The 249,029-nt window shown below is 47.1% G+C and overlaps 5 protein-coding genes across 11 annotated transcripts; 1 reads left to right on the forward strand and 4 right to left on the reverse strand.

Moving 5' to 3' along the window:
• Positions 1–7,943: 7,943 nt before the first annotated feature.
• Positions 7,944–12,486, reverse strand: LOC140203265 (lysoplasmalogenase TMEM86A-like). Its single transcript, XM_072269280.1, has 2 exons — positions 12,297–12,486; positions 7,944–8,368 (listed from the first exon to the last, which is right to left on the reverse strand). Exons 1-2 carry the CDS (start codon positions 12,484–12,486, stop codon positions 7,944–7,946), a joined length of 615 nt encoding a protein of 204 aa, XP_072125381.1.
• A 5,002-nt stretch (positions 12,487–17,488) lies between these two features.
• On the reverse strand, positions 17,489–48,083 carry pwp1 (PWP1 homolog, endonuclein). Of its 2 annotated transcripts, none has more exons than XM_072267338.1 (15): positions 47,728–48,083; positions 47,205–47,263; positions 46,916–47,067; positions 40,671–40,756; positions 40,334–40,430; positions 39,112–39,222; positions 37,136–37,257; positions 34,710–34,777; positions 31,696–31,792; positions 27,665–27,726; positions 26,463–26,574; positions 26,136–26,226; positions 24,685–24,806; positions 19,578–19,683; positions 17,489–17,775 (listed from the first exon to the last, which is right to left on the reverse strand). In XM_072267338.1, exons 1-15 carry the CDS (start codon positions 47,791–47,793, stop codon positions 17,657–17,659), a joined length of 1,470 nt encoding a protein of 489 aa, XP_072123439.1. In that variant the 5' UTR covers positions 47,794–48,083; the 3' UTR covers positions 17,489–17,656. The 2 variants fall into 2 exon arrangements, with proteins under 2 accessions (XP_072123439.1, XP_072123441.1); XM_072267340.1 differs by having other exon boundaries at positions 47,768–48,071.
• Positions 48,084–51,707: 3,624 nt separating this feature from the next.
• btbd11b (BTB (POZ) domain containing 11b) lies at positions 51,708–182,319 on the reverse strand. 6 transcript variants are annotated; one of them, XM_072267341.1, is made up of 18 exons: positions 181,429–182,318; positions 132,463–132,603; positions 115,263–115,467; positions 114,850–115,002; positions 107,651–107,816; positions 105,361–105,450; positions 103,120–103,221; positions 101,722–101,815; positions 96,831–96,966; positions 94,725–94,945; positions 89,987–90,165; positions 80,914–81,048; positions 68,020–68,125; positions 58,139–58,241; positions 55,878–55,968; positions 55,104–55,172; positions 52,892–53,005; positions 51,708–52,646 (listed from the first exon to the last, which is right to left on the reverse strand). In XM_072267341.1, the coding sequence occupies exons 1-18, from the start codon at positions 182,243–182,245 to the stop codon at positions 52,437–52,439; spliced, it is 3,132 nt and encodes a 1,043-aa protein (XP_072123442.1). In that variant the 5' UTR covers positions 182,246–182,318; the 3' UTR covers positions 51,708–52,436. The 6 variants fall into 6 exon arrangements, with proteins under 6 accessions (XP_072123442.1, XP_072123445.1, XP_072123443.1 ...); XM_072267344.1 differs by lacking the exon at positions 132,463–132,603; XM_072267342.1 differs by lacking the exon at positions 52,892–53,005.
• Positions 182,320–208,356: 26,037 nt separating this feature from the next.
• LOC140202473 (dihydrofolate reductase) lies at positions 208,357–217,329 on the forward strand. Its single transcript, XM_072267352.1, has 6 exons — positions 208,357–208,442; positions 208,765–208,814; positions 210,308–210,404; positions 212,862–212,988; positions 215,198–215,313; positions 216,485–217,329. Exons 1-6 carry the CDS (start codon positions 208,357–208,359, stop codon positions 216,573–216,575), a joined length of 567 nt encoding a protein of 188 aa, XP_072123453.1. The 3' UTR covers positions 216,576–217,329.
• A 722-nt stretch (positions 217,330–218,051) lies between these two features.
• On the reverse strand, positions 218,052–224,695 carry mterf2 (mitochondrial transcription termination factor 2). Its single transcript, XM_072267351.1, has 2 exons — positions 224,328–224,695; positions 218,052–219,778 (listed from the first exon to the last, which is right to left on the reverse strand). Exon 2 carries the CDS (start codon positions 219,756–219,758, stop codon positions 218,604–218,606), a length of 1,155 nt encoding a protein of 384 aa, XP_072123452.1. The 5' UTR covers positions 219,759–219,778; positions 224,328–224,695; the 3' UTR covers positions 218,052–218,603.
• Between the last annotated feature and the right edge of the window lie 24,334 nt (positions 224,696–249,029).

Below are 249,029 nucleotides of genomic sequence, written 5' to 3' on the forward strand. Positions count from 1 at the left end.
GTCACTACCCAATATTCGATACACTGAGGGAACTCACCCTCGGTCAGTGTCACCACCCGATACTCGATACACTGAGGGATCTCACCCTCGGTCAGTATCACTACCCGATACTCGATACACTGAGGAACCTCACCCTCGGTCAGTGTCCACTGAGGGAAATCACCCTCGGTCAGTGTCACTACTGATACTCGATCACTGAGGGAACTCACCCTCGGTCAGCGTCATTACCCGATACTCGATACACTGAGGGATCTCACGCTCGGTCAGTGTCCAGAGGGAACTCACCCTCAGTCAGTGTCACTACCCGATACATCGAGGGAACTCACCCTCAGTGTCCACTACCTCATACCCAACACACTGAGGGAACTCACCCTCAGTCAGTGTCACTACCCGATACACGATACACTGAGGGAACTCACCCTCGGTCAGTGTCACTACCCGATACACGATACACTGAGGGAACTCACCCTCAGTCAGTGTCACTACCCGATACACGATACACTGAGGGAACTCACCCTCGGTCAGTGTCCATAGGGAACTCACCTTCGGTCAGTGTCACTACCCGATACTCGATACACTGAGGGATCTCACCCTCGGTCAGTATCACTACCCGACACACTGAGGGAACTCACCCTCAGTGTCCACTACCTCATACCCGACACACTGAGGGAACTCACCCTCGGTCAGTATCACTACTCGATACACTGAGTGAACTCACCCTCAGGCTGTGTCACTACCCGATACTCGATACACTGAGGGAACTCACCCTCGGTCAGTGTCACTACCCGATGCTTGATACACTGAGGGAACTCACCCTCGGTCAGTGTCCAGAGGGAACTCACCCTCAGTCAGTGTCACTATCCGATACTCGATACACTGAGGAAACTCACGTTCCCTCAGTCTCCACTGAGGGATCTCACCCTCGGTCAGTGTCCGCTGAGGGATCTCACCCTCGGTTAGTGTCCAGATGGAACTCACCCTCAGTCAGTGTCACTACCCGATACATCGAGGGAACTCACCCTCAGTGTCCACTACCTCATACTCAATACACTGATGGAACTCACCCTCGGTCAGTGTCACTACCTGATACTCGATACACTGAGGGATCTCACCCTTGGTCAGTATCACTACCCAATACTCAATACAATGAGGGAGCTCACCCTCAGTCAGTGTCAGTACCCGATTCATCGAGGGAACTCACCGTCAGTGTCCACTACCCCATACCCAACACACTGAGGGAACTCACCCTCAGTCAGTGTCACTACCCGATACACAATACACTGAGGGAACTCACACTCGGTCAGTGTCACTACCCGATAGTCGATACACTGAGGGATCTCACCCTCGGTCAGTAACACTACCCGATACACTGAGGGAACTCTCCCTCAGTGTCCACTACCTCATACCCGACACACTGAGGGAACTCACCCTCAGTCAGTGTCACTCCCCGATACTTGATACACTGAGGGATCTCACCCTCGGTCAGTATCACTATCCGATACTCGATACACTGAGGGAACTTACCCTCGGTCAGTGTCACTACCCAATACTCAATACACTGAGGGAACTCACACTCCGTTAGTCTCCACTGAGGGATCTCACCCTCGGTCAGTGTCCGCTGAGGGATCTCACCCTCGGTCAGTGTCACTACACAGTACCCTGCTGGAACTCACCCGGTCTACTCCAACTAACAGTCTCGAGGACGATGAGGGTAACAGAGGGTCTTTCCTCCAATTCATTCAGCACCAGGTGGAAATCTTACACCAGTCACTGGTCACTGGGTTTAATTCCTGGACATAGAAACATAGAAAATAGGTGCAGGAGTAGGCCATTCGGCCCTTCGAGCCTGCACCACCATTCTGTACGATCATGGCTGATCATCCAACTCAGAACCCTGTACAGAGAAACTTCAGCTGAAGAACTGCAGGGCTTTGAGGCTTAGGGTCACACTGCCTTCTCATGGCCTACGTGTACTTAGAAACATAGAGTGAAATGTGTCATTTATATTAACGACCAACATCTCTGTGGATGTACTGGGGGCTGTCACTCATTCCCGTGCCAACCTCGCATATCCATAATGTTCGGCAGAACACAAAAGCAAGAGTTGGTGTTCATTGTTCACGATCGAATCCGGGCATTTTCTGTGTTTCTCTTGTGATAATAGTTCATAATCTGTTTTTCAGGTCTGTTAACGTGGAGGTTGCTAGGTTCTTTATTGCTCATGACGCCAAGTGTTACAGAGAGAAGGCAGGAGAAAGGGGTTGTAGGGATAATATATCAGCCGTGATGAAATGGTGGGGTAAACTCTATAGCTCTCCTATACCTAACGATATTATTATTAACGCAGTTTCTCAGAACCTGAGTGATTACTGTTCTGATCAGGAGGAGTCATTGTTCGCCCAGTTAAAAGGAATCACAAGGCTATAAGACCATAAGATATAGGAGCAGAATTAGGCCATTTGGCCCATCGAGTCTACTCTGCCATTTCATCATGGCTGATCCATTTTCTCTCAGCCACAATCTCCTGCCTTCTCCCCGTAACCCTTCATGCCCCGACCAGTCAAGAATACATCAATCTCTGCCTTAAAGATACATAAAGACTTGGCCACCACAGCTGCCTGTGGCAACCAATTCCATGGATTTCACAGATTCCTCCTCACCTCCATTCTAAAAGGATGCCCCTCTATTATGAAGCTGTGTCCTCTGGCCTTAGACTCTCCCACCATAGGAAACATCCTCTCCACACCCACTCTATCAAGGCCTTTCACCATTTACTAGGTTTCAAGAGGTCACCCCTCATTCTTCTGAATTCTAGTGAATATAGGCCCAGAGCCATCAAACCCTCTTCACGTAACAAACCATTAAAACCTACAGAGGTACAGAGGAGATGTCAGGGGTAAGTTTTTTTTACGCAGAGAGTGGTGAGTGCGTGGAATGGGCTGCCGGTGATGGTGGTGGGGGCGAAAATGATAGGATCTTTTAAGAGACTCCTGGATAGGTACATGGAGCTTAGAAAAATAGAGGGCTATGAGTAAGCCTAGGTAGTTCTAGGGTAAGGACATGTTCAGCACAGCTTTGTGGGCCGAAGGGCCTGTATTGTGCTGTAGGTTTTCTATGTTTCTAACCTGGAATCATTCTCGTATACCTCCTTTAACCCCTCTCCAGTTTCAGCACATCCTTTCTAATGTAAAGGGCCCAAAACTGCTCACAATACTCCCAAGTGAGGCCCCACCAGTGCTTTATGAAGTTCAACATTACATCCTTGTTTCTATATTTTAGTACCCTTGAAATGATTATTAACATTGCATTTGCCTTCCTCACCACAGACTCAACCTGCAAACTAACCTTTAGGGAATCCTGCACAAGGACTCCCATGTCCCTTTGATCCTCAGGTTTTTGAATTTCCTCTCCATTTAGAAAATTGTCAACCCTTCCATTTCTTCTATTGAAGTGCATGACCATACACTTCCTCACACCGTTCCATCGGTCACTTCTTTGTCCATCCTCCTAATCTGACTGTCCTTCTGTAGTTTCTCTACTCCCTCAAAACTACCTGCCCCTCCCCTATTTTCATATTGCCTTCAAACTTTGCAACAAATCCATCAACTCCACCATCCAAATCACTGACATATAACGTGAGAAGAATTGATCCCAACACAGACCCCTGTGGAACACTGATGTCACCAGCAGCCAGTCAGAAAAGGCTCCCTTTATTCCCAATCTTTGCCCCCTGCCAATCAGCCACTGCTCTATCCACGCTAGAATTTTTCCTGTAATACCATGGGCTTGTAGCTTGTTAAGCAGCCTCATGTGTGGCACGTTGTCAAAGATATTCTAAAATCCAAGTACACAACATCAACTGATTCTCCTTTGTCTATCCTGCTTGTTATTTCCTCAAAGATTTGTCAGGCAAGATTTTCCCTACAGGAAACCATGCTGACTGCGGCCTATTATTTCACGTGCTTCCAAGTACCCTGACACCTCATCCTTAATCATCGGCTCCAACTTCTTCCCAACCACTGAGGTCAGAAACTGGCCTATAGTTTCCTTTCTTCTGCCTATCTCCCTTCCTTAAAATTGAAGTATATTTGCAATTTTCCAGTCTTCCAGAATCTAGTGATTCTTGAAAGATCATTATTAATGCCTCTGCGATCTCTTTAGCCACCTCTTTCAGAACTCTGGGGTGTAGTCCATCTGGTCCTGGTGATGTATCTACCTTCAGACCTTTCAGTTTCCCAAGAACCTTATCTCTAGTTATGGTAACTGCACTCATTTCATGACCCCATCACCCAGAAGTTCAGCCATACTGCTAGTGTCCTCGACAGTGAAGACTGGTGCAAAATATTTATCCTGTTCGCTCACCATTTCGTTGTCCCCCATTATTACCTCTCCAGCATCGATTTTCACTTTTGCCTGCCTTGTGCACTTAATGTATCTGAAGAAACTTTTTGTATCCTGTTTAATACTATTGGCTAGCTTACTTTCCCATTCCATTTTTACCTTCTTAATGACTTCTCGTTAGCCATGGTTGTATCACTGTAGATGTTGGACTTCTTGTTACTGCGTGAGGTTGGGGAAGGTGGTTTCACAGACACTGAACGACTCGCTGCTGTTCGCGCTCTTTGAACCTGCTGCACCCCCGACCCCAGTGGGTCAGCACAGCACCTTCTTCAGCTGGCTCGCCAAGGGTCCTTAAATTCAGCTCTCCTCTACCTGGTGGTTTCTAGCAGGGGGTTTATTTTTCATATGTTTTAAATTCATTCATAATCTACAACATATAAAAAACTTACTGGAATGCGGAACTGGTTATGTCTGCTTTCTTTTGCCGTTTTACAGTCTGGATTTGGGCAAAGGTTTTTGAAGTTTACAGGATTTTAACTGTTGGTAATAAAGAATTTTAAGATCATTTGTGATCAAGTCATAATACTTAAAAAAAAATTGTTCACTGTTACCGACCAAAAGTGGCATCACGTGTCTCAGTCGAAGCAGCGGAGAGCATCTGGTGCAAACTGATCACAGCGCCGGACGTTCGAGCTTGTGGTCACCGCTGCCCTCTAGTGGCGAGTCGTCCGCAACGCAGCGTGGAACCGCGGGTTTCATCCACGGGGAGCGCAGGAGCACGTACCCAGTCACTCACTCACTCACTCACACACTCCGGGAGGGTAGTGATATCTAAGACCCTCAGTGACATTTGTAAGTACTGGCTGCAGTTTGAAGTTATACTGGTGACAGAGCCACCCTGAACAGATGGAAGACTTCATTCACCAATCGGCATTTCAGCCTCAATCACTGCCCCGACATCTCTGGGACACCCCACACTAAATCCCACAAGTTGCTGCCTTCCCATGCGCAGACAGAACATTGGTAGGTATGACAAGAAGAGGAGGCCATTGGACTACTGGGACCTCCCCAGATCCCAGCAGAACAGGCCCATCATCTCATTCACCTTCCCACATTCCCACAATTGCCCCAGATTTTGCCCCTCAGCCACGCACCGAGATGTGCGAGTCTGGAATATGGAGGGTTCTGGAGTGGTCATGAGGTTAGGGTTAGGGTAAACTTCACACAGCCAGCAGTAGACGCAGGGTTCTGGGTACTTGTGTCACAAAGTGTAACTAAACTCCAGATAAAAACCCATAAACCACCTCAGTTGACATCCATTCTCTCCAGTTTTATCACCAGTGCCGTGGGGAAGAATTTCAGTCTGAGTTCCCCAGTCCCTCCGTTCCCCAAGGGCTCCCTTCCCCAGTCCCTCCACTCCCCAGGATCTCCGTTCCCCAGTTCCTCCATTCCCCAGGATCTCCGTTCCCCAGTCCCTCCCTTCCCCAGTCCCTCCGTTCCCCAGTTCTTCCGTTCCCCACTCCCTCTGTTCCCCAGACCCTCCATTCCCCACTCCCTCCGTTCCCCAAGGGCTCCCTTCCCCAGTCCCTCCGTTCCCCAGTTCCTCCGTTCCCCAGTCCCACCGTTCCCCGGGGTCTCCATTCCCCAGGGTCTCCGTTCCCCAGTCCCACCGTTCCCCCGGGTCTCCATTCCCCAGGGTCTCTGTTCCCCAGGGTCTCTGTTCCCCAGTCCCTCCATTCCCCAAGAGCTCCCTTCCCCAGTCCCTCCGTTCCCCAGTCCCTCCATTCTCCGAGGTCTCCGTTCCCCAGGGTCTCCGTTCTCCAGGGTCTCCATTCTCCAGGGTCTCCGTTCCCCAGGGTCTCCATTCCCCAGTCCCTCCGTTCCCCAAGGTCTCCATTCCCCAGGGTCTCCATTCTCCAGGGTCTCCGTTCCCCAAGAGCTCCCTTCCCCAGTCCCTCCCCTCCCTTCCCCAGTCCCTGTATTCCCCAGGGGCTTCGTTCCACAAGGTCTCTGTTCCCCAAGGTCTCCGTTCCCCAGGGTCTCCGTTCCCCAGGGTCTCCGTTCTCCAGGGTCTCCGTTCCCCAGTCCCTCCATTCCCCAGTGTCTCTGTTCTCCAGGGTCTCCTCTCCGTTCCCCAGTCCCTCCATTCCCCAGGGTCTCCGTTCTCCAGGGTCTCCGTTCCCCAGTCCCTCCATTCCCCAGGGTCTCCGTTCCCCAGTCCCTCCGTTCCCCAGTCCCTCCATTCCCCAAGAGCTCCCTTCCCCAGTCCCTCCATTCCCCAGTCCCTCCATTCCCCAAGAGCTCCCTTCCCCAGTCCCTCCGTTCCCCAGGGTCTCTGTTCCCCAGTCCCTCCGTTCTCCGAGGTCTCCGTTCCCCAGGGTCTCCATTCTTCTCCATTCTCCAGGGTCTCTGTTCCCCAGTCCCTCCGTTCCCTGAGGTCTCCATTCCCTGGGGTCTCCATTCTCCAGGGTCTCTGTTCCCCAAGAGCTCCGTTCCCCAAGAGCTCCCTTCCCCAGTCCCTCCCCTCCCATCCCCAGTCCCTCTATTCCCCAGGGGCTTCGTTCCCCAAGGTCTCCGTTCCCCAAGGTCTCCGTTCTCCAGGGTCTCCGTTCCCCAGGGTCTCCATTCCCCAGGGTCTCTGTTCTCCAAGGTCTCCATTCTCCAGGGTCTCCGTTCCCCGGTACCTCGATTCCTCGGACCTCCCTGGGACAACCATCCACTATGACCTGGTCTCATTAATTCTCACATTAATAAGGTTAAGTTCTGCCTGTCCTATTTGCCAGCTGTCAGAGGGAAGAATTCGATTGAACTAAAGGCCAACACAACATGGTGGGCCGAATGGCCTGTACTTTGTCTACCTTCTATATTGTACATGCTAATGCTATGCTGACTGTGCCCGATCAGCCCGTCTTTCCAAATGTGCTTAAGTTAGGTACAGGGGACAGGGTTAACCAGGGACTGGGGGCAGGTGGACAGGGGTGAGGGATGGGTCAGGTCTCAGGGGTTGGGGGAGAAAGACCATGGGACTGTTGTGGATGGGGTCATGGAAGTGGTGCAGTTGAACAACACGAAACAGGAATAAACAAATTGCCCCTACGTTCAGTGCTTCGTTCCCACTTCTCAACGGTGACCTTTATTTCACTTTATGGAGGGATTCTGACCTGTTCAGACGCAGAGAGGGTCAGGGTGGGATCTCTGGCTCACGCACACCCAGCCTCAGACCAGAGACTCCGGGCTGGAGGCACCAGGCTCCTTCAATGCTGGTGCTGGGCGGAGATACAGGAGGAGTTTCAGAGGGATTCGGGTCAGGTGATGATTCAGAAGGATCAGGGGTTCTGGGTGGATGTGGAGTTTCGGGTTGTTCTGAGAGCGTGTTTAGGTGTTTGGGGTGAAGAGATTGAAACCCCAGGCTCTGTGTCTGAAGGCTGACTCCGGGGTAGGTTGGAGTTGGGAACGATGGAGTGAGAGAAGATCTCATTATCTGTGACCACGACCCTGAGAATGGGGTAATGGTGGGTGCTGTGGGGTGGACCAGCTCAGGGAGTCTGCAAGAGGAATGCCGGGGAGTTGTGTGTGAAGAATACAATGATTTCAAGCCAGGCCTAGAGTGCAGACAGAGCAAGGAGCAGCTGGCCCGTGTAATAGCTGGAAGTGATCAGACATGGACTGTGGGGGACTGGGAACTCAAAGATGTGGTTGGACAGGATGATGTTGGAGGTGGCGAGAATGATGGCTCCAGCCACCGCACACCAGCTGTGGCACTGGTGAGTATTCTTCCACCAAGCCAAGGCCCTCCAGATCATCAGCAAGATGGACAGTATGTAGGCAAGCACCACTGGCTCGGAAACAGCCTGGACCGCGGGAGAGGCCAGGTAATACACGGCCCCAGCCACCACACAGGTTAGTGCCCCCAGGCACTTGTGGTCTACCTTCAACCCGAACGCCACAGCAAAGAGGCAGTAGGCAATCCCAGAGGCGAGGACACCATGGGTGAAGCAGTGTTCCTTGTAGAGCTGGCAGACATCACCTGCCGAGAGAAACCCTGACATTATCCTGTGTCAGTTGACAATCAGATATACACAAACCCTTTCCAAAGGTGAGCGGCAGATAGAGGGAAAGACAGATAAAGATAGAGATATAGAGTTAGAGAGATAGAGACAGAAAGAGATAGAGAAAGAGAGGCAGAGAGGTGGAGGGAGAGATGGGGAGAGAGAGAGAGGGATGGCGAAAGGGAGAGAGGGATGGGAGAGGTGGATTCTAAGAATACGAAGACTCTTATGTCACTTTGTACCTCTGATTTTTGAATTTTCTCTGCATTTAGAAAATAATCCATGCTTTTATTCCTTCTATCAAAGTGCATGACTGTACACTTCCATAACTGTATACCATTTGCTACTTCTTTGCCCATTCCCCCAATCTGCCAAAGTCCATCTGCAGGTTTCCTGTTCTCTCAACACTATCTGCCCCTCCACCTATCCTCATATTGTCTGCAAAAAGCCATCAATTCCATCATCCAAATCACTGACATTAAACGTGAAAAGAAGCGGTCCCAACACCGACCCCTGTGGAACACCACTAGTCACCAGCAACCAAATAGATAGCCTCCTTTATTCACATTCTTTGCCTCCTGCCACCAGCCAATCTTCTATCCAAGCTAAGACCATAAGACCATAAGACATAGGAGCAGAATTAGGCCATCTGGCCCATTGAGTCTGCTTCACCTTTCAATCATGGCTGATCTTTTTTTTTATCTCCTCCTCAACCCCAGTTCCTAGCCTTCTCCCCGTAGCCTTTGATGCCATGTCGAATCAAGCACATATCAATCTCTGCCTTAAATACACCCAACAACCTGGCCTCCACAGCTGCATGTGGCAACAAATTCCACAAATTCACCACCCTTTGGCTAAAGAAGTTTCTTTGCATCTCTGTTTTGAAAGGGCGCCTTTCTATTCTGAAGCTGTGCCCCCTTGTCCTAGACTCTCCCACCATGGGAAACATCCTTTCCACATCTACTCTGTCTAGGCCTTTCAACATTCGAAAGGTTTCAATGAGATCCCCCCTCATCCTTCTGAATTCCGAGTACAGGCCCACAGCCATCAAATGTTCCTTGTATAATAACCCTTTCATTCCCCAAATCATCCTTGTGAACCTCCTCTCCAATGCCAGCACATCTTTTCTAAGATGAGGGGCCCAAAACAGTTCACAATACTCAAGGTGAGGCCTCACCAGTGCCTTATAAAGCCTCAGCATCACATCCCTGCTCTTGTACTCTAGACCTCTTGAAATGAATGCTAACATGGCATTGGCTTTCATCACCACCAACCCAACCGGCAAGTTAACCTTCAGGGTGTTCTGCACAAGGACTCCCAAGTCCCTCTGCATCTCAGATTCCTGGATTTTCTCCCCATTTAGAAAAGAGTCCGCACATTTGTTTCTACTACCAAAGAGCATGACCATGCATTTTCCAACACTATATTTCATTTGTCACTTTCTTGCCCGTTCTCCTAATCTGTCTAAGACCTTCTGCATCCTACCTGTTTCCTCAACACTACCTGCCCTCTCCACCAATCTTCATATCATCTGCAAACTTGGCAACTAATCCATCTATTCCATCATCTGAATCATTTATATACAACATAAAAAGAAGTGGTCCCAACACCATCCCCTGCAGAACACCACTAGTCGCTGGCAGCCAACCAGAAAAGGATCCTTTTATTCCCACTCACAGCCTCCTACCAATCAGCCAATGCCCTAAACATGTTAGTAACTTTCCTGTAATACTTTCCTCTTAACAGTAACTTTCGTCTTAACTTTGTAAGCCGCCTCATGTGTGGCACCTTGTCAAAGGCTTTCCGAAAATCCAGGTAAACAACATGCACTGACTCTCCTTTGTCTATCCTGCTTGTTCCCAGTGTAGGAATGGCTAATATGAAAGGGCATAATTTCAAGCTATAGAGTGGATGTCAGAGTAACTTCTTTACACAGAGAGGGGTGGGTGTGTGGAACACTCTGCCGTGGGTGTTTCTGTGCTATGGTTTCTATGGTTTCTATGGTTTCTATGGGTGGTGGAAGAGGCAGTTACATTGGGGACACTTAAGAAACTCTCAGATAGGCACATGGATGACAGAAAAATGGAAGGTTTTGTAGGAGAGAGGGTAAGATTGACCATAGAATAGTTTAAAAAGTTGGGACAATATCGTAGGCAAAGGCCTGTTCTGTGTTCGATATTCCAAATCTTCAAAAGTGTCCAGCCATAGCTAGTAAAAGAACTTTTCCAAGGAAGCAGCTTTTAAAATTCCCTGCAACAACAATGAATCAAGGGGATTGGGAAATTTCAGAATTCAGCAAAAGAGGCCAAAGGGATTAATAAATAAAGAGAATGTAAAATAAAGAACTTATTTAACAATAAACATTAATATTGGGAACAAAACACGTCTATATATTTTTAAAATTAGATGCTTCATCAAGCGTTAATACGGGTACCATACAGAGAGACTGTATAGACAAGAACAAGACTGAAAATTCCCGGGACTGATGACCTGCATCCAAAGATTTTGAAGGTGGTGGCAATGGAAATATTGGGAATTCTTCTAGAACTGCACAGATTCCAGAATTGCCCCCACATGTTGGAAGGAAGCAAATGTAAACCCAATATTTTGATCTACTTTCTTAATTAAAAAAAATATTTCTTACTGTAATTTGACAGTTTTTTATTATTATGTATTGCAATGTACTGCTGCTGCAAAACAACACATTTCATGGCATATATCAGTGATTCAGATGAGTGATGGTAGGAGAGTCGTCAGTGGGAAATTGCAGAATTTATTATAAAGGAGCAAAGGAAAACAAATGTCATTGAGCAGAGGCAAAGGGGATCAATGGTGGCTGACAAATCAGCAGATGAGGATAACAGTAATACACAGGGGCTTTCAGATGGCCTTCCATCCCTGTAATTCCGGCCCAAGGTCCCTCAAGTGATTGTTTAAAGTTGGAGCACCTCCTACAGTTGGAGAGTGGCCAACGTAACTACAGCTCTTAAAAGAGGAAGAGGGGGATGCAGTATTTTAGAGAGCAGCGTACCTGACAACAGGCAGTGAGCCTGATGACAGACAGTGTACCTGACAACAGGCAGTGAGCCTGATGACAGACAGTGTACCTGACAACAGGCAGTGAGCCTGATGACAAACAGTGTACCTGACAACAGGCAGTGAGCCTGATGACAGACAATGTATCTGACAACAGGCAGTGAGTCTGTTGCCAGACCGTGTACCTGACAACAGGCAGTAAGTCTGATGACAGACAGTGTACCTGACAACCAGCAGTGAGAGGGAAAATGGATCAGCCATGATGAAATGGTGTAGCAGACTCAATGGGCCAAATGGCCTAATTCTGCTCCTATATCTTGTAGTCTTACGGTCTAAGTATTGAAATGTCACATGATTACTTCAACAGATCCTGTTTTCTATCTGGCAGAAGAAGTGAACAGGAACTAATTTATGTGTCAAAAAGGCAAAAATCAAGATCGAAGATTGACACCTAATACATATATACATAATACATGTACCTTTAGAACAATGTCAATATCAGAGCAGTAAAATGCTTTTTATTCTAAATTTTTTAAAACAGATAGCAGTGGAAACAGCGGGTGGTTTGTGAATCTGTGCAATTTCTCGATTAGTCAGGATGTCAAAAGTTACTGGAAAAAGGCAGGAGAAGTGGTTAAGAAGGAAAATAAATCAGCCATGATGGAATGGTGAAGTAGACGATGGGCTGAATGGCCTAATTCTGCTCCTATATCTTATGGTCTTAATATGGGCTGCAAAGGTCGGAGTGTTGGGTGGGAACCAACAATTAGGAGCAGAGGCTGCGGAATATAGCTCTGGCCAGGTAACGGCTTACCTCCAGCATTACCAAAAGGCCTTCAAAGTCACGTTACCTGCCAACTGGTAACTCACCTGCAGCAGCAAAGCCCATAGCTACTGCCAGCCTGAAGGAGAAGTCATTTCCATGCTGTTGCTCCAGGATCAGAATGATGAGGACCAGGACGGGCAGACACTTGAGGAAGACCTTCAGCTGGTCTGGCGGTTGCTCTGGTAACCCGTACTCATACCTGACCACCAGAGCCAATGCATATGGCACCAGCATCTACAGTCAGAAAGAAGCGTCAATAACCAACATGGAACAGCGCAGCACAGGAACCTCCAATAGGAGGCCAACTTAAACAACATCCATATTCCTCAATCCCCTCCTCTCCTTGAATCCAAATGTCTCATAAACAGCCATTGTAACTCAGTGTACACAACTCCTCTCTCTCACCAACCAAACTTCACCTTAACTCAGAGATAATCTGCTGTCACCTCCTTTATGTGGACAGATTGGAGAGGAGTAGGGATATTGCAGGATGTTCAGAGTGGGGACAGATCAGGGAGGGAGGGGCTGACTGCAGGGTGGGGACAGATCAGGGAGGGAGGGGCTGACTTCAGGATTATTAGGGTAGTCCAGTCCTGATGGAGGGTCTCGGCCCAAATCATCAACTGTTTACTCTTTTCCACAGATTCTCCCCAGCCTGCTCAGTTCCTCCAGCATTTCGTTTGTGTTGCTTTTGATTTCCAGCTTCTGCAGATTTTTCTGTGTTTCTCACCCTTATTCTCCTACATTCCAAGGAATAGAGACCAAGCCGTGCCAACTTCTCCCTATAACTGAGACCCCTGAGTCCTAACAACATGCCTGTAAGTCTTACCTGCACCCCTTCCAGTTTGTCATCTTTCCTGTAAGAGAGTGACCTAAACTCTACATAGTACTCCACGTGCAGCCTCACCACTGACTTGTCCAACGTAAACACGATGTTCCGATCCCTCTCCTCAATGTAAACACGACGTTCCGATCCCTGTCCTCAATGTAAGCACGACGCTCCGATCCCTATCCTCAATGTAAACATGACGCTCCCATCCCTCTCCTCAATGTAAACACGACGTTCTGATCCCTGTCCTCAATGTAAACACGACGTTCCGATCCCTCTCCTCAATGTAAACACGACGTTCTGATCCGTCCTCAATGTAAACACGACGTTCCGATCCCTCTCCTCAATGTAAACATGACGTTCCCATCCCTCTCCTCAATGTAAACACGACGTTCCGATCCTTATCCTCAATGTAAACACGACGTTCCGATCCCTGTCCTCAATGTAAACACGACATTCCGATCCCTGTCCTCAATGTAAACACGACGTTCCGATCCCTATCCTCAATGTAAACAGGACGTTCCAATTCCTATACTCAATGCCATGATTGATGAAGATTACTGTGCTAAAAGCCTTTTGTATTATCCAGTCTACCTATAATGCCACTTTCAACAAAATATGCACTGTAACTCCAAGGTCCCGCTCTTCTGTTAGTCCTTAGTGCCCCACCTTTCACAGTACAAGTGATATACCGGTCCTATGGAATCCAAGAGAGCTGGTGAGGTGGCTTCAAAACTGGCTCAGAGGTAGGAAGCAAAGGAGGGGCTTTCACTCAGGGCCACTACCCACTACCCGAATAGAAAAGGGAGCAGCTGGTTGCTACAGCAAAAAAGGGCATTGACCAGCAACCAATTGGTGTTGGGGATTGATCAGTCAGAGCAAGTTAAAGGAAAGCACGGGCAAGTGCTGCGGCCATTGTCTTAGCGGCTGTCGTCTGAGTGGGCAGAATCAGGGTGGTGATCTTAAGGCTTTAGCTCTTCGAGGCTTCAGAGAAGGTTGAAGAGTAGAGGTTAGTGACTAGTAGCATGTCACAAGGTGTATGGTTGGGACCCTTGTCAACATTATCTGTATAAATAACTCTAGGAAGCTTCCTCTCCGCATCCTTTCAATAGGCCTTGCAATATATTTCATAGGTTTCAGTGCGATCCCCCCTTATTCTTCTCAACTCCAGCCAGTAGCATTTAGAGTATCAGTACAGGACTTGGAGAATATAGGGATGTGGGAAGAGGGGAAATGGAACTGATTTTCTTAACATCCAGAAATCTACCCATCTCTACATCGGAAGTTTTCAGAAGAAGGTATTTCACGTCTCGGCCTACTGCCCGAGAACAAAAGGGAGCAGTGGGTCACTCTGGTGAGGAAGTGCATCGCGTAGTAACCAATCTGTGTTGGGGATTGATCAGTCAGAGCAAATTAAAGGAAGGCGGAGCAAGTGCAGCGGCCGTCGTCTGAGTGGACAGAGAGTGGTGAATTTGAGGCTTTAGCTCTTCGAGGATTCAGAGAGGCTTCAATCAGAGAAAGCAAAGAAATTCTAGGTTAAGTTTTTTTTTCCCTTCCCTTCTTTATATCTGTAGAGATGCCAGGCAGGATAGTGGAAAGCCCCTCTTGCAGGATGTGGGAAGGCAGGGAGACCTCCAGTGTCCCTGACAACTACAACTGCGAGAAGTGCATCCAGCTGCAGCTTCTAACAATCCACAGTTCAGGAGTTGGAGCTGGAACTGCACTGAACACCCAGATCCCACCGAACACCCAGGTCCCACCCAACAGCCAGATCCCACCCAACACCCAGGTCCCACCAAACAGCCAGATCCCACCCAACACCCAGGTCCCACCGAACACCCAGATCCCACCAAACACCCAGATCCCACTCAACACCCAGGTCCCACCCAACACCCAGATCCAACCGGACACCCGGGTTCCACCGAACACCGAGGTTCCACCGAACACCGAGATCCCACCGAAGACCCAGATCCCACCCAACACCCAGATCCCACCGAACACCCAGATCCCAATGAACACCCAGATCCCAATGAACACCCAGGTCCCACCGAACACCCAGATCCCACCGAACACCCAGATCCCAATGAACACCCAGGTCCCACCGAACACTCAGGTCCCACCGAACACCCAGATCCCACCGAACACCCAGATTCCAATGAACACCCAGATCCCACCGGACACCCAGTTCCAACCGGACACCCAGGTCCCACTGGACACCCAGGTCCCTTTGAAAATCCAGGTCCTTTTGGGTACTTACAGTTCCCAACTCCTACATTTTGAAAGTATACAATAATTCAGTTTATTTCCTGCCAAACTGGATGAGTTCACATTTGGTATGGACAGATGGAGTTACACTGCACTGAAACAGGCCCTTCAGATTTATGTCAACCCAGCAGCCCATCAGAGTCAGTCCCACTTGCCTGTATTTGACCCATAACCTGAAACCTTTCCTGTCTGTGTTCCTGTCCAAGTGTCCTGAGGTGTTGTCGAGGTGCCTGACTCAACTACTTCCTCTGGCACCTTGACGGTATTGTAACCACTCTCTGGGTGGGAAAAGATCCCCAGGACCTATTAAGTCCCCCCCCCACCCCCATGTCTGACCCTGGGAGAGGACTGGCCACCCACGTTACCAATCCCCAGTCTGACTGCACACTCCCTCAGCTTTCCACAATCCTGTCACCACAAGCCGCTCCAATCCCCACCCCACTCCCTCCCTCCTTCCCTCTCTTCCCCATTCCGCTCCTCCATCTCTTCACCAATCTGCTCCCCCTGTCCCTCCCTCCACCACCCCACTCCCTCCTCCAACTCGCTCCTCCCTCTCTTCCCCACCCTACTCTTTCCCTCCCTTCCTTCATCATCCCGCTCCTCCATCTCTTCATCAATCTGCTCCCTCCGCCCCTCCTTTCCACCTTCACCTTGCTCCCTCCCTCCGTTCTCCTCCCCACCCCTCTCCCTCCTTCCTCCACCCTAACCCTGTTCTGCACCCACCCCGACGTCTCTCTCCACCCCCGTGCCGTTCCCTCCAGCGCACGGCTCCCGCTCCCTGCCGTCGTTTGAGCTGAACCGGGCCGGTACGGAACGCGTACAGTGAGGGTCGGGAGCCGCAGTGCGGGGGATCGTCTCCCTGGTGATTGTTGAAGTCTGGGGCTGGGAGCTGGACGCCTCAGCCCGACGGGTGCAGGCGGGCCCCGGATTACACCGCCCGGTCCGGCCCGACCCACCTGGTGCAACTTCATGGCCGCCGCGCGGTCCCGGAGGGGTTTGGGGGGACACCGTTCCCAGGGCGACGGTGCGGCAGCCTCAACAGAGACACCAGCCCGCTGAGACTGCGTCACTGAACCGATTGAGCGGCGGCGTGGCAGCTATGGGCTTAGGCGTTTGGACGTGGAGAGGATGTTTCCTCTGGTGATGGAGTCGAGGGCCAGAAGGCACAGCCTTGGAATAGAGGGACGTCCATTTAGAACAGAGATGAGGAGTTATTCCTTTACCAGCGGGCTGTGAAACTGAGGAGTTCGTTGCCGCAAGACGACGTGGCCAAGTCTTTGGGCATATTTAAAGCGGAGGCTGATGGTTCTTGATCGGTGAGGGCATCAAAGGTTACGGGGAGAAGGCAGGAGAAAAGGGTTGAGAGGAAAAATAAATCAGCTATGTTGGAATGCTGGAGCAGACTCGACGGGCCGAATGGTCTACTTCTGCTCCAGTCTTATGGGTCAGTGAGTTGGGGAGGACCATGACACCATTTATCAGCTTCCTGCTCTTTGTGCTGTCCACCTCTCATTTGAGAACAGGCACTGACCGCAGACTGTCAATCCCACAACAGAAGGCAGCGTGTACAGTACAGGCACCCACAGTGAACACTGCAGTTCAGAAAGAGATCCCGAGATGGTAGTGTGTCCAACACCAATGGCCATTCTTCCTGCTCTGTAACCACTTCCTGTCCGCAGAACCAACTCTCCAACACCACCTGCCTTCATCAAGGAAATTCACAAGCTGATCACCCAAATTGTCCATTCCTCTCAATTAATGTCAAGGTTTTATCTAGAAAACAATTTAAATGTTTAAAATATGTCTTAAGTAGTAAAATAGTGACCATGTCTGTACACAAATCATTACTGCGTAGATCTAGACCCTTCCAGTATTCATCTATGGTATGGAGATAGTACTGCCAGTTCACAACTATCCTCGAGAAGGCAGCTGGGCGGTGAACCACCACGACTGCAGTCCTCTTGGTAAAGGTGCTCCTAACAGTGATGGCAGGGAGCATGTTCCAGGATTCGGATCCACTGACAATGAAGGAACAGCGAAGTATTTGCAAGAAGCGGTTAGTCGTGTCTTTATAGGTAGAATCACTGCCATGGCTGTACTGAATTCACCTTTATCCTAAGGCAATGTGAAACTACACAGGAATAGTCATGATCTAAGTTTATTGTACATGCACCAGAGCATTACACAAAGCATTTATTTGTAAAATAGAATAAAACTAAATAATTCATATGAATAATTTTCTTTGACCAAAACTGTCTAAGCTGTATCCAGCACCAAGGGTCTGAATGGCTCATGTTGAGGTGACCATTGCTATTGAGGCCAGGACTCCATGGCAACATCTGTCAGACTGCCAGCTGTAGAACCAGCAGCTGGGGGACACCACGGTGCAGCAACTTGTAATCGCTCACGGGATCCAAAGGCAGTGTTCACTAAGAAACAGAACAAAAAGGAGAACACTGTCAGATTCTGGTGACTGAACCTCGAGAACACACACATTCCTCATGCATTATTGGAATCAGATTTACAAACAGGATGGAGGAGAGGGAGAGGCTGAGAATTTCACATTCCACGCTCCAGAAGGAAGCAGCTGACCGGGGCAATAACTTTGTGATGATTTAATACACACATTAACCATCACTAGTTAATAACCAATCTTTCCCAGTTAGCACAAAGAATCTGGAGACAGGGTTACATGAAGAGTTAACGGAATACAATCTAACACAGAAATCCGCAGTAGAGTGGATTCTCAAAAACTTTTGAATGGAAGCTTCACAGAAAGTGTGAACTTGTATTCCGATCATCCCATAACCAAACACACACTTCCTTCAAATCACAGAATTGAAAAATGGTGCAACATTGCTGCTCGTCCCATCCGCCTTCGACAGGTATCTCTGAATTGTTCCCCTTTTAATCTCATTTCACTTTTCTTACACTACAATTCATCTAATTCCTTTTTAAAGGTTTGCATTGAATTGGTTGCCAGATTACAACCATGTGCTGTGGGGAGCAATATAGTATCTTCTCCATTCTCGCTGTTTAGCAATCATTCTAATATCTTGGTTATCAAATCTTCTCGAGTGCATACCTAAAGTAATATAAAGACTCACTGTCCTGTCTGTTAAAATTAAATTTGCCACCCGTCGATACTCTCTCCCATGGTAGACCCTTTGCTCCAAACCGCTTCCTTGGTGTCCTTTCCCAGCTAAAGAAACCACCTGCCCTCCCATCAAATGCCACAGTAGCTCAGTGATTAGTGTGATCAGGGTTCAGAGTTCAGAGTTTAATCCTGACATCCTCTGTAAGAAGTCTCTGCACATCCTCCCCGTGGCATGTGAGTTTTCTCCAGGAGCTCCAGTTTCCTCCCACAGTCCAAAGATGTACCGGTAGGTTAACTGGTCTTTGTAAATTGTCCTGTGATTGGGTTATGGTTAATTGAATTGAATGGACGTTATTTCTTACATTCTTCACATACATGAGTAAATATCTTAAGCTCTTCGCCTAAATGTGCAATGTGCAATCATATTAATTTATAATAATTTATTATAACTAGAACAGTCTCAAATCAGTAAAATCAGCATGAGTTAATCAGTCTGATGGCCTGGTGGAAGAAGCTGTCCCGGAGCCTGTTGGTCCTGGCTTTTATGCTGTGGTACCGTTTCCCGGATGGTAACAGCTAGAATAGATTGTGGTTGGGGTGACTCGGGTCCCCAATGACCCTTCGGGCCCTTTTTTCACACCTGTCTTTGTAAATGTCCTGAATCATGGGAAGTTCACATCTACAGATGCACTGGGCTGTCCTCACCACTCTCTGCAGAGTCCTGCAATTAAGGGAGGTACAGTTCCCATACCAGGCAGTGATGCAGCCAGTCAGGATGCTCCCAATTGTGCCCCTGTAGAAAGTTCTTAGGATTTGGGGGCCCAAACCAAACTTTCTCAACTGTCTGAGGTGAATGAGGCGTTGTTGTGCCTTTTTCACCACACAATTGGTGTGTACAGACCACGTGAGGTCCTCGTGATGTGGATGCAGATGCCGAGGAACTTAAAGCTGTTTATCCTCTCGACCCCAGATCGACTGATGTCAATAGGGGTTAGCCTGTCTCCATTCCTCCTGTAATCGATGTGGCTGGCACGGCTCGAGGGGCCTATTCTACGCTGTATCTCTAAATGACACACATTCCAACCAGGAGGTCAGCTCCATCCATCTGGGAGCAGGACCTCAGTGAACCATTACCTGCTGACACAGTGCTGATATCCCAGGTACGGAGACCTCCCTTCTGTCCCCCAAACGAGTAGATGAACGGTGAGTCTGGACAGCAGGCAACACAGAACACCACACCCTGAAATCACACACAGACAAGGTCATCAGATAGACATTAGTGACGCAAAATACAAAAACCAATCCCTAACTCACCAAATACCCTCTCTGCCACCTTCACAACCACATCACAATCAACAGCTCTGTATCCCAGCAGTATCAGGTACACATCCTGAACTCCACTGTCTGTATCCAAGGTGCATCATAGATAGACTTCCTAACTCCACTATCTGCGTCCATGGTCTATCACAGATAGACATCCTGAACTCCATTGTCAATGTCCAAGGTGCATCATAGACATCCTGAACTCTACTGTGTCTATAGTCTATCATAGACAGACATCCTGAACTAGACGGTCCATGTCCAAGGTCCATCATAGATTGACATTCTGAAATCAACAGGAGATAGAAAATGCATACCAAAAGGGCAACGTTACAATAGTCATGCAGGATTTCAATATGCAGGTAGATTGGGAAAATCAGGTTAGTGCTGGATCCCAAGAGGGGGAATTTCTAGAATGCCTACAAGATGGCTTTTTAGAGCAACTTGTGATTGAGCCCACTAGGGGATCAGCTATTCTAGATTGAGTTTTGTGCAATGAACCAGAATTGATTAGAGCTTGAAGTAAAAGGAGGCAAATGATCAAAATGTGTTTGAGTTCACCCTGAAATTTGAGAAGGAGAATCTAAAGTCAGATGCATCAGTATTACGGTGGCATAAAGGGAATTATGGAGGCATGAAAGAGGAGTTGGTCAAAACTGTTTGGAAAAGAACACTGGCAAGGATGACGGCAGAGCAGCGGCTGGAATTTCTAGAAGCCATTTGTAAGGGACAGGATATATACATTCCAAAGAAGTATTCTAAAGGGAAGAAGCCACAGCTGTGGCTAGGCTAACAAGAGAGGTCACAGCCAACGTAAAAGCCAGAGAGCAAAATTTAGTGGGAAGTTAAAAGATTGGGAAACTTTTAAAAACCAACAGAAGGCCACTACAAAAGTCATGGAAGTAAAGATGAAATACAAGAGTGAGCTACCCAATAATATTAAGAGGATACCAAAAGTTTCTTCAGATACACAAAGTGTAAAAGAGAGGCGTGACTGGATATCGGACTGCTGGAAAACGAAGCTGGAGAGGTAGTAATGGGGGAGAAGGAAATGGCAGATGAACTGATGAAGTATTTTGCATCAGTCTTCACTGTGGAAGACACTAGCAATATGGTGGAAGTTCCAGAGTGTCAAGGGTCAGAAGTGTGTGAAGTTACCATTAGTAGTCAGAAGGTTCTTGGGAAACTGAAAGGTCTGAAAGTAGAAAAGTCACCTGGACATGATGGTGTACACCCCAGGGCTCTAAAAGAGGTGGCTGAAGAGATTGTGGAGGCATTAGTAATAATCTTTGTTAAGGATGTGGTTTTGCAGTACTTGGAGGCACATGATAATAGGATGTGGTCAGCATGGTTTCCGCAAGGGCAAATTTTACTTGACAAATCTGTTGAAAATCTTTGAAGAAATAACAAGCAGGATAGACAAAGAAGAATCGCTTGATGTTGTGTACTTGGATTTTCAGAAGGCCTTTGACAAAGTGCCACACATAAGGCTGCTTAACAAGTTAAGAGCCCATGGTATTACAGGAAATATTCTAGCGCGGATAGAGCAGTGACTGATTGACAGGAGGCACAGAGTGGGAATATAGAGAACCTTTTCTGGTTGGCTGCCAGTGACTAGTGGTGTTCCACGGGGGTCTGTGTTGGGACCGATTCTTTTTATGCTATGTGTCAATGACTTGGATGAAAGATCAGGACTCCTGATGAAGGGTTCTGGCCCGAAACGTTCACTGATCGTTTCCACGGATGCTGCCCGACCTACTGACTTCCTCCAGCGTGTTGTGAGTGAACTTATGGCTTTGTTGCAAAGTTCACCGGTGATATAAAGATAGATGGAGGTGCAGGTTTGAGGTAGTAGAGGCTACAGAAGGACTTAAGAGGAGAATGGGCAAAGAACTGGCAGATGGAATACAATGTCGGGTAGTGTATGGCCATGCACTTTGGTAGCAGAAATAAAAGGGTAGTTAATTTTCTAAGTGGAGAAAAAATTCAAAAATCTCAGACACAAAGGAACTGGAGTCCTTGTACAGGATTCACTAAAGGTTAATTTGCAGGTTGAGTCCATGATGAGGAAGGCAAATGTGATATTACCATTCATTTCGAAAGGACTAAAATATAAAAGCAAAGATGTAATGTTGAGGCTTTATAAAGCACTGATGAGGCCTCACTTGGATTACTGAGAGCAATTTTTGGGCCCCTTATCCTAGAGGGGTGTCCTTTTAGAATGGAAGTGAGGAGGAATTTCTTTAGCCAGAGAGTGGTGAATCTGTGGAATTCTTTGCCACAGGCTGCTGGGGAGGCTGTCTTTATGTATACTTAAGGCAGAGGTTGATAGATTCTTAATTGGTTTGGACATGAAGGGAAACAGAGAAGGCAGGAGATTGGGCTGAGGAAGAATGGATCAGGTATGATGAAATGGCAGAGCAAACTCGATGTACCAAATGACCTAATCCTGCTCCTATATCTCATGGTCTAAATCCATTGTCTGTGTCCAAGATCCATCATAAAGACAGTACTGACCTCCATTGTCCATGTCAGTGAGGATAGGTATCTATCCTCACTGACTGACACCACCTCCCAGTGAAGCAAATCCTTGGTTTTAAAGTTCTCAACACACGGTTAAATCTCTCCCTGTGGCATTGACTGTCTTCAACCCAGTTATCCCACACCTCTATTTGCCTCTGGTTTTGACCTTCCTAGATCTACCTTGCTATTCCCCTGTCACACTACTTATTTATTTTTGTAACTTACTGAAGTTTTCTGGGTTCCTTAAGGTTGTCATAGCTGGCTTTGGGGGGGGGGGGGGTGGGCTGGGGGTGGTAGTGGTTAGTGGGAATAAGCTCCCACTACCTATTAAATGCTCACAATGGTATGCATCTCAAATAGCCTCTGACAACCAAGTCTAGCTCCTGGCCTTCACGTGTAGCTTAGCTTCTAAGTCTGGCAGAACCACTTCTACTGACAGAAGTGGAGCAAAGATAGGTTACTACTACAAGGATAACTCATCTCAAATCTCCACTGGCTTGCGCGTAGACCCACTGAAGGAGAAGGCTTCGGAAGTAAACCCCAAGGAAAACTCTGGAGCTGGAATTCCTAAGATCATCCTACATTGAGTTCAATGCTGACTGGCAACTCCTGCAACACTGCTAGTGCCAAACTGTATCCGTCTTGATCATTCCTTTGGATTCGTCAGCTATACGGAGAAGAGGAGCCTGCTGCATGGGCAACAGCTTGCTCTCCATATCGTACTGTCCCGACTCACGAACATGTTGACAGCTGGGACACAATATCCATGGTTGATCCCAACCAACGGGGGCCTCAGTAGTTTTCTTGCATTACACTGCTACCACAAAAGAACAAATTTCACAACATATGTCAGTGAGAATAAATTTAATTCTAATTCTCCATAACTCCACCTGTGGTGCCGGTACCTGCAAATTCCCTCCTAAACCTGTTTCCTTGTAATCTCTCTCTTTACTGGATCATAGAACAGTACAATACAGGAAGCTACCAAGTCTGTGTTCACAATTAAGCCAATTTAAACTAATGTCACCTGCCTGCACGTTCCCTGCCTATTTTATGCACCTGGCTAAATGCCTCTTAAGATTATTGTTGCGCCTGCTTCCACCACCTCCCCTGGCAATCAGACGCAGGGACCTAGCATGTGGCCTTGCAAATTTTCTTTTAAATTCCCCCCCTCTCCTTATCAAACGCTTTCTAGTATTTGACATTTCCACCCCAGGATAACGACTCCCATAGTTTTATAAACTTCTACAGCCAGCATCTTTTTTCCGGGGTAGAAGTGTCTAATACCAGACGGCATATATTTAAGGTGAGAGGGGGTAATTTCAAAGGGTAACTATTTAACACAGAGAGTGGTTGGTGCTTGGAATACGTGGTGGTAGAGACATATATATTGGAGACTTTTAAGGGATGTTTAGATAGGTACATGAATGCAAGGGAAATTAAAGGATACAGTCATTGTGTAGGCAGAAGAGATTAGTTTAGTTAGTCATTTGATTACTTTACAATGTCTGCTTTGCTACTGTGTGGTAACCGGAATCTCTGGAGCCGAAGGCCTCGAAATCCTTGGCTTTGCGTGTTGGGAGGCTGTATCGGAGAGGCTGCTCGGAAGCTCGGAGTTTTCGGAAGGATGGACTCAGGGTTGGCTGTGGTCGGCTGCTTCCAAGGTATCGGCAAGTTGACGGTGCCTGGAGGTTTATGGCAGGGAGTTTCTCCCTTTTGCCGCCACTACCGGGGACTCGGGAGACGATCGACTTGGGAACTTTGAGACTATATTTTTTTATTGTGCCTATGGACTGTTCTTCATCAAATTATGGTATTGCTTTGCACTGTTGCAACTATATTATAATTACGTGGTTTTGTCAGTGTTAGTCTTTGGTCTGTCTTGTTTTCTGTGATATCATGCCAGAGAAACATTGTATCATTTCTTAATGCATGTATGTGTTTCTAAATGACAATAAAAGAGGACTGAGTGTTCTCATAATCTAATGAAGGTAACTTCGCTGTGTAGACCATAAAACCATAAGATATCGGAGCAGAATTAGGGCATTGGTCCATCAAGTCTGCTCCACCTTTTCATCACGGCTGATCCACTTTCCCTCTCTGCACGCTGTCTTTAGCACCCCCTATCTGCTTGTGGTTAGCTGGCCTAATATTGCCGTATGTTTTCATGACAAACAATTTTGAGTGAAGGTGCAGGGACAACTTTCCACCATAAAGCTGCTATATAAATGAAGCTTTTGTTGAAGTTGGAAAATACTCACTGTAAAATGCAGATAACTCACTGTCAGGCCAACAACTCAACCTGGAGTGAGTGTGGAAAAGTGTCACACCTGCGTATGGCAGCGATACAGTCAACACGGAATCTCAGCTTACCACTGCTCTGTTTTCAGCTTCTTACCATTTTCATGTCTCTGGAGTGTATCAGGCTTGGCTTATTCCCCAAAATATCCCAGATCTTCACATGTTTATCAGATGATGATGTCACCAAGCAACCTTTCACCTGGCTGCTGAGTTCCAGACCTAAGGAGAGATTTGTTAGATAGATTTATTACCTGCTGCTCACAGAGGTGGAATTTATAACATGGCTTAGTATTTCAACTGCTCTGCCCATGACAGTAAGCAACTGCAGAGAGCTGAGGACATAGCTCAGTCTCCCCTCTATGGACACTGTCTATACTTCTCAGTGCCTTGGTAAAGCAACACAATCAAAGACCCTCACACCCCGGACATTCTATCTTCTCCCCACAGGCAGAAGAGACTAAAGTCTGAAAGCATGCATCACCAGGCTCAAGGATGGCTTCTATCCCAGTGTTATCAGACTATATTAAACAATAGACATTTGATCCCACAATTTACCTCATTATACCTTGCACCTTATTCTCTGCCTGCACTGAACTTTCTCTGTAACTGCAACACTATTCTACACTGTTATTCCTTTACCCGTTTAACAATACAATAAGTATGAACGATATGCAAAATAACCATACCAAGTCAAGTGACAGTAACAATGGGGTTAGAGCCCTGTCTATGTGGATAAGTGGGAGGGAGGAACGGGCTTCTTGTGTTCTGTAATGTTCTGCCGAGCATTGTGGGAATGCTGTGGGGGGAATGGAATGAGTGGTGACTTGCGGGCTGCCCCCAGCACACAGTTGGCTACGTTGGCCGTTAACGCAAATGGCGTATTTCACTGTATGTTTCGATGTACATGTGAAAAATGAACTTGAATCATGCACCAATTTACCAACTGTGGTCAAACAGGTATTTCCTAAATTTTCCTTAGACATTGACTTTCGGGGTGAGATATTTATTAAGATCTCCTTGGCTCCACTGTTACATCCAGCCCTGGCAGACTGCAGGAGGAAGCCATTCCAGGAATACCTGAAAATACTGCGTCAACTCTTTGAAGCTGCAGCAGAGAAGCATATTCTATTTTGGAACTGATAGTCAGGACTCAAAATCAAACAGTGGCTTCAGAAATGGGACTGATTTTCCGAATCTCTCACACACCCTCTCGCGCAAACTCTCTCTCTCACACACACATTTTGTCAAGTGCGCACTCACACTCATTCTTTCTCACGTGAACACTCACTCTTCCACACACAATGTTCATACACACCCTTCCTCAAGCATGTACACACCTTCTCACATGGACACTCACTCTTCCACACACACTCACTCTTCAAGCATGTACACACTTTCTCATGTGCACACTCACTCTCACACACTTTCTCGTATATTCACTTGCTCACAAGCGCACTCACTCTTCCTTGCACGAACACACACACTTTCTGACTCATACACAAGCAAACATACTTTCACACACTCTCCGGAGTGGCAGGTGACTCTGACCTGTAACTTCGCCATCATGAGCTTTGAGAGTGTAGAGTGGTTTCTCTGACCGAGCGTCCAAGCAGTACACAAAACCATCCTCTGTGCTAACCTGCAAGTGAAGGGAAAGTAGTCATTGCTACTCACACCATGACAATTACAGAATACAGCTCCACGACAACAATCGTTACACCTCCCACCTGAGATTCCCTCACCAGCTCAGTGATCACAGGGGAAGAACCTCTCAGCCCCATGGTCCCAGCAACTAGTTACTTTCCACACAGCATGCTCAGAGTCTGGACTCCTGCTAGCAATTGTATTCTGCCTGACACACAGAGTAAGACTCACCAGGAAGTTGCAGGGTGAAAAATGATCCCACACCACTCGCTCGACTTCACCACTGAACCTCCAGCTGCGATGACTGTCCTTTGGATTCCGACAGTCGTACAGAACGACAGACCTGAGGGAGACCAGGAGGACACAAACCACTGCAATCAACAGTACAACAAGAGAGGAATGGCTTTGATCAATCACATCAGCATGTCACGGTAAATTCCAATGGCCAAGGTCATTCAGGACAGCGGCGTTAAAGCAGCGGTCCCCAACCACCAGGCCGCAAAGCATGTGCTTCCAGGCCATGAGGAAACGATATGAGTCAGCTGCACCTTTCCTCACTCCCTGCCATGCACTGTTGAACTTGAACATAAGGTTGCCAACTGTCCCGTATGTGCCGGGACATCCCTTATATTGGGCTAAATTGATTTGTCCCATATTCTGTATTTCCCCCGCTAAGGTAGAGCGTTCCTATGAAACTTTTCGTGCCGAAATGGTGTAAAACGAAGAAACAATTACCATTAATTTACATGGGAAAATTTTTTGAGCCTTCCCAGACCCAAAAAACACCTAACAAATCATACCAAATAACACATAAAACCGAAAATAACTAACAGTAACATACAGGAAAAGCAGGAATGATATGATAAATACACAGCCTATATAAAGTAGAAATAATGTATGTATAGTCGGGAAGATAAAGGCAAAACCAATTTGTGGGAAAAAAATATCGGCACATACGCGTATGCGCACGCAAGTGCCCGCACAAGGCTTCATGGTCATGGTAGTCTTTCCTGGGGTAAAGTGTCCCGGAATTTGACTGCTACTTTTGTCCCTGATTTGGAAGTGAAAAAGTTGGCAACCCTAACTGTAAAAGACATGTTGAGGTGAGCTTAACCCTACTTGAACACCACCCCCCCCCACCCCGCCGGGTCGGCCGGTCCGCAAGAATATTGTCAATATTAAACCAGTCCACGGTGCAAAAAAGGTTGGGAACCCTTGTGTTAAAGGGCACTTGTGATTCAGGCTTGCTGCATTGCACATTGCACATCTGAGCATCTGAGTGAATGGAGTGGGGGGCAGCAGTTAGGGAAGGCTGCTGTCAGCAAGCTCTGAGGCTTGAACAAGGAAGAACTGTAAATAAGAATCACTAATAGACCAGAAGAGAAATATATAGTTTAGAAAATGGACAGAAAGTGCCTAGCGTCAAGTCTCACTTGTCAAACGAGCCAGAGAGAAGTGTCTGTGCTTCAAATGGATGCCAGTGAAGAGTCTGCACCTGCAACAGAAACAGTAGATGAACAATGAGTGGAATACTCTACCAGAGACAAGACAACCATTCAACCATTCCCCTGGACCATGGATGGAATACTCTACCAGAGAGAAGGCACCCATTCTCCTGAACAATGGATGGAATACTCTACCAGAGAGAAGGCAGGCAGCCATTCTCCTGAATAATGGGTGGAACTCTTCAGTAGAGAGAAGGTAGCCATTCAGCCATTTCCCTGCCTACCAAAAATAAGAGCCAATCATGTTAAGCATGTGCTCAGGGTTTGACTCTTCAGGCCCTTTTTAAATGTGGTGAGGATAGCAGTGGGGTCTGCAGGTTAGACCCTGTTGGTGAAGTCCTTCTCCGCAGCCCCCTTCCAAAATCTCTACCAATCCGTCTAAACCATGTTATCTAGTTACTGCCAGAGGAAATAGGTCCTTCTCATGCACCCAGTACAAGCTTCTGTACAGCTCTGTTAAATCCCCACTCAACATCCTTTACAACAGAGAAACTCTCTGGCCACCTCCTCACATGACTCCTTTGCTCCCATTCTGGGTTCTGAATGTTGATGTCGAGAAACAATGAAATTCCGGGGAGAATACTGATCTGTGAACAGGGAACAAAGACTAAGGAGTGATGAGAAAGTCTGGGTTACTGATTACAATTGTTGAGACACACAATAAATTAGCCATGATGGAATGGCTGAACAGACTCGATGGGCTGAATGGGCTAATTCTGTAACTATGTCTTATGGTCTTATTAGATTCGGACTTGGGCAGGTCCTCTCTCTACACAGGGGGTTCCCAAGTGGACCCCTAGCTTAATGGTGTTGGTCCATGGCATAAAAAAGGTTAGGAACCCTTGCCCTACACTGACGTGCACATTTCTGGGGATTTAGGCATATTCATTAACCCCAGTCATCGTGGGCAGCTCTTGCTCTCAAGCCAAGAGGATTGAACTGCTACAGCGTCGACAGGCCAAAGGGCCTGTTTTCGCGCTCTCTCTCTCTCCTGCTGTAGAGTTGCTCTGCAGAGGCTGGTCTAGAGCTGTGATACAACAAGTAATGTTGCAGCAGGAACATCAGGCACAGGAAACAAGTGGCTAATTGAAGGCTCTCACATGTTAATCAGGGCAATTAGAGGCACAGTTAATGAGTTAGGGTTATGCTGTCCAATATACTTAATTGTCAGGTAATGAGGACCGCACAAGGGATAATCATAAGGAAAACTATAACTCTTCCGGAAAAGAGATAATCAGTGTAATGACGAATCATTTGACATGATTTGACTCCCTGTCCTCTTGCTGGTTCACTGCCTTATCTGCTTCTGATTCTAGTGGGGAGAAATAGCTCACATAATGGTCTGAGCCAACCCCTCCTGAAAACCTTCCAACAAAAGCCTCATTAACTTCTGTGATGACAACCAAAGCATTAGATTCAAAAGTCGCCCAGTTATGGGAACGTGCTGGTGTATGGAGCACAACAAAACCTTTCTAAGGCAGAGTCTGGAGGGGTTTTTAAAATTAAAATATTCTTTATTGATAACATATTTACAAATACATGCTGCATGCCTGGTTGCAATGTGAAGCCACACCCATGCCAACTACCCTTGGGGTTCTTTGGAGTAAGTAAGTAAGTAAATAACATTTCCCCTCCCCGGTTACTTTGCAATGAAAGTCAGGAAGACGCTGCTCCTTCAACACCAACGTCGGACTAGAGGGCACGTCTTATAAGGACAGGTTAAGTGAGCTAGGGCTTTTCTCTTTGGAGTGAAGGAGGATGAGAGATGACTTGACAGAGGTGTACAAAATGATAAGAAGCACAGATAGAGTAGACAGCCAAAGACTTTTTCCCAGGATAATTTTTATTTATTTAGGTTTATTTAGAGACACAGCACAGAACAGGCCATTGCAAACCACCCATCAAACCCTGATTTAACCCTAGCCTAATCAGAGGACAACTTACAATGAACAATTAACCTACCAACCAGTATGTCTTTGGCTGTGGGAGGAAATCGGAGCACCCGGAGGAAACCCACGCGTACACAGGAAGACAATACAAACCTCCTCACAGAAGACGCTAGAATTGAACTGCGAACTCTGACACCCTGATCTATAATAACCTTCACTGGGGGATAAACTGTGGTCAGAGGTACTCCCCCTGGCCTGGACTGTTATGAACTCATGGCCACCTATCTCAGGGACTGAAAACTAAGTATTAGGCAAACCCTTCCAGGAGCTGAGATTTTGTCAATGCTTTGTGTGTCATTTCTCCACATGACAGAATATGCAGACTTTAAACCTGATGTAACAAGAGAATGCAACAAGACAATTAAGGAAGAGCAAGTGGTGACGATTAGCATGAAGCCTGTTGTTGATGATCAGTGCAGTGGGGATGAGATGTGGAACGTGGCTTTTCCCAGGGCTGAAATGGCTGGTACCAGGGAGCATCGTTTTAAAGTGCTTGGGAGTTGGTACAAGGGGGATGTCAGAGGTAAGTTTTTCACAAAGAGAGTGGTGCTTGCTTGGAATGCACTGCCAGCGAAGGTGGTAGAGGTGGATACTAAAGGGTTTTTTTTCACATGGAGCTCAGAAAAATAGAGGGCTATGCGGTAGGGAAATTCTAGGCTGCTTCTAAATAAGTTACATGGTTGGCACACATTATGGGCTGAAGAGCCTGTAATGTGCTGTAGATTTTCTATGTTCTATATATGTATATTAAGTAATTAAATTAAGAGAAATAGTGCAAAAAACAAAAAACTTTCCCACAGATGATGTCAACCTTACTGGCCTGTAATTTCCTGGCTTATTTTCAAGAGCCTTTCTTAAAAAGCAGAGCAACATTGGCTATCCTCCAACCCTCTGGTACCTCACTTGTTGCTAAGGATGTTTTAAGTATCTCTGCTAGGGCCCCTGCAATTTCTACACCAGCCTCCCACAGTCTGCAATGGAACACTTTGTCAGGCCCTGAGGAATTATCCACTCTAATTTGTCTCAAGACAGCAAAAACCTCCTCCTCTGACATCTGTAGAAGGTCCATGACCTCGCTGCTGCATTTCCTCACATCTGTAGACCCTGTGTCCATCTTCCGGGAAAACGCAGATGCAAAAAATCCATTTAAGATCTCCCCCACGTCTTTTGGCACTATGCATAGATGACCACTCTGATCTTTCTGAGAAACTATTTTGTGCCTTTGTGCAAAACTATTTTTTGCTCTTTGCTCTTAATATATATCTGTATCTGTAGAAGCCCTTGGGGCCAGAAGTAGAGAAGAGAATCATTTGATACCCGGATAAATGTGAGGTGTTGTACCTTGGTAGGGCAAATGCAAAGAGACAGTACACTAAAGGGAAGATTCTTAGCAGTGTTACTGAGCAGAGATCATAGCTCCTTGAAAATGGCTACACAGGTCGATAAGGTGGTTAAGATGGCTCATGGAATACTCGTTTTTATTAGTTGAAGCACTGAGTTCAAAAGTCAGGTTGTAACTTTATTAAACTCTGGTTAGGCTACATCTGGAGTACCGCACACAGTTCTGGTCGCCCTACTACAGGAAGGATGCTGGATAAACTTGGGCTGTTTTCTCTGGAGCATCGAAGGCTGAGAGGAGATCTGACAGAGGTACACAGGTTGTGAGAGGCACAGAGAGAGTAGACTGAGAGTATTTGTTTTCCAGGGTTAAAATGTCTAAAACCAACGGGCATGAACTGAAGATGAGAGGGGATAGGTCCAAGGGAGATAGCAGGGGTCAGTTTTTTCACTCAAAGTGGTGGATGTGCTGCCTGGCATGGTAGCAGAGTCTTTTAAGAGACGTTTGGATAGGTGCACATGTAAGGAAGATGAAGGGATATGGGCATGGTGTAGTAGGAGGGATTAGTGTTTGGTGTTTTTGATTTGGTATTTAGCTGGTTTGGCACAACATTGTGAGCTGAATGTCCTGTTCCTGTGCTGTACTCTTCAATGTTCTATGATTTCACTTACTTTGTTTGTGTGGGAGCTAAGACGGGTCACAGGTTTCTTCTGGCACATATCCCAGAGAATCACAGTCTCATCCGCAGAAGCACTGGCTAGAACATTCCTGACAGACAATAAATAATACTTAATTACCGGCACTGAAACAGATTCAGACAATTCCAGACCCTGTTTTGTTCAGAAAGAAGTGAGCAATAATAATTCCATATTGAGTTTCTCAATTTTAGTTCTCACCTTTAGTTTTTGTTGAAATCTTGACAAGATTGTACAAAGTTACATGAGACCGCGCTGTGTGCAGAAATGGAGACCGTGCCTGCAGGAGGTCACAGTCAGCACAGAGTTAGTTCAGCAGAGATTCCTGGGAAGCGCAGCTACCTCATGAGGACAGATCAAGGAAGATTAATTGGATGCTAGAGGATAGAACAATGAGGGCCAATGTAATTGAGAAATAAGGTTCCAACACAGATTCACTACATGGAAACTGATGCCACATTTCCTCCGGCTTGGGAGCCACGAATGAGGGGTATGGAGTGCAGCCAGCACTGGACTGAAACAAACTTGTAAATGTTTGGATTCCTCCAGCACCTTGTCAAAGGCCTTCTGAAAATCCAAGTACACTACATCTACTGCATCTCCTTTGTCTACCCTGCTTGTAATTACCTCAAAAAATTGCAGTAGGTTAGTCAGGCAGGATTTCCCTTTCAGGAAACCATGCTGGCTTTGACCTATCTTGTCATGTGCCTCCAGACACTCTGTAATCTCATCCCTAACAACTTCCCAACCACTGAAGTCAGGCCGACAGGTCTACAGTTTCCTTTCTGCTGCCTCCCACCCTTCTTAAATAGTGGTGTAACATTTGCAATTTTCCAGTCATCTGGTGCAATGCCAGAATGTATCGATTCTTGAAGGATCATTGTTAATGTCTCCGCAATCTCTCCAGCTACTTCCTTCAGAACCCAAGGGTGCATTCCATCGGGTCCAGGAGATTTATCCACCCTCAGACCATTAAGCTTCCTGAGCACCTTCTCAGTCGTAATTTTCACTGCACATACTTCACTTCCCTGACACTCTTGAATGTCTGGTATACTGCAGGTGTCTTCCACGGTGAAGACTGATGCAAAATACACATTCAGTTCCTCTACCATCTCTGCGCCTCTCATTACAATATTTTGTATGGGTCCTATATTTACCCTCGACTCTCCTTTACTCTTTATATACTTAAAAAAGCTTTTAGTATCTTCTTTGATATTAGTAGCCAGCTTCCTTTTGTAATTCATCTGTTCCTTCCTAATGTCCTTCTTAGTTTCCTTCTGAAAGTTTTTAAAAGCTTTATAATCCTTTATCTTGCCAATAGCTTTGGCTTCCTTGTATGCCCTCTCTTTTGCTTTTATTTTGGCTCTGACTTCACTTGTCAGCCACAATACTGTCCTTCTTCCATTTGAAAGTTTCCTATTTGGAATATGTCTGTCTTGCACTTCCCTCATTTTTCGTAGAAACTCCAGCCATTGCTGCTCTGCTGTCCTTCCTGTTAGTGTCCCTTTCCAGTCAACTTTAGCCAGTTCCCCTCTCATGCCACTGTAATTTCCTTTATTCCACTGAAGTACCATCACACTGGATTTTAGTTTCTCCTTCTCAAATTTCAAAGTGAACTCGATCATATTGTGATCACTGTTCCCTAAAGGTTCCTTAACCTTAAGCTCTCTTATCACCTCTGGATCATGGGATGTTATGTTGAATCTGTATGAGGCATTGGTGAGGCCTAATTTGGAGTACTATGTGCAGTTTTGGTCACCAACCTACAGGAAAGATGTGAATAAGATTGAAAGAGCACTGAGAAAATTTACGAGCATGTTGCCAGGTCTGAAGGACCTGTGTAATAAGGAAAGATGGAATAGGTTAGGATTTTATTCCTTGGAATGTAGAAGATTGAAAGGAGATTTGAGAGAGATATACAAAATCATGAGGGGTATAGACAGGGTAAATGCCAGCAGGCTTTTCCCATTGCTTGGGAAGGACTACAACCAGAGGTCATGGGTTAAGGGTGAAAGGTGAGAAACTTAAGCGGAACACGAGGGGAAACTTCTTCACTCAGAGGTTTGTGAGAGTGTGAAATGAGCTGCCAGCACAACGGTTGCACACGAGCTTGATTTCAACGTTTAAGAGAAGTTTGAATAGGTACATAGATGGTAAGGGTATGGAGGGCTATGGTCCTGGAGCAGATCAATGGGAGTAGGCAGTTTAAATGTTTCAACACGGACTTGATGGGTCAAAGGTCCCGTTTCTGTGCTGCACTTTTCAATGACTCTGTGACCTGGCCGTTCAGCCCATCAAACCTGCCTAGCCATTTCATGTGTGGAATAATAAAAACCAGATCAGCAGGGAGACAGAACTGTGGATGAACTGGACATCTCTCTTGCAAAGACTACCATCAACCTGTATACAATCAGTTACTGCCGTGGATACTCACAATTCCCCTCTAATCACCAGCTATCCACAACAATCTGAACACCACCTCCCTCCCGCCGGGCTGTTAACACACACCAGTGGCTGTTTCTCCACAGCAGGAAAGCACAAAGATTAAATGCCAGCACCATCTCTCCTGGCAGCCGGTCACTGCACTGGTAAATCTACACAGTTAATGAACTAACATTCCACATAAATGCTGAAGCAGAATAAATTTCAAAGTGACATAATTTTATCAGAGAGAAACCATTCTAATACTATTTCCTCTCTGCATCAGGTGCTGCCATCCTGTGGCAAAACAGAGATATTGCCCCATTTTCTGTGAAATAGACAGGAACAGAAGTGAATTGCGTGAGCAACTCCAGCTGACCCAACCACACCCCCTGACCCTGACACCGCCTCACTTTCGCAATGACACTATCCCATCCCTGACAACACCCCCCACTCCTCCAAAGACCTCAACCCATCACTGACACCTCTCACTTCCCCAATGACACCATCCCAGCTATGAGGACAACCCCTTCTCCATAATACCCTGAAAGCAGGAATGTGACAGTTACCTGATGTGTCTGTTCCAGGAAAGATCAAGAACTGCACCAGTGTGTCCCTCCGTTCTCGACTCTGCTCCCTGAAATAATACACAAGCATCGATGAGAGCTGCACCATGGACGGTCGCAGGCCCGTCTGTGAAAGGAGGACTGAGCAACCGCATCCCATAAAAACCCAGAATTACAGAAACACCAAAAAGAAGCTCCAAAGGCCTCATCCCTGGGAAAGGAAGGATGAGATGATGTCATTGAGAAACCGTATGAAGTTGTGTGGTGAAAACTGAAGCCTCAGGGCCAATCAACCTTTACTGGCCAAGGACAGAGGACTCTGGTGAGTTATCAGTGGCCTATGCCCCAGTAGAAATGATAGGATCAGGAAGTGTGACCTCTCTCTTGACCATCGGACTCCTCACAGAGGCAGGACAAGGCAGAAACCTGTGCGGATAAACAAACAGTTAGTTCACCTGCTGGTGGAGCAGTAAATGAGATACTGAGATAGCCGGGGTAAGGATTCACCGACAGACCACAAACTGTGTGCAAGAGACATCAGGGTCAGTCCCTAGGCCGCTGTTCTCAGCACCACATACATTCCTTCCCAGACCAATGGACATCCTACCTTGAAGAGATTTGGTATGTCAACAAATACACTCAAAAACTTCTATAGGTGTACTGTGGAGAGCATTCTGACAGGCTGCATCACTGACTGGTATTGGGGGGGGGGGGGCTTCTGCACTGGACCCAAAGAGGCTGCAGAGGATTGTAAATTGAGCTGGCTCCATCTTGCGCACTAGCCTACAAAGTACCCAGGACATCTTCAGGGAGCGGTGTCTCAGAAAGGCAGCGTCCATTATTAAAACCTCCAGCACCCAGGGCATGCCCTTTTCTCACTGTTACCATCAGGTAGGAGATACAGAAGCCTGAAGGCACACACTCAGTGATTCAGGAACAGCTTCTTCCCCTCTGCCATCCGATTCCTAAATGGACATTAAACCCATGAACACTACCTCACTTTTTTAATATATAGTATTTCTGTTTTTTTGCTCAATTTTTAATCTATTCAATATACGTTCACTATAAGTGATTTAGTTACTTATTTATTATTATTTTATTTTGCTTTTTTTCTTCTATATTATGTATAGCATTGAACTGCTGCTGCTGTTAACAAATTTCACGTCACATGCCAGTGATAATAAACCTGATTCTGATATCTACTGACCATAGTATTAGCTCACTGGACATATGACTGTACATATACTGACCATGGTATTAACACACTGGACATACGACCATATATATACTGACCATGGTATTAGCTCACTGGACATATGACTGTATATATACTGACCATGGTATTAGCTCACTGGACATACAACCGTATATATACTGACCATGGCATTAGCTCACTAGACATATGACCATGATATTAGCTCACGGGACATATGACCATATATACACTGACCATGGTATTAGCACACTGGACATACGAATATAAATATACTGACCATGGTATTAGCACACTGGACATACGACCGTATATATACTGACCATGGTATTAGCTCACCAGACATCCTACTGTATATCTACTGTCTATGGGCAAATGAGTCTGCAGCAGGTGTACATCACAGTGTGTAGTGTTAGCTGTAGGGTGCTACTCACATACTCAAGACTTCACTTCACTGGTTCTGTGTGGGGACTGGCCTGGAGAGGGGGAGTGTGCAAGGCGGGATGGGTGAGGGACCAGGGGTGGGGAAGGAGGGTAGGGCAAGCTACTGGTGGGATATGGAACAGGCTGTTGTTGAGGGTGGTGAGGATGGTGAGGAGGGTTGGGACAGGCTTTGCTGGTGTAGGTTGGAACCAGGGTGCAAAAGGCTGTGCGCAGGATGGAGCTGGGGGGTGGAACAAGCTGTTGCTGGGGATGGAGGAGGGTCTGATGACTCTGGGTCTGTTCTCACTGGAAACCTATCAAATGCTGAAAGGCCTCAATATGTGGAGAGGATGTTTCCTGTAGTGGGGAAGTTGAAGACTAGAGGACACAGCCTCAGAATTGAGTGACGAACTTTTAAAACGAGAGATGAGGAAGAACTTCTTTAGCCATAGGGTGATGAATCTGTGGAATTCATTGCACAGGTGGCTGTGGAGGCCAGTCATTGTGTATATTTAAAGCAAAGATTGACAGATTCTTGATTAGTCAGAGTGTCAAAGGTTACAGGGAGAAAGCAGGAAATTGGGATTGAGAGGGATAATCAAATTACACAGCAGATGATGGGCTGAATAGCCTAATTCTGCTTCTATGTCTTATTGTCTAAAAAACGGTGGACACCGGGTCAGATGGTTACTGGGGGTGGGGTCGGGCAGTGGGGTGATCTCATCAGTTGGCCCCCCCCCCCCCCCCCCCAGGTTCCATTCAGGGAACCCCTACACCACTGGCTTCACAGTACCTTCTGCCGTTTCCTCTTTGATGCTTCATTTCCAAGGCTGAAGATGGGCTCCAGGCAGTCAACCACATCTAGGTCCCACACATCAATCACCGGCTTCATGCTTCCCACTGCAGCGTAGTTCCCTACAAGGAGAGCACACTGTTAGAGAGCACCACCCCATCATGGCATACTGTCAGGCGGAAAGTGCATCACCAGAGAGCACCCCCCCCCCCCACTGTGGCATACCGTCAGGTGGACAGCACCCCAACCCCCTCCCTGTGGCATTCTGTCAGGTTAGGGTTAAGGTTGGACTGAGAGAGCACTGGCAGAGAGCCCCCCCATAAGCATACCATTAGCCTAAGGACTGAGAGTATACCGTCAGGGTGCTCGCTGTCAGGGAGCTCACCACTAAGGACAGACACCACCTAGCCCGCCGTTAAGGACAGACACCACCTAGGAGCTCGCCGTTAAGGAGAGACACCACCTAGGAGCTCGCCGTTAAGGAGAGCATGTCACCAGGGAGCGTCCTGTCAGCGAGTCTGGTGCCACCGTCACAGTCACGAAACACAGGTCCAACAAACCATCAGAGGGGGAGAACAAAGGATCTGCTTGAGTGATCACTGTGTCTAATGTGGAAGCATCAGGAAACCACATCAACACTTAATGATGGCTGGCATGTGGAATTGAGATCCCATTCCCAGAATCGATTGGGTACAAAAAGGTCACGGAATAGAGGTAGCAAGTGACGTCAGGTATGGAAGCAGAACATTCTGGATCATTGCACCGTGGGCACAGAAACAGGTAGTGCTTGGAGATGGTGAGTTTCAATAGGAAGGAGATTTATGGAGTTGGACAACAGACACTGAGTCCTCTCCCCCATTCCATCATGGCTGATGTATTCTCCCTCTCAACCATATTCTCCTGCCTTCTCCCCATAATCTTTAACATTCTTACTAATCAATAACCTATCAACCCGCTCTTTAAATATCCCTGTGACTTGGACTCCACAGCAGCCTGTGCAATTAATTCCACAGATTCATCACCTGCTGGTTAAATAAATTCCTCCTCATCTCTGTTTGAAAGGAATGTCCTTCTATTCTGAGGCTGTGCCCTCTGGTCCTAAACTCCCCCACTACAGGAAACATCCTCTCCATGTCCACTCTATGTAGGCCTTTCAATATTCGATAGGTTTCAATGAGGTCCCCCCCCCTCTAAATTCCAGCAATTAAGATAAGGAAAGTTATTGGAAACATAGACAGGGTAGAGAGTGAGAGTATATTCCTCTGAGGGAATAGATTTATGGTTAGGATATTTAGAGTGAAATGTGGGTGCTGCAGTAGTATAGCGGCTACTGTGATACTACTACAGCTTGGGGCGTTCTGGAGTTCAGTTCTAGCACTGTTCTACAAGAAGTCTCTATGTTCTCCCTGTGGAATACGTGCTCCTGTTTCCTCCCACAGTCCAAAGACACGCTGGTTAGGTTAAATTGTCATTATAAATTAACCTATGATTAGGTGAGGGTTCACTGGGGTTGTGGGGTTACTGGGGTGGCCTACTCCGTGCTGTATCACAAAATTACAAAAATCATTTTCTTCACCCAAAGGAACAGACTAATGGTGCAGAGATTCAAGGAGCTTTTAGACAGACACATGAATCTGCAAGAAACGGAGGGATATGCATCGTATACAGTCAGAAGAGGTTAGTTTAATTTGACACGAGTGCTCAGCACAGATATTATGGGCTGAATGGTCCATTAGTGGACACTTCAGAAGTATCCAGGTGTGCACTCAAATTGCCAAGCTGTAGCAGACGACATGTTAAGTGTGGGAAAGCTGAGATAAGGTGGGTGGGAACGATGGCCAGCACACCCAAAGTGGGCTGAAGGGCCTGTTCTCAGTCTGTACAATTCTGTGAAAGATCAACTGCTTCAGATTCACAGTTCAGTGGTTGATAACGAACAACGAAACTAACTCAAGACTGGAGGAAAACCAACTCACCCACTGTCTTTTCCGGGTTTGGGTCAAAGTTGAGCCACTCAACACAAAGCGGGTAGGCAGGAAGCAGGACGTCATGATGTACATAGAGGCTTTGCTCGTCCTGATTGTACACTGCGAGAAATCATTCAACATCCATAAGACAGCAGAATTCAGCCCATCAAGTCCTTACTGATGAAGAACTTATCAACCTCCGCTTTACATATACCCAATGCCTTGGCCTCCACAGCCGTCTGGGGCAACGAATTCTACAGATTCACCACCCTCTGGAGAAAGAAATCCTCTTCTGTTTTAAATGGATGTCCCCCTATTCTGAGGCTGTGTTCTCTGATTCTAGACTCCCCCACTATAGGAAATGTTCTCTCCACATCCAATCTACTGTGGTTTATCAATATTTGATAGGTTTCAATGAGATTGCCCCTCATTCTTCTAAACTACAGCAGTCTTGGCATTACATTCCTTGCTCTTAAATGTCCTAATGTATCTGCATCTATCTCTACCCCTGGCAGTGTGTTCCATGCATCCACCACACTGTGAAAAAACCTACCTCTGACATCTCCCCTATACTTTCCTCCAAAATTATGCCCTCTATTAGCCATTTCCACCCTGGGAACTCAATCAATACTTCTTGTCATCCAGCACACCTCTATCCAGTCACCTCAAAAGAGAAAAGCCCTAAATCACTTAACCTAGCCTCAAAAGACATGCTCTCTAATCTCTGCAGCACCTGGTAAATCTCTCTGAAGCTTCCACATCCTTCTTATAATGAGGTACCAGAACCGCAGACTTCAGTTCTCAGCCACCAACCCTTCAATCTGCTCTTCTGTCTGTCTTTTCAGCCGTTCTATATCCCTCTTATATTCAGTGTGCTCTCCCCATTCCAAATTCCCCTCCAACACTAATCGTTACCATTCTAAGAGCAGCCAGGACGGGAGCTAGGGATTTGTGATCCCTAATGATGCTCCATCTGATCCTGTGGCAGCCTGTTGCACTATTTGCGTTATCACCCACACGCTCAAGCTGGTGCACTCTTCACTTAAAGCTACAAAGTTCCTCATGGTGCTACCTCGCTGGAGATCCTACCGTGTATCCCCTGACCATGGTATTACCTCACTGAACACATGACCATGGTGCTACCTCGCTGGAGATCCTACCGTGTATCCCCTGACCATGGTATTACCTCACTGAACACATGACCATGGTACTAGCTCACTGGAGATCCTACCGTATATCTCAAGCATGCTGCAGTCCTTCTCCACTTTCCCTGCCAAGATCAGATTATCACTTGGCTTGATCTTAAAATCTTCATCTTCATATTGGTCCTGTGGTACACAGTTAGATTAAAATGGATTATTGGTCCTGTGGTATACAGTTAGACTGAAACAGACCACTGGTCCTATGGTATACAGTTAGATTGAAACAGACCATTGATCCTGTGGTATACAGTTAAACTGAAACAGACTCATTAATGATACACACTCTTGGAAACGGTGATCATTCAATAGTTACAACGGACCAAGCAAAGCAGAATAATCCTGTAAAATAACTAGCTTTAACTTAACTGTGTCCTTCAGAGTGACGTACGGGTCATCTTCATTACTTGCATAGACTGTGAGACCCGCCAGATTATCACCAAGGTTCACTCCACCTAAAGAGACGACAAGAGATTACCAAAAGGAGTAGAAACCACACAGCTGATTCACATAATGAGCTTCACTCAACCACACTTGGCTTGTACAAAGTGTTTTCAGTGGTTGGCACAGACGATCTGGGACGATGGGCCCGCTTTAATGCTGCATGACTCTGACAATTTATCTGAAGTCCAGCAGCTGGAACACTGAAGGCTCTTTCTCGCGTGGACTTGGCAGCACAGAACCAGTTTGAGGTAGCGTGCCATTTCCCACTGGTTTTATATCACCCCTATGGTCAAACCGTGCTCTCCATATGGTCAATGAGGTCTCCGCATCAGGATGACATGGGACAACATCATTCACTGCCCAACCACCTGATGCAGGGTCTGGACAATTCCTTCCCTCACAGGTGTTGTTCGACCCACTGAGTTCCTCCAAAAGTTTGTTGCTGCCAAAACCTCTCCCCTGAAAACAGTTTACCCATACCAGGAGTCTGTTAAGAGTGACAGTGACTGACCTCCCACCATCCACTATTACACCCATTCCAACTGAACCTCTCCCCTGAAACAGGTTTCCCGTGTTTGTACATGGGGTCTGTACAGTGACAGTCAGAATTATAGAACACTATAGCACACAAACAGACAGTCCAGCCTATCTAGTCCATGCCAAACTATTATTCTGCCTAGTTACATTGATCTGTACCTGGACCATAGCCCTCCATACCCCTACCATCCATGTACCTATCCAAGTTTCCCTGAAATGTTGAAATGAAACCCACATCCACCACTTCCGTTGGCAGCTCATTCCACACTCTCACCCCCCTCGGACTGAAGGTACAGATACTAATCCTCAGCGGGATCAGAAGTGGAGAGAGTGAGCAGTTTCAAGTTCCTGGGTGTCAATATCACTGCGAACCTAACCTGGTCCCAACATATTGACGCAAACACGAGGAAATCTGCAGATGCTGGAAATTCAAGCAACACACACAAAAAATGCTGGTGAACGCAGCAGGCCAGGCAGCATCTATTGGAAGAGGTACAGTCGACGTTTCAGGTCAAAACCCTTTGTCAGAACTAACAAAGGGAGCGGTGTCTCAGAAAGGCAGTGTCTATTATTAAGGATTCCAGCACCCAGGGCATGCTCTTTTCTCACTGTTACCATCAGATAAGTGTGAAGTGGTTCATTTGAAGACAGAACATAATAGTAAGACTTCAGCCGTGTGGAGGATCAGAGAGATCTTGTGGTCCGTATTCACAGGAAAGAAGATCATTGTTAGGAACTTAACATCCGAGGATACACCTTGTATCAAAAGTACAAGCAGGTAGGCAGAAGGGGTGGGGTGGCTCTGTTGGTAAAAAAACTGAAATCAAATCCTTAGAAAGAGGTGACACAGGATCAGAAGACATAGAATCTTTGTGGATAGTTAAGAAACTGAAAGGGTAAAAATATTCTGATGACAGCTATATACAGGTTTCTAAACAGTAGCCAGGATGTGGGATATAAATTACAACAGGAAATAGAAAATGCATGTAATAAAGGCAATATTATGATAATCATGGGGGTTGATATGCAGGTTGATTTGGAAAATCAGGTCGGAACTGTATCCCAAGAGAAAGAATTTGTAGAATGCCTACGAGATAGCTGTTTAGAGCCAACTAGGGAAAAGGCAATTCTGGATTGGATGATATGTAGTGAACCAGATTTGATAAGGCGGCTTAAGATAAAGAAACCCTTGGGAATTAGTGATCATAAAATGATAGAATTCGCCCTACAATTTGAGAGGGAGAAGAAAAAGGCTAGATGTATCATTATTACAATAGAATAAAAGGAATTCTGAAACATAATAGAGAAGTTGGCCAAAGTTGATGGGAGCAGACACTAGCAGGAACAATGGCTGAAGCTTCTGGGGGTCACTTCGAGGGCGCAGGACAGATACATCCCAAAAAAGTATTCTAGAGTAGGATGATGCGACCATGGTTGACAAAGGAAGTCAAAGACAGCATAAAAGGCAAAAGAGAGGGTATACAATATAGCAAAAATTAGTGGGAAGGTAGAGAATTGGGAACTTTTAAAAACCAACAGAAGACAAACAAAAGAGCCATAAGGGAGGAAAAAATGCAATTTGAAAATAAGTTAGCCAATAACATCAACAAGATTTTTTAGACATATAAAGAGTAAAAGAGAGGTGAGAGTGAATATTGGACCACTGAAGAGGATGTAAAGAGGGGGACAAGGAAATGGCCGATGAATTGCTAAGTATTTTGCATCAGTCTTCACTGTGGAAGACACTAACAGTAAGGTGGAAGTTCCAGGTGAGAGAGGCCATGAAGTGTGTGAAGTCACCATTACTAGAAGGTTCTTGGGGAACTGGAAGGTCTGAAGGTAGGTAAGTCACCTGGACCCGATGGGGTACAACCCAGGGTTCTGAAAGGTGGGGAGAAGAGACTGTGGATGCATTAATAATGGATTTTTTAAAGATCACAAGATTCTGGAACGGTTCCAGAAGACTCCACTCTTCAAGAAGGAAGCAGAAAAAAACTATTCATCAGTAAGTCTGACCTCAGTGGTTGGGAAAATTGTTGGGAGTCTATTATTAAGAATGAGCCTTCAGGGTACTTGAAGAGACATGGTAAAACAGGGCAAAGTCAGCATAGTTTCCTCAAGGGAAAATCTTGCCTGATGCATCAGTTGGAATTCTTTGAGGATATAACAGGCAGGAGAGACAAGTAAGTGTCAATAGATGTTGTTTACTTGGATTTTCAGGCCTTTGACAAGGCACATGAGGCTACTTAACAAGAGTCCATGGTATTACAGGAAGGATACTAGCATGGATAGAGAATTGGTTGATTGGCAGGAGGCAAAGAGTGGGAATAAAAGGAGCCTTTTCTACTTGGCTGCTGGTGACTAGCAGTGTTCCGCAGGTGTCGGTATTGGGACCGCTTCTCTTCATGGTGCGTGTTGATGATTTGGATGAAAGACTTGATGACTTTGTGCCCAAGTATGCAGATGATAAAAAGATACAGTGGTTCTAGAAAGTTTGTGAACCCTGTAGAACTTTCTCTATTTCTGCATAAACATGACCTAAAATGTGATCAGATCTTCATTCAAGTCCTAAAACTACATAAAGAGAACCTAATTAAATAACACAAAAAACATACTTGTTCATTTATTGACAATATCCAATATTACATATACTTGTTGGAAAAAATGGGGAAATGCCCACAGCTGCTGGGAGTGGTTTAAACTGATATGACAGGGGGATGCGAACCAATATGATGGAGCTGAGGATCAGCCAGCAAGTTTACAAGTAGATGAAATAGGTAATATTAATGTAAGGAAGGAGAAGCCAATTATTGAGTACAAATACAGACAGATCATACAGTTAAATTGTACCACAGAGGTAAAATTCATAAGAGCGAAGAATGCAGGTCTGAAGGTATTGTATTTAAATACACGTGGCATTTGGAATAAGGTGGACGAACTTGTGGTGCAATTCGAGATTGATCATTATGATGCTGTGGGCATCACTGAGTCTCAGCTGAAAGAAGCCCATAGTTGGGAGCTTAACATCAAAGGGTATACTTTGCATTGAAAGGCCAGGCAGGAAGGCATAGGCAGTGGTGTGGCTCTGTTGGTAAGAGGTGGAATTACATCTTTAGAAAGAGGTGACATAGGATCAGAGAACATTGGATCTTTGTGGTTGGAGTTAAAAAAATGCAAGAGTAAAAAAATCATTATGGGAATCATATATAGGCATCCAAACAGCAGCCAAAATGTGGGGTTGAGATTGCAAAGGGAGCCGGAAAAGGTATATAATAAGGGTAATAGAACATAGAAATCTACAGCACATTACAGGCTCTTCGGCCCACAATGTTGTACCGACCACGTAACCTACACTAGAAACTGACCGGAATTTCCCTAGTGCATAGACCTCTATTTTTCTAAGCTCGAGGTACCAATCCAGGAGTCTCTTAAAAGACCCTATTGTATCTACCTCTACCACCTTCCACGCACCCACCACTCTCTATGTGAAAAACTTACCTCTGACATCCCATCTGTACCTACTTCCAAGCACCTTAAAACAATGCCCCCTTGTGTTAACCACTTCAGTCCTGGGAAAAAGCCTCTGACTATCCACATGATCAATGCCTCTCATCATCTTATACACCTCTATCAGGTCACCTCTCATCCTCCATCGCTACAAGGAAAAATGGCTAAGTACACTCAACCTATTCTCATAAGGAACGCCCTCCAATCCAGGCAGCATCCTTGCACCCTTTCTATGGTTTCCACATCCTTCCTGTAGTGAGGTGACCAGAACTGAGCACAGTTCTCCAAATGGGGTCTGACTAAGGTCTTGTATAGCTGCATCATTACTTGGGAGTCCTTGTGCAGAACAAGGTGGTGAGGAAGGCAAATGCAATGTTAGCATTCATTTCAAGAGGTCTAGAATACAAGAGCTGAGGCTTTATAAGACACTGGTGAGGCCTCATCTTGAGTACTGTGAACAGTTTTGGGCTTCTCATGTAAGAAAAGATGTGCAGCCATTGGAGAAGGTTCAGAGAAGGTTCACAAGGATGATTCCAGGAATGAAAGGGTTATCATACAAGGAATGTTTGATGGCTCTGGGTCTGTACTTGCTGGAATTTAGAAGGGTGAGGGGGGATCTCATTGAAACCTTTCAAAAGTTGAAAGGCCTCAACAGAGTAGATGTGGAAAGGATGTTTCTCATGATGGGAGAGTCTAGTTCATGAGGGCACAACCTCAGGATAGAGGGGCGTCCATTTAAAACAGAGATGTGGAGAAATTTCTTTAGCCAGAGGGTGATGAACTGGTAGAACTTGTTACCACAGGCAGCTGTGAAAGCCAGGTCATTGGGTGTATTTCAGGCAGAACTTGATTGGACAGCGTCAAAGGTTACAGGGAGAAGGCCAGGGAGTGAGGCTGAGGAGAGGATAAAAGGATAGGCACTCGATGGGCCAAATGGCCTAATTCTGCTCCTACGTCTTATGGTCTTATTCTATCAACACCTCTCATGATTTTATAAACTTCAATCAGCCTTCACCATTCCAGACAAAACAACCCAAGTTTGTCCAACTTCTTGTTGTAGCACATGCCCTCTAATCCAGGCATCACCCTGGGAAACCTCTTCTGCACCCTCTCCAAAGACTCCACACCCTTTAACGTCCAGACTTTTAAAATCAATACCTTGACCAATAAAGGCAAGCATGCCATATGCTTTCTTAACCAACCTAGCAACCTGTGCAGCCACGGTTAGGGAATAATGGCCTTGGACCTATACAGTGAACAGTGGGCCACTGAGGAGTGTGGTAGAACAAAGGGATCTGGGAATACAGGTCCATAATTCATTGAAAATGATGTCACAGGTAGATAGGGTCATTAAGAAAACTTCTGGCACATTGGCTTTCATAAATCAAAGCAGAGATGGGATGTTAAGTTGAAGTTATATAAAATGTTGGTAAAGTCTAATTTGGAGTATTGTGTGCAGTTTTGTTCACCTACCTACAGGAAAGATGTGAATAAGGTTGAAAGAGTACAGAGAAAATTTACAAGGATGTTGCTGGGTCTGGAGGACCTAAATTATAGAAAAAGATTGTATAAATTGGAACTTTATTCCTCGGAACATGGAAGATTGAGAGATTTGATAGAGGTATAAAAAATTATGAGGGGTATAGACATGGTAAATGCAAGCAGGCTTTTTTCACTGAGTTTGGGTGGGACTAGAATCATAGGTCATAGGTTAAGGGTGAAAGGTGAAAAGTTTAAGGGGAACATGAGGGGAAACTTCTTCACTCAGAAGGTCATGAGAGTGTGGAATGAGCTGCCAGTGCAAGTGGTGCATGCAAGCTCAATTTCAATGCTCAAGGGAAGTTTGAACAGGTACATGGATGGTAGGGGTATAGGGGGCTATAGTCTTGGTGCAGCTCAATGAGAATAGGCAGGTTAAATGGATCAGCATAAACTAGATGGGCTGAAGGGCCTGTTTCTGTGCTGTACTTTTCTATGACTCTATGACCTCACAGACCCATCAACCACTACCTTGTCTTCTATACGTGAGCCAGCTCTAAATCCAAGTGGCCAAGTCGCTGAGTATCCCATGCACCATAATCTCCTGGTTCATGGTTGAATGCCACACAGACGGTTATGTGCCTCACCTTCCTCGTCATCATACCCATCCAGATCGTACTCTGCCAGACTGTCGTTGTCCTGCTCCTCCTCATCTTCGCCCTTCGGAGTCTCAGTATCATCAGAGGCAGTGTGGACCTCTGTCCCCTCTGCTGTCTGTTCATCTTCCTGCTCCTGGTCCCTGGAAACAAACACCAGTCAGGAAACACTCTGCACATACACCACTTATCAACAGCTCCATGCCAAAATTCTTCCAGCAAGCCCAGAGAATCTTCCCATTCGACCCGTGCAGTGGCACAAGAGGGAGGTGACACTCACTGAAATTCTTCTTTTGCATTGTCGATTAACTGTTCCAGCTCCTGTCTAGTCAAGGTCACCTAGGAAAGAAAATGCACAGAGTCACCATCAGGGTGAAAGCCCCCGGCAGTACCCAGGGGTGCAGCCTCCGGCCCCTGGCGGTGACCAGGGACATGGTTTACAGACGCTGCAGGTGCACACGACTCAGCCACAAGTGTTGCAAGCTTGAATTACAGTTCCAACATCTGCACAACAGCTCAAGTTCAGGTTTACTGTCGTTCAAACTGTATACATGTACGCTGCCAAACGACAGGCACTGTCCCTAGACCCTCACTAGACGCCCCAGCTCCAAACATGCGCAGGTGCTGTACACCCTGCACCAGGAGACCTCAAGCAACGGAGGCTCCTGAGCTGTGAGTCTAAGGACGAGGGAGGGATCTGCTAGTTATATCGGATCCACCTGAACCAGCCCCCACCCTGGTCACGGTGAATGGGAGCGGGACGCTCCCTCACCCCTCCCCTCCCTCCCGACGCCCCCTCCCACCTTCTCCGGAGTCTCCCGGGCCGCCCCTTGCGGGACCCACCCGACACACGTGTGCGAACTGCTCATCGCAGCACCGCAGCAAACCGGAAGTGATGAGACGTCGCTGAACACCACTTCCCGTCTGGCGCCGCCCAGCGCCCGCGGCCGGTATCGCCGGGATTCGCCCCGCGGCGCCACCTGCTGGTGGGGAGGAGGCGCGGACTGGAGCGCAGCGGAGCGGGAGGAGAGTCCGGGAGCGGAGTCGCATGTCCCGGGTCCCGGGTCCCGGAGACTGCGGTCCCCGCGGTACGGTCGGGAAATGAGAGACCGGGTGGGCGGTGAGCGTCTCCTCCCCGGGGCCGGAGCCCAGCTCACGGTGACAGGCATCCGAGTTACTATCACAATCTATAACTTCGGAATTTGGCCAATTTGTTATATTCTTTTGTAACTGTTTCCTGCTGTCACAGTGGTACGTGCTGTGTTTTGTATCTTGGCCTCAGGGGAACGCTCTGTATTCATGTGTATGATGAATGACAATCACATTTGAACTTATGCAGCGTGAAATGTGTTTTCAACAGAACAGTGCAATGACATAATGACTGTGTAGCGATATACAGCTTTAACATCATATGCTGATGACATCACTGTTGTCAGCTGTATCAAAGGTGGTGATAACTCAGCAATAGTTGGGTGTGTAAAGGGAGGACGGGAGGATGAGTACAGGGCCCTGGTGGAGGACTTTGTCAAACGGTGCAAGCTGAATCATCTGCCGCTCAACATCAGCAAGACAAAGGAGATGGTGATGGACTTTAGGAAGACTGAGCCTGCACTGCTCCCTGTTACTATTGATGGTGAGGACGTGGATGTGGTGAAGACCTACAAGTACCCGGGAGTGCACCTGGACGGCAGACTTGAGTGGAGCACCAACACAGAGACTGTGTACAAGAAGGGCCAGAGTCACCGCTACTTCCTGAAGAGACTGAGGTCCTTTGGAGTACGCAGGCCTCTCCTTCACATGTTTACCAGTCTGTTGTCGCCAGTACAATCTTCTGTGTGGTGGTGTGCTGGGGCAATGGAATCAACATGGGTGATGCCAACAGGCTCAATAAACTGATTAGAAAGACTGGCTCTGTTATGGGAGTCAATCTGGACACACTGGAGGCTGCGGTAGAACAAAGGAAAATCCTGGCAATTCTGGACAATATTTCTCACCCTCTGCATGCCACCTTGGCTGAACAGAGGAGCACTTTCAGTAACAGACCAGACAACTGTGCTGCTCCAAAGAACACTGTATGAGGTCATTCTTACCCTCGGCCATCAGGCTCTATAATGAGTCAGCCTATATAGCCGGGGATTATCTGCATTTGTAATGGTGCTGTGACACTGAAATTTCCTTTGGGATCAATAAAGTATCCAACAGTATACAAGAGGGTTTGATCTGTGATCAAATGAGTTGTCAGAAAGAAAAAGGCCCTTTGCCCACCAGCTCAACGCTGACCATCAGGTGGTTCCACCGTAACCCTCACCTTTCACGTACTTCCGAAGTGTGAGGATGTCTGTTTCCGACAGTTTGTTCCAGATTTAAACCATCCCCTAGGTGAACAGCACGAAGAGCGAAGCTATGCTCTTCGGCAACTGGCCAGACCGATCCAGCATCCCCTTCACCATCAGGTCTGACCACATGAAGGTGTTGGGGATCTGGTTCGGAGGGGCCGAGGCGTGCAACAAGAACTGGCGGGAGCGGACTGCCAAGGTGAAACAGAAACTGGGACTGTGGGGAGCGCGCTCCCTGTCGATAACGGGCAAGAACCTGGTCATCAGGTGTGAGGTGCTCTCAGGGCTGCTGTACTTGGCGCAGGTCTGGCCCGTCCCCCGCTCCTACAGCTCGGAAATCACCCGGGCTGTATTCAGATTCGTCTGGGGATCCAAGATGGAGCGGGTGAGACGGACCACCATGCACAAGTCCCTGGACAATGGGGGCAAGAACGTCCCCAATGTCACCCTCACCCTGATGGCCAGCTTCGTGTGTGGCTGCATCAGGTTGTGCGTGGATCCCAGATACGTGGGCACAAAGTACTACTATGTGCCCAGGTTCTACCTGTCGCCCTGGCTACGAAGGATGGATCTGGCCCCACTCCCGCGCAACGCCCCCGTCAGCTGGTCGTTGCCCCCTTACCTGTCCTTCGTAGAAAAATTCTTCAAGACCAACGCATTTGACCACAGGGCCATCAGGCAGTGGTCGGCACGTAGTGTCCTGCAGGCACTGCAGGAGAAGGACGTGATGGACACAGTGGCGTGGTTCCCTGAGCAGACTGTCCAGTTCATCTGGCAAAATGCCTCATCGCCAGACCTCACCAACAGGCACAAAGACCTCGCCTGGCTGGCGGTGAGAGGGGCCCTCCCAGTCAGATCCCTCCTGTACGCCCGGAACAGTTCCTCCACACCCCACTGCCCACGGGAGGACTGTAATGGGGTGGAGCCGGTGGCTCACCTCTTTGCACACTGTGGGTTCGCAAAGAAGGTGTGGAAGAGAATGGAAGGGACAGTACTAAGATTCATGCCCAGCAGCTGCGTTACCGAGGACTCCGTGATCTACGGGCTGTTCCCGGGGACGCACACGGAGACCAACATCCGGTGCTGCTGGCAGATCATCAATTCGGTGAAAGACGCTCTTTGGTCGGCCCGAAACTTGATGGTCTGCCAGCTGACGGAGATGTCCGTGACTGAATGCTGCCGACTGGCACACTCTCGTCTGCAGGAGTACGTGCTGAGGGATGCACTCAAACTTGGTGCGGCCACCGCGAAGGCCCGATGGTGAAGGACCACAGTTTAACGTTCATCACCCGTAGGAGGGGGAGAGGTTGGGTGGGGAGGAGACCTACCCTCATCAGCGGTGTGGACAGATAATCAACATGGTGCCCAAGGAGTGGGTGGAATTGTTAATTTGGGAAAGTATTAGAGCCATTGCCTGCCTTTATTGTTGAAAATTTTGATTGTTAATAAGTCTTAACACTTGACCAAGAGTTGAGAGTAAACGCATGATTTACTGTAAACATCTTTCATTTGTAAATGAACAGAGTCAACGCAAAATTTTATTGTTAATAACTGTATTGAATAAGGACTCACAGTCAACGAATGGTTTTCTTTTTCTGTATGTAATTATTTTTATTTTGTAATATTTCTGAATAAAGTATTTTTGGGAAAAAAAAATCCCCTAGGTGAACAAGTTTCTAGTGAATCACCTGCCCTTTACCCTCAACGTGGCACCTCAGCAGAGGAAGCCATCCACCCTCAGGTTTCCCTTCAGTGGAGGAGACCAGGAGGTGGTTCAGTGGTAGAACCAGTGAGACTGGGTTCAGTCCCAATCTGGTGCACTCCACCACCCCTCTACCCTCTCCATCTCACAGCAGCTTCTCACGCACAACGCCAGTCCACTCACCACCCAGGACAGGGACAGCTACTTTATTACTATAGAGATATAGTGTAGAACAGGCCCTTCTGGCCCAACCAGACGCATTGCCCAGCAACCCACTGATTTAACCCTAGCCTATTCATAGGACAACGTACAATAAGCAATTAACCTAGTAAGCTTTGCAATATGTCCTTGTTTGCGATTCCAGGGCCTGCAGATTTACGGTTCCCGGGCCAGCATTGGGCTGTGATGAGATACAAAGTCAGGCACAAGTTAGTGATGGGAAAAGTTTGTTGCTGCCACCTCCCCCACGGCTTCTTCAAACAAAGAGGCATATCACATCAGTAGTTATGAATTGTGTTCCCTTACTGAGCAATGGACACTGAGGAGTGGGAATGGTTTCTCAACCGGGTGACAGTGACCACGTGGGAGCTCTTAGCCGGGGACTGACCGACTGACTATCAGACCCACAGCTGGAGAGTTCTTGATCCCTACAGCACTTTTAAATCAGGCTCTTCCCTCCACTCCCCCCCCACCATAACATCCAGTTGCTCATCCATGAGGAACACACAGGCGTCATTAAATCAGCTTTGTAGAAATTTTTTTTAATTTCTCCATTTTAAAAGCAATAACTTCAATCTATCAAAATATAGTCACTTCTCAGATATGGCTACATTCTGCAGCGTGAATAGATTTTAAATAAATAATCTTTGAGCTCCTCTTCAGGTTTAACAGAAATGGTGTATCGTCTGCAAGAAGCAGTGTCCACAAGACCATGGCTGTTTGGTTCCAGTAACAATACAGTACGTACCTTAGTTAAACACAGCTCAAACCTTTTCAGAGTATTACAAATTATATTTAATATAAACAAATATATTGATATATTTTATTATATTCTATATTAGAATAGTTCTTTAATTATGCATAATTTGAGATTCACTAACTGACCCCAGTTCTGGAAGGGACAATCTGCACACTGATAAACTACCCTAATACACTGGGTATCCCTGGACTACAAACACCCAAATTACAGACACCCTTTGGTATGAACTGGCCTGACCCCCTCCTACACAGAGACTCCACACTGCCCCGAGACACGGGCAGCTTCTCAGCATACAAACTGCCCCACTCTGAAGCAGGCCTGACCCCGGTCACTGGGCCAGTGGCTGGCAAAATGAGGATCGAACTGTCCGCTGGGACGACAAGGAACGTGACAGCTGTTCAGAGTCTGTGCATGGAGATAGCAGCTCTCATCCCACTATGTCCCAGTAAGGCAGCTCTCCCCTCCCAGGGTTAGCAGGCTCCGGACACCCATGACTCACACAACGGAGCCCTTGGAGAGGGAGAGGTGAATCGACTGGATTCTTGCTGTCAGGACCCTCTCCAAATCATGCAACAGCTGCTTCCCCGAGGATCCCTCCGGGCAGGAATAAAGTAACTGTTTGAATGCCTCGTTTTCCATCAGAGAGACCATGTACTTCAGAAAGTAGCCTTCGCAGAACGCAGCGAGGTGGGAGGCTCCCAGAAACTGCAGGAGACAGATGGAACACAGTCAGTGGGCCAACATCATAGCAGCCAGTCCGTAGACCACCGCAACACCCATCCATCATACTGCTCACACCAGCAACCCTTCCCTACGCCAGCCCAGATCGCAAGGCAACCTGTCCCCACGTGCCACACTCAAACATCTACAGGCATTGAATTAGGGCTGAACAGGCTGAGGATGGCGGGAGTGATCAGTTGGTGGGTAGGATAGGGTGAGGAGGCTCTGACCTTGGCGTGGTTGTATATCTGCACACAGCTGTCAACGCTGATGGTCCTGGTACAGATAAGCTCACAGTGACGCTGCAGGACGTCCAGCTGGAAGAACTGCGCAGCTGACATTAGCTGTAGGGGTAGAGGGGGGAGTGAAATCAGTGATTGGCGGGAGGGGAGGGTCTCCAAAGTAAAGTCAGTGAGAATGTCAGGACCCCCAATGACACCGACCACTTCACTCAGACCCCACAGCCCAACGTTCCCCACCATCTGTCCTGACCGTCTGCTCTATTACAAATATTCAGACCCACTCCCCTCGGACCCCACAACCCAATATTCCCCACTGTCTCCCCAACTGCCTGCCCTATTACAAATATTCAGACCCACTCCCCTCGGACCCCACAGCCCAATGTTCCCCAATCTCTCCCCTGACCAGCTGCTACATTACAAATACACAGATCCACTCCCCTCGGACCCCACAGTCTGACATTCCTCATTGTCTGCCCTATTACAAATACACTGACCCACTCCCCTCGGACCCCACAGCCCTGACGTTCCCCACTGGCTCCCCTGACCGGCTGCTCTATTACAGAGAGAGGCCGGTTGGCCCATCCCATCTACTTTGGCTCTCATTGGTCTCATCACCTCCTCTTTTCTCTGCAACATAGCACAGGGTAAGTTCTCTCAGTCCATACCGGTCCCATTGCCCACGCATGGCCAAGATCTCTAAGCCTGTCTGATCCATTTACCTATCCAAACCTGTCTCAAACACTTGGTCTGTCAGCTCGTTGTGTGGAAAAGTTGTCCCTCAAATCCCTTTTAAGTCTTTCCCTCACACCTGAAATCTCCATCCTTCCCTAGGGAAATACTGTGGCCATTCACCCTATCCACACCCCTCGCGATTTAGAAACCTCGACGTTCTTTCCTCAGCCTCCTTCACCCCAAGAAACAGTTGCAGCTTGTGCAGCCTCTCAGCCTGTCGTCCTGGTACCACCCTGGTGACGTTTTTCTGCACCTTCTGAGCTTAGCCACATACTTGCTCTCAAGTGGCAGCAAGAATTGCACACGGCTGTTGTACACAGAGGCGTACAAGATGATACGAGGTATGAATCCAGTTGACAGCCAGAGGCTTCCCCCCCCCAGGGTGGAAGTGACTAATACGTGGGGGCATTATTTTAAGATGATTGGAGGAAAGTATGGGGGGGGGGAATGTCAGGGGTAATTTTTTTTAATATATACACAGAGAGTGGTGGATGTGTGGAACACCCTGCCTCAGGTGGTGGTAGAGGCAGATACAACAGGAATATTTAAGCAACTCTGGTGATGTAGGTGATCATGGTCCTGACCGCGATTGTTCTTGATAAACTTTTCACAGAAGTGGCCTTGCCATTGGCTTCTTCCGGGCAGTGTTTCACAAGACGGGTGACCCCAGCCATTATTAATATTCCTTAGAGATTTGTCTGCCTGACATCAGTGGTCGCATAACCAGGACTTGTGTTATACATCAGCTGTTCATACAACCATCCACCACCTGCTCCCATGGCTTCCCCTGACACTGATCGGGGGCTAAGCAGGTGCCACACCTTGCCCAAGGGTGATCTGCAGGCTAGCAGAGAGAAGTAGAGCCTTACACCTCCTTTGATACATCTCCACCCCACCACCCACTTAGACAGGTAATTGGATGATTAAATAAAAACTAGAGGGCTCTGTAGGAAAGGTTAGCTTGACCTTAGAGTAGATTTGGGCTGGCACAACATTGTGAGTCAAAGGCTTGGTCTGTGCTGTCCTGTATGATGGTCCAAGGTCCTTGTCCTAGTTTGTGCTGTCCTGTTCAATAACCTATGGTCTAAGTCCTATGTCCTGTTCGATGGTCTAAGGTCCAAGGTCTATGTCCTGGTTTGTGCTGTCCTGTTCAATAATCTATGGTCTATGTCCTATATCCTGTTCGATGGTCTAAGGTCCAAGGTCTATGCTCTGGTTTGTGCTGTCCTGTTCGATGGTCTAGTGCTCCAGGTGCAGTTTCAACAATGTCTTGTACAGTTGTAACGTCATGTTCCAAATCCTGTATTCAGTGTCCGGTCCTATGAAGGCAAGCGTGTCATACACCTTGTCTACTTGAGTTGCTCTGGTTTAACTTCCCAAAATGTATCTATTTGTGCTTTCAGAGTTAAGTTCAATCAGCCATTCCCCAATTGATGTTGAACATTATCCGAGCCCAAGTGGGACCCACCTCTAGAAGATCAGAGCTGCGGATCTGCAGGGTGTCCGTACCCCCGTGGTACAGGTACTGCATGACCATCTGCCGAGAGAGAGAGAGAGACATTGGCTTCACACCAGCTGGACATGGCGAGGACAAGGCACTCAGCTATAGCCCACCCACTAATGAACAAGACCCAGCTCCCACCCTATGTCCAATGCAAAAACACTACACAGCCTGACCCCAGACACGTGAAACTCAGGGCACCTGACCAGCACTGAGAGAGTTAACCTCAGTGGTAGTCATTTACAAGGGGTTGGAAACAAAGAAAACAGTTTGAAACAGTGATTGAGCTCCTGGTTGTCATAGAGACATGGAACTCCAAAACTCAGAAACTGACCCTTTGGCCCATCTAGTCTGTTCTGCCTAGACCCATCCACCCACAAGTTGTGAGGTCGCTGAACACCAGGCTTCCAAACTGGGCAACCACATGCAAAATTCCAGGCTGTGGGTAACGGGACAGGACAGGGGTTTGGGGGGAGATGTCTCTGGATACAAACTGCACTGAGTGGGGGTGTGAAGGCAAGACAGGCAGTGGGACACTGCTCCAGAACTCTGGCACTTCTGCAGAACCCACGCAGTGCTGCGTGGTGTGTGGGAGGCGAGTGCAGACCCCAGACTCCTGCATGAGGAGAGAGGTGGAGACAAGTTGGGAGACGTCCATCTGGAAGCAGACAATCCACAGATGGTGGTGTCTGATGGGGAGACAGATCGGGGTGCACCTGTCTGCTGGAGGCACTGACTTACCTTGAATATATTGTACTTGATGTGGCTGATTTCAATGAAGATATTGTGGCTGTTGTCTGAGGGCATTCGGCTCGACAGCAGCATCTTAAACCTGTGGAGACCACGGAAATCGCTCAGTCACGGCAACGTCTCACTGAAGGCTCAGTGAACAGACAGCTTTCAGTGTCAGACCTGACACGACACAGAGGAGATCATCAGGATTGGGGGCAGTGTACGGACAGGCGGACACTGTCCAGACAGGCCGCACACAGACCCATGTGCTACATGCGTATAGATACACACACTTTTGCATAGACACACACCAGCCCACACGGGATGCTCTCATACACACAGACGCAGACAACACAACCCACACCTCAGGGCTGAGAATGGGATTCTGCCTGTGAGCTGGATCTGACCCCAGATAAACTCAGTGTAACTTCCAACACCAACTCCACAACCTGTTCAACTCCAGATATCTCTGCTGATGTGGAACCATCACTGTCCCCTGCTCAGCCCTCCACAGCGGCTTGTAACTCCACAACTCCAACTCACCGAGCTCGAATCACCTGCCCCCTCACAGTCTCCTGCCCAGCTCTCTGCAGCGGCTTGTAACTCCCTCTACAACACAAACAATAAACCCCCAAATCACCCTGAGCCAGAGGTCATAGCCCATCAGCCCCATATCACTCCGATCACCTTTCCTGCCCATCCCAGTACCATCTCAAACCCAGCCACTACAAACATCAGGTGCAGATGAGATTCCCCAGAACAACACCTGGGATAGATCCAGTTCTGAGGAGAAACTGGATCAGGTCCCCTCAAGCGGATGGGGTTAACAGGGGTGATGATACAAATACACTCAAAGGCTTCTACAGTTGTACTGTGGAGAGCATTCTGGCAGGCTGCATCACTGTCTGGTATGGAGGGACTACTGCACAGGACCGAAGGAAGCTGCAGAAGGTTGTAAATCTAGTCAGCTCCATCTTGGGTACTAGCCTACAAAGTACCCAGGACATCCTGGGGGAGCGGTGTGTCAGAAAGGCAGCGTCCATTATTAAGGTCCTCCAGCACCCAGGGCATGCCCTTTTTCTCGCTGTTACTAACAGGTAGGAAGTACAGAAGCCTGAAGGCACACACTCAGCGATTCAGAAACAGCTTCTTCCCCTCTGCCATCCGATTCTTAAATGGACATTAAATGTTTGGACACTACCCTACTTTTAAAAAAAAATACAGTATTTCAGTATTTGCATGTTTTTAAAAATGTATTCAATATATGTATACCGTAATTAATTTATTATTTTACACTTTATTTATTATCTTTCTTTTCCCTGCTAGATTATGTATTGCATTGAATTGCTGCTGCTAAGTTAACAAATTTCACATCACATGCCAGTGAGAATAAACATGATTCTCAATCGTGGGGCATATAATTAGTGTAGATTACATGAATCGTTCCAATCACCGATGTCAAAGCTCAATAAAATGAGGGCACACACAGGGGTAGGAGGTTTCGAGGAAATCTGAGAGGGAAGATTTTCACACACAGGCAAGTAACTGGAACACACAAACGAGAAGAGAGAAAGAACCAGAGACACTGAGAGTGACACACCGCCAGAGAGAGTGGGGAATCACACACTGAGAGTGACACACTGCCAGAGAGAGTGGGGAACAGACACTGAGAGTGACACACCGCCAGAGAGAGTGGGGAATCACACACTGAGAGTGACACACCGCCAGAGAGAGTGGGGAATCACACACTGAGAGTGACACACTGCCAGAGAGAGTGGGGAACAGACACTGAGAGTGACACACCGCCAGAGAGAGTGGGGAATCACACACTGAGAGTGACACACTGCCAGAGAGAGTGGGGAACAGACACTGAGAGTGACACACCGCCAGAGAGAGTGGGGAATCACACACTGAGAGTGACACACTGCCAGAGAGAGTGGGGAACAGACACTGAGAGTGACACACCGCCAGAGAGAGTGGGGAATCACACACTGAGAGTGACACACTGCCAGAGAGAGTGGGGAATCACACACTGAGAGTGACACACTGCCAGAGAGAGTGGGGAACAGACACTGAGAGTGACACACTGCCAGAGAGAGTGGGGAATCACACACTGAGAGTGACACACTGCCAGAGAGAGTGGGGAACAGACACTCAGAGTGACACATTGCCAGTAGCGCTGCAGGGGCATGTTCTCATCGTCTCTCGTCCTGCAGCAGTATTGTTGCCGCTCACAAGTCGTCCTCCATAACACTCATGGAATGTGTTACCTTGGCGAGGCAGTGAACAGGAGCACACGGTGTGCATAAAATGGCTTCCCCTCCACCAGGAAGGTGATGTCCGACATCTCCTTGTTATTCAGGAAGTGTGGATCTGCAAACACAGAGCAGAGTGAAATGACCATGGGGTTGAGGAAGCATAACACTCCAGGAATAGAGGCCACCCTGTCCCTCAGGCGACCGCACCCAGCACTGTCCTCAGTGTTCAAACCGCATCCTTCACCCATCTCTCCCATCCTGGAAACTACCCAGAGCCGCCGGGAAACCGTTCATTTCCCACAGGCTGCTGGGGTCTGGATTCACATCGTAATGAAAGAAATTCCTTCCATTTCAGTCTTAAATAGCAGAACCTTGTTCATCACAAGTCAGGTGAATAGTGACCTAGTCTGCGTTCTGACCACATAGCCATGGAACATCCCCTCCATTCCTGCCAACATCCTACGGATTTCCGAGAGAAACATCCCGGGACAATCACCGGGGACAATCTCTGTCCTGCCTAAACATTCCAGGACCATCCTCCAGCAGTTCAGGACATCTTCCCAACACCCTGATACCCCAGACCACCCCCACTGGTCTAGGACATCTTCCTAACACCCTGGTACCCCAGACCAGCCCCCAGCCGTCTAGGACATCTTCCCAGCGCCCTGAAACCCCAGACACCCAGGAGTATCTCTACACTGTACGGTCACCCTTCCTTAAACAAGGTGAGTAAAGCAGTACATTGTTCACCAGCCACATGGACAGCAGCACCTGAGCAGCTGCACAGAGTCTCCCTGGTCGTGGACACATCCTCCTGCAACAACATTTACCTCACATCTGCCATTGCCTCCCTTATTATGAACTCTGCCTGCAGCAGCCGTGGTTTCCCCTGGAGGCACCAAGTCCCTCCGAACAATATTGAACAGTCCCTCACACAGAGGAGTGAGGTGGGGGGGGGGGGGGTGCACACTTTCTCACCAGTCAGCCAGAAACAGGTCAGCTCTCCACTGAGACTTTACCTTGCACAGGAAAGTGTTTAATTTATTAAACAGTAAACACTTTTATTAAAGTTGGCCTCAACTTTGCTCCCACTACCATCGAGGCAGCGGTATAGGAGCAATTACCTTTTGTTTTGGAGTCATAAAACGAATGTGGCGATGAGGCATTTTTAAAACAAACTCCAGACAAATACCTCCCTGTTGAAGCACAGTGATTGTTTGAATTAAAAAATAAAGCAGCGCAGCACATGTTCTTCAGAAGAGAAGTCATGACTGAGTTTTAAAACAAGGCAGAAAATGGACAAATTCACGAGTTCATGAACATGAGTACGGGTGATTATAATCATAATTTAAAAACAGCAGAAATGGCTGGCTACATCGGAATAATAGACACATTCATTACACAGCAGATAACTGGATTTTCTATATTGAATGAATTGAGCAGTATTTTAAAGCAAATCGAATAGCCAATGAGAAGTGAGTGACAACCTTGCTGAGTGCATTGGATTTTTTTTATTAAGTGCAATCATGTACAATAGCCAGATCAGAAATGCTGATCAAGTCAACTAGTTCCCAAAGAGAACTCTGATCGGCCATCAGATGGTTTACTGCTGCTCAGCAATAGAACACAAAAAAATCATGTGTACAATTAAGAAACATTAAAAAATAGTAGAAATACTGGAGTCATGATGATCATGATGAAGTCTGGTGGAGAAACACATTTATACACATGTTGTCCTCCATAATTCAAAGAGATTGAAGGATAAGGTTGCAGGGTGACAAAACGTGGCAGGCGCACTTGGAACTAAAAACTAATCCCTACCAGGAGAAAACAACACCTGTTCTTTCTGCACTGTTCTCCAGCAGTTTAAGCACTAAGTCCAGCCAGAACATAACTCACAAGTGCTCCTGAAAGTCGGGTATTAACCCTACCTACCAACAACCAAGCATTGCCATCCTGGTCCCCTTCATGATAGCTTGTGAAGAAGCATGTGACTTCCCTCCCAGAGATGACAGGTGTTTGTGCACTCGACTCTTGAAGGCTTGGACCCCATCGTTGCAGATGTTTCCAATCACAGCATGTGGAAGGCTGTTCTAAATTCTGACAGCACAGTGAAGGTTGCTTCTATCCAGTGTGTAGGTTCTCGCATCAGGCATAGAAACAGCATGAGCAGGCATAGATAAACTTGATCATGTGGCGCACTGTCTCTCATAAGGCATACAGTTTGCTTAGTTTGGCTGTTACAACTAAATCAGCTGAAATGATCTTTATCGATATCATGAAAGTAATGCAGGACATTTAGAACCAAAACCATTGTTGATTGCAGAACATTAAGTTTCATAAGCGGAATCAAAAGGAAGGGGAATCCATTTCAGCGTATACGGCTGAATTAAAGTCCTCTGAACATTGCCAGTTCAGTAATGGGCTTAATGATGTACTGAGAGATCATTTAGTTTGTGGAATCTTACAAGAAAGTATTCAAAAACTGCTCTTAACTGAATCAGCAAATTATATTTAAAAGATAAGTTGAAATTGTTGTTTCAATGGAAACCGCAGACAAAGACGCAATTGAGTTGCAATCAAAAATGAGAGTGACCGTGAACAGAACTACAATGTGTAAACAGACACCGGCCTGGCTGAACAAATTGTCTTACCCTTGTGGCAGGGGCTCACATACATCAGACCAATGCAGGTTTAATGGCAAAAGTTGCAGAAAATGCAACGGAAGACCAATACAAAGAGCATGTCGGAAAGACAAAAATAAATAGACTGCACAGAGAAGAGAAAAAGATAAAAAGTCAAGTTAATGTTTCAAAAAGTGCATTAATCTGCACGCTGATAATGTCTGATAATGATGAAAGTGACAAGATATTGCAAATCTCGAGGATAGCCTATGAAAACAAGCAATAGTCAAGCAATATGGCTTATGCCAATAGTAAGTGGGAAATTAATTAAAATGGAATTGGGTTCTGCCTTGGCTGTTTCAGTCATTCCACAAAATGAGTTTGAATGGCATTTCACAGATACTGAACTGAAGCTTACAGATATCTAAGAACTTATACTGGAGAAAAGTTAACTCCTGTGGGAATGACTTTCATAACTGAAATACAACAACCAACAAGCCACATTGTGCTTGTATGTGGTAAAAACAGGCTGACCAGCATTGTGGGGATGCGAGTGGCCGAGACAACTACAACCTGATTGGAGATTTATGCAGCATTTGCCAGCCACATCCCCTGTAAGAGAGTCAACTGAAAGGGAATTAAGTAAGGCACTGGATGATGCCACAACTGTCTCCATGCTATACACCATGAACTTTTGCCCAACAGGGGTCAAATAGGTGTTGGTGCCCACCTCTGCCAATCTCCTTGGACCAAGGAAGGACCATGCTGCTCAAAGGAATCATGAAATTAATGAAAGCTGTGGTCCAGCTACAGCTTTTGTAGGAAGCATTTTTGCGAAAGCTTCCGATATGTTATCAAGCAGTTGCTTGTGAAAAGTGGCTTGGTTTTAAGCTGAGAGTTCAAGGAGCCTAAGGAAAGTTGCAAACATTCATCTTTTGTTAGTATAAAGAACCAGATTCTACTCTGCATGCTGTAAGATTATTGCATGAACTCCAAGTGGGAGACAAAACGCTGCTTGTAAAAGTAGATGCAAAGACCAAAGCCCAACTGGATGATGGAGTCAATGGAGATACAAAAACAGAGGATTTGTCAGATGATGTTGTGGATGAGGAAACCAAGAGGGGAGGTTAGATTGTAAAGGGAGCATCCTCACCACATCCACTCTATCAAGGCCTTTCACTGCAAACAACAGGAATTCTGCAGATGCTGGAAATTCAAGCAACACACATCAAAGTTGCTGGTGAACGCAGCAGGCCAGGCAGCATCTCTAGGAAGAGGTACAGTCGACGGTTCAGGCCGAGACCCTTCGTCAGGCCTCTCACCGATCGGTAAGTTTCAATGAGGTTCCCCTCATTCTTCTGAATTCTAGTGAATACAGGCCAGAGCCATCAAAAGCTTTTCTTATGACAAGCCATTCAGTCCTGCCATTTCCAACCATTGGTAGGACTTCCTGATGTCAGCCACCTCTGATACCTGGTGATGGTACATTTCGCACAGTGGCTTGTCCTGCCATGGCCTCTGGCTCTGCATCATTTACTTCCACTTGGATGTCCCCTGCCTGCTGCCTGGAGTATTCTCCGAGCAGGACATCCTTACAGGTCATCTTCCTGACGAACTCATTTCTTCCAGGACTGTGGCCTTGACACTTCCAAGTCCCTGCCCTCCTTTATTCCAGCGGGTGTATAGTCACTCAACATTGGACTTTGGATGTAATCCTCCATATATTGTTGGTAGTTTCTAGGTCTTGATGTCAGTGGCTTCCAGGTCGTTCCTTGGCCAGCACACTATTGCGGCTGGTATCTGATAACTGGTAAGGCAAATGCATTGATGGCTTTGATCTTATTCTTCCCATTCAGCTGGCTTTTTTAGGACCCGTCTCACTCTTTGGAGGTACGTGGATGTTACAGCCTTCCGGGTATTTGTAGCTGTTCTGTACATCTATAGATAGTTGAGATGCACTCTATATTGAGTTGGAGTTTATAGCTAAGCAGGAAGGGGTGTTGTATATTTAATATTTCTGTAATATTTGAGTAATTTTGTAACTATATTGCTTAATTAAGCATTATTTCTTATCTAATTATGGCTATATGTACAAATCCATGAACTGCATACGTCACGACACTACTACCTGTTATGTAAAACTAAGTTAGATTCACATTCCCAGCTCTACCCAATTTTTCTTGCAATTACTTTTTATGTTCTGGAGTTTCGGTACCTCCTCTCTTGATTGTAGCAATGAGAAGATAGAATGTCCCAGGCAGTGAATGCCCTTGCTTTTATTTCTGTTTTCTGTCAGTGGGACTTTCCTGGTGGTCACTACACTGCTCCTGTTGTAGCCACTGATAACATTGGCCCCCCAATCAGTGACTTCTGCCCCCAACGTCCCAATTACAGCTGGTTCTAATCCTGCTATCGGATTCCAATCCTGTCCAACACTGCAGTTTCCCCACCTCTTCCCTGCAACCTCACAAAGCAAACACAAACATGGGTTACACCACATTGGGAGCCCAACACAGAGTTAGATCATAGGATCATCGGATGACTAAGACATAGGAGCAGAGTTAGGCCATTCTGCCCATTGAGTCTGTTCCACTTTACATCCTTACTTTTATATTCTAGTCATCTCGAAATAAATGCTAACATTACTTTTGCCTTCCTCACCGCCGACTCAAACTAAAAGTTAATCTTTAGGAAATCCTGCACAAGGACTCTCAAGTCCCTTTGTATGTTGGAGTTTTAATCTTTCTGCCTGCTTAGAAAATAGTCTTCTGCTTTTGTTCCTTCTACTAAAGTGCAAGACCATACACTTCTCGACACTGTATTTCATCTGCCACTTTGTCCATGCTCCTTGTTAGAGTGATTTTTGGGTTTAGGTCATTTACATTTAGCAATGGCTTTGGCCACCAGTCTTCTGTTCCTTGACAATGTACTGTGGATTTAGTTTGTAACAATGCATTTCCTAAAAGCTGTGAATACCAGTCCAGAGACGATGCTGCCGTCTGTGGGATGGATGTGAACCAGAAGGCGTGAAGTTTGCATGTAGTTTCAAAGGCAGCATTATCTGTACTTTGGAAATATGGATTATCCTTCATCTTGTGCTTCTTGAGGTAGTCCATTGTGGATTTTGTGGTGTGTTTAGGTTCATTATCCTGTTGTAGAAGCCATCCTCTTTTCATCTTCAGCTTTTTTACAGACGATGTGATGTTTACTTCCAGAATTTGCTGATATTTACTCGTATTCATTCTTCCCTCCACCAGTGAAATGTTCCCCGTGCCACTGGCTGCAACACAAGCCCAAAGCATGATCGATCCACCCCGTGTTTAACAGTTGGAGAGGGGTTCTTTTCATGAAATTCTGCACCCTTTTTTCTCCAAACATACCTTTGCTCATTGCGGCCAAAAATTTCTATTCAAAAGGTTCAAAGGAACATCTGAACAAGCCTGATGCATTTTGGAAACAAGTCTTGTGGACTGATGAAGTTAAAATAGAACTTTTTGGCCACAAAGAGCAAAGGTATGTTTGGAGAAAAAAGGGTGCAGAATTTCATGAAAAGAACCCCTCTCCAACTGTTAAGCACGGGGGTGGATCGATCATGATTTGGGCTCGTGTTGCAGCCAGTGGCATGGGGAACATTTACTGATAGAGGGAAGAATGAATTCAATTGAATACCCGCAAATTCTAGAAGCAAACATCACACTGTCTATAAAAAAGCCGAAGATGAAAAGAGGATGGTTTCTACAACAGGATAATGAACCTAAACACACCTCAAACTCCACAATGGACTACCTCAAGAGGCGCAAGCTGAAGGTTTTGCCATGGCCCTCACAGTCCCCCGACCTAAACATCAAGAATCTATGGATAGATCTCAAAAGAGCAGCGCATGCAAGACGGCCCAAGAATTTCACAGAACTAGAAGCCTTTTGCAAGGAAGAATGGGTGAAAATCCCCCAAACAAGAATTGAAAGACTCTTAGCTGGCTATAAAAAGTGTTTACAAGCTGTGATACTTGCCAAGGGGGGTGTTACTAAGTACTGCCATGCAAGGTGCCCAAACCTTTGCTTCAGGCCCTTTTCCTTTTTTATTTTGAAATGATAAAAGATGGAAATAAAAAAGTTTTCTTGCTTAAAATATTAAAGAAATGTGTCATCTTTAACTTTATGCCTTTTGGAAATCAGTTCATCTGTTACTCGCTTAGCTATTCACAGTAACAGAAATTTTGACCAGGGATGCCCAAACTTTTGCATACCACTGTACCTCTCGACTACTAAATTCAATTCCATGATTGATGACAGCCAATACACTGTACACCTTCTTAACCACAGAGCCAATCTACGCAGCTGCTTTGAGTGTCCTATGGACTCGGACCACAAGATCCCTCTGATCCTCCACACTGCCAAGAGTCTTACCTTTAATACTATATTCTAACATCATATTTGACCTACCAAAATGAACCACTTCACACTTATCTGGGTTGAACTCTATCTGCCGCTTCTCAGCTCAATTTTGCATCCTATCAATGTCCCGCTGTAACCTCTGACAGCCCTCCACACTATCCAAACACCTCCAACCTTTGTGTCATCAGCAAACTTACTAATCCATCCCTCCACTTCCTCATCCATGTCATTTATAAAAATCACGAAGAGTAAGGGTCACAGAACGGATCCCTGAGGCACACCACTGGTGACCGACCTCCATGCAGAATATGACCCGTCTACAACCACTCTTTGCCTTCTGTGGGCAAGGCAGTTCTGGATCCACAAAGCAATGTCCCCTTGGATCCCATGCCTCTTTACTTTCTCAACAAGCCTTGCATGGGGTACCTTATCAAGTGCCTTGCTGAAATCCATATACACTACATCTACTGCTCTACCTTCATCAGTGAGTTTAGTTGCATCCTCAAAAAATTCAATCAGGCTCATAAGGCATGACCTGCCCTTGACAAAGCCATGCTGACTACTCCTAATCATATACCTCTCCAAATGTTCATAAATCCTGCCTCTCAGGATCTTCTCCATCAACTTACCAACCACTGAGGTAAGACTCACTGGTCTATAATTTCCTGGGCTATCTCTACTCCCTTTCTTGAATCATGGAACAATATCCGCAACCCTTCAATCCTCCGGAACCTCTCCTGTCCTCATTGATGATGCAAAGATCATCACCAGAGGCTCAGCAATCTTCTTCCTCACTTCCCACAGTAGCCCGGGGTACATCTCATCCGGTCCCGGTGACTTATCCAACTTGATGCTTTCCAAAAGCTCCAGCACATCCTCTTTCTTAATATCTACATGCTCAAGCTTTTCAGTCTGCTGCAAGTCATCACCACAATCTCCAAGATCCTTTTCCATAGTGAATACTGAAGTAAAGTATTCATCAAGTACCTCTTCTATTTCCTCTGGTTCCATACGTACTTTCCCACTGTCACACTTGATAGGCCCTATTCTTTCATGTCTTATCCTCTTGCTCTTCACATAGAATGCCTTGGGGTTTTCCTTAATCCTGCCTGCCAAGGCCTTCTCATGGCCCCTTCTGGCTCTCCTAATTTCCTTCTTAAGCTCATTCCTATTAGGCTTATAATCTTCTAGATCTCTAACATTTTCTTTTCTTCTTGACTAGATTTATTACAGTCTTTGTACACCATGGTTCCTGTACCCTACCATAACTCCCATCTCATTGGAACGTACCTGTGCAGAACTCCACACAAATATCACCTGAAAATTTGCCACATTTCTTCTGTACTTTTCCCTGAGAACGTTTCCAATTTAAGCCTCCAATTTCCTGCCTGATAGCCTCATAATTCCCCTTACTCCATTTAAACGCTTTTCTAACTTGTCTGTTCCTATCTCTCTCCAATGCTGTTGGAAAGGAGATAGAATTATGATCACTATTTCCAAAATGCTCTCCCACTGAGAGATCTGACACTTGACCAGGTTCATCTCCCAATATCAAATTGATGAACTAAATATTAAGCATAAAGCTGAGCTTGATTTGCTACAGAGTCAAATTCAGACCTATGGTGATAGTGATCAGATAAAAACTTAAAACAAATTGATCACTGAACTTACTGAGAAACTACAAGGATCTTGTCTGGAGAAAGAAGAGCTCCAACAAAAATTAGAAAATATGATGTCTTCCCCACAGGAGAAGACTGAAGTTTGTGAGATAGACAAACATTTGATGAAGAACAGATTAATACGTACAAATCTGAAAAAGAACATTTGAATGCTTGCTAGGCTCAAAAACATTTGAATGCTTGCTAGGCTCAAGAAAGTGAACAGAGAGCTGCGAATCCAACATGAACATGAAATCGCAAACTACAGTACCAAATTGGAAATGATTGAGGAGAAGGACAAAGTGTTGAGTAGACTGGCTGAATCTCAGGAAGTCGAGCTTGAGCAGCTTAATACCAAAATGCCGTTTAGTCATGAAGCAGAATTAACCAAACTTCGGGAAGATCTGGAAGCACAGTATGCTGTAAAGACAGAAGCACCTAGAAAGGGAATAGAAGACCTAAAAGTGAGTTTACACAGCACAGAATTGCAGGGAAATCATATATCTGAAAAAGTGGACCAAGAGAAGTTCATTTTGATAGAGAAATGTACGGAATTAACAAAAGAGCTGCAACAAAGGAAGCTGAAATTGGAGATGATGCATATGGAACCTAAAGTGTCAGCCACCCAGACAAGGGAAGCTGAGCAGAAATGGAAAGCAGTGTTGGAGGAACTCTCAGGTCTTCGGTTAGAATTAGAAAAGGAAAGTGCAGAATGATTGTTTTGTTGAATAAAGAAGCTGCTTTGTATCTACCAGTAACACTCTCTCTGGTGATTTCATTCACACAGCAACACCCCTAATCTGTCCAAGTCCTTCCGCAGACTCTCTGCTTCCTCAACACTACCCACGCCTCCACCTTCATATAGTCTGCAAACTTGGCCACAAAGCCATCAACTCCGTCATCCAAATGGAGAAAAGCAGTCCCAATACCAGTCCTTGTGCACTGGCAGCCAATCAGAAAAGGGTCCCTTTATTCCCACTTAATGCCTCCTGCCAGTCAGCCAATCTTCTATCTTTACTGTTTTCCGTAGATGCTGCTGATGTGCTGAGTTCCTCCAGCATTGTGTGTGTGTTGCTTTGGATTTCCAGCATCTGCAGATTTTTCCATGGTTATGAATGCTTTATCCATAATGTCACCTGCCAACTCAACCTCATTACAATTTACACAATAATCAACAAGGATACAGCAGGGTAAATGTCAGCGAACCGAGTACGTACCCAGGCGAGCAATCTGTTTCGGTTTGATATCTGTGAACTTGGGGATTGGGTATGGGCCGTAGCACTGAGTGAAAATTGCTGCCAACTGCTGACTGATGGCTTCGTTCTAGCGTCAGAGAGAAATCAGAGTGAGACTGAGTGAACTCAGCAATGTTCCTGCAACACATCTTAATGAAAGCACTGCCAACTCCTCCTTGAGAAGAATCCACAGCTGCTTCCTGAGACTGGCACCAGGAACCCGGGCATGTGGCTAACCCCCTGTAGACTGGGCAGTGCAGCAGTAGAGCAGTTGGTGTCACATTATACCCCCACTGATCACCGATCAGAGTGCAATTCCTGCCTTTATCTGTAAGGAGCTTGCACGGTTTCCCCATGACCAAATTGGTCTCCTCCAGGTGCTCTGGTTTCCTCCCACAGCCCAAAATCGTATCAGTTTAATGAGTTGTGGGCGTGCTATGTTGTTGTATAAATGAATATTGTATCATTTCTAAATGCATTACTAAATGACAATAAAAGAGGACTGTGTGTCCTCATAATCTAATAATCCATGTAAGCGCTGAAGGTGTGGCTACATTTGCAGGCTGCCTAACACAATCTTCACTGATTTAATTGACACAAAATGATGCGTTTCACTGTATGCTTTGGTGTACATGTGACAAAGTTAATCAGCTAATCTCTCATTACCACACAGGCAGTCATGTGAAGCCATGCGGTTTGTGAAATTGGACATGTCACTCCAGTGCATCTTCTGCTCTGGAGTGGATCACTGCTGCTATAACTCCCACTCAGTCCTGCTCCAAAACCCAACGTGCTCCAAAAACCACCAAACTGTCTCAAACTCTGTTCACCCAGTTCCATGTTTTCTGGTTAACCACCATTCGATTGTGAAATTCTAATCGTCCATGTTGAAAGCCTCTCTGCCTCATCTCTCCCTCCCTCTGCAATCTCCTCAGGCTAGCACCCCTGACCTTGGTACTCCTGCTATCTGCCTCGTCCTTCACTGAAACCTTTCCCACCGCTCGATAGTCCAGAAATCCCTGACCAAATCTCTCCACCTTGTGCCTCCAAAAAGCTCCTTAAAGTGGACCTCTCAAAGCCTTTGATCACCTGTCCCGAATATTTCCTTTTTGTGGACTAATACCATCGAACACTACAGACCCTGCAGACCATGACGTTTTGTCAAACTTTTAACCTATTCCAAGATCAATCTAACCCTTTCCTTTTGTATAGCCCTCCATTTTTCTATCATCCATGTACCTATCAAGAGTTTCTTAAATGTCCCTATTGTATCTGCCTCTACCACCAACTCTGGCAAGCCATTCCATGTCCTACCACTCTGTAAATCAAAACTTACCTCTGAAATCCACCCCCCCTCGTACTTTCCTCTGAAACCCTAAAAATTATGTCTTCTTGCATTAGTCATTTCAACCCTGGGAAAAAGTCCCAGATCTGTCCACTTTATCTATGCCTCATATTATACACCACTATCAAGTCACCTCTCATCTTCTTTCACTCCAAGGAAAACACCCCTAGCTCACTTAACCTATCCTCATAAGAGATGCTTCCTAATCCAGGCAGCATCCCCTGGTAAATCTCCTCTGCACCATCTCTAAAGCTTCCACACCCTTCCTATAATGAGGTGTCCAGAACTGAGCACAATATTTCAAGTGTGGTCTAACCAGGATTTTATAAAGATGCAGTATTACCTTCTGGCTCTTGAACTTAATCCCCCGGCTAATGAAGGCCAACACAGCACATACCTTCACCCACCCTATCAACTTATCGTTCTCATGCTGATGTTCCAAGCACTCAGTACACTCTACAGGAGGGGCACTGAGAAAGGACCAGCATTCTAAATATGGTCTTTCTTCTATCTCCACATATTTTTTTAAAAATCCCTAGAGCAAGGGGTTTAGATGGGGTGGAGATTGTTAGGTGTGTTCAGGAAGGTTTCTTGACACGATATGTAGATAAGCCTACAAGAGGAGAGGCTGTACTTGATTTGGTATTGGGAAATGAACCTGGTCAGGTGTCAGATCTCTCAGTGGGCGAGCATTTTAGAGAGAGTGATCATAATTCTATCTCCTTTACAATAGCATTGGAGAGAGATAGGAACAGACAAGTTAGAAAAGCATTTAACTGGAGTAAGGGGAATTATGAGGCTATCAGGCAGGAAATTGAAGGCTTAAATTGGTAGGTCAAATATGATAGCAGAATATAGTATTAAAGGCAAGACTCTTGGCGGTGTGGAGGATCAGAGGGATCTTGGGGTCCGAGTCCATAGGATGCTCAAAGCAGCTGTGCAGGTTGACTCTGTGGTTAAGAAGGCATATGGTGTACTGGCCTTCATCAATCACGGAATTGAATTTAGGAGCCGAGAGGTAATGTTGCAGCTATATAGGACCCTGGTCAGACACCACTTGGAGTACTGTGCTCAGTTCTGGTCGCCTCACTACAGGAAGGATGTGGAAGCCATGGAAAGGGTGCAGAGGAGATTTACAAGGATGTTGCCTGGATTGGGGAGCATGCCTTATGAGAATAGGTTGAGTGAACTTGGCCTTTTCTTCTTGGAGCGACAGAGGATGAGACGTGACCTGATAGAGGTGTATAAGATGATGAGAGGCATTGATCGTGTGGATCGTCAGAGGCTTTTTCCCAGGGCTGAAATGGCTGCCGCAAGAGGACACAGGTTTAAGGTTCTGGGGAGTAGGTACAGAGGAGATGTCAGGGGTAAGTTTTTTTTAACGCAGAGAGTGGTGAGTGCGTGGAATGGGCTGCCGGCAACGGTGGTGGAGGCAGATACGATAGGGTCTTTTAAGAGACATTTAGATAGGTAAATGGAACTTTGTAAAATAGAGGGCTATGGGTAAGCCTAGTAATTTCTAAGGTAGGGACATGTTCGGCTCAACTTTGTGGGCCGAAGGGCTTGTGTTGTGCTGTAGGTTTTCTCTGTTCTATGTTTCTTTGTTTTGACTACTGAATTATAATGACTTTGCTTTACACTCAACATGTCCCTTGAATATGTTGCAGTCTTGTAAAATAAAAACAGAAAATGCTGGAAACGTTCAGCGGGTGCGGTAGTGTCCGCAGTGACAGAACTATAATTCACATTGCAGATCAATGGTCTTTCACCAAAGCTGGAGACAGTGTTAGCAATAAAACCCTTATCTTGAAGTTGCATATGACATCGGTGATTCCTAATTTGGTGTACTATGTCCAGTTTTAGTCACCTAACAGAAAAGATGTAAATAAGATTGAAGGGGTGAAGAGAAAATTTAGAAGGATGTTGCCAGAATTTAAATACCTGAGAAGGTTAGGACCATTCCCTGGATCGCAGGAGAATGAGAGGAAATTTGATAGAGGTATACTAAGTTATGACGGATACAGACAGGATAAATGCAAACAGGGTTTTTCCACTGAGGTTGGGTGAGATTAGAACTAGAGATCATGATTAAGGGTGAAAGGTGAGAAGTTTAAAGGGAACATGAGGGGGGATTTCTTCAGAGGATGGTGAGAGTGTGCAATGAACTGCCTGTGGAAGTGGTGTTGATTTCAATATTTAGGAGAAATTTGGATAAGTCCATGGATGGGAGAGGTACGGAGGGCTATGTGTAGGCACAGGGTCAATGGGACTATGCAGATTAATAGTCTGGCATGGACTAGAAGGGTTTTTTCCCCGTATGGCAGTGTTCTATAAAACATGTGGATGATTGGGAAGAGGCTCCAGGACACGGACCAGGAGAAAGTGATTGTGCTGGAGGGAGAGAGTGGGGAAGGGTAACAAAAGGCAAGGCTGGGCTGGTGTCAGCCGGAGCGGAAAATCAAAACCTGACCCTGCCAGGGAGGGTGAGAAGACAGAACACAGGGAGCTTGAGCAACAGTTTAGAAAGACTGGTCACCAGAAGTTTAGTCCCAGTAGCTCCATTACGTCTGACGTTTTTTTGAGCTGAGGCTGGGGTTCATTGGAACAGCTGGAGGTACAGACGAGAGTGGGTGAACGACCGGAAATTGCAGAGCAACATGTACAAAATGCTGGAGGAACTCAGCAGGGCAGGCAGTATGACTGGTCCTGATGAAGGGTTTCCGTTCTGAACCTTGACTGTTCAGTCCTGCCTGCCAGCATTTTGTGAGCATTCTTGTGGATTTCCAGCACCTGCAGAATCTCGTATGTTTAGGGAATTCTGGAGATGGGCAATATGAACCCGGGGTCACTGATTCACAAAGTGATCACCTGATGTGCCTTTGGGTTCCCTGGTGTGGGAGCGTTCACTGCTTCTCCCGGAAAGGGCCCAGGTGTTGCTACGGGGAGTGGGGGGTGGGGGGTGGGGGGAGTGGAGATCCCAGGAGAGGGGTGGGGTGTGATTGAACCATGGAGGGAATGTGTGAAAGCTGCTGTTTGAAAGAACAAGAGAGGACCTGATAGAACAGCACAGGCCCTTCAGCCCACCAGACTGTGGCAAGTGAAATAACCCTCCCCACAATCACTCTAACCCTTCTCTCCTCACAGAGCCCTCCCTCCACTTTCCTGTCATCCATGTGCCTAACTGAGAATTTCTGAAATGTCCCTAACATATCTACATCCACCCCCACCCCAGCAGTGCATTCTATTCACCCACCACTCTATGTAAAAATAAACTGCCACTGAAATCCCCCCTGTACTTTCCGCCAATCACCTGAAATGGATGTCCTCTGGTACTGACCATGTCTGCCCTGGGAAAAGTCTCTGGCTGTCCACTCCGTCTGTGCCTTTTGTCTTGTACACTTCTATCAAGTCACCTCTCATCCTCCTCCACTCCAAACAGAAAAGTCCAAGCTCACTCAACCTATCCTCATAACACATGCTCTCTAATCCAGGCAGTATCCTGGTGAACCTCCTTTGCATCTTCCCTAAAGCATTCACTCAACAAAACTCAAAGGAACGGCGAGGAATCTTTAACTACCACACTAAATGCTACAGTCAATGAGTCAGACAAGGGTATTAGTGGGTCAGAAAAGGGCGCTGGCCCCAGCCTGTAAACCGTAACCCAATCTCCTCCCAGTGAAATAGCCGGAGAACGTCTTGTGGGAGAATCCGGATCCACACTGAGGATGGGAACTCTTCCTCAGTGGGGGACGGTGAGGGTTTGAGTGTTGGTGAGTAGACACTCCATAAAGCAGGGTGGTGGAAGACAAGACACATGGTGAGGTTACAGTCAGATCCCCATCCCCTCCCGGAGTGTCCACACCACGTCCCCCGCCGCAATATCCCCATCCCCTCCCGGAGTGTCCACACCACGTCCCCCGCCGCAATATCCCCATCCCCTCCCGGAGTGTCCACACCACGTCCCTCGTCACAATATCCCCATCCCCTCCTGGAGTGTCCACACCACGTCCCTCACCGCAATATCCCCATCCCCTCCTGGAGTGTCCACACCACGTCCCTCGGCGCAATATCCCCGTCCCCTCCTGGAGTGTCCACACTACGTCCCCCGCCACAATATCCCCATCCCCTCCCGGAGTGTCCACAGCAAGTTCCTCACCGCAATATCCCCATCCCCTCCTGGAGTGTCCACACCACGTCCCTCGGCGCAATATCCCCATCCCCTCCTGGAGTGTCCACACCACGTCCCCCGCCACAATATCCCCATCCCCTCCCGGAGTGTCCACAGCAAGTTCCTCACCGCAATATCCCCATCCCCTCCCGGAGTGCCCACACCATCCCAACTGCCCCTACACCGCTCCCCCCTCTTCCCGGACTGTGCACACCTTTTTGACCAGCGACCAATCGGGAGAGTAGAAGCTTGAGTGGAGGGAATTTCACTCGGGTATGCTGATTGAGGGAATTTCACTCTGGTTTGCTGATTGAGGGAATTTCACTCGGGTTTGCTGATTGAGGGAATTTCACTCGGGTATGCTGATTGAAGGAATTTCACTCGGGTTTGCTGATTGAGGGAATTTCACTCGGGTTTGCTGATTGAGGGAATTTCACTCGGGTATGCTGATTGAGGGAATTTCACTCGGGTTTGCTGATTGAGGGAATTTCACTCGGGTTTGCTGATTGAGGGAATTTCACTCGGGTATGCTGATTGAGGGAATTTCACTCTGGTATGCTGATTGAGGGAATTTCACTCGGGTTTGCTGATTGAGGGAATTTCACTCGGGTATGCTGATTGAGGGAATTTCACTCGGGTTTGCTGATTGAGGGAATTTCACTCGGGTTTGCTGATTGAAGGAATTTCACTCGGGTATGCTGATTGAGTCTGAAAGGTCAGCAACACATGGCGGTGTTTTTACCCCACAGCTTCCGCCAGTGACCAAATGGCATTTGGGATCGACTAGCAAGGCAGGGGCAAGCGCAGTGGCCATTGTTGGAGTGGGCAGAGTCAGAGTGGAGATTTAGAGCCGAGCTTTGAGGCTTCAGTCAGAGAAATCAAAAGAAAAAAAGTTGCAGGTAGAGCTTTTCTCCCCCCTCCCTCTTTACACTTCCTCAGCTGAGCAGTAGAGATGCCAGTCAGAATAGTGGAATGTTCCTCTTGCAGGATGTGGGAATACAGGGAGACTCCCAGTATCCCTGACAACCACAACTGCGAGAAGTGCATCCAGCTGTAGCTTCTAACAACCCGCGTTAAGCAGCTGGAGCTGGAACTGAATGAACTCTGGGTCATTCGGGAGGTTGAGGGATGATAGATAGGACATAGAGAGAAGTAGTTACACCCAAGGGGCAGGACACAGGAAACTGGGAAGGGGAAAGGGGTGAAGGAGCCGGTGCTGAGTACCCAGTGGCCATCCCCCTCAACAACAGGTATATCACTTTGGATACTGTCAGGTGGTTTTGGGGGGGTGGGGGGGGTGGCTACCCTGAGGAAAGTCACAGTGGTCGGGTCTCTGGCACAGAGTCTGACTCTGTGACTCAGAGGTGGGGAGAAGAGGCAGACTGTAGTGATAGGGGATTCGTTAGTTAGGCAAGAACGAGATTCCCTTGGCATATTACCTCCCAGGTGCCAGAGTCTGGGATAACGAAGATTGAGTCCTCAGCATTCTTAAGTGGGAGGGTGAAGAGCCAGAGGCCGTGGTCCATGTAGGTACCAATGACATGGGTAGGATGAGGTTCTGCAAAGTGAGTTCAGGGAGTTAGGTGCTAAGTTACAGGGAAGGATCTCCAGGGTTATGATCTCGGGATTGCTACCCGTGCATGTGCCAGTGAGGCCAGAACTAAGAAGATTATACAGTTTAAAATGTGGCTAAGGAGTTGGTGTAGGAGGGTGGGCATAAGATTTTTGGATCATTGGGCTCTCTTTGAGGGAAGGTGGGACCTGCAGAAGGGACGGTTTACACCTGAACTGGAAGGAGACTAATATTCTAGCAGGAAGATTTGTTAATGCTGTACAGTGTAGATTAAACTAGAATTTCAGGAGGATGGCAACCAGAGTGCCAAAACAGTTAGTGGAGGCAGGCATTATTAAGATCTCAGATAAAGGTTGGGAATGGTGTGACTGGTGTCCTGAGCTGCATATAATTCAATGCAAGAAGTATCACAGGAAAGGCAGATAAGCTCGGGGCATGGATCAATACCTGGAGTTATGACACTGTAGCCATTAGTGAGACTTGGTGGGAGGAAGATCAGGACTGGCAGCTCAATATTCTGGGATTCTATCGTTTTAAGACATGACAGAGCAGGAGGGATTAGAGGAGGAGGGATGGCATTACTAGTCAGGGAAAACGTCACGGTAGTGCTGTCAGGACAGACTGGAGAACTTGACTAGAGAGGCATTATGGGTGAACTGAGAAATAAGGAAGGTATGACCATGTTAATGGGGCTATATTACAGAAGCAAGTGACCCAAAGATAACAAGTGTAGAAAACCTTGGTTTTTAAGAGATATTAAGGCACCAGGTAAGAGAAAAAAGAGGTGCATAGCAGGTGTAGGCAAGTAGGAACAAATGAGGTGCTTATGGAGTAGAACAAATGCAAAATAGCTCTTAAGAAAGAAATCAGGAAGGCTAAAAGAGGGCATAAAGTTGTTCTAGCAGACAAGGTGAAGGGGAATCCCCAGATTCTCGTACCGGTATGTTAAGAGCAAAGAGCAGACCAAAAGTTTCTTCAGATACATAACATGTAAAAGGATGGCGAGAGTGGATATCAGACTACTGAAAAACGATGGTGGAGAGATAGTAATGGAGGAACAAGGAAATGACGGAAGGACTGAATTATACAAACATTTTACAACAGTTTTGACTATGGAAGACAGTATGGTGGAAGTTCCAGGTGTCAGGGGTCATGAAGTGTGTGAAATTAGCATTGCTAGTGAGAAGGTTCTTGGGAAACTGAAAGGTCTGAAGGTAGCCGAGTCACCTGGACCCTGTTGTAGACCCCAGGGTTCTGAAAGAGGTGGATGAAGACATTGTGGAGGCATGTCAGGGCTGCATAAAAAGGGCAATGATTGAGGGTGACTGAGATTTCAAAGGCAGAGTTTTGCTGCAGTTTATCTGATTTGAGGAGCCACCAATCAGCAAGAAGGATTCTCCCGGTAAGATGGCAGTGTGTTGAAAACACAGCGGCTCTCAGGAGCACTCTTCTTTATAAAATGTATTTTTTGTGATCTTAAGACTATACTGGATTCCAAGAACAACAGGTACAGCACGTCTACTGCAGTCTGTTCACTGTACAGAGCTGTCAGCTGGGGAAGGAGGAGTCAATGGTTGACCAGGAGAAGGCTTGGAAGAGCTGGCCTGGGTGCAGACCATGCTGTTGCTGGCTACTCACAGACAGCGGAGTTGCCACACGAAAGCAGCGTGCAGTGCGACGGTGAGTGACCGCCTCAGCCGCAGTGCAATGGTGAGTGACCGCCTCGGCCTGCAGTGCGACGGTGAGCGACCGCCTCGGCCTGCAGTGCGATGGTGAGTGACCGCCTCGGCCGCCGGGCAACGATGAGCGACCGTCTGGGCTGCAGTGCGATGGTGAGTGACTGTCTCGTCTGCAGTGCAACTCAGACAACACTGGAGTCTGTGGTCAGCTGGGAGCAGCCTCTCCGAACAGAGCTGCCCTCCAGTGTTCGACTGGCACGAAGGACGGGCTGGCTGCCAGGAGCTGTCCCATCAATTTGCATGTCGCTCAGGGACTTGGACTATGTGTGTAACAACGTTTGTGTGTGTTTCTTCTTCTCTCCCTCGCTATTTTGAGTATATGTTATGCACCCAGGCCCCAGGGCAATGCTGCCTTGTTCAACTGTATCCATGTATAGTCTGAATGATAATTAAACTTCATTCATTTGATTAAAAAGGGCCAATAAGAATAATTAGTGCAAGCAGAGAGGCCATTCTTGGGGCAGCCATTAATTTGGAGCGTATCAGTGTTCAGAGTGACCTTAGGCCAGGTCAGGTTTGGGTGAAGTAGATTGCCTTGAAAGTCACTCTTTCTCTGTTCATTCCACATAGAGCATCGTAGGTTAGTGAGAATGGATCCAGGAGCAATGTTTTGTACTCTGTATGGGATGTCAGATCTCCAGTCTCCCAGTTAAACACATTTGCACCAGGTGCACTGAGAGAATGTATTGGGAACTGGAGTTGCAGCTCTCATACGGGAGAATGAGGAGGAGCTACAGGGAGGTAGTCACCCCTAGGTTGCAGGAGACAGGTAACTGGGTGACTGTCAGGAGAAGGAAGGGAAATGCACAGCCAGCGCAGAGTACAGATGTGGCTGCTCCCCTTGACAGTGAGTATATAACTTTAGATACTATTGAGGGGGATGACCAACTGGGGGGAGCCACGGTGACTGCGTCTCTGGCACTGAGTGTGGTGTTGTGGCTCAGAAGAACAGAGAGTGAAGAGGACTGCAGTGTTGATAGGAGATTCCCTCGTCAGAGGAACAGAGATGAGGTTCTGGGACACAATAGAGGCACCCGGATGGTAAGTTGCCTCCCTGGTGTCAGGATCAGGGATGTCTTGGATCGGGTCCATGGCATTCTCAAGGGCAAGGGCGAGCAGCCAGAAGTCTTGGTGCATATTGGCATCAATGACACAGGTAGGCAAGGTGAGGAGGTCCTGAAGAGAGATTTTTTTGGAGCAAGGTAGAAAGCTGAGAAACAGGACCTCCAGGGTAGTAATCTCTGGATTGCTGCCTGTGCCACATGCCAGTGAGGGCAAGAGTAAAATAATTAGGCAGGTGACTGCGTGGCTGAGAAACTGGTGCAGGGGGCTGGGGTTCAGATTTATGGATCATTGGGATCTCTTCAAGGGAAAGTATGACCTGTACAAAAGGGACTTGAACCCGAGGGGGTTCCAATATCATTGCAGGCAGGTTGGCTAGAGTTGTTCGGGTGGGTTTAAACTAATTCAACAAGGGCATGGGAACTGGAGTGATAGTACTAAAGATGAGGTAGTTGGTTTACATATAGAGCCAATATGTAGTGAGACTCCTAGCAAGGAGAGGCTGATGACAGGGCAAAATTGCAGTCAACAGGATGATTTGCAATGTAAAAGGTAGACAAAAATTGAAAAGGGTGAATACAGGACTGAAGGTGTAATATTAAGGTAGATGAACTTGTAGCACAGTTTCAGATTTGCATGTGTGATGTTGTAGCATCACTGAATCATGGCTGTAAGATTATAGCTAGGAGCTTAATGTCCAAGGATACACAAAGTATTGAAGGCAGGAAGGTGGCAACGGTGTTGCTCTGTTGGTAAAAAAAATGAAATCAGATCATTGGAAATAGGTAACATAAGGTCGGAAGGTATTGAATTGCTGTGGATAGAACTAAGGAACTGCAGTTGGTAAAAAAGACCCCGAGGGGAGTTGTATACAGACCCCCAAACAGCAGTAAGGATGTGGTCTACAAATTACAATGGGAGATAGAAAGTGCATGTCAAAAGGGCAATGTGACAATAGTCATGAGGGACTTCAGTATGCAGGTAGATGGGGAAAATTAGGTTAGTGCTGGATCCCAGGAGGGGGAATTTCTAGAGTGCCTACGAAATGACTTTTTAGAGCAGCTCATGGTTAAGCCCACCAGGGAATCAGCTATCCTGGATTGGGTGTTGTGCAATAAACTAGAATTGATTAGAGACCTTCCAGTAAAAGAACCCTTAGGGGAAAATGATCATAATATAATGGAATTCACCCTGAAATTTGGAAAAAGCTGAAATCAGATGTATCAGCACTACAGTGGATTACAGGGAATTGCAGAGGCATGAGAGAGGAGTTGGCTGGAATTGATTGGAAAAGAACACTGTCAGGGATGACCGCAGAGCAGCAATGGCTGGAATTTCTAGAAGCAATTCAGAAGGCACAGAATATATATCCCAAAGAGGAAGAAGTAGCCTAAAGGCAAGATGACACACCAGTGGATAAACAAGAGAAGTCAAACCCAACATAAAAGCCAAAGGGAAGGCATATAATAGAGCAAAATGTACTGGAAAGTTAGAGGATTGGGAAGCCTTCAAATACCAACAAAAGGCAACTAAAGTAGTCATTAAGGTAAAGATGGAACATGAGAGTAAGCTAGCCAATAATATTGAAGACGATACCAAAAGTTTCCTCAGATACATAAGTGTAAGAGGGGCAAGAGTGGACATTGGGCCATTGGAAAATGATGCTGGAGAGGTAGTAACAGGGAACAATGAAATGGCAAACAAACTTAAGTAGTATTTGACATCATTCTTTTCTGTGGAAGACACTAGCAGCACAGTGCAAGCTCCTGATGTCTGGGAGCAAGAAGGGTGAAGTTACCAGTCCCAGAGAGAAAGTTCTTGGGAAACAAAGGTCTGAAGGTAGATAAGTCACCTGGACCAGAAGCTGTACACCCCACAGTTCTGAAAGAGGTAGCTGAAGAGATTGTGGAGGCATTAACGATCTTTCAAGAATCACTAGTTTCTGGAATGGTTCTGGAAGACTGGAAAATTGCAAATGTCACTCCATTTTTCAGGCAGAGAGAGGGGCAGAAGAAAGGAAATTATAGGCCAGTTAGTCTGAAATCAGTGGTTGGGAAGATGTGGGAGACAATTGTTAAGGATGTGGTTTCAGAGTACTTGGATGCACATGGCAAAATTGGCTGCAGTCAGCATGGTTTCCTCAGGGAAAATCTTGCCTGGCAAATCTGTTGGAATTCTTTGAAGAAATAACAAGCAGGATGGACAAAGGAGAATCTTTGATGTTGTGTGCTTGGATTTTCAGAAGGCCTTTGACAAGGTGCCCCATGAGGCTGCTTAACAAACTAAGAGCCCATGGTATTACAGGGAGAATTCTACTATGGATAAAGCAGTGGCTGACTGCCAGGAGGTAAAAAGCGGGAATAAAGGGAGCCTTTTCTGGTTGGCTGCTGGTGACCAGTGGTGTTCCTCAGGGGTCTGTGATGGGTCTGATTATTTTTATGTAATATATTAATGATGGAATTTATGGTTTTGTTGCAAAGTTTGCAGGTGGAGGGGCAGGAAGCTTTGAAGAAGTAGAGTGACTACAGAAAGACTTAGATTGGGAGAATGGCAAATAAATGGCAGGTGGATTACAGTGGCAAGAAGTGTACGGTCATGCACTTTGGTAGAAGAAACGAAAGGGTTGACTATTTTCTAGATGAAGAGAAAACACAAAAAAAAATTGAGGTGCAAAGGGACTTAGGAGTATTTGTGCGGGATTCCCTAAAGATTAATTTGTAGTTTGGGTCCGTGGTGAGGAAGGCAAATGCAACGCTAGCATTCATTTCAAGAGGACTAGAATATAAAAGCAAGGATGTAATGTTATGACTTTATAATGCACCGGTGAGGCCTCACTTGGAATATTGTAAGCACCTTTGGGCTCCTTATCTGAGAAAGGATGTGCTGAAATTGGAGAGGTTCACGAAAATGATTTAATCCCATGTAATATGAAAAGCATCTATGGCTCTGGGCTTTTATTCAACTAGAATTCAGAAGAATGAGGGGTGACCTCATTGAAACCTGGCAAATGGTGAAAGACCTCGACAGAGTGGATATGGAAAGGATGTTTCCTATCACAAAGAGATGCAGGAAATCCAAGCAACACGCACAAAATGCTGGATGAACTCAGCAGGCCAGGCAGCATCTATGGAAAAAAAAAGAATACAGTCAGTGTTTCAGGCCAAGACTGTTCATCAGGACTCATGAAAGGTGTTGGCCCTAAATGTCAACTGTACTATTTTCCATAGATGCTGCCTGGCCTGCTGAGGATGTTTCCTATGGTGGAATAGTCTATGACCAGAGCACACAGCCTCAGAACAGAGGGGCATCCTTTTAGAACAGAAATTATGAAGAATTTCGTTAGCCCGAGTGGTGAATCTGTGGAATTCTTTGCCATAGGCAGCTGTAGAGACCAAGTCTTTATGTATATTTAAGGCAGAGGTTGATAGGTTCTTGATTGGTCAGGGCATGAAGGGATACAGGGAGAAGGCAGAAGACTGGGGTTGAGAGGAAAATTGGATCAGCCAAGATGAACTGGCGGAGCAGACCCGATGAGTCAAATGGCCTTATTCTGTTCCAATATCTTATTGTCTTAAAAGGATTGCAAGGCACAGAATTGGTCCTCTGGAAGACCAGAACAGTGGTAGAGCCAAAACAGATGGAAGATATCTTCAGTGCATTCTCTGTGTCTGTATTTACTGAGGAGACTGATACAGAGTCTGTAGAAGTGAAGCAAAGTGGCATCAACTTCATGGACCCTGTACAGATTACAGAGGAGTTGTTGGCTACCCAGAGGCAAATCAGGGTGGATAATTCCCCAGGGCCTGACAAGGTGTTCTCTTGGACTCTATGGAAGACAAGTGAAGAAACTACAGAGATATTTAAAAAGCCCTTAGCAACAGGAGAAGTACCGGAGGATAGGAAGATTTGTTTCATTGTTTAAAAAAGGTTCTAAACAGAAACTAGTAAACTACTGACCAGTGACTCTGACATTAGTTGTGGAAAAGTTATTGGAAGGTATTCTAAGGAACAGGATAAATAAGTATTTGTATAGACATGGACCTATTAAGGATAGTCAGCATGGCTTCATGCATGGTAGGTTACGTCTGTCCACCTGGAAAGTGGATGAAGGCAAGGCAGCGGATGTTGTCGAAATTTCTTTCGCAAGGCTTTTGACAAGGTCCCGCACGGGAGACTGGTCAAGATTTAGTCGCTTGGCCTTCAGGACGAGGTAGTAATTTGGATTAGACATTTGGAGAAGGCAGAGAGTGGTGGTAGAGGGTTGCCTCTCCGACTGGAGGCCTGTGATAAGTGGTGTGCCGTAGAGATTGGTACTGGGTCCTGTTGTATATCGTCTATATCAATAATAAGACCATGAGACAGAGGAGCAGATCAGGCAATCTGACACCTCGCATCTGCTCTGCCATTCCATCATGGCTGATCCTCTCAGTCCCAATCTCTTGTCTTCTCTCCGTATCCCTTCATGTCCTAACCAATCAAGCAATCAAGAATCTATGAACCTCTGCCTTAAATATAAATAACGATTTGGCCTGCACAGCTGCCTGTGCCAACGCCAAAGAATTCCACAGATTCACCACTCTCTGGCTAAAGAAATTCCTTCTCATCTCTGTTGTAAAAGGACACTCCTCTACTCTGAGGCTGTGTCCTCTGGTTTTAGACTCTCCCACCACAGGAAACATCCTCTCCACATCCACTCTATCAAGACCTTTCACCATTCGATAGGTTTCAATGTCATCCTCACTCATCTGAATTCTAGTGACAAGCCACTCAATCCTGGAATAATTTTCATAAACCTCCTTTGAACTCTCTGCAGCTTCAGTACATCCATTCTAAGATAAGGGGCCCAAACCTGTTCACAATACTCCAAGTGAGGCCTCACTGGCGCTTTATAAAGTTTCAACATTACATCCTTGCTTTTACATTCTGGTCCTCTTCAAATGAATATTAGAACATAGAACATAGAAGAGTACAGCACAGTACAGGCCCTTCGGCCCACAATGTTGTGCCAACCCTCAAACCCTGCCTCCCATATAAGCCCCCACCTTAGATTCCTCCATATACCTGTCTAGTAGTCTCTTAAACTTCACTAGTGTATCTGCCTCCACCACTGACTCAGGCAGTGCATTCCACGCACCAACCACTCTGAGTAAAAAACCTTCCTCTAATATCCCCCTTGAACTTCCCACCCCTTACCTTAAATCCATGTCCTCTTGTATTGAGCAGTGGTGCCCTGGGGAAGAGGCGCTGGCTATCCACTCTATCTATTCCTCTTATTATCTTGTACACCTCTATCATGTCTCCTCTCATCCTCCTTCTCTCCAAAGAGTAAAGCCCTAGCTCCCTTAATCTCTGATCATAATGCATACTTTCTAAACCAGGCAGCATCCTGGTAAATCTCCTCTGTACCCTTTCCAATGCTTCCACATCCTTCCTATAGTGAGGTGACCAGAGCTGGACACAGTCCTCCAAGTGTGGCCTAACCAGAGTTTTATAGAGCTGCATCATTACATCGCGACTCTTAAACTCTATCCCTCGACTTATGAAAGCTAACACCCCATAAGCTTTCTTAATTACCCTATCCATCTGTGAGGCAACTTTCAGGGATCTGTGGACATGTACCCTGAGATCCCTCTGCTCCTCCACACTACCAAGTATCCTGCCATTTACTTTGTACTCTGCCTTGGAGTTTGTCCTTCCAAAGTGTACCACCTCACACTTCTCCGGGTTGAACTCCATCTGCCACTTCTCAGCACACTTCTGCATCCTATCAATGTCTCTCTGCAATCTTTGACAATCCTCTACACTATCTACAACACCACCAACCTTTGTGTCGTCTGCAAACTTGCCAATCCACCCTTCTACCCCCACATCCAGGTCGTTAATAAAAATCACGAAAAGTAGAGGATTGGCAACCCTCTGCCGTCTGCAGGCAAGCCAATTCTGAATCCACCTGACCAAACTTCCCTGAATCCCATGCCTTCTGACTTTCTGAATAAGCCTACCGTGTGGAACCTTGTCAAATGCCTTACTAAAATCCATGTAGATCACATCCACTGCACTACCCTCATCTATATGCCTGGTCACCTCCTCAAAGAACTCTATCAGGCTTGTTAGACACGATCTGCCCTTCACAAAGCCATGCTGACTGTCCCTGATCAGACCATGATTCTCTAAATGCCTATAGATTCTATCTCTAAGAATCTTTTCCAACAGCTTTCCCACCACAGATGTAAGGCTCACTGGTCTATAATTACCTGGACTATCCCCACTACTTTTTTTGAACAAGGGAACAACATTCACGTCCCTCCAATCCTCCGGTACCATTCCTGTGGACAACGAGGACATAAAGATCCTAGCCAGAGGCTCAGCAATCTCTTCCCTCGCCTCGTGGAGCAGCCTGGGGAATATTCCATTAGGCCCCGGGGACTTATCTGTCCTAATGTATTTTAACAACTCCAACACCTCCTCTCCCTTAATATCAACATGCTCCAGAACATCAACCTCACTCATATTGTCCTCACCATCATCAAGTTCCCTCTCACTGGTGAATACCGAAGAGAAGTATTCATTGAGGACCTCGCTACTTCCACAGCCTCCAGGCACATCATCCCACCTTTATCTCTAATCGTCCTACCTTCACTCCTGTCATCCTTTTTTTCTTCACATAATTGAAGAATGCCTTGGGGTTTTCCTTTACCCTACTCGCCAAGGCCTTCTCATGCCCCCTTCTTGCTTTTCTCTGCCCCTTCTTAAGCTCCTTTCTTGCTTCCCTATATTCCTCAATAGACCCATCTGATCCTTGCTTCCTAAACCTTATGTATGCTGCCTTCTTCCACCTGACTAGATTTTCCACCTCACTTGTCACCCATGGTTCCTTCACCCTACCATTCTTTATCTTCCTCACCGGGACAAATTTATCCCTTACATCCCGCAAGAGATCTCTAAACATCGACCACATGTCCATAGTACATTTCCCTGCAAAAACATCATCCCAATTCACACCCGCAAGTTCTAGCCTTATAGCCTCACAATTTGCCTTTCCCCAATTAAAAATTTTCCTGTCCTCTTTGATTCTATCCTTTTTCATGATAATTATAAAGGCCAGGGAGCGGTGGTCACTATCCCCCAGATGCTCACCCACCGAGAGATCTGTGACCTGACCCGGTTCATTACCTAGTACTAGATCTAGTATGGCATTTCCCCTGGTCAGCCTGTCCACATACTGTGACAGGAATCCATCCTGGACACACTTAACAAACTCTGCCCCATCTAAACCCTTGGAACTAATCGGGTGCCAATCAATATTAGGGAAGTTAAAGTCACCCATGATAACAACCCTGTTATTTTTGCACCTTTCCAAAATCTGCCTCCCAATCTGCTCCTCTGTATCTCTGCTGCTACCAGGGGGCCTATAGAATACCCCCAATAGAGTAACTGCTCCCTTCCTGTTCCTGACTTCCACCCATACTGACTCAAAAGAGGATCCTGCTACATTACCCACCCTTTCTGTAGCTGTAATAGTATCCCTGACCAGTAATGCCACAATATGAACATTGTATTTGCCTTCCTCATCACAGATTCAACCTGCAAATTAACCTTTAGGGAATCCTGCACAAGGACTCCCACGTCCCTTTGCATCTCAGATTTTTGTATTTTCCTTCTCAATATTTCTACCAAAGTGCATGACCATACACTTCCCAACACTGTATTCCATCTGCCACTTCTTTGCCCATTCTCTTAATCTGTCTAAGTCCTTCTGTAGCCTCTCTACTTCTTCAAAACTACCTGCCCTCCACCTATTTTCATACTGTCTGCAAACATGGCAACAAAGCCATCAATTCCATCATCCAAATCATTGATATATAACGTATAAAGAACTGGTCCCAACACAGACCCCTGTAGAACACTGCTAGTAACCGGCAGCCAACCAGAAAAGGCTCCCTTTATTCCCACTCTTTGCCTCCTGCCAATCAGCCACTACTTTATCCATGCTGGAATCTTTTCTGTGATACCCTGGGCTCATAGCTTGTTAAGCAGTCTCATGTGTGGCACCTTGTTTCAAGAGGTTTCAAAAGTACATTTAATGTCAGAGAAATGTATATAATATACATCCTGAAATGCTTTTACTTCGCAAAGGCATTCTGAAAATCTAAGTTCTGTTGGGGGTCTGTATACAACTCCTATCAGGGTCCTTTTTTTTTTACCTTTGTAGTTCCTTAGCTCTATCCACAATGATTCAACACCTTCAGACGCTATGTCACCCCTTTCTAATAATTTGTTTTCATCTTTTTGAACCAACAGAGCAACGCCACCCCCTCTGCCTTCCTACCTATCCTTTTTGATACAATGTGTATCCTTGGATATTAAGTTCCCAGCTATAGTCTTTCCATATGATTCAGTGATGCCTACAACATCATACCTGCCGATCTGCAACTGTGCTGCAAGTTCATCTACCTTATTCCGTATACTGCACGCAGTCAGATACACACTTCCAGTCCTGTATTCACCCTTTTTTGATTTTGTCACACCTGGCTCAACCTATTGATTCTTAACTTTGTCTGAGGTCTCACCAACATCTGCCTCCACAACCTCTCCATTAACTGCTCTGGCATTCTAGTTCCCATCCCCCTACAACTCTAATTTAAACCCCACCGTGCAGCATTAACAAACCTTCCCACTAGGATATTAGTCTCCTACAGTTCAGGTGCAAACTGTCCCTTCTATACAGGTCCCACCTTTTCTGGAAGAGAGCCCAATGATCCAAAAATCTTATACCGTCCCTCCTACACCAACTCCTTAGCCACATTTTAAACTGTATGATGTTCCTAGTTTGGGCCTCACTAGCATGTGGCACAGGTAGCAATCCTGAGATCACGATTCTGGAGGTCCTGCCCTTTAGCTTAGCACCTAACTCCCTCAACTGCCTTTGCAGAACCTCGTCATTCGTCCTACCGATGTCATTGGTACCTACATGGACCACAACTTCTGGCTGTTCACCCTCCCACTTGAGAATGCTGAGGACCCGATCTGAGATATCCCAGACCCTGGCACCCAGGAAGCAACATACCATCCAGGGACTTCCTGTCTTGTTTCCCTAACTAACAAATCCCCTATCACCACAGTGTGCCTCTTCTCCCCATCTTCCCTTCTGAGTCACAGAGGCAGACTAAGTGCCAGAGACCCGACCACTGTGACTTTCCTCTTTTAGGTCACCCCCCCACCCCCTGACAGTATCCTGTCATTGAGGGGGATGGCCACGGGGCACTCTGCATTGACACCTTACCCCTTTCCCTTTCCTAACTGGCCCCCCAGTTTCCTGTGTCCTGCACCTTGAATGTAACTACCTCTCTTTATGTCCTATCACCCCTCAACCTCCCGAATGATCCAGAGTTCATCCAGTTCCAGCTCCAACTCCTTTTTGTGTATTGAGTCCCATACTCTACTCCCTCTTCACACACGACTGTGTACCTGCATTTAACACCAATACCATCGTCAAATTCGCAGACGACACAACAGTGATCGGGTTGATCTCCAACAGAGACGAATCAGTGTACAGAGAGGAGGTACCGAACTCAGTGAGTGGGTGCTCAGAGAACAACCTGTCTCTTAATACAGCAAAGACTAAGGAGCTAGTTATCAACTTTAGATGACGAGTATGCTCCAGTCCACGTTAATGGAGGCATAGTGGAGAGAGTGTCCAGTTTCAGGTTTCTGGGAATACACATCTCAGAAGACCTTACATAGTCCATTAACATCACTACATAGTTAAGAAAGCACAGCAATGCTTGTTTTTCCTCAGGACGCTGAAGAGAGCTGGTCTACCTGAACAGATGCTGCTGACCTTTCACCGCTGCACCATAGAGAGCATCTTAACATACTGCATCTCTGTGTGGTATCTCAGTTGTACAGCAGCTGATAGGAAAGCACTTCAGTGGGTCGTCTCTAGTGCACAGAAGATCATCGGGACACAGCTTCCAGCCCTGGAGGCACCTACAGCTCTCGCTGCCTAAGGAAAGCTACAAGCATCTGTAAGGACAATACACACCCATGCAATCACCTGTTTGAACTTCTTCCATCTGGCAGATGTTATAAGATTTTCTATGCCCGCACTTCCAGACTGAAAAATATCTTTTTCCACAGAGCTATAATTGCTCTGAACCAATCGATCAAGCATCATCTATAAATTTGTTATATTGCTACTTTAATACTGGTTTTATGGCTGTCACACATCTGAGTTGTGTTTTTGTACTGCTGGACTTTGCTTGTACTGGCTGGTTACTTGATTTTAATTATTGTGTATTTATTTTATTTGTTGTTTTATAGCATTGAGTACGAGAGTTGCAAACTCATTTTCGCTGTATTGGTGTTTCGCTGTACAAGTTGTACTATGCAATGACAATAAAGATATTTCATCCTTTAACTGCGGATTGTTAGAGGTTGCAGCTGGATGCAAATCTCACAGTTGTAGCCATCAGGGTCACTAGAGGTGTCCCTGCCTTCCCACATCCCGCAGGAGGAGCATTCCATGATCCTGCCTGGCATCTCTACTGTCCCAGCCAAGCAGGCATAAAGGAGGAAAAAAACTTGCTTTTCTTTACTTTCTCTGAGTGAAGCCTCGAAGAGCTAAAGTCTTAAGATCACCACTCCGACTACGTCAACTCAGACAGCGGCTGCTGCAACAATGATAATCTGGTTAACTGGATCGGTAAATTTGTGGACGACACCAAGTGTGGGGGTGTGGTGGACAGTGAGGAAGGCTGTCATGGCTTGCAGAGGGGTCTGCATCAGCTGGAAAACTGGGCTGAAAAATGGTAGATGGAATTGAATGCAGACAAGCGCGAGGTTTTGCACTTCGATAGGAGTGACTAGAATAGGTCTTGCACAGTGACTGGGAGAGCACCGAGCAGTGTTGTAAAACCAAAGCATCTCAGAATATTGGCACATAATTAGTTCAAAGTGGTGTCACAGGTAGGTAGGGTTGTAAAGAAAGCTTTTGTCACATTGGCCTTCATAAATCAATGTACTGAGTACAGGAGATGGGATGTTATGTTGAAGTTGTACAAGACGTTGGTGAGGCCTAATTTGGAGTGTTGTGTGCAGTTTTGGTCACCAACCTACAGGAAAGACGTAAATAAGATTGAAAGAGTACAGAAAAAATTTACAAGGATGTTGCTGGGTCTGGAGGATCTGATTTATAAGAAAAGACTGAATAAATTAGGACTGCATTCTTTAGAACGCAGAAGATCGAGGGGAGATTTGACAGAGGTATACAAAATTATGAGGGGTATCGATAGGGTAAATGCAAGAAGGCTTTCCCACTGAGGTTTGATGGGACTACAACCAGAGGTCATAGTTAATGCGTGAAAGGTGAGAAGTTTAAGGGGAATACGAGGAGAACTTTCTTCACTCAGACTCATGTGAGTGTGGAATGAGCTTCCAGTGCAAGTGAGCTCAATTTCAATGTTGAAGACAAGTTTGGATAGGTATTTGGATATTGGGGATACTGAGGGCTATGGTCCTAGTGCAGGTCGATGGGAGTAGGCAGTTTAAATTGTTTTGGCATGGACTAGATGGGCTGAAGGGCCTGTTTCTGTGTTCTCTGAGTCTATGACCACACAACCCTGCTGCACTAACCCCTCTGCTCCCATTCCCAGACTACCTGCACAGTTGACCCCCTCCCCACCATACCAGAGTGTCCACATTAATTGTTTCCGTGTTATCCCACCCTCCCCACCCCATCCCAATTAGTGCTAATCATCTAATGGGGCTGGACATTGAAGGGGCAGGCTTGGGCACAATGGGCTGAGTGGCCTCTATCTGATGTAGCGGTCCACCTCCCACCAATGACCCAATCTGCCCTCAGGCGCTCGACAGTGCCAAATCCTTCCTCGCCCTTCAGCCGCCTCCCACTACTCCACTCCCGCCTACTACACCCTCCTCCCCCCCCACCCGCTACACCCCCTCCCCCCTTCCTGCCCCCTCACCTAAACACTTCCTCTCCTCCTGCACGCCTCCCCACTCCCTCCTACCCCTTCCCACTGCTCGGCCAGACTCAGCCTCACCTTGCTGGCTTTAAGGATGTTGAAGAGGAGGGGCAGTCCCTGCAGGAGGAGCTCTTCACCTCCCTCCTCCTCCTTGATGCTGCCGAACTCCCTCAACAGACACTGGATCACCGGCCTCCGACGCTGCAGGAAGGCTGTCTCCAGTGACAGGAACCAGGAGTGCAGCCTCCACGGGACCCCTGTGGAACAAAGGCAGCAGCACTCGGGTATGACTGACCACACCCACCCCACCCTTGCCTCTCCGGCTGGGGCCCTCGCACTGATAACCTGTGACCAGTGGAAGGTTAGAGGTCAGTTTGTCATCTGACTCACCAGAAGGTAAAGAGTCTGCTCGTTCACAGTAGAACTACTAGGACTTGATGTTTCAATCCCTACGGTAAGTTGGCAGTGGGCTTGGAGGGGTGACAAGGAGGGAGGGTAGGTACGTCATCGGCGTCACAAAATCCACAGATCACATTGTACTAAATGGAATATTTGCTCAAATTGTTTCCTTCCTTGTAAAAATCGTGTATGCTCAATGGTTTTTGCAACTCCACCAAGGCCGGCTGCAAAAGGACGAGGGTTGAGCATTGAGTGTGGGGCTAGCAACCACATCCTGTAGAAAGCCAGAGCTACAGAAACATGAACTATTGCTCCAAAGGACCCCTGGGGGAGGCAGGATACACCATGATGGGCTAAATCTGGGAAAACTTGAGACAGGCCCAGGACAGAGGATTCTGGTGGTTGTCTATGCTCCAGTAGAGGTGCCGGGCTTGAGCAAAGGTTTTCTTGTGAATGGTGCTCATCTGATGCCGTGTGCCTGTGATGCTGCTGGGAAGCTTTTCATTACGCCTCTGCACAGGCATACTTGTGCAGATGACAATAAACTCAAATTCCTAACGCTCCAATCACATTTCACCATCTTCAAGGAAACCTATCAAATACTGAAAGACCGAGATAAAGTGGACGTGGAGAGGATGTGGGCGAGTCTAGGACTAGAGGGCACAGCCTCGGAACAGATGAGGAGGAATTTCTTCAGCAAGGTGGTGGTGAATCTGTGGAATTCATTGCCACAGATGGCTGTGGAGGCCAAGTCATTGAGTGTATTTAAAGCAGAGGTTGGTAGGTTCTTGATTAGTCACAGTGTCAGAGGTTATGGGGAGAAAGCAGAGAATGAGATTGAGAGGGATAATAAAGCAGCCGTGATGGAATGGCAGAGCAGAATGGCCCAATTCTATTCCTATGGTCTAACTCTGAGCAAGGGGGATAATCACCACTTGCCTGCATATGTGCAGGGCTAACAAAAGTTTCAAAGGCTCGACACAGCGTGAGGAGGTCCTGGAGAGAGAGTATAGAGAGCTTGGTAGGAAGTTGAAAAGCAAGACCTCGAGACTGGTAATCTCAGGATTGCTACCTGTGCTAGGTGCCAGTGAAGGTAAGAATAGGATGCTCTGGAGGAGGAACAAGTGGCTGAGGAACTGGTGTAGGGGGCAGGGTTTCAGATTTCAGGATCATTGGGACCTCTTCTGGGGCAGGTGGGACCTGTACAAGAGAGACGGGTTACACTTGAACCACAGGGGGACCAATATCCTTTCAGGGAGGTTTGTTAGTGCTATTGGGGGGGCTTTAAACTAGATTTGCAGGGGGATGGGAACCAGAGTGCCAGAGCTGACCGTGGGGATGGGATGAAAATAAATGATGTTAAAAGTTCAAGCAAATCCGCTAATAGAAAGGTTGTGAGTGGTGGTAAAAATCTATTGAGGTGTATATATTTCAATGCTAGGAGTATTGCAGGTAAGGCGGATGAGTTGAGGGCATGGATTGACACGTGGAATTATGACGTTATAGCAATTAGTGAAACTTGGCTACAGGAGGGGCAGGACTGGCAGCTTTAATATTCCAGGGTTCCGATGTTTCAGATGTGATCGAGGCAGAGGAATGAAAGGTGGGGGAGTAGCATTGCTTGTTAGGGAAAATATTACAGCAGTGCTCAGGCAGGACAGATTAGAGGGCTTGTCTCCTGAGTCCTTATGGGTGGAGCTGAGAAACAGGAAAGGTATGGCCACATTAGTGGGATAGTGGGACCACCCAATAGTCAACGAGACTTGGAAGAGCAAATCTGCAGAGAGATAGCAGGCAACTGCAGGAAACATAAAGTTGTGGTGGTAGGGGATTTTAATTTTCCATACATTGATTGGGACTCCCATACTGTTAGGGGTCCAGATGGATTAGAGTTTGTAAAATGTGTTCAGGAAAGTTTTCTAAATCAGTATATAGAGGGACCAACTAGAGGGGATGCAATATTGGATCTCCTGTTAGGAAACGACTTAGGACAAGTGACGGAAGTCTGTGTAGGGGAGCACTTTGGTTCCAGTGATCATAAAACCATTAGTTTCAATTTGATCATGGACAAGGATAGATCTGGTCCTAGGGTTGAGGTTCTGAACTGGAAGAAGGCCAAATTTGAAGAAATGAGAAAGGACCTAAAAAGCGTGGATTGGGACAGGTTGTTCTCTGGCAAAGATGTGATTGGTAGGTGGGAAGCCTTCAAAGGGGAAATTTTGAGAGAGCAGAGTTTGTATGTTCCTGTCAGGATTAAAGGCAAATTGAATAGGAATAAGGAACCTTGGTTCTGAAGGGATATTGTAACTCTGATAAAGAAGAGGGAGTTGTATGAAATGTATAGGAAACAGGGAGTAAACCAGGTGCTTGAGGAGTATAAGAAGTGCAAGAAAATACTTAAGAAAGTAATCAGGAGGGCTAAAAGAAGACATGAGGTTGCCTTGGCAGTCAAAGTGAAGGATAATCCAAAGAGCTTTTACAGGTACATTAAGAGCAAAAGGATTGTAAGGGATAAAATTGGTCCTCTTGAAGATCAGAGTGGTCGGCTATGCGTGGAACCAAAGGAAATGGGGGAGATCTTAAATAGGTTTTTTGCATCTGTATTTACTAAGGAAACTGGCATGAAGTCTATGGAATTGAGGGAATCAAGTAGTGAGATCATGGAAACTGTACAGATTGAAAAGGAGGAGGTGCTTGCTGTCTTGAGGAAAATTAAAGTGGATAAATCCCCGGGACCTGACAGAGTGTTCCCTTGGACCTTGAAGGAGACTAGTGTTGAAATTGCGGGGGCCCTGGCAGAAATATTTAAAATGTCGCTGTCTATGGGTGAAGTGCCGGAGGATTGGAAAGTGGCTCATGTTGTTCCGTTTAAAAAAGGATCGAAAAGTAATTCGGGAAATTATAGGCAGGTGAGTTTAACGTCGGTAGTAGGTAAGTTATTGGAGGGAGTACTAAGAGACAGAATCTACAAGCATTTGGATAGACAGGGACTTATTAGGGAGAGTCAACATGGCTTTGTGCGTGGTAGGTCATGTTTGACCAATCTATTGGAGTTTTTTGAGGAGGTTACCAGGAAAGTGGATGAAGGGAAGGCAGTGGATATTGTCTACATGGATTTCAGTAAGGCCTTTGACAAGGTCCCGCATGGGAGGTTAGTTAGGAAAATTCAGTCGCTAGGTATACATGGAGAGGTGGTAAATTGGATTAGACATTGGCTCAATGGAAGAAGCCAAAGAGTGGTGGTAGAAAATTGCTTCTCTGAGTGGAGGCCTGTGACTAGTGGTGTGCCACAGGGATCAGTGCTGGGTCCATTGTTATTTGTCATCTATATCAATGATCTGGATGATAATGTGGTAAATTGGATCAGCAAATTTGCTGATGATACAAAGATTGGAGGTGTAGTAGACAGTGAGGAAGGTTTTCAGAGCCTGCAGAGGGACTTGAACCAGCTGGAAAAATGGGCTGAAAAATGGCAAATGGAGTTTAATACAGACAAGTGTGAGGTATTGCATGTTGGAAGGACAAACCAAGGTAGAACATACAGGGTTAATGGTAAGGCACTGAGGAGTGCAGTAGAACAGAGGGATCTGGGAATACAGATACAAAATTCCCTAAAAGTGGCGTCACAAGTAGATAGGGTCATAAAGAGAGCTTTTGGTACATTGGCCTTTATTAATCAAAGTATTGAGTATAAGAGCTGGAATGTTATGATGAGGTTGTATAAGGCATTGGTGAGGCCGAATCTGGAGTATTGTGTTCAGTTTTGGTCACCAAATTACAGGAAGGATATAAATAAGGTTGAAAGAGTGCAGAGAATGTTTACAAGGATGTTGCCAGGACTTGAGAAACTCAGTTACAGAGAAAGGTTGAATAGGTTAGGACTTTATTCCCTGGAGCGTAGAAGAATGAGGGGAGATTTGATAGAGGTATATAAAATTATGATGGGTATAGATAGCGTGAATGCAAGCAGGCTTTTTCCACTGAGGCAAGGGGAGAAAAAAACCAGAGGACATGGGTTAAGGGTGAGGGGGGAAAAGTTTAAAGGGAACATTAGTTGGGGCTTCTTCACACAGGGAGTGGTGGGAGTATGGAATGAGCTGCCAGACGAGGTGGTAAATGCGGGTTCTTTATTAACATTTAAGAATAAATTGGACAGATACATGGATGGGAGGTGTATGGAGGGATATGGTCCGTGTGCAGGTCAGTGGGACTTGGCAGAAAATGGTTCGGCACAGCCAAGAAGGGCCAAAAGGCCTGTTTCTGTGCTATAGTTTCTATGGTTTCTATGGTTTTCTAACATGGCAGCCTGTTTAATTGGGAGGCTCTTGGGGTGTCCCACAGGCCTCGAAATGGCTGGGTGGGGGTTGGGCGCCCGATAGCCTACGGTGGGCGATGGGTTGGGAGGAGTGACACTGACCGAGGCTGCGACAATCGAGGCTGATGTCCAAGAAGCTGTGCTCAGCGCTGTAGTAGAGTGGCTCCCTCAGGACGCTGACCCACACCCGGCTGCCACTGCTGGGGGATGGAGAGGGGTGCACGGAGTCGGGGAGTTCCCTCCCCTCGGCCAGGATCTCCTCCAGTGTCACCACCTTCCTCATCTCTTCCTCCGAGTGTGCCAGCAGCTTTCGGAACACGTTCCTGAGGAGGCAGAGTTCAGGAAGAGAGGTTAGGGAATGGTCAAACTATACAAACCCTCAGACACATAGCCCGCCCCCCACACACACTCGTACGTACCACTGACAGACCCCACAGTGAGACTGCTGCCCCACCCCCCCCAGACACGTACACTCCCCTGGACAGATGCCAATGGCAGATCATTGCCCCACTAGATGGCACAAAGATTGGTGGTGTTGTAGGTAGTGTCGGGGTTACAATGGGACATTGACAGGATGCAGAGATGGGCCAAGTCGCAGATGGAGTTTGAAATTTAAGGCAGAGTATCAGTTTAATGGCATGATTCTTGGCAGTGTGGAGGAACAGAGGGGTTTTGGGGTCCACGTCTAGAGATTCCTCAAAGTTGCTGATCAAGTTGACAGGATTGTTAAGGTGGTCTATGGTGTGTTGGCCTTCATTAGTCAGGGGATTGAGTTCAAGATTCACAAGGCAATGTTGCTGCTCCTTTAAACTTGTTAGACCACACTTAGAGAATGTGTTCAGTTCTGGTCACCTCATTATAAGGAGGATGTGGAAGCTTTAGAGAGAGTGCAGAGATTTACCAGGATGCTGTCTGGATTAGAGAGAATGATTTATGATGTTAGGCTGAGTTAGCTTGGTCTCTTCTCTTTGGAGTTTTGGAGGATGAGGAGTGTCTTGATAGAGGTGCACAAGATAAGATGCATAGGACAGGCGGAGATGATCCCAGATTGGAAATGGCTAATACGAGAGGACATCATTTTAAGACGAAATTATAGGGAGGATGTCAGAGGTAGTTTTTTTTTATATAAAAAGAGGGTTGGGTGTGTGTAATGCCCTGCCAGGGGTGGTGATAGAAGCAGATACATTAGTGACACTTAAGAGACTCTCAGACAGGCACATGGATGATAGAAAAATGGAGGCAATGTAGTACGCTGTTCTCAGAGTAGGTGAGAAGTTCAGCACAACACCCTGTCCTGTTCTATTTTCAGACATGTTACCCCCCCCCCCCCCAACACTTCCTGATCCAAACAACAGACTGAAAGACCCCTCCTGCACACTCTGGCTCCCAACTCCACCCAGTGAGTCTCTTGTCCCTGCCCATCCCAATCCCCCTCATTCATCCCCATAACCCTCCCCCACTGAGTCTTCACACCTCAGTACTGTGTAACATACACAAAATGCTGGAGGAGCAGCATCTATGGAAAAGAGTCCAGTTGACGTTTCAGACCGAGACTCTTCAGCAGGAAGTCCCATTCTGACATATCCATCCATGGTCTCCTCTACTGTCGCAATGAGACCAAGACCACCACCATGTATTCCATGTGGGTAGCCTCCAACCTGATGGCGTGAACATCGACTTCTCAAACTTCCGGTAATGCCCCACCTCCCCCCATTCCCCGTCCCCTTTTCCCTCTCTCCACCATATCTCCTTGCCTGCCCATTGTCTCCCTCGAGTACTCCTTCCTCTTTTTCTTTCTTCCATGCCTTCTGTCCTCTATTTTTCTCTCCCTTCTCCAGCCCTGTACCTCTTTTCCTTGATCAGATTTCCAGCTCTTTACTTCACCCCCAAAACCCAGTTTCACCTATAACCTTGTATCTTTCTCCCCTCCTCCCACTTTCTAAATCTGACTCATCTTTTTTTCTCCAGGCCCAAACGTTGACTGTACTTTTTTCCATACATGCTGCCTGGCCTGCTGAGTTCCTCCAGCATTTTACGTGTTGCTCGGATTTGCAGCGTCTGCAGATTTTCTCTCGCTCATACTGTGTAGTTGGTTGCCTACAAAATCCCCCGGTCACTTGTGAACGTCTGGAGATGGCTGACTGGGTAACTCTGGTTATTGGCTTTATCCGCAGTTTCCTGCAGGTGCTGACGAGGTATTCCTGTTACCTGTGTCCATGCGCTGCAGCTTGGCTGAATGCATTCATGTCACCTTGGGGGGTGATGGTCATCCCATTCCTGGACACCGTCCCCATCGTTGGATCAGCCCCCCTCTCCAACAGCAAATTCACCATCTCCACATCACCTGAGACCAGCACAGACCTCATCGTTAGTAATGCACTGCTTTCTGTCCAAAACTCCCACAGTACCACCTTTTTTTAAACTATAAAAGTTTATTTACACAAATACACAAAGTACAAACATTCAGTGTTTACAAGACAGTGAATAAATTCAAATTAAAATATGATTATTACTGTCTATAAAAGTCAATTTCCGAGGGGGCCCATCACTCCCAGAAATACCCCATTGTACCCATTGTGACCGCAAGCTCCCTCTCCAAGGACGGCTGGGCATGAACGTATCCTCGGAAGAGGGGCAGGCAGTGGTACCCAGACTCCTCCCGGCCATAGAATGGACAGGTGGACGGGGTGTCAGTGAACCTGTTGCACGGTACTGCCCTGCGTAACACCTCCCACCCCAGGACGCCAATGTACAGGGGAAGGACGCCTGTATAAAGAGATTTCCACTGGGGACCTCCTCCGCTGCCAGGTGGTAACATGGGCTACCAAGGTGAGCCCGGTCAGCAGATGAAGACAAGGAAAGGACAGGTGTGCAAGAACCGCCCGTACAGGAAATGCTATGGAGCGTCACGGAATGGCACGGTGGGCATCCCCGTGAGACGGCTCATGCTGTGTGGGACCCTCTCCCACGTGGGATCCTGAGGCCTGGGTCCGATGAGCACCTCCAGCCCATCAGGTGGTGGTGCAGTCGAAACCCCTCCACTTCCCTGAGCCCCCTCGGCCCACTGTGATAGGATGATGACCAGTCCCCCTCACAGCAAGAGCACCGTACCCCCACGGGTGCAGTAGCACCCTGTCTGGACGAGACCTGACCCCATACACTCAACAGCTCTCAGTAAAACAAGGCAGTTACCTCAGAGCGGAGTGGCTGATGCTATTTGCTGGAAGCTGCACGGCCTCCTGCAGGCAGTGTCCCCGGCGCAGAAAGTTTGTCACCGACACATACTGTCTCAGAGGGTGGTCACTGTACGGGTATCTCTGCAGGATCCTGTGTGGAGAACCACCAGCTGGGCGCACAGTCACACCAACGACTGACTGCCCTCCGCAATTGGAACACTCAGGCCTGCAGCAGAGACTCAATGCCTCCAATTGCCTCAGAAGTCCACCAGCCTCTTCTGGGTCCTGAAGACAAAAGCAGTGGCTGGGACCAAAATAATCAGCCGGTACCACACCATGGAGACGACCAGCTGACCTTCCCCGGTATGAGATCGCACGAAGGAGTCCTAGACAGCGTCCCAGCCGGACAGAGATTCTGTCTCCAAACCCGCCAGTTCACCGGCCAAGCCTCTTCCGTCGAGCTCAGGTAGACCCCCAAGTACAGCAAAGGATCTCATCCCCTCTGGTAGGGAGCCCACCTGCCACTGACCCACTAAGAGACCCGAACACACTTCCCAGTTGACCCTTGCAAAGGACGTGGCCGAGAAGATCGGCTGGCAGTCTTGCATCCCCTGCAACTCAACTGGCCAGTGACCATGAGGAGGACATCAATGGCGTAAACTGGAAAGACAAGCCTCCATACCTGGTTCACGTAGAAACCAGACCCGTTAATCTCTTATGGAGAAGGCCTCCACGCAGAGTACAACTGCCCTGATGTGGGGCACCGCTGACGTAGCCCCCTCCCAAAGCACAAGGGAGCTGTCAACAACCCATTAACCTTAACAAGGCACTCTGTAGCAGTGTACAACATTTGGATGTGGGCCACAACATGTGGCACAGAGTCCCAAACGCTCGCAGAGTCCCAAAAAGGTACTCGTGGTCCAGCCTGTAAAACGCTTTCTCTTGGTCAAGGAAGAAAAATGCGACTGACAGACCAGCCTCTCGACACAGGTAAATCAGATCCCAGACAAGGTGGATATTGTCCTGGATCAACCACCCTTGGACTGTGTAGGACTGGTCAGGGCAGGCCTCTCGTGCCAGCACGAAGCCCAGATGATTGGCCACTGCCCGGGCAAAATCTTGTACTCCGCACTGAGGAAAGATACTGGGCATCAGTTCCTCAGGCAACAGAGATCCCCTTCTTTGGCAACAGGGTTACCACTGCTCTGCACCAAGAGAGGGGCATCTCAACCAACACCACGCTCTCCCCCAATACCCCTGCACCCTGCATAATCAGCCCCTAGGATGTCCCAGAAGGCTCAGAGAGATTCAAAGGTCAACCCGTGGACTTTCCTCGCTGCTGCTGGTTGAGGGCACTGGTCAGCTCCACCAAAGATAGCGTGCATCAAGTCGCTCAGCACCCCCAGGGCTGACCCTCACCACGTCCTCCCACACAGCCCTGTGTGCATCCTTGTTTCATGGGTCCGGTGAGAAAAGAGCCTCATAAAAGGAATGAACTTCCTCAACAATTCTCGCCGGATCCGTGACGGAGGAGACATCCTCTGCCAGCAACTCCACTAACTGCCTGCGGACACCCGTCCCCCTCGAGAGAAAGCGTAGGAGGGGGGCAGGGGTGGTCCAGATCCTGCAGCATCCGGACCTGCGACCTCACATAAGCACCTCGGGACCTCTCAAGCTGCAGGTGTCAGTGCCTCCTCCTTCCTCTGGTACTCATCCCAAAGGGGCTGCTCTCCACTAGTCATCCCTGGCAGGGACTCCAAGTCGATCAGCTCGTTCTCAAGCCAATCGTTCCCGGACAACCACCGCTTGGTCAGCCTGATAGCCTATTCCTGGCAAAACAGTCAGATGTGAGACCTGCCCACATCCCACCAGAGCCTCAGGAAGGGGAAATTTCCCTGTTCCTCCTGCCAGTTCCTCCAAAGGTGATGGAACGAATCCCAGAACCAGCTGTCCTCCAGCAGCCGGTTGTTGAAGTGCCAGTATGTGAACTCTACCCATTCAGTTCTGCCCACACCAGGTGGCGGTCTGAGCACACAACTGGCCGCACGGAGGCAGCCAACGCCCGGGAGATGTGTGCCCTGGAGATGTACAGTTGATCAATCCGCGAGCCTTCACCCCCTCTGTACCTCCTTGAGAAAGCACAGAGGTCAGGGTGAAGGCTCCGAAACGTCGTCCAAGTCAGAGGATACAACCAACTCCTGTAACCGTCTTACTGATGCTCGACTACTCTGAGGACCAGTGTGATCCCTCTCCACGAGGGTGCAATTGAAATCACTCCTACAATTACGCATTTGCTCTGATCTATGAACCCAGCAACGTAAACATCTCTTAGAACAGGCACAACTGCATTGGGCCAGGCTCAGGGGCGTACATGTTTACAAAATGCATCGGCACACCATCGTGGCGCACGGCTAGGTGAAGTAGGTGGCCTGGCACGAGGTCCTGAACTGGCAAAACCGCAGGCTGGAAAAAAAGGGCCAACAAGATGGCCACCCCGCTGGAAGTGGAGCTGAGGTGACTCATGTGGACACCTCCCCCCCACCCCCCACACATCCCTCGGCATTTCAGGAGCCAGGTGGATTCATCTCCTGGAATGGTGAGGGTTTCCTGCAGGAATCTCACCACATATCACCCATCCCAGAGGACAGAGAGATCATGGAATCTGCGGAGAGCCCCCCACCACCTCTGGCATTAAGGGTGGCAACACTTAACCTCATGACTCACTTTATTGAGACCCCTCACCAGAGCCCCCAGGAGTAGAAGAGCTCTCCTTCAACCCCTTTCCTGTCTTCGCCCCACAACCCTTCTCCAGGGTCTCCAGGAGTCTCTGAAACTGGTGCCTCTCCTTACAGGTCACATCAACTCCCTTGCCCTTCTTCTGTAGGACAGTTCGGAAAGACTGAATGACCCTCTGCAGACCCAACCATCCATGTGCTGACCTTTAGCATCACAACCTGGTACTCCAGCTGCAGTGCTGTCGACAAAAAAGCCTTGCAGAGGGTGGTTAGGGGAGCAGATTAGGTTATTGGGGTCTTCCTACCTTCTGTCCAAGAACTCTTTCAGAGTCGATGCCTCCAGAAGACACGGTACATCATTAAAGACCCCTCACACCCTCTCCTTGAACTGTTTGTTCTTCTGCCATCAGGCAAACGTTACAGGAGCATCAAAACTAAAACCACAAGGCTACTAAACAGCTTCCTCCCACAGGCAGTCAGACTGCTAAATAGCTGCTCCACCTCCAAGGCAGAGTTGGCAACCGGACAGTTTAGGCAATTCTTTGGAATATACTCAAACTCTTTACAGACTCTGCTCAGCACCAAGAGACACAGATTGAAAAACTTCCCCAAACAGAATCCTTCCAGGCAACAAAACTGTTTCAGCCCACTGCTGAGGAGATATTTCACACTCCCAAAGTCCACTGGCCATCTCCAAAACCATTCTTTGGCAATTTTGCAGTAAACTTTCAACTTTAGGACAGAGAGCTCCATCAGTGAGAGTATCCCTCAGTACCACCCCTCCCACAGTGTGACCCTCCCTCGGTACCACCCCTCTCACAGTGTGACTCTCCCTCAGATCCACCTCTCCCACAGTGTGACCCTCCCTCGGTACCACCTCCTCCCACACTGTGACCCTCCCTCGGTACCGCCCCTCCCACATCTGACCCTCCCTCGGTACCGCCCCTCCCACAATCTGACCCTCCCTCAGAATCACCCCTCCCACAGTGTGACCCTCCATCAGTACCACCCCTCCCACAGTGTGACCCTCCCTCAGTACCGCCCCTCCCACAGTGTGACCCACCTTCAGAACCACCCCTCCCACAGTGTGACCCTCCCTCAGTACCGCCCCTCCAACAGTGTGACCCTCCCTCAGTACCGCCCCTCCCGTGCCCCAGGGAGGGTGCTGAGTGAAGAGCCCTCACTCACCCGCTGCCGATGCCAGCTGGAGGGGAGTCTCTGAGTAATTCTCCCCACCTGGTCCGAGGGAGCCTTCAACATGGGCTCCATGATCCAGCAGCAGCTGTGGAGAGGAGAGGAGAGACGAGGCGAGGGAATCGTTACGGACAGATCAGGCCAGCAATTATATCAACCTAAACCACAGAGGGAAGGATTGGTTGGTGCATCGGTGTGGGAGGGGAACAGGGCTGGGGATCAGTGGTGCTGTTGGGGAAGGAAGGAGAGGCATTTTCCTTGGAGGGTTCTGCACCAGGTAGTTGCTAGGTGCTGGGACTGACATCTTCAGCACTTCCCTACGATGGAGCCTCTGGCTCAACACAATTACAAGAGTCAGCAAGGCCACTTGACCCACACCACCTGGTGACCAAATAACTTATAACCAGTATGTGTCTGGACTGTGAGAGCACGCAGAGGGAAATCACACATTCCACGGGGAGTCCTTACCGACGATGCTGGTATTTGAACTCTGACACCCCAAATGTACTAACATTGTGTTAACCACTGCACCCCTGACACACTCATGGGGTTATTGCAGGAAAGTAGCACCAAAGGGAAAATATGAGCCATGATCTGATTGAACTCATTCCACTGAGATGCAGCACTGAGCATCATAGGAAGTCATTCCTGCCTGTGGCCATCAAACTTTACAACTCTTCCCTTGGAGGGTCAGACATCCTGAGCCAATAGGCTGGTCCTGGACTTATTTCATAATTTACTGGCATAATTTACATATTACTATTTAATTATTTATTGTTCTGTTACTATTTATTATTTATGGTGCAACTGTAACGAAAACCAATTTCCCCCGGGATCAATAAAGTATGACTATGACGGAGCAGCTTGCTCTCATCTTGTAACGAGCGGCTTTGACTGAGTCATGATACGTGTACCAATCAAACATAACTATACCTGCCCCGATGACGTCCTCTGGCAGCTCGACCCACCTGCCCAACAGCCTCTGTGTGAAAAGGTTCCCTCTCACGTCCCTTTTAAGCGTTCCTCCTCTCACCTTAAACCCGTGGCCCCCGGATTTAGACTCCTGACCCCGGGGCAAAGTGGGCACCCATCTCATTGATCCCATCACCCTGCACTTGGCCTGTGGTTTCACCCCTTGGGTCATTCCAGTGTTCCACCAGACACTCCTGAAAACTGTCAGTGATCCTGCTGTCCCCACACTCCCCGGTAGTGGTTTCCGGCTCTTCACCTCTCTCTGGGTCAGAAACATCCCCCACCACATCCTGAAATCTCCCCCCCTTCCCCTGCATGCTAAGTTGACCTCCTGAAGTTTTCTTCACCTCTGGATAAGCTGTAGGAAGGTCAAGGCTGTGACTCTTTCACAAAAACACACACACACACACACACGGTTACCTGCACAATGGCCACGTGTCCGTGCAGGACAGCGAGCGTGAGGGCTGTCCAGTGGCGAGAATCCGGCGGGATGGACGGGCACTTGCAGGAGGGGCTCGGAACCTGTAGGGTGCAGGAGGTGAGTGTCAGAGTGTCAGAGCCTGAGCAGAGCCATCGGCACTGAGATACTGGGACAGGAAGTAGCAATGACAGACAGGAAGTGGCAGTGACGGACAGGGGAAACTTAAAACCATAAGATATAGGAGCAGAGCTAGGCCATTCAGCCCATCGAGTCTGCTCCACCATTCAATCAAGGGCTGATCCAATTCTTCCAGTCATCCCCACTCCCTTGCTTTCACCCCATACCCTTTGATGCCCTGGTTAATCAAGAACCTATCTATCTCTGCCTTAAATGTACCCAATGACTTGGCCTCCACAGCCGCTCGTGGTAACAAATTCCTCAGATTCACCACACTTTGGCTAAAGTAATTTCTCTGCATCTCTGTTCTAAATGAACATTCTTCAATCCTGAAGTCGTGCCCTCTCGTCCTGGACTCCCCTACCATGTATAACTTTGCCATGTCTAATCTGTTCAGGTCTTTAACATTCGGAATGTTTCTCTGAGATCCCCCCTCATTCTCCTGAACTCCAGGGAATACAGCCCAAGAGCTGCCAGACGTTCCTCATACGGTAACCCTTTCATTCCTGGAATCATTCTCATGAATCTTCTCTGAACCCTCTCCAATGTCAGTCTATCCTTTCTAAAATAAGGAGCCCAAAACTGCATATAATACTCCAAGTGTGGTCTCACGAGTGCCTTATAGAACCTCAACATCACATCCCTGCTCTTATATTCTATACCTCTAGAAATGAATGACAACATTGCATTCGCCTTCTTCACCACCGACTCAACCTGGAGGTTAACCTTTAGGGTATCCTGCACAAGGACTCCCAAGTCCCTTTGCATCTCTGCATTTTGAATTCTCTCCCCATCTAAATAATAGTCTGCCTGTTTATACACTTTCCAAGGCCACTTCTTTGCCCATTCCCCTAAACTATCCAAGTCTCTCTACAGGCTCTGTTCCCTCAACACGACCAGCTCCTCCACCTATCTTTATATTATCAGCAAATTTAGCCACAAATCCATTAATCCCATAGTCCAAATCATTGACATACATCGTAATAAGCAGCGGTCCCAACACTGACCCCTGTGGAACGCCACTGGTAACCAGCAGCCAGCCAGAATAGAATCCCTTTATCCCCACTCTCTGTTTTCTGCCAATCAGCCAATGCTCCATCCGTGCTAGTAACTTCCCTATAATTCCATGGGCTCGTATCTTGCTAAGCAGCCTCATATGCGGCACCTTGTCAAAGGCCTTCTGAAAATCCAAGTACACCACATCTACTGCATCTCCTTTGTCTACCCTGCTTGTAATTTCCTCAAAAAATTACAGGAGGTTAGTCAGGCAGGATTTTCCTTTCAGGAAACCATGCTGGCTTTGGCCTATCTTATCATGTGCTTCCAGGTACTCCGTAATCTCATCCCTAACAATCGATTCCAACAACTGATGTCAGGCTAACAGGTCTATAGTTTCCTTTCTGCTGCCTCCCATACTTCTTCAATAGCAGAGTAACATTTGCAATTTTCCAGACATCCGGTACAATGCCAGAATGTATCGATTCTTGAAAGATCATTGTTAATGCCTCCACAATCTGTCCAGCTACTTCCTTCAGAACCCGAGGGTGCATTCCATCAGGTCCAGGAGATTTATCCACCCTCAGACCATTAAGCTTCCTGAGCACCTTCTCAGTCATAATTTTCACTACACATACTTGACTTCCCTGACACTCTTGAAAGTCTGGTATACTGCAGATGTCTTCCATGGTGAGGACTGATGCAAAATACACATTCAGTTCCTACATGGGGGGGGGGGGTGGAAGAAGAGAAAGTAATGGAGAACTGGAAGGGAGGGCATTGTACACTGGGGAGACAGCACACATCTACTGCACAACACTTACCAGCCCACAGCATGTGATGGTGCACGGCAGTGTATAACCATGTGTAGCAGTGTTGCAACGTGCAGTAATGAACAACGAGCCCGAAAGCAGAGAGCTGTGCACTCCCTGAGGGAGAGGTGCTGGAGGGTCAGCAAGGGTTGTGGCCGGAGTGAATTGGAGGGTCAGTGTGAAGTAATGGTCAAGCTGAGGACATTGGATGGAATCTACCCCAAGGCATGGGCTTCTCTCCACGTCATTCATTACCTCACGGTTCACATCTGCTCCACCATCGAGCAACATCTGGACCATGGCCTCATCGCCCCGAGCACAGGCATACATCAGCGGAGTCAAACCCTGGGGTCAGTCAGTGTGAAACAGACTCCTGTTATTCTGTGCTAACATCACACAACTATACACAACATCCCGTCACCCACCCCTCGGTTCACAGGTCAGTGTGTAACAGACTCCCGTTATTCCGTGCTAACATCACACAACTATACACAACATCCCGTCACCCACCCCTTGCTTGATGGTTCGTCAACATCACAAGCAGTAAGTCTGGGACAGCAGGTCAGGCAGGCACCACAGAGCACACAAAATACACAGCAGACCAGGCCTTCACACAGTGACTCACCACCCTCAGGACTGGGCAGAGTCTGACTGACTGATCTCCCAGACTGTTGGACGTTATTTTCCTCAACGGCCAAGAGATTCATTCACTTTTATTAACGTTAGGCCACTTTTCTTAATTCACTGGGTATGTTTGAAAGGAGGGCAGAACATGGGGAAAGTGGCAGTTATACATTTCCTGTGGGAGTGGGTGGTTACACACATCCAGGAGTGGGGTTGGAGGTAACCTGTGTGGGGAAGGGCCACAGAGGAGTCAGGTTGCCATTTACAACCAAAGGTAACCTGTGTGTGGAGGTCCATTGCCCTGCCTTGCGGTTAGCACGACACTATCACAGCTGGAGGTGGCAAAGTCTGGAGTTTAATTCTGACACGATCTGTAAGGAGTTTGCAGTTCTCCCCGTGATTTCCCACAATCCAAAGACATCCCGATTGATGGATGAATTGGTCATTGTAAATTGTCCTGTGATTATGTTGGGATTAAATCCAGGGATTAATGGGCAGTGTGGCTCAAATTCCACACTGCATCTCAGTAAATAAATAAATCAAATAGATGGGTTACTGGGTGATGCAGCTGTATCACCAAATAAAGCTTTCATGTACTGACTAATCAAGAACATACCTACCTCCATTTTAAATACACCCAACGGCTGCCCCCACAGCCGTCTGTGGCAGTTACCCTCTGGCTAAGGAAATTGCTCCTCACCTCTGTTCTAAATGAATGTCCCTCTGTTGAGGCAGTGTCCTCTGGTTCTGGACTCTTCCACGATAGCAAACATCCTCTTCACATCTACTCTGTCTAGGTCCTTCAATATTCAAAAGGTTTCAATGAGACCTACCCCATTCTTCTAAACTCCTGTCAGTACTGGCCAGGGCCATCAGCCACTCCTAATACAATAACCCTACCATAACTGGGATCATTCATGTGACCATCTGTGTATTCTCAGGCTGTCTCCTTTGGTCGGAGGCATCTCCCTCTCCCTTATTCAGCTTTCATTTCACACTGCTGTTCAGGGAAGGTGAGGCACTAGGCAGGGGTAACAAACAGCACCAGGCCATGCTAATACTCAGTCAGAAACACTGTCTCGCACTCACACCCGTACCTGCTCACAGTGAGTGTCGCTGTCTCGCACTCACACCTGCTCACCGTGTTGCTGTCTCACACTTGCACTCGTACCTTCACACTGAGTGTTGATACGGTCGCTGTCTCACTCTGTACCTTCACACTGAGTGCTGATACAGTCGCTGTGTACCTGCACAATAAGTGTTGATACAGTCACTGTCTCACACTCTGTACCTGTACACTGAGCGTTGATACAGTCACTGCCTCACACTCTGTACCTGTAACAGTCAGTGTTGATACAGTCGCTGTGTACGTGCACACTGTGAATGTTGATACACTCACTGTCTCACACTCTGTACCTGCACACACTGAGTGTTGATACAGTCGCTGTATACCTGTACACTGAGCGTTGATAGTTGCTGTCTCACACTATGTTCCTGTATCTGCACACTGTGAGTGTTGATACAGTTGCTGTGTACCTGCACACTGAGTGTTGATACAGTCGCCGTGTACCTGCACACTCTTGAGTGTTGATACAGTCACCATGTACCTGCACACTCAGTGTTGATACAGTCGCCGTGTACCTGCGCACTCAGTGTTGATACAGTCGCCGTGTACCTGCACACTCAGTGTTGATACAGTCGCTGTGTACCTGCACAGTGTTGATACAGTCGCCATGCACCTGCACACTGAGTGTTGATACAGTCGCTGTGTACCTGCACAGTGTTGATACAGTCGCCATGCACCTGCACACTGAGTGTTGATACAGTCGCCGTGTACCTGCACACTGAGTATCGATACAGTCGCTGTGTACCTGCACACTGTGTGTTGATACAGTCGCTGTCTCAAACTCTATTCCTGTACCTGCACACTGTGAGTGTTGACGCCATCGTCCCCCAGTAAACAGATGGCCTGATTGACCAAGTCTGTCCGGCCACAGGTCAGCATGTGGAATCCCAGGGCCTGCCGGAACCTGGCATCAGTTGCTGCAGCATCCAACTTGAGTGAGGCACACGAGTAATCGTCAGCACTGAAAGGGAGAACAACCGGTCACTCTGGCTGCATGACAGTGCTGTCCGTTGTCAAAACCCCACTCTTTCCACTCAAACGTACCACAGCGTGCTGCCTGTTGTCAAAACCCCACTCTCCTTCAAACGTACCACAGCGTGCTGCCTGTTGTCAAAACCCCACTCTCTTTCAAACGTACCACAGCGTGCTGCCTGTTGTCAAAACCCCACTCTCCATAGAACCATAGAACCATAGAAACTACAGCACAGAAACAGGCCCTTTGGCCCATCTTGGCTGTGCCGAACCATTTTCTACCTAGTCCCACTGACCTGCACACGGACCATATCCCTCCATACACCTCCCATCCATGTATCTGTCCAATTTATTCTTAAATGTTAAAAAAGAACCCGCATTTACCACCTCGTCTGGCAGCTCATTCCATACTCCCACCACTCTCTGTGTGAAGAAGCCCCCCCTAATGTTCCCTTTAAACTTTTCCCCCCTCACCCTTAACCCATGTCCTCTGGTTTTTTTCTCCCCTTGCCTCAGTGGAAAAAGCCTGCTTGCATTCACTCTATCTATACCCATCATAATTTTATATACCTCTATCAAATCTCCCCTCATTCTTCTATGCTCCAGGGAACAAAGTCCTAACCTATTCAACCTTTCTCTGTAACTGAGTTTCTCAAGTCCCAGCAACATCCTTGTAAACCTTCTCTGCACTCTTTCAACCTTATTTATATCCTTCCTGTAATTTGGTGACCAAAACTGAACACAATACTCCAGATTCGGCCTCACCAATGCCTTATACAACCTCATCATAACATTCCAGCTCTTATACTCAATACTTTGATTAATGAAGGTCAATGTACCAAAAGCTCTCTTTACGACCCTATCTACCTGTGACGACATTTTTAGGGAATTTTGTATCTGTATTCCCAGATCCCTCTGTTCCACTGCACTCCTCAGTGCCTTACCATTAACCCTGTATGTTCTACCTTGGTTTGTCCTTCCAACATGCAATACCTCACACTTGTCAGTATTAAACTCCATCTGCCATTTTTCAGCCCATTTTTCCAGCTGGTCCAAGTCCCTCTGCAGGCTCTGAAAACCTTCCTCACTGTCTACTACACCTCCAATCTTTGTATCATCAGCAAACTTGCTGATCCAATTTACCACATTATCATCCAGATCATTGATATAGATGACAAATAACAATGGACCCAGCACTGATCCCTGTGGCACACCACTAGTCACAGGTCTCCACTCAGGGAAGCAATTCTCTACCACCACTCTCTGGCTTCTTCCATCGAGCCAATGTCTAATCCAATTTACCACCTCTCCATGTATACCTAGCGACTGAATTTTCCTAACTAACCTCCCATGCGGGACCTTGTCAAAGGCCTTACTGAAGTCCATGTAGACAATATCCACTGCCTTCCCTTCATCCACTTTCCTGGTAACCTCCTCGAAAAACTCCAACAGATTGGTCAAACATGACCTACCACGCACAAAGCCATGTTGACTCTCCCTAATAAGCCCGTCTATCCAAATGCTTGTAGATTCTGTCTCTTAGTACTCCCTCCAATAACTTACTTACTACTGACGTTAAACTCACCTGCCTATAATTTCCCGGATTACTTTTTGATCCTTTTTTAAACAACGGAACAACATGAGCCACTTTCCAATCCTCCGGCACTTCACCCGTAGACAGCGACATTTTAAATATATCTGCCAGGGCCCCTGCAATTTCAACACTAGTCTCCTTCAAGGTCCGAGGGAACACTCTGTCAGGTTCTGGGGATTCATCCACTTTAATTTTCCTCAAGACAGCAAGCACCTCCTCCTTTTCAATCTGTACAGTTTCCATGGTCTCACTACTTGATTCCCTCAATTCCATAGATTTCATGCCAGCTTCCTTAGTAAATACAGACGCAAAAAACCTATTTAAGGTCTCCCCCATTTCCTTTGGTTCCGCACAAAGCCGACCCCTCTGATCTTCAAGAGGACCAATTTTATCCCTTACAATCCTTTCGCTCTTAATATACTTGTAAAAGCTCTTTGGATTATCCTTCACTTTGACTGCCAAGGCAACCTCATGTCTTCTTTTTGCCCTCCTGATTTCTTTCTTAAGTATTTTCTTGCACTTCTTATACTCCTCAAGCACCTGGTTTACCCCCTGTTTCCTATACATTTCATACAACTCCCTCTTCTTCTTTATCAGAGTTGCAAGATCCCTTGAGAACCAAGGTTCCTTATTCCCATTCAATTTGCCTTTAATCCTGACAGGAACATACAAACTCTGCACTCTCAAAATTTCCCCTTTGAAGGCTTCCCACCTACCAATCACATCTTTGCCAGAGAACAACCTGTCCTAATCCACGCTTTTTAGATCCTTTCTCAATTCTTCAAATTTGGCCTTCTTCCAGTTCAGAACCTCAACCCTGGGACCAGATCTATCCTTGTCCATGATCAAATTGAAACTAATGGTGTTATGATCACTGGAACCAAAGTGCTTCCCTACACAGACTTCTGTCACTTGCCCTAATTCGTTTCCTAACAGGAGATCCAATATTGCATCCCCTCTAGTTGGTCCCTCTATATACTGATTTAGAAAACTTTCCTGAACACATTTTACAAACTCTAAACCATCTAGACCCCTAACAGTATGGGAGTCCCAATCAATGTATGGAAAATTAAAATCCCCTACCACCACAACTTTATGTTTCCTGCAGTTGCCTGCTATCTCTCTGCAGATTTGCTCTTCCAAGTCTCGTTGACTATTGGGTGGTCTGTAATACAATCCCACTAATGTGGCCATACCTTTCCTGTTTCTCAGCTCCACCCATAAGGACTCAGTAGACAAGCCCTCTAATCTGTCCTGCCTGAGCACTGCTGTAATATTTTCCCTAACAAGCAATGCTACTCCCCCACCTTTCATTCCTCTGCCTCGATCACATCTGAAACATCGGAACCCTGGAATATTAAGCTGCCAGTCCTGCCCCTCCTGTAGCCAAGTTTCACTAATTGCCACAACATCATAATTCCATGTGTCAATCCACGCCCTCAACTCATCTGCCTTCCCTGCAATACTCCTAGCATTGAAATATATGCACCTCAGAAGATTTTTACCACCACTCACAACCTTTCTATCAGCGGATTTGCTTAAACTTTCAATATCATTTATTTTCACCCCAGCCACACTGTCAGCTCTGGCACTCTGGTTCCCATCCCCCTGCAAATCTAGTTTAAAGCCTCCCCAATAGCACTAACAAACCTCCCTGAAAGGATATTGGTCCCCCTGTGGTTCAAGTGTAACCCGTCTCTCTTGTACAGGTCCCACCTGCCCCAGAAGAGGTCCCAATGATCCTGAAATCTGAAACCCTGCCCCCTACACCAGTTCCTCAGCCACTTGTTCCTCCTCCAGAGCATCCTATTCCTACCCTCACTGGCACCTAGCACAGGTAGCAATCCTGAGATTACCACCCTTGAGGTCCTGCTTTTCAACTTCCTACCAAGCTCTCTATACTCACTGTCCTACCAAGCTCTCTATACTCTCTTTCAAACGTACCACAGCGTGCTGTCTGTTGTCGAAACCCCACTCTCTTTCAAATGTACCACAGCGTGCTGTCTGTTGTCGAAACTCCACTCTCTTTCAAATGTACCACAGCGTGCTGTCTGTTGTCAAAACCCCACTCTCTCCACTCAAACGTACCACAGCGTGCTGTCTGTTGTCAAAACCCCACTCTTTCCATTCAAACGTACCACAGCGTGCTGCCTGTTGTCAAAACCCCTCTTTCAAACGTACCACAGCGTGCTGTCTGTTGTCAAAACCCCACTCTCTCAAACGTACCACAGCGTGTTGTCTGTTGTCGAAACCCCACTCTCTCAAACGTACCACAGCGTGCTGTCTGTTGTCGATACCCCACTCTCCTTCAAACATACCACAGCGTGCTGCCTGTTGTCAAAACCCCACACTCTTTCAAACGTACCACAGCGTGCTGCCTGTTGTCAAAACCCCACTCTCTCAAACGTACCACAGCGTGCTATCTGTTGTCAAAACCCCACTCTCCTTAAAACATACCACAGCGTGCTGCCTGTTGTCAAAACCCCACTCTTTCCACTCAAACATACCACAGCGCGCTGTCTGTCAAAACCTCACTCTCTCAAACGTACCACAGCGTGCTGCCTGTTGTCAAAACCCCACTCTTTCCACTCAAACGTACCACAGCGCGCTGCCTGTCAAAACCTCACTCTCTCAAATGTACCACAGCGTGCTGTCTGTTGTCAAAACCCCACTCTCTCAAACGTACCACAGCGTGCTGTCTGTTGTCGAAACCCCACTCTCCTTCAAACATACCACAGCGTGCTGCCTGTTGTCAAAACCCCACACTCTTTCAAACGTACCACAGCGTGCTGTCTGTTGTCAAAACCCCACTCTTTCCACTCAAACGTACCACAGCGCGCTGCCTATCAAAACCCCACTCTCTCAAACGTACCACAGCGTGCTGTCTGTTGTCAAAACCGCACTCTCAAACGTACCACAGCGTGCTGTCTGTTGTCGAAACCCCACTCTCCTTCAAACATACCACAGCGCGCTGTCTGTTGTCAAAACCCGACTCTTTCCACTCAAACGTACCACAGCGCGCTGTCTGTTGTCAAAACCCCACTCTCTCAAACGTACCACAGCGTGCTGCCTGTTGTCAAAACCCCACTCTCTTTCAAACGTACCACAGCGCGCTGTCTGTTGTCAAAACTCCACTCTCTTTCAAATGTACCACAGCGTGCTGTCTGTTGTCAAAACCCCACTCTCTCAAACGTACCACAGTGTGCTGTCTGTTGTCGAAACCCCACTCTCCTTCAAACATACCACAGCGTGCTGCCTGTTGTCAAAACCCCACACTCTTTCAAACGTACCACAGCGTGCTGTCTGTTGTCAAAACCCCACTCTTTCCACTCAAACGTACCACAGCGCGCTGCCTGTCAAAACCCCACTCTCTCAAACGTACCACAGCGCACTGCCTGTTGTCAAAACCGCACTCTCAAACGTACCACAGCGTGCTGTCTGTTGTTGAAACCCCACTCTCCTTCAAACATACCACAGCGCGCTGTCTGTTGTCAAAACCCCACTCTTTCCACTCAAACGTACCACAGCGCGCTGTCTGTTGTCAAAACCCCACTCTCTCAAACGTACCACAGCGTGCTGCCTGTTGTCAAAACCCCACTCTCTTTCAAATGTACCACAGCGTGCTGTCTGTTGTCAAAACCCCACTCTCTCAAACGTACCACAGCGTGCTGTCTGTTGTCGAAACCCCACTCTCCTTCAAACATACCACAGCGTGCTGCCTGTTGTCAAAACCCCACACTCTTTCAAACGTACCACAGCGTGCTGTCTGTTGTCGAAACCCCACTCTCCTTCAAACATACCACAGCGTGCTGCCTGTTGTCAAAACCCCACACTCCTTCAAACATACCACAGCGTGCTGCCTGTTGTCAAAACCGCACTCTCAAACGTACCACAGCGTGCTGTCTGTTGTCAAAACCCCACACTCTTTCAAACGTACCACAGCGTGCTGTCTGTTGTCAAAACCCCACTCTTTCCACTCAAACGTACCACAGCGCGCTGCCTATCAAAACCCCACTCTCTCAAACGTACCACAGCGTGCTGTCTGTTGTCGAAACCCCACTCTCCTTCAAACATACCACAGCGCGCTGCCTGTTGTCAAAACCACACTCTCAAACGTACCACAGCGTGCTGTCTGTTGTCGAAACCCCACTCTCCTTCAAACATACCACAGCGCACTGCCTGTTTTCAAAACCCCACTCTCTTTCAAATGTACCACAGCGTGCTGTCTGTTGTCAAAACCCCACTCTCTCAAACATACCACAGTGTGCTGTCTGTTGTCGAAACCCCACTCTCCTTCAAACATACCACAGCGTGCTGCCTGTTGTCAAAACCCCACTCTCTTTCAAACGTACCACAGCGTGCTGTCTGTTGTCAAAACCCCACTCTCCTTCAAACGTACCACAGCGTGCTGTCTGTTGTCGAAACCCCACTCTCCTTCAAACATACCACAGCGCGCTGCCTGTTGTCAAAACCACACTCTCAAACGTACCACAGCGTGCTGTCTGTTGTCGAAACCCCACTCTCCTTCAAACATACCACAGCGCGCTGCCTGTTTTCAAAACCCCACTCTTTCCACTCAAACGTACCACAGCGTGCTGTCTGTTGTCAAAACCCCACTCTCTCAAACGTACCACAGCGTGCTGCCTGTTGTCAAAACCCCACTCTCTTTTTTAAACATACCACAGCGTGCCATGTTGTCAAAACCCCACTCTTTCCACTCAAACGTACCACAGTGTGCTGTCTGTTGTCAAAACCCCACTCTCTCAAATGTACCACAACGCGCTGTCTGTTGTCGAAACTCCATTCTCTCAAACATACCACAGCGTGCTGTCTGTTTCATCTAAATAATTGTATCATCTGAGACAAGACTCACTCCCCACCCAAGGTAAAAGCACAACGATATCTTGAATATTGAGCCTGGCATCTGCTGTGTGTGGCTGCAGGGTGACGGAATGTACGGATGGTGGGGTTTGGGGGTTAAGGCACAAAGGGGACAGACTAAATGAGAAATTAAGAGAGTACTAGAGTATGGGAGTCACCACCCTCACATCTTCACACCCTGGTGAAAATCAGAAACCTGCAGACCCTGGGAATCTGAAACAAAAATACAAAATGTTTCGGCGGCCACAGGGAGGGGGAGGGGAGAGGGTCACTTTGACGGCCACAGGGCGGAACGGCAGGGTAGAGGGTCGCTTTGACGACCATGGGGAGGGACGGGAGGGGAGAGGGTCGCTTTGACGGCCACAGGGAGGGACGGAAGGGAAGAGGGTCGCTTTGACGACCATGGGGAGGGACGGGAGGGGAGAGGGTCGCTTTGACGACCACGGGGAGGGGATGGGGGGGGGGGAGAATTTCCAAGTCAATGACACTCCTTCAGTAATGCCACTGCTTTCTGTAGCTGCCAGTTTGCGAGAGGTTTCGGCCGTACTTTAACCGCCTGGGTTCACAGTCGGTTCCGGGAAGAAGAATTCGGGAAGCCTGCCGGACGTCATCACTGTCTACAGAGAAGCCCCTGCGGTGTTCGGTGTGAGCTGTGGCCACTCGTACCCACTCCGCCAGGGGAGGTCGAATCAGGAGCAGTCTGCAGGAGACAACAACACCAAACTGAGGCAGGGAATTCCCCCCACTCTCCCACCCCTTTCCCTCTCCCTCTCATCTCCCCCAACCCCACTCCCACTTCTCCCTCCTCCCTCAAAATCTCTACTTTCCACCTCTCCACACTCTCTCACTCTTCCCTCCACCCACCCAGTCCTCCCTTTCCCCACCTCCACCACCCTCAGTCACCTCACCCCGTGTATCAGTGCGGTTATTAAGCTGCGAGTTCCCACAGAGGTGAGCTACCTGTTGCTGGTCAGGCTGGCCCTCGTCAGCTCCATGCTGCTGGTCTCCCGCTCCGGCTGAGGGGTGTGCATAAAGTAACAGAGGGTGTAGAGGGCCTCGGGCTCCCAGTGCTGCGGCCCCTGCCTGCGATGCAGGGCCAGACTCTCGCCACCATCTGTCCCGCTCACTTGCTGCAGGTGATGCATTGTCCTGGACACCAGCTCACCTGGGGAAGGGATGGACAGCAGACGGAGGAATGAGTTGAGCTCAAAAATCCTTGGTCCTGCTGCCCTTCAGCCCATTCACCACTACTATCCACTGTTCCCAGTGTTCCAGTGCCACCAGTTCCTTTATCCTGCTCATTCTCCTCACTGGAACCTTCCATCTGGTGCTAGTAAGTATCTCAAAGACCTCATCTAACAGGATTCTTGCCCTTGCTTGCAAATCTGATCCCAGACAGAGACACAGAAATGTCTTTTCTCCAAATCTTTCATAATTTAAAGGCTATGCCCACTAGTTTTACAGCACAAAATAAAGGTACCGAGTAAGCAGGGCTCACACTGTTCAGATCTTCACTCAGCTAGCTGCTAACGGGTTTGGTTTACCCTCCCACAGTTCGCAAGGCGGCAGAGGTTTCAGTTGTAGCTTCTGAATGGGAAGTGGATTGGGACAAGAGGCCTGTAGAGTTTAGGGGAGACTGGGAGAGGCACCATTTCCATGGCTGTTCCAGACATCACTCCCGGTTCTGCCTGGAGCTCAGTGACCAGTGGTGTTCCACAGGGATCCGTTCTGAAACCCTGCTCTTTGTGATTTTTATAAATGATGAATGAGGAAGTGTAAGGGTGGTTTAATGAGTTTCCAGATGACACGAAGGTTGGTGGTGTTATGGATAGTGCAGAAGATTGTCGAGATTACAACAGGTCATTGACAGGCCACAGAGCTAGACTGAGAATTGGCAGGTGGAGTCCAATCTGGAAAAATGTGGTGATTTACTTTTAAAGGTCAAACTTGAAGGCAGAATTCAGGGTTAGTGGCAGGATTCTTAGTGTGGAGATAAAGGGATGTTGCAGTTCACGTTAATGGATCCCTCTAAGTTGCCCCATAATTTGATACAGCTGAGAAGCTGTATGGTGTATTGGTCTTCATTAGCCAGGGGATTGAGTTCAAGAGCCGTAAGGTAATGTTGCAGCTCTGTAAAACCCTGGTTGGACCACACAGAGTATTGTGTTCAGTTCTGGTCACGTCATTATGGAAGAATATGGAAGCTTTCATCCCAGTGCCCAAAAAATCAGCAGTGAAGTGCCTGAGTGACTATCACCCTGTAGCGCTGACACCCACAGCCATGAAGTGCTTTGAGAGACTCGTGCTCTCACACATTAAGGCTATAATCCCACCTGATCTGGACAAACACCAGTTTGCCTACCGGGCAAACCGCTCCACAGAGGATGCAATCACAACAGCCCTCCATGAGCTCTGACTCACTTAGAGGGACAGAACACTTATGTGAGGATGTTATTTGTGGACTTCAGTTCTGCATTTAACACAGTCGTCCCCCATAAACTGGTCAGCAAGCTGAACACTCTCGGCCTTGGTTCCTCCCTGTGCTCATGGGTCATAGACTTTCTCGCAGACCAACCCCAGCAAGTCAGAATTGGTAAGCACACCTCCACCACCCTCATCTTAAAAATAGGCACCCTGCAGGGCTGTGTGCTGAGCCCTATGCTCTACACACTCTTCACACATGACTGCACCTCCAACTCCATAATTAAATTTGTGGACGATACCACAGTGGTCGGCCTGATCTCGGACGAGGATGAAACAGCCTACAGGCTTGAGGTGGATCATCTGACGGAGTGGTGTAAGGACAACGACCTGGTCCTTCACACTTCTAAAACAAAAGAGATGACCATTCACTTCAGGAGATCGAAGGACAGAGTACACACACCCCTCCATATACATGGAGAAGTAGTGGAAAGTGTGGAAAACCTGAAGTTCCTTGGAGCTATGTTGTCAAAACAGCTGACATGGGCTACCAACACCTTGCTGCTTGTAATAAAGGCACAACAAATACTCTTCTTCCTCAGAAAGCTGAAACAGGTCAAACTCCCACAAAAGCTGTGGCTTAACTTCTCCAGAAGCACAACTGACCAGCAGCGCCACCGTGTGGTATGCCAGCTGCACAGCCGCTGAGCGACAAGACCTGCATCGCGTGGTGAAGGCGGCCCAGCGAGTTGTCAGGATGGAGCTCCCAGGACTGGACACCATGTATTCCAGCAGACTCAGGAGGAAAGAAATCAGCATAACCAGAGACACCACACACCCCGGCCACTCCCTGTTTGACCCGCTGCCGGCCAGCAAAAGGTTCAGGATGTTAAAAGCCAGAACAAATAGACTGAGGAACAGCTTCTGTCCCAGAGCTGCGGCCTCCATCACACCACTCCCACAGAACAATGACTGAAACTGTGAGCACACACATGCACACACAAGGACTCAAATACTTGCACTAACGGCACTTTGTGCATCACTGTGATATTCTGGTGCTGCTGCAGCTTATTGTTTGCTACTTATCTATTTAATACTGTTTTTCTATTACTGTCTTGTTTTTCATAGTCATAGTCATACTTTATTGATCCCGGGGGAAACTGGTTTTCGTTACATTTGCACCATATACCACTTTATTTAATTGCCGGAGAGGAAGCCAAAGTTTCATTGTACCTATGTGTAATGACAATAAAGATCATTCAATTCAACTTAGAGAGGATGCAGAGGAGATTTACCGAAGGGTTTTGGCTGGAAACATTGACTGTACTTTTTTCCATAGATGCTGCCTGACCTGCCGAGTTCCTCCAGCATTTTGTGTGTGTTGCTCTGGATCTCCAGCATCTGCAGATTTTCTCTTGTTTACTGGGTTGCTGACTGGATTAAAGCGCATGCCTTATGAGGACGGATTGAGCGAGCTAGGGATTTTCTCTTTGGAGCGAAAGATAATCAGATAGAAGTGTTGAAGATGATATGAGGCATAGATAGAATGAGCAGCCAGTACCTTCTTCACAGAGCAGAAATGATGAGAAATGAACGGGTATGATTTTAAAGTGAGTGGAAAAACGTATCGGGGGAATGACAGACGTCAGAAGTCTTCACAATGTTCCCCCAGCTGACAAACGGCAATGGTAACCTTTCCAGAGACAGATTCCTTAACTGACAAAGCCAGGAGCACCAAGCAAACCCAGACACTCAGGGATGGATACAGATTGACAAGGAACAGTGAGTGAAACAAGGAGCAGAAAGGTTGTTTGGACACATGGAACAGCTAAAACAGAGCTCGAGACAATGAGGAATTGAGATCTGACTGACACGTAGTCCAACTCCACTCTACTCTCAAAATATGTTGATCAAGAGTTGTGACACATGGTAAATGATTCACAGATGTTCTAACATTTAAAACATCTGCAAGATTTCACAGCCAATAAGCCGCAAGGATAATTTGTATCCCCACAGGCACTCATCGAAAGATTGTCGTCGTGGCTATCCCTCGAGGTCGAGGATGATGGTCTTCGTTCTGTTGATCTACTTATGGGCTCTCAAGTGGCTTATGAGTCCAATCCTGGCTTTGAAAGTTCTTCCACATTCAGGACAGGTAGTTCCAGATGGCAGATCGGGCTTTGGTTGTTGCTGCCTCTTTTTCCACTTCCTTCTCTTTTCTTCTAATTCTGCACATCTGTTGGCTTCGAAAGTTGCTGTTCCTTCTCGGATGATGGCTTGCCAGAGTTTCCTGCCCTTGGCATTGGTTTCCCAATTGTTAATGTTGATGTTACATTTCTTCACGTTGACTTTTAAGACGTCTTTGAATCTCTTCTGTTGTCTGCCTCTTTTACATTTGCCTTCTTTAATCTGGGAGTAGAAGATTTGTTTCGGCAGACGTTCGTCTTTCACCCGAACAATATGACCGCTCCATCTTAGTTGGTTCTTGATGATGTAGGCTTCAATGCTTGTTGTTTTTGCTTCATTTAGCACACTGACATTGGTTCTTCTATCTTCCCAGCTGATATTTAAGATGTTTCGAAGACAGCGTTGACGGAACTTTTCAAGTGCCTTCAGATGTCGTCAGTATGTTGTCCAGGTTTCTGATGCATACAGGAGTGTTGGGATTACCACTGCTTTTTACACTAACATTTTGGTGTCTGTTCGGATGTCATGATCATGAAAGACTCTTGTTCGGAGATGTCCAAAAGCTGTTCCAGCGCATTTAAGACAATGTCGGATCTCGTCATTAAGGCCAACATTGGAGGAGAGGTGATTTCCAAGATATGGAAAGTGGTCCACATTTTCCAGGGTTATTTTGCCAAGTTGAATTGATGGTTCTATCCGATTTGTCTCAATTGGTGACAGTTGATAGATGATCTGAGTCTTCTTGGAATTGATGGTAAATCCAAGTTTGTGTATGCACGGTTCAAGGCAGTCAGGATCTGTTGTAGGTGGTTTTCTGAGAGAGCTGCAACACTGTTGTCATCTGCATATTGGAACTCGATGAGGGAACTCGTGGATGTCTTCGTTTTGGACTTGAGACGGGCAAGATTGAAAAGACTGCCATCTGTTCTGTAGACAATTTCCATTCCTGGGGGCAGGTCGTCCTTGATAATGTGGATGATTGCCGCAATGAAGATGGTGAACAAAGTTGGGGCAATCACACATCCCTGTTTTACTCCTGATCTAACTTGAAAAGGCTCACAGTTACTGTTGCTGACCATGACTGCGGCAAGCATGTCATCGTGGAGGAGTCTCAGGATTCGAATGTACTTTTCAAGTCATCCATAGGTGGATAGGACATCCCCTAGAAGTTCCTTTGATACCGAGTCAAAGGCTTTGGTGAGGTCAATGAATGCCATGTACAAAGGTTGAAGTTGTTCATGACATTTTTCTTGTAGTTGTCGCATTGTGAAGATCATGTTGATTGCTCCATGTGATAGTCTAAAATCGGCTTGTGTCTCCGGAAGGATCTTCTCAGCTAAAGGCTTGAGCTGGTTGTTCACGATGCTGGTGAGGATCTTTCCTGCTGTTGCTAACAGGGAAATTCCACGATAGTTTCCGCATTCGGATCGCCTTTCCTTTTGTAGATGGTAACGATTGTCGAGCCTCTGAAGTCTGCTGGTACATCTTCATTTATCCAGATCTTGATGAGAAGTGGATGCAGTTGGTAATGAAGCAGGTTACCTCCAATTTCTTTCTTTCTTTTGTATTTGCATAGTTTGTGTCTTCTGCATACTGGTTGATTGCCCAAGTAGGTGTGGTCTTTCACTGAGTCTGTTATGGATTTATTGAAAATGCTCGTAAGGGTTGTAGATGGTGACATATACATACTTTGAACTTTAACACCAAGGTGTGAACACGAATTCAGGTGCTGAATTGGGGGCAAAGAGGGAGGAGATACGGCTGATGGTAACACCAGTGACTCAAGACAGGCGACAAGATACCTGTTAAATCCAGGAGTGATTTACTGAGAGAAGATTCCGTGGCTACACTCCAGCACGTCCTGGAATGACAATCAGGAAACAGCTCCAGAGAAGCACACAAAAGTGCTGGAGGAACTCAGCAGGTCAGGCAGCATCCATGGACAGGAAAAAGAGCTGATGTTTCGGGCTGAAACCCTTCTGAGTTCCAGAGAACTCGGAGAATAACACCCATCACTGATTTATGTTGATCTGCTAGCACAGGTCAATCATATTTCCAAGTTCACGTTTGATTGTCATTCAATCATACACATGAATACAGCCATACCAAGCAGCATTCCTCCGGATCAAAGTCATAAAACACAGAACCAAGAGTCACACACAGCACAAGGCACATATAATTATAATAGCTAGATTTACACCAGAGAAAGCACAAGTTCAAAAGTCATGCAAATATTTCAGCTCAGCAGAAGGGGTCAAGGAACCTCATGGGCTGAATGTTGAAATATTTAATCAAATGTGTCAGATACTTGGCCCTTAGATTGTTATTTAATGCACACATGCTTCTCCTGGGTAGGTGTGGTAACCACTACTCCAGCTGCTGTCCTGAACGTATTATCACCAGGAGCTGGGACAGTCACACAGTGAGTAACTAAACACCAGTGAAACAGCGGGCATTTGAAATCTTCGATTCTGATGTTTCAATCCAAGGTTCCTTCAGAAGTGAGCAGAAGCACAGAACTGGTTGCTCACAGTTACTTCATTAGGTGGTAACACAACAAAAACCAAAAACAGCGAGTAGGAGCAGAGATGACCAGAAGGGAGAGACATAGAAAAACACAATGGTGCCAGTGTGAAGCAACTCTAGTGAGAAAAAATCCAGTTACATTTGCAGATAATCAGCCAATCAGAAAGTGCCTGTTCAAATTGAGCAATAAAAAACAGAACCTTCCAGAATGACACAAATGTGACCCCGAGGGGATATACGCAACACTACATAAACACACTGCACCACCACGAAGCAGTTACATAAATAACAGTAATTCTATAAAATATAAGTGGGCAATTAAGCTGCAAAGAAAACAACATTAAACAGTTAGATCCAAGACACTTGTATTGCTCACTGTCACAACGGAGATGTGTAGTATGCGGGGTTATTTCAGAATCAGGGTTTAGTATCACTGGCATGTCACAGAAATATTTCAAATGTCATTAGAAACGGGGATGGTGCCGGAGGATTGGCATATTGCTCATGTGGTTCCATTGTTTAAAAAGGGTTCTAATTGCTAGGTTTACTCTTATCGACTGTAATTGTTATATGGTTATTTGGCATGTGACGTGAAATTTGTCAACTTAGCAGCAGCAGTTCAATGCAATACATAATCTAGCAGAGAAAAAAAAACATAATAATAAACAGTAAACCAATTATGTATATTGAATATATTATTAAAAATGAGCAAAAACAGAAATACTGCATATTAAAAAAAGTGAGGTAGTGTCCAAAGCTTCAGTCCATTTAGGAATTGGATGGCAGAGGGGAAGAAGCTGTTCCTGAATCGCTGAGTGTGTGGCTTCAGGCTTCTGTACCTCCTACCTGATGGCATCAGTGAGAAAAGGGCATGCCCTGGGTGCTGCAGGTCTTTAATAATGGACGCTGCCATCTGCCATCTCATCTGCAATTTGTCACACAACCTCACCTCGGAGGGAGAGCGGCCATGGTCACTCCAATGTTACTTCACTCTTCAAGGGAGAGAGGCAGAAAAAAGGAGACTATGGGCCAGTTAGTCTGACCTCAGTGGTTGGGAAGATGATTACATTATTAAGGATGAGGTCTCAGGGTATTTAGAGGCACATGATAAAATAGGCTGTTGTCAGCATAGTTTCCTCAAGGGAAAATCTTGCCTGACAAATGTTTTGGAACTCTTGGAAGAACAAGCAGGATAAACAAAGCAGAATCATTTGATGTTGTGTACTTGGATTTTCAGAAAGCCTTTAACAAGGTGCCACATGAGCCTACTGGACAAGCTCCGAACCCATAGCATTAGAGGGAAGATTCAAGCATGGATAAAACAGAGGCTAACTGGCAGGAGGCAAAGTGTGGGAATAAAGAGAGCCTTTCTGGTTGGCTGTTCCACAGGGGTCTGTGTTAGGATCAATTCTTCTTACGTTACATGTCAATGATTTGGATGATTGAAATAATGGCTTTGCTCCAAAGTTCGCAGCAGATAGGGGGAGGGGCAGATAGTTTTGAGGAAGAGACAAGGCTATAGAAGTACTTGGACAGATTCGGAGAATGGGCAAAGAAATGGAAAATGCAGTACAGTGTCAGGAAGTGTATGGTCATGCACTTTGGTAGAAGAAAAGAAATGGTTGACTATTCTCTAAATGGAGAGAAAGTACAAAAAAACTGAGGTGCAAAGCAGTTTGGGAGTCCTTGTACAGGATTCTCTAAAGGTTAATTTGCAGGTTGAGTCTGTGGTGAGGAAGGCAAATACAATGCTAGCATTCATTTCAAGAGCACCAGAGTATCAGAGCAATGATATAATGCCGAGGCTTTATAAAGCACTGGTGAGGCATCACTTGGAATATTGAGAGCAGTTGTGGACCCCTTATCTTAGAAAGGATGTGCTGAAACTGGAGAGGGCTGAAAGGATGCTCACGAGGAATGTCTGACAGCCATTCTATCCATGCCTCTCCTGTAATGCCATGGGGTCCTATCTTATTAAGCAGCCTTATGTGTGGCACCTCAAAGGCCTTCTGAAAATCTAAATAAATGACATCCACTGCCTCTCCTTTGTCCACCCTGCTTGTTACTGCCTTGAAGAACTAACAGATTTGTCAGGCAAGACTTCCCTTTACAGAAACCATGCTGACTTTGACTTATTCAATCATTAGTCTCCAAGTACCCAGAAACCTCATCCCCAATAACAGACTCCAATACTTTCCCAATCACTGAGGTTAAGCTATCTGGCCTATAATGTCCTTTCTTTTGCCTTCCTCCCTCTTAAAGAGTGGAGTGACATTTGCAATTTTCCAGTCCACCAGTCACGAGAGCATCAAGTGATTCTTGAAAGATCATGACCAATGCATCCGTCATCTCTTCAGCAACCTCTCTCAGGATTCTGGGATCTAGTCCATCTGGTCCAAGTGACTTATCCACCTTAAAAACTTTCAGTTTGTGACTTTCGGGTCATCAAGGGAATGGCGGCATAAGGAAAAGGTCTCTCGACAAAAAAGAAGGAAAACTGTCCCAAAATCGAATTTAGACAAATACTTAATATTGCATAACTATATTAATAAAAGGGGCAAGGATGATGTCTAAGAACAAGATTAAAAAGTCCGCTCCGAAGGCTGATAAACATAAAGAGATGCAGCAAGGCGACGGGCCTAGCTCCCCCACGGCAAGCCAGGACAGAGATAATGAGGGGGAATTGGTGACTCTGTCTTTGATTCTCGGAGAGATTCGCGAGTTCCGACAAGATAACAGCAAACAGCTGGAAGATATTAAAGGAGAAATAGTAAAAACTAACTCGCGGATAGATGAAGCCGAAGCGAGGATTGTTGGAATTGAAGAGAAGCTACAAAACGCCGAGGAAGTGATAGCAGAAATGCTGAAGCTGCAAGACCAGCTCCAGTGGAAACTAATAGATCAAGAAGGCCGCTCAAGAAGGGAAAACGTGAGGATTTACGGAGCTCCGGAGGGAACCGAAGGTAAACCCGGATTGATGATTCCCTTCGTGGAGAAGCTGCTTAGAGAGAACCTTGATATACCGGCCGCAAAAGACCTACAGATAGAAAGGGCTCACCGCGCATTGGTACCACAGCCTCCAGCAGGCGCCCAGCCCAGATCGATTCTGGTCAGATTTCTCAGTTACAGAACGAAGGAAGAGGTGCTTAAAAGGGCATGGCAAAATAAAGGTTTCATGTGGAACAACTGTAAAATCAGTTTAGACCACGGCTACGCACCGGGGATTCTTGCCAGATGGAAGGAATATACGGAAACACGGAGAGTCCTGAAGGAAAACAACATCAGATTCCAGACCCTGTATCCAGCTCGGCTGAGAGTCTTTTACGACGAAGGGACAAAAACTTACGCTACAGTGGAGGAGGCAACGTCGGACCTGGTGGACAGGGGACTACCTATTAAAGTTATCACCCAACCGGAGTCGCTACTGGAGAGGATTCGGCAGAAGTCGTGGCAGTTAGTGGGGCGAGGATGCTCCACACAAACCGGAGTGTCAAACTACAAGGAAAAGCTGCAAATATTCAGACGCGAATGTACGGAGAATACAGATTAATTGAGAGAAATGACTGAAAAGAGTAAATTGGACTTAAAGGTAAAATGAAAACTGGTAACTAAAAATAAACTAGGCAGAATAACTTGAATGATAGCAATTTGGTCGAGACATAAATAGGAGAAAGTTCTCTATGACTATTCAAACTGCTGAGGGCCCTCTAACACAGGGTGAAGATAGAGGTTATCCCTCTGAACTGAGGCGGGTCGGTGCTCAGGTCTCACTGTGGGAAGTCGGGAAAAATTTTCAAATGTTACACGTTCAAAAATGTCTAGGGTGTGGTTATATGTCTTGGTTTACTGTTGAGAAGGGATTGCTTACTGTTTGGTTAGAAAAGGAGAGTGTTTTTTTTCTACTAGAGAAAAATGCAAACTGAATTGGTAAAAATAATTTCCTATAGTGTTAATGGGGTTTTGAATCCAATTAAAAGAATTAAGATTATGTCTAAATTGAAAAAAGAGAGGGCACAAATAGCTTTCCTCCAGGAAACACATATGAGCCAATCTGAACATGGAAAATTAAAAAGAATGGGCTTTAAGCATGTATTTTATTCATCATATAAATTGAGTCACAGGAGAGGGGTAGCTACTTTAATATCAAGTACTCTTAATTATGAACATATTTCAGAGACTAAAGACAAAGAAGGACGGTTTGTAAAAATTACAGGAAGAATAGAAGGTACAGAAATAACATTGCTGAATGTTTATGCTCCTCCAGGTTGTGAATGGTCATTTTATAGACACATTTTTGACCTAATGGTCAGTTCTCAAGGGGTAGTAATTTGTGGAGGGGATTTTAATATTAGATTAAATCCTGTATTAGATTCTTCAAGAATAGTTACTCAGAATAAACCTCTGACTCGGAAAATGAATTCATTGATGGAGGAGTTGGGAATTATAGATGTCTGGAGGGAATTACACCCTACTAGTAAAGATTATACACATTACTCTTTCCCTCATTCAGCCTATTCAAGGATAGACTATTTCTTTATCTTTAATACAGATAGACTCAGGATAAAAAACTGTAATATTGCAACAATTGATCTGTCGGATCATAGCCCAGTCTCTATGTCTCTAATCCTGGAAAGGAAAATGAGGAAAACACTATGGAGGCTAAACTCACATATACTCAATAACCCGAAAGTAATGGAGAGATTAAGGGGAGAAATCAAAGAATATCTAGACCTTAATGACACGGGAGAAACATCACCAGTGATCTTATGGGATACATTGAAAGCTGTACTGAGAGGGAAAATTATTTCCATTACCACTCACATGAAAAAAATCAATGCACAAAAATTAGCAGACCTTCAAGGAAAATTAAAACAACTTAAGTTGTGGATAGCAACAAAAGTAATTCAAATCGAAAACAGGAAATTAGGAAATTGCAAAGTGAAATTGACGATATTTATACATTGGAAACTCAAAGAAATTTTCTTTACCTGAGACAAAAGAATTATGAAGTAGGAGGTAAATCAGCTAGATTATTAGCATATAAATTACGAAAACAACAAGCAGACAATACAATTCATAAAATAAAGAATCCAAAGACAAAGCTTGTGGAGAGTACAATAGGGAAAATTCAAGAGAGTTTTGAAACATATTATCGAGAGCTGTACTCCCAACCCCGGGCCCCCAATGAGCCCTATACAGACAGTGTATTGAATTTTTTAGATCTACCTAAACTTACAGATTTACAAAATGAAAGTTTATTAGAACCAGTAACTGTCAAAGAACTGAACGTGGCCATCTCTAGGTTAAAGGCTGGAAAGTCCCCGGGTTCTGATGGGTTTACCTCAGAGTGGTACAAGTCCCTGAAGACACAGTTAGCCCCATTACTACTTAACACCTTTAATTGGATCTTGCAGAGAGGAGAAACTCCACCTTCCTGGAGAGAAGTGATTATTTCAGTTATTCCTAAAGAGGGTAAAGATAAACTAGAATGTGGCAATTATCGGCCAATTAGTGTTCTTAATTTAGATTACAAACTATTTACATCTATATTAGCGCGCAGATTGGAAAAGCTTTTACCTGGCCTAATCCACTTAGACCAGACTGGATTTATTCAACAAAGACAAACACAGGACAACGTAAGGAGAACTCTACACATATTAGAACAGGTTAATAAGAACGAGACAGAGACAATGGTAGTAGGATTGGACGCTGAGAAAGCTTTTGATTCGGTTAGTTGGGCATTCCTATATAGAGTGTTAGGAAGATTCGGCTTTCAAAAAAAGTTTATTAAAGTAATTCAGACTCTATATGACAGCCCTACAGCCCGAATTAAGATAAATGGGGATCTCTCTGACTCCTTCATCTTAGAGAGAGGCACTAGACAGGAATGCCCAATTTCTCCTCTCCTTTTTGCACTATATATTGAACCGCTTGCCCAACTAATAAGACAGAGTGAAATCGTAAAAGGTATCAAGGTGGCAGGGATTGAACAGAAAGTGGCGTTATTCGCAGATGATGTTTTGGTCTATCTGAGTGAACCAGAAAAATCATTTATAGGATTGTTTACACTGTTGGATGACGTTGGGAAAATATCAGGTTATAAAATAAATGTAAAGAAAACGCAGGTTATGTCCCTAAATTATACACCATCCAAAAAACTGCAGGATACATATGATCTTAAGTGGGAAGCTAAATCATTAAAATATTTAGGAATAACCCTGCTGAAGGATCTTTCAACGCTGTCACAGGTAAATTATGGGCCATTAATCTCAGAGATAAAAGCAGATATGCATAGATGGAATCTTATCCCCTTTTTAAGTTTAAATTCAAGGATATACTATAAAAATGAATATTCTTCCTCGGTTATTGTATCTTTTCCGTACTTTACTGGTGGAGGTGGATGATAATCAATTCAGGGAATGGGACAAATGGATTTCCCGCTTCATTTGGCAAGGAAAGAAACCTAGAATTTGATATAACACCTTACAGTTAAGGAAGGAAGGAAGGAGGTATGGTTCTTCCTTGCCTGAGAAATTATTTTTATGCCTCACAGATAACCCCTCTGTTATATTGGTGTAATAGGGAATATAAGGCTAGATGGAAGGAAATAGAATTTGGATTAGCTGACAATTTTCCTCTTCAGGCCTCAATAGCTGACAAAGGATTGATGCCCCAGTTGGAAAAATTTAAAAACAGTTGGATAAATCTTACATTAAAAGTATGGCAGAAGGTGGTTAATTCATGTGGAATTAATAACATGTTAAAACTCTTTAGATGGTGTGCATATGATACCGAATTCCTTCCCAACAGAGGAGATAAAAGATTTGAGCTATGGATAAAGAAAGGTCTTACAACCTACCTCTCATTTATAGATAAAAGAGTATTACAAAGTTTCCAAATCCTGCAGGACAAACATAGCCTAGAACATAATGACTTTTTTAGGTACCTTCAAGTACGAAACTATATTAACCAGAGTTGTAGATATACAGACCTATCAACAGTAGAATTAGAATTTTTCAAGATTCTGAATTCGGCTTGCAGTTCAATACCTAGTAAATCAGTTTCTCGATTATATAATGCACTCTCCCATGCTAAAAATGTAAATACACTGTATATTAAAGAGAAGTGGGAGAAAGAAGCGGGGTTGGTACTTTCAGAGGAGGCTTGGGGGAAAATCTGCAGCTTTCAATGGTCCTCGACTAATTCTTTGACTTGGAGAGAACATTGTTGGAAAAACATTATAAGATATTTCAAGACCCCATATCAGGAAAAATATAAAGATACAAACTTGACGTGTTGGAGAAGGTGAGGCTCCAAGGAGGTAAATCATTTTCATATTTTCTGGGATTGCCCTAAATTAAGTCTATATTGGGAAGGTATTCATAGAACATTAGTTAAGGTACTTAGGTCCCAGATACCTCTGAACTTCGAGACGCTCTATTTGGGGCATGTATTGTTTCTTGAACAGAAGGAAGATATAAAGTTGCTGCAGGCCCTCTTAGCGACAAGTAAGAAATCAATCACTAGAAAGTGGCTAAATCCAATACCACCTACATTAGAAGATTGGCACGAAATTATCTTGGAAATACTTAAAATAGAAAAGTTGACTTACTCCCTGAGAATTCAAAAAGAAAAATCTGGAATAAATGGATTGAATATATAACCCCAAAGCGAGCAGACTTTAGATGACTCTCCTAATGATTTATACTGCTCTTCTCATCAACAGTAATATTGCTAACGTAAGCACCCCTAGTCTAAATGTCTTTTTTTGTTTTCTTTTGGAAAATAGAGAATTAACACAAGTAAAGGGAAAGATTTGGGAAAGGGATAAAAAAATGAAAAAATTAAGTAAATTAGTACATAGGGATTGGATAATTATGTCTGCGGGCAGGAGCAAGCATGAACAAAATAGGATATAAACACCTACAATGGTTGTTACATAGGCCTATATACAACATTTTGGACCAGTGGAAATGGTCCACTATTATCTATTTAAGTGTCTAATTTCCTTTTATATCATCTCAATGTATACTTAAGAATGTATAAATAATTATAGTTTTATACATATAAAAAAATGTTAAAGGTTATATGTGTGAAAAAAGTACATGATATTTGTGAATTCCTTATCCAAATAAAAATAAAATTTAAAAAAAAATAAAAAACTTTCAGTTTGCCTAGCACTTTTTCCTTTGTAATAGCAATGGCACTCACTCCTGCTCCCTGACACTCACGGTCCTCTGGCACACTGCTAGTGTCTTCCACAGTGAAGACTGATGCAAAGTACCCATTAAGTTCATCTGCCATTTCTTTGTTCCCCATTACTACCTCACCAGCATCATTTTCCAGTGGTCCAATATCAACTCTCACCTCCCTTTTACTCTTTATACAACTGAAAAAAACTTTTTGTGTCCTGCTTTATATTATTGGCTAGTTTCCCTCATATTTCATCTCTTGCCTTCTTATGGCTTTTATAGTATCCTTCTGATGGATTTTAAAAACCTCCCTATCAACCCCAACCTCCCGCTCACATTTGCTACATTACATGCCTTTTCTTTGGCTCCTATGCAGTCCTTAACTTCCCTCGTCAGCCACGGTTGCCTACTCCTGCCATTTGAGAACTATTTATTCTGTAATTCCCTTTATTCCATTGCGATACTAATACATCTGACTTGTGCTCCTCCCTCTCAAATTGCAGTATGAATGCAATCATATTTGAGGATTCCTTTGCCTTAAGCTCCCTAATAAAAATCTGGTTCATTACACAATACCCAATCTAAGTTAGCCTTCCCCCGAGTAGGCTCGAGCACATGAGATAGCTCCAAAATGCCATCTCATAGGCATTCAACAAATTCCCTCTTGTGAGCCAACTCCAGCCTGATTTTCCCAAACCACTTGCATATTGAAGTCAACCATAATTGTGACATTACCCTTATTACGTGCCCTTGCCATCTCCCTTTGTAATCTTAACCCCACATCTTGGCTACTACTAGGAGGGCTATAAATGATTTCCATAATGACTTTCTTTACCCTTGCAGGTTTTTAATTCCATCCGCAATGATTCGACATTCTCTGACCCTATGTCACCTCTTTCTAAAGATGTAATTCCATCTCTTACCAACAAAGCCACACCACTGCCGATGCCTTCCTGCCTGTCCCTTCAATACAAAGCATATCTTTTGATGTTAAACTCCCAACTATGGCCTTCTTTCAGCCACGACTCAGTGATGCCCACAACATCATAGCGACCAATCTCTAATTGCACCTTATTCCAAATACTGCATGCATTTAGATACAGCACTTTCAGTCCTGCATTCTTCACTCTCTTGAATTTTGCCTTTGTGGTAGAATTTAACTCTTTGCTCTGTCTGCATTCGTACCCAATCATTGGCTTGTCCATCCTTCCTTACATTCACATTACACCCAGGAGACTGGATCCGAGAGGAACGATGAAATTGCAGAGCAGACTCGATAGGCCAAATGGTCTCATTCTGCTCCTGCATTTTATGGTCCCATGATGCAGCCTCACAATTCCAGGGAGCCGAGTTCAATCTTGGTCTGCAGTGCTGCATGGAATTTTCCAGCTCTCCCCACGACCACGTGGGTTTTCGCACACGTCAAAGACAGATGCAGACAGATGTGAGGTACTGTATCGCACTTTGGGAGGACAAACCAGGTAGGCCTTAAATGATGAGCAGTTTGGTAGCAGAGGGATCCGGGAATACAAATCCACAATTCTTTGAAGGTGGCATCACAGGCAGAGAGGATCATAAAGAAAGCTTTTGGCATATTGAGTAAATCCAAGTATTGAGTACAGGAGATCAAGTTCAATTATCATTCAACCATACAGAAATACAGCTGAATGAAACAGCATTCCTCTTGGGCCAAGGTACAAAACATACACAGCACAGTCAAAGTAAATTGAAATTGTACAAGCTTTGTATGGACATTTATACTGAAGTTGTATCAGGTGTCGGTGAGGCCTAGTTTGGAGTATTACGTGTAGTTCTGGTCACCTACCTATAGGAAAGATGTCAAGACAGAAAAAGTACAGAGTAAGTTTATATGGATGTTGCCAGGACTCGAGGACCTGAGTTATAAGGAAACATTGAATAAGTCAGGACTTTATTCTCCAGAGGGGAGGTTTGATAGAGGCATACAAAATGATGAGGGGTATTGAAAGTGTAAGCGCAAGCAGGGTTTTTCCACTGAGATTGGGCAAGACTAGAACTCGAGGTCAAAGGTTAAGGGTGAAAGGTGAAATGTTTAGGGGAACGGCGACAAAACTTCTTCACTCAAGAGGGTTGCGAGAGTGTGGAGTGAGCTGCCAACGGAAACGGTGGATGCAGAGTCGATTTCAACGTTTAAGCTAAATTTGGATAGGTATGTGGATGGGAAAGGTATGGAGGGCTGTGATCCCGGTACCGGTCAATGAGATTAGGCAGGCTAACAGGCTAGATGGGCTGTAATGTTCTACGACTCTAAAGATGTACTAATTGTTATTATTAATCCATACCAACTAAACTCCACCTAAAGGTATTCCCTCCATCCTATCCATTCCTCCCAGACTTCTCTGCAATTCCCTTTTTCCCTTTCTGACACCGTGTCTTTGACCTCAGGCAGTGGAAGGCTCAAGCTTCCGTTTGTTTGTCACGCATACATTGAGATGGTGAAATGCATCATTTGTGTTCACAACACACTCGAGGGTGTGCTGTGGGCAGCTCACAAGTATTGTCACTCATTCTGGAGCCAATGTAGCATGCCCAATAGAACAAAGAACAGTACGATGTTGTGCCAACCTTTCAACTTACACTAAAATGCTACATCATTTTCTATGACCCATGTACTTAACTAACAGTTTCTTAGATTTCCATCACCCTAGCGATGCATTCCACGCACTCACACCCAGCCTAAAGCCAAACGGTGCACAAAGCAGTTGGCAGCGCACGATACAAGCTCCCAACATAACCACGTTCCTGAAGCACAGGGTCACTCTGATGGCTGCAAGTCTGTATGGGCGAGTACTCACTCAGCTCTGCCACGTTTCCCACACAAGTAACCAGCAATGCCTGCTCCATGCTCTGCTGCTCAGGCTGGCTGGACAGCACGGTTCCCCTGGACTTGGTCCCCTCTGGGCTCAGCTCCAGTGCCTCAGGCAGGGTGAGGATCCCTGCAGGAAAATGAGAGGAAAGCTGTGACATTTTGCAGTCTCTGCCCATAGAGAAAACCTCACCCCTCTGCCACCAGAGGGGCTCCATATGCTCCGTGGAAGTAAATACTGAGTTCTGCTCGTTGGGGGATAAACTCCCAACTCCACATCCTACCAGACACCAGATTACCAACAAGTAACATGACCACCGGATCTCAGAGCACTGGAGTCAGAGAGAGAGATCACATCCCTGAGGGGCTGGAAAGGCAGCAGTGGTGGGGTTAGACTGATGTTCTGTCACGGTGGGCAAGGTCAGGGTCAGTGATCCACCAGCTGATCAAACCACAACATGAGGAGGTTAGTGTAGTTCAGCATGAAATTAATTGAGCACCACATGATGACCCTGCTCCTGTGCCGTACTGTCCTATGACCTTGCTACGGGACTTCACATTTGCCACCTTCTCTTTGGTTTCACAGAAGTCAAACATAGAAGTGACATGAAGGCAGCAAGGACTGGTTCTATCACAGTTCCAGGTTTGATCCTGACTCACGATGTTGTCTGTGTGGAACCTGCACACTCTCCATGACTGTGGGTTTCCCCAGGTGGTCCACATTGCTCCCTCATCCCAAAGGTGTGCGAGTTGGCTGGTATAAATTATTCCCCTCCAACGTAGGGCTAGTTGGAGATCTGTGATGAACTAAGGAGCATCTGTAACAGGAGTGGTTGATGGCTTTGGGTCTGTACTTGCTGGAGTTCAGAAAAATAAGGGGGATCTCATTGAACCCAATGAATACAGAAATCTCTAAGTAGGGTGGACATGGAGTGGATATGAGTCCAGGACCGAAGGGCACAGCCTCACAATAGAGATAACTTCTTTAGAAAAGAGTTGGAGGATTTTCTTTAACCAGGGGGTGGCGAATCTGTGGAACTGTGTGTCCCGGATGGCTGCGGAGGCCAAGTCATTGGGTATATTTAAAGTGGAGGTTAATACGTTCTGGATTAGTAAAGGCATCAAAGGTTACGGGAGGGCGGCAGGAGAGTGGGGTTGATGGAACGGTGGAGCAAACACGGTGCAGACCGCTGGGACTTGCTGCCAGCACATGACTAAGCTGGAATTCAGAAACAGCAATTCAGCAGTAACTCGATAACAGGCCATGGGGAGAACAGGCTGTTAAGAGCTTTCAGAAAGTTTAATGTGACACTCCAATTAAAACAACTGGAGGTGCTGGACATGTGGTAGACAAGCAGCTCTGCCAGAAGGGCAGTCTATTCCTTTTGCTCTCCAAGTGTCATGATGAAAGTTCAATTGTCCACATCAGCCTTGGATCGATGGACAGGTTGAGGGTGTGGGTTCAAGCCCCATTCTGCAGACCGGAGCAGAAACATCTTAGCCACACCGGGGGCACACTGCTCTGCCAGGGGCTCCACCCTTAATGGAACGGTTAAACTGCAGGAAAGCCTCTCTCATCATTGAAACAGATCACCTGCTCATTACTACATTGCAGCCTGTAGAAGCACACGAAGCAAATGGTCTCACATTACTATACCGATTAGCTATCAAAAAGCTTTGGAACTGTTAAAGATACGATAGAAATAAACTTGTTATTTAATCATTCTGGGGTTATGAATAATTCTGCACTATAGCCGTCAGTATCACATTTCACTCAGGCAACACGCACAAAGTCTGGAGGATTTCCTACAACGTGTCTATGTATGTTGCTCAACATTCCCAGCATCCGGACAGTCCAGCCTCCACATTTCACTCAGGCTACACGGCATCCTAACTCAGTGTTTGGAGAAGAAGCAACTCAGACTCAGTGAATTCACTGTTGGAGGTACAACGACTGCTTTCATTTTAACTCCCAATTAATATTAAAATTTAAGTGATTCTGCAGATGCCGGTAATCCAGAGCAACAGACAAAATGCTGGAGGAACTCAGCAGGTCAGGCAGCATCTCTGGAGAGGAATACACACTTGATGATTCAGGCCAAGGCCCTGCATCAGGACAGGAAAGGAAGGTGGAAGCAGCCAGAATTGGAGTTGGGGGAGTGAACGAAGTAGAAGTCCGCAGGTGATCAGAATCAGGTTTAACATCATTGGCATTTGTCTTGAAATTTGTTGTTTTTGTGGCAGCAGTATATTGCAATACATAATAATAGAGAAAAAGATGTGAACTACAATAAGTATATATTAAATAGTTAAACTAAGTAGTGCAATTTTAAAAAAGTATGAGGTACTGTTCATGGGTTCAATGGCTATTCAGAAATCGGATTGCAGAAGGGAAGAAGCGGTTCCTGAATCACTGAGTGTGTGCCTTCAGGCTCTTGTACCTCCTTCCTGATGCTAGGAAGGCAGGAAAGAGAGGACGACATGCCCTGGTGATGGGGTCCTTTATGCGGATGCCAGCTTTTTCAGGCATTGCTCCTTGAAGATGTCCCGGATTCTGGGGAGGCCAGTGTCCATGATGAAGCTGACCAAGTCTACAACTCTGCAGCTTCGATCCTGCACAGTAGTCCCCAACCACCACCACACCCCACCCCACCCGCCCCCCATACTAGACAGCGATACAGTGAGCGTTGTCAGATCTGGAAAGAATTAGTGACGGAGGCTTTTAATATTTTTATTGGGCCAGTTTCCCACACTACTGCAGATTAATAAGCTCCACGCTTGTCACACTAAAATTGCTCCATGCTCCTGGTTTCTGTGGTCTAAGTCACGTACGGTGCCACGTGAAAAATACAACACTCAGTCAATATCATCCACCCAGATTTAGGGTGCAAAGGTCGAGTCTGCATTTTTGAGCTCCTCCGGTAGTCTTTGTGTGAGGTTGCTCCCAATGGGTGTGCCCACAACTGAGTTCTGCTTGGCTTCCACCCAGTTCAAACAAACGCTCTCAGGCTGCAGCCCGGAGCTGGAGAGCTGGCAGGGCCACTGGCAGCACAGTATGGGGCCAAAGGTACTCTTGTGTGGAGGGGACAGATCCTGCAGATGCTTGAAATCTGGAGTAACTTACACAAAATGTTGGAGGAACTGAACAGATCAGCGAGCATCTATGGAGGAACGTAACAACAGAAGACAGAACACTACAGCACAATACAGGCCCTTCAGCCCACAATGTTGTGCCAGTCTTTTAACCCACTCCAAGATCAATCCAACCTTTCCCTCTCACATAGCCCTCCATTTTTCTATTATCCATGTACATATCACAGAGTTTATTAAAATACCCCCGTTGTATCTACTTCTCCCACACCCGGTAGCACATTCCACACACCCACAACTGCAAAAAAACCTACTTCAGATATTCCCCGCTATATTTTCCTCCAATCACCTTAAAATTATGGCCCTTGGATTATGTCCCCATTTCTACCTTGGAAAAAATGGGGCTGTCCACCCTGCCTATGCCTCTTATCAGTCTTGTACACCTCTGTAAAGTCCCCTCTCATCCTCTTTCACTCAAGAAAGAAAAGCCCCAGCTCTCTTAACCCATCCTTTCCAGGCAGCATCCTGGTAAATCACCCCTGCACTGTAACACTTCCACATCCTTCCTAAAACAACCCTGTGATAGAGGGTCTCAGCCTGAAAATTCCCTCCATGAATCTGCGACGTTCCTCCAGCATATTGTGTTACTCTTGGGCACAGACCTCATTCTTAGCCGGAAGACTACGGCTCTCGACAGCAGCAGAGCTTTGGGCGAGGCCAGTCAGAAGAGTCTTAGGTTACAGCAGAGAACAAGGGTACAAGTGAGGTTCAGCAGCAAATGGGTCAGGGCACTGCAATGCCACAAATGGGCCGGGACAGGTTCAGATTATGAGAACACTCAGTCTTCGTTTATTGTCATTTAGAAATGCATGCATTAAGAAATGATACAATGTTCCTCCAGAGTGATATCACAGAAAACAGGACAAACCAAAGACTAACACTGAACCACAGAACCACATAATTATAACATTAAGAGCCCATGGTATTACAGGAAGGTTACTAACATGGTTAGAGCATGTTAGTGCAAAACAATACAATACCATAATTTGATAAAGAACAGACCATGGGCACGGTTAAAAAGAAGTCTCAAAGTCCCGAGTCAATGGACTCCCGAGTCCCCAATAGCAGGTGGCAAAGGGAGAAACTCCCTGCCATAAACCTCCAGGTGCCGTCAACTTGCCGATGCCTTGGAAGCAGCTGACCACAGCCGTCCATCCGTCCGAAAACTTTGAGCCTCCGACCAGCCCCTCCGATACAGCCACCTGAGCGCCATCCTCTGCCGAGCGACTTCGATCTCACCCGGCCGCCCCCGATGTATCTACCAATAGTTCAGCCAATGAAGGGGATGAAAATAAGACCATAAGACATTGCAGCAGAATTAGGTCATTTGGCCCATCGAGTCTGCTCCACCATTCAATCATGGCTGATCCTTTTTTCCCTCCTCAGCCCCATTCACCCACCTTCTCCCCATGGCCTTTAATACCGTGTCCAACCAAGAACCTATCAATCTCTGCCTTAAGTACACCCAATGACCTGGCCTCCACAGCTGCATGTGTAACACTTCCACAAATTCACCACCCTCTGGTTGAAGAAATTTCTCTGCATCTGTTTTAAATGGATGTCCCTCTATCCTGAGGCTGTGCCCTCCCTGTCATAGACTGCCTCACCATGGGAAACATCCTTTCCACATCTTCCAACATGATATTTCACTTGCCTCTTTCTTGGCCATTTTCCTAATCTTTCTAAGTCCTTCTGCATCTTGCCTGTTTCCTCAACAAAGCCATCTCTTTCATCATCTAGATCATTGATATACAGCATAAAAAGAAGCGGTCCCAACACCGACCACTGCAGAACACTACTAGTCATTGGCAGCCAATAAAAGGATTATTTTATTCCCACTCACTGCCTCCTACCAATCAGCTAATGCTCTAACCATGTTAGTAACCTTCCTGTAATACCATGGGCTCTTAACTTGGTAAGCAGCCTCATGTGTGGGACCTTGTCAAAGGCCTTCTTAAAAATTCAAATATACAATATCCATGGCATTCCCTTTAACTTTCTTACATATAAACTCCTCCAAGAATTCTAACAGGCTCATCAGGCAAGATTTTCCCTGGAGGAAACCATGCTGACTTTGTCCTATCTTGTCCTGTGTCATCTAGTATTCCATCACCTCATCCTTAACAATTGACTCCAACACCTTCCCAACCACTGAGGTCAGACTAACTGGTCTATAATTTCCTTTCTGCTGCCTCCCTCCTTTCTTAAACCATGCTTGAAAGGTCAATACTAATACATCCACAATCTCTACCACTACCTCTTCCAGAACCCTAGGGTGCAGTTCATCTGGTCCAGGTGACTTGTGTACCTTTAGGTCTTTCAGCTGTTTGAGCACCTTCCCCTTCCTAACAGTATCTGTGCTCACTTCTCTCTCTTCACACTCTTCAACATCTGGCACACTGCTAATGTCTTCCACAGTGAAGACTGATCCAAAATGCTCATTTAGTTCATCTGCCATTTCCTAGTCCCCCGTTATTATTTCTCTGGCCTCATTTTCTAGTGGTCCTATATCCACTCGTCTTTTTTTTTAAACATACTTGAAAAAACTTTTTCTATCCGCTTGATATTATTTCAGAATCAGGTTTATTATCACCGACATGTGACATGAAATGTGTTAACTTAGCAGCAACAGTTCAATGCAACACATAATCTAGCAGAGAGAGAAAAAATAAACAAGTCAATTATGTATATTGAATAGATTTTTTAAAATGTACAAAAACAGAAATACTGTATATTAAAAAAGTGAGGTAGTGTCCAAAGATTCAATGTCCATTTAAGAATCGGATGGCAGAGGGGAAGAAGCTGTTCCTGAATCGCTGAGTGTGTGCCTTCAGGCTTCTGTATCTCCTACCTGATGGTAACAGTGAGAAAAGGGCATGCCCTGGGTTCTAGAGGTCCTTAATAATGGACGCTGCCTTTCTGAGACACTGCTCATTGAAGATGTCCTGGGTACTTTGTAGGCTAGTGCCCAAGATGGAGCTGACTAGATTTACAACCTTCTGCAGCTTCTTTCAGTCCTGTGCAGTAGCCCCTCCATACCAGACAGTGATGCAGCCTGTCAGAATTCTCTCCACGGTACAACTATAGAAGTTTTTGAGTGTACTTGTTGCCAAATCTCTTCAAACTCCTAATAAAGTATAGCCACTGTCTTGCCTTCTTTATAACTACATCGATACATTGGGACCAGGTTAGATCCTCAGAGATCTTGACACCCAGGAACTTGAAGTTGCTCACTCTCCCATTTCTGATCCCTCTGTTCCTTGAGGACTCGTATCTGTTCCTTCGTCTTACCCTTCCTGAAGTCCATGAGTGCCAGCTTGCTTTCACATTTCATCTTTTCCCTTCTAATGATTCTTTTAGTTGCCTCTGTAGGGTTTTAAAAGCTTCCCAATCTTGTCTTCCCGCTAAGTCTTGCTTTGTTGTATGCCCTCTCTTGATTTTACATTAGCTTTGACTTTCCTTGTCAGTCAGTCATATTATTTTCCCAATCGACCTGCATGTTGAAATCTTCCACAACCATCATAACCATCCCCATCCTTCCCTTTCCTGTAAAGACCAGGGTTAATGAAACCAGGCCTGGTGCTCCTGTACAGGAGAATGCAGGACAGGATTCCCCCACCTCTCCCAAGGACAGGCCAAGGTGAATAATGATCAAAGTGTGACATTTCTGCATGGGGAACAATGTGAGTCTGGACGATGCAACGACCCATCTACATCAGTTTGGTGAAACGCTACTACATTGGACCGAGGATCATCAAGGTTCCGCAGCAGCTTTGGCATTCACAGCTCAGAGAATCTCCCCAGGACAGCTAATGACAGAATGTTAATATTTAATGCACAATAGAACTGTAACCCTTTGACTCTTGTGCACTCATTTCCCACACATATCTCCAAACACCTTTCACTGCACAAGGGCAGCAACTAAACAGGACAAAGAACCAATTCTCAGCCTCAGTGACACACTACACAACAATCTGCGGTGTCCAACACGGAGAACATAACAATCCAGTACAGGAACAGACCCCTGGGCCTACAATGTTGTGCCGAACCACCTACAAAGTAAATCAAAAACACCCAAGCACTAGTCCCTCCTACCTACACCATGCCCATATCCCTCTACCCTCCTCACATCCACGTGCTTATCCGAACATCTCCTTAAAAACCTCTAATGTATTTGCCTCTACCGCCATACCAGGCAGTGCATTCCCGCCAATCATCACTGAGTAAAAACTTACCCCTCACATTCCCCTTGAACCTACCTCCTCACCTTCAATGCATGCCCTCTGTATTTGACTTTTCAACCCTGGGAACCATACACTCTGCCCACTCTAGCTATGCCTCTCATAATCTTATAAACTTCTATCAGATCACCCCCTCAGCCTCCAACACTCCAGAGAAAACAACCCACTTATCCAGCCTCTCATGAGCACGTGCCTTTGAAACCAGGCAGCACCCTGGTAAACCTCTCTGCACCCTAACGTCGGGTGACTCTAGGTTATCTGGGTTAAACTCCATTTGCCATTTTCTCAGCCCATATCTGCAACTGGTCTATATCATGCTCTATTTTTTGCCAGTCATCTACACTATCCACACCTCCTCCAAACTTGGTATCATCCATAAAATTATGAACTACCCATCTACATTTTCATCGATTCAAACAGCAAAGGTCCCAGCGCAGATCCCTGCGGAACTCCACTAGACCTCCAGCTCAAATAAGCCGCTTCAACCACTATCCTCTGTCCTCTATGCCAGTTTTGAATCCAAACAGTCAATCTGTCACAGATCCCGTGCATCTTAATCTTCTGGATTAGCTTCCCACGAGGGACTCTGTCAAATATCTCACTAAATTCCATGTAGACAACATACACTACCCTACTCTTATCAGTCTCTCTCATTACCTTGGCAAAAAACTCAAGTCGGTAAGGCATGACTTGCCAAGCATAAAGCCATGCTGGCTCTCCCTAATTATCCCAAGGGTTTCCAAATGCTCATATATCCTAACCCTAAGAATTTTCTCCACCAATTTCCCTAAACCTGATGTGAGACTCAATAGTCTATAGTTCTCAGGATTTTCCCTTGTCCCTTCTTAAATAGAGGCGCATTAGCCACTCGCCAGTCCTCTGTGACCCTGCTGGAGAGGACACAAAGAAACTGGTCGAGGGCCCAGGAATCTTGTCTCTTGCCTCCTTCAATTCCATGGCTTGACTTCGCAAACAAAGATTTAGGAAGGGGGCTGCCCATGTCTGCTGCAGGCTCGCTGGTGGCTGACAAGGACAATACGGGACAGGCAGGTCTGGCCACTGCGGCTGCAAGGGAAATTCTGTTCTGGGTTTGGTGTTGCTGTGTCACAGTTCTTCCTCCTTCTCCTTTTGTCCTCAATGCCAGCCCTGCGTGCGTTTTCAAAGGAGGAGACAGACTGGTGAATGGTGTGTCACCAGGCCTCGCAATCGGAGGCTAGATTAGACCACTGGCAATGGTCAATGTGACAGGCACCTAGGGATTTCCCCAGAGAGTCACCAGCATGGCCTCGATGCTGATGACCTCCGCCTGTTTGAGGACTTCGATGTTGGTGACGAGGTCACTCCAGTGGATGTTGAGGATGGTGCAGAGGCAGCATTGGTGGAAACGCTCAAGGAGTCGTAGGTGGTGACGGTAGGTGACCCACGACTCGGAGCCGTACAGGAGGGTGGTCAGTAATCAAAGGTAAATCCCATCAGGCTCTGGGAATTTATCCACCTTAATACTCCCTGAGGCCCAACACTTCCTCCTCCTCGACCTAATGTATTTATACACTGTACTGACATCCAGGTCCTCCGTATGCTTTTCCTCAGTGAATACTGAAGCAAAGTACTCATTAAGTACCTCACTCATTCAAGCGAATGTTCCCCTCTTCATCCTTCTTCATCCTAGGGATCCACACTCCCTAGTTATTGTTTTATTCTTGATAGAATGCTTTGGGATTCACCGTAATCTTACTTGCCAAGGACTTTTCATGGCCCCTCCAGGCTTTAATTCCCTTATTTAGTTCTTTTCTGGCTTCTTTAAACTCATGTGCAATGTTTGATCCCACCTTCCGAAGCTTTACCTACCTTTCTCTTTGCTTCTTGACTAAATTCATCACTTCTCTGAACTTTCAAGGTTCTCTTATCTTTCCATCCCCATCCTTCCCTTTCCTGTACTTTGTGCAACTGATATTTAAACACACTGCACAAATCAGATATGGCTTTGCCAGAGAAAAGGTGTTCCCAAACAACACATCACAGTTCTTGCTTAATCCCCTCATAATTTGCCCTCCTCCAATTTAAAACCATACCTGTCCTTACCTGTAGCTATCCTGAACGATCAGGAGTTGTGGTCACTGTTCCCCAACTGTTCACTCACTGAAAAGGACAGTCACCTGGCCAGGCTCATTACCCAATACCAGGTCCAGCACAGCCCCTTCGTCTTGTTGCACCGTCCTGGAAACGTTTCTGGATACACAAATTTTGTCCCATCTCAACCTCTTTCACTAAGAAGCTCCCAGTTTATATTAGGAAAGTTGAAATCCCCCACGTCAGCCCCATCCGCTACCTGTACCAGCCAGAGGCACAGGGAGTAATCTGGAGATTACTACCTTGGAGGTTCTTCCCTTCAGCTTCTTTTCTAACTCTATATATTCACTGCATAGGACCTCTTCTTTTTTGTCCAGGTCATTGGTGCCAATATGCACCACGACTTCTGGCTGCTCCCATTCCCCTTTGAGAATATCCTGCAGCCATTCCAATATGTCATGGACCCTGGCACCCAAAGGCAACACACCATCCTGGTTTCTCGTTTGCGGCCAATGAACCTCCTTTCAGTCTGCTGCAAGTCATCACTACAATCACCAAGATCCTTTCCCATAGTGAATACTGAGGTAAAGTATTCATCAAGTACCTCTGCTATTTCCTCCAGTTCCATACACACATTCCCACTGTCACACTTGATAGGTCCTATTCTTTCACATCTTACCCTCTTGCTCTTCACTTACTTGTAGAATGCCTTGGAGTTTTCCTTAATCCTGCCTGCCAAGGCCTTCTCATGGCCCTCCTGGCTCTCCTAATTTCCTTAAGCTCCTTCCTGTTAGCCTTATAATCTTCTAGATCTCTAACATTACATAGCTCTCTGAACCTTTTGTAAGCTTTTCTTTTCTTCTTGACTAGATTTATTACAGCCTTTGTACACCACAGTCCTTGTACCCTACCATAACTTCCCTGTCTCATTGGAAAGTACCTATGCAGAACTCCACACAAGTATCCCCTGAACATTTGCCACATTTCTTCTGTACTTTTCCCTGAGAACATCTGTTCCCAATTTAAGCTTCCAATTTCCTGCCTGGTAGCATCATAATTCCCCTTACTCCAATTAAACGCTTCTCTAACTTGTCTGTTCCTATCTCTCTCCAATGCTGTTGTAAAGGAGATGTGGTAAACTATATATATATGTTGTAACTGGGTTAACTGTCTGGACACGCCCCTCTGCTGACTTCCCCTGTGGCTCCTCCCACAGAACCCTGAATAAAGGTGATTTCGCCTTGCCCCTCCCCCTCAGACCAGGGGCAGACACTCAGCATGGAGGTCATGTCTTACTGCAAATAAAAGCCTTTCAGTATTTACCCTACTTCAGTCTTTTGGAATTATTGAAGGTGCTTCAGGACATGGAATTATGACCACTATCTCCAAAATGCTCTTCCATTGAGAGATCTGACACCTGACCAGGTTCATTTCCCAACACCAGATCAAGTACAGTCTCTCCCTCTTGTAGGCTTATCTACATATTGTGTCAAGAAACCTTCCTGAACACACCTAACAAACTCCAGCCCATCTAAACCTCTCGCTCTCAGGAGATGCCAATTGATATTTGAGAAATAAAAATCTCCCATCACGATAACTCTTATTATTACATCTTTCCAGGATCTGTTTCCCTATCTGCTCCTTGATATTCTGTTACTATTGGGCGGCCTATAAAAAAACACCTAGTAGAGTTATTGACCCCTTCCTGTTCCTAACTTCCACCCACAGAGACTCCGTAGACAATCCCTCCACAACTTCTACCTTTTCTGCAGCAGTGACAGTATCTCTGATCAACAGTGCCACACCCCCACCTCTTTTGCCTCCCTCCCTGGTCTTTCTGAAACATCTCAAACCCGGCACTTGAAGTAACCATTCCTGTCCCTGAGCCATCCAAGTCTCTGTATTTCCACCACATCATAGCTCCAAGTAAAATTTGAAAGGTTTCAATGAGATCCCCCCACCCATCCTTCTGAATTCTAGGGAGCACAGACCCAGAGCCATCAAACGTTCCTCATCTCATAACCCTTTCATTTATGGAATTATCCTTGTGAACCTCCTCTGGACCCTCTCCAATGCCAGCACATCTTTTCTACAACGGGCGGCCCAAAACTGTTCACAACAAGGTGAGGCCTCACCAATGCCTTATAAAGCCTCCGCATCACATCCTTGCTCTTGTATTCTAGACCTCTTGAAATGAATGCTAACATAGCATTTGCCTTCCACATCACCGACTCAACCTGCAAGTTAACCTTCAGGGTGTTCTGCACAAGGACTCCCAAGTCCCTCTGCATCTCAGATTCCTGGATTTTCTCCCCGTTTAGAAAATAGTCTGCACATTTATTTCTACTACCAAAGTGCATGAACATGCATTTTCCAACATTGTATTTCATTTGCCACTTTCTTGCCCATTCTCCTAACCTAAGTCCTTCTGCATCCTACCCGTTTCCCCAACACTACGTGCCCCTCCACCAATCTTTGTATCATCTGCAAACTTGGCAACAAATCCATCTATTCCATCATCTAAATCATTTTTGTAGAGCATAAAAAGTGGTCTCAACACTGACCCCTGCAGAACACCACTAGTCACTGGCAGCCAACCAGAAAAGGATCCTTTTATTCACACTCACTGTCTCCAAACTACTAGCCAATGCTCTAACCATGTTAGTAACTTTCCTGTGATAACATGGGCTCTTAACTTGGTAAGCAGCTGCGCGTGTGGCACCTTGTGTGTCTCCTACAACTAAAGCACAGCCTGACTTTACCCTTCACTGTTGATGCTCAGAGCCAGCCACCGTGCCACCAGCTGGGAACTGCTGCTGTCATCAGAAGGGTCATTCCCCACCCTCCGGCAGTATCCAAATAGGTACTCTTGTTGCTGAGGGGAATGGCCACAGGGGAACCCTACAATGACATCTTAATCCCGTTACCTCAACTGGTAGTCACACATCTACTGTCCAAAGCCTGTACTGTGGATGTGACCACCTCTTCAAAAGTCTCATCTATAAAACTTTCAGGCTTCTTCAAGCACATTCATCGCTTCCTTAAAGTGAAATGGAATATTGCGTTCAGTTCTGGTCACCTCATTATAGGAAGGATGTGGAAGTTTTAGAGAGGGTGCAGAGGAGATTTACCAGGATGCTGGTAGGTCTGATGAAAATAAATTGAGAGAGCCAAGGGTTTGCTCTTTGGCATGGAGGTAACAGCCAATGTCACAGAAGTATACAATAAAATAGAATGGACAGTCAAAGACATTTTCCCCAGAGCAGTCATGTCTAATACAAAAGGACATTGGTTTAAGATGAGTGGAGGAAAGTATAGGGGAGATATGGGAGGTAGGTTTGCTTTTTAAAAAAAAGTGCGGTAGGTGCCTGGAATACACCGTCCGGTGATGATAGAGGCAGATACATGAGAGAGATTTTCAAAACTCTTGGATAGCCACATGGGTGATAGAAAGATGGAGCATTATGGGTTGTGTAGGAGGAAGGGTTAGATTGATTATGGAGTATGTTTAGATGGGATAGCACAGGATTGTGCGCAGAAGGGCCTGTACTGTTCGAGGAATCGTTCAGCCTGAGAATTAATGTTGATCATCACCTTCCTTCCCACCATGGATTTACATACACTGGGATCCCACTGTTCCGTCACATCTGTTAATACCCTCAATTCATTGTGCTCTCTTGCCTTGCTGCTCCTCACCTGTGGAATAAATTCCTTTTTATCAATGTTCTGTGTGTTCTGCTGAGCACAGAGGGCGTGCTATGTAAGCACCTGGACTTGTGGAGAGACCCGCAGGCTGTCCCCAGCACATGCTGGCTAATACAATCAACACATTGCGATGTATGTACACTGGAAATCTGAATCTCTTTCTGGAGGGAATGCTCAAATGAAGATGCCAAAATGTACTAAACAAGGATCAGGTGGTTCCAACATGAATCCTAACTTCAGGCAGCAGTCCTGAAGATCTCAGCCCAACACATTGACTCTTTATTCCTCTCCACAGATGCTGCCTGGCCTGCTTGCTTCCTTCAGCATGTCGTGTGCTGCTCTGGATTTCAAACGTCTGCAGAATCTCGTGTTTAGATTAGATTCAACTTTATTGTTATTGTGCCAAGTACAGATACAAAGCCAATGAAATGCAATTAGCATCTAACCAGAAGTGCAAAAGAATAGTATTATTTACTGAATAAAAAGTAAGTGCTACAGCATACAACTATAAAAGTACTATATCATCTGCAACTTGCTCCCGTGCATCCTGGGCACTCTGAAGGGTGACCAGAGGTTCAGAATCAGGTTTAACATCACCGGCATACGTTGTGAAATTTGTTGTTTTTTTGCAGTACAATGCAATATTTAAAAAATTACAAATACAAACATACAACACATAATACATAAAATATTGTTATAGTCAGGGGAGGTAATGGGGACAAGCTCCCACTACCTATTAAACGCTCCCAATGGCGTGTGCCTCAAATAGCCTCTGAAAACCAAGTCCAGCTCCTGGCCTTCACGTGTGGCTTAGCTACTGAGCCCATTTCTGCTGACAGGAGAGGCAAAGACAGGTTACTGGCACCTTAAACCAGTCGCCTTGGGCAGAAGGGGCTCGTCAACTGTGGCTGGCAGTTCATCTAGGAGAAAGAAAACCGATCTCCACCTCCTGCCTTGCAGCTGTACCAGTCACAGGGAGGGCTTCGGGAGTAAACCCTGAGGAAAAATCCAGAGCTGAAGTCCCAAAGACAGTCCTACATTGAGTTCAACACTGACTGGCAACTCCTGTGACCCTGCTGGTACCAAACTGTATCAGTCTCTGCTGTCCCTTTGGGTTCATCAGATGTGGGAGAGAGAGCTTGATACGAGGGCAACAGCTCTATTCCATTTCATACTGCCCAGGCTTGCTAATCCAGACAGCTAGCACACAATATCCATAGTCAACTCTGACTGACAGCAGCCTCATATAGTAGTGCAAACAAAACAGTTGAGACAGCACTTAAGGGAAGAAGTTGTCCCTGAAACGAGTGTATCCATGATACACATTTGCCATGATCATATTGCAGTGCCCATACCGACCCTGAATTTATAAACTCACCCTCAAACAACCTAGAAACATAGAAAACCCATAGCACAATACAGGCCCGTTGGCCCCCAAAGCTGTGCCGAACACGTACTTACTTTAGAAATTACCTAGGGTTACCCATAGCCCTCTATTTTTCTAAGCTCCATGTTCCTATCTAGGAGTCTCTTAAAAGACCCTATCGTATCCGCCTCCACCACCATTGCCGGCAGCCCATTCCATGCACTCACCACTCTCTGCATAAAAAGAACTTACCCCTGGCATCTCCTCTGTACCTACTTCCCAACACCTTAAACCTGTGCCCTCTTGTGTTAGCCATTTCAGTCCTAGGAAAAAGCCTCTGACTATCCACACGATCAATGCCTCTCATCATCTTATACACCTCTATCAGGTCACCTCTCATCCTCAGCCTCTCCAAGGAGAAAAGGCCGAGTTCACTCAACCTATTCTCACAAGGCATGCTTCCCAATCCAGGCAACATCCTTGTAAATCTGCTCTGCACCCTTTCTATGGCTTCCATGTCCTTCCTGTAGTGAGGCGACCAGAACTGAGCACAGTACTCCAAGTGGGGTCTGACCAGGGTCCTGTATAGCTGCAACATTACATCTCAGCTCGTAAACTCAATCCCATGGTTGATGAAGGCCAATACTACGTATGCCTTATTAACCACAGAGTCAACCTTTGCAGCGTCTTTGAGTGTCCTATGGACAATCCCTCCATGTCTTCCTCCTTTTCTGCAGCCATGACACTATCTCTGATCAACAGTGCCATGCCCCCACCTCTTTTGCCTCCCTCCCTGTCCTTTCTGAAACATCTAAAGCCTGGGACTCAAAGTAACCATTCCTGACCCTGAGCCATCCAAGTCTCTGTAATGGCCACATCATAGCTACAAGTACTGATCCATGCTCTAAGCTCATCCGTTTTGTTCATGTTGCTTTTTGCATTAAAATAGACACATCTCAAACCAACAGTCTGAGCACACCCCTCTATCACCTGCCTATCCTCCCTTTCTCACTGTCTGCAAGCTTTCTCTATTTGTGAGCCAACAGCCCCTTCCTCTGTCTCTTCAGTTCAGTTCCCAACCCCAGCAATTCTAATTTAAACTCTCCCCAACAGCCTTAGCAAACCTCCCTGCCAGGATATTGGTCCCCCTGGGATTCAAGTGCAACCCGTCCTTTTTGTACAGGTCACACCTACTCCAAAAGAGGTCCCAATGATCCAGAAATCTGAATCCCTGCCCCCTGCTCCAATCCCTCAGCCACACATTTATCCTCCACTTCACTCTATTTCTATACTCACTGTCGCGTGGCACAGACAGTAATCCCGAGATTACTACCTTTGAGGTCCTGCTTCTCAGCTTCCTCCCTAACTCCCTGTAGTCTGTTTTCAGGACCTCCTCCCTTTTCCTATGTCATTGGTACCAATATGTACCACGACCTCTGGCTGTTCACCTTCCCACTTCAGGATATCATAGACTCGATCAGAAACATCCTGGACCCTGGCACCTGGGAGGCAAACTACCATCCGCGTTTCTTTCCTGCGTCCACAGAATCGCCTGTCTGACCCCTTAACTATAGAGTCCCCTATGACTGCTGCCATCCTCTTCCTTTCCCTACCCTCCCGAGCCACAGGGCCAGACTCTATGCCAGAGTCGTGGGCACTGTTGCTTCCCCCAGGTAGGCAGTCTCCCCCAAAAGTATTCAAACAGGAGTACTTATTATTAAGAGTGACAGCCACTGGGGTACTCTCTAGTACCTGACTCTAGCCCTTCCCTCTGACTGTTACCCACTTATCTGTCTCCCAAGGTCCCAGTGTGACTATCTGCCTATAGCTCCTCTCCATCACCTCCTCACTCTCTGACCAGACGAAGGTCATCGAGCTGCATCTCCAGTGCCCTAACCCAGTCCCCAAGGAGATGCTACTCGCACACCTGGTGCAGATGTGGCTGTCCGGAGGGTCAGTCTCCTGGACATCCCACATCTGACACCCAGTACAGAACACCAGCCTCACAGACATACTTCCTGTTTCTATTCTTCACAGATAACCTACCTCGCCTCATCCCGTTATTGCCAAAGCCCCATTGAGCCAAAGCCCTCCTACTCAATCACCCACTCTATAAAGCTGTCTGCTTTTTATACTCTCCTGCCGGTCTAACTCGCTGACATCCACGTGTGCGGTTGTTCCTTGATCAAACCGCCAAAGAAAAAATGATCCCCTTTTATACTCTTCCCGCCGGTGTAACTCACTGAAGTCCTCTGTTAAATAATCTTCTCCCAAGTAGTGTGGGGGGGGGGGTACTTTGCCTTTATTGTGCAGTTTAAGCAAGCAAAATCCTCAGACAGCCGATGATTGCTTGGCAGTTCAGTCACACCACATCAGCATGTGGTTCTCATTTCCTGTGTTTTTCTCTGAAGCAGACAATCGCCTACACGGTGCGATGAAACACTCTGCCTTAAAGCTGTGCTGGATAACCTTCTCCACCCATCTGGCCTCTGGCTTCAGTACTGGGGAAAAGCTTAACAAATTCACCGACTGTAAAATCAACAGTCAACTTGCACTGCACGAGCGTGCTTCCCACATCTCAATGGATTCATCCTCAACTCCAGCACTGCAGTCAACACCTCCTCAGTCCTGTTATAATAGGTCTATCTAGGCCTTTCGAATATTGAAAGGCCAAGACAGACTGGATGCTTCTTGTAGCGAGGGAGCCTCAAAATAGAAGGATTTGCATTTACAGAGGGTGGTGAATCTGTGAAATTTATTCTCACAGATGGCTGTGGAGGCCAAGTCATTGAGTACATTTAAAGCAGATGTTGATAAGTTAGGGTGTCAGAGGTTATGGGGAGAAGGCAGGAGAATGGGGTTGAGATGGATAATAAATCAGTCATGATTGAATGGTGGAGCAAACTCAATTGGCCAAATGTCCTAATTTTGCTCCTAAGCCCTATGAAGGACTGAAAAGTATATAGTCTTCAGCCATGAACTTCCTCACTGTTTAGTCTAAACGTTCTACAATCTAACAGAAGTCCGCACACCAGATAGTTTCAGGCAGCAATGAATTTTCTGTGTGCATACAAACCCCGTCACCTACAGCGAAGCATTAACAGTTGCACAATGAACTCAAAACAAAAAACTGCAAACCCTGACTCAACACTCTGGCTGGGCACTGAAGAGCAGATGACAGCATCTTGCCCCACTGCTGGATATCCTGACAGCTCCACAGCCAGAAGCACATGAGATTCTGCAGATACTGGAAACCCAGAACGACACTCAAAGTGATGAAAGAACTCAACAGGTCAGGTGGCAGCTACGGAGAGGAATAAACAGTCAACGTTTTGGGCTGAGACTTTTCATCAGGACTGGAAAGGAGGGAGGGCAGAAGCCAGAATAAGGTGGTGGGGGGGGTGGGGGGGAGGAGAACAGGCTAGAATGTGGTACATGAAGCCAAGTGGCTGGGGGAGGGGGGATAGAGTAAGAAGCTGGGAGGCGGGAGGTGGAAAAGGCAGAGAGCTGAATGAGAAGTCTGACAGAAGAGAGTGGACCATGGGAGAAATCACAGCAGACTGTCAGGCACAGTGGTGCTTGTATATACAAAATCCCGTACACATTCTGTACAAAGCAAAATCCATGCTAACCTGTGCCAAGGTTCAAGGTTCAAAAATTGCTCAGAACACTGATGTAAGTAGGTATGATGTAAAATATTTCTGGAATTTCCACAGGAGGATATAAAGCTGCAAGCAAGGTGCTTAAAGCCTGAACTGTGACGTAGAGGGAGGAGCCAAGTGACGGAGGGAGCTCCCAACTTGGACTGGCAGAAGGCACCACCACTCCCATCAGCGAGGAGACTACACAGCATCCATACCAGGGCCACCAGACTCAAAAACAATCACTTTCCCCAAGCAGTAAGGCTGATCAACACCTCCACCCAATACCCACCCCTCCACACCCCCAACCACCACTACTTTATCATTTCCTGTCAGTCACCTTATGTAGACACTCCGGTGCCCAGCGTCACTTTATGGACATACAACCAATCTGTGTATGCAAACTATCTTACATATTTATACTGTGCTTTTTATTGTGTCTTTATCTTACTGTGTTTCTGTGCTGCATTGGAGCTGGAGTAACAATTATATTGTTCTCATTTACACTTGTGTACTGAAATGATGTTAAACAATCGTGATGACAGAAGGGGAAAAATCCCAGGATGGAGGACAAGACAGAATGGAGGCAATGGACCGTCCGTCACACATTACGGAAACAGGCCAGAGAGAGTGACACTGACAGCATTTAACTGAAACTATGTAAATTCAAATTTAAACAGATACACTATTAAGGGGCAAGACCCTGAAAGTGGTTACACAGGTTGATAGGGCGGTTAAGGCGGCATGCTTGCCTTTGTAAGTTGCAATACTGAGTTCAAAACTGTTGTACCTTATAAAACTCTAGTTCAGCCACATTTGGACTATTGCATACTGTTCTTGACACCCCATTACAAGGTTTTGGAGAGGGTGAAGAAGTTCACCAGGATGCTGCCTGGGTTAGAGGATATGTGTTATAACAAGAGGCTGGACAAACCTGGGTTGTTTTCTCTGGAGTGGAGGCGGTTGAGGGGAGGTAGATCGATTAGATTATGAGAGGCACAGAGTAGACAGTATTTTTCCCCCCCAGAATCGAAATGTCTAATACCAGAGGGCATTCATTTAAATGAGGGAGTAATTTCAAAGGAGATGTGAGAGGCAAGTTGTTTTTTTTTTCATTATTAATACACGGAGTGGTGGGTGCCTGGATTGCACGGCCTTGGACTTTTTAAAAGAGTCCATTAGATAGGCACATGAACGTGAGGCAAGTGGAAGGTTATGGCCATTGTGGCAGAGATCAGTTTAATTAGCCATTTGATTCCTAATTTAATTAGTTCAGCACAACACTGTGGGCCAAAGAGCCCGTTCCTGTGTTGTATTGTTCCATCTGCTAATACACAATGATTCTCCAGTACAGAGTCATTTCAGCTAGGAACAACTTCAGGAAATTTATACCATGTTTAAAACTTCAAATCGAGTCATTCGAGATATTTCAGGTAGGAAAGTGAAACATTTTGCTTTCTATGTTGGGACTAAAGGCAGTAATTGAGGAAGTAAGAGGCTGTAAATGAGTGAAATATCTGAGGTGATACGGAAGTGCAACTCGATGCAGTGTTGAAATGAAAGTGCAGATTCAGATTTATAAAACAGGAGCAGAATTAGGCCATTCAGCCCATCGAGTCTGCTCTGCCATTCTACCATGGCTGATCCATTTCCCCCTCAGCCCCATCCTCCTGTCTTCCCTCGTAGCTTTTGGGCCATGACTTATAAAGAATCAATCTCTGCCTTAAATACATCCAATAATCTGGCTTCCACAGTCCCCTGTGGCAACTAAATCCACAGATTCACTATCCTCTGGTTAAAGAAATTCCTCATCTCTGCACTAACTGGTCATCCCTCTATTTTGAAGTTGTGCCTTCAGGTCTTAAGAATCTCCCCCCCCCCCCCCCCCCCCCATTATAAGAAACGTCCTCTTCACATCCACTGTCTAGGTCTTTCAATATTTGATAGATTTTAATGATATCTCCCCTCATTCTTCTGAATTCCAGTAAGTCCCAGAGTCAATCAGTTCTCATATGGTAACCCTTTCATTCCTGGAATAATTTTCATGAGCATCCTTTGAACTCTCTCTAATGTCTGTGCATCCTTTCTTAGATAAGAGGCCCTAACCTGCTCTCAATACTCCAAATTAGGCCCCATCAGTACCTTAGCATTACATCCTTGCTTTTATGTTCTGGTCTTCTCAAAACGAATGTAACAGCACATTTTCCTTCCTCACCACAGACTCAGCCTGCAAGTTAACTCGAGTCCCTTTGCACCTGATTTCTGAATTTTCTCCCCTTTAGGAAATAGTTATGCTTTTATTTTTCCTAATAAATTGCTTGACCATACACTTCCTGACACTGTGTTCCATCTGCCATTTTTCTAATCCAAGTCCTTCTACAGCCTCTTTGCTTCAACACTATCTGCTCCTCCATCCATCTTTGTATCGTACACAAACTTGGCCAGAAAGCCATCAATTCTGTCACCCAAGAATACAGCACAAAGAGCAGTCTCAACACCAACCCCCGCAGAACGCTAGTGGTAGCTAACCAGAAAAGGCTTCCTTTATTCCCATTCTTTACCTCCTGCCAATTAGAAAATGTTCTATCCATGTTAGTATCTTTCCTGTAATACTTGTTAAGCAGCCTCGTGTGTGGCACCCTGTCAAAGGCCTTCTGAAAATCCAAGTACAAAGCATCCACTGAAGAGACGAAAAATCCCATCCTTAACAATCAACTCCAACATCTTCCCTAACCACTGAGGTCAGACTTACTGGCCTATAGTTTCCTTTCTTCTGCCTCTCTCCCTTCTTGAAGAGCAGAGTGACATTTGCAATTTTTCAGTCTTCCGGAACCATTCCCAGTGATTCTTGAAAGATCACTACTAATACTGCTACAATCTCTTCAACTACTTCTATCAGAACCCTTCCATGTAGTCCATCTGGTCTAAGTGACTTATCTAATTTCAGACCTTTCAGATTACCAAGCACCTCATCCCTAGTAATAGCAAAGTATGCATGAATTGTACAACCTTGAGATTTGTCTCCTTACAGGCAGTCACAAAACAAGAAACCCAAAATAACCCATTTAAAAAAAAATCAGTTTGTCCACCATTTCCATCTCTTCAGCGAAATTTTCCAGCAATCTGATATCTACTCTTGCCTCTCTTTCACTCTTTATATATCGGAGAAAGCTTTTGGTATCCTCTGATTATTGGCGAGCTTGCCTTCATATTTCATCTTTTCCCTCAAGGTTTTTTAAGCTGCATTCTGTTGGTTTTTTAAAAAGATTCCCAATCCTCTAATTTTCCACTAAGTTATGCTCTACTATATGCACTCTTTTGATTTCATGTTGTTTTTGACTTCCCTTGTCAGCCACAGTTGCATCATCCTGCCTTTAGAATGCCTCTTTGGTAGGTACCTGTCCTGTGCCTTCTGAATTGCTCCCAGAAACTCCAGCCATTGCTGTTCTGCTGTCATCCCTGCTAGTGTCCCCTTGAAATCAACTTTGGCCAGCTCCTTTCTCGCAACTCTGTAATTCGTTTAACTCCACTGTAAAACTAATATCGGACTTTAGTTTCTTCTCAAATTTCAGTGTGAAGTCCATCATATTATGATCACTGGCTCCTAAGGGTTCCTTTACCTCAAGTTCCCTAATTAAATCTGGTTCATTACACAACACTCAATCCAAAATACCGGTGCCCTAGTGGGCCCAACCATGAGCCGTTTTAAAAAGCCATCTGGTAGGAATTCTTCAAATTCTCTTAGGATTCAAAATCAGCACCAACTTATTTTGCCAGTCTACCTGCATATTGAAATCCCCCATGGCTATTGTACATTGCCCTTTAGACATGCATTTTCTATCTCCTGTTGTAATGTGTTTCCATATCTTGGCTACTGTTTTGAGACCCGTATATAACTGCCATCAGGGTCTCTTTTTATGTCTGCAGTTCCTTAACTCCACCACAATGATTCTACATCTTGTGATCCTACATCACCTCTTTTTAAGGATTTCATTCAATTTTTTAAAAACCACAGCTGCATCACCGGTCCTTTCAATACAATGTGTATCCTTGGATGTAAAGCTCCCAACTGTAAACTTTTCAGCTACCACTCAGCCCCATTACTCCAGTTCCCATCCACTTGTCAAATTAGTTTAACCCTCCTGAAGAGCCCTAGCAAACCTACCTGCAACGATATTGGATCCCCTTGGGTTCAGGTTTAACTCGTTCCTTTTGTACAGGTCATATTCCCCCAGAAGAGATCCCAATGACCCAGAAATCTGAAACCTTGCCCCCTGCACCAGTTCCTCAGCCACACATTCACCTGCCAAATCATCCTATTCCTACCGTCACTGGTGTATGGCACAGGCAACAATCCTGAGAATGCTATCCTGGATGTCCTGCTTTTCATCTTTCTACCCAAATTCTCTCTTCAGGATCTTTTCCCCTTTCCCCACCCATGTTATTGGTGCCAATATGCACCAAGACTTCTTGCTGCTCACCCTCCCCCTTTAGAATTCTGTGGACTAGATCTGTGATGTCCCTGATCCAGGCACCTGGGAGGCAACAAACTATCTGGTTGACGATCACATCCACAGAATCTCATGTCTACTCCTCCAACTACAGAATCTCCTATTACTACTGTATCCTCTTCTCCCTCCTTCTGAGCCACAGCACCAGACTCCATGCCAGAGACCCGGGCACTGGCAGATCCCGTTCAGGGTGTCTCCAGCACTAATGATGCTTCCGTCCAACTGCCACACACTGAAATACTGCTGGCACAGCTCAGTCTGATTATCTCACAAGGTCCTATTTTACCACTAAGACAAGCATCCTCTACAACGTGTGGTGATTGTGGATCACGGGCGCGATCAGCAGTGAGAGAGTGGGAGCTGGAGACTGAGTCTGGTACGGAGGGGTCACCACACAGGATCAGAAAGGTGGCAGGAAGTTGTAAACTCAGCCAGTTCCATCATGGGCACTAGCCTCCCCAGCTTCCAGGACGCCATCAAAAGGTGATGCTCAAAAAGGCAGCATGCATCATTAAGGACCCCCATCACCCATGACATGCCCTCTTTTCATCGTTACGATCAAAGTGGTGGTACATTGAGCCTGAAGACACACACTCAACGTTTCAGGAACAGTTTCGTCCCCTCCACAATCAGATTTCTGAATGGACAGTGAACCTGCGAACACTATATTTTTTGGCTTTCCTTTTGCACTTAGAATGTACATTTTTAGAATCAGAATCCTTTATTATTGCCAAGTATGTGGACACATACAGGGAATTTGATGCCGGTTTCCCTGAGCTCTCCCTGTACGGAATCAAAAAGCAAACAAAACAATAGTGCAAATAATCGTAAACTATATACAATGAGGTGTACCTATGTACAGTACGTATTGCAATGTACTTTTGGTGCAAAACAAATTCCACAACATTGGCTAGTGATATGAAACCGGATTCTGATCAATGTAGATGAGACCAGGTTGGGTGGGGACAATCAGGAGCCTTTGCATTAAGGTAGCACTGAAGAGGGAAAGATGTCTCACTGTAACAATGTCCCACTCTCGGTGGCACCCATCAGTGCTAGAGCAGGTCTCAGCCCTCCAGAATTGAGGGTGACCAGCAAAGCCTCTGTGATTCCAGAGATAATGGTCATTACGAAGAGAGATCCCATCATCTGAACCCATACTTTTGAGTTTCAAAAAATGAGTGCTTTCGTTAAAACAGTACAGTGGGGCTGAACAAGGCAGACTACGGAGAAGGCTTCCATCACTGGGTGAACAACATGATCTTGGTGCAGAGGAAGTACAGTGAAGATTCAGAGTAACACATACAAAATGCTAGAGGAACTCAGCAAGTTAGGTAGCAACTGTGGAGAGGAATAAATAGTTGACATTTTGGTTTGAGACACTGTCAGGATTTTCAGTGAAGATTTGGACAGGAAAGAGGCTGAGGAATCTAGGTCTCTATTCTCTAGTTGAGAGGGAACTTTAATAAAATACACAAAACCCTTTGAGGGTTACATGGCTGGATGTTCTCAGCCCTAACAGTTGCTGAAATCCCACCATCCTCTGTTCAATCCACCTGTGACCACAGATACATTCTCACTACCAGATGGTTCTCCTGTACCATTCTACCTTCATCCAGAGATCGACATCAATACCACACATCAGCACATGCTCTTGACCTTCCTCTACAGCAGTGAGTCAGCAACACAAGACTGTCCTGGTCTACAGACTTGCTTCATCCATCACCACTTCCATGGAAATCTTTCCATTTACAAACCAAGATCTCAAACGGCAATAGCTCTTAATTCTAAAACTATTCCTCTAGAACTCCTCCCACTTCACATCCCTGAATCCCACTTCCCCTGCCTGCCCATCCCCTGTCATTCACACTGTCCCTCAGATTCCAAACAACCAGTCCTCAGAGACACTTCACCCACGCCTGTCCCAATGAAGATGACCCTTACTCCTGCCTCTGGGATTCCTCACCCAACTCTCCAAATGCTCACCTGGAGATGCCAGACATGAGAAGTCAGTCACCATATACTACCTTAAGATTCACTTTCTCGCAGGTATTTACAGGAAAATAAGTACGATAGAATTTATGTAAAACTACATATAACAAAGCCTAATAGTGTGCAAAAAATAAACTGCACAAATACCTTTTTTAAAAACATAAATAAATAATGCTGAAAACATTAATTGTAGATTCCTTGAAACGAGTCTGTAGGTTGTGGAAACAGTTCAAGATTATGGTGAGTGAAGTTATCAGCGCTGGTTCAGGAGTAGTGCCTCAGCTTTGTAACCTGGAACTCAAGCCCCATCACCTGCAGCTGGTTCGAGTGGAGAGGGAATCTTGGAGAGAACTCCCTTCACCTTTGCACCTGACCCAGCTCTGTAGTAAATCCCACCATACAGGAGATCACTAGGACAAACGGAGGTGGAGAAAGCATAAAAGTACAGATGGTAACTTGAAGATGACAAAGCTGAAGAATAGGACAAAGCTGAAGATTAGCACCTACCTCCCTCGCCAGCAGAATATCCCACTGGTCTCCAGGCCCAGCAAAGGAGAACCTTTCCCTACCTCTTCTCTCACCATTAACTGTATTTTGTTGTTTTCTGATCAATTCTCTAAATGATATTTTTCTCAGAGATTGCTGGTTGGTGAAGCTAATTAGTTGTTCTAATCCTGAGCTCCTGAAAAGAGTGAAATTTACGAAACTCTAGAATGTTGGCCACAGGACTATAACCAGTCAAATGTGACAAAGACGTGACCGGTCACGAGTTCCCTTCAGGGTATCTCTGCTCCTTGCCTCTTCTGCACGTTATGTCCTGACTCTCAGCGATGCAGTTGGGCTATCCTCACTGTTGCCATGGCCCACACCCCAAGAACAAAAGGAATTGCAGCTGTGGAAACTACGAGCAGATTCAAACTCCTAGGAGTGCACATCTCACACAAACTTTCAAGGTCCCACAGCACAGTCAGGAAAGCTCACCAACACCTCTACTTTCTGGACATTGCACAATCATACTTGCATCATTCTACAGATGTGCAGCAAAGAGCTGCATCACTGCTTGGTATGGAAACTGCACTGTGGCAGACAGGCTCTACAGCAAGTAGTCAAACCTCACCAGCACTGGCCGACCCACCATTACGGACAAATATACAGAAAGGTGCTGGAAAAGGGCCAAGAACATGAAGGATCTCACCCACCCTGTTCATGGACTATTTATCCCACTTCCATCACAGGAGGCGGCTACGTACCATCCACACCAGGACCATCAGACTCAGTAATAGTTACTTTCTCCAAGCAGCAAGGCTGATCAACACCTCCACCCACTAACTCACCCCTCCACACCCCCAACCACCACTACTTTATCGTTTCCTGTCAGTCACCTTATGTACAGACACTCCTGTGCCTAGAGCCACCTTATGGGCATACAATGTATATAAGCTATCTTACATATTTATAGTATTTATTTATTATTATTGCCTTTACCTTAGTGGTTTTTATTGAGCTGCATCAGATTGGGAGTGACAATTATTTGTCTTTACTTGCACACTGGAAATGACATTAAACAATCTTGAATGCTGATAAGGAACTCAAGCCTCAATCACTAACTCACCACATGAAACTAAAGGTGAATTTGGATCAAAGGACTGTAAATGTTGAGTGGGTCAACAGCTGGAGACACTTACACAGGTCCAGTGACATATAGCACAGCAGTGACAAACTACGAGGCTTAGATTGGACCAGTGCACCTGCGGTCTTCAGTGGGATTTAGCATTCGTACCTCCAGTAATCACCAGTCACCACCACATATACTGGCTTATCAGGACAGATGAATATACTAAACTCCAGGAGCCCAACATCAAGCCCCCAGCGGTGTGCATACTGGGGAAATGCAGATGTTGATCTCCACACCTCATCCTCACAGCAGAAGGCAAAAAGCACCTTGCCAGATAGGAGGGGCTTCCCATAATGACAGTATCGCTGATCAGCTCGCATTCAGGACAAGCATCTGTCCCAGCCTCTGGGTCACGCCACCCCATATGCCATCCTCCACACGTGCACAGACTCCTGTGCAGGGTGTCTTGATGCTCAGTGCACAATTCTATCAGCATCAAATTCTCTCCACACGCAGGATGATGGAGATTGGCCAGGGACTCCCGTAACCATGACTCCTCACCAGTGCCAGTCCTAATGAACATGCCGGCAACTTCTATCACTTTGGACCCACATCACTGTGTTCAAGAATTGTTATTACCCCTGAACCATCAGGCTCTCGAACTAGCATGGATAACTTCACTCACCACAACACTGAACCATTCCCACAACCTACGGACTCACTTTCAAGGACTTTTCATCTCATGACCTCAATATTTATTGCTTATTATGTTTGCTTTCCTTTTCGGATTTGCAAAATGTTGTCTTTTGCATATTGACTGTTTGTCCATCACGTTGTGAGGTTTCTCATCGATTCTATTGTGTTTCTTTGTATTTACTGTGAATGCCCACAAGCTCAGGGTAGTACATAGTGATATATATGTACTCTGATAAATAAATTTACTTCGTATTTTTGGTATTGTTAAGAGTCCTTCACTTCAAGGTTGGGGTCTGCAGCAGTCATGGAAGGGTACAACAGGCGACTCGCCTCTCCCCCACTTCAGTGTAGGCTGCCCACTTCTCCTGTTTCAGGCAGTGCTGGTGGGTATAGGGAGGGTACAACAGGCAACCCCGTTCTCTCTCCGGTTTCAGAGAGTGTGGGGTGCCCATTGCCAACATACCCCCTCTCAGAACCCGTCGGACTGCTCTTATGACTACCTGGTATTTTTGACAGTCTGTGGCTGAATCACAGCAAGACGGCACCATCGACCAAGCTTTTAACAAAGCTACAGGATTATCTTCCAGAAGGAAACCCTCCTGGGAGGTATGGATTACTTGGTAGCACCAACTCCATCAGAGAACTGCTTTATCAGCCCAAGTGCACACCACCTGAATGAGCATCACATCACTGTGGGCTTCAAGGTCACAAAAAAATGTTCCCCACCCTACTCTAAACACAGAATCCTCCTGTCTACAGTCTCAGGCAAACTCTTGAAGCTCAAAGAGCACATGGGTTGAGCATGTTCGCTAATGTCTACCATCAAATGAATTCTTTCCAGCTTTTCCAGTCACAAGCAAATGGCAGGAGGGAGAGTGAATAATCAGACAGACCCAAATCTACTTCAGGCTACAGCTTGGACTACAGGGGCCATGCTGGCAGGTCACCACCACAAAGATGCGGATAGTAAAGAGATTCTGTCGATGCTGGGAATCCAGAGCAACACAAAGTGCTGGAGGAACTCAGCAGGTCAGGTAGCATCTATGGAGGGGAATAAGCAATGTTTCAGGCAGAGACACCTAGAACTCTTTTCCCTTCCTCCTCCTTATACTGGTATCTACCCTCTTCCTTTCTAGTCCTGATGAAAGGTTTTGGCCCAAAACATCGACTGTTTATTCATTTCTATAGATGCTACCTGACCAGCAGAGTTCCTCAAGGATGTGGACTGATTCACTGTCCACATGCAATGGTAGCTTCCCAAACTTCCCAACGACTAACAGCCTGGATTCTGTCAGCTAGACCCATACTACAGAGTGTGCTGGAGATGCCACAGGCAAGGAGATGGGGTGGTGGTGTTGGTTTGGAGAGAAGGGCAGCAGGTAGCATCGAATGATGATGATAAGTTTACTGCACTGAAAAAGGTAATATATTTACTAATTCACTATTGACCACACAGTCACCTTGATCACAGTTTAGAACAGGAGGATGGAATGGACACACACACAATGCTGGAAGTACACAGGTCAGGCAGCATCTATGGAAATGAATAAACAGTCGACATTTCGGCTGAGACCCTTCATCAGGACTGGAAATGAAGGAAAAAGCCAGATAAGGTGATTTTGGAGTGGAGGAAGGGTGGGAGAAAAGTTCATTGCAGCCAAAAAGTTCTATTTTAACTTCATCAGTCCACAAGACTTGTTTCCAAAATGCATCAGGCTTGTTCAGATGTTCCTTTGAACCTTTTGAATAGAACTTTTTGGCTGCAATGAGCAAAGGTATGTTTGGAGAAAAAAGGGTGCAGAATTTCATGCAAAGAACCCCTCTTCAACTGTTAAGTGCGGGCGGTGGATCGATCATGCTTTGGGCTTGTGTTGCAGCCAGTGGCACGGGGAACATTTACTGGTAGAGGGAGGAATGAATTCAATTAAATACCAGCAAATTCTGGAAGCAAACATCACACCGTCTGTAAAAAAGTCGAAGATGAAAAAAGGATGGCTTCTACAACAGGATAATGAACCTAAACACACCTCAAAATCCACAATGGATTACCTCAAGAGGTGCAAGCTGAAGGTTTTGCCATGGCCCTCACAGTCCCCCGACCTAAACATCATTGAGAATCTGTGGATAGACCTCAAAAGAGCAGAGCATGCAAGACGACCCAAGAATCTCACAGAACTAGAAGCCTTTTGCAAGGAAGAATGGGCGAAAATCCCCCAAACAAGAACTGAAAGACTCTTAGCTGGCTACAGAAAGCATTTACAAGCTGTGTTACTTGCCAAAGGGGGTGTTACTAAGTACTGCCATGCAGGCTGCCCAAATTTTTGTTTCGGGCCCTTTTCCTTTTTTGTTATTTTGAAACTATAAAAGATGGAGATAAAAAAGTAAAAAAATGTGTCATCTTTAACTTTATGCCTTTTGGAAATCAGTTCATCTTTTACTCGCTTAGCTATTCACAGTAACAGAAATTTTGACCAGGGGTGCCCAAACTTTTGCATACCACGGTATTTAAGGCAGAGGTTGATAGATTCTTGATTGGTCAGGACATGAAGGGATACGGGAAGGCGGCAGGAGATTGGGGCCAAGAGAGAAATTGGATCAGCCATGGAGTAGACTTGACGGGTCAAGTGGCCTAATTCTGCTGTCATTTCTTATGATTTGGCGTTATGGCCAAATTTGCAGATGATACAAAGATAGGTGGAGAGGCAGGAAGTTTTGAGAAAGTATAGAGGTTACAGAAAGACTTAGATTCAGGGAATATGCTAAGTGGCAGATGGAATTCAATGTCAGGAAGTGGTTGGTCATGCACTTTGATAGAAGAAATAGATGTCCATTTGGAACAGAAATGAGAAGGAATTTCTTTCTCCAGGGGTTAGTGTATCTGTGGAATTCATTTCCACAGACAGTTCTGGAGGCCAAGTCACCGGGTTTTTTTTTTTAAGTGGAGGCTGATACCATTGTTGTGGGCCGAATCAAAGATGGTGATGAATCAACATATAAGAGGGAGATTGAAAGTATGGCTTCGTAGTGCCACCACAACCTCTTACTCAATTTCAGCAAGACCAAGAGGCCGATTATAGACTTCAGTAGAAGGAAACCAGAGGTCCATAAGCCAATCCTCAGAGGAGCAGAGGTGGAGAGAGTTAGCAACTTTAAATTCCTAAGTGTTAATATTTTGTTGGACCTGTCCTGGGCCAGCACACAAGTGCAATTATGAAGAAAGCACAGCAGTGACTCTTTCTTAGGAGTTTGCAGAGATTTGGCCTGATGTTTAAAATATTAACAAACTTCTAGAGGTGTGTACTGGCTGTATCACAGCCTGGTACGGAAACACTAATGCCCTTGAATGGAAAACCCTACAAAAGGTAGTGAACACGGACCAGTCCATCACGGGTAAAGCCCAACCCACCATTGAGAATATTTTCACAGACCACTGCTTCAGGAACGCTACACCCATCATAAGGGACCCCTACCACCCAGGTCATGCTCTCCTTACACTGCTGCCATCAGTGAGGAGGGACAGGAGCCTCAGGACTCACACCACAAGGTTCAGGAACAGTTACTACACCTCAACCATCAGGCTCTGAACCCAGAGGGGATAACATCACTCGATTTCACTCACCCCAACACCGAAATGTTCCCATGGCCTATGAACTCACTTTCAAGGTCTCTACATCATGTTGTCAATATTTATTGCTTATCTATATTATTTCCTCTTTGCAGTTGCACAGTTTGTCATCTTCTGCACTCTGCTTGAAAACTCCAGCTGGGTGGCATCTCATTGATTCTGTTATAGTTCTTCTATAGATTGAGTATGCCCACAAGAAAACACCAAAGTGGATAACCTCACATTTATCCACATTAAACTGCATCTGCCCACTCACCCAACCTGTCCAAGTTATCCTGCATTATCTCAACATCCTCCACACATTTCACACTGCCACCCAGCTTTGTATCATCCGCAAATTTGCTAATGTTACTTTTAATCCCTTCATCTAAATCATTAATGTATATTGTAATATACAGCCCTGGTCCTCTTGCAGCCATGTCTCTGTTATTCCTACAACATCATACTTGCCAATTTCCAATTGAGCCTCAAGCTCATCCACTTCATTTCTTATACTTCGTGCATTAATGTATAATACTTTTAATCCATTACTCCCCTCACCTTTCACATCGATTCCTATTGCACTTGGCCATACTCTCCAATCCCTTCCTGAGCTTTCTGCCCCGTTAATCCTGTGGTCTTTCTTAACTTTCTTTATTCTCTCTTTCCCTTTAACTCCATCCTTATATTTCCTCTCCTCTCCCCCCCCCCCCCCACTACTTGGTTTAAACACACCCGTGTAGTAGTGGCAAAGAGGTCCTTCTGCAGTTGTACAGGGCACTGGTGAGACCACACCTGGAGTATTGTGTACAGTTTCGGTCTCCAAATTTGAGGAAGGACATTCTTGCTATTGAGGGAGTGCAGCGTAGGTTCACAAGGTTAATTCCCAAATTGGCGGGACTGTCATATGTTGAAAGATTGGACCGACTGGGCTTGTATACATTGGAATTTAGAAGGTTGAGAGGGGATCTTATTGAAACATAAGATTATTAAGGGATTGGACACGCTAGAGGCAGGAAGCATGTTCCCACGGATGGGTGAGTCCAGAACCAAAGGCCACAACTTGAGAATAAGGCGTAGGCCATTTAGAACGGAGTTGAGGAAAAACTTTTTCACCCAGAGAGTTGTGGATCTGTGGAATGTTCTGCCTCAGAAGGCTGTGGAGGCCAATTCTCTGGATGCTTTCAAGAAAGAGTTAGATAGAGCTCTTAAAGATAGCAGAGTCGAGGGATATGGGGAGAAGGCAGGAACGGGGTACTGATTGTGGATGATCAGCCATGATCACAGTGAATGGCGGTGCTGGCTCGAAGAGCTGAATGGCCTACTCCTGCACCTATTGTCTAATCTTAGAGTTGCACATAGTGACATATGTACTTTAATAAAATTACTTTGAACTTTGATAGATTCTTATTAGCCATGGGGCCAAAGGTTACAGGGAGAAGGCAAGAGAATGGCGGTGAGATGAATAATAAATCAGCCATGATGGAACACTGCAAACTCGAACGGCCTAATTCTGCTCCCATGTCTAACATCAGGAGTAAGATTTTGTAAAAATGAAGTGGTAAGTGATTGGAATTCACAATGGGGTGGTGGCCGAGGCCGATACATTAAGGACATTTAATAAACTGGTGGGCCATGTGGAGAGAAGAGTTAGATTGATCTTCGTGTAGGTTAAAAGGTTGGCACAAGATCATAGCCAAGCAGCCTGCACTGGACTGTAACACTCTGTGCAAACAAGAGCAGATAACCTGTTTTTAGAGAATTGTTGGGTCTTTTGGAGGGGGGAAAATACCAAGTGCGGGATTTCAGACTACTGTACCCGATAAGCTGGAGTGGCGTAGCTTCACTCCACTGAGCTGGGTTGACATCCTAATGCTGTGCAGACGAACACAGAACAGTACCCCGTCACAGACCTTGCACTTTGTCTAACAACACTGCATTTTCTAACTGTAACACTATATTTTGCATTGCTAGTGTTTTTTTGTGTGACCTCAATGTACTGATGTTCAGGATCACCCGTCCTAAAAGAACAGAAATAAGCAGCTTTTCACTAACTGTGTACCTGTGATGATAAACCAATCAGACAGCAAATAGCTGACTTCATCATTGAAGTACCGAACCATTCTGACAGGGTTTACCAGCCGGACACGCTGACCTATTGAACCATTCTGACAGGGTTTACCAGCCGGACACGCTGACCTATTGAACCATTCTGACAGGGTTTACCAGCCGGACACGCTGACCTATTGAACCATTCTGACAGGGTTTACCAGCCGGACACGCTGACCTATTGAACCATTCTGACAGGGTTTACCAGCTGGACACTGGGAGCAGGCTTCCAATGGGGTGGGAGGTGGCAGAAAACCTGGGTCAGGCAGCATCCGTGAAAAGACAGTTACTGGCTCAGGTCAGAGACCCTACGAGTCAGAGCTGCACACTCAGAACTGGCAAGAGGGGAATCTGCATCTGCTCTCAAGATGAGGCATTTCAGTCTGGAACGAAGGAGATGTCCTCCTTTGTCAAAGAAAGGTTTTCCCTTCCTCCACCATCAACTCTGCCGTCAACTGCACTTCTTCCATTTCACGCACGTCCAGCCTCACCCCACCCTCCCAACACCCTACCAAGGACAGGGTTCCTCGTCCTCACCCACCAGTCTTTGCCTCCATCACATAATTCTCCAAAAATTCCGCAATCTCCAACGGGATCCCACCACCAAGCACATCTCTCCCTGCCCTCTTCCCCCCCCCCCCAATTTCTGCTTTCCACAGGGATCGCTCCCTACAATTCCCTTGTCCATTCATCCTTCCCCACTGATCTCCCTCCTGGCACAAGTTCCACTTGCAAGGATAAGTACTACATCTATCCCTACTCTACCTCCCTTCACTATCATTCAGGGCCCTAAACAGTCCTTCCAGGTGAGGCGGCACTTCACCTGCGAGTCTGTTGGGGTCATTTACTGTGCCATGTGCTCCTGTGTATCGGTGAGACCTGACATAGATTGGGAGACCGCTTCACTGAGCACCTACACTCTGTCTGCCAGAAAAAGTGGGATCTGTCATTTCTGCGCATGATGCCGACTCTGCCCAGTCACATTCTTACACGTGACAAGTGGTATCACCACAACAGTGGCCAATTTTAATTTCACTTCCTAATCTGACATGTCTATCCATGGTCTCCTCTAATGTCACAGTGAGACCACACTTAGGTTGGAGGAGCAACACCTGATACAGGTGTCCCCCGCTTTTCCAACGTTCGCTTTACGAAACCTCACTGTTAGGAAAGACCTACTTTAGTTCTCTGTTTTCGCTAACAGAAAGTGTTTTCACTGTTACGAAGAAAAGCACCGCACACGAAAAAATCAGCGCGCGCCCCGAGCAGCCACTCTCCCCCAGATTCAGAATTGCATTCTCGCCAGCATTTCTTAAGCACGTGCCTGTGAGCAGCCGTTTGCAAAGTGAGTTCTAAGGTATCGGAAAAGCCTAAAAGAACTCGTAAGGGTGTTACAATTAGCATAAAACTAGACATAATTAAGCATTTCGATCGTGGTGAAAGAAGTAAGGACAAAGTGAGTTTGGCTTGTGGAAGCTGACGAAGATGATGTTGAAGAGGTTTTGGCATCCCATAACCAAGATCTGGTAATTGAAGAGCTGATGCAATTGGAAGAGGTAAGGATAACAATCGAAACAGAATGCAGTAGCGAACGAACCGAAAGTGACTGCGTGAGATTTTCGCTGCAATGATAAAGTATGACTTTAATTTTGAAAGGGTACGTCGGTTTAGGGGATATTTGCAGGATGGTTTGAGTGCTTACAAAGAACTGTATGACAGAAAAATGTGCGACGCTCAGCAGTCAAGCAAGCCTTCCACATCAGCCACAGCAGACGATGAACCTCGACCTTCGACACCGAGGCAGGCAGTCATAGGAGAAGATGAGCTGCCTGCTCTAATGGAAACAGACGATGAGATAACACCCCAGTGTCCCACCACCCCAACCCCCAGGCCGCGGACAGATACCGATTCGCGGAGAATGCAGCGGTAGCCAGGAGGCACCCAGCACATCTTTAAGAAAAAAGCCGAAATAAACATGCTAATTAATTACGTGTCGGGCAGCACCTAATTAATTAGCATGATTATTTTGGCTTTTTTCTTAAAGATGTGCTGTGTGCCTCCCGGCTACCGCTGCACCCCTGCATGCTTCGAGGCACTGTATCGGTCGGCAGCCTGGAGGGTGGGGCCACTGCACCACCCAATCTGCGACGACTCAGCCTAACACACCATCATCAGTGTGCTCTGCGCTGTCTTCCCGATTCCCGTAAGTGATACTACACTGTACGTATATTATTTCTACTTTATATAGGCTGTATATTTATACGTGTTATTTGGTATGATTTGGCAGCTTCAGAGCTTAAAGGCTCCTGGAGAGAGTGTTTTTGCCAACAGCGCTTGCGTGAGATTTTCTGCCGAGAGCATTTGCATGAGATTTCTGCTACGGAGAACAGCGTAGCAATGATTGTGGAAAAGTATTTCTACTTTATATAAGCTGTGTATTTATCATATCATTCCTGCTTTTACTATATATTACTGTTACTTTAGGTTTTATGTGTTATTTGGCATGATTTGGTGGGTTATTTTTGGGTCTGAGAACGCTCACAAAGTTTTCCCATATAAATAAATGGTAATTGCTTCTTCGCTTTATGACATTCCGGCTTACGAACCGTTTCATAGGAACGCTCTACCTTCGGATGGCGGGGGAAATCTGTATTCCAACTGGGTAGTCTCCAACCTGATAGCATGAACATTGATTTCTCAAACTTCCGGTAATAAACCACCACCCCCCACCCCAGCCCTCAATATTCCCCATCACCTTTCCTTCTCACCTCATCTCTTTGTCTGCCCATCGCCTCCCTCTGGTGTTCCTCCCCCTTCTTTCTTCCATGGCCTTCTGTCCATAGAAACCATAGAAACTACAGCACAGAAACAGGCCTTTTGGCCCTTCTTGGCTGTGCCGAACCATTTTCTGCCTAGTCCCACTGACCTGCACACGGACCATATTCCTCCATACACCTCCCATCCATGTATCTGTCCAATATATTCTTAAACGTTAAAAAAGAACCCACATTTACCACCTCGTCTGGCAGCTCATTCCATACTCCCACCACTCTGTGTGAAGAAGCCCCACCTAATGTTCTCTTTAAACTTTTCCCCCCTCACCCTTAACCCATGTCCTCTGGTTTTTTTTCTCCCCTTGCATCAGTGGAAAAAGCCTGCTTGCATTCACTCTATCTATACCCATCATAATTTTATATACCTCTATCAAATCTCCCCTCATTCTTCTACGCTCCAGGGAATAAAGTCCTAACCTATTCACCCTTTCTCTGTAACTGAGTTTTTCAAGTCCTGGCAACATCCTTGTAAACCTTCTCTGCACTCTTTCAACCTTACTTATATCCTTCCTGTAATTTGGTGACCAAAACTGAACACAATACTCCAGATTCGGCCTCACCAATGCCTTATACAACCTCATCATAATATTCCAGCTCTTATACTCAATACTTTGATTAATAAAGGCCAATGTACCAAAAGCTCTCTTTACGACCCTATCTACCTGTGACGCCACTTTTAGGGAATTTTGTATCTGTATTCCCAGATCCCTCTGTTCCACTGCACTCCTCAGTGCCTTACCAGTAACCCTGTATGTTCTACCTTGGTTTGTCCTTCCAATGTGCAATACCTCACACTTGTCTGTATTAAACTCCATCTGCCATTTTTCAGCCCATTTTCCCAGCTGATCCAAGTCCCTCTGCAGGCTCTGAAAACCTTCCTCACTGTCTACTACACCTCCAATCTTTGTATCATCAGCAAATTTGCTGATCCAATTTACCACATTATCATCCAGATCATTGATATAGATGACAACTAACAATGGACCCAGCATTGATCCCCATGGCACACCACTAGTCACTGTCCTCTATTAGATTCCTGTTTCTCCAGCCCTCTGTCTCTTTCACTAGTCAACTTCTTAGCTCTTTACTTTATCCCCCTCCCTCCCGGTTTCACCCACCACCTGGTGTTTCTCCCTCCCCTCCACCCGCCTTTTAGATCTACTCAGAATTTTTCCTCCAGTCCTGAAAGGTCTCGGCCATAAATGCCAACTGTACTCTCTCCCATCGAGGCTGCCTGGCCTGCGGAGTTCCTCCAGCATTGAGTGTGCATTAAGAGGGGAAACAATTTTAAACAGGAAGATTCCTCATCGGGTTGGAGAGATGGGCCAGACCTAGTGGTCAGGATCCCAGTGGATACAAGCCTGTGAAATCCCCCAGCAGAGCTGTTGGGGAGGGTTTAAACTAATTTGGCAGGAGGATGGGAACAGAGTGAAGGGACTCAGGACAGGACGGATGGTAAAAAAAGCAAAGATGGCGTGCAGTCAGACCGTTAGGAAGGGCAGGCAGATGATAGGACAAAATTGCAGCCAGCAGGGTGAGTATCAGTGCAGAATCGAAAAGGGTAGCAAATACAGTACTTGTATCTCAATGCAGAGTATAAGAAATAAGATGAATGATCTTGTTGCACTATTAAAGATTGTCAAGTATAATGTTCTTGTCATCACTGATCAGGACTGAAGGATGCTTGTTGTTGAAAGCTGAATGTCCAAGGTTACACATTGTATCTTGCAACGCAAAAGATTTCTTGGCAAGTGGTTTTGACATGTGGTGTACTGGAGACTCCAAACACTTAGCCATGTATACACACTGTGGAGCTCTGGCGTGTTGCTCATTTCAATGCTTCAAAATGAAAAATTCTTTGAATCTTTTAGTATTGTGGCCACTCATTGTTGACAGTTGTATAATTTGATATAGCTCTCTGGTACTGATCCTAGCACAGACCAACTATATTCAGAGCGGAACATATGGATTTAATGTGTCAGAGTAACAATTCAAATTCCACTTACAACATTAATAAGTCACGCCCTCAAGGCAGCCTACTCTGACTTGAGACGGTTCAGTTTTCTACAAAGTTCACAATGATAAGACAGATATATTTCTGTCTGGCATTAACTTCAGAAACAATCCCAATGCTCCATTTCAACAACACACTGCCAGCACTCCAGACTTACACATGTTTTTGTTCAGACACACCCAGACTGCTTATTCTGAGTGGAAGGTTTCATTCACTGACTCAGAACTATAACAAAACTAGGCAACGGGGTACCCTTTGACAGGAGGGTAGTGCAGTCTGATGTGACCAGAATGAACATTACATTTTCCTGAATGCTACTGGTATTGCTTTGCTTTGGAAACCGAAGTGGAAAACCTCAGCTTATTAAAGAAGAATGACGCGTAGCAAAGCAAATACAGCTGCTCTTCGTTTAACGAAGGACATTTTTGATGGCATCATTTCTGGTTTATCTGCCACCCTTGTGCCTCTCATTGTCAGTCTGGACATGCAGCCCTTTCATTCACCATCTCTTCATCCCTTCTGCTGTTTGTTGTTTGTCTCTGATCCTGGAGACATGCGTGCCTCTCCTCCTCTGTCTCTTCTTCTCTCATCTTTTTTTGTCCTGACTCTTTGATCCTGGAGTCATGTGGCCCTGGCCTCATCTGATTCTTGTTCTCTCCCTCTCCTTGCTGCTTCCTGACAACGTTTGGCGTCATCTCTTGATCATAATGTCCCCCTTCCCTTTCCACGCAGCATAATTAGGCTGACCATTTTGTTTTTTACCCTAATGCTGGATAGAAGATACGAAGCAGTAACACCAAAGGATGCTGATTATTCTTGAAACGCAAACACGAGGAAATCTGCAGATGCTGGAATTTCAAGCAACACACATAAAAATTGCTGGTGAATGCAGCAGACCAGGCAGCATCTATAGGAAGAGGTACAGTCGACGTTTCGGGCCGAGACCCTTCATCAGGACTAACTGAAAGAAGAGATAGTAAGAGATTTGAAAGTGGGAGGGGGAGGGGGAGATCCAAAATGATAAGAGAGGACAGGAGGGGGAGGGATAGAGCCAAGAGCTGAACAGGTGATTGGCAAAAGGGATATGAGAGGATCATGGGATGGGAGGCCTAGGGAGAAAGAAAGGGGGAGGGGGAAAGCCTAGAGGATGGGCAAGGAGTTATAGTGAGAAGGACAGAGGGAGAAAAAGGAGGGAAAGAAAAAAATTAATAATAGTAAATAAATAACGGATGGGGTACAAAGGGGGAGGTGGGGCATTAACAGAAGTTAGAGAAGTCAATGTTCATGCCATCAGGTTGGAGGCTACCCAGATGGAATATAAGGTGTTGTTCCTCCAACCTGAGTGTGGCTTCATCTTTACAGTAGAGGTGGCCGTGGATAGCCATGTCAGAATGGGAATGGGATGTGGAATTAAAATGTGTGGCCACTGGGAGATCCTGCTTTCTCTGGTGGACAGAGCTTAGGTGTTCAGTGAAACTGTCTCCCAGCCTGCGTCAGGTCTCACCAATATATAGAAGGCCACATCGGGAGCACCAGACGCAGTATATCACCCCAGCCGACTCACAGGTGAAGTGTCGCCTCACCTGGAAGGACTGTCTGGGGCCCTGAATGGTGGTAAGGGAGGAAGTGTAAGGGCATGTGTAGCACTTGTTCCGCTTACAAGTATAAGTGCCAGGAGGGAGATCGGTGGGGAGGGATGGGGGGGACGAATGGACAAGGGAATCGCGTAGGGAGCGATCCCTGCAGAAAGCAGAGAAGGGGGGAGGGAAAGATGTGCTTAGTGGTGGGATCCCGTTGGAGGTGGCAGAAGTAACGGAGAATTATATGTTGGACCTGGAGGCTGGTGGGTGGTAGGTGAGGACAAGGGGAACCCTATTCCTAGTGGGGTGGCGGGAGGATGGAGTGAGAGCAGATGCGTGTGAAATGAGGGAGATGCATTTGAGAGCAGAGTTGATGGTGGAGGAAGGGAAGCCCCTTCCCTTAAAAAAGGAGGACATCTCCTTTGTCCTGGAATGAAAAGCCTCATCCTGAGAGCAGATGCGGCGGAGACGGAGGAATTGCGAGAAGGGGATGGCATTCTTGCAAGAGACAGGGTGAGAAGAGGAATAGTCCAGGTAGCTGTGACAGTCTGTAGGCTTATAGTAGACATCAGTAGATATGCTGTCTCCAGAGATAGAGACAGAAAGATCTAGAAAGCGGAGGGAGGTGTCGGAAATGGACCAGGTAAACTTGAGGGCAGGGTGAAAGTTGGAGGCAAAGTTAATGAAGTCAACGAGCTCAGCATGCGTGCAGGAAGCAGTGCCAATGCAGTCGTCAATGTAGCGAAGGAAAAGTGGGGTACAGATACCAGTACAGGTTTCCCCCGCCATCTGAAGGTAGAGCGTTCCTATGAAACTGTTCGTAAGCTGAAATGTCGTAAAGCGAAGAAACAATTACCATTTATTTACATGGGAAAATTTTGTGAGTGTTCGCAGACCCAAAAATAACCTACCAAATCATGCCAAATAACACATAAAACCTAAAATAACAGTAACATATAGTAAAAGCAGGAATGATATGATAAATACACAGCCTATATAAAGTAGAAATACTTCTCTACAAAGATTGCCTGTGCAGATCTCTGTAGCGAAAATCTCACGCAAGCGTTCTCGACAGAAAATCTCACGCAAGTGCTGTTGGCATAAACGCGCTCTCCAGTAACCTTTAAACTATGAAGCTGCCAAATCTACCAAATAAGACGTAAAAATACACAGCCGATATAAAGTAGAAATAATGTACGTACAGTGTAGTATCACTTACTGGAATTGGGAATACAGCGCAGAGCACACTGATGGTGGTGTGTTAGACTGAGCCATCGCAGGTTGGGATGGTGCAGCGGTCCCACCCTCCGGGCCGCCGACTGATACATTGCCACGAAACATGCAGCGGTAGCCAGGAGGCACATAGCACATCTTTAAGAAAAAAGCCAAAATAAACATGCCAATTAATTAGGTGCTGCCCGGCACATAAATGTCGGCGCAGATCAGAGGCCATTGCCAATTGCACAAGAATACAAGAAATAGGAGGAGTAGGCCATATAATTTGCCTGTAACTGGTCTGTAAGTTCAATTATTCTGCCTCTCTCTTCTTGAGGAGTGGAGTGACATTTGCAACTTTCCAGTCAACCAGAGCCATGGCTGCTGATTGTTGGGACAAGGTTTGAGGAGTCAGGGTATTTATAAAGCTTTGAAATTTGCATCATCTGGCCTTTCCTAATGATGACTGTGAACAAGCCACAGCCCTAACAAGCTAATTAAGGTCTGAGACCTTGGTAAAAGTTACCTGAGAGCTCAAATCTCTTGGGGTGCCCAAACATTTGCATGGTGCTTCTTTCCTATTTTTCCCCCACTCTGAAATTGTACAAAACAAAAATAATACACTAATCTTGCTTAAGATGTTGAAAAGAATATTTCATCTTTAACTTTATGACTTTTGGAGATCTGTTCATCTTCTACTCACTTAACTATTCACAGTAACAGAAATTTTGACTGGGGTGCCCAAACTTTTGCATGCCACTGTATGGATGGGATCAGACAGTTGACGTTTCAGGCTGAAACGTTTCATCAGTCCTGATGAAAGATCTCAGCCCAAAACATCAACTGTTCACTCCTCTTCATAGATGCTGCCTGACTCACTGAGTCTTTCCAGCATTGTGTGTGTGTTACTCTGGATTTCCAGTATCTGCAGAATTTCTTACGTCTTGGATCTATTAGCAGTTCAAGTTCATTCAACTGTACACATGTATACAGCCAAATCAAACGATGTTCCCCTGGACCAAGGCACACAACACATAACTCGCACACAAAACAGTAAATATTACCACAAATAAGTTAACCAATAAAGTGCATTTACAACAAAAGTTAAACAATAAACAGCATAACACTAGTACCGTTTCATACGTGATTAGACCTGGGTGGTGGCAGGGAGTTTAGTCATCTCACAGCCCAAGGGCAGAAGGTATTTCCCATCCTTATGGTTACCAGTACAGTATCCTTAACTTTTGGCTGCCAATGTTGAGGTGTTTTCCCTTGTTTTGGTGCCAGAAGAGAACAAACAAACATTGCAGTTTCTGTGTTCATTTCACAAATGTCAGCCTCTGCAATACCTTTCAATGAAAGCAGCCAGTTCACTATTCATACCTTCGTAACTTCCCTTGTTTAAATTTAGAAATCCAGCTTCACCGTGAACTATTTCACTATTGATTTGTGAGGAATTTGATCATCTTCAAGGACCCTATACAAGGTTAATAGCCACTTGTCACTATCTATTGCAGCTTCTTCATCTACTCACCCAAGGAATCTTGTAGACACTCTAGAAATTCACCCTCAGCACTATTGTTGCTGGTTTATGGTGATAGGTCACCAGCCTATAGTCTCCTGCTGATGGCTACATTACCAAAAGACCACGACCTATAGACAACTGCCACCAACCATCTTCACAGCATTCCCAGTCTACACCTTTCCTTTGGGTCATCATGCAGATGACCCAAGCCTCAGCTGGTCCTGTACTCATCAGCAGGCCGGTTGAGTTATTTATTTCGTGATACGGCATGGAACAGGCCCTTCTAACCCACTGAGCCGCACTACCTAGCAACCCATGACAACCTGAGCCTACTCACAGAGGAATTTACAGTGACCAATGAACCTACTACCCAAAGATACATCTTTGGACTATGGGAGGAAACCAGAGCACCCAGTGGAAACTCACGCACTCACGGGGAGAACAAACCAACCTCTTTAACACTGCTTATTTAATTTTTTTATACATTGTAATTTATAGTCTTTAGTATTATGTATCGCAATGTATGCTTGCTGTAAAGCAACAAATTTCATGACATATGCCGATGATATTAAACCTAATTCTGATTCTCTTTACAGACAGCGCCAGAATTGAACTCCAAAGGCTAGAACACCCCAAGCTGCAGTAGTGCCGAGCTAACCACTGCTCCAATTGCCAGTCAGCTTTGGGTGGTATGGGCTGGGGATTCAGTGAATAGATGCTCGGGGGAAGAAATGAGAAATGATTAACATCTATGTCCGACGTCCTTCTTAGATGCTGTCTAATCTGTCTGTACATCTACTGCTGTTTTACAGAAATAGCAAGTGGTATATTTAGAAAACCACATGACAATCAAATAAATATAAAGACAAATTAATACAGCAATGTACAGCTAAACTACCCTAGTGTTAATGCATGAAATCTTATACAAAACTTCAATTCAACTCAGCCACAGCTGTGAAAGGAAGAGGGGCATGGGGCTAGTAACCCCACCCTGTAAACACCCAAAGAAGCTCCAAAGACCAAGGACTCCGGTGAGCTGCTGTTGGTGGTCTATGCCCCAGGAGGGGCGAGGGGCTTAAGCAGTAAAACTTCAACTTAACATTGCGGTGAGGAGCTGTAAACATCTGGCTCATTTGGGATAAGTTGGGGAGCAAGGCATGTTTTGGCAAAGCACAACTCAGTGACTAAGGCATCACATTAGGCTGTGATCTTCAAGAATCTGCCAACAGTGGGACCACAAGATTTTAACATTATTACTGTCCCATCCCAAAGACACCAGTGACCCAGGCAACTAACCAATGGTGAGGATCGGGTCTGGACTCCAGCAGCCAAATCAGAGCCTCCCTCAGAATTGACAACCACACACGGCCTGGTTGGTGGTAGGAGCAAGAACAGGTGTTAAACCCCAGTAACCTGGGGCACTATGGTGACATAGCGGTTAGCGCGACACTATTAGAGCCAAGGCGTTCCAGTCTGGAGTTCAATTCTGGCTTCCTCTAACCAAGTTTTTATGTTCTTCCTGAGTGTGTGTGGGTTTCCTCCACGTGGCCCCATTTCCTCCTACAATCCAAAGACGTGTGGATTAATTAATCATTGTGCATTACCCTGTGATTAGGCTTGGGTTAAGTAGGTGGGCTGCTAGGCAGTATGGTCATTGGACTGGAAGGGCCTGGTGCATGCTGTGTCTCCAAGTAAATAAAAATAAATCTGAAATTGGCACCAAATTCTGATTGGTGGTTCAACAATTTGTAAATCGCCACATTAAAACATTACTTCAACCTCCCACCATTCCCTTCATCTTTTCACTAACAAGAGGAAATCTGCAGATGTTGGAAATCCGAGCAACACACAAGATGCTGGAGGAACTCAGCAGGCCAGGCAGCGTCCATGGAAAAGAGTATAGTCAATGTTTCGGGGATAAATCCTTTAGCAGCCCTGCTGAAGGGTCTCAGCGCAAAACTATACTCTTTCCACAAAAGCTGCCTGGGCTGCAAATCTCCAGCATTTTGCATGTGTCCCTTCGTCATTTGCCTGGTGTTGAGGGCTAGTTTACAAATGAAAAGAGCCTGTATACGTCTGTGGGCTTTACACCCAGTTAAACTGAGTGGCAGGTAATATCTCAGGCAGATGGAGCTCATCAGTAATGGTTGGCAGCTCATCTAGGGGAAGGAAAACTCAAACCCTGCTGCTATACCCACTCATGGGGAAGGTTGAGAGAATAAACCCAGAGCAAAAAAATCCAGAGCTGGAGCCCCTAAAGCAGAGCTACATCGTGTTCAACGTTGACAGGCAATTCTGGCGATGCATCAGCCTCTTCCGTTCGTTTGCATTCACCAGCCGTGTGGAGAGGGGGAGCCTGCTACACGGGCAACAGCTTGCTCTCCGTATCATACTGCCCCGGTTTGAGTATAGCCAGCTAGAACACAATATCCATGGTCGACCCTGACCAATAGAGAGTCAGTAACATATCCGGGTCCTACAATGCCTGCCCGTGCGTAACACATGACAGCTCCAGCTCTCCCACCCTGAGGAGTCCAGACTGGAGCCACAGCAGCAAAACCTGAACTCATTTCCCCAATAATAACTGTTCAACTAAATACTGACACCACCCCGAGGAGTAAACAGACAACACTGAGCCAAGACCGGAAAGGAGGCTGAAGCCAGGTCCTGATGAAGGATCTCACCCCAAAATGACAGCCGTTTACTCCCACTCCAATGCCCAGACCCACGATCCCCAAAGTTTGCCTCGCCCTTAAATTGGTGACCCTACTTTTAAACCATAATCCCTAATTCCAGAGAAAATTTCCCCTGGTAGGGCTGACCAAAGTTTTTACAAGAACATCCTCCTTTATTCACTCACAGGACACCAACATCACAAGTGAGGCCAGAGTTGCCGTCTGTCTCTCGCTGACTTTAAATGGAAAGACCCAGGTGAGAATTAACCAGATTACTGCATCTGAGATCACCAAGTCATTAGACATTTCATTAGAGGAACAGGCCCTTCAGCCCACTGAGTTCATGGCAACCCCTCAGCAATCCTAACAGCAAGCCTAAGCACCACACAAAATGCTGGAGGAGTTCAGCTCCAGTTGTGAGTGTTTGTGTTCAAAAGCAGTGATGTTTGTCACTGAGTTGGTGAGAAATAGGCAAGACATTTCAGAACCATTTTGCTCACGGCAGTTTCAAGCATTCAGGTTTCAAAGTTCAAATTCTTAAATCAAAGCATGTATATGATACACAACCTTGAGATTCACCTTCTTGCAGGTGCTCACAAAACAAAAACACTACAATTCACTAAAAACACAAGAGACCCCCACATATGCAATTTGCTAAAGAGGACTATCATGTAAAAAGTAACAAAAACACATGGAACAAACTGCAGAGTCTCATAAAGTGAGTGTACAGTCACAAAGTGCATTCAGGGCTGACGCGAGTGAAACCAGTGCAGGAGCCCGACGGCTGCAGGCCACAGCTGAGGAGTCAGTTCAGTGCTGAGGTGTGTGAAGCCCATCGCCAGCAGGGCATCAACTGCTCCTGAACTTGGTAATGTGGCACCCAAGACTCCAGCAGGAAGAGAGGGAGACTGGTCAAATGCAGGCAGGCAGCACTGAACACCAGTTTGTTTACCGCTCACCTGCCACTATTTTAATCTTGATGCTTTAATCGGCATTGAGTAATGGAGTCGACCACAAGTTCAGCTTGGAGGGCCAGAAATGGCTAGGAGTGAAAATGAAATGGAGTTTTTGTTCTTTCAGAGTTGTCCCAAATGAGCAGCTCTCAGCTCTTTGTAAATATCTCTAATAACATACTGTTGCTGTGGACCTCACAAACTACCTGTTAAATAATTAAGTGCTGGAAAGTGTCTTTGCTTGAGTTACACCAATAGCCAGTGTGGGGAATCCTGCCTAACTTCTGGTGTGTCAGCAGTGTCAATATGCACCTGGGACACCAGTCATCCAGAACACCCAAAAACCCAAACCACCACCAAGGACTTCTTCAAAGGGCGATGCCCCAAGAAGGCAACATTCAGAAGGGCCCCAACTATCCGTGACATATCCTCTTCTCATTACTACCACCAGGGAGGAGGTACAATCAACAGTTTAGGAACAGCTTCTCTCCTCCTCCCCCCCCCTTCAGATTTCTGAACAGTCCATGAGCCTATGAACACTTGCTCATGATTTCTGGAACTTTGTAAGTCAGGCAGCATCTATGGGGGGGGGGGGAATAAACAGTTAATGTTTTGGGCCTGATTGATGCCATCTGACCTGCTGAGTTCCTCCAGCATTTTGTGCGTGTTGCTCTAATTTCCAACACCTGCAGAATCACATGTTTACGACTTGTTATTTTTATTATTTACCTGTTACTTATTTCATATTTTTATTGTAAATGATAGCTATTGTAACGGACTGCTACCAGAAAACAACTTTCACAACACACAGTACGTTGGTGATAATAAACCAGGTTCTGACTGAGCTCCAGATATCACAGACTCTGAAATTGGCCAGGAGGACACAGGATCAGAAGATCAGAGGAGGTGATGAATCAGCAAGTGGGAGGGAGATTGAAAAGCTGCTGAGTGATGCCGCCACCACAACAAACTCTCACCCAACGTCAGCAAGACCAGGGAGCTGACTGTAGACTTGAGGAGGAGGAAACCGGAGGTCCATGAGCCAGTCCGCATTGGAGGATCAGGGGTGCAGATGGTCAGCAATTTTAAGTTCCTCGGTGTTATTTCAGAGGACCTGTTCTGGGCCCAGTACTCAAGTGCAATTACAAAGAAACCACGGCAGTGGCTCTACTTCCTCAGGAGTTGGCAGAGATTCAGCATGACATCTAAAACTTTAACAGAAAATCCTACAAAAAGGAGTGAACACAGCCCAGTCCATCCCAGGTAACACCCTCCATTGAGGATATCTACAAGGAACATTGTTGCAGGAAAGCAGCAGTGGTATACCTGGTCATAATATACTGATGCAGCTATAAAGGCAGCAAGACTGTGCCTATATTGCAGAGTTTAAGATTTGGTTTGTCTCCTAAAACACTTGAAAAGAAGTATGGTGGAGAGCATTCTGGCTGGCTGGATCACCATCTGGTATGGCAGGGGTGGGGTGAGGGTCTACTGCACAGGATCGAAACAAGCTGCAGAGAGTTGTAAAGTTAGTCAGCTCCTTCATGGGCACTAGCCTCCATAGTATCCAGGACATCAAGGAGCAGCAGCTCAAAAAAGCAACGTCAATTATTACAGACGCTCCACCATCCTCTTCTCATTGTTACTGTCAGGAAGGAGGTAAAAAATAAAATAACAATAAATTTAAAAAAAGGAAGGAGGTACAGAAGCCTGAAGGTACACATTCAGCAATTCAGGAACAGCTTCTTCCCCTCTGCCATCCGATTCCTAAATGGACGTTGAACCCGTGAACACTAGCTCACGACTTAATTTTTATTTTTGCATTACTTATTTAACTATTTAAGACATATATACTTACTGCAATTCGATTTTCAATCATGTTTTGCATTGTACTGCTGCAGCAAAGTTAACAATTTTAACATGTGCCGGTGATATTAAACCTGATTATTTTGTTGGCCACAGGGGCATTCTGCACTGGCTCCTTAACCCCTTTCCCCTTCCTGACTGTCACCCAGTTTCCTGTGTCCTGCACCTTGGGTGTAACTACCTCTCTATATGTCCTATTTATCACCCCCTCAGCCTCCCGAATGATCCAGAGTTCATCCAGTTCCAGCTCCAAATCCTTAATGTGGATTGTCAGAAGCTGCAGCTGCATGCCCTTCTCAGGAGTACAGTTGTCCGGGACACTGGAGGTCTCCCTGCCTTCCCACAGGGAAGAGTATTCAACTATCCTGTAAGAATTTCACTGAGAATTAACAGTATATTTATATTGTAATGAACAATTTTGTCTTTGCACTGTACGACTGCAGGAAAACAATAAACTAGAGGTCATATAAGTTTGTAACCGATAACCGGGGACTGTGCCATGGACAGTGCCAGGCCTGGCTGCATAAGGAGGAAGGGGTGGGCATGGAGCTAGTCACCCCAGCCAGTAAAAACCTAAAACGGTAACAGAAGCTCATCCCTGCAACAGGGAGGATCCTCAGCGGGCTACACCTTGAAAGACTGAAGGACTGTCCCAGGACAGAGGATTCTGGTTGTCAGCGGCCTGTGCCCAGGAAGGGTGATAGGCTTCAGAACAATAAACCGGATTCTGATTCCTAAATTCAGGCTTCATCTTCCCCATCTCGGGCAGCCAAATACTGAGCGCCTCCCCCTCCGTCCCTGCAACAAGTCCAGCGAATGGTCAGTAACTCCCTGACATCCCGTCAGGAAGACAAGAAAATCAAAGCTGCATACAGCGCTTCTGCCGTCTCACTCTGGCCCCAGAAGGGCAGCAATCTTCTCAACTCCACTCTAAGCTATCATTCACCCCTCACTGCCATCTGACATAGTGAGATGGGGTCCCTGGGCACATCACGGCCCAGTCGCAGCAGTTACATACATCCACTGTGCAACTTTCACAACACACAGTAGCTTGGTGATACGTCTTCATCCCGTCCTCAAATTCAAATTTAATTATCATTCAAACATACGCGATCACAGCCAAGGGAAGCAGCCGGGGGCGTATGTGCAAAACATTACCAAATGCGCACAGTTCGCTGCATAGAGCACATATAGTTGCGGCAGCAGAGAAAAGTCACCGAAACCCCCCGAGTTCCATTGCCTCAGTGCCCCCCACATGACCTCCCCTCTTCCAGCATCTGCCCCCTCCATGTAGGCTTGCAACCTGAGAACAGCCCCACCGCGCTCCCGGCCCCACCCAAACCAGCCTCCGTCGCCCAGGTCATCCCACAACCTCCGGAGCCTTGGGCAGGCTGCTCCAATAGGACTTCCCGTGGCCCCACATATCCTAGAGTCCGTCACCCACAGCCCCAGATCAGGCTCAGGATTCGAGGTCCACTCAACTCCCCGTCGCCCGCATACCCCGAGTCTCCCCATGAGCTCCAGCCCCTAGGAGAGACTGTGCGTGGCTCTGCGACCCCACCCCAGTCCCGCCCACCACCGGCGGGCACTCACCACGAGCCGTGTGGGCGCAGTCGAGGTGGCGATGCGACTGGCAGAGACCCCGCAGATCGGGCTGACTGCCGAGGGAGCGCTCCATCTGCTGCGGGGTGATGGCGGGGCTGGATCCGGTTTCAGGCTCGGAGCCAGGCGGGGGAGCGAGGCGGCCGCTCAGCTCCAGCAGTAGGGTCTCGGTGGCAGCGGCCAGGTAGACGGCGGCGTGCGGATGGAGGCGCGGGGCCAGGCGACTGTCGAGCATCCAGCGGAAGAAGCGACCGACGGAGAGGGTGAGGCCACAGCGCGCCGAGGTACCGAGGGCGAACCCGCGGGCGCTGCCCATGCTGTGTAGGGAGAGAGCGGCTAGACCGGCCGAGAGGCAGCGACGGGCGAGCGGCCGGGGCAAAACGATGCGCAGGGCGCTGCGGACCTCGGGACCGCCGCACCGGGCGAAGCGGCGGCTCAGACGCTGGGCCTCGCCAGCCAGCCGGAGAAGCGGTCGGCCCAGCAAGCGGGACAGGTAGAGCAGCGAGTGGTGCGGCCAGTGGCCCGATGGGTGCTGGCGGCTCAGGGCAGCCCGTAACTGCTGCAGGTCCCAGGGCGGCTGCTCCAACTCAGGGAGCCGACTGTACTCCAACCCCTCGCCGCCGCCGCCCAGCCCACCGGCAGCGTCCCCCTCCACCTCCCCCGGCAAGACCTCATGGGCGGCGGCGGCCGCGGGCTCCGAGCTCAGCGACAGGCTGGACGAATGCAGCGAATCAGCCGTGCCGCCATAGCCAGAGTCTCGGCTCAGGTCCTCCAGCACCCGGCCCATGGCTTTAACCCGGCCCGCCATCGCCTGTCTGCATGCTGGCCGACGAGAGCGCAGGAATACCGCCGCCCGGCAGCCAAGCGGCGCACTCCCGCTGCTGGTCGTCCCCGCCCACCCCCTGGCCAATCACAGACTCCCACACCTCTGATTGGATATCTACTGGCCAATGGACTCGCGTGCCTGAACAGGGTGTAACTAAGGAGCGGTAGAACGGAGACCTCATTGGTTAAAACATTTAAAGGGACAGAGAAGGCTGAGCCTCTGGTGGCTGTGATTGGAAAGAAGTTGTTTAAAGGGCGGGGCCTTGCTATAAATTCACCCAGTTGGACAAGGATTGGTCAAAAGTTGCTTAATTGACCGCCTGGTAAACAGAGATTGGTTAAATGTTTTATTAAGGAGCCAGTGAATTAAAAATTAAAAATTGTTTTTGGGCTCCCCTGAAATTCAAGTTTATTGTCATTCAACCGTACACATGTATACCGCCAAATGAAACAACGTGCATCCCAACTAAGGTGCACCATACCGTTCATATAACTCACATAAAGCAATATTACCACAAATAAATTAACAAATAATTTAATACATTTTGGCGAGCATTTGATCCATGATGACAGATGAGAAAAGCTCGTTTACCCCAACAGCCGTTTTTATTGCATAAGTATAATAACAGACCGGGCAGCCTGGGAAGAGAATTGTAGTCTCATACAGACAGGGAGGTGATGATCATACACACCAGTTACAGTCAGCATGACCCAGGCGAATAATTGTATAACCTGTGCTAAAATGTAACAATAAATTAACTTGAACATCCCACCACAATCCCACAAGCGCATTTTAAAACAAGAACAGTAGTGCTGGCCGCCAGGAATGCTGGGGCGAGCTGCCAACCACACGCTCCCATCAGAATGCCACTCCATCCCTGCCTGAGGGGTCAGACAATCCCCCTCTGAAGCCACCCCACTGTTTGGAGAGGCAAGAGGCAGGGCACCCTGAGTGTCACTTCCTTCCCTCAGCCTCGCTGGGTTAGTGGTGGCCAAGGGCTGATACGATGTCAGCCGGTCCCGGTGCATCACAACTGTCTTTCGCCGCACCCGATATACCACATCAGAGATGTGGATGAGCACCTCTCCCGGCCCTCTTTCAGTGGCTTCCCAGCTTAGGGGATACTCTTCTTCCGGGAGGGCAGTAGACCCATACTCGGTAAAATCTGAACCCAAATGCGGGCATCATTAGCCCATTTTTGGCGGGTGCTGGCTGCGCTCTGGTCCTGCCGAACCGCATGGTGAACAGTCCACGGGAGCCCCCTGAGGTGCTGCAGGTAATCCATCCCAGCCTCCTCAGGAATCTCTGGCTTGGGAGGGGGGCCAAATACCAGATCCACCAGCACAGCTCCTGCTCGAACATGAGCAAAATTGGCGTGCACCTGGTGCCCTCCTGAACTGCTGTCTGGTGTTCCCACAATTCTGGGGTAGGTGGTGATCCCAATCGCTGGCTAATGAGGATGGCAAACTGCGTTGACAGGGTGTGTTTAAAGTGCTCCATCAGCCCATCACTTTGTGGGTGAATGGAGATAGTCCACGTTTTGGTGATTCCCAGCAGCTTGCATACTTCAACTAACACCTTTGCCTCGAAGTTGCGCCCCGGTCACTGTTGAGTTCCTCGAGGGTGCCGAAGCGGTAGAACCCCTCCATGAGTCTCCCAGCGGTGGTGGTGGCACTCTGGTCTGGGACCACATTCGCTGTGGCCACTTGGTGACATAATCACTGGGTTCCCGGCATCAGTGCAGGGGAAGGGGCCCAGGATGCCCACCCCATGTGCTCCACTGGGGCCTCCACCAGGTACTGCTGCATTGGCACCCTCGTCTGGGGACCTGGCCCCTCCTGAGACGTGCACAAACAGCTCCACGTCCTCCCTGCACACAGGCCAATTGAAGTGATCGTGCAGTTTGCCCAACCTCTTTGCAACCCCGGAATGGCCAGCCCCCACCAGCCTGTGCACCGAGCACAGCACCGTGGCGTGGAGCCCCCAGGGGGACCGTCAGCTTCAGGAGCTGTCTGCCCCCGTCAGGGAACCGGCGGAACAGCGACCCATCACGCAGCTGTAGCGTGCCCCACTGAGAGGCGAGTGCTTTGGTCTCCGGATTGAGGGTGGAGACCTCCGGCCACTGTCCCATGCTCAGCCATCCCGAGTGATGACCCAGGCCAGCACGTCATCACTCTCCTGCTCGCTGCACAGCTCCTAGTAGTCAATGTGGGGAGGTCACCCTGGCTATCACCTGAAGAGCCGCCACCGCCGCACGCCCCCGGCTCCGCTTCGCGAGGGTGGCCTCACAGGGACGCTGAGAGAGGGTGTCAGCATTTCCAGCGCAGTGCTGTATCTCGAAATCATAATCCTGGAGAGCATCCGACCACTGCGGCAGCTGCCCCTCGGAGCCACGGAAACTCAACAGCCAGGGCAGCGACGTATGACCCGTGCGAAGCAGGAACTGTCAGCCGGAGAGGGTGGGGAGGGCGGCAATGCCGCAGGGCCTGGACCAAGGTTAAGAACTCCTGGCGGGTGACATAATAGTTCTGTCGCAGGCAGCTGAGGGTGCAGCTGAAGTATGCCGCCACATGTTCTCCTTGGTCCCCCTCCTGTGACACACTGCGCCGAGCTCCCATCGCCGCAAATGAAGGGGTGTGCTGGACTGGGCCCGGGTGAGCGCAGCTCGGAGCTGGTCGAATGTGGCGGCACAGGTATCAGTTCAGACGAAAGGCCTCCCCTCCTCGGTGAGCGGATGCAGGGAACTGGCAATGGTGGTGAAGTCCTGAATAAACCGGCGGTAGTACGATGCCAGCCCCAGGAAGCCGTGAAGCTCGGAGACATCACATATTCCTTGACCGCCGACACCTTCTCAGGCTCTGTCACTATTCCTTCGGCACTCACCACGTGCCCCAGGAACCTCATCTGGCTGCATTTTCCAGGGCTGAGGCACGAGTTCGCCTGACAGGCGGCAGCGAAGGCCTTTCCAGGTTCCGCAGGGCATCAGTAAAAGCGGTGGTGATCGTCGAAATAGATGGCACAGCGACTCCACAGAATGTGAGCCAGCACTCTCTCCATCAGTCTCTTAAACATGGTTTGGGCGTTACACAGGCCAAACAGCATTACCCAGAAGTGCCACAGCCCTTGACCAACGGTGAAGGCTGCCTTGGGCTGGGCCTCCAGGGTCAGATCAACCTGCCAGTAGCCATTGTGGAGATCAAGAGAGGAGAATCAGGTAGAAGCCACGATACAGTCCAGGACATCAATTCCGGGCAGCGGGTCAGTCTGTCTGATTCACATCGTAAGATGGTGGTAGTCTACACAGAACTGCCAAAACCTGCCTTTCTTTCTCACTAACACCGCTGAGGCTGCCCGCGAGCTGACGGAGGCTCAATGATGCCAGCCGCCGCCATCTCTTTGATCCAGAGCTCTGGTCTTCTGCTGTTCGGCAAGGGCCAGGCGATGGGGCCGCAGGTGGGTGGGCTGGGCCAGGCGATGATGCCGCAGGTGGGTGGGCTGGGCCAGGCGATGATGCCGCAGGTGGGTGGGCTGGGCCAGGCGATGAGGCCACAGGTGGGTGGGCTGGGCCAGGCGATGATGCCGCAGGTGGGTGGGCTGGGCCAGGCGATGATGCCACAGGTGGGTGGGCTGGGCCAGGCGATGAGGCCGCAGGTGGGTGGGCTGGGCCAGGCGATGAGGCCACAGGTGGGTGGGCTGGGCCAGGCGATGAGGCCACAGGTGGGTGGGCTGGGCCAGGCGATGATGCCACAGGTGGGTGGGCTGGGCCAGGCGATGATGCCACAGGTGGGTGGGCTGGGCCAGGCGATGGGGCCGCAGGTGGGTGGGCTGGGCCAGGCGATGGGGCTGCAGGTAGGTGGGCTGGGTTAGTTCAGGGAGATGACAATGGAGAGATTCTGTTGGAGGTGACGAGCATTCGGTCCATAATGACAGACGAGAGAAGCTTATTGAACTGGCTCGTTTAGCAAAGCCCAGCGCCATGACTCAGGGAGAGAACCCACTCAGTCACACATAGATAGGGCAGGTGATTATTACACACCCTGCATACAGCCAGGGGGGACCCACAAACACACAAGTGAACAACTGAATAACCCAAGCTAAAATATAACAATAAAAGAACACGAACAATCCACCATAATCCCACCAATGCAATTTAAACAAAAGCAATGAATATTCGCGGGCAAGGAATGTTGGGACGAGCTGTCGACCATGACCGCACACCCCCCCGCCCCACAATATCCCAGAAGATGGACACCTATCAGAAGCTGCCTTTATGACTCAAGAACACGTTGCTGGTGCTTCATTTATGGTAAAAACTGGGTGGTGGAAGAGTCTGGGTGGTGTAGGGAGTTCGGGAGTCTCACAGTCTGGGTGGTTTAGGGAGTTCGGGAGTCTCACAGTCTGGGAAGTTTAGGGAGTTCGGGAGTCTCACAGTCTGGGTGGTTTAGGGAATTCGGGAGTCTCACAATCTGGGTGGTTTAGGGAGTTCAGGAGTCTCACAGTCTGGGTGGTGAGGGAGATCGGGAGTCTCACAGCCTGGGAAGTTTAGGGAGTTCGGGAGTCTCACAGTTTGGGTGGTTTAAGGAGTTCGTGAGTCTCACATTCTGGTGGTGACGGCGTTCGAGAGTCTCACAGTCTGAGTGGTTTTGGGACTTCGGGAGTCTTATAGTCTGGGTAGTTTAGGGAGTCCGGGAGTCTCACAGTCTGGGTAGTTTAGGGAGTTCGGGAGTCTCACAGTCTGGGTGGTTTAAGGAGTTCGGGAGTCTCATAGTCTGGGTGGATTAGGGCGTTCGGAAATCTCACAGTCTGGGAAGTTTAGGGAGTTCGGGAGTCTCACGGTCTGGGTGGTGAGGGAGTTTTGGAATCTCACACTCTGGGTGGTGAGGGAGTTCTGGAGTCTCACAGTCTGGGTGGTTTAAGGAGTTTGGGAGTCTAACAGTCTGGTTGGTTTAGGGAGTTCGGGAGTCTCACAGTCTGGTTGGTTTAGGGAGTTCGGGAGTCTCACTGTCTGGATTGTGAGGGAGTTCGGGAGTCTCACAGTTTGGATGGTGAGGGAGTTCGGGAGTTTCACAGTCTTGGTGGTTTAATGAGTTCGGGAGTCTCACAGTCTGGGTGGTTTAGGGAGTTCGGGGGTCTCACAGTCTGGATGGTTTCGGGAGTTCGGGAGTCTCACAGTCTGGGTGCTTTAGGGAGTTCGGGAGTCTCACAGTCTGGGTGGTTTCGGGAGTTCGGGAGTCTCACAGTCTGGGTGGTGAGAGAGTTCGGGAGTCTCACTGTCTGGGTGGTTTACGGAATTCGGGAGTCTCACAGTCTGGTTGTTGAGGGAGTTCGGGAGTCTCACTGTCTGGGTAGTTTAGGGAGTTCGAGAGTCTCACAGTCTGGGGGTAGAGGCAGGGAGTTCAGGAGTCTCACAGTCTGGGTCGTTTAGGGAGTTCGGGAATCTCACGGTTTGGGTGGTTTAGGGAGTTCGGGAATCTCAGAGTCTGGGTGGTTTAGGGAGTTCGGGAGTCTCACAGTCTGGGTGGTTTAAGGAGTTTGGGAGTCTCACAGTCTGATTGGTTTAGGGAGTTTGGGAGTCTCACAGTCTGGTTGGTTTACGGAGTTCATGAGTCTCACTGTCTGGGTGGTTTCGGGAGTTCGGGAGTCTCACAGTCTGGGTGGTGAGGGAGTTCGGGAGTCTCACAGTCTCGGTGGCTTAGGGAGTTCGGGAGTCTCACAGTCTGGGTGGTTTCGGGAGTTCGGGAGTCTCACAGTCTGGGTGGTGAGAGAGTTCGGGAGTCTCACTGTCTGGGTGGTTTACGGAATTCGGGAGTCTCACAGTCTGGTTGTTGAGGGAGTTCGGGAGTCTCACTGTCTGGGTAGTTTAGGGAGTTCGAGAGTCTCACAGTCTGGGTGGTTTAAGGAATTCGGGAGTCTCACAGTCTGGGTGGTTTAGGGAGTTCGGGAATCTCACAGTCTGGGAAGTTTAGGGAGTTCGGGAGTCTCACAGTCTGGGTGGTTTCGGGAGTTCGGGAGTCTCACAGTCTGGGTGGTTTAGGGAGTTCGGGAGTCTCACAGTCTGGGTGGTTTAGGGAGTTCGGGAGTCTCATAGTCTGGGTGGTTTAGGGAGTTCGGGAGTCTCACAGTCTGGGAAGTTTAGGGAGTTCGGGAGTCTCACAGTCTGGGTAGTTTAGGGAGCTCGGGATTCTCACAGTCTGTGTGGTGAGGGAGTTCGGGAGTCTCACAGTCTGGGTGGTTTAAGGAGTTCGGGAGTCTCACAGTCTGGGTGGATTAGGGAGTTCGGGAATCTCACAGTCTGGGAAGTTTAGGGAGCTCGGGAGTCTCACGGTCTGGGTGGTGAGGGAGTTTTGGAATCTCACACTCTGGGTGGTGAGGGAGTTCTAGAGTCTCACAGTCTGGGTGGTGAGGGAGTTCGGGAATCTCACAGTCTGGGTGGTGAGAGAGTTCGGGAGTCTCACTGTCTGGGTGGTTTACGGAATTCGGGAGTCTCACAGTCTGGTTGTTGAGGGAGTTCGGGAGTCTCACTCTCTGGGTAGTTTAGGGAGTTCGAGAGTCTCACATTCTGGGTGGGTTAAGGAGTTCGGGAGTCTCACAGTCTGGTGGTGACGGCGTTCAGGAGTCTCACAGTCTGGGTGGTTTTGGGAGTTCGGGAATCTCACAGTCTGGGTGGTTTCGGGAGTTCGGGAGTCTCACAGTCTGAGTGGTTTAGGGAGTTCGTGAGTCTCACAGTCTGGGTGGTTTCGGGAGTTCGGGAGTCTCACAGTCTGGGTGGTTTAAGGAGTTCGGGAGTCTCACAGTCTGGGTGGTTTAGGGAGTTCGGGAGTCTCACAGTCTGGGAAGTTTACGGAGTACGGGAGTCTCACCGTCTGGGTGGTTTCGGAAGTTCGGGAGTCTCACAGTCTGGGTGGTTTTGGCAGTTCAGGAGTCTCACAGTCTGGGTGGTTTAGGGAGTTCGGGAGTCTCACAGTCTGGGTGGTGAGGGAGTTCGGGAGTCTCACAGTCTGGGTGGTTTCGGAAATTCGGGAGTCTCAGAGTCTGGGTAGTTTAGGGAGTTCGGGAGTCTCACTGTCTGGGTGGTGAGGGAGTTCGGGAATCTCACAGTCTGGGTGGTTTAGCGACTTTGGGAGTCTCACAGTCTGGGTGGTTTAGGGAGTTCGGGACTCTCACAGTCTGGGTAGTTTAGGGAGTTCAGGAGTCTCATAGTCTGGGTGGTTTAGGGAGTTCGGGAGTTTCACAGTCTGGGAAGTTTAGGGAGTTCGGGAGTCTCACAGTCTGGTTGGTTTAGGGAGTTCTGGAGTCTGACATCTGGGTGGTTTAAGAAGTTCGGGAGTATCAGAGTCTTGGTGGTTTAGGGAGTTCGGAGTCTCCCAGTCCGGGTGGTTTAGGGAGTTCGGGAGTCTCACAGTCTGGGTGGTTTAGGGAGTTCGGGAGTCTCACAGTCTGGGTCATTTAGGGAGTTCGGGAATCTCACGGTCTGGGTGGTTCAGGGAGTTTGGGAATCTCACAGTCTGGGTGGTTTAGGGAGGTCGGGAGTCTCACAGTCTGGGTGGTTTAAGGAGTTTGGGAGTCTCACATTCTGGGTGGTGAGGGAGTTCGGGATTCTGGCAGTCTGGGTGGTGAGGGAGTTCGGGAGTCTCACGGTCTGGGTGGTTTAGGGAGTTCGGGAGTTTCACAGTCTGGGAAGTTTAGGGAGTTCGGGAGTCTCACAGTCTGGTTGGTTTAGGGAGTTCTGGAGTCTGACATCTGGGTGGTTTAAGAAGTTCGGGAGTGTCAGAGTCTTGGTGGTTTAGGGAGTTCGGAGTCTCCCAGTCCGGGTGGTTTAGGGAGTTCGGGAGTCTCACAGTCTGGGTGGTTTAGGGAGTTCGGGAGTCTCACAGTCTGGGTCATTTAGGGAGTTCGGGAATCTCACGGTCTGGGTGGTTCAGGGAGTTTGGGAATCTCACAGTCTGGGTGGTTTAGGGAGGTCGGGAGTATCACAGTCTGGGTGGTTTAGGGAGGTCGGGAGTCTCACAGTCTGGGTGGTTTAAGGAGTTTGGGAGTCTCACATTCTGGGTGGTGAGGGAGTTCGGGATTCTGGCAGTCTGGGTGGTGATGGAGTTCGGGAGTCTCACAGTCTGGGTGGTTTAGGGAGTTCGGGAGTTTCACAGTCTGGGAAGTTTAGGGAGTTCGGGAGTCTCACAGTCTGGTTGGTTTAGGGAGTTCTGGAGTCTGACATCTGGGTGGTTTAAGAAGTTCGGGAGTATCAGAGTCTTGGTGGTTTAGGGAGTTCGGAGTCTCCCAGTCCGGGTGGTTTAGGGAGTTCGGGAGTCTCACAGTCTGGGTGGTTTAGGGAGTTCGGGAATCTCACGGTCTGGGTGGTTCAGGGAGTTTGGGAATCTCACAGTCTGGGTGGTTTAGGGAGGTCGGGAGTCTCACAGTCTGGGTGGTTTAAGGAGTTTGGGAGTCTCACATTCTGGGTGGTGAGGGAGTTCGGGATTCTGGCAGTCTGGGTGGTGAGGGAGTTCGGGAGTCTCACAGTCTGGGTGGTTTAGGGAGTTCGGGAGTCTCACAGTCTGGGTAGTTTAGGGAGTTCGGGAGTCTCACAGTCTGGGTGGTTTAAGGAGTTCGGGAGTCTCATAGTCTGGGTGGATTAGGGCGTTCGGAAATCTCACAGTCTGGGAAGTTTAGGGAGTTCGGGAGTCTCACGGTCTGGGTGGTGAGGGAGTTTTGGAATCTCACACTCTGGGTGGTGAGGGAGTTCTAGAGTCTCACAGTCTGGGTGGTGAGGGAGTTCGGGAGTCTCACAGTCTGGGTGGTTTATGGAGATCGGGAGTCTCAAAGTCTGGGTGATTTAAGGAGTTTGGGAGTCTCACAGTCTCGGTGGTTTAGGGAGTTCGGGAGTCTCACAGTCTGGGTGGTTTCGGGAGTTCGGGAGTCTCACAGTCTGGGTGGTGAGAGAGTTCGGGAGTCTCACTGTCTGGGTGGTTTACGGAATTCGGGAGTCTCACAGTCTGGTTGTTGAGGGAGTTCGGGAGTCTCACTCTCTGGGTAGTTTAGGGAGTTCGAGAGTCTCACAGTCTGGGTGGTTTAAGGAGTTCGGGAGTCTCACAGTCTGGGTGGTTTAGGGAGTTCGGGAGTCTCACAGTCTGGGAAGTTTAGGGAGTTCGGGAGTCTCACAGTCTGGGTGGTTTCGGGAGTTCGGGAGTCTCACAGTCTGGGTGGTTTAGGGAGTTCGGGAGTCTCACAGTCTGGGTGGTTTAGGGAGTTCGGGAGTCTCATAGTCTGGGTGGTTTAGGGAGTTCGGGAGTCTCACAGTCTGGGAAGTTTAGGGAGTTCGGGAGTCTCACAGTCTGGGTAGTTTAGGGAGCTCGGGATTCTCACAGTCTGTGTGGTGAGGGAGTTCGGGAGTCTCACAGTCTGGGTGGTTTAAGGAGTTCGGGAGTCTCACAGTCTGGGTGGATTAGGGAGTTCGGGAATCTCACAGTCTGGGAAGTTTAGGGAGTTCGGGAGTCTCACGGTCTGGGTGGTGAGGGAGTTTTGGAATCTCACACTCTGGGTGGTGAGGGAGTTCGGGAGTCTCACAGTCTGGGTAGTTTAGGGAGCTCGGGATTCTCACAGTCTGTGTGGTGAGGGAGTTCGGGAGTCTCACAGTCTGGGTGGTTTAAGGAGTTCGGGAGTCTCACAGTCTGGGTGGATTAGGGAGTTCGGGAATCTCACAGTCTGGGAAGTTTAGGGAGTTCGGGAGTCTCACGGTCTGGGTGGTGAGTGAGTTTTGGAATCTCACACTCTGGGTGGTGAGGGAGTTCTGGAGTCTCACAGTCTGGGTGGTTTAGGGAGTTCGGGAGTCTCACAGTCTGAGTGGTGAGGGAGATCGGGAGTCTCACAGTCTGGGAAGTTTAGGGAGTTCGGGAGTCTCACAGTCTGGGTGGGTTAAGGAGTTCGGGAGTCTCACAGTCTGGTGGTGACGGCGTTCGGGAGTCTCACAGTCTGGGCGGTTTTGGGAGTTCGGGAGTCTCACAGTCTGGGTGGTTTCGGGAGTTCGGGAGTCTCACAGTCTCGGTGGTTTAGGGAGTTCGGGACTCTCACAGTCTGGGTGGTTTCGGGAGTTCTGGAGTCTCACAGTCTGGGTGGTTTAAGGAGTTCGGGAGTCTCACAGTCTGGGTGGTTTCGGGAGTTCGGGAATCTCACAGTCTGGGAAGTTTAGGGAGTTCGGGAGTCTCACGGTCTGGGTGGTGAGGGAGTTTTGGAATCTCACACTCTGGGTGGTGAGGGAGTTCTGGAGTCTCACAGTCTGGGTGGTTTAGGGAGTTCGGGAGTCTCACAGTCTGAGTGGTGAGGGAGATCGGGAGTCTCACAGTCTGGGAAGTTTAGGGAGTTCGGGAGTCTCACAGTCTGGGTGGGTTAAGGAGTTCGGGAGTCTCACAGTCTGGTGGTGACGGCGTTCGGGAGTCTCACAGTCTGGGCGGTTTTGGGAGTTCGGGAGTCTCACAGTCTGGGTGGTTTCGGGAGTTCGGGAGTCTCACAGTCTCGGTGGTTTAGGGAGTTCGGGACTCTCACAGTCTGGGTGGTTTCGGGAGTTCTGGAGTCTCACAGTCTGGGTGGTTTAAGGAGTTCGGGAGTCTCACAGTCTGGGTGGTTTCGGGAGTTCTGGAGTCTCACAGTCTGGGAAGTTTAGGGAGTTCGGGAGTCTCACCGTCTGGGTGGTTTCGGAAGTTCGGGAGTCTCACAGTCTGGGTGGTTTTGGCAGTTCGGGAGTCTCACAGTCTGGGTGGTTTAGGGAGTTCGGGAGTCTCACAGTCTGGGTGGTGAGGGAGTTCGGGAGTCTCACAGTCTGGGTGGTTTCGGAAGTTCGGGAGTCTCACAGTCTGGGTAGTTTAGGGAGTTCGGGAGTCTCACAGTCTGGGTGGTGAGGGAGTTCGGGAATCTCACAGTCTGGGTGGTTTAGCGAGTTCGGGAGTCTCACAGTCTGGGTGGTTTCGGGAGTTCGGGAGTCTCACAGTCTGGGTAGTTTAGGGAGTTCAGGAGTCTCATAGTCTGGGTGGTTTAGGGAGTTCGGGAGTTTCACAGTCTGGGAAGTTTAGTGAGTTCGGGAGTCTCACAGTCTGGTTGGTTTAGGGAGTTCGGGAGTCTGACATCTGGGTGGTTTAAGAAGTTCGGGAGTCTCAGAGTCTTGGTGGTTTAGGGAGTTCGGAGTCTCCCAGTCCGGGTGGTTTAGGGAGTTCGGGAGTCTCACAGTCCGGGTGGTTTAGGGAGTTCGGGAGTCTCACAGTCTGGGGGTAGAGGCAGGGAGTTCGGGAGTCTCACAGTCTGGGTCATTTAGGGAGTTCGGGAATCTCACGGTCTGGGTGGTTTAGGGAGTTTGGGAATCTCACAGTCTGGGTGGTTTAGGGAGTTCGGGAGTCTCACAGTCTGGGTGGTTTAGGGAGTTCGGGAGTCTCACAGTCTGGGTGGTTTAGGGAGTTCGGGAGTCTCACAGTCTGGGTGGTGAGGAAGCTCGGGAAATCTCACAGTCTGGGTGGTTTCGGAAGTTCAGGAGTCTCACAGTCTGGGTAGTTTAGGGAGTTCGGGAGTCTCACAGTCTGGGTGGTGAGGGAGTTCGGGAGTCTCACAATCTGGGTGGTTTAGGGAGTTCGGGAGTCTCACAGTCTGTGAGGTTTAGGGAGTTCGGGAGTCTCACAGTCTGGTTGGTTTAGGGAGTTCGGGAGTCTGACAGTCTGGGTGGTTTAAGGAGTTCGGGAGTCTCACAGTCTGGGTGGTTTAGGGAGTTCGGGAGTCTCACAGTCTGGGAAGTTTAGGGAGTTCGGGAGTCTCACAGTCTGGGTGGTTTAGGGAGTTCGGAGTCTCCAAGTCCGGGTGGTTTAAGGAGTTCGGAGTCTCACAGTCTGGGTGGTTTTGGGATTTCGGGAGTCTCACAGTCTGGGTGGTTTGGGGAGTTCGGGAATCTCACAGTCTGCGGGTAGAGGCAGTCTGGGTTGTATATGGTGACATATATGTGCTTTGATAATAAATTTATTTTGAACGTTTGAACATTGAGCTGAAATTGATCAACAGCATCTTGGATATGAGGCACATTTTCCAGGTGGGACGGGACAGAGTGGAGAGCAGAGACCAATTTGTGTGATAAGCGAAATGGAAAGAAAATGGAATTAAAGAATGTGTGATGAGCCTTTTCTTCAACTCTCTCTACACTCATGACTGTGTGGCTAAGCACAGTTCAAACGCTGTCGATAAATTCACCAATGACAAAACCGTTGTTGGTCAAATATCATAATGCAATGAGGAGTTGGGCAGCTCTGAGTTAAATTGGCAATTTGAGATGTTGCAAAAACAACTATCCAACAACTCAAGAGGATAACACATGAGGGAATAGGCCCTATCAAGTGTGACAGTGGGAACGTGTGTATGGAACCGGAGGAAATAGCAGAGGTACTTAATGAATACTTTACTTCAGTATTCACTATGGAAAAGGATCTTGGTGATTATAGGGATGACTTGCAGCAGACTGAAAAGCTTGAGCATGTAGATATTAAGAAAGAGGATGTGCTGGAGCTTTTGGAAAGCGTCAAGTTGGATAAGTCACCGGGACCAGATGAGATGTACCTCAGGCTATTGTGGGAGGCGAGGGAGGAGATTGCTGAGCCTCTGGTGATGATCTTTGCATCATCAATGGGGATGGGAGAGATTCCAGAGTATTGGAGGATTGTGAATGATGTTCCTTTATTCAAGAAAGGGAGTAGAGATAGCCCAGGAAATTATAGACCAGTGAATCTTACCTCAGTTGATGGAGAAGATCCTGAGAGGCAGGATTTATGAACATTTGGAGAGGTATAATATGATTAGGAATAATCAGCATGGCTTTGTCAAAGGCAGGTTATGCTTTACAAGCCTGATTGAATTTTTTGAGGATGTGACTAAACACATTGATGAAGGAAGAGCAGTAGATGTAGTGTATATGGATTTCAGCAAGGCATTTGACAAGATACCCCATGCAAGGCTTATTGAGAAAGTAAGGAGGCATGGGATCCAAGGGGACATTGCTTTGTGGATCCAGAACTGGCTTGCCCACAGAAGGCAAAGAGTGGTTGTAGACGGGTCATATTCTGCATGGAGGTTGATCACCAGTGGGGTGCCTCAGGGATCTGTTCTGGGACTCTTACTCTTCATGATTTTTACAAACGTCCTGGATGAGGAAGTGGAGGGAAGGGTTAGTAAGTTTGCTGATCACACAAAGGTTGGGGTGTTGTGGATAGTGTGAAGGGCTGTCAGAGGTTACAGTGGGACATTGATAGGATGCAAAACTGGGCTGAGAAGTGGCAGATGGAGTTCAACCCAGATAAATGTGAAGTGAACCATAGAACCATAGAAACTACAGCACAGAAACAGGCCCTTTGGCCCTTCTTGGCTGTGCCGAACCATTTTCTGCCTAGTCCCACTGACCTGCACACGGACCATATCCCTCCATACATCTCCCATCCATGTGTCTGTCCAATATATTCTTAAATGTTAAAAAAGAACCCGCATTTACCACCTCGTCTGGCAGCTCATTCCATACTCCCACCACTCTCTGTGTGGAGAAGCCCCCCTTAATGTTCCCTTTAAACTTTTCCCCCCTCACCCTTAACCCATGTCCTCTGGTTTTTTTCTCCCCTTGCCTCAGTGGAAAAAGCCTGCTTGCATTCACTCTATCTATACCCATCATAATTTTATATACCTCTATCAAATCTCCCCTCATTCTTCTATGCTCCAGGGAATAAAGTCCTAACCTATTCAACCTTTCTCTGTAACTGAGTTTCTCAAGTCCCGGCAGCATCCTTGTAAACCTTCTCTGCACTCTTTCAACCTTACTTATATCCTTCCTGTAATTTGGTGACCAAAACTGAACACAATACTCCAGATTCGGCCTCACCAATGCCTTATTCAACCTCATCATAATATTCCAGCTCTTATACTCAATACTTTGATTAATAAAGGCCAATGTACCAAAAGCTCTCTTTATGACCCTATTTACCTGTGATGACACTTTTAGGGAATTTTGTATCTGTATTCCCAGATCCCTCTGTTCCACTGCACTCTTCAGTGCCTTACCATTAACCCTGTATGTTCTACGTTGGGTTGTCCTTCCAACGTGCAATACCTCACACTTGTCAGTATTAAACTCCATCTGCCATTTTTCAGCCCATTTTTCCAGCTGGTCCAAGTCCCTCTGCAGGCTTTGAAAACCTTCCTCACTGTCTACTACACCTCCAATCTTTGTATCATCAGCAAACTTGCCGATCCAATTTACCACACTATCATCCAGATCATTGATATAGATGACAAATAACAATGGACCCAGCACTGATCCCTGTGGCACACCACTAGTCACAGGCCTCCACTCTGAGAAGCAATTCTCTACCACCACTCTTTGGCTTCTTCCATCGAGCCAATGTCCAATCCAATTTACCACCTCTCCATGTATACCTAGCGACTGAATTTTCCTAACTAACCTCCCATGCGGGACCTTGTCAAAGGCCTTACTGAAGTCCATGTAGACAATATCCACTGCCAGTGGTTCATTTTGGTAGGTCAAATATGATGGCTGAATGGTAAGACTCTTGGCAGTGTGGAGGATCAGAGGGATCTTGGGGTCCGAGTCCAGAGGATGCTCAAAGCAGCTGCGCAGGTTGACTCTGTGGTTAGGAAGGCGTACGGTGTGTTGGCCTTCATCAGTCATGGAACTGAATTTAGGAGCCAAGAGGTAATCTTGCAGCTATATAGGACCCTGGTCAGACCCTAATTGGAGTGCTGTGCTCAGTTCTGGTCGCCTCACTACGGGAGGGATGTGGAAACCATAGAAAGGGTGCAGAGGAGATTTACAAGGATGTTGCCTGGATTGGGGAGCATGCCTTATGAAAACAGGTTGAGTGAACTCTGCCTTTTCTCCTTGGAGCGACGGAGGATGAGAGGTGACCTGATAGAGGTGTATAAAATGATGAGAGGCATTGATCGTGTGGATAGTCAGAGGCTTTTTCCCAGGGCTGAAATGGCTGCCACAAGAGGACACAGGTTTAAGGTGCTGGAGAGTAGGCACAGAAGAGATGTCAGGGATAAGTTTTTTTACGCAGAGAATGGTGAATGCATGGAATGGGCTGCCGGCAACGGTGGTGGAGGCGGATATGATAGGATCTTTTAAGAGACATTTAGATGGGTACATGGAGCTTAGTAAATTAGAGGGCTATGGGTAAGCCTAGTAATTTCTAAGGTACAATTTTGTGGGCCGAAGGGCCTGTATTGTGCTGTAGGTTTTTTATATTTCTATGTTTCTATCTACAAGAGCAAGGAATTGTTTTTGGACTTCAGAAAAGTGAAGTATGGAGAACACACATCAGTACTGATGTCTTGGCTCAAAATGTCAACTCTTTACTTTCCTCCGGTGATGCTGCCTGACCTGCTAATTTCTTCTTTCACTCTGTGTGCAGTGGAAAGGGTGAGCAGCTTCAAGTGCCTGGATGTCAACATCTCAGAGAATCCATCCTTTTTGATGCAATTACACTGAAGGCATGCCAGACGCTCGGCTTCATAAGGAGCGTGAGAAGGTTTGGTATGTCATCAGAGACTCTTGCAAATTCTATAGATGTACGGTGGAGAGCATTCTGACTGGTTGCATCACCTCTGGTATAGACAATAGGTGCAGGAGTAGGCCATTCCGCTCCTCGAGTCAGCACCACCATTCACTGTGATCATGGCTGATCATCCACAGTCAATATCCAGTTCCTGCCTTATCCCCATAACCTTTGATTCCGCTATCCTTAAGAGCTCTATCCATCTCTTTCTTGAAAGCATCCAGAGACTTGGCTTCCACAGCCTTCTGGGGCAGAGCATTCCACATATCCACCACTCTCTGGGTGAAAAAGTTTTTACTCAACTCTGTTCTAAATGGCCTAGCCCTTATTCTTAAACTGTGGCCTCTGGTTCTGGACTCACCCATCAGCGGGAACACGCTTCCTGCCTCCAGCGTGTCCAATCCCTTAATAATCTTATACGTTTCAATAAGATCCCCTCTCGGCCTTCTAAATTCCAGAGTATACAAGCCCAGTCGCTCCAATCTTTCAACATATGACAGTCCCGCCATTCCGGGAATTAACCCAGTGAACCTACGCTGCACTCCCTCAATAGCAAGAACATCCTTCCTCAAATTTGGAGACCAAAATTGCACACAGTACTCCAGGTATGGTCTCACCAGGGCCCTGTACAGCTGCAGAAGGACCTCTTTGCTCTTGTACTCAATTCCCCTTGTTATGAAGGCCAGCATGCCATTAGCTTTCTTCACTGCCTGCTGTACTTGCATGCTTGCTTTCAGTGACTGACGTACAAGAACACCTAGATCTCGCTGTACTTCCCCTTTTCCTAACTTGACTCCATTTAGGTAATAATCTGCCTTCCTGTTCTTACCACCAAAGTGGATAACCTCACATTTACCCCCATTAAACTGCATCTGCCATGCATCTGCCCACTCACCCAGCCTGTCCAAGTCACCCTGCATTCTCATAACATCCTCCTCACATTTCACACTGCCACCCAGCTTTGTATGGAGGCTCCAATGCAGATGCTGCAATTTGAAGCAACGCACAATTCGTTGCAAGAACTTCGTGGGTCAGGCAGCATTGGAGGGAGGAAAGAAACTGTCGAAGTTTCACGGTGAAACCCTACATTAGGACTAATTGAGGAGACAAGGTAACATGACCAGCATACAGAGGAGAAGGGGAATGGTTAGGAATGACCCCAGGGTGGTTGATGGACTGAGAAGGGGTGTAAGATGACAGGCAGGAACTGCCAGTTAAGGGAACAGAACAGAGGGGGGAATAGGTAGAGTCAGACAGAGAGACAGAGAGAGAGAGGAAAATGAAAGAATACAGAAATAGAGCAAGGTGGTGGAGGTGAGTATGAAGTCAGAGAGTGAGATATGCAGCAACACCACGACTCATGTTAATGGTCAAATTTAACTTCAACCATACACAAATATAGCCAAAAGAAACAATGTTTCTCCGGGGCCAAGGTGCAAATCACAATGCCAACAGCACACTGCACATAGCATATTGCACAAATAGCACCTGCATTAACAATTTCACAAAAAGCATACTCCATAAACTGGGAAAAAATGAAATGGTCCAAGTCCTGAAGTGGCATGACTAGATAAAGGGAAAATTGTACTGGTCCAGCTTGCTGTTATGCCAAGCGAACACTGGAGAGCAACACCGAGCGAACACTGGAGAGCAGCGCCAAGCGAACACTGGAGAGCAGCACCGAGCGAACACTGGAGAGCAGCACTGAGTGAACACTGGGGAGCAGCACCGAGCGTACACTGGAGAGCAACACCGAGTGAACACTGGAGAGCAGCACCAAACGAACACTGGAGAGCAGCACCGAGTGAACACTGGAGAGCAGCACCGAGCGAACACTAGAGAGCAACACTGAGTGAACACTGGAGAGCAACACTGAGTGAACACTGGAGAGCAGCAGCGAGCGAACACTGGAGAGCAGCACCGAGCGAACACTGGAGAGCAACACCGAGCGAACACTGGAGAGCAGCAGCGAGCGAACACTGGAGAGCAGCACCGAGTGAACACTGGAGAGCAGCACCGAGCGAACACTGGAGAGCAGCACCGAGCGAACACTGGAGAGCAGCACCGAGCGAACACTGGAGAGCAGCACCGAGCGAACACTGGAGAGCAGCACCGAGCGTACACTGGAGAGCAGCACCGAGCGTACACTGGAGAGCAGCACCGAGTGAACACTGGAGAGCAACACCGAGTGAACACTGGAGAGCAGCACCGAGCGAACACTGGCGAGCAGCACCGAGCGAACACTGGAGAGCAGCACCGAGCGTACACTGGAGAGCAGCACCGAGCGTACACTGGAGAGCAGCACCGAGTGAACACTGGAGAGCAACACCGAGTGAACACTGGAGAGCAGCACCGAGCGAACACTGGCGAGCAGCACCGAGTGAACACTGGAGAGCAGCACCGAGTGAACACTGGAGAGCAGCACCAAGCGAACACTGGAGAGCAACACTGAGTGAACACTGGAGAGCAACGCAGAGTGAACACTGGAGAGCAACACTGAGTGAACACTGGAGAGCAGCACTGAGTGAACACTGGGGAGCAGTACCAAGCGAACACTGGAGATCAATATCTCTAACTTCTGGTAATTTGCCCACTCCCCTTTTCTCTTTCCATTGCCTATATTCCAGTTCCCCTCTGATACATTCTCTTTTTCTCAGTTGCCAATCACCTACCCTGGCCCCCTGGTGTCCCTCCGCCTTCCCTTTCTCCTATGGTGCACTCTCCTCCTCCTATCGGATTCTCTTTCTTCAGCCTTTTACATTTTACACCTATCACCTTCCAGCTTCTTATTACATTCCCCCCCCTCCCCTACCCACGTACTTTCCCTCTCACCTATCACTCGCCAGCTTGTCCACCTTCCCCTCCCCCCACCTTGCATTCCTGTCCTGATGAAGGGCCTCGGACTGAAACACGAACTGTTTATTCCCCTCCATAGACGCTGCCTGACCTGTTGAGTTCACTCAGCATTTTGTGTGTGTTGCCCTGGATTTCCAGCATCGGTAGAATTGCTTGTGTTTATGATTTTCACCCCTCTGCTGCCACAGGTGCTGCCTGACTCTGAATGTTTGCTTCAGACCTTTTGTGCCACCAGCATCTCTTTGCACTTCATCAGTAGGTGCATCAGTGCCATTTCCTGCACTTTGTCATGTTTGCTGCTAACTCCTGTTGCGCTTTAACCTGCACCGGCCGTGTCCTTTCCGAGGGGCTGACCAGCAACAAACTGCTTTAAACTTCTCCGGTCATTTCCTTTCCGAGGGGCTGACTGGCAACAAACCGCTTTAACCTTCACCAGTTGTGTCCTCTCCGAGGGGCTGACTGGCAACAAACCGCTTTAACCTTCATCAGCCGTGTCCTCTCCGAGGGGCTGACTGGCAACAAACTGCTTTAACCTAACCCTAACCCTAACCTAGGGATGAGAGGCATTGATCATGTAGATAGTCAGAGGCTCTTTCCCAGGGCTGAAATGGTTACCTTGAGAGGGCACAGGTTTAAGGTGCTGGGGAGTAGATACAGAGGAGATGTCAGGGGTAAGTTTTTCACTCAGACAGTGGTGAGTCCGTGGAATGGGCTGCTGGCGACGGTGGTGGAGGCAGATACGATGGGGTCTTTTAAGAGACTCCTGGATAGGTACACGGAGCTCAGAAAAACAGAGGGCTATGGGTGACTCTAGGTAATTTCTAAAGTAAGTACATGTTCGGCACAGCATTGTGGGCCAAAGGGCCTGTATTGTGTTGTTAGTTTTCTATGTTCTAACCTTCACCAGCCGTGTCCTTTCCAAGGGGCTGACTGACAACAAACCACTTTAAACTTCACCAGTCATTTCCTTTCCGAGGGACTGACTGGCAACAAACCTGTTTCAAGAACACAAACTCCCATCACCTTTGACAAAACAAAAAGAAAACTCCAATAATCTGACACCACAGGATTTTGTGGTCAGACCAGTATCTTCCTAGATTTCTGAGTGCTATTAATATCCCAAAAAAACGTTATTTTACATTTTTACAAGATATATTGGTATGGTAAGCCATTCCGAGCTGCCTGAAGCCAGAAATCCACCCATAGTTTGGACCTCTGAAATTCCAAGCCTGATCTAAGCTCCAGTGACACACTGAGCCCCAGTCAGGGCCCTACCTATAGCTGGAACCACTGTGGTACCTACAGTTCCTATTCCAGAATAATGAGTGATCCGAGTGCCAAAGTGTTGGCATTTCCGGGCAACTGAACACCAGATTATCAGAGTTTTACAGCCCATGTCACTGTCAGGACACCTTACCAACCAACCAACGTCACACTCTCACCGCTCCAGAGTGAAGAAGTTTACCCTCATGTTTCCCTTAAACTTTTCACCTGTAGCACGCTGTAAGGTTCCACTGCTAAGGTAACCGTTTCTCTGTAGCAGCAATGTTTGGGTTATGACTAGAGGTAACGGGGCATGTTAGCAAATGAGTGGGATGTTGTTCTTTCTTACTGGTTGTAAAATGAACATTATAGCAAAGTGACCTGTGACCCTGTGTCAAGTATGGCTCTAGCATAAATACCCTCTATCCCTAGTGATCCACTGGAGCTTGGCCCCACTAAGCCTTCAGGAATATGGTTCTTTGTGTTAGGGTGTTCCTTGATATATTGCTGGGAATGTGTCCCACCAATACCCCAGGCCATCCGCTCACTGGGTCTCTTTTGAGTTTTCACAATGTCTCTCTCGCTTCGGTACCCGGCGGCTCACTCTCCAAGGGCTTCCCATCATTCACACTCCCGCCTGAAGTGTCCCTCTTCACCACAGTTATAACAGACAATACTGGCCGCTTCTCTTCTTGCAGGACCCCAGCTGCTGCAGCCCTCAGCATAGTCCGTCCCCTTAGAGGGTCCACCTCCCTATCAGCTCCATCATAAGGGGGGGGGGTCACACTTGCTGATAACAACTGGGACATCTCAGTTCTCAGCTCTGCCATGATTTTCTCTACCACTCCCCGGGGTGGGCTATCTGCGGTCACTTCATCACAGGGGACCACTACCGAGGACTGTACCCTGCTGACAGAGGCCTCCCCGCCTCAGATGCATTCTCCTCCTCTTGTAGTTCTCTGATCAGCTCAGCACACGAAGGAGGGGGACACATCTGACGAGACAGTCGGAGACCCCAAGCGATTAGGTTCTGGGATTGGGTGCCTTTCGCTGTTTGGCCCATTCTTAACTGATCCACCGCAGCCGTCTGAATGACCCCTCTGCACCACAAGCATTTTAGCTGCCTCTCTAGCCAAAAAATGTAGGCAGAAAGCTTCTCCCCCCTCCTGATGCACATTCTGAAACCCTGTCATGAGCTCCATTGGGCTTCCTGTCGTGCCAAGTGCATTTCCCAGTGCTCCCATGTAATCAGCAGCCTTGCCTTGGGGGTACTGGGACTTTACGGCTCTCAGCACGTCAGCAGCCTGCCCCCTCAAACTTTCAACCAATCACTGTTGATTTATGTCATCAGAGCACTGCCACTCATCTAACAACTGAGAGGTCTGCTCCGCCCAAGTCTCAGACTCCTCTTCCCCTTCAGGGGTGGGCTTCCTTCCTGAGAACAGGCTGAGCCTACCATAGCTGGGAGTTTGGACCTGGGCATTTTTCCATTTATTCGCCAGAGAGGTAAGGGTGGATACTAACTCAGAATTCTCACCTTTCCCTGGGGGGCAAGGACTCATTAGACATCAGACCACTCCTTCCCCTCGCTAAGCAGAAATGAGAGAACCCTGTCTTTGAAGTCTCTGCCCCCAGCTACAGGAGACTCGACTTGCGATTCCGCCCGCTCCCCTGCACTCTCCTCCCCCCCGCCGGAAAGTATGGACAGTCAATTGCCCCCCCCCCCCGTCACCTGGAGCCCCGGTCGTACCAGGCAGTCCCACTGCTGTTAGGTCAGCGCTAGTCTGAACTAAAACGAAGTCTGTGCCTGCCATTTTATCAAATCTTGGCCCCACAATCATAACTTTGTCAACAGCTTTAACAGTACTTGAAAGTCAAATTAACAATTCATTAGGAGTACGAATAGCTACTCCACTCAACACGCTCACATTAGTTACTGGTAACCCCGTGGATGAACACCACCGCTCCACCCCAGGTGCATCCATACCTGCACACACTTAAACACACAACCCACTGGTTCAATGCTCAGGGCAATCACACAGCATCCAACAAAATCAATCCCGGATGAGCCCCCACAATGGTAACCCTCAGGTTTGGCCAGCGGTGTTAGTCTAGGGAAGACAGTCTCTGGTTCCGCTAGCCATGTGAAATCTGATGGGCAAAACCTCTTGTTTGTGTGGATGCTGCACGATGTGTCCCCTGTTACAAATCAGTACCACAAAATAACAAACAGTACACCATATGCAATTAAATGATTTAGCTTTATAATTCTTAATTTCACTAGAGGGTTAGTAAAGAAAACAAAAAGAAAAGGGCCCATTTTAATGAAACAGTCTAATGTCCACGTTGGAGCTCATGGTTTCCTGTCCCTTAGTCCTCAAACGACTTCCCCCAGGCGTCATCGACTCCCAGCCCCATTCCAAGTTCACTCTGTCCTGCAGTCCACAACCTCTCCATTCTGGCATCTTCTCTCTCCATCTTCCGCTGAACAAAAGACCTCTAATAACTTGCTCTCAGAAACACAAGAAGAAAAAAAACACTCCCTTCATTGGATGGCACACATTCCAAAGCCCCCATTATCTCTAGTCATAACCCAAACACTGCTGCTACAGAGCAACCATTACATTAGCAGTGAATCCTTTCCCAGGGCATTACACTCCCTACTGACAGAGGCCTCCCGCACCTCCGATGCATTCTCCTCCTCACGCACTTCTTAGATGAGCTCAAAATTGTTCACAATACTCAAGGTGTCACAACCACAGATTTGGCAGCGCAGCAGATACGGCAATTGCGCTCGTGAATAGCACGTGTCAGCTAATTATTATTTAATTGTGATAGTCTTTAAGTCCATTCATTCCGTTGTAGTATTAGTTGAGACTTGGACACAGCAACGCTTTGCTGCCTGCTTGCATTCTGCCTTGCCTGAGAAATTGAACTGTCAAGTCAATTGACTCTGAAGACTTGGCAGTATTCGTTTTATTCTTAGTTGTGCTTTTCAGCCACAGTGTAGGCTCCGTTTTCCATTTGAGAGCTTCAGTTAACAGCTCTGTGTAGCCTAACGTTTATTGTTTTCTTTTCCCTTTCACACTGTTCACATTAAAGTCTGTGAATTATCGACCTGCTTCAGTGTCTCTCAGGCCACACTTGGGCCATATCCAAATCGGGTGACACAAGGTGAGGTCTCACCAGTGCCTAATAAAGCCTAGGCATCATATCTCAGCTCTTGTATTCTAGACCTCTTGAAATGAATGCTAACATTGCATTTGCCTTCCTCACCACCAACTCTACCTGTAAGTTTATCTTTAGAATGTTCTGCACAAGGACTCTCAAGTCCCTTTGCAACTCACATATTTAGATTTTCTTCCCATTTTGAAAATAGTCTGTACATTTATTTCTACTCCCAAGGTGCATGACCATGCATTTTCCAACATTGTATTTCATTTACCAATTTCTTGCTCATTCTCCTAATTTGTTATAAGTCCTTCTGCATTCTACCTGTTTCCTCAACATTACCTCCCCCTCCACCAATCTTCATATCATTTGCAAACCTGGCAAAAAAGCCATTTATTCTATCATCTAAATCATTTATATACAGCATAAAATAAGTGGTCCCAACACTGACCCCTGCGGAACACTACTAGTCACTGGCAGCCAACCAGAAAAGGATACTTTTACTCCCACTTGCTGCCTTCTACCGATCAATAATTTTTCTGTAATGCCATGGGCTCTTAATTTGGTAAGCAGCTTCTTGTGTGGTACCTTTTCAAAGGCCTTCTGAAAGTCCAAATATACAACATCCACTGCATCCCTTTTATCTACACTATGTGTAATCTCCTCAAAGAATTCCAACAGGTTCGTCAGGCAAGATTTTCCCTTAAGGAAACCATGTTGACTTTGTCCTATCTTGTCCTATGTCACCAAGTACTCCATCACCTCATCCTTAACAATTGACTCCAACATCTTCCCAACCACTGAAGTCAGGTTAACTGGTCTATAATTTCTTTTCTGCTGCTTTCCTCCTTTCTCAAAGAGTGAAGTGAAATTTGCAATCTTCTAGTCCTCGGGCACCCTGCCAGAGTCCAATTATTTTTGAAAGATCATTACATGTGCCTCCACAATTTCTACCGCTACCACTTTCAGAACCCTAGAGAGCAGTTCATCTGGTCCGGGTGACTTATATACCCTTAGGTCCTTCAGCTTTTTGAGCTCCTTCTCCCTTGTAATAGTAACTGCACTCACTCCTCTTCGCTCACACCTTTCAACATCTAGCACACTGCTAGTGTCTTCCACAGTAAAGACGAATGCAAAATAAGTACTCATTTAGTTCATTTGCCATATCCTTCTCCCCAGTTATTATTTCTCTGACCCCATTTTCTTGCGGCCCTCTAACCACTCTCATCTCTCTTTTATTTTTTACATACTTGAAAAAGCATTTACTATTCACTTTGACATTATTTGCTAGCTTGCTTTCACATTTCATTTTTCCCCTTCTAATCATTCATTTAGTTACTCTCTGTAGGGTTTTAAAAGCTTTCCAATCCTCTGTCTTCCCACTAATTTTTGCTTTGTTGTATGCCCTCTCTTTTGCTTTTACACTAGTTTTGACTTCCCTTGTCAGTCACAGTTGTACTATTTGGCCATTTGAGCATTTGTTTGCTTTTTGGAATCCTGCACCTTCTTCATTTTTCCAAGAAACACATGCCATTGCTGCTCTGCTGACATCCCTGCCAGCAGCTCCTTCCAATTTACTTTGGCCAACTCCTCTCTCATGCCACTGTAATTTCCCTTACTCCACTGAAATACTGCTATGTCAGACTTTACTTTCTTCCCATCAAATTTCAAGTGGAAAGCGGCCAGTGAGTGAGTGGGCCAGTGAAGGAGTGGAGCTTTGAGGCTTTGACTCGAGAGATTCTGGCAATTTAGGCAGTAGGACTGTGCAATCAAGTCAATCAAGATTTGAATACCTCAGCAGAAAGCAGTTGATTAGAAAATCAAGATTTGAATAGCTCAGAACCACAAAATACGCTGCAGATGCTGGGGTCAAAGCAACACTCACAATAGACTGGAGGAACTCAGCAGGTCGGGCAGCTTCCGTGGAAATGATCAGTCAATGTTTTGGGCCGGAACCCTTCATCAGGACCGAAGAGGGAAGGGGCAGGAAGGGGAAAGATAAACAGACAGGATCTCCCCGTTGCCACCCACTTCAACTCTGCTTCCCATTTCTATTTGGATATGTCCATACAATGGCCTCCTCTACTGCCATGATGAGGCTAAGCTCAGGTTGGAGGAGCAACACCTCATATACCATCTAGGTAGTCTCCAGCCCCTTGGTAGGAACATAGAATTCTCCAACTTCCGGTAATTCCCTCCCCCTCCCTTCCTCTATCCCTATTTCACTCTGCCCCTCCCCCAGCTGCCTATCACCTCCCTCATGGTTCCACCTCCTTCTACTACCCATTGTGTTTTCCCCTATTCCTTCTTCACCTTTCCTGCTTATCACCTCCCTGCCTCCCTTCCCTAGGGCCTCTGCCCCTTCCCTCTACAGTCCTGACGAAGGGTTCCGGCCCGAAACGTCGACTGATCGTTTCCACGGATGCTGACCGACCTGCTGAGTTCCTCCAGCGTGTTGTGAGTATTGCTTTGATCCCAGCATCTGCAGATTATTTTGTGTTTACGATTCGCTACTCCGCTGCGAAGTCTCTTCGAGGTATGCCTACCCTGAAGAAGGTTAAGTCTTCCCTTCGACGGGAGTTCGGTGAGACCCTCTCTCACTGCTCCCCCTCGGTGATCTCCGGCTCTCTGACCAGATCCTGACCCAGACCCGCTCCCACAGCCACGTCTCCTTCCCGGGAACGTGTCTCCGCCGCCATCAGTTACCGCAGGGATTCCGGCTCCCCGCTCAATCCACCGGAGTCTGTCTTCACATGCTGGTATAGACAAGTCCCTATCTCACCGAGGGTTTGAGACCCGTTGGCTACCCTCACCTGGTTTAGCCGGCTTGTCGAAGCCGTTGCCCGGGGTGTGGCCACTGTCGCATGCAAACAGCTACGGGGAGCCACAGGTGAGAGCTGAGTGCCGGGTGGGGACCAAAGTGGACAAACCGCCCTGAAAAGGACAGGACATGTTCCCCCACCAGAGATGCTACCCCTCCCTGACAGCCCAGTGTTATGGATACTGTTCATTCAGATCAGATCGTTACACAATGCGTTGAGATGGAACTTGCAGTCACAGAGAGACTGTGGTAATTCCACACAAACAGCGGCGAGGCTCGGGATCGAATCCGAGTCCCCGCAGGTGTGAGGCGACGGCTCCGCGCGGTGGCTGTTCCGCATTCACTGCCTGGAGTGGAGTCGCAGTTGATCTCTCGGCAGACGCGCTGCTTGGCACCGGCCGCCAATGGACGGGAAACCCTTGCGTCTGATCGCCGCCGCCGACGCGGAGCTGGGGATCGGTCTGGGTGGGCACCTGCCCTGGCATCTGCCGTGAGTACCGGGACAAACGCAACGCGCTCCATACACTGGATCCCGTGATCTGGACAGCGCGCTCCGGACTCCGCATCCCGGGACCCCGACACGCGGCTCCAGCTGCAGGACACTCAATCCCGAGAATCGGACTGTGCTCTGGAGTTTGGGAAACCGGACACCGGACACCGAACTCCGAACACCAGCCCTAGGAATGTCGGACACCGGACATTCGTCTCCAGACCCCATGAACCCAATCGGAGCCTGAGATACAGTTGTGCCGATCTAGCTGGGAATTCCCAACATTCCTGCCCGCCCAGAATTACCGAATTTCTCTCCGCAGGAACGAGTTCAACTGGTTCGTATCCCGGATCACTGCCGTTTCCGAGCCAGGTAAGTGAGACCTTCGAGCCGCGAGAGGCGTTGCAGGGACGAGGCCGCGGTGGCGACCCCAGGGGAGGGGGGTGGGGTGGGGGGGCACCCAGGGGCGCGGCCAGAGGGGAGAGGTTGAGCTAGGTGAGTAGGTGGGCGGGGTCTGAATTGCGAGGTGCGGAACCAGAGGGGGACGGGAGACCAGGGCGTGCAGAGGGGAGAGGTTGGGGCCTGAGTGGGCAGAGCCAGAACAGAGAGGTACAGAGCCACAGGAGCAAAATGGAGACATGGTCATGGTGGTAGGATAGTGGGGGCAGGAGGCTCTGCGAGGGTCGGGTGGGGGTGGAGACAGGGAGGAGGATGCAGTTTGTTCCAGGTTCAGACCTGTCACAACCGCTGAAGGAGGATGTGAGGCAGTGGGGGCCAGTTACCCATGACTTGTGCCCCCTGCCTCCTGCCCCCTCGGACACTACCTAGCCTACCACGGAATTTTATTTCAGGTTTGCAGCAGCCATCAGAGTTAGTTCTCACTGGGAATTTGGGGAAGGTCATATTCCATGGGAAGGGGAGGTCAAGTGGGATCTCATCCACAAGGCCGGAGAAGGACATCGGATGAGTCCGAAAGATAGTGGGCTATTGAGGGGGCTCCCACTATTGGGAGTCTCTGAAGCAGGGTATCCCTGCTGGGTTTCCTGTTGTGGGGATCTCACTTATAGTGGGGTCCTGGGAAAGTTACCTCTGGAGGGGTTCCCAGTGGGGGTCTCGCTGCATCGGGGGTCCCAGGTTGGAGTGGGATCTGACTGGTGGTGGGATGGGGACCTCGGTTCCTACCTATTGGAAAATTGTGGGGTTTAGTCCTGAACCTCCCATCCATAGAACGGAACAGGTACAGGCCCTTCAGCTCATGAAGAGGCTGCTCAGGTCTCCCAATGTCAGCAGAGAGGTCTTTTGAAGAAATGTTACTGTGCAACTTGTCTGTTTAAGTTTGAGCTCGGAGGTGTCAGATCCAGGTGACACTCGAGCATGTGGAGGGCAGAGGGAGCCTGCCTGGGAGAAGTTTGTTTGAGTCAATCCTGAGGTTGCTCATTCAGCTTCACAACTGCCTTGTCTCCACATGACATTATCTCTGGCATGATGCACACAGGGCCAAATTAGTTTAAAGTCACAGAAATCTGTAATGTAATCCAGTAACCAGGCTGATGTGTCATCCAACACCCAGAGAATGCTGGAGGAATGCAGCAGATCAGGCAGCATCAGTGGACATTGATCCTTTGCGTCCAGGCCCTTCACCTGCATTCCATGTGAACTCTGTAGTCCTGATGAAGGATCTCAACTCAAAGATTCAACTGTCCATTTCCCATCACAGATACTGCCTGACACACTGAGTTCCGAGTATGTTGCTGTGGACTCTGACCTCTGCGGTCTCATTTGTGATCTGAATTGCTGACTTCAAGAGCCATGGCCACTCTGTCTGTAAACGTTGTTCATCACAGTCACCTTCTGTCCAACTTCAGGCAAGAAGAACATGCTGATCTGGGGTAGATACAGTGCGGTCAGTCCCTCCCAGCCCCTGCCAAACTGCTACCGTGTCTGCTTAAGTAGGACCTTGCGGTAAGGAGCCTAGAAATAATGTCTGCATAACAACTGTGGACAGGTGGGGTGGGTTAGTGTCGGATTCTTAGAGATAGGATCTATAGGCATTTAGAGAATCATGGTCTGATCAGGGACAGTCAGCATGGCTTTGTGAAGGGCAGATCGTGTCTAACAAGCCTGATAGAGTTCTTTGAGGAGGTGACCAGGCATATAGGGTAGTGCAGTGGATGTGATCTATATGGATTTTAGTAAGGCATTTGACAAGGTTCCACATGGTAGGCTTATTCAGAAAGTTAGAAGGCATGGGATCCAGGGAAGTTTGGCCAGGTGGATTCAGAATTGGCTTGCCTGCAGAAGGCAGAGGGTGGTGGTGGAGGGAGTACATTCAGATTGGAGGATTGTGACTAGTGGTGTCCCACAAGGATCGGTTCTGGGATGTCTACTTTTCGTGATTTTTATTAACGACCTGGATGTGGGGATAGAAGGGTGGGTTGGCAAGTTTGCAGACGACACAAAGGTTAGTGGTGTTGTAGATAGTGTAGAGGATTGTCAAAGATTACAGAGAGACATTGATAGGATGCAGAAGTGGGCTGAGAAGTGGCAGATGGAGTTCAACCCGGAGAAGTGTGAGGTGGTACACTTTGGAAGGACAAACTCCAAGGCAGAGTACAAAGTAAATGGCAGGATACTTGGTAGTGTGGAGGAGCAGAGGAATCTCGGGGTACATGTCCACAGATCCCTGAAAGTTGCCTCACAGGTGGATAGGGTAGTTAAGAAAGCTTATGGGGTGTTAGCTTTCATAAGTCGAGGGATAGAGTTTAAGAGTAGCGATGTAATGATGCATCTCTATAAAACTCTGGTTAGGCCACACTTGGAGTATTGTGTCCAGTTCTGGTCACCTCACTATAGGAAGGATGTGGAAGCATTGGAAAGGGTACAGAGGAGATTTACCAGGATGCTGCCTGGTTTAGAAAGTATGCATTATGATCAGAGATTAAGGGAGCTAGGGCTTTACTCTTTGGAGAGAAGGAGGATGAGAGGAGACATGATAGAGGTGTACAAGATAATAAGAGGAATAGATAGAGTGGATAGCCAGCGCCTCTTCCCCAGGGCACCACTGCTCAATACAAGAGGACATGGCTTTAAGGTAAGGGGTGGGAAGTTCAAGGGGGATATTAGAGGAAGGTTTTTTACTCAGAGAGTGGTTGGTGCGTGGAATGCACTGCCTGAGTCAGTGGTGGAGGCAGATACACTAGTGAAGTTTAAGAGACTACTGGACAGGTATATGGAGGAATCTAAGGTGGGGGCTTATATGGGAGGCAGGGTTTGAGGGTCGGCACAACATTGTGGGCCGAAGGGCCTGTACTGTGCTGTACTATTCTATGTTCTATGTACACAGGGTGGATGCATCAGTGACATAGGGTGGGTCAGCAGTGTTAGACACAAGATAGGCCAGTTACAAGGAAAGAGGTATTTGCAGCCTTGAAGCTCATTAAGGTGGACAAATCCCCAGGACCTGACCAAAGGCACCCCTGAACTTTATGCAAGGCCAGGGAAGGAATCATGGAGGCCCCTGCAGAGATACTTGCTTCATTGTTAGCCACTGGTGAAGCTCCAGAGGGCTAATATTGTCAAAGACAGGCCAGGAAACTACAGGCCGGTGAGCCTGACGTCAGTCGTAGGGACGTTACTGGAGGGAATCCTGAGGGGCGAGATCTACCACCACTCAAGGTCAAGGCCTGAACAGGTATAGACAGAATGGTCACGTCTGACAAATCCTCTGGAATTTTTCAGATAAGTAAGGGGACGTTCTTTGTATTGAATTTACTAAGGCTTTGACGAGGTTCCACATGACAGGCTGATCCAGAAGGTTAGGTCACGTGGGTTCGGGCAGAGCCAGTGAGGTGGATTCAGAATTGCCTCGAAGATCAGAAGCTGATGTTGAGGGCTGAAGGGCGATTCTCCAACTGGAGGCCAAAATCTAGTGGAATGTCCCGGGGTCAGAGTTATTTATTTATGTAGATGATTGGGATGTGAATATAACTGGCATGATTAGCAAGTTTGCTGATGATACAAGAAAAGGGGGTCTTGTTGATAGTGAAGCAGGTCATTATGAATTACAAAGAGATTTTTATCAGTTAGGATTGGGGAGTCCAAAACTAGAGGGCAGATATGCAAGATGAGATGGGGGAGAGGTAACAGTGAGTACCTGGAATGAGCTGCCAGAGGATGTGGTTAAGGCAGGTGCAATAGTAACCAGACATACCTGGAAGGGAGGGGCTTAGATGGTGGTAGACTGGGATTAGCAGGGTGAGTGGTGGGTCTGGACCAGGTAGGTCAGAGGGCCTCTTTCCATGCTGTCTCACTCCGTGACTCTCCAGCATTAAATGCTGTGAGCCCAGTACCAAGTGTAACAATTGCAGGTGAGGAGCAAGCTGTGTATTGTACTGTGTCAGCGGGTCTTTTCTTTATTAGCTGTGTGCCTCCTGGTGCGGACCATGTCTGCCGAGATTTTGCCAGTGCCATCCAGCTCGCCTCCCTCCCTCCCCTGAGTGACACCATTGAAACCGTCTGGGTCCTTGGCGGGACACACGTCTATCAGGTACGCATGTGTGAGTGTGTACGATTACTGAGCACAGAACCTCCTGTGTCTGTGCAGCGTCTGACTAACCTTACTGCTGGGGATCTGACCTCATTCCACTGTTCCCTCCTAGCTCCAACACGGAACCCACCCACCAGCAAACCTTTGCTAAAGTCAATAATTTTATCAGGGGTCAGGTCACTGGGAGTTATTGTTTCACCCGCACACTCTCAGTGGTTGGTTTATTATTGTCACATGTATCCAAAGTACAGCGAAAACTTTGCTTTGCTTGTAATTCATACAGATCATTTCATCACATCAGTGTTGTGACATAGTATTGTCACATGTACCAAGACACAGTGAAAAACTGTTCAGACAGGTCAGATCATGACTCAGTGCACTGAGGTTGAACAAGGTAAAACAATAATAATACGGAATAAATTGTAACAGTTACATGGACAGTGTAGTGCAGTGCAGGAAAATGATAAAGTGCAAGATCATAACGAGGCAGATTGTGAGGCCAAGACTCCATTTTATCGTACACCAGGTCCGCTCGAGAGCCAGATAACAGCAGGGCAGAAGCTGTTCTTGAACCTGTCAGTACGTGGTTTCGGACCTTTGTATCTTCTGCCTGATAGGGGAGGGGAGAAGGGAGAATATCTGAGGTGGGTAGGGTCTTTGATTATGCTGGCTGTTTTACGGAAAGCAGAATGAAGTGTAACAGCTGCAGAGAAAGTGCAGTGCAGGCAGACCGTAAGGTGCAAGTTAGATTGTGAGGTCAAGAGCCTATGTTATCATACTAGGGAACATTGGGTAGTCTTATAACAGTGAGGTAGATGCTGTCCACGAGCATGGTGGTACATGTTTTCAGGTTTTTGTATCTTCTGCCCAATAGGAGAGAAATTGTCCGAGGTAGTTGGGTCTGTGATTACGCTGGCTGCTTTACCGAGGCAGCAAGAAGGATAGACAGAGTCCATGGAGGGGAGGCTGGTTTCCCTGATGTGCCGAGTTGTGTCCACAACTCTCTGCAAGTTTCTTGTGATCAGAGAGAGAACAGTTGCCGTACCAAGCCTTGGTGCATCCGATAGGATATTTTCTGTGGTACAGCAATAAAAATTGGTAGAGGTGGAACGGGACATGCCTCCTGAGGATGCTGGAGCTCAGGAATTCTGAGTACTCACTGCCAGAGAGTTTTGTCTACCACTGCTTTCTCCAGGAGAGTTTCAACAGGACACACGTTACTGCCATGCCATGATGCCATAAGAACATAAGACACGGGAACAGAATTAGGCTATTCGGCCCATCGGGTCTGCTCTACCATTCCATCATGGCTGATTTGTTATCCCTCTCAATCCCACTCTCCTCCCTTCTCCCTGTCATCTCCCTGACTAATCAAGAACCCATTAACCTCTGCTTTAAATATACCCAATTATATTATTAATGCACATCAGAAAAAACCTTTTAATATCCTGACTTTTTGTGCAAGGAAGAACATTTTACTTTGTTGGGTATCCGATAAGGCCCCCGGACTTTCTGGTTAGCGTAAATTAATCATGGAGTACATTCCTTTGGACTTTTTAACATGTATGGTACACTCAACAACAAATAGTTTTCATAAAACATGTCAACCTTTTCTACAATATGTAGATTTAAACCTGTCTGCTATACTAATAAGGGCTTTTGTATAGGATGTGGTGGTGATGTCTACACTTTGACGGAAGTGTTCTGATAGCTAATATCTGTGAGAGGAAGAAATGTAAATGTACCTGGAAATTGAAAGTTTTGTTATGCTGAGCAAAAAAGAAAAATATAAAAAATATATATACCCAATTACTTGGCTTCCACTGCTGTCTGTGGCAATGAATTCTACAAACTCACCACGCTCTGGCTAAAGAAATTTCTCATTATCTTTGTTCTAAAGGGACGTCCTTCTATGCTAAGGCTGTACCCTCTGGTGCTATCGGAAATAGGCTCTCCATATCCACTCTATCAAGGGATTTTGATATTCAATAGGTTTCAACAAGTCTCCCCCCCAACCCCCATTCTTCTAAACTCCAAAGAGTAAAGGCCCAGAGAAATCAAATGCTTCTCAAACATTAACCCTGTCGTTCACAAGATCATTCCTGTGAACTTCCTCTGGACCCTCTCAAAATCGCTCATAACAATCCAAAAGCAATCTGACCAATGCCTTATAAAAGTGCCAATCGTTCCTTTTCTATCTTGGTTACAGGAAGCCTTGAAACATCCAAACTGTGAGCAGATTTATCTGACCAACATCATGGCTTGCTTCAATTGCGACACTTTCTTCCCAGAATTTGACCAGCAGATCTTCCGGTTGCTGGATGAGTAAGGAATTGATATTTTTCTCCTGATTTACCAGTGCTGTGAGAGTCTCGTCTCTCCACCCCTCAGGTCCAGATTAGACTCTAAGTGAAAGGATTTCCCCCTAGAGCCCCCCTGAACCTTTTCCACATACTCTAACCTGAGTCCTCTCTGTGTTATCGGTCAGCCAGCATCTGTGTGGAGAGAGTGGGAGACTGCCTAATTGGAGTGAGGTCTGGTTTGGGAGGTGTGCTCTATGCTGTGTCCCAGTGTTCCTGTTGGGACACATGAACAAGGGCAGGTGATGTATAGTGGAATGCCAGTCCACTCTGGAGAATACTTAAGGACTAGCTTTGAAAAAATATAGACCTGCATTTCTCTACCATGTCTATACCAACCATAATGTCTAATTTAAACCAACCTCACCTGCCTGTACATGATTCATATCCTTCCATTCCCTGTCTAAGTGCCTCACAAGATGCAGAGCAGGCTTGACCCAAACGCAGAATGGCAGAGATAATTTAGGGGTGAGTGATAACTTTAATAATAAACAATAAGTACCAAGCCAAAAGGGACCACAAAACAAGCGAGAACAGACACTAAACAGGCAACAAAGTAAACTTTAGGCAGGGAGTGTGAAAGCTTGGAGTAACTAACTGTGGTCGGCTGGTTCGATGAGTGAACAAGGATTGAGGATGAGAGCTGGGTTTAAATAAGCTGCAGGTGATGAGTTAGAAACAAGTGGCAGGTGATTTCTGTTAGCTGCGTGGAGAACAGGAGGAGCTTGCCTGTGCAGGTCTGACAAACTCTGCTGTTGTGTTTGTTTCTACAATGTTCTGTGTTTATAAAAAAAATCATCTTAACCTACGCATCTCCTTTAAACTTACCTCTTCTCACCCTAAAATTATGCCCTCTAATAATTAACATTTCCACCCTGTCTATGCCTCTCATAATCTTATAAGCCTCTATCAGATCTTCCCTCAGTCTCTGCCTCTCCAGAAAAAAAACAACCCAAGTTTCTCTAAACTCTCCTTATAGCTGATGGCCTGTAATCCAGGCAGCATCCTGGTGAAACTCTTCTGCACCCTCTCCACGGCCTCCACATCATGTCTGTAGCGTAGCGACCAGAACTGTCCAGACCATGTTGTTCAGGATGACCAGACTGTTAAACTATTTCTTTTGCTATTTTTATTAGGTTTCCTGGAATTCCAGGTGAGATTCTGGAAGAAAATGGCATCAAATATAAATTTCAAGTCTTTCAGAAGGTTTCCCACCGGCAAATCTGAGCCTAGAGAACTGCGTACCTACGTCAGATTGGAGCAGTTCTTGTAGACACCAGAGATTCTTCAGATGTTGGAACTTAGGAGGAATACACACAATGTGCTGGAGAAACTCAGCGGGTCAGGCAGCAGATATGACAAGTGGCATTTCTGTTCAAGACATTTCATCAGGCCTGGAAAAAAAAAGAGGGAAGGTAGCTGGTCTAAAAGATGGTGGGGGGAGGCGCGTTAGAGCAAGAGCAAGTGGTGATGGGTGAATCCATGTGAGGGAGGAGAGAGTGGGAATGGTGTTTCTTGTGTTGGATCACACACTTTCTGGATGTGAAGACCAGACAGATTCTGACTACGTGAATGACTAATTTTAAACTTCTGTTAGCCAAACTGTATTGGTTTCTACATTTCAGCTGTGTGGAGGGGCGGGAGCCTGCTGCGTGGCCTATGGGTTGCTCTCCATATCATACTGCCCTGACTGATGGCACTACACCAACAACGTAGGAAGCTATGATGCAACATCCATTGTTGACCCTGACCTTGGAGCCAAAAAGATTTACAGTATCACTGATTATACCTCTAGTTGCCCACTAGCCATGCAATCATTTTGTCTATCTGATGAAAATTTGTCAAAAACCTGCAGTCCAATGTTGGTCATACCTGTCACACCTCTGCATTCCCTGGATATCCAGACTGTTTGGTCTACAACCCATGTGTTTGCTGGCAAAAAAAGATTCCTCCTTGGATACATCTGACTTTTTCTGAAATAAAGTGAGAAAATATTGGAAATACTGAGATAGTGATCGAGGTGTGGACAAGAGCAAAGTGGGGGGGGGGGCGCAGAGCGATCTAATCATGTCAGACCTGAATTGTGAAGGAGAAGAGAGCTTTTCATCCTCCCTGTGTAACAACGAGGGGGAGGTGGGAGATCATAGAGGGAGGTGCAGAGGGTGTGAGTGACAGAGGGACGAAGTGATGGGGCGGAGGGCGTGAGGGACGGAGAGGATTTGGGAGGGTGTGAGGTAACAAGGTTCGGTTCACTCTAGTCAGTGAGGGTGAGTCAGAGGACGAAGGGAACACTGGACACCATTTTGGAGAGACTCATCTCAGCTGGGAATGGAAATGAAAGGATAAAAAGGTTCAGCTTGCTGTGGACTTTCCAAGCCCGGGTGCAAAAGGTGGAGGGGTGGGCAGGGGGCTAGAAACCACATCCCATAAAACCCAGAGCTACAGAAACACCAACAGAAGCTCCAAAAACCTCATCCCTGGGAGAGGAAGGACCTTTGACAACTTGAAAGACTGGCTGTCCCAGGACAGAGGGCCCTGGCGAGCTGCTGTCCTGTCAGCAGCCTGTGCCCCAGTAGGGTGATGGGCTTACCTAAGTAAATACGGTAAAGTGGCTTCCTCAGTAGGAGCAGGACAGGAGGAAGCATGGCTGAGATAACAAGGTGGTGGAGGGAGAAGGAAGTCTCCTGTGCAGATTCACCAATTAGAAGAAACCATTTCTGTAAATTCAGTTTATTGTTTTAGATAAATTCACATGAGCATCCCCGACAGTCCAAACACAGAACATAAAAGTCAGACAGCATTACCTCCCGATCAGCTCTGGGACGTTCCCGGGTGAGAGAGTTGTGGTGTAACACACCCATGGTGGTCCCAGCTTCGGGTTGGCGGAGGGACCTACACTTAATTGCCGTGGTGATTTTATTTACTGATTTCGAGGTACAGCAGAGAGCAGACCCTTCTGGTTAACGAGCTGTGCCATCCGGCACCCCACGATTTAACCCTAACTTCATCACAATGACCAATTAACCTACTAACCAGTAACTCTTTAGACTGTGGGAGGAAACTGGAGCACCCAGAGGAAACTCACGTGCTCACTGGGAGAATAAACATCAGAATTGAACTCTGAACTCCGACGGCCCGAGCTGTAATGTCGCGTTAACCACTACCCTACCATGGTTAGCAGGACGTGGACAGCTCTGGGTCGGTGGTGGGAGACACCTCCACAGTTGTCTCAGTTCCGTCAGTAACTTGCCATCCTCAGTTCTCGATGTCTAAGGGAGCCACTGGATTAAAGAGTGGCCGCTCCTGCCTCCGTGCCATCTTTCCATAACCGGCCTCAAAGTCCTTCCTGGTTGCAGCCAACAGATCCAGGCTGTCCCGCTCCTTGCTGTTACCCAGCGCACGCAGTTTCTGCAGCCGGTACTGCAGAATGTGTGTGGACACCTCCAGAATGGCTGGACTCTCCTTCACCCGCTCTACAGAGAACCCGTCCCTCAGGATGGCCTGTAGCCGCTCCTGCAACACCTCAACTGAGAGGTACAACAGGCCTGGGCACCTCAGCATCAGGCTCCGCAGCTCCTCGCTACTACAGTGCAGTTCCTGCTGGCAGAACCCAGCACAAGCCTCCATTCCATGGGGGGATAGCTCCAGGATTAACCCCCTGAGTTTGGCGATCAGCTGCAGGCACTCCACAGGGCTGAAGCCCATGGCCTGTAGACCAGTCAAGTTCTCCACCAGCTTCTCTGGAGGGTTCAGCAAGGCTACGGGGTTCTGGCTCAACAGTTTCACCAGCCAGGTATTCATGTTGGCTTGGGTCCCTCCCAGCTGAAGGAAGGCCTTCTGCAGAGCCTCAACCATAGCCCGATTTCTCCCCACGTCATTGCAGAAGATCTGTGGGCATGTGGCCAGCAAGCGTCTGATAATCCTCCTGTTTAGGTTTAACTGCTCCAGGTACCTGACGTTGTCCTGCCAGTTCCTGGAGTTTTTGGTGATAAAGAAAGATTCAGGACACTGCTCAACTATTCTCAGCAGCTCCTCCTTGTTAGGGCACAGAGAGGCCCACAACGCCCACTGGGCCCTGGTTTCCGATGGTGGACAGAGAACAGCTTCTGGATATCGTTGCAAGATCCTCGCCACTGTCTTCTCCTCGGCTCCCATCACCTTCAAAATGTCGGCCGTTTCGCTGACGTAAGCCTTGTCGGCCAGCAATACCCAACTCTTCAGCTGCCGGACTCTGGTTACATCCACCAACAGAGAGTGCAGGGAATTCACCGTCTGCTGGTTCTCCTGCCCTTCTGCTGTGGGGGCTGTAAGCGGGGCACAGCCACTCCACGAGGGTGGCCATCCTCTGCATCGCCCAGTTGCCAGGAATCCTACTGCCAGCACCCTGTGGAGGGAAACAGCTCTATACATTCCTAACCTCGATCGTCACCCTGGGAAGAAGGAAACTCGTTTAGATACATGGAACAGGCCCTTCCGGCAGCGAGCCACACCTCCCAGCAGCCATCAATTTTAACCCCAGCCTAATCACGGGACAATTTACGCTGACTAATTGATACGTCTTTGGACTGGGAATATCTGAGATGATTTTCATGGGCTCTTCATCTTATGTTCTTGATATTTATTGCTAATTTATTTATTATTATTGCATTTTCATTCTGTTTCTTTGTGTTTACAGTGAATGCCCATAAGAAAATAAATCTCAGGGTGGAATATGGTGACATAAATGTACTTTGATAATACATTTACTTAGAACTTTGAACCAGCAGAGATAGTCAAGTGTTTCAACAGTAGATAAAGAGGGAATGACTGCTCGTGAAAATATTCACCGCATTGTTCTGCCATGCCTTCGAATTAAAACCCTGCACCCAGTTCCCTCCATAACCTCCTGCAGCCCCACCACCTCTGTAATCCCTCCTCCTTCCCCCCACCATTTCCTTCACTCCACTACTGGCAGCTGAGGCACAACATGGAATATAAGAAATTCTAAACACGAGGGGTTTTGCAGATGCTGGTAATCCAGAGCAACACACACAAAATGCTGGAGGAACTCAGCAGGTCAGGCAGCATCTATGGAGAGGAATAAGCAGTCGATGTTTTGGACAGAGACCCTTCATCAGAACTAGAAAGGAATGGGAAAGATACCAGAATAAAAAAGTGGGAAGCCCTCTTCCTCACTCTGGCCTCTTACCCCTTCTCTTCTCCTGCCCCTCACTTTCCCTGGTTCCCCTCCTTCCCTTTCTCTCATGGTCCACTCTCCACTCCTACCAGATTCCTTCGTCTCCAGCCCTCTGCCATTTCCACCCATCACCTCCCAGCTTCTTACTTCATCCCCTCTCCCCCACCCACCTGGCTATGCCTATCACTTTCTTTCCCCTTCCCCCTTCCTTTTTATTCTGCCCTCGTCCCCCTTCCTTTCCAGTCCTGAAGAATGGTCTCGGCCCAAGACATTTACTGTTTATTCAGGATGCTGCCTGACCTGCTGAGTTTCTCTGTCATTTTGTAAATGAGGACTGAGAGTGTTGGAAACATTCAGCAGATCAGACAGTCTCTGTGCAGAGAGAGACAGTCCACATCTCCTGTTGTTGAACTTTAATCAAAACCAGGAAAGCTTGAAATGGAACAGAGAAGGTAGGGGATGCAGAGAACAAATGTCCAAAGCTAAATCAGAGTGAGGGAGTGAGCCCCAGCAGACTGTTCACTGTGGTCACCAATTTCCACCCATCACCTCCCCAAAATCTGTTCTTCAGTCTCTCTAGTGTGTCACCCTGTCGCACACATTCTGTCCTCTCTGTAGCTATTTTTGTACCTATGTATTTTTGTATCCACCCTTCCATCTGTCTGTCTACCCCCTCCTTCTGTCCATCCCCTCCCTCCATTCCTCATCCCTCCGATCCCCCTGTAATCCTAGCCCACCAGTGGGAATTCCATAGCATGGTTTGTAACCCGTACCATCCCTCTCCCGTATCCTCCCCTCTACCTCACACACCTTCCCTACCTCACCCCTACCCACCCTCCCTCCCTCATCCCCACCTCTCACACCTTCCCACCCTCCCTTCCCCTCTACCTCTCACATCTTCCCTCCCTCCTCACTCCCACCTCACACACCTTCCCTCCCTCCCCCTCCCCTACCTCTCACACCTTCCCTTCCTCCCCTTCCCTACCTCACACCTTCCCTCCCTCCCACTCCCCCTCCCCTACCTCACACCTTCCCTCCTTCCCCCTCCCCTACCTCTCACACCCTCTATCCCTCCCCCTCCCCTACCTCTCACACCTTCTCTCCCTCCCCTACCTCTCACACCTTCCCTCCCTTCCTCTTCACCCCCATCTCTCACACCTTCCTTCCCTCTCTCCCCTTCTCACATCTTCCCTCCCTCCTCACCCACACCTCTCACACCTTCCCTCCCTCCCCTATCTCTCACACCTTCCCTCCCTCTCCTCCCCTACCTCACACCTTCCCTCCCTCCCCCTCCCCTACCTCTCACACCTTCCCTCCCTCCCTCCTCACCCCCACCTCTCACACCTTCCTTCCCTCCCTCCCCTCCCCTTCTCACATCTTCCCTCCCTCCTCACCCACACCTCTCACACCTTCCCTCCCTCCCCTATCTCTCACACCTTCCCTCCCTCTCCTCCCCACCTCACACTTTCCCTCCCTCTCCTCCCCACCTCACACCTTCCCTCCCTCCCCTACCTCACACCTTCCCTCCCTCCCCCTCCCCTACCTCTCACACCTTCCCTCCCTCCCTCCTCACCCCCACCTCTCACACCTTCCTTCCCTCCCTCCCCTCCCCTTCTCACATCTTCCCTCCCTCCTCACCCACACCTCTTACACCTTCCCTCCCTCCCCTATCTCTCACATCTTCCCTCCCTCCCCCTCCCCTACCTCACACCTTCCCTCTCTCCCCCTCCCCTACCTCACACCTTCCCTCCCTCCCCCTCCCCTACCTCACACACCTTCTCTCCCCCTCCCCTACCTCACACACCTTCCCTCCCTCCCCCTCCCCTACCTCACACCTTACCTCCCTCCCCCTCCCCTACCTCACACCTTACCTCCCTCCCCTTCCCCTACCTCACACCTTCCCTCCCTCCCCCTCCCCTACCTCACACCTTCCCTCCCTCCCCCTCCCCTACCTCACACACCTTCCCTCCCCCTCCCCTACCTCACACACCTTCCCTCCCTCCCCCTCCCCTACCTCACACCTTATCTCCCTCCCCCTCCCCTACCTCACACCTTACCTCCCTCCCCTTCCCCTACCTCACACCTTCCCTCCCTCCCCCTCCCCTACCTCACACCTTCCCTCCCTCCCCCACCCCTACCTCACACCTTCCCTCCCTCCCCCTCCCCACCTCACACCTTCCCTCCCACCCCCTCCCCCACCTCACACCTTCCCTCCCTCCCCCTCCCCTACCTCACACCTTCCCTCCCACCCCCTCCCCCTCCCCCTCCCCTACCTCACACCTTCCCTCCCACCCCCTCCCCCTCCCCTACCTCACACCTTACCTCCCTCCCCTTCCCCTACCTCACACCTTCCCTCCCTCCCCTACCTCACACCTTCCATCCCTCCCCCTCCCCTACCTCACACCTTCCCTCCCACCCCCTCCCCCACCTCACACCTTCCTCCCACCCCCCTCCCCCTCCCCTACCTCACACCTTACCTCCCTCCCCCTCCCCTACCTCACACCTTCCCTCCCACCCCTCCCCCTCCCCCTCCCCCACCTCACACCTTCCCTCCCAACCCCTCCCCCTCCCCTACCTCACACCTTCCCTCCCTCCCCCTCCCCTACCTCACACCTTCCGTCCCTCCCCCTCCCCTACCTCACACCTTCCCTCCCTCCCCCTCCCCTACCTCACACCTTCCCTCCCACCCCCTCCCCCTCCCCTACCTCACACCTTCCCTCCCACCCCCTCCCCCTCCCCTACCTCACACCTTCCCTCCCACCCCCTCCCCCTCCCCTACCTCACACCTTCCCTCCCACCCCCTCCCCCTCCCCTACCTCACACCTTCCCTCCCACCCCCTCCCCCTCCCCTACCTCACACCTTACCTCCCTCCCCCTCCCCTACCTCACACCTTCCCTCCCCCTCCCCTACCTCACACCTTACCTCCCTCCCCCTCCCCTACCTCACACCTTCCCTCCCCCTCCCCTACCTCACACCTTCCCTCCCTCCCCACACCTTCCCTCCCTCCCTCCCCCTCCCCCTCCCCCTCCTCACACCTTCCCTCCCTCCCTCCCCCTCCCCCTCCCCCTCCCCCTCCTCACACCTTCCCTCCCTCCCTCCCCCTCCCCCTCCCCTACCCCCTCCCCCTCCCCCTCCCCCTCCCCCTCTCCCTCCCTCCCCCTCCCTCTCCCCCTCCCTCCCCCTCCCTCTCCCCCTCCCTCCCCCTCCCTCCCCCCCTCCCCCTCCCTCCCCCCCCTCCCCCTCCCTCCCCCTCCCTCCCCCCCCTCCCCCCCCCTCCCCCTCCCTCCCCCCCCTCCCCCTCCCCCCCTCCCCCTCCCCCTCCCCCCCTCCCCCTCCCCCTCCCCCCCCTCCCCCTCCCCCTCCCCCCCCTCCCCCTCCCCCTCCCCCCCCTCCCCCTCCCCCCCCCTCCCCCTCCCCCCTCTCCCCCTCCCTCCCCCTCCCCCTCCCCCCTCCCTCCCCCTCCCCCTCCCCCCCTCCCCCTCCCCCTCCCCCCCTCCCCCCCCCCCTCTCCCCCTCCCCCTCCCCCCTCTCCCCCTCTCTCCCCCTCCCCCCTCTCCCCCTCCCCCCTCTCCCCCTCCCCCCTCTCCCCCCTCTCCCCCTCCCCCCTCTCCCCTCTCCCCCTCCCCCCTCTCCCCCTCCCCCTCCCCCCTCTCCCCCTCCCCCTCCCCCCTCTCCCCCTCCCCCCTCTCCCTCTCCCTCTCCCCCTCCCCCTCCCCCTCCCCCTCCCCCTCCCCCTCCCCCTCCCCTACCTCACACCTCCCGTCCCTCTCCTCCTCCCCCGGGTAGACCCAGGGCCCCTTACCCTCACTCTCTCTCGAAGCCCTGGATGCGAGGCCACTCTCTCCTCCTCCCCGAGGCCGCACTTCCACCGCTGCGCCAATCCCGACAGCGGGCCTTCCGGGGGCGGAGCGGCGGCCGAGCTGGCCTGATCCCCGGGCTCCGGGCTGCGCTCGCCGGCTGGACGCATCTCCGTCTCCTGGCCGTCGGATCGACCCGGAGTTCTGCAGAGAGTCCGCGGGATGCGGCTGAAACCGAAGCCGGGTGACGAGAGCCCAGGGAATGGAGGGTCAGAGTCAAGTTAATATCACCGGCACTTACGGTGAAATCTGTTGTTTTGTAGCAGCAGTGCAGTACAATACATAGTAATAAATATAAATTACAAAGGAAGTAAATTGTTGAATATAAAATTAAGGTAGATAGGTAGTGCAAAAAAACTTAAGTAGTGTTCAGGGTTCAATGTCTATTTAGAAATCGGATGGCAGAGAGAATTTACTTTATACTTTATTATCGACAAACACTTGACACTAGAGTGTACAATCATCACAACGATATTTGATTCTGCGCTTTCCGCTCCCTGGATTACAAATATTAAATATTAAAAATAAGTAAATATTAAAAATTTAAATTATAAATCATAAATAGAAAATAGAAAAATGGAAAGTAAGGTAGTGCAAAAAAGCCGAGAGGCAGGTCCGGATATTTGGAGGGTACGGCCCAGATCGAGGTAATTTTTTGGAATTTCTTGCAATTGCTTGAATGCCTGCTGGATGGCTTTTTTAGAGCAGCTTGTGCTTGAGCCTAGTTGGGGAAAGGCTGTTCTGTATTGTGTGTTGTGTAATAACCCAGATCTTATTATAGAGCTCAACGTAAAGGAACCCTTAGGAGGCAGTGATGATAATATGATTGAATTCATACTGTAGCTTCAGATGAAGAAGCATATATGGCAATGGAGTAAAGGGAATTGCAAAGGCATGAGCGAGGATTGGATTGCCTAGCCCTGCCATTTGTGAACAGCTTCTTCTGTGGGACATATCTATCCTGTGCCTTGTGAACTACTCCCAGAAACCTCAACAACCTCTGGCCTGCCAGTATCCTCCTCCAATACAACCAGGCAAGCTCCTCTCTCATGCCTCTGTAATTCCCTTTATTGTATTGCAATACTGATACATGTGAGTTATGCTTCTCCCTCTTAAATTGCAGTATGAATTCAATCATATTATGATCACCGCCTCCTAAGGGTTTCGTCATGTAAAGCTCCCTAATAAGATCTGGCTTATTACACAACACCCAATCTAAGATAGCCTTTTCCTGAGTAGGCTCAAGCACAAGCTGCTCTAAAAAGCCATCTCATAGACATTTAACAAATTCCCTCTCTTGCAATCCAAGACCAACCTAAATTTTCCAATCCCTTTGCACATTGAAGTCCCCCATTACAACTGTAATTTGACCCTTATTACATGCCCTTTCTAGCTCCTTTGGAATCCCAACCCCACATCTTGACTGCTATTTGGAGGCCGATATATGATTCCCATACCCCTTGCAGTTTCTTAACTTCACCTACAAAGATTCCACATTCTCCGACCCTATGTTACCTCTTTCTAAAGATGTAATTCCATCTCTTACCAACAGAGCCACACCTCCACTTATGCCTTCCTGCCTGGCTGTCCTTTCAATACAAAGTATATCCTTTGATATTGACGTTAAGGATACTATCAGAACGAGCTATTCAAGTACAAAAAGATTTGTTTGTTTTATCGACTACACAAAAGCATTTGATAAAGTGAAGCACAATAAGTTACTTGAAATATTACAGGAAACTCTAGATCTAGATTTGAAAAACCTCCACCTAATCAGAAATCTGTACTGGGAACAAACTGCCACTGTAAGAATAGATGGAGAAGTGAGTCAGTTTACGAAAATCGAGAGAGGTGTTAGACAAGGGTGTGTTTTCTCCCCTGATTTGTTTAATGTGTTCAGTGAAACAATATTACGAAAAATAAGAGACATCTTGGGAATCAAAGTTGGCAGTTAAAACATCAATAATTTTAGATATGTGGATGACACTGTGTTAATTGCAAATATGGAGGTAGAACTACAAAACTTAATTGATATAATTGTTGAAGAAAGTGCAAAAATGGGTCTATCTATCAATTGCAAAAAGACAGAATGTATGGTGATATCCAAAAAGAAGGAGAATCCTATCTGCAGGCTGAGAATAAATGGGGAAGACATAAAACAAGTACAGAACTTTTGCTACTTAGGAAGCTGGGTGACATCAGATGGCAGGTGCGACATGGACATCAAAAGAAGAATAGGGATGGCAAAAGACACCTTTACGAGAATGAAGAGTATGCTGACCAACACTAAACTAGGCATGACAACCCGCCTCAGAGCACTGAAATGTTATGTTTATCCAGTTATGTTGTATGTCTCAGAATGTTGGACAATATCTAGAAACATGAGGAAATGAATTGAAGCAGCAGAGATGTGGTTTTTGAGGAGGAGGCAAAGAATATCATGGACAAAACGAATATCTAACAAGGATGTCCTGAACAGAGCAAACACAAAAAGAAATAATGTATGAGATCGTGAAAAGGCAACGTGACTTCATTGGACATGTGATTAGGAAAGAGGAGTTAGAATGCACGGAAATTATGGGAAAGATTGAAGGGAAGAAAGCAAGAGGAAGACAAAGACAAATGATGATGGAGACAGCAGCCAGAGAACTGGAAATGAATACCAATGAATTGATCCACTTGACCCGAAACAGGAGTGTGTGGGCCATGGCAGTCAAAGCTCAAACTGGGCACGGCACCTGATGATGATGATGATCCCTTGATATTAAGCTCCTAACTGTGGCTTTCTTTCAGCCACGATTTAGTGATGTCCACGTCATACCGAGCAATCTCCAAATGTGCCACGAGTTCATCCACCTGATTCCAAATGCTACATGCATTTAAATACAGCACCTTCAGGCCTGCATTCTTCCCACTTTTGAATTTTACCTCTGTGGTGCAATTTAACTCTTTGTTCTGTCTGCATTTGTACTTAATCATTGGCTTGTCCTTCCTTTTGTTCATGTTACACCCATCATCTACTTGTAAACCTGCTGGCTTATCCTCAGCTCTATCATACTGGTTCCCGACCCCCTGCCACATTAGTTTAAACTACTCGCAACAGCTTGAGTAAACCTGCCTGCAAGAATATTGGTCCTGTTCGGATCCAAGTGCAACCCATCCCCTTTTGTACAGGTCCCACCTGCCCCAGAAGAGGTCCCAATTATCCAGAAATCTGAATCCCTGCCCCCTGCTTCAATTCTTCAGCAATGCAATTGTCTGCCACCTCATTCTATTCCTATCCTCACTGTTGCGTGGCACAGGCAGCAATCCTAGAGGTCCTGCTTCTCAGCTTCCTTCCTAACTCCCTGTATTCTTTTTCAAGGACCTCCTCCCTTTTCCTTCCCATGTCATTGGTACCAATATGTACCACGACTTCTGGCTGCTCACCCTCCCTTTTCAGGATATTGTGGATGCATCCAGAAACACCTCGACCCTGACACCTGGGAGGCAAACTGCCATCCGTGTTTCCTTTTCACATCCACTGAATCACCTATCTGTCCTCTGACTATAGAATCCTCTGTAACTGAATCAGAATCAGGGTTATTATCACTGGCACGTGACATGCAATTTGTTAATTTAGCAGCAGCAGTTCAATCCAATACATATAAAATCCTAAAGGGATTGGACGGGCTAGATGCAGGAAGATTGTTCCCGATGTTGGGGAAGTCCAGAACGAGGGGTCACAGTTTGAGGATAAAGGGGAAGCCTTTTAGGACCGAGATTAGGAAAAACTTCTTCACACAGAGAGTGGTGAATCTGTGGAATTCTCTGCCACAGGAAACAGTTGAGGCCAGTTCATTGGCTATATTTAAGAGGGAGTTAGATATGGCCCTTGTGGCTAAAGGGATCAGGGGGTATGGGGGGAAGGCTGGTACAGGGTTCTGAGTTGGATGATCAGCCATGATCATACTGAATGGCGGTGCAGGCTTGAAGGACCAAATGGCCTACTCCTACACCTATTTTCTATGTTTCTATAATATAGAAGAAGAAGAAACAAAATAATAATAAGTAAATCAATTACAGTATACTTATATTGGATAGATTAAAAATCATGCAAAAAACAGAAATAATATAGACTAAATAAATTAGGTAGTGTCCAAGGGTTCAATGTCCATTTAGGAATCGGATGGCAGAGGGGAAGAAGCTATTCCTGAATCACTGAGTGTGTGCCTTCAGGCTTCCGTACCTCCTACCTGATGGTAACAGTGAGAAAAGGGCATGCCCTGGGTGCTGGAGGTCCTTAATAATGGACACAGCCTTTTTGAGTCACCGCTTCTTGAAGATGTTGTGAGTACTTTGTAGGCTAGTACCCAAGATGGAGCTGACTAGATTTACAACCTTCTGCAGCTTCTTTCAGTCCTGTACAGTAGCCCCTCCATACCAGACAGTGATGCAGCCCGTCAGAATGCTCTCTATGGTACATCTACAGACATTTTTAAGTGTATTTATTGACATACCAAATCTCTTCAAACTCCTAATGAAGTATATTTGCTGTCTTGGCTTCTTTATAACTACATCGATTTGTTGGGACTAGGTTAGGTACTCAGAGATCTTGGCACCCAGGAACCTGAAGCTGAAGTCCCCAATCAGCTCTTTCATCTTACTGACGTGAGTGCAAGATTGTTGCTGTGACACCACCTCTCTAGTTGGCATATCTTGCTCCTGTACACCCTCTCGCCTCCATCTGAGATTCTACCAACAATGGTTGTATCATCAGCAAACTTATAAATGGTATTTGAACTATTCCTAGCCACACAGTCATGTGTATACGGAGAGTAGAACAGTGGGCTAAGCACACACCCCTGAGGTGCACCAGTGTTGACTGTCAGCGAGGAGGAGATATTACCACCAATCCACACAGATTGTGGTCTTCCAGTTAGAAAGTCAAGAATCCAATTGCAGCGGGAGGCACAGAGGCCCAGGTTCTGTAATGTATCAATCAGGATTGTGGGAATGATGGTATTAAATACTGAGCTATAGTCGATGAACAACATCCTGACATAGGTGTTTTGTTGTCCAGGTGGTCTAAGGCCGTGTGAAGAGCCACTGAGATTGCATCTGCCGTTGACCTATTGTGGTGATAGGCAAACTGCAATGGGTCCAGGTCCTTACTGCTGCCCTCCTCTTCAGTTCTCTACCCTTCTGAGCCCTGAGGGCCAGACTCAGTGCCAGAGGCACGGCCGCTGTTGCTTCCCCCAAAATGAAGTACTTATTGTTGAGAGGGAACGTCCACAGGGGTGCTCTCCACTTTCTGATGTTCTCCCTTCCCTCTGCTGACAGTCACTCATTTATCTGTCTCCTGTAGCCTTGGGGTGACTACCTCCCTATAGCTCCTGTCTATCACTGTCTCACTTTCCCTAACAAGCTGAACATCATCAAGCTGCAGTTCCAGTTCCCTAGCACGGTCTCTAAGGAGCTGTATCTTGATGCATCTGGTGCAGATGTGGCCATCGGGGAGGCTGGACATCTCCTGGAAATCTCACACCTAACACTGGCTCTGTCAACATTACCCTATTCTCTCTAGAGTTGAATTAGAAATAAGGAATGAACTTACCTAGACTGGCTGTTCTTGCCGAAACCCTGTTTGAGCCAAAGCCTTCCTACTCGTGACTCAGGACTACTCTGACAGCGGCCACTTCCATGATGACTGCTCGGTTAGGTGGTACTTCTCTTTTCCAGAGACCGGGTTTTTAAAAGCTCTTTGTCAGACTTGAAAGTGTCCTTGAAAGACTCATCTTGGGAAGAGATGCAGTGGAGACCGAGAGAATAGCATTTTTACAGGAGATAGGGTGGGAAGAGATATAGTCAAGGTAGTCATTGGAATTGGTTGGTTTATAAAAGATGTTGGTTGACATTTTGTCTACAGAGTTGGAGACTAAGAAATCAAAAAAGGGGAGGGATGGACCAAGAGACTTGAAAGGCAGGGTGGAAGTTGGAAGCAAAATTGATGAAATTGACGGGCTCAGCACGGGTGCATAAAGCAGCATTGATGTAGTCATCAATGTAGTGAAGAAAGAGTTAAGGAGCATTATCAAGTCTGGAGAAAGTGGGAAGAACTGGGTGAGGACCATTTCTGCCAGACAGAGGAGGTGGTGGTGGAGAGGAATTGATTGTTTCTTTTATTGAGAAAGAAGTGGAGAGCTTTAAGGCCTCTTCTATGGGGGAGGGGGGCAGACATGTATAGGGACATCCATGATGAAAATAAGGCAATCAGGTCCAAGTAACTGAAAGTTGTTGAGAAGATTAAGAGCGTGTGGAGAGTTGCAGATGTAGGTGGGAAGGGATTGAACCAAGGGGCATAAAATAGAGTCGAGGTATGTGGATACGAATTCAGCGTGTAGGAGCAGGCAGAAACAATGGGCCTATCTGAACAGTCAGGTTTGTGGATGTTGGGTAGGAGCAAGAAGTGAATAGTGCGGGGTAAGGGAACTATGAGTTTGGCGGCTGTGGATGGGAGTTCTCCAGAGTTGATGAGGTCACTAATGGTGTTGGAGACAGTTTTCTGATGGTCTGGATTGGGGTCCTCTTCAAAGTAAGATGAGGTCTAAGAGTTGTGGTCCTACTGCAGCACACAACACCTCCTCTGTCTGTGGATTTGATGTGAGGTTGGGAATGGTGCAGAGAGAGTGGAGGGCAATGCAGTAGAGGGAGTAAGGTTTAAAGAGGAAAGAGCAGTGTTGAAGTTGAAATGGTTGATGTTCCATCAGCATTTAAAGATGAAAACATTTAGAGCAGGCAGAAGACCAGGAGATTTGTCCAAGAAGAGGAGGAGATTTGAAGATGAGAGAAGGGGTCATCAGTGCAGGGAGGGGAATCCTTGCCAAAGAAGTGGGGCTGAAAACGGAGGCGACAGAGAAGAGCTTGGTGTCGTGATGGGCAGGGAATCACTGAAGTGCAGGTGAAGGTAAGACCCTTGCTGAGGACAGAGAGGATAGTGTCGTAGGGAATGGTGAAGACTCAGCAGGGATTAGAGCTCAGATCAGAGCTAACCCTAATGCAAAGAGAGCTGGAGATGTCAGAGGAGAGGGGAGGATTGCGTTGTTCAGGGAAGGTAGAGTGGGAGGTAGGTGCAAGAGTGAACTTATAGGTTGTGGAATCAGTTCAGAGTTGAGTTATATATCTGAAGAAACTTTTGATGTTCTCTTTACTATTATTGGTTAGCTTACATTTGTATTCCATATTTTCCTTCTTTATTACTTTTTCGTTGCCTTCTGTTGGTTTTTAAAAGATTCCCTATCCTATAACTACACACTAATTTTTGCTCCCTTTACACCCTTTCTTTGTCTTTTATGTTGGCTTTGACTCATCTTGTCAGCCACAGTGATGTCATTCTGCTTTCAGAATACTTTTTCTTCGTTGGGATGTATCTATCCTGCATCTTTCAAATTGCTCCCACAAACTCCAGCCATTGCTGCTCTGCCATTATCCTTACTAGTGCTCCTTTCCAATCAATTTTGGCCAGCTCCTCTCTCATGCCTCTGTAATTTCATTTATTCCATTGCAATACTGATACATATGACTTTAGCTTCTCCTCAAATTGCAGGGTGTATTCTATCATATTATGATCACTGTCTCCTAAGGGTTCCTTTACCTTAAGCTCTCTAATCAATTCTGGTTCATTGCACAATACCCAGTCCAGAACAGCTGATCCCCTAGGGGTTCAACCATGAGCTACTCTAAAAAGCCATCTCATAGGCATTCTAGAAATTCCCTCTTGGGATCCAGCACCAACCTGATTTTCCCAATCTGCCTGCATATTGAAATCCCCTATGACTATCATAACATTGCCCTTTTGACATGCATTTTCTATCTCCCATTGTAATTTGTAGAGTAGACCACATCCTTACTACTGTTCGGAGGTCTGTATATAAATCCCATCAGGGTCTTTTTACCCTTACAGTTCTTTAGCTCGACCCACAACGATTCTACACTTTCCAACCAACCGCTTTCTAATGATTTGATTTCATCTTCTTACCAACAGCGCAAAACCACCCCCTCTGCCTACCTGCCTGTCCTTTAGATACAATGTGTATCCTTGGATGTTAAGCTCCCAGATATAATCTTCTTTCAGCCACGATTCAGTGATGCGCACAATGTCATAAATTTCACGACATATGCCAGTGATCTGATTCTAATTCTGATACGTCAATCTCTAACTGTGCTACGTTCATCTTTTTTTATTCTGTATGCTGTGTGCATTCAAATACTTTCAGTACTGTATTCAACTTTTTCGATTCTGTCCCCCTTTTACATTGCAACATATCCCATTGACAGCAATTTTGCCCAATCATCAGCCACTCCTTGCTAGCAGTCTCACTACACATTGCCTCTCTTTGTAAAACAACTACCCCATCCTTAGCCCTATCACTCCAGTTCCCATCCCCCTGCCAAATTAGTTTAAACTCTCCTGAACAGCTCTTGCAAACTTACCTGCAAGAATGTTAGTCCCCTTCAGGTTCAGATGTAACCCTTCCCTTTTTTACAGGCCATAGCTTCTCTCGAAGAGATCCCAATGATCCATTAACACAATATGTAGATAAGCCTACAAGAGGAGAGACTGTACTTTATTTGGTATTGGGAAATGAACCTGGTCAGGTGTCAGATCTCTCAGTGGGAGCACATTTTGGAGGTAGTGATCATAATTCTGTCTCCTTTACAATAGCATTGGAGAGAGATAGGAACAGACAAGTTAGAAAAACATTTAATTGGAGTAAGGGGAATTATGAGGCTATCAGGCAGGAAATTGGATGCTTAGATGTTCTCAGGGAAAAGTACAGAAGAAATGTGGCAAATGTTCAGGGGATACTTGTGTGGAGTTCTGCATAGGTATGTTCCAATGAGACAGGGAAGTTATGGTAGGGTACAAGAACTGTGGTGTACAAAGGCTGTAATAAATCTGGTCAAGAAGAAAAGAAAATCTTACAAAAGGTTCAGAGAGCAAAGTAATGTTAGAGATCGAGAAGATTATAAGGCTAATAGGAAGGAGCTTAAGAAGAAAATTAGGAGAGCCAGAAGGGGCCATGAGAAGGCCTTGGCGGGCAGGATTAAGGAAAACACCAAGGCATTCTACAAGTATGTGAAGAGCAAAAGGATAAGACATGAAAGAATAGGACCTATCAAGTGTGACAGTGGGAAAGTGTGTATGGAACTGGAGGAAATAGCAGAGGTACTTAATGAATACTTCAGTATTCACTATGGAAAAGGATCTTGGTGATTGTAGTGATGACTTTCAGCAGACTGAAAAGCTTGAGCACGTAGATATTAAGTAAGAGGATGTGCTGGATCTTTTGGAAAGCATCAAGTTGGATAAGTCGCCAGGACCGGATGAGAGGTACCCCAGGCTATTGTGGGAGGTAAGGGAGGAGATTGCTGAGCCTCTGGCGATGGTCTTTGCATCATCAATGGGGACGGGAGAGGTTCTAGTGGATTGGAGGGTTGCGGATGTTGTTCCTTTATTCAAGAAAGGGAGTAGAGATAGCCCAGGAAATTATAGACCAGTGAGTCTTACCTCAGTGGTTGGTAAGTTGATGGAGAAGATCCTGAGAGGCAGGATTTATGAATGTTTGGAGAGGTATAATATGATTAGGAGTAGTCAGCATGGCTTGTCAAGGGCAGGTCGTGCCTTACAAGCCTGATTGAATTTTTTGAGAAATTTGTGACTAAACACATTGATGATGGTAGAGCCGTAGATGTAGTGTATATGGATTTCAGCAAGGCATTTGATAAGGTACCCCATGTAAGGCTTATTGAGAAAGTAAGGAGGCATGGGATCCAAGGGGACATTGCTTTGTGGATCCAGAACTGGCTTGCCCACAGAAGGCAAAGAGTGGTTGTAGACGGGTCATATTCTGCATGGAGGTCGGTGACAGGTGTTGTGCCTCAGAGATCTGTTCTGTGACCCTTACTCTTTGTGATTTTTATAAATGACCTGGATGAGGAAGTGGAGGGATGGGTTAGTAAGTCTGCTGATGACACAAAGGTTGGAGGTGTTGTGGATAGTGTGGAGGGCTGTCAGAGGTTACAGCGGGATATTGATAGAATGCAAAACTGGGCTGAGAAGTGACAGATGGAGTTCAACCCAGATAAGTATGAGGTGGTTCATTTTGGTAGGTCAAATATGATGGCATAATATAGTATTAATGTTAAGACTCTTGACAGTGTGGAGGATCAGAGGGATCTTGGGGTCTGAGTCCATAGGACACTCAAAGCTGCTGTGCAGGTTGACTCTGTGGTTAAGAAGGCATACGGTGTATTGGCTTTCATCAATTGTGGAATTGAATTTAGGAGTCTAGAGGTGTTGTTGCAGCTATTTAGGACCCTGGTCAGACCCCACCTGGGGTACTGTGCTCAGTTCTGGTCGCCTCACTACAGGAAGGATGTGGAAGCCATAGAAAGGGTGCAGAGGAGATTTACAAGGATGTGGCCTGGATTGGGGAGCATGCGTAATGAGAATAGGTTGAGTGAACTTGGCCTTTTCTCCTTGGAGCGATGGAGGATGAGAGGTGACCTGATAGAGGTGTATAAGATGATGAGAGGCATTGATCGTGTGGATAGTCAGAGGCTTTTTCCCAGGGCTGAAATGGTTGCCACAAGAGGACACAGGTTTAAGGTGCTGGGGAGTAGGTACAGAGGAGATGTCGGGGTTAAGTTTTTTACTCAGAGAGTCGTGGGTGCGTGGAATGAGCTGCCAGCGACGGTGGTGGAGGCGGAAACGATAGGGTCTTTTAAGAGACATTTAGATAGGTACCTGGAGCTTAGAAAAATAGAGGGCTATGGGTAAGCCTAGTAATTTCTGAGGTAGGGACATATTCGGCACAACTTTGTGGGCTGAAGGGCCTGTATTGTGCTGTAGGTTTCCTATGTTTCTAATCTGAGCCCCTGCCCCCTGCAGCAGTTCATCAGCCATGCATTCACCTGCCAGATCATCCTATTCTTACCCTCACTGGCACATGGCACGGGCAACAACCTACAGATTACTACATTGGTGGTCCTGCAGCTTTCTATCTCGCCCCCTGAAACCTCTCTTCAGGACCTCCTCACCTTTCATACCTATGTCATTGGTGCCAAAATGTACCAAGACATCTGGCCGCTTTTAGATTGCTGTGAACCCGATCTGAGACTTTCCTGACCCTGGCACCAGGGAGACAACATACCATCCAGGTGCTTCTATCACATCAACAGAAGGTCGCCTCTATTCCTCTAAGTATGGAATCCTCTATCACGACTGCAGTGCTCTTCACCTCTTTCCCTTCCGAGTCACAGCACCAGACTCAGTGCCAGGGACCTGGTCACTGCGTCTTCCCCCAGGTAGGTCGTCCCTCTCAACAGTATCCAAAGTGGTATACTGTATTTATTATTACAGGGACATTCTGCACTGGCTGCCCACTTCCCTCCCCTCTCCTGACGGGCACCCAGCAGGCTAGGGGGTGACAACTCCGCGTAGCTCCTATCTATCACTTTCTCGGACTCCTGCATCTGCCGAAGGTGAGCAAGCTGCAGCTCGGTGTGCCTGACGCAGATGTGGTTGTCCGGGAGCCTGGAGGTCTCCCAGAATTCTCACATCTCACACACAGAACAAAACACTGCCCCTGCAGCCATCCTCACTGCACTAACTGTGCTTAACGAATGAGGAATGAAGAATGAAGAAGAAGAAACTTACCAGATACTTAACTTACCCAAGCCTGATCTCGCCAAAGCCATCACTGCTTTGCACTATGTGTGAGTGCCAGAACAGATAATGGAGAGCTTGTGGAGATAGATATCGGTAAGACCTCAAAGCCAGGAATCAAAAGGTTGAACATGGTGCAACTCGTGTCCTGAGCTGTGTATATTTTAATGCCAGGAGTATCATTGGAGAGGCAGATGAACTCAGGGCATGGGTCAACACCCAGAATTATGATATTGTAGCCATTAGTGAAACTTAGTTGCTGGAGGGGCAGGACTGGTAGGTCAATATTCTGGGCTTCCGTTTTTTTAGGTGTGACATAGAAGTAGGGATTAAAAGAGAAGGGGTGGTGTTACTAGTCAGGGAAAATATCACAGCAGTGCTCAGTCAGGATAGACTGGAGAACTTGTCTAGTGAGTCATTACGGGTGGAACTGAGGACTAAGAAAGGTATGAGCACGTTAATGGGGCTACATTACAGACCACCCAACAGTCTGAGAGATTTAGAGGAACTAATTTGTAGAAAGATCGCAGACTGCTTCAAGAAACATAAGGCTGTAATAGTAATTGATATTAACTTTCCACATATTGACTGGGACACCCAAACTATAAAATGGCTAGATGGGATAGAGTTTGTCAAATATGTTCAGGAAATTTTTCTTAATCAGTATGTAGAAGTCCCAATGACAGATCATGTGATACTTTATCTGCTATTAGAGAATGAGACAGGGCAGGTGACAGAGGTTTGTATAGGTGAGCATTTTGCATCTAGTGACGACAATGCCATTAGTTTCAAAATAAATTTTGAAAAAGATAGGTCTGGTCCGTGGGTTGAGATTCTAAATTGGAGAAAGGCCAACTTTGACGGTATCTATCAGAAATGGTCTGGCAAGTGTGGGTTGGGACAGGCTGTTTTCTGGCAAAGGTGTACTTGGAGGCCTTCAAAAGTGAAATTTTGAGAGGACGAAGCTTGTATGTGCCTGTCAAAATAAAAGGTAAAGACAACAGGTGTAGGAAACCTTGGTTTTCAAAAAATATTGAGACCCTGGTTAACAAAAAAACAGAGGAGGTGCATAGCAGGTATATGCAGACAGGAACAAATGAGGTGCTTAGCAGTACAAGAAATGCAAGAGAACACTTAAGAAAGAAATCAGGAGGGCAAAAAGAAAGCATAAAGTTGCTCTAGCAGACAAGGTGAAGGAGAATCCTAAGGTATGTTAAGTACAACAAGATTGCAAGGGACAAAATCCTCTGGAAGATCAGAATGTTAATCCATGTGTAGGGCCAAAAGGGATGGGGAGATCTTAAATGCATTTATTTTGCATCTGTATTTACTCAGGAGACGGACAAAGACTCTATAGAAGTGAGGCAAAGTGGCATCAACTTAATGGACCCTGTACAGATTACAGAGGAGCAGGTTCTGAGACAAATCAGGGTGGATTAATCCCAGGTCCCGACAATGTGTGCCCTCGGATCTTGCAGGAGGCAAGTGCAGAAAGTGAAACAGGTAAGGCACCAGAGGACTGGAGGATAGCCAATGTTGTTCCGCTGTTAAAGAAAGGCTCTAAAAATAAAACAGGAAATTATGGGCCAGTAAACCTGACATTAGCAGTGGGAAAGTTATTGGAAGGTATTCTATGGGATCAGATATATGAGTATTTGGATAGACATGGGCTGATTAAGGATAGTCAGCATGGCTTAGTGCGTAGTAAGTTGTGTGTATCCAATCTTATAGTTTTTTGAGGAATTTACCAGGAAAGTAGATAAAGGCAAGGCAGTGGATGCTGTCAGCGGTGGCTTTAGCAGGGCATTTGACAAGGTCCTGGATAGGAGATTGGTCAAGAAGGTTCAATCGCTCAGCAATGTGATTAACTGAATCAGCAAAATTTGCAGATGACACCAAGATTGGAAATGTAGTGAACAGTGAGGAAGGCAATCATGGCTTGCAGTGGGATCCGGACCAGCTAGAAAAAGGGCCGAAAATGGGAGAATGAATTTAATGCAGACAAGTGTGAGGTTTTGCACTGCAGTAGGACCAACCAGGGTAGGTCTTACACAGTGAATGGTAGAGCACTGAGAAGTGTGGTAGAACAGAGGGATCTGGGAGTACAGGTCCATAATTCATTGAAAGTGATGTCAAAGTCGTAAAGAGTGCTTTTGGCAAATTGTCCTTCATAAGTCAAGGTATTGATAAAGGAGATGGGATGTTATGTTGAAGTTGTATCAGATTTTGGTGAGGCCTAATTTGGAATTATTGTGTGCAGTTTTAGTCACCTGCCTACAGGAAAGATGTAAATAAGTTTGAAGTTACAAAGAAAATTTACAAAGATGTTGCCGGGTCTGGAGGACCTGAGCTATAAGGAAAGATTGAATAGGTTAGGACTGTATACCTTAGAACATAGAAGATTGAGGGAAGATTTGACAGAGGTATGCACAATTATGAGAGGTATAGATAGGGTATCCTTAACATCAATATTGCATTTCTTGTACTTTTGTCTTTCACAAAACCACATTGTTCTTTGCCTATTTCAGCTTGTATCTTACTTTTAGCTCTTGTCATCAAATTTCTTAGAAGTATCTTGGTGATATGACTCATTAAACTTATGGCCCTTTGTAATTCACATTCAATTGCTCCAGGTTTCTTAGGAAGAGTGATAAACACTGATTTTTTCATCTCTTTTGGTATTATTCCAGTCTCATAAATGTCATTGATTAAATCAGTAAGTTTTTCAATTCCATAATCTTCAAGGGCGATAATTTGTTCTATTACTAATTCATCAGGACCTGCTGCCTTTCCTTTCTTCATCTTATTTATTGCATTACGAACTTCAGATTTTAAAATACTTGGACCTTCAATGTTTTTCTTAATTTCTGGTTTTTCGCCTTGATCGTCTTCAAACAATTCTTGAATATACTCAGTCCATCTGTTCATAGTCTCATCTTTTCCCATGATAATGGTACTGTCCTTTGCTTTCAAACATCCACCTGAAGAACAGAGGAGCTTTTTACCAGCGATCTTCTTGATTTGTTGATGTAACCTTTTTGGATCAGTAGTAGGGATTCTTTCTACTTGCTCACATTCCTGGTTTAACCATTCTTCTTTGGCTTTTTGACATAAGCTTTTAACTTTTTTATCTAAGGACTTATATTCTATAGGATTTGCTTTCTTCTGTCTCCTTTCTTCCATTAGATTTTTGATTTCATCTGTCATCCATTTATTCTTTGTGCTTTTTTCATTTTTAGGAATCACTGACTTTGCTGATTCTACCAAGGCATCCTTAGAGAGTTAAACTTCATTTCTACATGATTGCTATCATCTTCAACAGATTCTATTTCTAGACTTTGAAATCTATTCCTTACTTCAAATGTAAATTTTTGTCTTAAGTTTTCTTCTTTAATTAATTGCAAGTAGTCAAGGGATTGTTCAGCTTTTTGCTTCTTTCGTTTTTTAAGTTTTACTTCTACATGACATACTACTGGGTTATGGTCACTATTACAGTCTGCACCTGGATATGTTTTGCATTGAGTCACTGAGTTTCTAAATCTTTGGTTTATAGTAAGAAAGTCAATTTGATTTCTAATGTTATCACCTGGACTTTTCCAGGTCCACAGCGTCTTGGATAGTTTTTAAAGTAGGTATTCCTAATGACCCGATTATTCATCTTGCACCATTCTACCCATTTCTCAACATCAATATTGCATTTATCAACATCAAAAAAAAAGATTTGTTTGTTTGTTTTATCGACTACACAAAAGCATTTGATAAAGTGAAGCACAATAAGTTACTTGAAATATTACAGGAAACTCTAGATCTAGTTTCGAAAGACCTCTGCCTAATCAGAAATCTGTACTGGGAACAAACTGCCGCTGTAAGAATAGATGGAGAAGTGAGTCAGTTTATGAAAATCAAGAGAGACATTAGACAAGGGTGTGTTTTCTCCCCTGATTTATTTAATGCGTACAGTGAAACAATATTACAAAAAATAAGAGACATCTTGGGAATCAAAGTTGGCGGTGAAAACATCAATAATTTTAGATATGCAGATGACATTGTGTTAATTGCAAGTACGGAGAAAGAACTACAAAATTTAATTGATATAATTGTTGAAGAAAGTGCAAAAATGGGTCTATCTATCAATTGCAAAAAGACAGAATGTATGGTGATATCCAAAAAGAAGGAGAATCCTATCTGCAGGCTGAGAGTAAATGGGGAAGACATAAAACAAGTAAAGAACTTCTGCTACTTAGGAAGCTGGGTGACATCAGATGGACGGTGCAACATGGACATCAGAAGAAGAATAGGCATGGCAAAAGACACCTTTATGAGAATGAAGAGTATACTGACCAATACTAAACTAGGCATGACAACCCACCTCAGAGCACTGAAATATTATGTTTATCCAGTTATGTTATATGTCTCAGAATGTTGGACAATATCTAGTAACATGAAGAAATGAATTGTAGCAGCAGAGATGTGGTTTTTGAGGAGGATGCAAAGAATATCATGGATGAAACGAATATCTAACGAGGATGTCATGAACAGAGCAAACACAAAAAGGGAAATAACGTATGAGATCATGAAAAGGCAACATAACTTCATTGGACATGTGATTAGGAAAGACGAGTTAGAATGCACGGTAATTATGGGAAAGACTGAAGGGAAGAAAGCAAGAGGAAGACAAAGACAAATGATGATGGAGGCGGCAGTCAGAGAATTGGAAATGAATACCAATGAATTGATCCACTTGACCCGAAACAGGAGTGTGTGGCCCATGGCAGTCAAAGCTCAAACTGGGCATGGTACCTGACGATGATGATGATAGATAGGGTAAATGCAAGCAAGCTTTTTCCATTGAGGTTGGGTGTAGCTACAACTGGAGGTCATGGGTTAAGAGTGAAAGGTGAAAAGATTAAGGGGAACATGAGGGGAAACTTCTTCACTCAGAGGTTTGTGAGAGTGTGGGATGAGGTGCCAGTGCAAGGAGTGCATGCAATCTCAATTTCAGCGTTTAAGGGAAGTTTGGATAGGTAGGTGTATGGTAGGGATATGGAGGGCTATGGTCCTGGTGCAGGTTGTTGGGAGTAGGCAGTCTAAATGGTTTTCTATGGACTAGATGGGCTGAAGGGCCTGTTTCTGTGCTGTATTTTTCTATGACTCTAAATCTCTTCAGCCAGCACAATATCCACATCCCCTCATCGTCTGCAGTTTCATGTGACTGTCTAAGAGCCCCTTGAATGCATCTGTCATATCTGCCTCCACCACCCGTCTGGCAGCACATCCAGGGACCCACCAGTCTCCGTGAAAAACACAATCAGATTTATCATCACTGACATATGTTGCTTTGTTTCAACTTTTCCTCCTCACCTTAAATGCATGCTGTGTAGTGTTAAGGGCATCTCGTCGCAGGTCAGTGGTGAGGAAGATGCTGGAATCTACAGTACAGGATGTAAGTACAGAACAGATTGAGAATAATAACAACAGTGATCAGAGTGAGTGTTGGGTTATGAGAGGAAAGTCAGTTTTAACTGGTCTTCAGATAGCTGTGGAGGCCAATTCATTGGATATGTTTAAAGTGGAAGTTGATAGGTTCTTGGTCAGTCAGGGCATCAAAGGTTACGGGGAGAAGGCAGGTGAATGGGGTTGAGAGGGATGGAATGGTGGTGCAGATTCGATGGACCGAATAGCCTAATTCTGTTCCTATATCTTATAGTCTTACTGGAGTTCTTCGGAGATGTGACCTTTGGACCAGATAGAAGGGGGGGGGGGGGTGTACATTTGGATTTCTGTAAGACTTCGAGAAGGTCCTACACAGGAGTTTGGTCAACAGTGTTGGAGTACTCAGTACTGGGAATAAAGTACTGGTGTGGATGAAATTTTGGACATCAAGCACTGTGGCCATAAGGATCGTTCTCAGGTTCCTGCAGAGACTACTCCATGCTGACTGTTCACTGTGCGTGTTTGGGACATGAGGCTAAAGGATCGGAGCTTGCGGCTGACGCTCTGAGCAGGAGTTTGGAGAATAATCACAGGCTGCAGGGAGACAGAGGCGAGGGCATGGCAGATACAACATAATGTCAAAATGTGTTTGATGCACAATGCAGGAAGGTGACCAGCCCCTACCCCTGAGCCCTCTTCTCCGGACGTTTGTTGGCGCAGGATGAGGATCGGGGCGATTGCGGATCGGAGCGGGATCCGGGAGGAACTGGGACACGGAGCAGGCGTGCTCACCCTGCAGTTCCCTTTCCCGACGCCAGAGACCGCGCTGGACCAGTCCGCACACATTCGAGCTCCGGCGGCCGACAGAGGGCTCGTCGGTACGATGGAGAGTCCAGTCCCTTCCTTCACCGTCACTTGCCTCTCCCTTCTCACCTCAGCCCTTTCCCTCTCCTCATCCACCCCTTCTTCTCTCCCCCCGTCTCCGTTTCACCCTACTCACCTTCATACCCTTCCTACACCATCTCCCTCAGCCTCCTCACACCCAATCCTCAACCCCCTCGAGTTGCGGGGTCCGGTCCAGTCCGACCCCACAAGCCCCTTGCAACCCCTCACCCCCTCAGTGGTTGGTAAGTTGATGGAGAAGATCCTGAGAGGCAGGATTTATCAACATTTGGAGAGGAATAATATGACTAGGAATAGTTGGCATGGCTTTGTCGAAGGCAGGTCGTGCCTTACTTATCCTTGTAAGCGGAACAAGTGCTACACATGCCCTTACACTTCCTCCCTCACTACCACTCAGGGCCCCAGACAGTCCTTCCAGCTGAGGCGACACTTCACCTGTGAGTCGGCTGGGGTGATATACTGCGTCCGGTATATTGGCGAGACCCGCCGCAGACTGGGAGATCGTTTCGCTGAACACCTACGCTCTTTCCGCCGGAGAAAGCAGGATCTCCCAGTGGCCACACATTTTAATTCCGCATCCCATTCCCATTCTGATATGTCTATCCACGGCCTCCTCTACTGTCAAAATGAAGCCACACTCAGGTTGGAGGAACAACACCTTATATTCTGTCTGGGTAGCCTCCAACCTGATGGCATGAACATTGACTTCTCTAACTTCCGCTAATGCCCCACCTCCCTCTCGTACCCCATCCGTTATTTATTTATATACACACATTCTTTCTTTCTCTCTCTCTCTCCTTTTTCTCCCTCTGTCCATCTGACTATACCCCTTGCCCATCCTCTAGGTCCCCCCCTCCCCCCTTTCCTTCTCCCTGGGCCTCCTGTCCCATGATCCTCTCATATCCCCTTTGCCAATCACCTGTCCAGCTCTTGGCTCCATCCGTCCCCCTCCTGTCTTCTCCTATCATTTTGGATCTCCCCCTCCCCCTCCCACTTTCAAATCTCTTACTAGCTCTTCCTTCAGTTAGTCCTGACGAAGAGTCTCGGCCCGAAACGTCGACTGTACCTCTTCCTAGAGATGCTGCCTGGCCTGCTGCGTTCACCAGCAACTTTGATGTGTGTTGCTTGAATTTCCAGCATCTGCAGAATTCCTGGTGTTTAAGTATGAGGTGGTTCATTTTGGTAGGTCAAATATGATGGCAGAATATAGTATTAATGGTAAGACTCTTGGCAGTCTGTTGGATCAAAGCGGGTCTGAGCCCATAGGACACTCAAGGCTGCTGCACAGGTTGACTCTGTGATTAAGAAAGCATACGGTACATTGGCCTTCATCAATCATGGGATTGAGTTTAAGAGCAGAGAGGTAATGTTGCAGCTATATAGGACCCTGGTCAGACCCCACTTGGAGTACTGTGCTCAGTTCTGGTCGCCTCACTACAGGAAGGATGTGGAAACCATAGAAAGGGTACAGAGGAGATTTACAACGATGTTGCCTGGATTGGGGAGCATGGCTTATGAGAATAGGCTGAGTGAACTCGACCTTTTCTCCTTGGAGTGTTGGAGGATGAGAGGTGACCTGATAGAGGTGTATAAGATGATAAGATAGTCATAGTCGTACTTTATTGATCCTGGGGGAAATTGTTTTTTGTTACAGTTGCACCATAAATAATAAATAGTAATAGAAATAGTAATAGTAATATTACTATTAGTAAATAGTAATAGTCATAGACATAATAAATAGCAATAGAATAGTAATAGAAAAATAGTAATAAATAGTTAAATAGTAATATGTAAATTATGCCAGTAAATTATGAAATAAGTCCAGGACCAGCCTATTGGCTCAGGGTGTCTGACCCTCCCAGGGAGGAGTTGTAAAGTTTGATGGCCACAGGCAGGAATGACTTCCTATGACACTCTGTGTTGCATCTCGGAGGAATGAGTCTCTGGCTGAATCTACTCCTGTGCCCACCCTGTACATTATGTAGTGGATGGGAGACATTGACCAAGATGGCATGCAACTTAGACAGCATCCTCTTTTCAGACACCACCGTCAGAGAGTCCAGTTCCATCCCCACAACATCACTGGCCTTACGAATGAGTTTGTTGATCCTGTTGGTGTCTGCTACCCTCAGCCTGCTGCCCCAGCACACAACAGCAAACATGATAGCACTTGTCACCACAGACTCGTAGAACATCCTCAGCGTCATCCGGCAGATGTTAAAGGACCTCAGTCTCCTCAGGAAATAGAGACGGCTCTGACCCTTCTTGTAGACAGCCTCAATGTTCTTTGACCAGTCCAGTTTATTGTCAATTCATATCCCCAGGTATTTGTAATCCTCCACCATGTCCACACTGACCCCCTGGATGGAAACAGGGGTCACTGGTACCTTAGCTCTCCTCAGGTCTACCACCAGCTACCATAAGAGGCCATTGATCATGTGGATAGTCCGAGGCATTTTCCCCAGGGCTGAAATGGCTAGCACGAGAGGGCATAGTTTTAAGGTGCTTGGAAGTAGATACAGAGGAGATGTCAGGGGTAAGTTTTTTTACCCAGAGAGTGGTGAGTGTGTGGAATGGGCTGCCGGCGACGGTGGTGGAGGCGGATACGATAAGGTCTTTTAAGAGACTCCTGGATAGGTACATGGAGCTCAGAAAAATAGAGGGCTATGGGTAACCCTAAGAAATTTGTCAGGTAAGGACGTGTTCAGCACAGCTTTGTGGGCCAAAGGGCCTGTATTGTGCTGCAGGTTTTCTCTATTTCTGTACGCTCCCTCACACTCATATCCCTCCTACACCATCCCCTCGCAGACCCCACCGCTACCCTCATCTTCCTCATTCCTTGGTCCCTCCCTGAATCCCACACGGGGTAGAAATGAATACTAAAGGAGGCCATTCAGTCCATCTGCTGTCAAGCACTGATTGTCCCTCATCTGCGAGTGAGTGCCAGAGGATGTCTGTGGTGTGGATGGAGGAGTTTAAATCAGAGGACACCCTCTGGGTGAAGGATGAGTATTGGGTGAGTGGGTGTGTGTCTGAGATAGGGGTGGAGGATGTGGGGGTTTAATCAGAGGACCCTGTCCTGGTGAAGGTCAGGTATGCCAGTTTCGAGCTCTTCACTCCCAGACTCGTACTGGTGTTTGGGACCTTTACTGCTGGAACTTTATTTTACAAGAAGCAACTTCTTTTGATCAAACAATCCATTCACACAGATGGATGTTCCTGTTCATGACTTTCAAACGTTGGTCTTGTTCTACAAAAGATCTGATGTCCAGGGGTCACCTCCCCCTCAGGTCCAGGGGACAGCTCTTCCCCAACCCCCTCCTTTGGCCGATTTCCTGAAAGTAACATCGCTGGTAGAGGGTGGAGAAGAAGGCTTTGGCATTCTTCTTCAGTGACCTGAGTGTAGACATTAAAGATATAATGTGCAAAGCGTTGGATGAGGATGGAATTGGAATATTGCATTCAGTTTCAGCCACCTTGCTGTAGGGAAGATGTCATGAAGTCGGTAAGATTGCTGAGGAGTTTCATGTTGGGAACCCCTGGTGGGAGAGGTCAGGATTTTATTCCTTGGAGTGTAGGAGACTGAGGGATGACCATATAGAAATGGATACCCCTCACCTCCCCCCAGATCTATTTCTCAACCACACACTGTTCCAGTTAACTTCCTGACCTGCACGTGTTGGGATACGAGTGGAAACCGGAGCTCCGGCGAGAAACCCATGTGGTCACGAGGAGAATGTAGAAACTTCACACTGACAGTGGCAGAGGGTGGGATCGAACCTGTGTCAGCAGAGCTGGAGGAGTGGGGCAGGAATGGGGCCACCATTGAGCACGTATGCAAGGAGCGCTGTTGCAGGAAATCAGCATCCATCAAGGACACCCACCACCTCTCTTCTTGCGGCTGCCATCAGCTCCCACACCGCAGCCCCAAGAACAGCCCTTACCCCTTAACATCAGGCTCTTGAACCAGAGGGGATAACCTCAGTTGCCCCTTCACTGATCTGTTCCCACAATCTACGGACTGACTTTCAAAGACTTTTCACCTCATGTTCTCGTTGCTTATTGGTAATTTATTAATTATTATTTTGCTTGCTCTTTTGTTGTTTCTTTGTATTTTCTGTGAATACTGGCAAGAAAATGAATCAGGGTTGTGTATGGTGTCTTATATGTACACCATACATTTACTTTGATAATAAATTTACTTTGAAGTTTGAGTGAGTCCAGTGTAGACTGAGCTACTGGAAGAAAGTAGACAGAGGGGTGACATTGGAGTTGGATTAAAGAGGGGAAGAGGTAAAGAGGAGTGGAGCAGGGAAGTCAGAATGTCTTCACAGAGAGAGTTTAGTATCAGTGGGGACATTAACTTAATTTCTGGGACCACCCCCCCAAAGTGACAGAAGGGAATCTCCCACTGCTGAGGTACGGTGGTTTCTGGTGCGAGTTTTTGAGGCTGGTGGCACACATACCCACTGTCGTTCTGTCATGCTCAGCCCAGGCTGCTGTCCCAGCTTCCAAACCTCCTCAGTCCATGGAGGCAGGGATAATAAATCAGTCAAAATGGAATGGCAGTGCAGACTCCATGAGCCGAGTGGCCTAACTCTGCTCCCATGTCTCATGTCTTATGAATGATGAGGAGCTGAGGAGACAGATCAGCCAGGCAGAAATCAGATTAACACCAGCAGCTCCCACTGTGACAATGCAGGGTGGAAACCACAAAGTCCCATTTAATCTCTTCCCAACTCCTTCAGGGAGATTTACTTGTCATTAATGAACAATCAGGGAGATTTCAGCTTCATAAGAATCACTTATGTACTTCACCCTCAACATACTGTATCCCCCTTTCTCTCCCACCACTCCTACTCCCTCCACTCTTCCTCCCTGGCCTATTTTTGTTTAATCTTGATGTCCCCCTGTTCTGAGTCTCTGCCATCTGGTCCTAGACTCCCCAGTATAGGAAGGATCCTCTCATATCCACCCTGTCTGTGTCCTCTGGTCCTATACTCCCCCACTAAAGGAACATCCTCTCACAGCCATTCTATCTCAGCCTTTTAATCTTCAATAGAGTTCAATGAGATCCCAGGTATATTTAAAGCGGAAGTTGATAGGTTCTTGATTAGTAAGGGGATCAAAGTTTTGGGGAGAAGGGGTTCAGAAAGATAAGCAATCAGCCATGGAGTGGCAAAGCAGAACTGATGGGCCAAATGGCCTAATTCTGCTCCTAAGTCATATGCTCTGTGCCCTCCTTTTGATAGCACAGGAGAGGGTGGGAAGAAGATTTACTCGGATATCGGTTGGAGGAGGAGATGTGGTGATATGGGATGGTGGGGGAGAGAAAAGAGAAAGGGAACAGAGGTGGAATCATTACCTGCAACTGATGAGTTCAATATTCATGACACAAGGCTGCAGATCAGCCAGGTGGAATATGAGTTGTTGTTTCTGTGGGGGGAGATGATCCCTGACTCGGGGTTTTAGGGAAAGGGAAGGGGCCAGATCAAACCCCTGGAGTCCCAGAATGAACTCCCACCATAGATATTTAAAAAATGTTTGTGATTTGGAGGAACATTTATTCCTTGCGTGAAGGAAAATGTGGCTACTGGTAACCCAGGCTCCATTTCACAAGTGACCCATAGACACCCCTTGCCCAAGGTCTACCCTAATGCTTCCCTCAGCTGGGGCTGCTGGGTGAAGGGATGTCACCGCTCAGAGTTCGAGCCATGAAAGACGAGTCAGTGGATGAACAGAAACGCATTGTTAAACAGTTGCCTCGTCAGTCGGCAGCGATTTATCCTCGATGGAATTTATTCCATGACGGAATCCCAATTTCTAGCTGGAATAAATTCCTGCAGAAGGAATGGACCTCCTCTTATGGACGGGAAGCTGCTGACTGTCTTGAGGCTAATTAGGATAGATAAATCCCCAGGGCCTGACAAAGTGTCCGCTCTGACCTTGTGGGAGACAAATGCAGAAATTGAAGAGGTATTTAAAATAACCTGAGCCAGGGGTGAGTTGCCGGAGGATTAGAGGACAGCTAATGCTAATGTCAGAAAGGGTCCAAGAATAATCAGAGAAATGACAGGTCAGTGAGCTTGACATCAGTCGTGGGTAAATTATTGGAAGGTATTCGAAGCAACCTCTTGTATATGTATTTGGATAGACAGGGCCTTTTAGGGATAGTCAATATGACTATGCACGCAGTAGGTCATGTCTAATCAATTACCAAGAATGTTGATGAAGGAAAGGAAGTGGATGCTGTTTAAATAGACTTTAGGAAGGCCCTTGACAAAGTCCTGCATGGGAGGCTGGTCCAAAAGGTTAGGTTGCTTGGCACTCAGAATGAAGTTGCCAACTGGATTCAACGTTGGCTTTTCTGGGCAGAGTGGTCAGTGAGAAAGGCTATCAAGGCTTGGAAAGTGACCTGGACTAGCTGAGAAAATGGTCTGAAAAATGGTAGATGGAGTTTAATGCACACAAGTGTGAGATGTTGCATTTTTAGAGAGATCTTGGGGTCCAAGTGCACAGCTCGCTGAAAGTGGTTATACAGGCTGACAGGGTGGTAAAGAAGGGTGATCACTTGTTTGTCTTTATTAGTTGAGGAACTGAG

Source organism: Mobula birostris, chromosome 9, assembly GCF_030028105.1.
Source record: "Mobula birostris isolate sMobBir1 chromosome 9, sMobBir1.hap1, whole genome shotgun sequence".
Lineage (NCBI taxonomy): Eukaryota > Metazoa > Chordata > Chondrichthyes > Myliobatiformes > Myliobatidae > Mobula > Mobula birostris.

Excerpts from the sequence above, each read along its gene's own strand:
- pwp1 (XM_072267340.1), bottom strand. The coding sequence starts at position 47,974 with ATGCGACTCCGCTCCCGGACTCTCCTCCCGCTCCGCTGCGCTCCAGTC. Across the intron at positions 47,068-47,204 it reads AATGCAAAAGAAGAATTTCA|GGACCAGGAGCAGGAAGATG; the intron begins GTGAGTGTCACC and ends GTTTGTTTCCAG. Across the intron at positions 17,776-19,577 it reads TATCAGCACTGTGTCAGCAG|TGAACACTGCCTTTGGATCC; the intron begins GTAATGGTTCAC and ends TCTGTTTCTTAG.
- LOC140202473 (XM_072267352.1), top strand. The coding sequence starts at position 208,357 with ATGGACGGGAAACCCTTGCGTCTGATCGCCGCCGCCGACGCGGAGCTG. Across the intron at positions 208,443-208,764 it reads CACCTGCCCTGGCATCTGCC|GAACGAGTTCAACTGGTTCG; the intron begins GTGAGTACCGGG and ends TTCTCTCCGCAG. Across the intron at positions 210,405-212,861 it reads TGCTTAAGTAGGACCTTGCG|CTGTGTGCCTCCTGGTGCGG; the intron begins GTAAGGAGCCTA and ends TTTCTTTATTAG.
- LOC140203265 (XM_072269280.1), bottom strand. The coding sequence starts at position 12,486 with ATGCTGGTGCCATATGCATTGGCTCTGGTGGTCAGGTATGAGTACGGG. Across the intron at positions 8,369-12,296 it reads TATGGGCTTTGCTGCTGCAG|GTGATGTCTGCCAGCTCTAC; the intron begins GTGAGTTACCAG and ends TTCTCTCGGCAG.
- mterf2 (XM_072267351.1), bottom strand. The coding sequence starts at position 219,758 with ATGTATAGAGCTGTTTCCCTCCACAGGGTGCTGGCAGTAGGATTCCTG.
- btbd11b (XM_072267341.1), bottom strand. The coding sequence starts at position 182,245 with ATGGCGGGCCGGGTTAAAGCCATGGGCCGGGTGCTGGAGGACCTGAGC. Across the intron at positions 115,003-115,262 it reads GCCAGCCTGACCAGCAACAG|ACTGCTCCTGATTCGACCTC; the intron begins GTAGCTCACCTC and ends TGTCTCCTGCAG. Across the intron at positions 68,126-80,913 it reads ATTTGCCAGGTTTCAATGAG|AACGAAGCCATCAGTCAGCA; the intron begins GTCACCCCTCAT and ends CTCTGACGCTAG.